The 288,358-nt window shown below is 42.7% G+C and overlaps 3 protein-coding genes across 4 annotated transcripts; 1 reads left to right on the top strand and 2 right to left on the bottom strand.

Moving 5' to 3' along the window:
- Positions 1–27,328: 27,328 nt before the first annotated feature.
- On the top strand, positions 27,329–28,398 carry GPR55 (G protein-coupled receptor 55). The gene has a single exon (XM_074190434.1). It carries the CDS (start codon positions 27,329–27,331, stop codon positions 28,355–28,357), a length of 1,029 nt encoding a protein of 342 aa, XP_074046535.1. The 3' UTR covers positions 28,358–28,398.
- Positions 28,399–78,724: 50,326 nt separating this feature from the next.
- Positions 78,725–104,939, bottom strand: ITM2C (integral membrane protein 2C). The gene is made up of 6 exons (XM_074189682.1): positions 104,819–104,939; positions 85,357–85,497; positions 83,508–83,705; positions 81,965–82,075; positions 81,290–81,440; positions 78,725–80,452 (listed from the first exon to the last, which is right to left on the bottom strand). The coding sequence occupies exons 1-6, from the start codon at positions 104,918–104,920 to the stop codon at positions 80,364–80,366; spliced, it is 792 nt and encodes a 263-aa protein (XP_074045783.1). The 5' UTR covers positions 104,921–104,939; the 3' UTR covers positions 78,725–80,363.
- A 47,737-nt stretch (positions 104,940–152,676) lies between these two features.
- Positions 152,677–256,496, bottom strand: CAB39 (calcium binding protein 39). Of its 2 annotated transcripts, none has more exons than XM_074189680.1 (9): positions 256,322–256,496; positions 198,692–198,850; positions 184,355–184,519; positions 178,530–178,648; positions 164,800–164,968; positions 162,812–162,871; positions 159,343–159,408; positions 156,995–157,138; positions 152,677–155,762 (listed from the first exon to the last, which is right to left on the bottom strand). In XM_074189680.1, the coding sequence occupies exons 2-9, from the start codon at positions 198,803–198,805 to the stop codon at positions 155,574–155,576; spliced, it is 1,026 nt and encodes a 341-aa protein (XP_074045781.1). In that variant the 5' UTR covers positions 198,806–198,850; positions 256,322–256,496; the 3' UTR covers positions 152,677–155,573. The 2 variants fall into 2 exon arrangements, with proteins under 2 accessions (XP_074045781.1, XP_074045782.1); XM_074189681.1 differs by lacking the exon at positions 256,322–256,496 and adding an exon at positions 255,523–255,700.
- Positions 256,497–288,358: the final 31,862 nt, after the last annotated feature.

Raw genomic sequence — 288,358 nt, 5'->3', positions numbered from 1 at the left:
GTTGACATTGATGACTGCTAGTGTCTGGTCATTCGTCCAGTTGGAAAATGATTTGACTACAAAGTCATCAATCAGTTCATCTTATCTACATGTTGTCTAGGTAAAGTCTCTACAGAATTGCCCTAATCTGCCTAGCCAGTAATTGGAAAGAAAGAAAGAAAGAAAGAAAGAAAGAAAGAAAGAAAGAAAGAAAGAAAGAAAGAGAAAAAAAGAAAGAAAAGAAAGGAAGGAAGGAAGGAAAGAAAGAAAGAGAAAGGAAAAAAAAGGAAAAGAAAAGAAAAGAAAAGAAAAGAAAAGAAAAGAAAAGAAAAGAAAAGAAGAAAAAAGTAATGATCTTGGTCTATTGGAAACTATCCTTAAGGAATCTGGCAGCAAGATGGAGAATCTGGCCTGGAGTCAGGAAGACTTAAATTTAAATCTGACCTCAGACACTAACTAACTGTGTGACCCTAGGCAAGTCATTTCAGCTCTGTCTGCCTCAGTTTCCTTATCTATGAGAAGGAAATAATAATAGCACCTATCTCCCAGGGTTGGTTTGAGAATGCAGTGAGAAATGTGAAGAATAGTTTACAAACTTTAGAGCACAATTGAAAAGTCAATTAGCAGTAGCAGTAGCTGCAGCAAGAATGCTAAGAGGAGTAAAAGTAGCAAGAGTGGCCAGAGGAGCTGCAGCAGCAACAAAAGCATTAAGCCTTGCTGGTTTTTAGTATCATCTTTTCCTTTTCTCAATGTGCATAAACTGTCACTTAAGACATTGCAAATGCCACCAGGGATGAAAGTCAAATTCATCATCCCCTTGACTTCCACCAGGTTCCCCTCAAAAGCTTTTTTTTATTTTTAAAATGGCCTTTTAAGGAATTCATTATTCACCACTACCTCATTCACCTTATTTTCCCAGGGTCACACTTCAATAGTCACTCTATTGCTGGTTCTGGTTTCTACTCTCTACCCAAATATTTGCATAATTTAAGCTTATATACTATTCTGCACACTCACCTTTAGAGATAACTCCCTTATGGGAAGCTTTTCTATTTTTCTTCAATATCTTTGCTGTCCATCTTAGACCACTTGCCCTCATCTAGTTGGGGTCCATGGAGGGGCCCCTGCCCATCCCTTCTCAGATGGCAGCCTTCGCAGGCTGTTCTAGCTAGACCTGGGGGCCATGGCAGGTTGGGCCTAACTTCCTTCTCTGCTCTGACACTCTCTAAGGAGTTGACACTTCCTCCCATTACTATAATGCAGCAAGCTTCCCCTTGCTAGATACCAGTAGAAATTTCCCTTGTCATTTCCTCTACCTCTATTCAATAAAAATGAAAGCTCACCAAAGTCAGAAAAGAATTTATGAGGCAAGTGACTTTTAGCAGATGTCCAGATTATTTAAGTCCTCCTATGCTAATGACCACTAGCATCGATACTTTGAGGCTTGCAAATTGCTTTACAAATATCATTTGACTCTTGCCATATTCCTGTGAGGGCCTTAACCACATTTCCCTGCTGTGTCATTCCCTGAAGAGAAAAAAAAGCCCCAAAAGAGTTCTTAGAAGAATTTAAAAAAGGAATTCATAAATCAACTAACAGAGAGAGAAAAAAAAATTGGGGGAAAAAGGATAAAAGCAATCCAAGACAATTGTGAAAAGAAAGTTAATCAATCAACAAAAGAAGTCCAAAAACTTAAGGAAGAAAATAACTCCTTGAAAATTAGAATTGGGAAAGAAGAATCAAATGACATCATGAAACATCAAGAAATGATAAAACTAGGGGAAAATATAAGAGAATCTGAAACATCTCATTTGAAAAACAACTGGTCTAGAGAACAGATTGAGGAGAGACAATATAATAATTGTCAGACTGTCTGATAGTTATGATCCAAAAAAGAATATTGCTATAATATTACAATAAATTACTAAGGAAAATTGCCCTGAAATCCATATGCCATCTGAAAGAGATTCCAAGAGGAAAACTTATAGGAATGTCACAGTCAAGTTTTAAAACTCCCAGGTTAAGTAGAAAATATTGCAAGCAGCAAGGGAAAAAACCAATTAAACCACTGCTGAAATGCAGTCAGGATTTCACAAGACCTAGCAACTCCTACCCTAAAAGACCATAGATCTTGGAACGTATTTCAAAGAGCAAAAGAGCAGAGATTACATCCAAGAATAGTTTACCCAGCAAAGGTGAGTATAATCCTGAATGGAAAAAAAATGCACTGAAAGACTTTCAGGTATTTGTAACAAAAAGACCAGAACTCAGTGGAAATTTTGGTATAAAAGAAGGGAAATACTAAAGACTAATTAAAAGCTACTCTTTAAAGTCAGAATGGGTTTTTGTGTGTATGAATGTATGAATGTATGTATGTATGTGTGTGTATATTTATTTATTGTATATATAAATATATATATATATATATTTGTATGTTATCGGTATTCTTAAATCTGTCAGCACTACTAAGGTAGTTTGAAAGAAAGACTGGGGATGACATATATGATGGGATGGTTTTCAAAAACAAAATTGGGAGGAAAAGGTAAAAGAGAGTAATTATAAAAATGGTCAAGGAAAGGAAGAATTAATACAGAGGAAGCAGGTGAGGCTAGAGAGTTGGTAATGTTGGAAATTTACTCTCATATGGGTGTTTGGGTTTTACCAATGGAATAGGAAACAACATGTAAATCTAAAAAGGTATAGAAATCTTCTGAACATATTGAAAGATGAGACAACTTGGTAACAGGCTGGAGGAAGGATTTTTTCTTAAGGTTTTTGCAAGGTAAATGGGGTTAAGTGGCTTGCCCAAGGCCACACAGCTAGGTAATTATTAAGTGTCTGAGGCTGCATTTGAACTCAGGTACTCCTTGACTCCAGGGCTGGTGCTCTATTCACTGTGCCACCTAGCCACCCCTTGTAGGAAGGATTTTTAAAGGGACACTGCGATTTTGGAAGGGTGGGAGAAGGAGGTGGGGAAACTTTTGGAGGGGTGAAGTAGAGGAAGCAGGAGGTTAGGGGTCTAAATTGCTCTTCAGAATTTCTGGACTAATTCATAACTCCAACAACAATTCAGTAATGTACCAATTTTCCCTTAGACCCTCTTTGTTATCGTTGCCTTTCTAATGACTATAAGGTGGGACCTTCCGCTACTATAGTTTGTGTTTCTCTAATGATGGGTGATTTGGAGCACTTTTTTTTAGCTTTTACCAATCATTTTTTTCAAGGTTTTGAGTTTTACAATTTTTCTCCCTCCCTCCCTTCCCTCCTCCCTACCCCTAAAAGAACACAATCTGATATAGGAGCTACATTTATAACCCTGTGGAGCACTTTTCCCCCATATCTTTTAACACCCAGTCCCTGCTCTTGTCCTTTGATTAGGACGACTCCCATTGCTTCATCTCAGGCCAACCTAAATTTTCGTCTTTACAATTTCTACCCATCTACTCTTTCTTGTTCTCTCCTCTAAGGTTAAGTAGAATAAATCCAATCCTCCTCGAATAGTAAAGCCGGCCAAACACTTGAACTACTCAATGTCTCCTCCCACCCCATTTCCAGTTTTCTCTTCTCCAAATCCTTCAAATGATCTTTGAACACCATGGAGTCCAGTCCCTTCACCACCATGGGAATCTCTATCTAGAAGCTCTCCACTTTGTCAACATCTCCACCAAAATGTAAAAGCCTGCCTAAGTGGTCTCTACCTCCACGGATTCCTGCAATACTATTTCTTATGGATCTCTATAGCTGAAAGTGATCTTAAGGTTAAACTCCCTCATTTTATAGATGAGAAAACTAAGGACCAGAGAAGCAGAGATTATAAGATCACAAGATCACAGTCTAGCTCTAACCAGATGTGTATCGGGCAGTGTGCTAAGTGCTAGAGATACACAGGAAGAAAACGAAGCCATTTCTGGCCTCCATCAGAGGAAACGACATGAATGCAAATGATTCCCTACAAAATAACTACAAGGTCAGTGGGGATAAGGAAGAGTTGCTAGATTGGGATTTTGCTTCTGAGTCTCTGAGCCTACATCTGGGCTTTCTACTTTCTTCTCTGAATTTCTCTAATACACATCATCTCAAAGAACTTTGCAATCAGAAAGAACCTTTGAGATGATCCCACCCAAATCCCTCATTTTATAGAAAAACATGACTTATCAAGGTTACAAACCAGTATCCAGTTGAGTTGGGATTTGAACTGAGCTTCTCTGACTCAAAAACTCAGCACTTGTTCAAATTGCTTTATTTTATTGATCTTGAATTACTTCTGTCCCACGTTCAAAGGGAACAAGGTCAATTCTATTATCAAAATCTTCAAGTGCATTGGCTCCATAAATAGAATGAGTTTGTGACATCTTGCAGATTGATCCCATTGGACATTGTCTCAGGATGTCATGGGCTTCAAGGTGAGGTGGATGGATGGCCACTAGAGAGGACTAGCAATCTTCCATACAAGGCAAAATCCTATTTGTTCTTTGTGAGTTATGACTCTGCCATTGATGGATCCTCAAGGTTCCATGAAATGTCACTCTTTCCGCTACAGTCCCAAGTCTAGACAGACACCTTTGGATCACAGTTTAACTCATCTGCAAAATGAGATTTTTTTTTTTCCACTCTAAATCTACAGTCCTCTAGTCTTATGGCCCCAAGATGGCCATAAGGAGTGAAAGAAGGCACACAAAAGAGTCAGGGTGGCATGGTGTGGCAGAACCTGTTAAACATGGAGTTAGGTGAGGCCTAGACTCAAGTTCCTGCTATGTTACTATCAGAATAAGCAAGTGATTACACTCTCTCCCAGGCTTGTTTTCAGGAGAGGGCTTTGTAATCTTTAAGTCACAGTAGAGGGGGCAGCTAGGTGGCATAGTGGATAAAGCACTGGCCCTGGAGTCAGGAGTACCTGGGTTCAAATCCGGTCTCAGACACTTAATAATTACCTAGTTGTGTGGCCTTGGGCAATCCGCTTACCCCTGTTTGCCTTACAAAAAAAAAAACTAAAAAAAAAAGTCACAGTAGAAACAAGAATCATCACAATCCTATTTCTTCAGGACTCAATACTCAGACTTGGGACTGGTGCTGCCTGTGGTTGGGGGGAAGGGCTCACTATTATCTGCTTTTATCAGATTAAGACACTTTTCTCAAATCAGGAAGCTTTGCCTTCCTATAAAATGTATTTTCCCAGAGAGGCAAAAAAATTTTTTTTTCCAACAGAAGAGTTTCATTAAATTACAATGTATGATATTTGGATATAAGCGGCATCTTCCTGCTGAGTCATTAGCTTTAAATAGGTTAGTAGTGATTTCCATGTAAGCCACATCACTTTTTTTCCCCCAAAGATGAGGAGTTAGGGGTTTATCTGAGTTAGCCTCAATATCAGAGTCAATCTCTGGTTAATGATGTTTTCCAGGGTCCAACTCCCCTTTCTCTCCCTTCCTTCCATCTCCAGTACCTTGATTTCCTCCCCTTCCTCTCTCTTCTGTAATCCACTTTCAGGAAGGGCTCTGAGATCCTAAGATCACAAACTTAGAGCAGGCTATCGAGTCCAATGCCTTCATTTTACAGGCAAGGAAACTGAGACCCAGAATATTGGATATTGAGATCATTGATCTAAAGCTGGAAAAGACCTCAGAAACCATCACATTTCAACCCCATCATTGTGCAGAAGATAGACTTATAAGGAAGAGGAGCAGAGGTGTCTTGTTACCTTCACTTCCTCTCTACTCCCTCACTTCTTAGTACTTTGCATTCTGGCTTCTGACCTTATCACGCAAATGAAACTGCTCTTTTCAAAGACACCAGTGAGACCTAGGAAACCACCACTTGGTTTATTTCCAAAGATGATTAGGGGAAAAGGAAAAGAATCTATATATTCTAAAATGTTTGTAGCAACTCTCTTTGAGGTGGCAAAGAACTGGAAATTGTGGGGATGCTCATCAATTGGGGAACGAATGAACAAGTTGTGGTATGTGATGGTGGGATAAAAACTATTGTGCTATGAGATCTGAGGAGCTCAATGATCTTAAGAGAACATGTAAGGCTTGTATGAAATAATGAAGGAAAGTGAGTGATCATTCCTCTGTCTCCATTATTGGCTCATTATCCATATGATGTCCCCTAACAATGGAAGCCTAGACTGACCCTTCTCTCCAAACTCTGTCTCTGTTTCTCTTTCTTTTCTCATCATCATTTTAGGAGCTTAATTGTCTTCTCTTTGAGGATGACCCCCAGATCGATTTATCCAGCCCCAGTTTAATCTCCTGAACTCTAATCCCAAATCACTGTCTGCTAGTCATTGTTATCTGGATTTCCCATTAGCATCTCAAACTCTATAATCTAAAATGAAATCTATTCTTTTCCTCCCAAACTCCCCCCTCTTCTAAAACTCCCTATTAACATTAAAATAATCCCTTCACTCCAGATGATCAATCAATACATATCTATTAAGGACCTTGGATGTATGGAGCACTGGGCTAGGTCTGGCAAAATAATTACAGAGAATAAAATCACCCCCACTCACCATGAGCTGACATTCTAATGGAAAAGATGTTAGGTACATAAAAATATATACAGCACAAATACAAAGCTAATAAACTCCAAGCAGGTGAGGAAGGTCAGTTTGATTTAATCATAATGCTTTGCAGAGAAAGTGATGCCCAATGAAGCCAGATGATAATTTCTGACCAGGATGTGAAGGACCTTAGAGAGTAAATACAGTAGTTTTTCTTTTGTTCTTGAGGTCATCATTAGCCACTCACTGGAGATAGTCGACTAACTGTCAAAGCATCATCTATACCTTTGAAGAAGGTCATATTGGCAGCAATGTGCGGCGTGGGCTGGAGTGGGGAGAGAACTGAGGTCAGAAACCAATTAAGAGTCTGTCAGAATGGTCTAGAATTCTACATGAAAAGAGATGAGCGTGTGAACTAAGACAGTATTTGTGGTGATTTGGTAATTAAGGGATCATTGGCAACTCCGAGAGAATTGTTTCAGTTGAGTAATGAGTCAGAAGCTAGATGACACAGGACTGAGACTTGAGTGAGTGAGAGGGAAGAAAGTGAAGGCAATGTGTAGACACAAGGAGTATGACTGCAATTTAGGAACTGATTGTTTGTCAGCAGGCTCTATGGAAAGTTGGGTTCTTTTTATATTTGTTTCATTTTTGTTTTTTAAACCTAAGGGAGATGTGGGCATTTTTGACACCAGAAGGGAAGGTACCAGTTGAAATTACCCAGACTGACAACTTCAGTGTGGTCCTCAGCTCCTCCTCTGCCCCCCCCAATCTACACAATTATTAGCTCTTATCCTTTCTGCCTCCAAAGCACCCACCCCACTTCTCTCCATTCACACAGTCAACATCTGGTTTGGGACCTTATTACCCTCCCTTGCACAATCGTATCAACTGGTCTCTTCTCTAGGTCTTAATTCCTCTCCAAGTTCCCCACAACCTGAATGTTCTCTGCATTAACTCTGCCATCTTGACTCCACTCCTCCCTGGATCCATGGGTCTACCATGACTCGAGATGGTACCTCTTTGCCCCCCTCAGTTTCCTTTTATGTGTCATCTTCCCCTGTTGGAATGTAAGTTCCTTGAGGGCAGGGCCTGCCATTCTGCTAGTATTAGTATTCCCAGCACTTAGATCACTGAGGCATCCTCCTAACTGATCTCTGTCCTCAATCCTCTCTTGTCACATAGAAAACACTTAATAGTTTTTGTTGAAGTGAATCTCTCCAAATCATCCTCTGCAGAGCTGCCAAAATATTTCCCCTAAAATTTCCCCTAAAATACTTCTCTTCCCTTCAGGAAACTACACAAATGGGCTAGTTAGGTGGTACAGTGGATAGAGTCCTGACCCTGGAGTTCAAATCCAGCCTCAAACATTTAATAATTACCAAGCTGTGTGACCTTGGGCAAGTCACTTAACCCTGTTGCCTTGAAAAAACAAAGCAAGACAAAATTCAATATAAATTCTTCTGTCTGACTTTTAGAGTTCGTCACATCTTGGTCCCAGTGGACCCTTCTGTGTTTCTTATGCATGGTTTCCTTTTACACTGAGTATAATCCAGTCAAATTAGTCTTCTTATTGTATCTCATATGTGACCCTCCTCTTCTCACATCTCTTCTCACCTCCGTTTCTCGGGATCTCACCTCCTTTCTGACTTGACTTAAGCAATGCCTTCTACATGTTTTTCCTGATTTTCAATGGCTGACGCTTCCCACTTCCCCATCAAATTTCCATGTCTCTGTTGAGCAGATCTGTTAAGATGCACATTGCTTTTCTTGGCTAGATCATAAATTCTTTAAAAAGACAAGGATGGTTTGATTTTGCCTTCTATTCTCCTAATACAGTGTACCGTTTGTAAGGTTTACTCATTAGCTTCCCAAGATCACCAGGTAATAAGCATCTGAAGCTGGTGGCGAATCCAGGTCTTCTGATGCCGGAGCCAGGGCTTTTCTCTTAGTGCCATGGGACCTCCAGAATACACTGAAGGACTGGGCTCCAGTTACTGTTTCCCAAAGGCAGTGGCATCTACATGCTGAACAATAATTCCTGAGCCTTGCCCTCTTGGTTCAGGCATGCGTCTTTTAGCTCCTGAGGTGGAGGCCCTTTCTACAAGGGAAGGTCTCTCCTTCAGAGGAGCAGGGGAACCTTATCTTTTCTCGTCTGGCCCAGAGGACAGAACTAGGATCCATGGGTTGAAGGTACACTGAAGCAGAGCTGGTATTTAATTGTTGTTCAGTCACTTTTCAGTTACATCCAATTCTTCATGCCCACAAGTGGAGCTTTCTTGGTAAAGATGCAGCAGTGGTTTGCCATTTCCCTCTCTAGCTCATTCAACAAATAAGGATACTGAGGCAGACAGAGTGAAGTGGCTTAGCTGTTGAGTATCTGAGGCCAGAGTTGAAATCAAGAAGCCTTATCTTCCTGACTCCAAGCTCAGTCCTCTGTCCATTATGAGATCCTCTAGATTTTCTAATAGTGAGAGTTGTCCAAGAGAGATATGAATTGTCCTAAGAGATACTGAATTCCCCATTCTTGAAGGCCTTCAGAAGAAGGTTGTATATAGCATCACTTGTGGGTAAGATTGTTCTTCTTCGGGTTGGTCTAACCCTAGATGGCCTCTGAGTTCCACTGATTCTGTGAATCCAAATCTGCACCATGCTCATCTGTCCAGGCCTGTCCTCTGAGATATCTGCATCCTTCCACACTGCCCTGGTCCTAACATCACCCACTCCTTCCATCTTCCTTTTCCTCTTACAAGTTATAAATTGAATTTGTTTCATGTACTTTAACAGGAAAGGGAAGCAAACCAGAGCAAGTTCACCCATATAAAATTATAAAGTAGGAATCTGACCGGAAGACAATCCTACCTGGATCTCTGGTTAGCTGGGACAGTTTCCTGAGTTAATAGCATCTCTTCTCACCCACTTAGAGAAGGAGATGAGGCCAAATGGACAGCAGTCAACATGGGATCCCAAAAGAGACCCCCTCTCTGTCCCTCCACTCCATCTTCAGTATCTTCTCTGGACTCATCCTACATCAAACCATGATTGGTGCTCTACTCTTGGAGGAGTTAGGATGCTCTCAAGCTCGTTGGTCCAATACACTCATTTTACATATTTCCAACCTTATCATTAATTATTCCCTTTCAAAAACTGTATTGTCTGGCCAAAGGGCCATTTTACTATCTCTGCCCTTGCTCAGGTTGCTGGATATCCCTATAATGCCCTCTCTCATCACCTCAACCTCTTAGAATCCCTAGTTCCCTTCAAAGTTCTGCTTAGTCACCATTTCCTACATGCTTGCCTCAATTCTGCACCCAGTGCCTTCCTGATCTTGCCAAAGACCTTCTATTTATGTTGTAGGTGCCAACATATGTGCAGATGGCAATATGTGTGCATGCTATCTCTCCCAACAGAATGTAAGCTCCTTGAGAGTGACTACTGTTTCATTTGTATCCCTTGCCAAGTAGAATGTCAGACACTTAATAGAACCAAAAAATTTGGTTTGCAATCCTGTACTAAAAGGATATATTATTTACATAGCCCTTTAAGGTTTACAAAACACTTTCTTATCTCATTGGATCCTCATTTGGATGCTTTAAAGTAAGTTTTGTTATTAACCCTATTTTGCAGATAAGAAAACTGAAGCACAGAATGGTTAAGAACCTGCCCAGTTTCTTCCAGCTAGCATTTGAAAGTGATTTTTTTTAGCTCCAAACACTACTATGTTAAGCCACACTTGATAAAATTTTATTGATTATTGATTGATGGGTAAGAAAACTTAACCAGGAATAATGAATTCCTTGACCAAGGTCACATGGGCTTAGGTAACAATGGCAGAATTCAAACCAAGATCATTATGGAGAAGTAGGCGGGAAAAACATTGAATTTCGGATCAGAGGAGCTAGTCAATAATCCCTGTTAGCCATCAGAACTCTGGACTTGGAGTGAAGAAAGACCTATGTTTGGGTCCCTCCTCAAACACTTGCTAGCTCTATTACCCAACGTACCATGGCTTAGCTTGTCCAGAAGAACAGTTGATTTCATGGGAACCTTCTGGAAGGAGACAGGATATTAAGATCCTTAGTTGCCTTGAATGTGTGTATCCCCTACACATATGGCTCACTTGAAGTTCCTAACCACTTTTCACCCCTCTAAGACAAAGAGTGTATTTGTAGGAAGGTGTGCCACCAATACTGGGGAGAATAGTACTATGCAGGCTGTATTTGAGTAAATCCCTTTGCTAAACAATTAACTTAGTCTACCGGCTGATTGTTAAGAGGTAGCATACTGGAAGAGGCTTTTGAGTTAGAGGACAGAACACTGGGAGGAGTAAGCTGGGAGTCACCTAGCCAGTGGCAATACACATAAGGACAAGTGATCCCTAAGGGCATATTGTAAATATTCTTTCCCTATTTCCATTCTTCTTTCCATACCTTAAATAACCGTGAATAATAATAACGATTATTATGATTATTATTATTACTGGCAGCTAGGTAGCACAGTGAATAGAATACCAGACCCAGAATCAGGAAGACATGAGTTCAAGCCAGACTCAGACAGAAACTAGCTGTGACCTTGGGTAAATCACTTAATCCCCTTTGTCTCAGTTTCTTCATCTGTAAAACTAACTAAAGAAGAAAATGACAAGCACTCCAGTATCTTTGACCAGAAAACCCCAAATGGGGCCACAAAGAGTTGGACATGATTAAACACTCCTAAACATTATTTTATGGTTAATTAGATGTTTTCCAATAATGTTTTAGGTAGCACTTGGAAGAGGGCAGGATGAGACCAAAAGGCCACATGTTTGGAACTCTGGTGTGCAGATGAAGAACTGACCTAGAAGATAGGAAGACCTGGGTTCAAGTCCCATCTCTGATAGGATCCAAGTCAACTGCCTCTCATTGAACCTTTCCCTGGATCCCAATCCTCAGTGATAGCTAGAATTCCTTTAGAAGAGATTTTTTTCATCCACCAACTAGAGACTGAGCTTGGATTATGGAGTGACCAGAGGCCCGTGAGGATGATGCCGAAGGAGCGGTAGGATAGAGAATAGAGAAGAAGGCCTATATGGAGGTTCTCTGGGGCTTGGGAGGTGAGGCAACTTGTCCTAACCTCTTGATTGCTCTTCAGCCCACTTTTTTTAGATGTGACCTATCTGAATGACTTCAGGAATGCTGCTTAACTTCCCCAGACCTCAGTTTCCTCATCTGTAAAATGGGATTAAATATGATGACCTCTGAGGTTTCTTCTGGTTCTAGGTCTAGGATCTGGGATGGATAATTCATGTCCAAACTCCTCTAATGTAGAGTCATCTCTATATTTCCTGCTAGGGTCCTTAGCCCCCAAATTCCTATGGGATGTGTGGTCTGGGGATAGAGGGAAAGGAAACAAGTCAAGATTCTACAAATCCCCCCCCCCCCCAACCCAGTTCAATGATTGTGTTCTTGATTGATGGGAAGCAGAACAGGTTATGGTGGGGGAGGAAAGAAGGTCCTTGAAGTGAAAGAGAGCCACCTCCATGGAAGGCCTAGAAAATGGGGATGGGGGATGGGGGGAGACATCTTCCTGGCCATTGCCAGTTTAGAGCCCAGGCTTTCCTCAACCTCTTTGTGTACAACTCTCATGTACAATATTGACTCAAACTAAGAACAAAAGAGCCCCACTCCCCCAGTCCCCCCACCTACCACATGTAACCACAGTAAATTCAGGTTTTTCTCAGCCTTCCCACCTCTAATAGTGAACATCTGTGGGAAGAAGTAGTCTGGGGCCTCTGTTGCAGGGAGAAACTCAGGCCCAAGAGAGAAGAGATCTTGGCCTTGGCTCTCCTCTGGTGCCCAGGCCCTTCTTGCTGTTCCCTTTCCATCAGCCCCAGCTCCTTCATCTAGAGCTGCCTTCAGATGGGTGGCCAGAGCCTTCTTGAAATAGCCCTGGGTCTAAAGAAAGAGGATCCATCTGAGGTTGAATCTTGGCTCTTCCGCTACACAACTGGGCTTCATTTCCTCCTTTGTAGAATGGGCTGGTCTCCTACTGGTGCCTGCCTATGTTCCAAGGTTGGCAGGAAGCTCCAAAGAGAACCTGAATTTGAATCTGCTTTGTAAGTGTAAGGAGACATCCAGAACTGGGGTGAGATGTCAGTGGGCTGGGCTAGGTGGGGATGTCATGGCTTTCCCTCCTAACAGTTCCAGGAGGTTTTCCCATGTCTCCATAGCCACATACCACACACACATTCTGGACATAAATCCAGAAAGATCCAGAAAAGTGAATTAGAATGTGAGAGAGTTTTTTTTTTAAGTTCTCGCGAATCTTCTTACTCCTGTCCTCCCCATCCTTCCTCTGCTTCCCCCAAACCATAGCTCCTATTGTATAGTAGTGGCTTGATAAATGCATGTTGTCTCAAAGAACTATAAAACTGGGCTTACCCTTTGATACAGCAATGCCAGCAAAACAATCATAAAAAATATGAAAAGTCTCACATGCTCAAAAATATTAATAGCAGCTCTTTTTGTAGTGGCAAAAAAATAGAAATTGAGGGGATGCCCAATAATTGGGGAATGGCTGAACAAGTTATGGTATATGAATGGAATGGAATACTATTGCTCTGTAAGAAATGATGATGGAGATGGTTTCAGAAAAACCTGGAGAGACTTAAGTCAGAACCAAGCAGAACCAAGAAATCACCGGACACAGTAACAGCCATATTGTAATGATGATCACCTGTGAAAGACTTAGCTACTTTCCTCAGGACAATTTCAAAGTCTCTTTTTAAAAATTTTTTTATTTATTTAAGGCTATGGGATAAATAACTTGCCCAAGGTCACACAGCGAGGTAATCATTAAGTGTCTGAGGTCAAATTTGAACTCAGGTCCTACTGACTCCAGGGCTGGTGCTCTATCCACTGTGCCACCTAGCTGCCCCAATTTCAACATCTCTTGATGAAAAATGCCCTCCACTTCCAGAGACAATAGATGAACTCTGAGAACAAATAAAAGTAGATGTTTTTCTTTATTTAGTTTTCTTGTTTTTTTTTTACTTTCAGTGGCTAATGTGGAAATATATTTTGAAATACATATTTCTATGTATCTTGGGTATCAAGAGAGAGATAATTTGGAGTGGAATATTTTAATTAACAAAAAATGCCAATTTATTGATTGATCTGTAAAGGAGTCAAAGGAATATCAGAACTCTTCTAGTCAAATAAATTCAATTTAACAATCATTTATTAAAGTCCAATTATGTGCTAAGCACTGAGCATCCAAAGACAAAAATGAAATAGTCCCTGCCTCTCAGGAGATTTTGTTCTATTAGGGGAAGCAATATATACCCCAGATTAGTAAATTTATATACTCAATCCCCACAGAGACACACAGAATGATTTTGTATTTAATATGTGAACTGGCACCAGTCACAGGATGAAATCAGGAAGGCCTCATGTAGAAAGACTTGAACTGAACTTTGAATGACTAGCAATTTAGAGACAGAGACAAGAGGTACAATTTTAGATTTGTACAAAGATACATAGGGGGAAAATTGACTTTAACCTATTTATGCTCATCAAATCTGCCTTCATGAGAATTTCATTGTCAGAGAACTAAAATTAATCTTAAATTGAAGTCTAGGTTTCATAAAGAGAGTTGAAAGAGAAGTAACCAACAAATTCTATTGTAGATGTCTGGTCTTGATTAGATTTCCCTTTTCTATCTTCTTTGTAAAGAGAGGGTCAGAAAGAAAAGAAGAGAAAGTACAAGAGGATATGATGGAGGTAAATATGCAATAATTCTCATAACAGTGAACTCACTCATAAAACAAAGGAGAATTAGACAGTAAAATCCAATAATATGTTATTTATAACATATTAACAAAACTCTTGGAATGTACAGATTCACACAAAATTTATTAAAAAGGGGTTAGACCATCATTATGCATCAATTAATTTTTAAATGCAGAGACAGTAATCATGATCTCCAACCAGGTAATATTAAAAATAGATATGATTGAAAGAAATAGCAGCCAAGGAAACAATATGTAAAAGCCCCATATAATGAAATAATTTAAATATATAATATTATGTCTGTATATATGTCACAGTTAATCAGATTCATAGAGAAATAGCAAAACATTTCAATGTGTCCCTTTCTGATCCAGATAAATCTAACAAAAACATAAATAAGAAATATTCTGGAGAGCCTAAATAGAATTTTAGAAAAGTTAGACATGGTAGCTCTCTGGTAATTAGTGTATGGGAATAGGAAAGAATATACATATTTTTCATCTGTGCATGTCTTATTTATAGAAATTGACTAGGTTGGAGTTGGAGCATAAAAACCTCATAAGCAAATGCAAAATAACACAAATATTAAATATATTCTTTGCTGACTGCAAAGCAATAAAATTTAAATAATCTTAGATCATTTGAATAAAGGTTTCAAACTTAAAAGGAGGCTAAATAATGTAATCCTAAAGATTCAGTAAATTAAAGAAAAAATCATTAAAGTAACAATCTCATCAAAGAAACTGACATTGAGACTACATACCAAAACCTTTAGAATATAGTCAAAACACCTCTGAAGGAAAAGTTTATATCTTTGGATATATTCATCACCAAAAGAAAGAACACCAATTTAATAGGAATGCACCAAACCAAAAAAGCAAAAATTAAAAATATATATAAAAGTAGAAACTCTGAGAATCATCAGAGAAAATTTTTTTAAAAAATCATTGAATTGATAAAATTTGAAACTTTGGGGAGAATTAATAAAATGGAGAAACTTAAGTAATTTGATAATAAAGAAACAGGAAAACCAAATTGTCAGGAGCAAAAAGGCAAAAGGAAAATTCACAACAAAAAGGAAATCAAGGATAATTGAAAATTATTTTGCCCATTTACATACATGCCATCAAAAATAAGTTAAAATGGATGAGTTTTAAATAATTATAAAATACTCAATAATCCAATCTCAGAAAAAAGAATTGAACAAGCCCTAAATGTACTCACAAATGAAAAACCATCTAGTAGCAGTAGGTTTACAAGTGGATTCTATTAAACATTTAAAAAAACTCAAATTTTACATACATTATTTGAAAAAAATAGAGAAAGATGGAATCGTACTGAACTTCTTTGAGAAGTTTGACTCTGAATCCGTGAGCCAAGGACTAGCCTGCTCCTCTGGAGTGAGGGCTGACAAGTCCTTTTTAGGTCTGCTCAACCTCCTTTCAACCAATTCTCTCCTGTGTCTCCACATCTATAAAATGGAGACAGTAAAAATAGGAGCTAGTAAGCATAAAACAATTGCAAAGTGCTTTTCAAATATTATCTCAGTTTATCCCTCTCTGGGAGATAGGTACTATTATTATTATTCCCCATTTTACAGTCAAAGAAGTTGAGGCAGACAGATGGAAAGTGGCTTGTCCTGGAATCATAGAATTAGCATCTGAGGTAGGTCCAAAGCTCATTCTACTGTGCTACCTAGCTACCCTAAGAAGATGATGATGACCGTGACAATGACGATGATAATCTAAACATGTACAACCTGGGGTTGTTATAAGCTATGAATATAAACCTTAAAGGACTCTGTGAATGTAGTTTATCATCATCATCATCATCATCATCATCATCATGACAACTCATTGTTGTCTTTTACTGTCTTTTAATCCAGTGAGATGGCAAATATTTTAAGGGTTGGGAGTCGATTTCCCATGGTCATGCAACAGCGACATTTTCATTTTCACTTTGGAAACTAACTGCTCCCATTTTGAAATAATTTCTCCATCTGTGGTCCATCTGTGGTCCATTGTTGGGAGAAACAGAAGGTTACCATAATCCACTGACAGTGAGTGGATCTTGGGAAGGATTAGCCAACCAATGATTTTGCCAATATCTCTGGGTGAGCTCTAAACCCTTTATCTTAAGCACCTTATCTTCTTAGTACCCTAGAGAAACACCACCTTAGATCTTTCCCTAACTGAAGCTATGATGGTATCATGAAAACCAGACTGTCCCAGACCAGGCTTCGCTCCATGGTTGGCAAGATGCCTTTTATTCAGAATAGACAAGGGAAATCTAAGCCAGCATAGCCAGGCATCTATTTGAGGGAACCATTGATCCTTCTATCACCCAGGTTCAAAACATTTGAGAAGCAGTGCAGTGTAGTGATTAGAGCACTGGACTTTGAATCAGGAGGACCTGGGTTCAAATCCTGTCTCCATTCTTTATTAGTTGTGCGACCCTGAGCAAGTCTTTAAATCTCTCTTGGCCTCAGTTCCTCATCTGTAAAATGAGAGGATTGGATGAGATGTCCTCTGACAAGATGGAGAAGGTTAAAGATCATGCAGTTTTTAAATTGTCCATAAACTTTAACTCGGTTGTACTGTCTATGTTATTTCCCTGTCCAGTGACAGTGAAAGGACATACTGCTGAAGGAATTGAATCCTTAGTTTTTACTTTTTGTTATAAATAAAAATAAAAGAAAAAAGGTGTGACTAGATGGAAAGGTGACTCATGGGCACTTCCTGAAGAGACACAGAAGAAGCTGGTGGCATTAGTTTGATCATGTGTGCAATGGCCACAAAACACTTTTATTTCATGGGGCACTTGGTCCTCTCGTATTGCAGTTTTCAGGATAAATATTAGCAAAAAGACAACCATGAAAATAATCATTGCTTATATGCAGACATTTATTGCAAGGGATGAAAATTTGGGAAAATTCCATGAAAAACTTGACCCAGAACCCTCCAAATTAAATCAATGCATCCTTTGATACTTGGTAATTTCCATAGTAGATGGAGAGCAGGACCTGGAGTCAGAAAGACTCATCTTCCTGAGTTCAAGTCTGTCATCAGACACTTACTAGCTTGTGTCCCTAAGCAAGTCATTTTATTCTGTTTGCCTCAGTTTCCCCATTTGTCAAATGAACTAAAGAAGAAAATGGCAAACTACCCTAGCTTCTTTATCAAGAAGCTCCAAATAAGATAGCAAAGAATTGGATGTGACGGAAAACACATGAACAACACTTCCAATAGAAAGATGGAAATAGATGAGAATGGGGATAATAGAGTGTAGGAAGAAGAAATAAGAGGTCAAAAACTTACAGATTACTGAGAAGCCTCCTGCCTTGATGTCAGTTTTTCTTCAGAGAAAAAATTAGTAGTTGCCAGAAATGTTAAGCACCAAATAATGTCATGAAAAATATAACTCCTTATATCTTAAAAGACCAAAAGATGCTATAGTTGTAGATGTCATGGCCGAATTCTCTTACTGTCTATTGACTATATAGTCAGAACTTGTCTGAGCAAAGATTTGCATGAGCTAAAAAATAACAAAAAAAGTTAAAGACTAAAAATGAGAAAAGAGATATGACTCAGCATAAGTAGAAAGCATAAATGAAAAAAGACTAACATTTCACTGGCCAGTTACTCAAACAGGTCTCATCATCTCACAGGAGGGGGAATATTTCATCAACCAAATTCTCTTTGGAGGCTTGGCTTTCAAAAAGAATCTTTACAACTTCTGCCCTCTACCGTGGGTTTTTCTTGGAAACGTTAGAATTTGGCTCATTTTGTCCCCATCTTAAGTAAGCCACAGAAGACTATCCAGTCCCAAAGGGCATTGGATTTGGAACCAAAGGACTTGGGCTAAAATTTTGATTTTGCCAAACCTGGGTTTCAGTTTCCTCATCTGTAAAATGAAAGGACTGATTAAATTATCTTGTATTTCTTCTAGCCTTATCTTGTAGATGTGGAAACTGAGGCCCTTTTTATTGCATCAAAACTGTCATAGGGACCTTGGATCAAGGTAGAGCCAAGGTGGAAGAAAAAGGGCAGGAACTCACCTGAACTCTCCCCCAAACCCTTCTGAACATTTTCAAATAATACTTCAAAATAAATTCTGGAGCAGAAGAATCCATAAAAGGATGGGGGGGAGACAATTTTTCAACTAAAGACACTTAGAAAGTTGACGGGGAAAGAAGACCTTGCATTATTATCTTCAAGCAGAGTATTAGAACCAGATGTCTTCATTGAGGAAACCAAATCAGATGCTAATAGTGATCATGAGATGCTAATAGTGATAGTGTGGAGGATGTTGTGCTCACAACTGCATAACACTTATCCTCAACTCAGGAGAGTCATTTGGTTCCCAATGTAAATCAGATCGCAGTTGATGGGTCTGCGACAGGGGCTGGACCAGTGAGTGCCAGTGTCTCATCTAGAAGATTCATTGGACATTGCACAGTCACTGAGGTTTAAGATGTTGTCAGTCACATGTTCAAGAATACAGGCACATCTGTAATGGTATTTCTGCCACAAGACATCACACTCATCCCCAGTAGTGTGTTGTGGGATTAGAGGGTGGGAAAGGGGAATGGGAAGAATTGACTGGTAAGTAAAACATCTACTATGTCTCTGGAAAATTTATTTAAAAGTCAGGAACATGAGTGTTGATAGTTGGAAACTCCTTTTCAATACCCACTTTTTCTTCTAAAAATCTTTTTTAATTTATAGTAGGGTTTTTTAAAGATTCTCAGTCCTCTTGATCACTGTGTATTTCTTTGTACTTCAATTGTCTTGATCATCTGTTGTACTTTGTCATTTCTCTGCACAGAGTGACATGTGGAAAGAACATTGAAGGCAATGCAAGATTCTGGTTATTGACAAGAAAAGTAAGCTTAATTTAACATGAAAATAAACTATATTTGGAAGTTATAAGGACTATTCTAAATAGACCAACAGCAACCATTTTATCTTCAAGTTCTCCAAATGAAAACGTATTGAGCTAATAACTTCTGTTCCAAAATCCTGACTGTGACACATCAGGGTTCCCATTAATTTAGTCTAGTCCTTGTAGTTTGAAGTTTCTACTAATCTGTCTCATCTTTTTCTTTTTTCTTCTTTGTTCCAAAAAATTATAATTTAATAAATACTAAAGTTTGTTTTATATAAATATATATGTGTGTGTATGTATGTCTGTTTACATGAAATTCCAGAGCTTCCAGGAAAAAGCTAGAAGCCAAGATGAAAGTAGAGGGAGTGTTGGTGCATAATCTTCTGTTTGCAGATGATGGTCCACTCAAAGCAGCCTCTGAAGCTGAGATGCAACAAAGTATAGATTGATTCTCTGATTTTTGAGCTCATTTTGGTCTAACAATGAACACCAAGAAAACCCAGGTGCTTCATAAGCCAATACCACCCTATCCACATATGGAACCATCAATTACAGCAAATGGAGAAGTTTTGAGGACTGTGGACAAGTTCACTTCCCTTTGCAGTTTCCTTTCCAGGAAGGTCCACATTGACAATGAGGTTGACACAAATTGTCAGAGCTCTGAAAGAGGCTCTGAAAGAAAGTGTGGGAGAGAAGGATTAGACTGACTACAAAACTGAAGGTCTACAAAGCCATTGTGTTGACCTCATTGGTATATGCCTGTGAAACCTGGACAGCCCATCAGCACCATATCAGGAAACTGAATGGCTTTCATTTAAATTATCTTAGGAAGATTCTAAAGATCCCCTGACAAGAGAAGATGCCTGACACTGAGGTGCTTTCTTGAGCTAAATTGCCTAGAATTCCAATATGACTACAAAGAGTGCAACTATAATAGGCTGATCATATTGTTAGAATGCTAGACGTATGCTTGCCAAAAAGACTAATTTATAGAGAGCTCACATAGGACAAGCACTTACAAGGGGGTCAGAAGAAGCAATACCAAGACACTCTGAAGGTCTCTCTTAAGAACTTTAGAATTTGTTATATAGCATGGGAGACACTGGCACAGGACCATCCAGGATGTGCACAGGGCATAGGATGTGCCTTCATCAGTGAGGGTGCTACACTCTATGAGGAAGGCAGAATGGCAGCAGATCAAAGGAAACATGATATGAGTAGGTTTGGAGTAATCACCCCACATGTTCACATGGGTTATTTGTGGCCGACCTGTATTCTGAATGCATATTGGTCTGATCAGCCACAGTTAGTCAGCCACCTTATAATTTGTCTCTAACATAGTGGTGTCATTTTGGTCTTCAATGATGAAAGACAAGAACTAACCAATCAGAGCTTCTAGGACAAGGAGAAACTATTACAAGCAGTCAAATAATTCAAGTATAATGGAGCTCCACTGAAGTTAACACAAGCTTTAGCAGTTTCTATGTTAAAGGATCAGAGGACTTAAAATATGATATTCCAGAGGACATTACAATCAAGGAATGCAACCAAGAACCACTTACCCAGGAAAAACTGAGTATAATTATTCCAGGGGTGGGGTAGGGAAATGGACATTCGATGAAATAGAGGACTTTCAAGTATTCCTGATGAAAAGATCAAACCTAAATAGAAAGCTTGACTTTCAAATACAAGACTCAAGAGAAGCATAAAAAAAGAAAGAGAAAAGGAAAATCATAAGGGACCTGAAAAAGTTAAACTGTTTACATTCCTACAGAGGAAGATGATAATTGTAACTAATGAGAACTTTCTCAGTATTAGGACAGTGTGAATTGAATATGATGGGATGATATCTAAAAACATAATCAAGGAGTGAGAAAGAGGAACTCACTAGAAGAAAGGGAAAGAGAGAGGTAGAATGAGATTAGTTATCCCACTTAAAAGAGGCAAAAAATGTTTTGTTTTTTTACAGTGGAAGGCAAAATGGGGAAAATGGCAGGAATAATTGAACCTTACTGTCTTCAGAATTTGTTCAAAGAGGGAATAACACACACACACACACTCAATTGAATATAGAAATCCATCTTATCCTACAGGAAAGTAGGAGGGGATGGGAGTAAGAGAGGAGGCTACTGATAGAAGGGAAGGTAGATTGAGGGAGGCAGTAGTTAGATGCAAAACACTTTTGAGGAGAGAGGGTGAAAAGAAAGAATAGAATGAACAATGGAGAATAGGATGGAGGAAAATACAATTAATTAGTGAAACATTTTTTGAAGCAAATTTCTCTTATAAAGGTCTTTTTTCTCAAATATATATATATATATATATATGGAAATTGAATCAAATTTATAAAAATAAGAATCATTCCCTGACTGATAAATGATCAAAAGATATGAGTGATCATTTTTCAGATGAAGAAATCAAAGATATATATATATATATATATATATACATATATACGTATATATACATATATATGTAGGCGTAAGAAAAAAGTTCTAAATTACTAGCGTCTAGAAAAATTCAAATTAAAAACAATTCTTAGGTTCTACCTCATGCTTATAAAATTAGCTAATAGGACAGAAAAGGAAAATGACAAATGTTGGAGGTGATGTGAGAAAATAATGCTTTGTTGGTGGAGTTGTGAATGGACTCAACCGTTCCAGAGAGCAATTTGGAACCATGCCAAAAAGTTTATATAATCATGCATACCATTTGGCCTGTTGATACTAAGTCTGTATCCCAAAAGAAAAGGACCTCTATGTAGAAATATGTGTGTGTGTGTGTGTGTGTGTGTGTGTATCCATACACACACACACACATATATAAACTCTTGTGGCAAAGAATTGAAAACTGAGGGGATGCCCATCAATTAGGGAGTGACTAAACAAATTGTAGTATATGATTCTTTTGGGATACTATTGTACTATAAGAAATGAAGAACAGGATGCTCTCAGAAAAACCTGAAAAAACTTACATGAACTGATGCAAAGTGCAATGAGTAGAATGAAGATAACATTGTACAAAGTAGCAGCAACATTATAACTGTGAAAGACTTAGATATTCTCAGCAACACAATGAACCAAGACAATTCTGAAGGACTTCTGATGAAAAATGACATCCATCCCCAAAGAAAGAATTGACGGAGTCGGAATACAACATACTTCTTATTTTATTTTTCTAGGGTTTGCTTTTGCTTTTTGGTCTGTTACCTTTCATAAAATGACGAATATGGAAGTATATTTTGCATGACTACACACATATAACCTGTATAAATCACTTTTCTTCTCAATGTGGGGAGGAAGGAAGATTAATTGGGAAATCAAAATTTTAAAAACAAATGTTTAAATTGTTTTTACATGTCATTGGGGGAAATATTATATATATATATATATTTTAAAAACTGTCTTAGGAATGGGTTACAACAGATGCTATTTGTGGAAAAATAAAACATTCTGTGGGTGATGGTGTGGGTTCTCCCTTCTACCTTAAAAACGAATTTTTAAGGGGTGGCTAGGTGGCACAGTGGATAAAGCACCGGCCCTGGAGTCAAGAGTACCTGGGTTCAAATCCAGTCTCAGACATTTAATAATTACCTAGCTGTGTGGCCTTGGGCAAGCCACTTAACCCCATTTCCTTGCAAAAACTAAAAAAACAAAAAGAAGAAAGCCTCACGTTCTAATGAATGTGCAAGAGTAAAACAGGATTTTTAAAGCCTCTGCCGAAAAGAGGATGTGGTCATGTAAGTTCTGGCTTTAAGTATATATACATCTGGTAAACATTTTCACCAAGGTGTCCAGATGCTCAGGTGCCGGCTTGACTGATCACTGAGACTTAAGGTATTGTCATCTGAAGCTGCATCCTGCCTTCAGAGGCTTCATGGACTGGAGGGCTGTGGGGAGGGAACTGGGCAGTCAACGGTCTGGAAAAGCAGAGGCTGGAAACATCACAGAAGATCATCGGAGGTCCATTCTGGGTCACCCAGGCTGACCTCCCCAGTAGGGAGAACCTCTGGTTAAGGTTTGAGAAAAGAACCTGATCTTTCAGAATCCTTATCTTTCTTCAAGGCTCTGGTCAATTGGGACTTCCCCATGAAATCTCTTCTTTTGATTGATCATTAGGGAATGTTTGCTATTGTTTTGTATATTTCTGCCCTATTCCTCTGCCTCCCTGTCCTTTCCTTGATCTCTCTCTCTCTCTCTCTCTCTCTCTCAGTCTCTATCTCTTTCTCCCCCCCACCATTGGAGATTGAATTTTTTTTAACTTCATTTTTCTAGGCTTTATTTTTGTTTTCTGATTTATTTTTCTTTGCCCAACGTGACTAATACAGAAGTATGTTCCGCTTGATTTCTCATGTATAACCTGTATGAAATTGCTCCTTGGATAGTCTTAGGAGCTCTTAGATCCCTCCTGTGCTCCTTCTACTGCTTTACTAACCAGTTGTTTGGGGTTTTTTGGAGGGGGGAATAATCCTATTTGTGATTTTTTTAGTCTATCAATTGCTGTTTGTCCTTCATTCTCAAAGAGGACCTTGACAGCAGGGAGTACATACAAGTAAATTGGATTTTAAGTGAAGATGGCTGTGCAAAGTCACCAGTCTCACTTTAGCCTCTGGAGTCATCTGGGTCCAGTGGTCAGAGAGGGAAGAGGATAACTGAAAGTGGCCCCATGCAGTGGGAGATCTTGGCCTTTTTAAGCTGGGGACAGTTTGAGTCAGATAACGCCCATTCCGTGATGAAAGCTAGGTAAGAAAGAAATCAACTCTGCTCTTACAGAATTGCTCAGGGGGCTGAAAATGTATTCAGTAATAGTAAATCCTTTCTTACTGAGGCTTAATCACTGAATAGGTGTTGCCTCAGTACAACTTGTCTAGGGTCCAACAATCAGTATGGATCAGAGACAACAGTTGAACCAAGTTTTTTTGACTTTGAGTTCAGCTGTCTTCATTATGATACACTGCTTCTTGTGAAGTATGTGTCTGATCATATAAATTATTTGTGGTACAAAGTTTTGATCTATTCTTCTGATCAGTAGCAATTACACAAATACATTGACAGCAACATCATGATTTCACTCAGGTCCTCTTCAAACCTGAAGGACAAACAACTGGTTTTTGATGCTTTCCCCAGAGAATATAAACTCTGTGATTTTTGTTTTTGTTTTGATAACCCTAGTATCCAATGTGATTCCTGAACTCTCAAACTTAGTATTGATGTGACTAGAAGAAAGCAATTGTTTGGTCTGATGTGCAGGGAACTCTATAAGACTTAGTTCCTAAGTTTTAGCAGGGTTGAACTTTGTATTAGTGGAGAGGATACTCACATGTGGAAATCACAGATCCTTAACTTTTAGAATATCCCCCTAGCACCTAGAACCTTATATCTTGCCTATGGTAGTTAATTAAAAATGTTTATTCAATTTGAATTCAGATCATCTGGACATTCATGGCCAACCCTTTTTTCTTCGCACTAGCTAACTAGCCTGGAAAAGGACTCTACTGAAGATTTGGGGGTTCTTTTTAAAACCTTTTTCTCTTCCACCTTTCTGGTGGAGAGATTTTTTACTATAAATTTACTTAAATCTATTTTCTCTCCTTTCCTTCTCTCCTCCCTCATTTGGAAAACAAGGTTGAGAAAAGTTAAAAACAAATTCCCACATTGGTCATGTCTAAAACAGTTAGTTTTGATGCACAAGGTCAGTTCTTCATCTCTTTATCAGGAAGTAGGCAAAATTCTGTGAGTTTGGTCCTCTGGAATTACGGTTGGTTACTGCGTGGATCGAAACTCCTAAGTCTTTCAAAGTTTGTGTCTTTATAATATCATTGTTTTGCTATAAATTATTCTGATTCTGTTCACTACACTCTGCATCAGTCCAAACAAGTCTTCTCAGGCTTCCTTGAAAATCATTCCTTCATCATTTTCTACAGCTCAATCGTATTCCATCCCATTCATTCACCAGTAAGTTGATCAGCCATTCCCCATTTGATGGCTACCCTCTTCTGGAGAGACCTTGAAAATGCACTAGATTGGAAGGATTTCCCAGCCCCCATCAAAACCCCAGCAGTCATTAATGGTAATCTTGTGGTGGCTTTTGACAGTGATAGATTTTCACCTCTATGACCTTAGAGGAGAGTTCCTGGTTAATATTTTTCCACTAAAGAAGCAATGTTTCCACCAGCTTCATGACAAAACTGCATAGTGAATGTCACAGAGACTCGTTTATTGAAATCATAGCAAAATGAAAATCAGAGAAGCCAATAGCTCAATTAGGAGAAAAAGTTCTGGATCTTACCAAGGTGAATTTCCCTGAAGTCTCTAGTGTAGTAAGCTGGATTGGATGGAGATGGTCAACTCCCTTTCATGTCTTCCTTAACTCTTGTCCTTTTGCACCCTGAATTGAGGCTGGCTTCTCCCATCTTCCCTCTCAGGGATGGAAGTCCTGGGAGAGGACTCAAGGCTTCAAGTTTTGCTAACTCTGATCAACTGCTCATGAAGGGCAGGGCTTTCATCTTCGCTGAGGAGAGGCCCATTCCAATGGGCTTTGGGGACAGGAGTCACATATTCAAAGATAGAAAATTTCCATAACCATCTCCCAGAGAAAGGAGTTGATCATGTCCATGGATCCTGCTTTTGGACAGAATGGTATCTGGGCTTTGTTCTTTGCTATTATAATTATTCAGACAGGGTAGGTTTAGTGGGAAGGTAGTAGCCTATTTAGCAGCCTCAAATATGCTTCTCTTCAAGTGGGAGACACAAACCTCAGAAGGTCCCTGTGGGTGACACTGAAAGATTCACTGAAATTCCAGGATATTGTCTGTCTAACATCTTCAAATTGTACTTCTTTTCTCCAGGAGTCCAAATTATAGTCCATCACTAAAACACAGGAGACACAGGGCAAGGTATGGGAAAGGGGAAGGATGGAAACAAGGAAGGAAAGAAGTATTTTTTTAGGGTTTTTTTTTGCAAGGCAGTGGGGTTAAGTGACTTGCCCAAGGCCACTCAGCTAGGTAATTATTAAGTGTCTGAGTCTGGATTTGAATTCAGGTACTCCTGACTCCAGGGCCGGTGCTTTATCCACTGTGCCCACCTAGCCGCCCCCAGAAGTATTTTTTAAATCCTTACTAGATGCCAGACACTGTGCTAACACTTTACAAATGGAGTCTTCCTTGATCCTCACAACAACCTGGAAGGTACAGTGGAGGAAACTGAGCAAATAGAAGTTGTGACTTGTCCAGAATCACACAGCTTGTCAAGCTTTGAGGGTGGATCCATTAGAAAGGGTTACACTGATTGTTTATGGACCATTGTATGTATTCTCTGAATTAATGTATAAATTTCTATGAGTCCTTTATGTTTTCTGTGATATCCATGAGATGACATCAAGGTTGTCCTCTATCCAATGAATGGACTTATGGTCTTCAGTGTTTTGATGGATGCTGGAGACTGTTTTCACTCACATCTCTGAAAACTGAGACACAAGTTATGGTCAAGTTTCCTTGGGGTGGGGGAGCATTTCAATAATGTCAAAAAGTGAGTGATTTGGGGAGGGGTCAGATCATCCAAGACTGAAGTGAGTTAATGAACTGGAAGTGCTAGGTCATGGGTTTTAAGAAGAAAAATGCAAAAAATGTGGCATGGTCCTCTAATAAGAGTGTGTAAAGTGCCAAAAATCAGAATGAGTCTAAACGGACAAGAAATGTAAAGGGAAACAAAGAAGAGAGGGTGAGGAAAAGATAGAATCACTGAGAGATGGTAATGAGAATGATGCTTAAAAACATGGAGAAAGCAGAAATACTCCCTCTATAGTTTATTTTTATTTGTTCTCTCACAGTGTCAGGGGGCCTCGGATTAAAATCAGCTGTGTGAAGCTGGGCAAATCACAAAGTTCTATGTGTATATTATATACATATGTGCTTTTTAATAGGTGAAGATAATTGGTCCTTCATAGGGGCAAAGTGCAACAAAGGATGTCCAAGGTCATTGACTCTAACCTCCTCATTTTACACCTGAGAAAAACTAAACACAAAGGGTTTAAATGACTTTTCCCTGGCCAACCAGAAAGTGACAGAGGTGAACCGTGAAACAAGGTTTCATCTTATTTATTTGCTAAACATGCGACTACAGTTTGATTGCTGCTACTGGGTAAAATGATGGAATACCTGGCCTTATCTGAGGTTTGTGTTTCAGGGAAGAACATGAATCCTGGGAACCAAAGCAAGGATTGTTCCTTCGATGAAGTCGACATTCTGATGAATACAGTGCAGCTCTGTGTGTACATTCCCACTTTTTTCCTGGGTTTGTTTCTCAATCTTCTGGCTATCTACAATTTTGCCTTCTCCCTGAAAGAATACCCCGAGTATAAGTCTACTTTAATCTACATGATCAACTTGGCAGTCTTTGACCTGCTGCTTGTACTCTCTCTTCCTTTCAAGATGGTGCTTTCTCAACACCCTGCCCCAATATCCTCTCTCTGTACCACAGTTGAGTGTCTCTACTTTGTCAGCATGTATGGGAGCGTCTTCATGATCACCTTCATCAGCTTTGACCGCTTTATGTCTATCAGATACCCAATGAAAGTCAAAACCATCCGCTCTCCAAGAAACATCGTAATAGTCTGCAGTTCCATCTGGTTTCTGGTGTTGATCTGCAGCATCCCCATCTATAAATTTCATGAAGAAGCAAAAAACCCCAAATGCTTCCACAACATGTCTGATGGTGCCTGGGATGTCTCGGCCATTGTCCCCCTGGAAGTCATTGGCTTCATCATTCCCATGGCCGTGGTCTGTTTCTGCTCCTTCTGCAGCATCCACATCCTACTGGGCATGCAGGACCAGAAAAATACTTTGACTGGGCAGAAGGCTCACATCATCTGCTCCATTGGCACTAGCCTGGCAGTCTTTGTGGTCTCCTTCCTGCCTGTCCACCTTTGCATCTTCCTGCAGTTCCTGGTAAGGAATGACTTCATCCAAGACTGTGGCACCAAGAAGGACGTCAGTTTTGCCCTGCAGCTGGCCTTGTGCCTCTCCAACATCAACTGCTGTCTGGATGCATTTTGCTACTATTTTGTCAGCAAAGAATTTAGGACAAAGTTTATGAATCACCGCAAGCATTCAAAGAATTCATCAACAGAAGAGCAAAACCAGAAATTTCAAAGGGAAATCTCTAAGATAAAAGAGGACAGGGGGTGGATTATTACAGAAAATGAGATATCAGCCAAGACTTGAAGGAAGTCAGAATAGGAAACTGAGGTTCAGTGAGGAAAAGGGAGGAGATGATAGATTTATAGCTGGAAGGTACTTCAGAGACCCTTTTAGTTCAACTCTCTCATTCTATAAAGAAGTAAACTGAGGCCCACAGAAATAACTTGGCCACAGTCACATACTTACTTCTTTAGTAGCATGATCAGGATTAGAACCTAGTCCCAGGGCTCTTTCCACAGATACTTGCAGTTCATCCCATCTTTATATTCTCTTTCCCTACCTTTGGCACTAGATTCCATTCAATTCTACTCAACAAACCTTTCCAATGGGATCAGATTTCAAATGATAAGATGAAAGTGAAGATTTTAAGGATTCTGACATCACAGATGACTCGGGGGGAGGGAGAGGCAATAAAATCTATCTATCCTTCTAGAAAATGATGAGGTTACTTGAGTATGCTACTTGAATGACAACATCAGTAATGTCATTGTCCTGTACCATGACCTCCCAAACTTTGTGGAGAGGTCTTTGACTGCAGTAAGAATGATTCCCTTCATCATTCCATTGAGTAGAATTTCCCAGTCATTAAAAGCAAGGTACTAAATTTCTCTCTTCTCAGTCAAGGTGTAGTCATTGTTAGTGTATTGATTAGTTTTGCTGAAAAAAAATGGCCTCCTTTAAAAAAGAAAGTTTCTTACAAGGGGAGGGGAAGGATATTTGGGAATAGAATTAATGGAAATGTTTAAGAATCTGTAAATTTTTCAAAAGAAATGAAAAATTGGATGTGAGTCTTTACATAATGCTTCTTGTATCCATATTGGAATTGGGTCTGGAGATGCTTGCCTTCTGATCAATGCATTTTGTCTTTTGAAATACTCTTCCTCCAAAAACTTTATTAGCTTTGGAAATGGAAGAAGGGTGAAGCATTTTTTAACTATCATAGAGTCATAGAATTTGAGAGCTCAATGGGACCTTATTGGCACCTAGTCTAATTACATATTTGATAAAAATCCCCGCTAGAATATGCCTAATAATGTGCACCCAACATTCAGCCTGTCAGAAGGACTCCAAGAAAAAACAAACCTCCACTCCTTTGATCATTCCTCCATCCTCCTCTGAGAAAGGAAGAGTCAAAGCAAGAGGCAGCGTTGCCTTGAGGAAGGGTGGAAAGAAGGAAGAAGAGCATCTTAAGAAGCCCCCATTTGGGTTGAGAGTCTGAGAAAGATAGGAAGACCCCGTACTCCCTTCCAAAGCCCACAAGCAGGACATGCCAGAACCTTTACTTTGTTGCTGTACTTGGTCCAGTGGTGTAATGTCTCGTCACCCACATGGGAAACTCTGGCAGGAAGACTTCCTAGATGGTAACTGTCTTCCCTGACTACCATTCATCACGTGGGGAGGCAGCAAAATGGTGCAGTGACTGGAAAGGAAGTCAGAGAGAGCTGAGTTCAAATTCTGACTCAGATGTATATTTTCCATGTGACCTTAGCTGAGTCCCTTAGCTTCTCTTGAAATTATTGTGAGGATGAAATGAGATAATATAAGTTAAGGGCTTTGCAAACTTTAAAAAGAAGACTAGCTATTATTATTACCAATATGCATTGTCTCCCCCATTTGAATGTAAGTTTCTTGAGAGCAGGGTCTGTCTTTCTTGTTTTATATTTGTATTTACAGTATTTAACAAGTGTAATTGTGAACATGTTTAATAATGATTTCTTCAGTCATTTTTTAGTCATGTCTGACAAAGATTGTGGCCCCATTTAAGACTTTCTGAGTGATTTGCCATGTTTTTCTCCAGCTTATTTTATAGATATGAAACTGAGGCAAACAGGGTTGAGTGACTTGCCAAGGATCGGTCACACAGCTTGTAAGTGTCTGGGGCTAGATTTGAACTCAAAAAGATGAGTCTTCCTGGCTCCAGGTCCCACACTTTATTCACTGGGCCACCTAGCTGCCCATTTAGTGACTGACTCTAATAAATGTTTTTCATCTATACATACATTCGTCCATATGAATATATATCCTGAACAGCAAGAGAAAAAATACAAATAATTCCAAGAAAGTTAAAATTTGCTTTGGTTTTGGAGGATGAGGACTAGCAGTTGAATAAAATAAAGAAAGACATTGTCGAGAAAGATGATTCCTGGGTTGTGTCCTGGAGGAAGAGCAGATTCATCAGGGTGGAGGTGAAGAACAAGGACGTTCCAGATATGGGAGATGGCCAGTGGGAATGGAAATGCATGGAAGTGGGAGATGAAGTATCATTCAGGAGGAATAGATGCCTCTCCTCCTCTGCAAATTACTAAATAATATATACCCTTTGGCCTAGCTTTCTTGGCTTTAGTCTATACCCCAAGGAGGTCAAAGAGGAAGAGGTCTGAATGTACAAAAATACTTATACCAATTCTGAAAATTAAGGGGTGCTCTCTTGGTCAGTGGATGAATAAATTGTAGAATGCATATGTAATGGATTATAATGCCATAAGAAAAGACAAAGCGAGCACGTTTCAGAGGAAATGGAATTCCTCAGGAGGCTGATGCAAAATGAAATGAGCAGAACCAGGAGAACAGTTGATAATGATAACCACATCATAGAGAAAAATAACCTCAAAGGTCTTTAGAATTGATCAGTGCATAATAAATCATGAGAACAAAGGAATAGAGATAAAACACATCTCCAGCCAGAGAGAGTTGATGAGCTTAAAATGCAGAGAGAGTCATGGAGGTGGGGACAGGACTCCTTTTGTGGATGCTCTAGGCATAGGCAGTCTCTGGACACTCTAGGCTACTCCAAGACTAGACATGCTGTAAAGGTCTCAATCTAACTCCACTAAAAGGCATTTTCAAGGAGGAAATCTCTGATCCAGTCCCTAACCTCATCAATTCATAAAACCCTTCCCATTTTCTAATCCCTCCCATTTGTCCCTTTATAAAATCTTCTAAGTCACTTCTAAAATTCCTGTACCCACGTTTGCCCAGCCATTCATTGCCCAATCATGGGCACCTTTCTGTTTCTAGATCTTAAAGACCACGAAGTGCTGCTAGTGCTACTAAATTCAGCTGGAGCAGAATCTGCCCAACAAGCTATTTAGGGAGATGGTTGCCATACTAGACTTTCCTTAACTAAATAACTTAATTTCATATAATTATCCAGGAGAAAAACCACATATTGAAAACAACATCTCCCCCCCCCCGTTAAAATCTCAGGATACCACTTTTGCTTTAATTAAATTTTGTAGGGATAGAACAGAATAGATTCATTCATTATGTAAATTGAAATCAATTTTAATTTCATTTAATTGGGCTTTGAAGCTTTGGTCCCTTCTGGGGAGGAGAGAGAATATTTGCAAGAGTCTTACATTACTTCTAATGGGGTCTGGTTGGTCAGTTGCCTAGTACCTGGAACCAGGCGAAGCCTCAGGATTACCTGGGCTGGGAGTTAGGGATCAGCCTTCCCAGCAAATACTGGGGCTCCTACCACTAAGGCAAAAAGAGAGGGAAAAGGGGGGTTTTTTCTTCCTAGACTGAGAAGGTCAGATATATGCAGTAAATAAGACATTTTGGCAGCTCAGTAGGAGGGAAGAAGCTGAAGGTAGGAAGACCATTTAAATGTCCATTAGCAAAAGTCTGGGCGAAGGGTGCTGAGTGTACAAAGTACAAGTAATTTACACCCTCTGAATCTGGATTTTCCTTCATAATGCCCCAATCTTGAAATATCACACTGTTTTAGACAAACCAGAGCATAGATAGTTAAGGATAAATACTTTGCGGGTGGCTAGGTGGTGGAGTGGATAGAGCGCCAGCCCTGGAGTCAGGAGGACCTCAGATACTTAATAATGACCTAGCTGTGTGGCCTTGGGCAAGCCACTTAACCCCATTGCCTTGCAAAAATCTTAAAAAAAAAAAAAGGCAATACTTTGATCTGTCTTCATTAGTGCTGCTTTTGCCAGGCTAGGTTTTTCCCTCCTCTTATTTATCTCTCTTCTCTTGCTATCTCCTTTCTCTCCCTCAGCACTTCCTATCTTTCTGTGGATTCTTTGTAAGTAAAACTTCTCCTTTCTGTAGAATGTGAGGTTGCCAAGGAAAGTCCCAGGGACATAAGTTTGCAATACCACAAGAACTAGCATGGTCTGTTTTAAGTGGATGGTCTCTGGTAAAGGCTGCTGTTGATGTTGTGGGAATAGATGGTCAGCTATTATCTGAACTATTGCCACATGGGTCTCCCTACCACCCGTCTCTCCCCACTCCACTCAGTTCTCAAATGGATTTTCCTAAAGCATACATCAGACCATGTCATTCAGGGGAGAAACAGCCTCTTTTCTCATCCTCATTTTGGTTTGTTGGTGTTTACTAGGAAATGAGCTCCCCAACAGCCAATGGTTGCATGATTCAGTATAATTTTTTTCTTGATGTCTTTGGAACTGATTCTTGAAATTCAGAGAAATGTTTATCCTGACTACCTAAGAGTGCCTCCCCTCTTGTGATTCTTTTATCCTTTTATCTTAGAAACTTGTTTCTGTCCTGGACTTCAAGAGCAAAGCTACCATTGACATGTTAATTCCTCTCCGATACAACATATTCATCAGTAAATCCAACTGGCATTTTCAGTTGAGGAAACAAAAATTCAGAATCAAGAGGGGGGCATGCTTAGGGTCCCTCAGCTAGTGAATGACAAAGTCAAGATTCAAACACAGGTTTAAATTTGAGTTTTCCATTTCCCTATAAGAAAACCTGTGATTCTTTCTTTCTCAATCTCCCAACTTTCAGGCTACATTAATTTGTCACTTCATTAGTCACTATACTTAGTGACTTCATTTATTAGGGCAGTTACAGCCATTGACACAGGGAGAGTAGATTAAACCTCTCTAGATGGATAGAGATTTTCCAACAAAAGATGGACTTTTGCATGGTAAGAAAAAATATTGGGCTGTGGACTAACAGATCAGCATTCTAATGTCAACTCTGTCATGCTGTGTGACCACTTACCCCTCTGAACCATGAGCTCCTTCTCCCCTGTAGATCAGCTGATGTTTAAGCTCCCTTCTTGACTAACACATCCTATAATTCCATTCTAAAGGTGACATAAAAGTTGTACACTAGACCTGTAGTCTGGAAGACTCATCTTTCTAGTTCAAATTCAGCCTCAGATACTTTCTAGCTGTGTGACTTGGGGCAAGTCATTTAACCTTGCTTGCCTCAGTTTCTTCATCTGTAAAATGAGATGGAGAAGGAAATGGCAAATCACTCCAGTAGCTGTGCGAAGAAAAGTCCAAATGGGATCACAAAGAGTTGGACACAATTGAACCACAAAAAAACAAAACGTTCCCAATTTTACCATTTATAGCAGTACGGTGGAAAGAGACTAGGCCCTGGGCATCAAGTCCTGGCATGACCATTCCCTACCTTATGTAACCCTGAACAAGTCACTTCCCTTCTTGGGCCCCCATTTCCTCATCTGTAAAATTGGGACATAATAGTAAGTAGCATTTATATGACACTGTAAGGTCTCTGTAACACTCCTTTGGGTCTCATAACTAAACTGCTTGGAGGAGGTAAGTCTGGAACTGGGCTGCTAAGAATGAGGAGGAACTTGAATGGTATCCATAATAGCAGGAGAAGAGGCAGTTAGGAACTCATTATAAAAAAGCCCAGTGGGTTCATTCATAGGCTTCTAATACTACAGCTGGAAGAGAACTTAGTCATTGAATCCAACCCCCTCATTATACAGAACAGGAAACTGAGTCCCAGAGAATAGGAGTCACTTACCCAAAGTCACATATATCTGCCTTACATCTGGCTCACACAACCTTTCCTTGATAAAGCCACATGAATATCATTTCATGTGAATTAACATTGAAAAAAAGCCTCTCATGGACTGTCCATATGGTTCTCCTGATCCTTGTCGCACTGAAGAAGGTACTATAATAATAATAAAGAACAATAGCATTTTTATTACTTTTTAAGGTTTGCAAAATGTTTTACAAATAAATTTTCAATTGATTCAGTTCTAAGGTTCTCTTATTATTCCTTTAAAAAAAATACAAATTAAGGGGCAGCTAGGTGGCCCAATGGATAGAGCACCTGGCCCTGGAGTCAGAAGGACCTGAGTTCAAATCTGACCTTAGACACTTAATAATGACCTAGCTGTGTGGCCTTGGGCAAGTCACTTAACCCCATTGCCTTGCAAAAAATATATATATGCAAATGAAGACTCTGAGGGTAAGTGATTTGTCCAGGGTCTTGCCCAGGTAACACATGTCTGAGACCAGATTTGAACTTCCCACCTCTGGTTCGGAGCTCTATTCACTGTGCCACCTAACTGCTTCTAAGTCACTTTCTAGTAGGGATGAGTTCCCAGAACAGATGGTCATCTTCTCGTTGGGATTCTATCAGCCCACTTGGTACATATAGTGCCTCTGGGTTTTAAAAGTATTCAGCACCTATTTTCAAATTAAATAATCAATCAACAGGCATTTCCTAAATTCCCACCCAGTCCTAAGGGAATGTTGGGGATATAGAGACCATGTAGATACCTACTGCAAGCCATCGTCATTCCATTGGAAAGGAGACAAGAATGCACCACTGTGTTTCTGCAGAAAATATATGCCAAGTAGATTAATTAAGGATAGTCTGAGAGGGGAGATCCCAGCAGCTGAGGGGGATGGGGAAAGGCTTTGTGCAGAAGACAAAGTAGCATCTTAAGAGGGGTATTCTGTTGTGGGAAGGAAGGAAGACATTCCGAGCAGAAGCGACTGCCAGTCCAAAAGCCCAGCAATATTGTGTATAAGGAGTCTCTTCTACAAGTGACCTCTTACTTGAATACCTCCAATGAAGGGAAGCTACTACTTCCCAAAATATTCCCATTTCTACTTTTGAAGCATTTTAATCATAAAGACTCTTTCCCCTCCCAGCGGACCTAAATCTGCCTCTCCACCCTGTTCTGACAGACTGACATACTTCTGCACCCTCCCTTCCAAATTCTATGTGTTTTAAAACTCAAAACTGGCAGTGGCGTTCATTGGGTATCCATTGCTGGGCCTCCCTATCACATACAACCCACTGAAACATCCCTATCTATTCTGACCCATTGTTAAAGTCATTTTCCCTTCATCTTTGGAAATGAGCTCTATTTCACATTTTCATTTCTCTCTTCCTTCCTGGACTGTCTTCCCCTGAAGAAGGACTGCAATGCAATTCTACCTCTCCTTCTAAACCCTTTGAAATCTGCTCTCCCCAAACCTAGGGAGCTACAAACATTCCTTAGGTGCCTGCTGGAGTATGAAGACATACATGAAATAACCCCTTGCCTTCAAGGACTCCATTATGCCCATTTCCTTCCCTTCTAATTAGATATTTTAATATGATATGATTACTTAAACCTCATGAGCTCCCCAGAACTGACAAACTGATACTCATGGTTTGTGGCCTCCATTCAAGAAATGGGGGGGAGTGAGAAGAGAGAGAGAGAGAGAGAGAGAGAGAGAGTGACAGGAAGAAAAACATAGAGGGAGAACATAGACTCAGGGAAAGAGGTGGAAAGACAGAGAACAAACAGAAAGAGACAACCTGAGAGACAGAAACAACATGAAACAGGAATAGAGACAGAGAGAATCAGAAAAAGAGAACAGAGAGGTATCAAGAAAGAGAACACAGAGACAAACAGAGGTACATAAAGAGACAAAAACAATGGGAAGGAGGGAAGGAGAACAGAGGAAGATAGAGCATGACATGAAAGAGCAAGCTGATCATCCACAAGTATTTTTCACTCCATTTGGGGATCTTTTCCCCCTTCATTTTTAGTCCTCTACCCCTTGGGGACTGATCAAAGAGAATACTGGAGTAGCTAGTTCAATTAAGACTCTTTTGAAAGAAGTTCTATCATTTATTGGGTTTTGGTTCTCCGTCTCAGTCTCCATGTGTTCCTCATGGCACTAAATGCCTCACCCTCGATTCTTACAGTTGGGTGTCTCACTTCCTAATTCACCAAAAGACTGAAGCTATCTGATGAGAATTATCCCACTCCTTCAGGCTTCAAACATCTGGGCATTATTCCTTGATCTTTCCTTTTTCCTTTCCCCTTATCCCAGAGAATGAAGTGGAGTTCTCTCTCTTCTGCATCCTTTGCCATTTCCTCTAGTCCCTTATTGAGGCAACCATTGTCCTTTCTCAAGAATCTTTGATTTTCTCTCTCATCTAATCACGAACACACTCAGATTTTCCTCAATCCTCAGAAAGCCTTCCCTTCCCTGGTTTCCCTAGTTACTGCCCCACTTGTCTTAAGTCCCTTACTATACCCAATAGCTCTATTCACCCATTCACTGCCCATTCTCTTAGCCTCTGACCCAAGTATTCCAGTGAAAACATTTTCTCTAAGGTCACCAATTGCACAATCTTCAAATCAGATGGACTTTTTGGAGATATCTTTCTTCTTGACCTCTGGACAACATTGGGCACTACTGACTATCCCATTCAGCCAGATCTCCGATTCTTCCTTAGTTTCAGAGATGCCATTTCTTTTTCTCCTTCTCTCTCTTTAATGATGCCTTCTCTTTTTCTCTTATTTTTCCCATGTCCTTAAAGTGATATGTCCAGAAGTCTGTCCTTTCTTGTTTCCCTTCTCTGTGCCACCCTTTTCATCCCCTTCCATCCTTCTTTGGCTTCTCCATCCTTCCTCTATGTCCCCTTCTCTCCCATCCCAATTACCCTTTTATTAAAAGGACAAACACATAATTGGGCTTCTTGAAAGACAACTGTTAGCACCAAAGATCTTAGCACTCTGCAGGTAGCTCAGCTCTAGGCAAAAGCTCTACAACTGAGTAGAATAGCAACCTCCCTAGGAATGATCTCTTGCAGTCCAGAGAAGATCAGTTTCTAGGCTTCTCTAATCACAAAAATCTGAATTTAGAAGCTTAGCCATATAAGTCAACGTATTCTTGGAAACAAATCTCCTCTACAGTTTACCTGATCATGGTTATCTGGTGAAAACCTGAAGACCTCAAGTGATGTCAAATCTATCATTTCCTTTTCTTAAAAGACTGGATTGCCTATTTTAATCAGACAGGAAGTTCAGAGGCTACTAATGAGCCCGATCTCACTCTTAGTGGGGGAACTTTGGTCTACCCTATTGTATAACTGGATTGACCATTCTGAAGAAAACTTGAGGACTCCCAGTTTTGGAGAAGGGTCCATGGATTCACCATATTAATGTCAAACTTAGTAGGATCACAACTGACATACTCTACTACAGTTCAGAGGTCTCAAGTTCAAGGGATACATGAGTTGCTGTCTCCCCAATAGTTGGGATTACAAGTATGCACCCCCAGGCCTGACTTACTACTTACTATTTCTAGAGGCAGCCCATTCTACTCTGGGTTGGTGCCCCCATTAGGATTCTTTCCTTACATAAAATCTAAGTATATCACTTTGATGCCTCTACCTAAAAGTCCCTGGGGCAAAGCATCTCATTAACCTCTATTCCATTTATCAGTCTTTGAACAGTTATGGCAACATGCCTGAAAGTTCTCTCTTATCAAGGATAAACAATCCCAGTCCCTTCACCGGCTCCTCTAAGGCTTTAGGTCTTCTAAGTCACATTGCCCAATAGACCAATGTATATTTTCATAGAAGCCTTGCCTCAAAAGAACAATTTTTAAATATGGAATCTAAGACCTCAAAAATACAGTGGGAAAGTACTTAGAAGCATATGTTGAGGGAAGATGGTCAGAAATCAGAAGGTGGTTTCCAGCACCCCTACAACCACTTCCCCTACACAAAGGTGCAGTCACTTAGCTCAACCTCTCCCTTCAGAGAAGGAAGATGGACCCCAGCAACACAAAAGTCATCCTCCCAAACACTAGTCAGCTGCTCTCATTACTTGCTTGGAATTCATCAGATTTTTTCCCCTGTCTTCCAGAAGGTTTGACTCTCTTAGTACCTGTGAACTCTGTTGGTCTCACCCTGATCTTCCTCCCAGTGCTGTTTCCTCTGGCAGGAGGACCCCATCTTTGCCCTATCTTGTCTCACCTCTGGACTCCATTATGTACATAGGAGTCTCAGCTAGTCATCCTTACTTTGGTACCAATCTTGTGTGTTGACTTTGGAGTGAGAGGACCTGGTTTTACAACGGGCTATATCCTTTCTAGATGTGAAATATTCTTCATATATCCTTTCAAGAGGAGGGTGAAGCTTCTTACTGCCCACTTAAACCCTGGATTGTTTTCTCATTTTCCTCTGAAAGTTCCACTCAGACCAAAATTCTATATGCTCACCTATTTCAAGTTGCTAACAAATCTCTTACTCCTGATTGCCTTGGTTTCCTCCTCTGTAAAATGGGCTGGAGAAGGAAATGACAAACTACTCCAGTATCTTTGCCAAAATAACTCCAAATGAAGTCACAAAAAGTCAGACTTGTCTGAAACTACTAAACAACAATTAAACTCAGGGAAGGAGGCAAAGATAAAATTTGTAATTCAAAATTTTAAGAAAATGAACGTTTGAAAATGTTTACATGTAATTGGCAAAGAGAAAATATTATTCAAAAAAGGGGGGAAATCTCTAGACTCAGCCATGATTCAGCCTCCACCATCTGGAAATGTCTGCCTTCTAGATCTAACTATTAAATATCATTTTGCAATAAAAGTATAAAACAATGTTTTAAATGAGGGAAAACAAGGTAACAACCCAAAGAATCCACTCCAGGGAGCATAAAATGTTCCAGTTAGAAAGGGTTCCAGCAAGAATAGATAGTGCTTTGTTTTGTTTTGTCCTGAATAGGTCTACATGTGGTTTTCTGGTTGATGTTAGCACCATGGATGGGGTCAGCAATAGAGGAACAAAGGTATGACCGCTGTGTAGCAACCCAAGGTTTCACATACTCTGTGCTTGTGTAGAGAGAAGGTAATGTAGTCATCTCTGGGAGACTGAAACTGTTTCCACTATAGTTCTTCAAGCAGGGTCAGTGGAGGCAGAAGAGGGAGGGAGGATCCAAATGGTGAGAAGGCAACCACCATGATCTTATGGTAAACTAGGAACAATGTCTAGAAAATAGAGAGGTGGGTTCCCCATCCCCAAAAGTCTTTGCATAAAGGCCACAATTGTTAGAGATTATCATCAGATTACAGACTGAAGGAAGAGAGAGTATGTATTAAGTGCCTACTATAGAGTATGTACTGTGCAAAACTCTGGGAATACAAAAAGGAGGCAAAAAAAATCAGTCCCTGCCCTCAAGGAGCTTACTGTCTAATTGGGGAGACAACATGCAAGGAAATACAAAGCAAGTTATATATAGGATAAATAGGAAATAATGAACAGAAGAAAGGTTCTGGAACTAAGAGGGGTTGGCGAAGGCTTCCTAATGAAGGCGGGAAAATCGATGGAAAGCCATCCTAGAGAAGATCCTAGTAAACTGGGGAGAATATCCAGATGATGGCAATGGAAGGGGAAAAAGACACTCCAAACCTTGCCAAAAGGAGATGGGGTTGAAAGATATAGAGATGTTTAGACCAGGGAAGAGGAAACTTAGAGTGGACTATCAAAGCAATCTTGAAGTATTTGACTGATTGTTATTTGGAATAATTATTGGGACCCAAGGGAAGAATTAAGTCCCCTAACCACCATATGCATGGTACTGTCCTAGGCTGAAATACAACAATTCAAATTCTTAAGAAGTCCTTTCTCTTATTAGTAGTAGGATATATGTCAAATTAGGATTAGATAAAGAGCCTGAGGGTCTTTGAGTTGATCCCTCCATTTTACAGATGAAGGATTTGAAGCCCAGATAGGTGAGTTGCTTTGCCCACCATCAGAGGTAGTAAGTAGCAGAGACAAGATTTGAACTCAAGTCCCATGACTTGAGTTCTGCCATCATACGCTTTGCCATGATGGTACAGAAGAACATTCACAATAACTAATGGTAAGAGAAGATCAGACTCCAGAAAAATCAGGAAAAGAAGCTGACATGAAAGATAAGCCCTGACAGAAATAGGATTCTAAGATGGGGAAGGAAGGAGAGGGAGCATTTCAGACATGCCACAGCCTGGGCAAAGACTTGTTAATAGGAGATGGAATACCAGGTTCATCAAATGGGCCAGTTTTGATGAAATATGGAGCTTATAAAGTGGAGGAATGAGAAACAAATCTGTAAAGATGGGATAGTAATCAGATTGGAAAGGACTTTATATGGCAAGCAGATTAAGTTCTGCTCTAAGGGCAATTGGGAGCCACTGATAGTTCTGAGTGGTAGAGGGACTGGAGCAGACTTGTGGCTGCTCAGAGATACTGTTCTTCTCAGAGGTACTGTCATCTGCCACTGCCATTGAACTACTGCTAACAACCACTAACAACACTGCTGTCTTGACCTCCATTGGGCTGCTTCCATCTGATGGGGTTGTCTCCTGCTGCTGAGGTTTCTCCCCCCAAAGAAATTGTCCTCCCTCTTTAATGAGACTTCTCCTAGGGCTAATCTATATACTTCATCTCTTTTGTTAGTCAGGTCCATAGTCATACCCAGTTACCACAGAAAAGAGTCCCTCAGGTAAAAGAATCCCTCCCTCCTCAACACCTTCTTTCTCTCTTGATGACCTCTGTGAGTTTGACCTTAAAAAAATAAACATGTATTATCTTCCAGGGTTTGGTCTCAAGAAAGACAAAACAGAATTAGGCTAAAAGACACATTTCTACTATCAGAATATAGGATCTAAAAAAGTTGCCTCTGAAGTCCATCAAGGATCTTAGGACTTAGGATGGAGCTGGATATCAGAAGTATGTCCAGGAAGACATACTAGAATGAATGACTCTTTCCAACCCAGGATCTTTGTGCCTTATCAATCATGACCTCCACAAAGCATGTGAACCTTCCCCTCCAGGATGCTAATGCCACCTAGTAACCATTGAAACAATCAGAAAATTCATATTTGTTATTAGAGGTCAACACTCTCAGTAGGAATTCCTCAGAGGTCACTAGATAGATGTCATGTGGGGAAGAATAAACTCATTTTCATTCCCATCATGCCTACTACCAGCAGCAACATAAAGTGCCATGGCACTTTAACAAGACTCTGAGGCCCTGAGGAGTCAAATGGGAGCTTTTTGCCATTCATTTTGGGTGAAGCCAAGTGGGATCTCTTTGCCCTATAATTTGTCCCTTCAGGACAGGTTTTATTTTTCCTTATAGCACCATCAGAAATGCTTAATAGATGGGATGTGCATGTGTATGTTTGGCCCTTAATGAATTTTTTTGAGCTTAAGGATGAACATGACCATTATTTTCTATATCAGAAAACAAGACTTGCTTGCTTGTCAATGTCCTTTCAAAATATCCTGAGTGGAATGAGCAGAATTAGGAGAACATGATACACGTTAATAGCAACACTGTGCAATGACCCATTAGGATAGACTTGGCCCTTCTCAGCAATATAATGCTCAAAGACAATTCTAAAAGATTTGTAAAGGATTTGTCCATACCCAGAGAAACCACAGAGTCTGAATGTAGATAGAAGCATACTGTTTTCATTTATAATTTTTTTCTTTCTTGTGGTTTTTCCCTTTTGTTCTGATTCTTCTTTCACAACCTGACTAATATGAGGATATGTTTGATATGATTGTACAGATTGCTCGTTGTCTTGGAGAGGGAGAAAGAAGGGAAGGAGGGAGAAAATGTTACGAAAAATTAATTTTGAAAAGTATCTATACATGGAATTGAAAAAAACACTATTAAGACAAAAAGATAGTATCCTAGCCACCTGAACACAATATTCCAAATGGATTCTGGATTGGGCAAAGTCAGGTCAACATCACTTACTGCTTGCAATATAAAGAATTGGAATATAAAGAAAGGCTAAAACAAACCCAACACACCACAAAACAAACAAAGCCAGTTCCTTTCCTCAAGGAATTTATGGTCTAATGCAAGCAACCATGTAAAGACACATTATCTACAGGCTAAACTGGAGATTATCTTAGAGGGAAAGTATTAGAATGAAAAGGGATTGGAAAAGGACAGATAGCAAAGTAAAGTGAAAATGAGAAGGAAACCAGAGAACAATGGTAAACTCATTTTCTTTCCTCTGCTCTCTCTATAACATACATAGATATATGGATGAAAACACTGTTAGGTTAGAACTTCAGGCTGCCAATTCGTTTGGAATTCACACTTCGGTAAGAACAGAAGTTTCTTTCCCACCAACTGCCTCCCAGAAATCTTTCACTCCTTCCTGGGGTCTTGTGCAGTGGATTTGTTATTGGAAGGACAAGTCATCATTTCCTTCCTAGCCTTCAGAGGATGCCCCCCCACAGGGTAGTGGACCTCTCCTTCTCCTCTGAGTTCTCTCAGAAAACCCCAGTAGACTGAAGTTTCTCTCTCTCCCCACTCTAGGGCTCCATCCTTAGGCTTACCCTTGATTATCAGTCATTAGCCTCGGTTACTTTTTATCAATGGTATTTACTAAGATGGAACAGCAGAAGCATGGGGTACACCCATCCACACAATCCTGCTGGAGTCAAAGGTGGGGAGGAAAGACCTCAAACTTAGAATATCGAGGTGATGGGACGGATCCACATGCAGTGAACACACGTAGCCAAACAATAAACTCACAGCTCTTGATTACTACATGTCTTTTTCATCTCTTTGCAGTCTTTATGAGTCCCCCATCCCTATCCCCCAGGTATGACACTCTCTGCCAGACTCTAAAGGTTTTGTCTTTAGTGGCCATGACCCTTTGTCACAAGTGGTCAGATCCCTGAAATTGTCTCCATCTCATTTTTATGTGATTTTTTGGTGATTTTCAATGTCTATCCATAGGCACCTGTACTAGTTTGTTAGTCACAACCAATAGCAGTAGTCTCTGTTAAGAACTCTGATGCTTCTGGGTGTATGTGTGAATGTGTTTGGGTATGTATATGGGATGGTGAGGGGGGAGAAGGGAGAGAAGGAGGGAGAGACAGTCTGGCAATCAGAGACAGAGAGGAAGAGAGACAGAGAGAGGGGGAGTGAGGGAGGGAGAGAGAGAGAAAGAAAGAAACAGAGACAGATACAGAGAAATAAAGGGTGGGGGAGAGAATTTTCTCCTCTCCAAAATGATTCTCTCTCAGGGGCTTGGTTAAAAGTCTTTTACCAATGGATGGGCCTGCCATCGAACTTCAAGAGTCAACTATTTGCACCTGTGTTTTATTCTAAATATGCCTTGGCCCATTATATGACTGTTTCAATACTCACAAGGAATTTCCCATATGTTTTCCAGTTGGCTTCATTCAATGATCAATCAGCTTCATCCTTCTTGTTTTTTTTTTTTATTTTTAGGTTTTTGCAAGGCAAATGGGGTTAAGTGGCTTGCCCAAGGCCACACCGCTAGATAATTATTTAGTGTCTGAGACCAGATTTGAACCCAGGTACTCCTGACTCCAGGGCTGGTGCTTTATCCACTGTGCCACCTAGCCGCCATTGTGAGTTATTTATAAACACCTAATCCTCCAACCCAGGTTATCCATTGTGGTCACTTCTCTGATGTTGCTCCTGACATCACAGATGGGAGAAATAGTTCCCAGACTTTGTTCTGATATATTGAGGAGGCATTTCCCATTAGGTGTTTAGACATTATTAGTGGTGTAACCTGATTTTCCTTGAAAATAGTGCTCCCAGGGTTGTTGTGTGGATAAATTGAGAAGCTTTGCAAACCTTAAAGTGAAATATTACCTATTGATAAAAACAATAGAGTAGGGCTAAGATCAGATCCTCTAAAGTCCCTACTCTGTGCTAGCATGTGTGCCTTTTACAAATATCATCTCATTTGATCCTCCTAGAGCCTGGCCATCCCCATCCTTGGTCACTTGGTCGGCACTTCTGGAGTTCATTTGGAATGTCAGTTATGAACTTAGCCAAATGAACCATTATCCAGGCCCTGTGTCTCCATCTTGTCCATAAACCTGTCTTCACGGTATAACAAAGAACACTTGAATTATGAGTCAGAGAATCCAACTCTGGGTTTCACTCTGCCTCTGACATTTACTGTGTGGTCCTTGTGTGGCAAGTAAGCTCTGTGAGCCTCTGGTTAAATTTTATCTTCTAAGACATAAAGCAGTTGTGATCTACACTGATGGAGGATGTTCCCACACTGGGAATTACTTAAGCTGATGAAGGGACTAATGTTACTTCTCTATTCAAAAAAATTTATATCATGGGGGAATTAATCAATGTTTGGAGCTCTCCCTGCCACCAGATGACAAGGAAGAGTCTGGAGAACCTGCTTCCAGAAAGGTAGGCTTTGATTGGCTCCTAAACCAGGACTAGAAAGTGGACAAAGACTCCTACAGGGTCAACATTCTTCCTCTGACTCAAATGAGAAAGATAGACTCTAAGGCTCTAGTTGTGGGGAGGCCTCAGACCTTCCCCACCAAGGCTGGTCTGTAGCCCCTGACTCAGGGTCTCAGCTCTTTGTTTCTTCTTTCCCATTCTCTGAAGAAGGCTCAGTCTAGGCTACCACCTTGCGAGCTTTGAAAGGTTGGGAGAGTAGGCTCCTCAGGTTCCAAGAGAAGGAACTCCTGCCAGATTGTGGGGACAGCTAAGCCCGGAGAGGAGCAAACGCCCAAGCAATTTGCTTGACCCAGCATGGTTAATGGATCAAAGAAGTCAGGACGGCAACTCATCCCTCTCTCTGCTGCATCCAGAAATGACACTGTTAAGGTGAATGCTCCTTAGCAGCTACTTTAAGGTAGAATTCCCTCTTCACAAGCTTGGAGAAATCAAAGGATTTCATACCAGCTCAAGAGCTGGTTGTTAAATTTTTAGTATGAGCATTTATACCTCAGAAACTGGCAAACTTACAGATCAGATCTTGATTTATTGCTTTGCTGATTGTCTAGACTTAAGAAAGTGCTGGAGAAAATATCAGTAATGAAAATTCAACTGAAAAGTGCCATACACACTTTTTTTGTAGTGAACCAGTTAAACACTTACTGGCATGTGCCTAGAGAGAATGGGTTTATACATCTGTTCCTGCTCAATCTTCTCTGCAAATAGGCCTTTGGAAATTTATATTAATTGATGTTAAATGATTCTGTCACGAATCACTGGAGAACAGTGATAATTTAAGAGAAATATTCTTTGTAACTGGTCATTAATGTTGGGAAGACACATTAGAATAGGAGATCAGGCTCTTAGCAGTAGCAATATATCTCATCTGAGAAGATGATGTACCCAGGCAGCTCTGCAGAGAAAGCTGACTGGATGAAGAAGAGTTGGGATACAGACCCCCAGGGTTTAGAGAGGCTAGAAGATGATATTTTTATAGGGGGTTGAAATAAAGCAGCCTCTGTGCTTTGACTCATTCAATCCTGCAAAACTATAATAAGAAAGGAAGTAGACAACAGTTGGCACAATACCGTGAATCCACACAAACCAAACCAATGCTTATTCAATAAGAAGGGAATTAGTCTAATGTACATTGTTTCCCAAGAAATCATCGTGCCACTTCAAAGAGATCATTTGAGGGATTAAATTTCTCTACCATAAGGTAACCGAGCCAGGGCAGCTAAATAGACTAAACCTTACCCATTTTCCATGGATCCCTCTCCCACCCCACAGATTCCCAGAAGAACTGGCTTTCTCCAGAAAGGAAGGATGTGTGGGCCTCCCTACAACTGGGACCTGAACTGTATTAAGGGGGTCAAACTGTGGCCTTTGGCCCTCCATGTCAGGGGGCTTCCAGGCTGTAAAGCAAGCCATTTGGTCTTGATGTGACTATGAATCTCAGAGTGGTCCAGCTTGACGAGATAAGGCCCATAATTGGAGATTCACTTAGGAAGGCTTATATAATCAAGGCTGGACATACAGTCCTTATTTGGGCCTGGAAACTGCTACCATCATAGAACTAGTTTATACATGGTGATCCTTATGTCTTAGACTTGGCACGATGACGGGTTTGTTCTAGCTCCTTATAAATGTCCGGGCTGGGGGCAGATCATGCGGGCAACTGCATACGGAGTGGATAGCAGAGCCAAGAGGAGTACGGTGGGTAATGGAGGGCGCAAATGGACAGTGGGAGAAGTGGACTAGAAACTTGGGGAACTGATAAGTCAACTTGAGCTATGCACATAGATTTATTTGTGTGTGGACTTGACCCTGCAGCCTCCCACTACCACAGTCATACAACAAAAAGGTATGAATCTCTCTGAGTGTCCTCAGCATTCCTTTGGTCTCTGAATAAAAGAACCTAGAAATCAATGAGAATGAGATTTGTTTGAAATATCCTGCTCCTCCTCAATTAGATAAGGACTTATAGGACTTTATCAGATTTATACATGATTTAGGTCATCAGGATTTGCTGTGGGTTTCTACTTGCAGAACAGAGTCCCTTCCTGATGACCCACCAAGTCATCAGGATGTTCATAAACCTGTCTCTGAGCATTAACTCATGAAATTGCTCCTTTCTGTATAAAGGAAGATTGTACCCCAAACTCTCACCTTGGAGATTACTCATAAAATAATCTGAAACTACTGCACCCAAGAAATCCCCCTTCTCCTGCCAGATTATGCAATCCCAGAATTTATACCAATTATAATGTGGACAGTTGATGTGTTATCAACTTCCTCCTTTTCCAAAGCTTCTAAGGAAATGGTGGTGGGATATAAAACCTTACAGATTATTTCCAATCCCAAATCTAGGCTTTGACATCTTTGAAGAGTAAAATTAGGGAAGGGAAAATATCCTATGGCTGACCTCTCACATTTATCATTCAACATTTACAATTGGGGGCTTTGCCCATGGCTTTGGGCTGTGGACTGTGAGCTATTGACTTTTTTATTTTATACATTCTCAGAGTAAAAGGTAGTAAATAACAATGAAGAAAGCACATTTGTCATTGAGGTTGTCCCTAGCCTAAACCAGATAATTCTTAATTTAATCCGCCAGTCTTTTAATATTATCAAAGGCTGACCTTCTTTCATGACTTTTATTCAGTTCTTTGTATTTTGGGGTATCATGCAGCTATAAGATGAATTAGCAGGTAGATAAAGGGGGAACTGGAAAATACTTCCATTTTATAAGGCTACTCATTCATTGTTGGTAGAATTACAATATAGTAAAAATGACAAAAGCTATCGCACCATTTGATCCTCCCCCAAAAAAAATCACACTGCTGGGAATATATCCTGAAGGCATTATGTTTTTTTTTTTTAGAATTTTGCAAGGCAAATGGAGTTAAGTGGTTTGCCCAAGGCCACACAGCTAGGTCATTATTAAGGTCTGAGGCTGGATTTGAACTCAGTTCCTCTTGACTCCAGGGCCAGTGCTAATTATTCTGATTCTTGTTGAGGACCTCTTCCCATTTTATTATGCTCCCTTGCCTTTGTTTGAAGCTTATTTCAGATGGAGCTAAGAGCTGATCAACCCATAAAGCCTCACGGCCCCAACTTTGGTTGGGTAGGACTCTGAGCTTGCTTATCTGGTTCGGGGCAGGAGGCTACCACAGAAAGTCTTATATGCCCTTATATGCCTCCAGCTCCCACTGAATCAATATGAACTCAGCCCTCAAAGCCCCAACTTCCTGGGGCCCCACAACTTAAGACCTCCCACCTTTTATTATCACATCAAGAGTGAAGAACATTGGGGGCTTTGATTTGTAGCATGCAAGTCAAACCACAAGGAGCAGAAGCAAGAGGCCAGTGGGCTGAGCATCAGAGGGCAAAGAAGACTACAACACTTATCTGCCATCCATTCATTCACTCATTAGAGCCCTGCTATGGGCAAGACAAGACTGGAGAGTGGAAGGTCTCAGAATTAGGAAGCCTTGCTCTGTCAGATGACTCACCCTTCACAAGTCACCAGATCTTTCAATGCCCCCAAGTAGCTGAATGTTTGCCATTGCTAGGGAGTTTCCTAACTGGCAGTATTGTATGCCAACAAAATTGCCAGGAAAAAATATGCAGGGCATATTTTCCTGTGGAGATGAATGAGAAACCATAGCATTCTAAGGAGAAGGTATATGGGACTTTCCCTACAAAGCAATCCCAGGCCTGAAAGATTTTATATCTTATGGAATAAAAGGACATTTATGCAAAAAAGTTGAAATAAAGTCTATAAAAAGCCATTTCCAAGAGGAATACAACAACCATAGGAATCAGGGAAGGAAGTGAATTGTGTGGGATGTGACTGAGCTGAGCCTTCAAGAAAAGGCAGACTAAGTGGTGGAAGTGAGAAGAGCATTCTTTAGACCAGGGTTATTTCTGACCACTGGGGAGAAATGAAGGCTGAGATCGGGTAAGAAGAAGCAAAGTCCATGGTTAGGCTGAGGTCCCAAGGGGAACAAGATGAGGCAGATTTTCCTGGCTTCCATACTTTCCTTTTTGTTGTCTTCCTCTCCTTAATTTAAGAGGTGGAAAGAGAAGCCCATTAAGATCTCCCCCAGATTTCCCTTTGGTCCAGCCTGTGGTCAGGAGACCATCAGATTGCTTCCAGGTCCAAGAGACCTGGTCTCCTACAGACCTAATTCCAAACCATCTGACTAACTGTGAGAATATAGTCAGGGGATGTTGTTATGAGATGTGAATTAGGCCCTTGAGTGAATCAGAGAGGAAGAAAGGGGATAAAAGATAGGTGGTACCATTTTGAATGTCAGTTCAAGGACTACAAGACAAAGACTCAAAGAGCAGCATTAGATAACTGGACAGCAGAGGTGGGCAGGGAGTATAATCAGAAGAAATGGTCACAAAGAGAAGGCCACTGTGGTAGCAGCCGCTAGGAAATGTCTCCTCTTTAGGTACCTATCACAAAGGAATCACTGCTGGGATAGACTGGAGAAGAGGGGAAAGGGACATTTCAAGAGAACCATTGAAAGAAGGAAGAAGAGGACTCAGAGTATTTTCCATTCTAAGGAGAAGGTATATGGGACTTTCCCTACAAAAGACCTTTGCTATGGTGTCTCATTCATCTCCACAGGAATCCATCCAACATGGAGGAGGAGGTCTCCTTCTAGATCCTTTGATCTCAGGCTCGCACAACATCAGACGGGTTCTATCTCTGTGAGCTCAACTCACCATCTTTTTTGATCATTTAATCCCCGAATAAACTTTCTAAATCACATTTTTGATTCAGTCACTCGGCAAAACTTCCCTTTTGTCTATAGGTCAAAGTCAATTCCCTTCCCTAGGTGGAAGATTCTTCATAAATAAAAATGAGAAGTTGGATTAGATGACCTCAAAGGCCTTGTTCTAAATTTAAATTCCCTAACATAGCATTCAAGGTCCTTTGCCTAGATCTAATTCTGTGTGGTGCAATGAGAAGAATATTGAATATGGCTCTGCTTCATATTACCTTTGTGACTATTTCACCATCATCCTTCCAGCGGTAACCAGACCTCTTAGCCATAATCAAATAATTATCCTCATTCCAATCTAGCAGGAGTCCCTTACCAAAAAGAGAGGGCTAGGCTCTACCTCTATATTCATGCCTATGGATCTCCCCTACAGAGAGCTGATGAGCTTTCTACCATGACACTGTAAAACTGTGAGTCTACATGGGCCTGTATAAGCTGTTATATCCAACAGATATGGATATGGGTAGTAGAATAGGTGATAGGGTATCTACCTGTGTGCAGTCCTATAATCTATGGACAGAGACCTCCCCCCGTAAGGAAAAGAATCTGTTGGCTGGGACCCCTGACAAATGCTTCCTCAATGAAGGTTATCACAGATCTGTATACATGGTAGCTTTAGCTTACTTATAAGGAAGAAAAGGAGAGAGTCAGAGACCGAGACAGAGACAGAAATCTAGCTGGAAAGGGCTAGAGCTTGAGGCAACTCTACTGTTACTGTAATAAGAAGTGTGACAGAGCACATGGAAGTGGAGGGTCAGGGCCTTGTCCATTGCAGTTCGTGGGAAAAAGGAAGAGAGAGAATCAAGAAATACATCATGTCAGATGTCTTGTGGTATGGTGAAAAGAGAACTGGTCCTGAAGTCAAGAGACCTGGGTTTAAATTCCCACTGGTGGTGTGCATATTTGTAGGAGAGTGTGCCCTGGTTTATGTGGGAAATGTTTTATTGCTACTTTTCTTACTCTGCTGACCTTGTCTGGGGAAATGCCCTTGTGAACTGAGGGCTGGAGGTGTCCCCAAGTACTCCCTTTATTTTTACAGGTAAATATATCATTCTCACGACAATGGAAGATTTGTGAGGGCAGATCCTATTTTGCATCTTTTTTCCTTGAATAAGAGTGCTTTAAATATAGAAGCTGCTTAACAAATGCTTGAATTGAATGCAATTGGTCCTGATACTCCCCAGCTGTGTGACCTCACTTAGCTACTTCACATCTCCCAATTCAGTGTCTTCATCTGTAAAATGGAAAGCACGCTTGCGCCACCACAGAGGGTGATTGAGAAAGAGAGCACTTTGTAAACCTCCAAGAAGCATGCTCAACAGGAGCATCATGCTCCCTAGGAGGGGAGAGGACCCCACACACACACACCCCCTACACACACACACACACACACACACACACACACACACACACACACCCCATACACACACACACACACACCCCATACACACACACACACAGACACACACCCCATACACACACACACACCATACATACACACACACACACACACAAACACACACACTTTTCTTCTAACTTAAATACCTCCAAACTTGTCCGTTGTCTGCCTTGTAGAAGACTTCAGAAAACATCTAGTATCCAGAGTGCCCCACCAGAAGCAGTGCTGTCTCTCAGACATTCTACTCTAGTTCCTGCTATTGAACTCTCTCTAAGGTTCTGAATTCCAAACTAGCCATAGCAAGTCTGAAAGGTTTCTTAGGGAGGCGGCCGCTTGGCCTACCGAGCCAAAGGGTCCTGCTCTGTAAACTCTGTAAATAGTAAACAGAAGTGAGCTGTCCAGTCACTCAAGTAGTAAAGGAAACCATTCCTTCTATCCAGTTACACAGAGGATTGTATCTGTCTGTCTATTTTTCATCATCATCATTTGATATCACTTGGAAGTTTGAAATGTGCTTTATGTATATCATCTCTTTAGATCTTCAAAGCAGCTCTAAAGAGGTAGATACTATCTTCATTTTGCAAATGAGGAAACTGAGGCAAAGAGAGGTTAAGGGATTTGCCCATGATCACTTAGCTTGTAAGTCTCTCCAGCAGGATTTGAACTCTTGACTCAGAACTGGTGGTCTGCATACTCTGTCCCTTAACTGCCTAATCAAACAACCTTCTTAAAATATCCCCTTTACAAAAGAATTTCCAGCCAAGACCAACCTACCTATCCAGCTGTCAGTCTCCCCAGTCACACAGCTCCAGCGTGGCATTCTCTCTACTCCAAATTTATTGTGCTCATCTCTTTACCTCTGTCTGCAAGGACCTTCTCCCCAAATCCATCTTCTACCCTAGTTCTGTCTTTTCCCTGAAGTCTTCTTTGGTGGAAACAACCCAGAGCCTTGTCTTTCTTCTCTGAACTTTTGATGACTTGAATTGTTCTCTGTATTGAATAATTCATTAATTCAATGAGCATATATTGCACAATTATTATATATAAGTCACTATTCTAGGTACTAGGAATACCAGGACAAAAAAAAAAAACCTTCAGGCCCTGCCCTCAAGTAGCTTACATTCTGTTAAAATATTTCTTCTCATAATAAATGTGAAATATGCATAGTGTAGTTTGGGTGAGGGCACTTGGAATTGAAGGGATCAGGAGAGATCTCCTGTAGCTGATGGCACTTGAGCTGACCCTTGAAGGAAACTGGAGACTCCATAAGGTAGAGGCAAAGAGGGACCATCCCAAGTTTTGAACTCAGTCTCTATGCGTCAATTGTCTACCCAAATGGACTGAGAACCTCTTCAAGGGAATAAGGGAATGAGTTGCTATACTAAGTTATGGTGGCATTGAATTAGGGAGGGAAGGAGTCTTAGAGATCTAGTCCTTTTCCTCACTTCTCCTACCCCCCATCACCAGCTTACTTCTTAGCATAGAACATGGTCCACCCTAGACACTTTGTAAAGACCCAACACAATCGATAATCTAGTCATAAAGTTCTAGTTGTAAAATATTTGGTCAGGGGCAGTTAGGTGGTGCAGTGGACAGAGCACTGGCCCTGGAGTCAGGAGGACCTGAGTTCAAATCCAGCCTCAGATACTTAATAATGACCTAGCTGTGTGGCCTTGGGCAAGCCACTTAACCCCACTGCCTTGCAAAAACATTAAAATCAAAACAAAACAATAAAATATCTGGTCCTAAATTTAACATAAGACAAACAAAAATTGGATTTTGTCCAGTTTTTTGTCAATGTGGCAGACTTTTGTGATAGATTGAGGCCTGAGGCACAAAGATTTGGTAATGACTACACAATGGGAGATTTTTCCATCTTTAAAAATCAGCTTCACTATAGGCTAGCAGATCTCCAAGAACTGGAAGGGACTGGACCTTGGAGGTCATCTGGTCCAACTCTTTCATTTTAAGAAGAGGAAACTAAGGAGAAGTGAGCTACCCAGTCACTCAAGTGGTAAACAGCAGAACTGGGACAGTCTCCTATTGAAAAGAAAAACCCTTTTTTTAAAAAAAAAAATGGGATCAGAGGGCAGCTAGGTGGTGCAGTAGATAGGGCACCAGCCCTGGAGTCAGGAGGATCTGAGTTCAAATCCCACTTCAGACATTTAATAATTATCTAGCTGTGTGGCCTTGGGCAAACCACTTAACCCCATGGCTTTACAAAAACCTAAAAAAAATGTGATCAGACTACATCTATTATTTTATTTAGAAATTGACATTTGCAAAAATTAACATTTTAATTTGTGTTTTTAAGATCAGAATGTGAAAAGAAACCCTGGGAGGTCACTTATTTTTAGATCTTAACATATGGAAATGACAATGATCTTAAATCAAATAAAACTACAACTTAGTATAAAATTTGTCAACATTGAATTTGGGAACAGATGACAATCATCAAATGATTTTAACACATTGACAGAAATATATTTCTTAAAAAATAAATAATATGAGAATGTTAATTGAACACACTATCTGCAACACTACTGACAAAAGACAGAAACAAAAGACAAAAATAATTCCCCATTATTTTCAATAGACTAAGTATATAAAGTCGTAACACATTTGATAACAATTTCTTTATCACCAAATGGTGGTTGGAGCCCCATATAAAATTCTATAAAATCATGATTTAGAGGCATTTTAAGGGAGGGCTGTTTATGATATTGATATAAATTTAATACTGGGAAAAGCCTTTAAAAGCTGCAAATTTGTTTTCCTTTTGTCTTTCGGGTTACTTGCTGATCTCCTGAATGGCCAGAAAACATAGATAAAATCATGGATAAAACCCAGATTTCTCTAGTACTGAATCAGAAGTATCAACCGGTCATTCTAGTCATTAGTAACACAGGGAAATAAACTGAAGCATAACCAGCTCCAGGGAGTGCCCAAGATCAGCCTGGGTCAGCTGAAGGGTCATTAACAAAAGACCACGAAGTCAAACATCTGGATTCCACAATAAGAATAAAGTCTCCTGGGATGGGATTTCAGGGAAGCCTGGAAGGATTCGCATGAACTGATGCTGAGTGAGATGAGCAGAACCAGAAAAACATTGTACACCCTAACAGCAACTTGGGAGTCATGGTCTCGCTCATTCCATCAGTGCAACAACCAGAGATAGTTTGGGGCTGTCTGCAATGGAGAATACCATCTGTATCCAGAGAAAGAACTGTGGAGTTTGAACAAAGACCAAGGACTATTCCCTTTAATTTAGAAAAAAAAAAAACTGATGTCTTATTGTCTGATCTTGCTATCTCTTATACTTTACGTTTCTTCCTTAAGGATATGATTTCTCTCTCATCACACTCAATATGGATCAATGCAACATTAGAAACAATGTAAAGACTGACAAATTGCTTTCTGTGGAGGGGGGAGGGAAGTACGGGGGAAATTGTAAAACTCAAAATAAATAAAATCTTTAATTAAAAAAATTTTTTTTTAAAAAGAATAAAGCTTCCTGGGTCCAAGGCACAAGAATCTTCTAATAATAGCAAAGTAAAGAACAGTGATCTTGGACTTGACATTATGGTAGGCAGTCAAGGTGTTGTGGCTACATAAATCCTGGGACATGTAACAATGGAAAGGATAGTCACATCCAAAGGATTTCCCCCACACCTGGAACTCTAATGCAGAGTCTAGTGGTGGCTTCAAAGGAATGACTGCCAAGCTTGACCCTCTCCTCTCTCATCAGTAAGATGATGGATCATTGACATAGAATGAGGTATTCTGTACATTTACAGACATGGTCAATGTGAATATGCTGTTGTTAGTCAGTCAAACAGCATTTATTAGGCACTGACTATATGCCTATTATGTGCTAAACACTGGGGATAAAAAGAGTCAAAATAAGAGCTAAAATTCATATAGTGCTTAGTATATAAGCACTATTATCATCCCCATTTTACCATTGAAGAAACTGAGGCAGACAAAGGTTTAATGACTTGCCCCAAGTCACACAGCTAATAAGTTTCAGAGGCCAACTTTGAACTCGGACTCTTCCATACTCCAAACCCAGCACTCTATCCATCGAGCCAACAGCTGCCCCAACAGGAGCTTACAATCTAATGAGAGAAATAACAACAAATAAGTAGATAAATCTCCTGTAGGATCTCAAATTCAGCATAACTGAAATAGAATTCAGTATCTTTAATCCCCAAACCACTTCCCTTCTAAATTGCTTAAATTCATAGTCTGAGTCATCCATGATTCATCCCTTACCCTCACCCACATTTCTGATTAGCTGCCAAACCCTTCCAAAACTGTCACTAATTCTAGTCTCCAAACCATCCTCTTGCCCCCCTTCCATTGGGCATCACCGTAGCTCAGGCCCACCTGGATCTCTAGAGCCTCCTAATCAGCCTCTCTCCTTCAGATCTCTCCCTCTGCCCCCATCCATCCTTTTTATAATTACATCATTATTAAGGCAGTAACAATGTCACTGTTCAGTAATTTTCGGTGGCTCCCTATCCCCTCCAGAATCAAACACAAACTTCTCCATTTGACATTCTAACCCTTCTTATGCATTATTTTTATACTCTTCCATCTGATCGGAATGCAATTCATCAACAATCATCTATTAAGTTTTTACTTGCTATGGATCAAACACTGTGTTAAGCTCTGGGTGTCCAAAGACACCCTCAAAATGCTTATATTCTAATGGAGAAGACACCATTGATAGCTAAGTGCACACAGGCTGACCTTGAGAATAGACGGAAGGTGACCTTGAGGGGGACAACACCTAAAGCTGAAGAACTAGGACAGACCTTCCTGTCCCAAAGAAAGCCAGAAAATCCAAGAAGAGATTAAGAGAGAATGTTCCAGACATGCTGGACAGCTCCTGCAAAGGCAGAGAAATCAGTGATGTAGCCAGGAGTCAAGTGGGACCACAGATAGTATGGAGTGGGGAGCAAAGAGTTAAAAGACTGGAGATGGTTATTGGGGGCAGGTTACAAAGAATTTTCAAAGCCAAACACAGTTTCTGTTCAATAATAGAGGGGATCAGGGACCCCTGGAGATCATAAAGTAGCAGGAATGACCTGGCCAGACTTGCCCTCTAGGAAAATCCCTTTGGCAACTATGTGGGAACAACTGGAATGGGGAGATATTGGACAGTGGGATTCTGCTCAAAAGACTATAGCATAAGAGGGCAGCTAGGTGGCACAGTGGTTACTGAAGTCAGGAGGATTTGAGTTCAAATTTGACCTTAGACACTTGATATTTATTGTGTGATCTTAGACAAGTCACCTTAGCCCCCTTACCCCACACAAAAACAAAAACAAAAAAGACTGCATACTGGAGAATGGCCAGCCAGCCCTGGCAGAGTCTGGGGCTGGCCAGTTGATGGAATACATAAGTCCTGAACTGCAGTAGGTGACTGCCAGTCAGCTGTCCACACAAAATCCTACATCAATACGGCAACCCCTGGAGAAGAGTATTTTGAAGCTGAAGCTGCTTAATTATGGATGAACTGGTCCAGATGAGAAAGAAAGTCAAAACAGAGTGAGACCCAGGATTGATCCCTGTATGTGCAGCCTGCTGAGATAGGTAAGCCTGGTCAAACAAATAAAAAACAAAACCTAAATAAATTATGGATAGATATTTAATAGATAAATGCATAATATTAACAGTAAATTTATATGATGAATTTATGATAAAGAAATATCAATAAATACAGGATATTGTAATTGCCTAATGGAGAGATCTCATTTGGGGTGGTAGTCATGTGGATGGAAAGAAGGGGATGTATGCTCAAATGCCACCTTTGATGTGAGACCTTTCCTCTTCCCCAAAGTTGCTTATTTCTCAATTATCTTGAATTTAGTTTGTTTATATTTTGTCCATGAGAAGCAGTTCTCATCAGTGAATAAAATAGTGAATGACCTCAGAACTGGGAAGTCTTGACCAAGTCTGGTGTCTGATGCCTACTGGTTGTGTGACCCTAGTCAAGTCATTGATCCTCCTTGTGCCCTTGGGCAGTTTTCTAAGTTGCATGGCAAATACTTATCGACATTGATAGACCAAAGTTCTCACCAGTATCCCCTTATGAGGAAGTCACTATTTTAGTCCTCCAAAAAAATAAATCAGCAGGTATTAAGTATCTACTATAAGCTAGACATCAGGGAAACAAAAACAAAACAGTTCCTTCCCACAAAGAGTTTGCATTGTACTAAGTCAAAGCAACATATAATATAGTTACATATGGGTATGTTATACTTGTCTCCTCTACCAAAAAACTTGATACCACTTCACTCACAATAGTTACATCAACCTTAATGAACTATAAAAAATGAGGTGAGGCTGCTATTGAGAGGGGCTGGGGTTTCCCTAGTTTAAGCAACTCTCCGTGAAGAAACTCCCTCTATCAATGGAGCTTTCCTTGACACACGGTCATTATCCTGGGTCTTTTTCAGAGGAGTTCTGTGTATTATTTCAATGGTTATTTTGTCTTCTTGCTCCAGCAGATTTGTACAGTGTTCCCTGATTATTTCCTGCAAGATGTTTTCCAGGTTCTTTTTTGATCTAGACTTTCTGGTAGTCCGATAATTCATAAATTCTCCCTCCTGGATCTATTTTCCAGGTCATTTGTTTTTCCTGAAGGGTGCTTTATGTTTTCTTCAATTTTTTTCAGCCTTTTTACTTTGTTTGATGGAATTTTGTCTCAGAGAGTCACTGGTTTCTATTTGTCCAATTCTAGTTTTTAGGGTTTTATTTTCTTCAGTTAGCTTTTGTGCTTCCTTTTCCAGTGGGTTGATTTTTTTTTTGAAGAGTTGCATTCTTTTTCCAGTTGATTATTTTTACTTTTAAAGGAGTTGATTTCTTTGGTCAATTTTTCATGATTTTCGTGCATGACTCTTGTTCCTTTTTTCCATTTGTCTTCTTTTTCTTTTCTTTGGTTTTTAAATTCTTTTTTTAAGCACATCTATGACCTTTAGCACTTGAGTCAAAGTCATAGACTCTTTTGCGACTTCCCCTGTCAGGGGTAATTTGTCACTGTTTTCTTCTTTCAAGGTGGCATTGTTATCATCTTTATCTGCATAGTAGCTGTTTATAGCAAGTGCTCTTTTAGCTTGTTTTGCTCATCTGAAATGTCTGAGCTCTAACCCGGGGGTACAGGGAGCATAGACCCCAGCTGATCCCTGGCTTGTCGCTGGCCAAGATGTTGCTATGCAGTCCAGGCTGTACCTTTGGAGAGGTTTGTTTCCTCCTTTATGTCCAGGTTCTGCTTATGCAGTAGTTTGTTCCCAATCCAGTCCTGTCTTTTGCCCCAGTGTTCCCAGGGTTCAGACTTTGTTTGGGGTTGGACCCCTCCCTGCTGGTTTGTTATCTAGCTTCCAGGACCTATTGTTGTCAAGTTGTTGGGACCTGGACTGCACTGTGGCTAAAAACCTTCTTCTAAGCTTTCCTGTCCCCATGCCAAAGAGACAGACCTTCACTGAAGATCCTCCATGATGTATACAGTTGAAAAGTTCTTTGGATCCTGTCTTTTTTGGGTACAATCTGTAGTTTTAATTTAATTTAATCTGTACATTTAGTTTTGCATAGGGAAAAGCTCTGGGAGCATGCTAGCTTCATAATGCCATCTTGGCTCTGCCCCAGAAGTCTCACCACATAGATTTTAGAGACTTTTCTCAGGCACTGAAAAGTAAAGGGACCTGGCCAAGGTCACACATCCAATATGGGTCAGAGACAGGGCTTAAGCAGAGATCTTTCTGATTTGGAGTAGCTAGGGGTCTCCAGAGTAGATAGATTGCCAAGCCTGCCAAGATTCGTCTTCATGAATTTAAAAAATAGCTTCAGACACTTACTAATTGTGTGGTCATCAGCAAATCTCTTAATCTCATTTACCTCAGTTTCCTCATCTGTAAATTGACCTGGAAAAGGAAATGGCAAGCATACTCCAGGATCTTTGCCAAGAAAACGCCCAAATGGAGTCATTAAGTATAAGCTATACCTCAAAGACAACTGAACAACGACCACAACAACTTCCTGACTTAGAAGTCAATGTTCTGTCCACTATCCTGTCCTGCCTCTCAGAAATGTGTGCTATATTAAATAATAAACCCTATGACCTGCATAGATCTAGTAGGTTCATCATTATCTACTTTTAATCTTCTTTGTTAGAATGGAAACTCCTTGAGGGCAGGAAATGTTAGCTTTTCTAGTTTTGCCTGGAATTTAGCTTAGAATCTGGCAGCTATACAAGGATATATAGTGAGGAAAGTCTTTGTATGGCTCAAAGGGAGGCAGGTCAGGCATCCTTAACCCCTTCTTCCCCATCCCAATCCTTATCTAAAGTAGACTTTCATTCCTGCTAGGAGGGGAAGAAGGAATTTGAAGGAGGAGGCTGTTGTGCTCCCCTCAGAAAGGAGTGCTGAACTAGAATTTTCCTTAAAATATTCATTTAGGGGATATGATCCCTAGCTTACTTCTGATTTTTCTGTCATTATTTTGGGGAGGGGAAAGAAGGACCCCAAACTTTGATCCCCTTCTCACTAAATACCAAATCCACAATGAATAACAAAGAAGCACATTTATCCAAATTGTAGCAAAACAGAATCGGGGGCAGCTAGGTGAGGCAGTGGATAGAGCATCAGCCCTGGAGTCAGGAGGACCTGAGTTCAAATTTGACCTCAGACACTTAATAATTACCTAGCTGTGTGGCCTTGGGCTAATCACTTAACCCCAGTGCCTTGCAAAAACCAAAATCAAAACCAAAAAAAAAAAAAAAAAAAAGCAGAATCCCAGTGGTATATAGGACAAATACCAGATAATAAAGAGCTAAGGAGCTCTCTCCCATTGGGAGTGAGAAAACTCAGATCAACTGAAAGAGATCCTAGATCTCACCTGAAGGCCTGCCGAAGTCTCTAAAGAAACAAGTTGACTCTCAGGATATGATGGTGATTGCTAGCCCCCTCTCATAATTTCCTAGTCTTTTCCTTCAGCAACATGTTATTACCTAGCCTTTGTTCCAAGAAAAGAGAGCCCACCACCCACCACCACCACCACCACCACCACCAGAGGCAACCTCTATGACAACTGATATCGTTGGGAAGATTTTTCTGATCTCAAACTTAAAATCCTCTTTTTGTGAGATCAGCCTCCCCTACCTCACCTTCTGAAGGTGGCCAAGAAGAACCTATCAAATACTTCTTTCACATAGTAGTCGGGTCAGTCAAGAAACATTTATTAATGAAATCCGGCCTCAGACACTTAATAATGACCTAGCTGTGTGCCTTGGGCAAGTCGCTTAACCCCATTGCCTTGTAAAAAGAAAACAAAAGACACATTTATTAAGCAGCTTACTCTGCATCAGAACCATTGAGAAGTGACTCCCAAAGCAGATGGAATTTAAGTCCAGAAGGAAGTCAGGGAAGGGATAAGGCTGATTTTAAGGTAAGAAAGGAGAGGCATGGGAGACAATGAAGGCAAAAGAGATGGAATCACAAAAGGGAGTGTCTGAGGATCAACAACAACCACCAAAAAAACCCAAAACCCAGTAGAACTGGATTGTAAGGCTTGTAAGAAGACTGGAAAGGTGGGAAAGGGCTGGGTTGTGAAGGACCTTAAAGGGTTTAAAGGTTGCTCCTGGAATTTATTGACTGTGGGTTGGTTGGTTCTTAACTATGGGAGTAACGTGGCCCGGCCTGTACTTTACTTTAAGAAAACCAAACTGGCAGCTGTGTGGAGGGACTAAAAAAGAGGAGGTTGAGAGTCAAGGATCAGTTAGGAGGATCTGCAATAATCCAGGTGAGAAATGACAGGAGTCGATGGATCTTCAATGAAAACAACTGTGAAAGGCTTAAGAATTAGGACCAATCATAATTACAGAAGACTGGTGATGAAATGAGCTCCCTGAACAAGTTGTGGTTGTGAGGGAATATTCCTGCGCTATTTAAAAAATGATGAGCAGGACGGTTTCAGTAAACCTAGGAAGACTTCTTTTTTAGAAAGTGAAGTGAGTGGAACTTTAAATTTAGTAAAAACATCAATAAGATGAACAACTGTGAAAGCCTACTACTTTGGGGTGGCTAGGTGGCACAGTGGATAGAGTATCGGCCCTAGAGTCGGGAGTACCTGAGTTCAAATCCACTCTCAGACACTTAATAATGACCTAGCTGTGTGGCCTTGGGCAAGCCACTTAACCCTGTTGCCTTGCAAAAAAAAGAAAAAAGAAAAAAAGAAAGAAAGATCTACAGAGAGCAGAAGAAAGTACAAAAGGTAGCCAATCAGGCAGGTCACTGTTGGCCCTCTAGAGAGATAGCGATAGCAAGCTATATGTCCTAGATCAGCAGTTTCATGTTTTGTTATTTAGTCATTTTTCAGTTGTGTCCAACTCTTTGTGACCCCAATTAGGAACACAAAGATACTGGAGTGGTTTTGCCATTTTCTTTTCCAACTTATTTTGTGGATGAGGAAACTGAGGCAAGCAGGGTTAATTGACTTGCCCAGGGTCACACAGCTAGTCAAGCCTCTGAGGCTGGATTGAAAATTTGGAAAATGAATCTTCCCAACTCCAGAGCCAGCACTCTATGTACTGGATCGCCTTGCTGCCCTAGAGTTGCGTGCATTATGTTCTTTCTCACTTTTGCATATTGACATAGTCACACTTGGTAATGATTTCCTAGCTCACAAAATAAAATTTTTAAAAAATCAAAAGCCAAGCCCTGAGGTAAGTGCCGGGGAAATTGAGATGAAATGAAATCGTACCCGCTTTCCAAGCTTTCTCTCTAAGATGCAGAGCTAAGGAAGTAGGGCATGCTTCATACAAAGACCCAGTCTCACAAAGAGAAATCAGGGACTACATAAAAAGAAACACAAGACACAAGATCAGAAAGGTGATTAGGAGCCTGGTGAAGGAAGGCTTCTCTTGCCAGACTGAGGATTTGCATTCTACTGAATAAAGAGAGGGTCATGGGAAATTTCAGATCTGAGTTGTGGTATTCCTTTGGCAGCTATAGATGGAGAGGAAAAGAAAGGGGCTGGACACAGAGAGACCACTGAGACAGCTATTACAACAGTCCAAACAGGAGGTGATGGATGAGGGTAGAGGTTGAATAGGTAGGAAAGGAAATGGAATTGGGAAGATGTGTGAGTTGCAATCCACAAGATCTGGCAAATGAATGAATGTAAGGAGGAAAGAAGGGAGGGAGGAAGGAAGGGAGGGAGGGAAGGAAGGAAGGAAGGAAGGAAGGAAGGAAGGAAGGAAGGAAGGAAGGAAGGAAGGGAGGGAGGGAGGGAGGGAGGGAGGAAGGGAGGGAGGGAGGAAGAAGGGAGGGAGAGGAAAGTGTTAAGGATAACTCCAAAAGCAACGGTTCCCTCAAAAGAGAAAGGGAAGTTTTAATGAAGAATGAGCTTGGGACAAAGAATTGGAAATTGAGTGTCCATCAGTTGAGGAATGGCTGATCAAATTGTGGTATATGTGCATTATGGAACATTATTGTTCTATTAGAAACCAGGAGAGATGGGAATTCAAGGAAGCCTGGAGGGATTTGCATGAACTGATGCTGAGTGAAATGAGCAGAACCAGAAAAATATTATACATTCTAACAGCAACATGGGGGTGATGGTCAACCTTGAAGGACTCGTTCATTCCATCAGTGCAACAATCAGGGACAATTTTAATTGGAGAATCCCATTTGTATCCAAAGAAGAACTATGGAGTTTAAATAAAGACCAAAGACCATTACCTTTAATTTTTTTAAAGTTATCTTATTATGTAATTTTTCTATCTCTAATATTTTATTTTTTCCTTAAGGATATGATTTTTCTCTCAACACATTCAATTTTGATCAATGTATAGCATGGAAACCATGTAAAGATTATCAGGCTGACTTCTGGAGGGAGATGTGGGAAAGGAAGCAAGACTGGGGGAAAATTGTAAAACCCAAAAAACAATAAAAAAAAAGAAAGAATGAACTTGGGGAGATGTCATCCGAGTAGCACACTGAGCCTATGCTCTGATTATACCCAGTGGACCCTGTCCATTACCCCTTGTTCAATGAGATACCCCATGAGACAGCTTTTCTCCAAGGAGATCTCCAAGCAGGACCTGCATGGTGCAGCCAATGTCCCTGTTCACACCGAAGTTGCACTAGATGACTTTGGAAATCTTTCAGATTGGAGAAACCTGGAATGCTGATATAGGCAGTTCAAGATTTTCAAGTTTTGTTAATCTAGATAACCCTATCCCCTTTTCATCTGTTAACCCCCGCCCCCTGCACTGTATAATGTATAATCAAGTCAAAATAGAGCATTAACTCTTTTCTAAATTTTATTTATTTTATTATATATCTGATTTGTTTTCCACTTATATACTATAGAAGTTTCTACCTATCATTTTTGTAAGGTTTTGAATTTTACAATTTTTCCCCCAACCTCCCTTCCCTCCCTGCCCCCACAGAAGGCAATCAGTTAATCTTTACATTGTTTCCATGCTGTGCATTGATTAAAATTGAATGTCTTCCTGTTTATTGCACTAATGGAATGAGTATGTCCAATAACGTGGATCATCACACCCATATTGCTCTTAGGGAGTATAATATTCTTCTGGTTCTGCTTATCTTGCTCAGATCAGTTCATGTGAGTCTTTCCAGCTTTCCCTGAATTCCCATCTCTCCTGGTTTCTAATAGAACAATAGTGTTCCGTCACATACATGTACCACAATTTGTTCATCCATTCCCCAATTCATGGACATCCCCTTGATTTCCAATTCTTTGCCACTACAAACAGAGCTTCTATGACCATTTCTGTACAAGCTATGTTTTGACCCTCTTCATGAGCTCTTCAGGGTATAGACCCAAGAGTGGTTTTGCTGGATCAAAGGGGATGAAGATTTTTACTGTCCTTTGGATATAATTCCAAATAGAGCGTTAACTCAAAGGTGACATACAAGTCAACTGGATTCAGATCAGTCATCTGGTTCAAGAGCACTTAGAGTTGGGTTCAAATCATATTTCTCTGTCACTACCTATGTGACCTAAGTTACTTCACTTTCCTCAGTTTCCTTTCTGTAAAATGAGGGGGTTGGATGAGCATTCCTCTGGGATCCCTCACAACTCTGGATGTGGAGTCCCAAGAACAAACATGCATTCTTAATTATAACCAGATTGGGTTAAGCTTTATGGAGGTCACTGGTCTGACTCAGCATAGGGACCCCAACCCTTATGTGCAAGGAAAGCACATGTGTCTGGCTTCACATATTTGGAAGCCTAGGTCAGAGGCCCTCCTTGCTTTTTTTTTTAAGAATTCTTTTTCAAGGCAATGGGGTTAAGTGGCTTGCCCAAGGCCACACGGCTAGGTAATTGTTAAGTGTCTGAGACCGGATTTGAACCCAGGTACTCCTGACTCCAGGGCTGGTGCTCTATCCATTGCGTGACCTACTCGCCCCACCCTCTGTGCTTAAAGAGCTTGCCTTGCAAGAAATTTTCTTCCTCATTTGGTTTCTCTGCCTATCCAGGAAACCTGGGGAACACAAGCTGGGCAATCCATTATAATAGAGGCAATATGGGACATTGCCCAAAGTATTTATTTGGAATCCCAGATAGTTCCAAGCTTGGCTATGCCACATGTATATAATCCATGGCCAAAACTTGGCCCTCTCTGGACTTCCCTTTCCTCATCTGATTGGAATGTTGAAAGACAAAGTGACCAATAAAATGACTTCAAAACACAGACAATGCTCAGCAGTAAAGTGGTGGCCTATGGGTAAAACAAGGGGGATACATCTGCAGACGTGGCTAACATGCCAATCTGCTTCATATGACTGACTGTACTTGATCCTATTGGTGGGGAAGCTATATGAATTAGTGGAGAGTTTCATATTTTGTGATTTAGACATTTTTCTGTGAGGAAGGAATCACTGGTAAATGACAGAGCCTCACCAAGACATTTAAAAAGAAAAAAAGACAATGTTGGTCAAGTCCAGTTGGGATATTTGTGAAAACCCAAGGCCAGACCCGTCTCTCTGTGCAGGTGGAGCATCCTGCAATAGTCTCCTGGGCAACGACCTCCAGAGGAAGTCCTCCGCCCCACCTGGCCTCCTCCCCTGAGTTGCTTGGGCCCCAGGGGAAGCCTTTGGCTGCAGTTCCCCAAGGCTCCAGCAAGGGGCCCTGGTGCTGTCTGCCACAACCTGCTGTTGGTCTTCTGCTCACTGGTGGGGATGGAGGGGTATCTGTGGTTCTCTGCTGCCACCTTCTGGCATGGTTCTTTGTAAGCAAGAAGATGAGAGAGAAAGACATCAGTCATGGAGCTCATGCCTCCAAGGGACCATGGCTGGAAATCCACCTTCATGGAAGATGTCCCTCCCTCTGCTGTATATCACAGCTCTGGGGAGATTTTAAAAGTTTGAGAGTTTTAAAAGTTAACAATTAGCCCAACATGAATTAGCCCAACATGATTGCCCAGCTTTGGGCAATCATGAGATCTCCATGTCCTTAAGTATGGTCAACCCTGATCCAATCCACTGGTTTTACAGATGAGAAAGTTGAGACCATGGAGGTGTGTAGATCTGACCAGGGATACACAGGATGAATGCCACCTTCTAGAAATGCCAATCAGGTGTCAATAAAGTTTGACCTCAGAACCCTCGTTTTTCAAATGCAACCACTGAGGTCCAGAGTCTCACATCCCTGGAAATCATGCCCACAAGGTGATTGAGAGCCAGAAGGGACATGAAGAAGGTCAAAGCTTCCATGGGACCATTTGTTGGTTCAAGCGCATGAATAGTCTCTGTACTTCTAGCCTGGAAAAGATGGGGAGACCCCAAAACTAAAATAATAAAGGAAAACAAGCATCTTTATTGCAAAAGATGGCCCAATGTGTAGGAAAAAACAAAGAGTAAAAGAATAAAACTGGCAAAGGTCTTGGGGTCACATTCTCAATCACTCATCATTTATTTGATTTTTATATTTTAGTTTCTTTTATTTGCAATGTTTTCCAAAGTATTTTCTTTTCACTTATAACATTTGGCAAATATGCAACTTTCACAAAATTATTTATATGGACTGAAGAACAATGTCAAAACCTTTATTTTCTAATCAATTGTATCTACTTTATGACCCTAAACCACTTTGATTAAATGAAATTGCCATTATTTCACATCCCATGAAACAACAAATATTTACTTCACAAAGTCAGCATGGTGAAATATGCCTGCATCATTTATTTTTATAGGCAGGTATAATCCCTCTTGTCCCATTGGAAAAAAAAGATTCTTACCATAAACATGCAGAGTCCAGTAAATGAAAACCCTGCGATGTCCATGGCCTAGTTCATCTTCCATCTTCTGCTTTTATCATTAAGTTTGTCAGAGTTCTAAAGTCTTCCAACTCCAGTCCCCTCACATTGCAAATGAGATAACTGAGGCCTAAGGAGTTTATGTAGCTCACCTGCAGCCATAATTCATCCTTAGACTTGCCCCCACAGGGTACATGAGAACATTCTGGAAACTGGGCAGAAATACTGAAAGATTGCTGAAACCTAAGGGTTGGGTACTGCATCTGTGAAATTGGTATATATGGGGATATTGGTGTGACCATTTCAGTGGAACTGGATTTGGGGCTGAATGGGGTTGTTGTGGTTCAGTCGTATGTGACTTTTTATGATCCTATTGGGAGATATCTTGGGAAAGATATGGGGTGGTTTGCCATTTCCTTCTCCAGCTCATTTCATAGATGAGAAAACCAAAGCAAACAGGGTTAGTGACTTGCCCAGGGTCATACAGCTAGCAAGTGTTTGGTGTTCTATCCACTGCTCTGACCTCAATGTTTAAGGCTTCTTGGGGTTAAGGTTTGTTTCTCTAGGCTCAATAACTTGAGTGCCAAGATTACTGGACTACTAGTAAGCCCTTGAAAAACCTCCTGGAATTTGCTCTCTAGCTTATGTTCCAGCCCTCCTAAGACAGGTACCCAGCTCTTCCAGTGCTTGTGTAGAGATATACTGAGGTGTCTGAAGAGAAAACTGGAGGTCTCTGCACACCCCCATTTAGGGAAAGCAATGGTCCTTGCAGTCCACCCAAACTGTTGGCATTAACAGTAGCTCTGGCTTCAGAACTGGTGCCCCACCAAGCAAACATGGCAGCCTTGATGATATAATAGCAACCAAAGCTTTCATTCCTGCTATCTTAGAGCAAGACTCTCTTTGGCTTGTTTCCACAAATGTTTCCTAAAACTAAATTACCTAATTGAATTTGAGCTGCTAAAGATGACTGCCCCTTGAGGCCACTACTGACCCTCCCCTCCAACCATTGCCTCTAATGCTGACTATTACAGTAGTTACCCCCAAATCCCTCTGGAACATGACTTCATCGGCAGGCTAATGACTTTAAATGAAAAAATCAAGTTGACTTTCCAGAAGTGCCAGAAGAATGAGAGAGATGGCTCTCCCTTTGTAGAATTCAAGAAGGACTAATGCTCATATCTTCTATGCATCCTAAAAATCACTCTTCCTCTCCCTTATCAAGGCTAACCTAATTCATATTTGTCCATTAAAAATTTATTTTAAGAAAATGTAACCATCATAAATTAAGATTGAGAGATTCTCAATCTGGGGTCTGTGACCTTTATATAGATATATAGAGATAGAGATAGAGCTAGAGAGAGAGAGAGAGAGAGAGAGTTCAGAGACCCTGATTATATATATATATATATATATATATATATATATTAGATTTATATATAATATAACATATATATGATAACTATGTTTCAATATAATTGAGTTCCTTGGTGATTTCATGTATTTTACTTTATGTACTTAAAAATCTCTATTCTGAGAAGAGATCCTTTAGGTTTCACCAGCCTGCTGTCCCCCAGGGTTCACAATCCCTGGCTTAAATTCTCTCCTCTTTTTCCTGAGAAACAAAAAGATGAACAATCTGAGATACTGGGTCTGAAGTGAAAAGACTAGTTGGGGAGGGGGGGGATAGTGGTTTTTCTTATCTGAGGATAGATATGTTTCTGTGTTCTGAATTTTCCTGAAATTGAGGGGACAAAAATGAGAACTTTTCAACAGCTGTTTAGTCAGTTCTAAGGATAAAGGAAAACAAAACAAACAAATAAAAATTGTTATCACAGGTGGGAAATTCCGGAATGTCAGTTGTGTGCACCAACAACGGAACCTCCTTGCCTTTTGGGGTGCCAGGTAAGGGATACTAAGCTTTTCCTACTCATAGTGTGATCCTGGAAACAGACCTCAGCTTGAATCCATAAGGTTCTTTCCCAGATGACCCATTGAGCTCCTCAATGGCCTTGAACATATGTGTGGTTTCCTCCTATGTTCAGTCACTTTTGTTTGAATCTGGTCTTTGGGTGCAAAGGGGGCATACTTTCTCAGACATGACCATGATGTGGGTTCATGGGTGGCTAGGTGGCACAATGGATAGAGCGCCAGCCCTGGAGTCAGGAGTACCTGAGTTCAAATCTGACCTCAGACACTCAATAATTACCTAGCTGTGTGGCCTTGGGCAAGCCATTTAACCCCATTGCCTTGCAAAAACCTTAGAAAAACAAAAGAAAGCATTTTGCTTAGCTCCACTTGGTTGTTAAAGGGGAAGCTTACCAAGAAATACTCCATCTATCAGATCTTTGAAAAGAGGAAAAATATATGTTCAAACAAGAATTAGAGTACATTATAAAATGCACAATGAATGATTTTGACTATATTAAATTTAAAAGGCTTTGCATTAATAAAATCAATGCTGCCAAAATTAGAAGGAAAATAGAAAGCTGGAAAACAGTCTTCACAGCTAGGAGTTGTGATAAAGGTCTCATTTCTAAAATAGATAGAGAATTGCCTCAGATTTGTAAAGTTACAAGTCATTCCCCAATTGATAAATGATCAAAGCATATGAACAGTTTCCAAATGAAGACATTAAAGCTATATATAATCATATGAAAAAAATGCTTCAAATCATTATTGATTAGAGAATTGCAAATTAAAACAGCAATGCAGTATCATCTTGGACAAAGGGAAGATGATCAATGTTGGAGAGGTTGTGGGAGGATTGGGACATTGATGCATTGCTGGTGGAGTTGTGAACTGATCTAACCCTTTGGGAGAGCATCATGGAACTGTTCCCAAAGAGCAATAAAATTGTTCATACAGCAATTCCAATTCTAGGTCTATGTCCAAAAGAAATCATAAAAAGAGGGAAAAGTCCCACATGCTCCAAAACATTCATAGCAGCTCTTTTTGTAGTGGCAAAGAAATGGAAATTGAGGGGACGTCCATCAACTGGAGAAAGTTATGGTACATGAATACTAAGAAATCATAAATGGTCAGACTCTAGAGAAGCATGGGATGACTTAACAGGATCTGATGCTACCCAAAGGGAGTAGAAGCAAGAGAACGATGTCCACGTGAACAACATTGGGAGATGAGCAGCCTTGACGGAGGAAGCTCCTCTCAGCAGTTCAGAGAGCTAGAACAACTGTATTAGACCAACTATGGACAATGTTGTCTCCACCCAGAGGAAGAAAACAAAACAAAACAAAACAAAACGCGCACAAAAAACCCCAACCCTTCCGAATCTGATGAGCACTTTATAAAAATTATCTCTTATGTATCTCTTTCCTTTAATCCTAATTCCTCATACTGAAAATAAGTAATCTGTAAACATGTCTATCAAAAATATGTATGTCCAATGCTAATCCGATTATTTGCTGCTGAGGGGAGGGGGGAGGGAAATTTTGTAACTTAAAAATGTGCATGTGCATATGGATGAAAATAAACAAACAAACGAATGAATGAATGAATGAATGGATGGATGAATGAATGAATGAAAAGAAAAAAAAAAGGAGGCTTCTCAGGAGAACCTTGTACACTGTGACAGCAGTGACTTAACCCTTTTCAGCCATACAATGACCCAAGGCCGCTCTGAAAGACTTAGGGTGAAAACTATGCCCAGAGAAAGAAGTCACGTTGCCTGAAAATAGAGTGAAACATACTTTGTTTTAGTTTTTGTTGTTTTTTCTTGGGGCTGGTTTTTGTCTCCTTCCTTTCACAACGTGACTAATATGGAAATAGGTTTTGAATGATTTTGCATGTATAATCTATTTCAAATAGTTTGCCTTTTCACTGAGGGGAGAGAGGAGGGGAGTGGAGGGAGAGAGAGAATTTGGAGCTCAAACTTTTAAAAAATGAATGTTAAAAATTGCTTTTACATGTAACTGGGGGAAAATAAATTGCTAAATAAATTTTATTAAAAGGGAGGGTTCTTTGGTGGATGAGGATGTGAGGGGAAGCCCTCATTAGGAGTGGCAAATTTTAAGAGGATCTAATTTCAAACAGTCCTTTTCAAAAATGTGTCTTTGATGCACGGGCAAAGCAAAATTGACTACCTAATTGATCATCACTTGATCTTAAAGAGAAGAGGTAGATCCCATGGTGATAAATGTCCCTAGGAGTTGGGTTCCAAGGTTTCATTGACTGCAGGTTATCAGGGATCTCTAGATTCCATAACCACAGCATCAAATACTAGTCTAACTAGCCTCTACCTGAAGACCATCACTTAGAGGGAGCTCAGGATAGCCTAAGCAACCCATTGTACTTTGGGGAGAGCACCAATCATCAGAAAATCTTCCTTTGAAAATAATACCTATGAAAATATTTATTTTAATAATAACAGTAGAAGAAAACTACCATTTCTATAGCCCTTTGAAGTTTCCTTAAAAATTAGCTCTTTGCATCCTTATCACAGTCCTGGGAGCAAGTTCTTACTATGACCTTCATTTTAGGTAAGTGACTTGCCCAGGATGACACAGAGAAATGATGACCTGTAGAGATGGAAAAAGCTGCAATTTGGAATTTGACCATATGGGAATCTATTTTGCATGACCACACTCATTACTGGTTTTTAATTAGAAGCAATGTGTGTTGGGGGAAGAGGATGTTTAGTAATAATGATGCCAACCACAAGGAATATTACAACATTTTAAAGGAGGAAGTTCAAGAGGAAACAGAGAAAAGATCATTTTGAAAGTCAGTGAGGATGTCCGAAGGGCAACAAAAATGTGCATACCCTTTGATCCAGCAATACCATTACTGGGTCTGTACCCTGAAGAGATGATGAAAAAAGGGTAAAAACATCACTTGTACAAAAATATTCATAGCAGCCCTGTTGGTGGTGGCAAAGAATTGGAAATGAAGTAAATGTCCTTCAATTGGGGAATGGCTTAGCAAACTGTGGTGTATGTATGTTATGGAACACTATTGTTCTATTAGAAACCAGGAGGGATGAGAGTTCAGGGAAGCCTAGAGGGATTTGTATGAACTGATGCTGAATGAGATGAGCAGAACCAGAACATTGGAGCCCCTAACAGTAACATGGGGGCCATAATCAACCTTGATGGACTCACTCATTCCATCAGTGCAACAATCAGGGACAATTTTGGCCTTATCTGCAATGGAGGAGAATACCGCCTGTATCCAGAGAAAGAACTGTGGAGTTTGAATAAAGACCAAAGACTAATACCTTTAATTTAAAAAAAAACTGATATCTTATTGTCTGATCTTGCTATCTCTTCTACTTTATGTTTCTTCCTTAAGGATATGATTTCTCTCTTATCACATTCAAATTAAATCAATGAATACCATGGAAACAATGGAAAGACTGACAGATTGCCTTCTGGGGGAGGGTGGAGTGGGGGGAGGGAAGTGAGATTAGGAGAAAAATTGTAAAACTCAAAATAAATAAAATCATTGTAAGAAAAAGCTACTGAGGAATTGTGAAATAGATGGACAGAAATATCACATGCTAATATCATATGCTATTTTTAAAAGTTGAAATGGAAACTCATGACTTCATGCACAATCCTCTTCTTTGTTTTTATATGTGTATGTAAATGATCTTTCTGTTGTTTAAGTTTTGTTGTTGAATTTAAACAATTTCTTGCTAAAAATATTTTTATTTACAAAATAATTTTGGGGGGCCGCTAGGTGGCGCAGTGGATAGAGCACCAGCCCTGGAGTCGGGAGTTCCCAAGTTCAAATCCGGTCTCAGTCACTTAACCCCATTGCCTTGCAAAAACTAAATAATAATGATAATAACCATCATTATTATTATTGCTGTTGTTGTTATTATTGTAAATTTGGGCAGCTTAGTAAGTGGATGAATTGCAGAAGGGAAAGATTGGAGTCAAGGAGACCAATTAGGAGGCTGGTGAAATACTCCAGGTGGAAGGTAGCAAGGTGTTAGTGCCATGGCTATGGTAATAAAGAGATTTTGTGAAGGGAGATAAGGACTTGTCACTGATCTGCTACGGAGAGGTAATGAGAACACAGAAACAGAGGTACCCCCAAGGTTTCGAAACTGATGGTTACGAGGATGGAGGTTGCTGTTGACAACAGTAAGAAATCCAGAAGACGGAAGGGGCAATACAACAGAATGTATGGTGGAAATACAATGAGTTCTGTTTTGGAAAACCCAGAGGAAAGAAAATGTCAAGGAAAGGGAGAACAGTGGCAAATGTTCCAGAGAAGTCATAAAGGATGAGATGCAAAAGAGGCCATTCGGTATGGCAATTGAGACTCCATTGCCCATTTTGGAGAGAGATTATAGAGGATTTGGGAAAGCCTGAGAGATGAGGAAGCCCACAAGTATGGATGGCTTTTTCAAGAATTGAAGGAACTGAGAAGTGAAGGAGAGACAGGATGATATCCAGCAGGTTAATTGATTCGACAAGGGTCCGAGCGCTAGGAAGTCCCTGGGTCAGGTCTTCTCCACTCCAGTCGCAGTAGGTCAATGATCAGTAGGTCATTCATTCTGGCAAGTACATGGCATGAATAAATCTAAAAAGTCTCGGGTTTGCAGGGAGAAAAATCAAGGTTCAAATTACACCTTATCGTCTCTGTTGCCCTGGGCAGATCACATCCCTTCTCTGGGCCTCGTTTCTTCCTCTGTGGAACTAAGAGATGACCTCTAGGCTCCCTTCCAGCTTTCGATCTGTGATTCTGTGAGACGAGACTGAAAAGTTGGAGCCAGATTACAAATGATGCCAAAGTCCAAGACAGCATTTCTAATCTTTTTCATCATCAATAAGGAGCCAGGGAAGATTCTTGAGCAGAGGAGCAGCCAGACTGGACCTGGGTATTAGAAAGGGCTCAAATTCCACTTGTACAGCCTACTACCTGAGTGACCTGGATTAGGACTATCACTTCCTTGGGTCTCAGTTTCCTCATCTGTCAGATGATGGGATGGAGTCAATCAGGTGGCCTCCAAAGACCCTTCCATTTTGTAAGAGGACATTCTTGTCCCTGTTATCTCCCATTTTCTGATAGATCTCTGGGATCTAGAGGTCTTTTAAGGCCATTGACCTTTGGAGCAGACCATGAGAATACCAAGATGGCACCCACCACAGCTCCTTCCCAAGTGACAGAGAGGGTCCACCTTCTTCTGTGAAACGGGTGGTATGCCTATCACTTGCCTGGTGAGATGATGCAAATGAAGTGCCTTCCGAACCTTAACTATCAGCTGCCATGGGTGGGGGGGGCTGGATTGCTGACCATCCCATCCTATTTGGGAAGGTGGAAACGCTTCTTGACTGAACCAATCAGAACCAAGTGTGACAAGAAACCTGCTCTTATTGGTGGAGAGCTTAAGCTCTATAAAAGCAGCAGCAAGTTTGGAAGCAGGGAGAGATTCTGGCATCAGAAAGGAAGGAGAGCTCTCCAAATGTAGACCAGGAAGGACGGGGGCAAGCAGGGGGTGGAGCACGCAGAAGAACAAATGCCCAAAGAGTGGAAAGGTTCCCAATGGCGTGTTCTCTTCATTTGGAGTCTAATACAAACTCTCTCGACCCTCAGGGGAGGGAGGCATGCTCATAAGGGAAGTTTTGCTTTTTGCCCCTAAGCTGATGCACTTAGTGTAAGAGTGGCACGCGAGCATCGTCCTTCATGTGGGTCCGGCTGCTGCCCGGGGCTGGCATGCTCTCCGCTGGCCCCACCCATCTGGCTTCGGGACTCAGTTCAAACGCCTACCCCTACGTATAGGAAAGCCCGTTGCCATCCTCGCACTTTCTAGCACTCTCTCCCAAATGTCTTTCTTCTTATTTTGTATGGAATGATAGAGGTAAACTTCGAATAGGGGCTCCTGGGGATCAGGGATTTTTCCTTTTTCTCTTTAAGCCTCAGTGCCTGAACGTGGTGTTGTTGAGTCATTTTCAGTCATAATTGAGTCTTTCTGATCCCATTTGGGGTTTTCTTGACAAAGACACTGAAGTGGCTTCCCCTTTCCTTCTCTAGCTCATTTGACAGATGAGGGAACTGAGGCCAACAGACTGGAGTGATTTGTCTAGTGTTACACAGCTAGTGTTTGAAGTTGGATTTGAACTCAGGTCCTCCTGACTCTAGGCTTGGGGTTCTCTCCATCGCACCAGCTAGCTGCCCAACATTTGGAGTATAAACAATGAATAGATCATTGAGTGATTGATATGTTTAATTATCTGGGTATTGTAATTATCTGTGCATTAGCTCCCCCTGTCCCTTCACCAGAATGGAAGCTCCTTGAGGGCAGGCTTTGATAAATGTTTGGTGAGCGTTGCATTCAGCCTTGCCCAAGGCTGTGCACCTAGTAGGTGCTCAGGAAAGATCTGCTGATTGATGGATGGATTCATTAGGAAGGGGGAAGGGGTCTGGTGCTGGGAAGCCCCTCTGTCCCCTCCGATCAGAGACAAGCTGCCTAGCCACGGCCCCTTTTTCTTGTGGGTAAGCCACGTTCCCTAAGCCATTGGGCTCCATGTGGGGAGTCCGGAAGACCAAGGCTTCCTGGGACAAGGAAGTCTCCCATAACAGGGACTACTAAGTCTTTCAAAGCAGTGACAACCCCCCTCCCCTGTTTCCATGGTGACAGCCCAGGCTCCCGTTTCCATGGCGATACTTGCAGGAGGCTCCAGTGCTTCATATTTATTTTATAAACTGAAATTTTCCAGTCGTTTTTTTCCTTCCTCTACCCTAACCCCAGCCTCAAACAAACTCTTTTTTCTCAGGGAATGCCCCAGGGCTAGAGAGAAAGACCAAAGCTTGGCAGGGAGGAAGGCAGAGGACACATTTCAGGAGAGAGTAGCTGGGGGTGGGGGGGAGGTAGCAGCACGAGTGCCAGGGGCTAGGGAGAAACCTCTTTCCCTCCCAGCTCCACTCTGGCAGGTGCTTACCCTTTGGGGAAGGATCTAGGTGCCTTAGGAAATGCAAAAGGGGAAATCCGAGTGAATCTTGTTGTCTGTCACTCACCCCCCAAAAGCTTAGAGGGGACTAGGGAAACGGTGGGGGGGGGGGTAGCATCGCATGCCCCCAGGGCAAGAAGTCAGGGAGGGGGAAGGGGCTGTTCCCTGGGAGAGCTGAAGCAGGCTGGGAGAGAGCCAAAGAATGGATGCTTGAGTTGTCTTTATTCTCAGCAAGTGAACGTGGTAAAACTTAACTCTGAGACAAATCAGAGACCCTGGGGGCGGCCTAGGGACCAGAGGGGGTCAGAGAGCAGTGGAGCCTTCCTCAGAGCAGGGGTAAGAAGGAGGTGTTTCTCTGAAGGCGGGATCCACTGTGCCCGCACCCCAGGGGAATTGGCTCAGGGAGACAAAGACTCCGGGGACTGAGAAAGCTCAGAAGGCCACCCAGAATGGAGCTGGAGTCTAGCTGGGGGACAAAGAGTACCGCGACTCTTTTGTCTCCTTTCCCAAGCTTGATCTCAGGGATCCGGGCCGACTTGCTGACAAGAAACACGCTAGTCCCCTCTTCTCTGTGTAGGAGAATGGCATGCACACTCTCTGAAATGAGGGGAAACTGAGACTTGCCCATTGTCGCCTACCTTGTGGCAACAGGGAAGTGGTAGCAATGCGGATCTCCTTACTTCCATCTAGTGCCCCCCCACCCCCACCCCCCTTGGGACCTTCGTGAAAGGACAACAAAGAGTAGAATCAGCCCTAGGCTGCTTAGGCACCTGCGCACACACGACGATTTATGGGATATTGAGTGAGCTGCAAAACATCCCTGGTAGCAAGCTTTGGTATCTGAGATTCTGCTGTTAGAAATTCACTCCTTGAGGTGTCACTTCTAGGTTCTTGTTTAAAACAGCAGGCAGGCGATAGAAGGGAAGAACGTTAAGCCCTTGTTAGCCACTCACACTTTAGTGTGAATTATAAAGTCATCGGTTTTAGATTTAGAAGGGACCTTAGAGCATGATCCCCTCATTTTAGAGAGAAGACAGCTACAGAGAGATGAATACAGCTGCTAAAGGGCCGAGGAGTGACTGGAAACCAGGTCTTGCTGAGTCTAAGTCCAGGGCCTGATCCATCATGCCTCTCATCAGTTGGCCTACCCTCTGCTAAAATCTGACTTCTTTCACTCTGCCTTCTCCCAGCCTGCTCAGAAAACAGCTTCATCTGCCCTTATGTGCTAGGCTGAAATGGAAAGACCCCATTCTGGTCTTTAGCATGGAATAGACAGGCTGGTGCCCAGAGACCCAAGCAGCAAAGAGGGGGTACATGGGTGCTAAGGCCCAGGGGCCCAGACTCTGCATGACTAAGGGGAGAAAGGCTCAGGAAGGCCTGGCAGTGTTCACAGGAAGCTTTCTGGGGGAAGCGGGGTGGGTGTGAACCCTCTCTGAGCCCTATTTCCTGGGCTCTTTCCTCCCCTCCCCAGCACCATCCTAGCTAGGCTGACCCCTTCCTGGCTCTGAGGGAGGTATGGTGGCCTCACCTTCACAACTGGGCAGTCTCCACCTGTCCAGGATGATGATCAGTGAGGCAGGGAGAGGGGGGGGCACGATTGCTTCAGGACACAGCAATGGCATGCGTGGGATTTGAACTCAGGCCCCTGACCCCAAGCAATGAGCAAAAGTCTGAGTTTATGATGATGACAAAACTGATATTTGTTCTTCATTCTCAAAGGAGATCATGACATCAGGGAGGTGATGCCATGACAAGCACATGAATTAGATTTGAATGGGGGGGGGGGGGCTGTGCAAAGTCCTCAGCCTCACTTTTCCCTCCAGACTCATCTAGGTCCAGTGACCAGATAGAAATCAGGACGATTGGAGATGGCTTGAGATAGGAGGCAATCGGGGTGAAGTGACGTGCCCAAGGTCACACAACTTGCACGTGTCTGAAGCTGGATTCGCACTCCCATCCTCCTGATTTCAAGGCCACTGTGCCCCCTGGCCGACAATCAGTGGCAGAGCTCCAAAGCCACTAGACTCTTTCCATGCTGTGCACCCTTTGGTCCCTCTCTACCTGTGCAACCTTGCAAAAGGAGGGACCTGGGCCAGGTTGCCTGGGTGGCGTCTGGCTCCGAGTCCTGGGAATCCTCCGGCATGATGGCGCATTACAAAATGGCAGCATCCCAACCCAAGTTGATTCAGTGTGAACTGGATTCTTCCATCCAGAAAGTTTCCTAATTACTTTGGAACTTGGGGGTGAGCTTGAATGCATATCCAAGCCTGGGTGTCTTGGGGCCCAATTAAATCGGAGACTTGCAAAGGATGGGCAGGACTTAAGTCATGGCTGAAAATGGGAAGGGCCTGAAAGTCATGGAGTCCCATCCTCTTATTTCACAGATGTGGAAACCAAGGAATGAGGTGGTGACTTGCTCAGGGTCATGCAGCCTGGATGTAGCAGGGTGGGGACTTGAGCCCAGTTCCTTCTGACTTGGAGGGTCATCATAGGTGTTTCATAAATGGGGGCTAAATTTGGATTGAATTGTCAGATTATAGGATAAATTGAACTCAGTCATGGGAGCCCTGCCACCCTGGAAAGCAAACGCAGGAGAGGATGGAAAAGGGGCAAGAGGCCAGGGCCAGGTGCTCCAGATCAGTGGGCTTGCAGTTTCCTTACTAGCAAAAGCAGGTGGGTAGAACCCTTAATCATGTGAGGGTCCTGCGATTTTCACCCTGAATCTAATGAGCTGATTATTATAACCAATGCACTTCCAGGTCCCCTCCCTCCCACCAAGATCCTTAGCCACCCCCTCCCCCAGCCACTGACCTGCACTCTGGACACTGTCATGACGGTGCTAGGGGGGTGAGGGGGAAAATAGGGAGGGTCCCAGAAGTGGGGCAGAGCAACCGAGGCCCATTGAACCATTTCAATGTCTCCCTGCCAGTTGGGAAGACCCTGGCCAGGTCACTTAGTTTTCCAGCATCCCCAGGAACTACTTAAAGCAATGTGGTCCAGATGCCATTATCTCTATATGCAGATGGAGGAAGGGCACAAGGGGGGGGGGCTTCAGAGGCCAAGGGTCCTTTACTGGGAGTGGGAGTGGGGAGGAAAAGAGGCTACAATGTGTGAGTGTGATTCGGTCTTCTAAGGTTGAGGAAGGAGGCTATTCCAGGTCTGAGAGTGAATGGCAAATAGCCTGGCTGGGTTGGGAAGACGGGCAGGAAGGACCTAGGCGCTGTGGCTGGACAAGCCAGGTCAGAGGGCCAAACCCATGCTGGGCCTCTGACCAAGGACATGGGGAGACTCGTACTTCAGGAAGATGGACCTCTTCAAAGAGAAACCTCAGCACCGAAGGCTAGAAGACAGCGGCTTCGAAGGTGAGCTGAGGTCTACCCGGGTAGCCCAAGGGTCCTCAAAATAAGGAGGTGCAGCAAGATGTGAATCTCAGATCTTTCTGGTTCCCAAGCGGTGGCCCCACCACCCTTTCTCTCTCTCATCCATGGGTAGGGGGAAGGAAGACCCCCATGATCATTTTTTTTCTGGGACAAGACCCCATCCCTGTCCCTCCTTCTCTGGTCAGACCCATGGAAAGTCTATTTATGGATGCAGAGATGGGAAGGAAGGCCCCTCAGCCCACTCCATCTCCCCACATCACCCCCCCACATACACACACACACACACACACACAGACAAAGATAATACACATGTCAGAGGTCAAAGATTTTATTGTTTTATGGGCATTTCCCACCACAGGAATCTAAGAGATGAAATATCCAAAGCATCTGGAATCCTATCCCAGGAGGGGGAGTGGCTGAGCAGCCGAGGGTTGGGCATGATTAATGCGGGGGAACAACCGAGGCCCTTTTGTTAATGAAGGTTCCAGGCTACACGTTGTTAGCATATTAAATGATGGAGGAAATCATGCAAAGTCAAAGACAAGGACACATTTTATATCGCCCCAACCCAAGGCCAAGGGCTGGGGGTGGGGGTGGGGGGTAAGGAGGAAGAGGAAGGTGAGAGGGAGGAGGGAAAAGGAGAATTCCTAAAATCCAGGAGGAGGCTGGGGATAAATGGCCCAGCTCATACCTTTCCAACCCCCCACCCCTACCCCATCTCTAATTCTGGAGAAGCTATCAGCCCTAACCTGTCACACCTGAAGTAAGGTTCAGTGCTTTGGATTTGGGGGCCCCAGCACCTGGGGTCCAAGTTCCCTCTGCCCCCTTTGTCCAGCCACAACTGGACCAAATTGACTCCCAGGATTAGATCCTCATTCTAAGTCTGAGGTCAAATGGCTGATTCCAACCCTGAAATGGATTCAGAAGAGGCTCTGCCCCTTCACAGGCTCCTCCCTAACCCCAGTGGTGACCCCCCACCCTCTCCACCCTGCGTGCCACTCCCTGACCAACCTAGGAATGCCAATCCTTTGCTTCCTGCACCAAGGGGCCCTTCCCCCAGAGCCTCATTCCAAGGCTATGCCCACCTGTCTGCTACCATGGACAGCAGCATGGGTAACCTTGGACTTGGGTGACTGGCCCCACTTCTTTTGGGGGGAGGGGGAGTTCTGTTATACAGACAGATTGTACTCACCTGGTGCTCCATGCTTCCCCTTCCCTGAGAACAACCTATCCTCCCTCCCTCCCCCCCCCCCACCCATTGGGCACTGGGAAGAAATGTGCTGGGGCATCAGCCTAACCTTGTGCTTTTTATCCAGGCCCCTGTTGTGAATCCTCTGCTCCCCACCCCCCAAGATAGCCAAGGCCTTCCCATTACTTCCAAGAAGAAAGTGGATAACCTACAGTGTTGACCCCTTGGAGCCATGAGAAGTACACTGGCTTCAGAATTAGAAGACCTGAGTTCAAATTCCAGTTTGACTGAGCTACCCTGGGCCAGCCTTCTCTACTCTCAGTTTCTCCAACTGTAAAATTAGGAGGTTGGATTAAATGACTTCTCATTCTAGCTCGATAACGATCTCCTAAATCTAGCTTGACCATCCCATGATCCCTCCTCATCTCCAACCATTGAAACTCAAAGCATGAGTCCCATTGAACTTTTGTTTCCAAGACACCCAATAAATGTAATCCCAAGATAAATATTATCCCCCCGCCCCAGCCTCCAATCTATAGTCAGGCACTGCTAAGAGAGACAGGGGAGGTAGAGGGGGAGCCAGGGGGGCTACAGCTCTGAACGGGGGAAGAGGGGGAGGCAAAGAAAAGTCGGGAAAAGGACAAAATCTAAAGGAAAGTTTTCACAGGTAGATGCAAAGCGGGGACCCAAGAAGGAAGAGAAGGAAGAAGGGAAGAATCAAGGGGTAGAGGCCCGCAGTGGGGAAGGAGAGAGGAGAGGGGTCTTCTACTGCTCGCAGATCACCGTCTCCACCACAAACGTGTTCTCAAAGTGTCGGATGGAGTGGCATTTTCCGGTGCTCCGTTTGTTGATACCTGAAGAGAACACACACACAAAGTCCGATGAGAGACAATGTTGGCTCAATGATCCCCAACAGGCACGGTTGCCTTGGAACCTGGAGACAAGGGGACCGAGGTCTCTCAGTGCCAAAGGAGATGGAGGCTGAAGGCCAGTGGTGATGACAAGGGCTGGGTCAACCAATCTGGGGCCCTGGAACCTGGCCATCCATTTTCCCATCCCCAAGAACTTGAAAGAAATGTGTAGAAGCAACATGCGTTGGTACCGTCTTCGTTTTCACAGTGGATAATTAAACTAGGAAAAGTTCAAGGCGCTGGGACGTCATCCAGGGAGGGATGGCATAAAGGCAAGCATCTCGCTCTCCCTGGCCTCCTCTGCCCCAGAGGCAGGTGGGATCTTGGATCAGACAAGGGGCAAGACGGCAGCTTCATGAATCTAACAACTCTCTTTGTCCCTTCTGGTTTATCATAAGTCTCCTATGTGGAAAGTAGTTAGGGACAGTAGGTGGAGTGAATTTGGTGTCATTATGTGAAACCTTACTCTGTTTGACCTTAAAGCAAACTAACCCTCTTGAGGTCTCAGTTTCCCCACCTGTAAAATGAGGGATTGAACTCCATGGCCTCTAAAGTCTCTTCTAGTCTTGGGTTAGACCATAACCAACCCCTCCATTGCAAAAAGCGAACTGGCTCTTTGCTTCTTCGTGTATTAAGGCACTTTAGTGCCCCAGTTGAAGCAAGAGCTTCCCTGTGTGATGTTGGGTGGTGAGATTAAGGGGAAAACCTAGATTGGCCCTCAGTGGCAGTGGCAGGGCGGACCCCTGAGACTGTCAGACAAAGGCTGGCACTATCTCTTACGTCTCCTCGTGGTGCGGCGCCGCAGCCTGTAGGTCTCTTTGCCGCTACACAGGCGGTGGATAAAGGATCCCAGCTGCTGCATGTCACTGACGTGTTCGGTGACGATCATCTCCTCCTGGATGATGTAAGTCTGGGGCAGGTAGGTCCCCTTCTGAAACAACAGGGGGCGCACACAAGCGTCAGTCCACCAAACCAGGCTCCCAAATGGGACACTGAGTTCAATTCAATTCATTTTAATAAACAATATCTCCTGGCCAAAACATGATTCCCTGCCCTCCAGAAGCTTGCATTCTATGTGAACCCAACCAAGTCAATATGAAGTATCTCCAAGTTCTGGGAGGGGAGAGGAAGAGTATGAGCCTCAGGGAAAATTGAAAGAAACTTCATGTAGAAGATGACATTTGAAGTGAGACCTGAGTAGAAGCAGAAGTGGGGAAACCTGGTCCTGAATGACCACAGCCCAAGCTAAGGGTGGGAGGTGTGTCCAGAGAACAGTCAAAGGATGGGTCTGGCTGGAGTGTGGAGGTCCGAGGGGAAGTGATGGGATTAACATCAGGTGGGGAGGGCTTGAATGCCCAAGCAGGAATTTGTATTTTATTGAAACAAAAGGGAGACTATTGAGGCTTCTTAGAGGCCTGGCAGCAGAGAGGGGCAGGGGAGGGGGTCTGCACCCACCTTCACATTCACCAGCAGTTCCAGGAGGTTCCTTGGGGGCATCACAATGGTGGTATTGAGCTCAATGACATAACACTTGTCCAATGCAATATCATGGTAGGCAGTCAGGCCCTGGAACCAGGAAAAAGTCAGCCCCTGGTGAGGGGCTCTGAACCCAGCCCAGCCGGTCACCCACCATACCCCATCCTGCCCAGCTTGGATGTTATAGCCCCCCAATCTCTCCTGAATCCCTGTCAGCCACTCCACTAGGGAATGGGCCATTGTCATCTCTTTCCACCTCCTTCAGATTCGCAAGTCAAAGACTATGGGTGAATGGAGGTGAGAAGAATTCACTCTTCCACCCCCATGCCTTGCCTGGTTACTGCCTAAGAACATTCTATTGGAGACTTGGGAACACAGAGGAAAAAAACTTGGGATCAAACCAACCCCTCCCCACTCCCATGCTCATGGCTTGTGTCATTTTGGACAAGTCACTTGATCTCACTAAGCCTGGATTTCCCCATCTGTAAAATGGGCTGAGCTCCATTTCTAAGATCCCATCAACCTCCCTCAGTTTGTTCACATGCAAAAACAAAGGAGTGACACCAGGGGCCCCAGGATCCTCTGATTCTCTCCACTTCCCATCTCTCTCTGCAACGCTGTGACCACACAGCACCCATCTCACAGAGGCTCACATGAGATCATGTCTCTAAGGAAACTCAGAAACCAGCAGCCCTCATTGTAAATGTCAGCTCTACCAAGGAAGCATTTTAAAAATGCATGAAAGGAAGTAAAAGGCAGCTCAGGAGACCACAGACAAGCAGGGCGATGTGGTTGGTGCCACCACATTTAATTTAATACACTTTGGAAAGAAATAGGCCATAGAAGACAGATTCATCATTTCATACACAACCCTTTTGTCTTACTGTTTTGTGTGTGAAAATATTCATGTTTGTGAATTATTTACTAGTTTATAAAAAACTTAGAAAGAAATATCTCTTATTATCAGTATGGATAATCAGTATGGTTAATCATTATTGATCCAACTCCTCTGGTTTTACAGATAAGAGAAATTACTTAGGACAACAGAATCAGAGCCATAGCAGGAAAGGGCCCCTGGCCAGTCATCTCATTGTCCAGATCAGCAAACTGAGGCTCAGAGAAGTTCATACAGACACTAATGACTGGTCTTTTTATTATACTGCATGGTCATTCACTATTTTTCTATGGAGAAAAACTATGGCACAAAAATAGACTCTCCAAAAGCTGAACCAAAATGGCAAGATTTCATTGTATCTTAAAGCTACAGGAACATCATTAATCTTATTGGAACATAACCATCGATACGCATTGCTTTGTCTGATTCTATCCCATATGGATCCCATCTAAAGAATTCCACTCCTGATGTCCATGCTTCAGGGATGGCTCTCTAAGAATGAGAAGGGCTTGAGTGATGATGGAGTGTGTCGCCAGACTGGCCAGAATGGGATCACCTACCTCCCTACATATGAAGGTCTCTACCTACCAGGCAGAACCTTCAAGACCTGCCCCACCACACCCTTACCCGCTGGAAGTCATGAATGATGTCGGCCGGATCACCACCCCCAAACTGGGGCACGGGGATGTTGATATGTTCATAATCCTCCTTGATGTAAATCTCCACATTCTCCTGAAGCTCCAGACGACTGTGAAAGGGGGAAGAGAGCGAGTCCTCGTAGACGACCCCGCAGTGAAATACATTCTCCCGAGGCCGGTGTGAGATCTTAGAAGAGATCAGGAGGATCAAAATGGAGTTAGGAACGGGGATAAGTCTGGTCCATTACACTCCACCAATGCTTGCTGGCTGTCCATCGTCATCACCATTTTACAGGCGATCTAAATGGCGGCTCACAGGGGATGATTTACCAACCCAAGGTCAACAGGCAATACCAGAAGAGAAACCAGGTCCTCTAACTTTACATAGGGGTGCTCTTTCCATTGTAGGGTTCCCAAAGCTGTGGAAGTTAGAGTACCCCCTCTTCCCAACCCTTTAGTCATCTGTGAAGTCTTCCTTCTTGGTCTTTGTCCTTTGGGCTTTAGAGGGCTCATCTTCATAACCTGCTCATGTGGGTCCATTCCCAACTCCCCCCCCCCTGTCCTCTGGGTCTCTATTCAAAGAGAGAAGGGAAAACCCAGGGCTGGGGGCTGAAGTCTTCAAGGAGGAAGTCTGAAGGGGAAGAACTGTCTGAGTCATGTCTGGCTTATGGGAAATGGGGAATGAATGAGAGGTAGCAAAGCTGGGGACGCCAGTCCCAATGTGACCTGCTCAGGATTGACCTCAGTGTAGAAAAGGAGAACAATAAGCCAGGAAGCCGCTAAGCTTGGCAAAGTTCCCGCCGAGAAGCGGGGGGTTCACACTACACGGGGCAGGGGGAGCTCCTTGGGCTTCACATCCTTCTTGTACATTCATTTGAGTCAACTGCAACTCACAGAGGCTTGGGCCTCACATGGCCCCTATTTCTCAAGTTTGAAATGACACACTTGGGGGAAGTCCCCAGAACCAGGCTAGGTGTCTGAGACCACCCTTTGCCCTTTACCCCCACCCAAGCTCTCAGCACCCAAAGACCTTGGTAATGAGTCAGACAGAGAGCTGCTCTCTAAGCTACACAACAGGGGCGGCCCTGGAGGCCTCTAGTCAATATAAGTCTGGAATTGGGGAAATGGACAAAATCTGAGTCTCTCCTTTTAGAGGTGGGGGTGCATGGGGGGGGCATTTTTTCCTATTGTTTAGATCAGTTTTGCTGATTTTCCTTCTCTTCTGCCTCCCCCCCCCCTTAAATATACTTTATATGGAATGACCAGAGACAGAAAGAGGAGACATAAGGGGATATTTAGTCATTTCTAAAAATGTAAGCTCTTTCCAAGTGGGGATGGGAGATGCTTCATACTTCCTTTTTTTTTTTTTGCAAGGCAATGGGGTTAAGTGGCTTGTAGGTGCTCACTGCACCACCTAGCCACCCCCAAACTTAACTTTCAATCGAGGAGGTCTCCGATGGACAGTGGCAGCTGAATTGTCATTTGAAGAGAACTAGGGATTCCAGGAGGTAGAAAGGAGGAGGAAGGTCATTCATGCCAGATGTGGGGAGGGAATGCCTTAGGCAGAGGTATGAAGGTGGCAGATGGGACGTCCTTCAGAGGGAACCTTGGGCAGGCCACCTTGACCAAAGATGAGAAGAGCTGAAGTAATTATGAAGTGCTAGGACTCAGATTGTGAAAGGTTTTCAGTGCTAAGTTGAGGACTTTCTATTCTATCCTGGAGGAAGCAGGAAGCCACTGACCATTCTGAGCAGAGGGCTGGCAAACTCAGAGATCTGTTTTATGAATGTCAATTTGTAGTGGATGTTGGGGTGGAGTGGGGAATGAGGCCCACTCACCTGAGGTATCAAGTAGTGCCTGTACATGTAGACAGAGGCAAAGAGGAGGCCCAGGAGGAGGACAATGCCCGTGGTCAGGGTGAACATGCTGCTGATCAAATTCCTTCGGGCTGCTGTAGTGCCTGGGGGCAGCCCATCCTCCTGGGAAAAAAGGGGGGGAAATGGTGTTAGCCTCCAGACAGTAACATGATCCCCTCCCCAGCCTCCAAGAGGTCAATGGCTAAGGATCAGGAATCGAGGGAAATTGTGAAGTCAGGGGGCAGAGGTTCCAATCCTGACTCTGATGCTCTTAACTCTGACCTGGGGGACTTGAGGCTAGTTAAAGCTCTTGGCTTCCTCATCTGTATAATGGGCATAAATAATAGCCTCTGCTTCACAGGATCAAAATATAGAATATAGAATACCACAAAGCTTGACGTACTCTATGGGCTACTAGGTGATGCCAAAAACCACTGGGTCTGAAATTGGAAAGACTCATCTTTCTGAGTTCAAATCCAGCCGCAGACACTCATTATCTGTGTAACCCTGGAGAAGTCACTTCACTTGATTTGCCTCAGTTTCCTTATCTTCAAATGAAGTAAAGGAGGAATTGGCAAACCACTTCAATATCTGTGCCAAAAAAATACCTCATGAAGAGAGGGACTGAACAACTACAAAAGCCTTCCACACACACACACACACACACACACACACACACACACAAAGAGTCCTTTACCTCTCCAAGGACAATTAGAGGTTGTTGAGTCAGGATTCATTGAATCATAGTAATCAACCTCTCTCATTGTATATATCTTGTTGGGGAGAGTTCCTAACTGAGAGCTTCAGAGATCTCCCCTGGGCAGGTTCTGGTCGATATCTTCATCAATATTTTGGACAAGGCAAAAGGGGAAATGATACACTGGATGAGGGAGTCAAAATAGTAGTTTCTGAAAAATGTAAATCAAAGTAAGAGCCCACTGAGTGACAATGTTAAGATTAAGAGACCTGTCTCCTAAACCTCCATCCATTAGGATGCTGGCCTTTCGTCCACTGTACAGATCAGCTGCCTCCTGCATTCCTGGTAAAGGTACCTTCAGTGAGACAGACCTGGGAGCTAACTCCATATTTTCATTTTCCTGAGATGGAAACTGAGGGAAGAGAGGAAGTCATTTGACCAGGGTCACCTAGGCAGAGATCATCTGGCCCAGCCCCCTCCTTGAGATGAGTCAGTCTCATGACTTTCCAAGATCACACAGTAAGGGGCAGAGCCACAATTCTCTTCCCCACGGCCATGCCTCAAAGATCCCTGGGGTGGAAGTCTGTCCAATAGACCCCAGTAGGTAGGGATCATCCCTTCCACTCCTCCACTTGTCACAGCATTGAGCATTTGGAGGACAGACTTTCTGATCCAGATCAAAGAGCTCAGGGGCGGCGATCTCCCCAGCTCCAATACGCTGGAATATCTGAGATATTGCTATGGGTGAAAAACAGGGAAATAACTCAAGGACATTCCTGCTTCCTGGCTGCCAGCCATTGCCAGGGGCCTCTGGCAGCTGTGGCATCCTAGACTCCCATCCCCAAGGCAACAGCCTTAGAGAAACCCTTCTCCCTTCCCTCTCTCCTCTTCCCCTCCCCTCCCTATCCTGCAAAGATTACAGCTTGGCTTCCCATCAGGGTAGCACAGGAAGCAAAGAGCCAGGAGCCTGGGAGGGTGAGGAGGCATCAAGCAAGGCAAAATCCTTCCTTGTCTCCCTCTCTGAGACTCTGCCCTTTGCGACCCTGGCATCCTGTTGTCTGAGGCTGTCAGAACATGATCATGGTAGGTCATGCTTGGAGCCGGGAAGGAAGGCGCTCTAACTCATATATGACCCCTCTGAACCCCAGAGTCTTTCAAAGGAAGGGATTGGGCTCAATGATCTCAATGCCCCCTGCCCTTCCAGCCCTGACACCCTGGTCCTCCCAGCCAATTACCTGATTTGTCCATTGTTTCACTCTACCTGGGTCCCAGGGGCAACCTCAGAGCTGAGGCTGCCAATGACCTTGGGGAGCAGGACAGCAATGGTCATTGCATAGCTATCGAGGAGGGTAATACCCCCAGCTGAACGGGTCTTGTCTGGAAGTGGGGTGCTGAGACTTGGCCCCCAAAGAGCAAATGCTCCCTAACAGCTCAGGACAGAAGGATAGGGGCGGAAAAACCCCCACAGCTCAACGCAGCAAACTCCTGGCTCCTGCCCCAGTGAGGAAGGGACCATCATTCCGGTCCTTATCCCCCTACCCCCACCCCCTCACTCCTCTAGCTCTGCTGCACAGATGGAGGCAGAGGGCGAGGGAGTCAGTTGAGTGGATGCTGAACTAGATGGGGGAGAGACTCATCAATCAGCTCTGGCAACAGCTCAGGTCAATGTGAGAAGGGCTTCGCCAAGAAGGCAGCCCAGTCAGAGGAGAGAAGGGGAGTTGTTGAAACATGGTTCTGAAGGCAGAAAGGGCACAACCTGGCAACAGACTGTGTATGGGGGAGGAGTGGGAGGAGTCTGAGTCTTATCAAATGGATCCTAAAATTCAGACTTCAATAATCCAAACCAGCTGCTCTCCTACCATAATCCCAATAAGAGGTTTAAGAGGCTTCATGGATGTGTATACACATACACATGTATGCAAAGACATACACAGAAACTGAGACTCCATGGACAGTCTTTACAATTCACACAAAGGAAGATTCCAGAATCCCAGAAATGTGAGAGTTGGGAAAGTCTTTGGGTGCCATCCAACGCCTAGGGGAAGAGAGCTACAACTCAAAGGAACCTGAAAGGCCTTTTAGATTAAACCTATTTCCCATAGAAGGAAACTGAGTCCCAGAGAGGGGAATACCTCATCACACAGTAGTCGTTGGTAGAGTAAGGATTTGAACCCAGACCTGCTCATTCCACTTTTCCCCCCTTCCTTTATGCTGCTATTGCCCCAAGACAACAAGTTCCCCTAGCCATGGCTTGAATATCAGTGAGGAAGAACCTATCCCACTCTGGGACAGTTCTCATCATCAGGTTTTACTGGTCTGGAGCCTAAGTCTCCTTTGGTATCTTACTCCAGAGCTCCCAAATCCTAACTTTCGGAGTCCCCCTCAACAAGAAGACCCTTGGAGTATCGGGACACAGTTGTTCTGCACCTCCCTCTGGCTACCATGCCCTGGTTCCTCCAAAGGGGTGAGCCTGCATCCTCTGCCATCTTGGTTGCTGCTCTCTGGGAATCCCCAAATCCAAGATGGAACTCAATATTCCTTACGGTCTGACCAAGGCAGAATAGAAAGAGATCTGGTTTCTGGAAGCTGTGCCTCTCAATAAAATCTTGGGTTTTCCCTTCCCCTCCTGGGTCTCTAAGTTTCCTCGTCTCTAAAATAAGGGATCTGGGCCATTTGATCTGCCCACTCAAGAGTCTACAATCCTATGTCCCTTTAGTGGACATTTCTCACTTTTGATTTATAGCTATTTAAGGGACAATAAACTTCTCTAAAGAGGCCAAGGCCTAGGTGTGGTCCCTCCCTGCCCCACAGCAGGATTGCACAGCATAGGCCCAAACAGTCCTGCTGCCCAAGTCCCCCGAGTGGGCACCCAGGCTAGGACCTGGGAGGTTTGTGAGCTTCAGAGAAACAAATGGTCCTGGGTCCAAGATTCCTTATGAAATGCTAAATCAACATGAGCTCTCAGAAAGAGAAAGTAGGAGAAAGAACTCAGTTCATTTCAACTCAAATTTATAGGGTTACAAAAGAGCATCATCCACTGACATTCCACTGAAAGAAATGTGAACCCAGATACCAAGTATTTTCAGAGTGAACCCAAAGTACAGATCTTCTGACATCAGAAGAAAAGAGACCTTTAAAGCCCTTCCCCATTTGGCCATCAAGGTCTTTCTGGACTGGTGACTTCCCATCCGTCATACTCAAGTGGCCAAACATGTGGCCCTGAGTTATGGACACTCTTACTGCCTACTCCCCCATCTCCACCCAAATTACTTTGTATTTCTTCATCCACGGATTCTTAGCTAGGCGGAATGGATAAAGTACTAGGCCTGAAGTCAGAGGATCTGAGTTCAAATTTGGCCTCAAATACTTACTAGCTCACCTAACCACTTTGCCTCAGTTTCTTCATCTATAAAATGAATTGGAGAAGGAAATGGTAAACCACTCCAGTATCTTTGCCAAGAAAACTCCAAATGGGGTCATGATGAGTTGGACACAGCTGAAACAACAGTATAACAACAACAAAATCCAACAACATTCTTAACTAGTAAAACGTAAGCACCTTGAGGACAGGTTTCATTCTTTGTCTCTCCAGCACCTGGCACAAGTAGGCAATTTGAATACATATTGAGTAGCTCAATAAATGTGTTGCTTTGTTTCTATAAATTAATTTTAGGATGGCTTACAAATGATCATTTATCCTGAATCAGTTAAGTGTGAGATACAAGGCAAAGCATGGACTGGAAGAAGAAATGAGAAAGCACTCGCCACCCCCATTCACTGTCTATATTTTCAAATTGTTTCAATATGTGGGTCATTTTTCTCATTTTTCCCCCTATTCCTTTTTCTTTTTTTTTCTATTTTTTTGGGAGGGGGGTTGCAAGGCAATGGGGTTAAGTGACTTGTCCAAGGTCATACAGCTAGACTACTATTAAGTGTCTGAGGTCAAATTTGAACTCAGGTCCTCCTAACTCCAGGGCCAGTACTCTATTCACTGTGCCACCTAGCTGTCCCCATTGCTTTTTCTTTAAAAAAATCTTTGTTATAAGGCATGATTGTGGAAAGGGGAAGGAGAGGGCTATGGGAAAAAGTGAAACAAAATAAAAAATGCTTCCATAAAAATTTTACTTTTAAAAGATTAAGTTATGGGTGATTAAGACAAATAAAGCCACAGTCTTTTTATTGATTTAACCAGGAGCAAGGTGGGAAGAGGGAATAGAGGCGGAGCTGGGTTTGATGCAAAGAAAACTGTAACAGTCTGAAGGGATTAGCAAAGACGAATGAGCTGCCTTGAGAAATAGTGGATTTCCTTTATCTTGGACTCTTCATCTCCTTCACCCCCACTGTATTATCACAAAGAATCAGCCACTTCCTTTTTGCAGCATCTCTTCCTTCTGCCCTCCCCACACTCCTTCCTTCTCCCTTCTTGCTTGGATAGCTGCCATAGCCTCCTCACTGAGCTCCATGAAGAAGTTGGATGACAAAATGCTGTAAATGTCATAAAAGGATTTTTTAAGCTCGAAGTCTCACTAGGTGGTCACTGGGCTCCTTTCCAACTCTGAGATTTCTTGGTTCTATAACTAGCTATATACTCAGATCTAGATTGAGAGAAGCCAGGTCTCTGGACTGGGAGCCTGTCCTAAGCCTCCAGGCCTGGCTGCTGAGAGATAGACAGCTGCTGTCAGACACAATAGGGACCTGTAACAGAGATGGAGATGGGAAGCAAGAGGTGCAGTCAAGCCTGCCTCCCGCCCCCATTAAAGAAGTCTTTAAACATCACTGGCAAGAAAGACTCCAGAAAATTATCTGTTCCCCCTACAAAGCAGAAAGGTTCAGAGCAATTGTTAAAAGACTAGTAAGCATTTTTGGGTTCCAATTTGAAAGATAGAAAAATATCGCATCCAGTTGCCAAGGCAACCCATCTCCCTGCTCAGAGTGCCCCAACTCCACCTTTGTGCTGATTATATAAGCAAAAACCTCCCAAGCTTAGCACAGCTGAAACTTCTCTCCTCTGGCCCTTTCCATCTCATCCAAGAGTGAAATTACTCAAATGAAATGATTTAGCAATGCTGGGGCCCGAGAGGTCCGGTAAGCGACATGCTGAATCACCCCATCAACTCACCAGAGCCCCACGGCCCAGGGAGAGACAGCACCTGCTAGAGTCAGCAGTTCTGCCACAATATCCAAATTAACTCTAGGCTAATTAAGCTGTAATTGGTTGCTATACAACAGGAGGCATGCCTTGGCAACCAGCCTTCCCTACTGCCAGTGGCCTTTGGGGGCCTGGGGAGCAGAGGGGTGATCGCATCGTTTTCAGCACCATGGCCAGGGCATTAAAAAAGGCAGGAAAGGGTGGTAAGGAGGATCAGAGCTCTCAATATATCGACAAATCAAAACCTACCAAGGCAAACACAAAGGGATTAGACTCAACTCCAGTCCCCATAAGGAAGTAGACCCTCAAGGACGTTGCTCCCTTTCACCTTTCAAAGAAAGACTTTATATCCCATAGTCATCCATGAAATTACTGGATGAGAGGGAACATGACCAGACCAAAATGCTTGTGGGAAGGAAACCCACAAGTGAGCTTCAAACTCAAGAAAAATCCAAAGGGTGAACTGGCAGCAGGAAGTAAAGGCCAGACAAAGAGAAGCTGCTGATGACCCAAGAGGTGAGAGCAGAGTGGGAAGAGAACCAAATCTAATGGCATCTCAGTTTCCTAGATGTGGGATCATCCTAGGCAAGACTTTTCACCTCTGAATTTGTGAAATCAGGGTCAAAACAAATACCCCATCCCATTCCCATAGTTCTCCCCCATAGGGCTGTGGGAGCCAAAGGGATCCTCTATAAACTATAAAGAGCTACATGAAGGGCTATCAGCAGGAATTATTTATTTGAGCTTTTATTGATTTTATGGAATGGGGGAGGGGGTGTTTAGAATCCATGGTGTCCAGTCCTCTCATGTTAAAGATGAGATGTGAGGTACAGGAAGATAAGAGTCATTTGTCCAGGGGTCAGAAAGTATTTGAATCTTACCTCTCATGGTTTCATTTCCTCCCCCCAACCCCAAACTAGGCAAGTCATCTCTTTTGACCCTGCCAAAAATGAGAGAAAGAAAAAAAGCAGTTCAAAATGCAATCACCATAACTAAGTCAGCCATGTTCCACACCGATATGGAGGGAGCTCAGCAAAGAAGGAAGGGGATGGGTAGGGGGTGGCGGTAGTAGTGGCACCAACATTCATGCTCACCACCATGACCATTATCTCTAGTCTGACGACATCTTCAGCAAGCAGGGTTCCATTTCAGGAGTCCCATTTTAGAAACACATTGCTAAACTGAGAAGGAAGACCTAAACTGATGGAGCCCCATCTCTTATTCCTATTGGCTTCATAATCCTAAGCAAGTCATCTCACTTTCCAACGCCCCAAGCAACTCTCAGACTTGTGAATGAATTTCTTCTATGTACTAGTAGGAGTTTTTCACACCAGGGATCACACAGTCACACTCCCCCCACACCCCAAACTGCTAAATTGCATCACAGAGAACAACCAGTAGAGACGGGGGAAGGGAAGAGCTGCAGCAGGATGTCCAACCAAGCCACACAAGTGTCAGTTAAGGGACTCGGTCCTGAGAGCTAACTTTTGGAGGGCTGCCAGATAGAGGAAGTATTGGACATTTTGCTTGGCCCAAGAGAAAAGAACTGAAATCAGTCAGTAGCTGGAAATTAAAAGACTCATTTTCCATTCCAAATGGAGGCAAGTTTGCTAATCAAGAGCAGTCCCCAAAAGGAGGCTGAAGGATCATCGTCGTCTAGGGGCTTCCTTCTTGTGGATAGGTTGGGTGGCTTAGCCAATTGTTCCATATTCTAACCAAGTTAATTAAGTTAGGTGGTCTCTGAGGTTTCTTCCAGCTCGGCTCAATGACCTTGAGCAAATCACATCCACCTGGGTCAATGTGTTTAGGTATCTTCAGTTGTGTCCAACTCTTCTTCTGGTGGATAATTACAGCCCTTCACCTCTCCTATGTTCCAGTCAAATGGACCTCCTTTCTGTTTCCTAGGAGCAGTAGAGAGTGTCAGACCTGTAGTCAGGGAGACCCAAGTTCAAATCTGGCTCCAGACACATCCTAGTTTTTTCTACTAGTCACTCTGCCTGACTTAGTTTCCTCATCGGTAGAATGGGGATAATTATGGCCCCTAGCTCCCGAGATTTGGGAAAATCAAATGAGACATTCATTGTAAAATGTTTAGTGTGTGCTAAGTATTATATAAATGTTAGCCATCATTACTATTTCCTGCCATGACCTTGTCCTCATGTCTAGAGTGCTCTGCCTGTTGGGGTCCCTAGCTACACTGAAGACCTAGCGAGAAGGATCAGCCGGGGAGGTGCCCTCTCCTTCCTTCTCCCCTCCCCGGCTGATCCTTCTTGGCCCGCCCCATCCCATTCCCTTTGCATTATATAGGGATTAGCTGTCCCCCCAAATAGACTTCTGGAGGCAGGGAAGCTTGTCCATCAGAGTAGCCAGGCACTCATGACCAAGAAGCACCCAACCATTGCTTACCAAGGACCCACCGTGTGCTGGCTACTGATACTAAGAATACAAGACCAAAGCAAGAAAAAGAAGAAACCAGCTCTGCTCTCAGAGAGCTCCTTTCCTGGAGGTGTTTTTAAAAAGGCATTGAACTGCATTTTATTTCTGGTTTGGTGGTTTGGGGGCAAGGCAATGGGGTTAGGTGACTTGCCCAAGGTCACAGAGCTAGGTCATTATTAAGTGTCCGAGGCTGGGTCTGAACTCCTGACTCCAGGGCCCGTGTTCTATCCCCTGTGCCACCTAGCTACTCCATGCATTTTATTTCTAAAGAACAGGCAGCAGAAAAGGCCCAGAGAATGTATGAACAAATGAACAAATGAATGAATGAGTGAGTGAATGAGTGAATGAATGGATGAAGTGGCATGCTCTGAACATAGAAATTTAAAAAATTGGGAGAGAAAACCCATGATCTTCAATTTGGGACAGGTTAGAAACAAAAAATGGTCCTATTAGTATGAGACATAGGTAGGCTCCCCCCTCACTAGTGGGGCGGGGGGCTTCTGAGGCCCAGCAGAGGCAGAGCCTGGGCAGGGCCAAGCGCTCAGGGTTCTGAACCCTCCAGCCTTATGGTCCCAGCCCAAGTTCCCCTTCCCAGAAGCCCAGGGCTCCACTCTCCAGGGACACAGGCCTCCACTGTCTAGTCTACAAGGAGACTCCAAGGATGGACTTCAAATGAGGCCTTGGCATGGGGGCTCCGAGCTCTGACACCCTACAACCCTCTGGGTTTGAAAGACAAAGACAGGGGCTGCTGGCTGCAGGAAGTGGGAGCCAGCAAGGCCAGATCTGAGAGCTAGCCTCAGTGCAGGGGAAGAAAAGGAAGAGGGGGCAGGGAGAGGAAGAGAGCCAAGGCGCTCCTATGGTTGCCAGAATGCTGATGGGTATCCGAGGAGGCCTCTGAATCATTGCAAGGGAAAAACAGGCTGATCTGCTGCTCAAGGGAGGGAAAACTGCTCCCCACCTGCAAAGGGCTCCCCCTTTCAGACCCTCAAATCGACAGGCAATGGAAAAGCCAGAGACACGGTGGCAGGAAGGAAAAGGTCCCTGGCTCCGTGGGTCTGTCTCTCCCACACACAAAATGAGGCTGTCTCTGTGATTCTCCCTCTGTCACACACACACACACACACACACACACACACACACACACACACACACAGACACACACACACACAGACACACACACACACACACACACACACACACACTGATCTGTGTGAGTCTCTCACTTGAAGCCCCAGGAGGAGCTGACCTCACTGCCTCCAGCATCTGATGACCGGCGCCTCTGGGAGTCCCTCTTTCCCCATAAGGCCGTGAGGAAGGGGAAGGCGGGGAAACCTCAGCTCCCAGACAAGAGCAATTCAGCAAAGGGTGGCAGGTGCCTAGAATGTGCCAGGATGCTTCCTGGCCACCACGAGCACACAAGCCGGGGAGGCGCCTTGGCTGCCAAGCCAGGGACTCATCTTACTGAATCCACCAAGGAGGCACTGAGCCAAGAGCCGAGCAGGAGACCAGAGAGCAGGAAAAAAATCATTTTAATGAAGTCTTTCAGGCAAAAATGAGGCACTTTTCTAAAAGCTCATCTTAGAAAAGATTTAGACAGGATTTGTTGGAATGATGCAGGCAAGAGGGGCTCTGGGAACAGAGGGAGGGACTTGGCAGATCCAGACCGAGCAAAACACCCAATAGGTCTTCCTTTAGTGAGCCCCCAAATGCAAAGAGACAGTCGGGGCAGAAGGCCCGGGGAGCCCTCGGTGGCTGGGGGGGTGGGAGGATAATGTCTAAGCTTGCAGGAGGCTGCTTCCTCCTTTAGAGGTGAAGCTCCTCTGAGGACGCCGTGGGGTCTTTTGTCCTTGTATCACCAGGGCTGAGCCCAAGACTTAAGAGAGTTAGGAATGTTTCTTGCTGGACTGGTGGAAGCCGAGTGGCCACCTGGAACTCAAAGCCCCAAACGGAGGGGAAAATATGCTTCAAATGGCTCCAGCTCCCAGCAAGCCATGGAATCTGGAAGAACTGGGCTGGAAAGGGTGCTCTGCGGACTCCCCAGGCAAGGGGCAGTAGAATCCACCCCCTCCGCCCTAATCCCCCAACCCCATCTTCTTTCCTCCTTTCTCCCTTCCCAATGCTACCTTCTTCCCCCTAGTTTGCCCCCCCCCCCCCATCACTCACTACAGGGTCCTAAGAGACCAAATTAAAAGTGAAGCAGTTAACTCAGATTTCAGAGGAAGAGGCTGGGCCAGAGCTGGGCAAGCACAGAGGGGTGCCCCTAATCAAAAGCTAGTGACATCTGCAGCACCAGGAAATGGGGAGAAAATTACAGGGCTTAGAAAATGACTGTATTTAAGGAGTTTCTTTCTACTGGCACCACCATCACCCCAACACGCAAGCACACGCAAGCACACGCGCGCACACGCACACACACACACACACACAGTCCCTTAGAAAGGTAGAAAAGCCACAGGGGGAAGGTTAAGGATAAAGAAATAAAAGTGGCGGGGTGGCTAGGTGGCTAGGTGGCGCAGTGGATAAAGCATTGGCCCTGGAGTCAGGAGTACCTGGGTTCAAATCTGACCTCAAACACTTAATAATGACCTAGCTGTGTGGCCGTGGGCAAGCCACTTAACCCCATTTGCCTTGCAAAAAAAACAAAAAAAAAAACCCTAAGCAGTCCTTGGAATGGACAAGATAAGGTGAGACGGCCAGAAGTAGACAAAAATCAAACATCGGACCCTTCCTCCTAATGCTCGCTATGGGAACCACCCTAGGACCCCCCCGGGGTCAAGGACCTCAGAGAAACTTGGCCATGTGGAAGCTCACTCTGCTTGGTGTGTGAAGGCCAAGGGTGGCCTCTGGTGGGGCCAAGGTTGACCCTTACTGTGGGACCTCCAGAGCAAGACACCCAAGGCCTGGCAGCCTAATCTCCCTAGTGCTCAACTCAAAGGATTAATTAAGCACCAAAGTCAGTGCTGTCTTTCACTTTCAGATGCAGAAAACAGGGCCAGGAGTTTGACTGACACACACAAGGTCACAAAGGTAATAAATGCATACTGGATTCAAACTCAGGTCTTTTGACTCCAAGTCCAGCAATCCACCTACCCCTGGGGTTGCTGATGGTGACACCCATGACTTTCCTTTAGCAACCAGATCCCCCTACAACAAGCCCATTGAGAGAGGGGTGCTTTATGTGGTGAGAAAGGGCACAGCACACAGGGAGGACATCAATGTCAAAGAGAGGGAGGAGCCAAAATAAAGAATAAAGACTGAGGCAGGCCTTGAATGCCAACCTCATTTTATTCTTGAGGCAGTGGTGATCACGTCTCGGAGAGACCATTCCCTCAGTGTCCCTCTAGCTTTCTCCCTGAAGCATCTCTCTGACCCTGGGGTCCCTTCTCCACTGGTGAGTTCCTCCTAGAACCCCAGCTCCACTGAAGAAGGATCCAGTCTGCTTTCCTCCCTCCGTGCTGACCACTTCTGCCCCCTCCCCTCACTATTCGGCTGGCACCTTGGACGCCCTCCCCCTCCTCAGTCCACACAACTGTGGGGGCCAGCCCCTCCAGTGCATGCCAGAGACAGGGCCCGACAGGGTCAGTCTGCTGACAGGCCAGAATGAAGCAGAAAACAATTGGAGTGATCCTTGAATGGCCCATAGTCCTTTGGGCTAATTTGCTGAGGTGACAAAGAAGCCAGGCAGACCCCCTGGGCCCCAGGCACGGGATTAGTGATGGGTCCAGAGCATTAGGTTGGAGGAGGCTTTGGAGCGCAGAGCCAGACTCCAACTGGAACAAAGATGTCCCCAAGCAGCCCAGGTGAGCTCAGAAGAGGAGGTTCCGAGAGAGAAGCAGGGAAACCTTCCACCACTCAACCCCCTCCCCCACCAAGGTTCTAGCGCATGACCTTGGACCAGGCTATATGAAAGAGGCTCCAGGAAATGAGACGTGCCCCGACCCAGACCTGGGGGGCGCCATGTCTCAGGAGCTCACCTGGAACATCCTTATTTAGTACACAGTAAGTGCCTAATAGTTGCTTTATCATTCAGTCATTCCTACAAACACACTATTGCTCTACTCTTGCCCATGGCCGGGAGAGTGAGGAGGAAGGCCCCTGGGCTTCAGGGTTCGGCATCCAGCTGCTAAGTAACCGTGTGACCATAGCTAAGTCCATTCTCCTTTCAGTTTCCTCCCTTAAAATTGAGAAGACGGCTTAGTTGACTCTGATCCTGGAACCTACAACCCTCCTATAAGGGACAAAAGGGCTCTATCTGAACCGGGGCGGGGGGGGGGGGTGAATTCCAGCTTGCTTCTTAGGGTCAGTAGATGAGTCCCTTCCTTCTGGGTCTCAGTTTCTTGCTCTGTAAAATGGAGGGGCTGGGAGCCTGGAACCAGTGACGCTCTGCCTGGCTCAGCCCAGGCAACTCAAATTGAGGACAGAAACCCTCCCCAGTGGCCAGGCCATGACCGAGCCGACCAGACCTCCAAGAGGTCAGAGTGGACCAGATATCACTCGCAATCACAACTTAACTCCAGTCAGTCAGTACTTATAGAGAAATGCCGAGCAAAATAGGGATGGCTCCCAAAGCACAATATTGCCCTATTGCCATGGAAGGAGGCCTGTTGCCCTCAGAGAATAGCACAGAGGGCACCTCTCCTCTGCCCCTATTGTTGGTTGGCATCTGCATGGGCAGGTGGGTGGCTTAGACCCACTACAAGCTGTTCCCTAGATCCTAAAGTTTCAAACATGACTTCTGGTCAAAGAGCTGACTAGTAGGAGGCTGCCCCCCATCTCCAAGGGGCCAAGGCTGTAAGGGAGTCGAGACACTGGAAACCAAGAGGTTTTCTGGGTTGTCTGAGAAGGGGTGAGGAAGGAGAGGCAGGGATCTGGGAAGCTATGCTAGTGCAAGCAAGTGGTTAGGAAGGAGGCCAAGCTCTGTCTCTGGGGGGCAGGGGCCAAACCAATCAAACCTGCCAAGTTCCAGACACCTGGGGTGATCAGGTAACAGCACCTGCCCCCCAAGAGTGAGGGGAGAAAGACAAAAGAGAAATATCCCCGCCCTCTCCCACCAAGGGCTTGCATTCTCCATGACCATGGCTAGAACTTGGAAACGTTCTAAAATAGGACCCCAAAGGATACAGAAAAAGAGAACAGTCCCAGTTCTCCAAGGCGCCATGAACCCCAAGACAAGACCATGCCAGCCCTCTCCTAGAAAGGGCTAATATTCCCAAGCTCCCAAGCAGGATCTAGAAAAGAAAGCAACCACTAAGTAGCCCCAGGTCCCAAGGGACACTTTAAAGGAAAGATTCAAGGGGCTTCAGATGGGTTCAAGACACTAATGGAGGAACAGTCACAGCCCCCCCGCCCCCAGTCATCACGAGGACCTTAGCTGGGGCAGTCTGGGTCTCCAGGCGGCTCATCTGCGGCTTCCGTGATTTTTTCTTTCACATTAAGAGTCAGAGAAATGGTGGGCCTCCCTTCCACCCCCACCTGTGACAATTAAAGGCTGTACCACCCATAGAGGGAATGGAGCCTCAGTTCACTTAACAGGTCAACGCTAATTTTCACAGAAGTTCAAAGAGATATTTTGTCTTTCTCACATTCTATTGTTAAATGGAAAATTCTTTTGTTGTTTTTTTTTTTCAGGCAGAATCAGCCAGTCAAGATGGTCCAGACTTGACTGAATGTTTTTCAGTAAATTCCTTTTAATTTTCCATTCCTGAGTTTTTGCTTCTGAATCAAGGCAAAAGTCCAAACAAAGGACTTCCCATTTAATACCGTTTCCTACCTCTATGCCTTTATCTGAGCCATGCCTCGGCCCAGGGATGCCCTCCCTTCCTTTGATCTCTAGCTCTCTCCAGAGGCTATTGTATACATCACTTCTTGCTTGAAGTCTAATTGTACCTCTGGGCTAGTGTCTTCTGCCTTTCCTTCCCCTTCCCTCCTACTTGCTCCCCCCCCCCAAATTACTTAGCTTTTGTGTAAACTTATATGTGAATAGGAGGCACCTAGGTGGCACAGTGGATAGAACATCGGACCTGAAGACAGGAAGACCTGAGTTCAAATCCAGTCTCAGACTTTTACTCTCTATGTGACCCTGTGCAAGTCACTTCACTCCATTTGCCTCAGTTTCCTCATTTGTAATGAGAAAGAAATAGCAAACAGCTCCAGGATCTTTGCCCCCAAAAAACCCCAAAGGGGTCACAGAGAGTCTGACAGGAACGACAACAACAAAACCCCCACAACAACCTCGGTGCCCAAGTTGCCTCTGATAGAATGTAAACTGCCTATGAGCAGAGGCTGGTTCTTTTGTCTTCGTATTCCTAGGTCTTCGCAGGAGGATAGAGTTATGGGAAATGGATGTTTGCTAATCCATCAATAGGTAAAATGAAGACAACAGTCTTGGTGTTTCTTGGCAAAGACAATGGAGTGGTTTACCATTTCCTACTCCATTTGACAGATAAGGAAACTTGAGGCAAACAAGGTGAAGCGACTTGTCCAAGGTCACACAGCTAGTGAGCATAGGAGGCTGGATTTGAACTCAGAGAGATGAGTTTTCCCAGCTTTAGGCCCAACATCTTATGCTCTAGGGTGTCACCCAGCTGCCCAATAGCTAGAGTAGCCACCCCAAAGGCTGGTGAAGCAAGTGAAATGTCTTACATAAAACTCTTTGAAGATCTTATGGCTCTGCATAAATGTCCGTTATTACTGGTCAAGCCAAGAGGCCAACTGCGCCAGACAAGAGGGGGCGAGGAGGAGGCAAAGCTGTCTGATACAGAAAGACCTGGCTTCACACCCTGCCCAGACTCTGACCACAAGCTAGCTGTGCAATCCGAGAGAAATCACCTAGTTCAGATCACCCTAAGCTCCAGGTGCTACATCACTTTGGCTTTTGTGGCCTCAGTTTCCTCATCTGTAATATCAGGGGCTTAAGCTCCATCATCCCTAGGGTCCCTGTTAGATCCACAGCCTCCTAATTGTGCCAGTGGCTGCTCTGGTTCACAGATGGGCAAGGAGAAAACCCCCACTGATGAGATCCCTAAGCTTGTGGCCCTCATGGAAGGAACTGAGGAAAGACTCACTATTTTGAAACCCCAGAGTAAGACCCTCTGGGGCCCCCTCCAGCTCTGGATTCTGGGACACTTTCTCTCTTTGTCTTCTCTCTCTTTGCCCCTTGCGGTGGAGCACTGGGAGATAAGGAGTTGAACAAGCCAATCCTGCCACTGTGAGCCAATCCCCAGAACGAAGGCCCCAGCGGGTAGCGGCCTCCTCCCCTCCTCCTCTCATCATTGCTTGGCTGTTTCTCCTGGAGAAGAAAGGCTGCCAGCTCTGCTCTCGGGGTGTAGGAGGCTTCCACCAACACTCAAAACCAACCAGCCCTCTCTAGAACAATCCCGATGGCTCTATTGGCTCCCCCTTCCTTGTGCTTCTAGCCCAGCCAGGGTCCAGAGGCCAGACTCAGCTGTGTCCCCAGCCGGGCCAGGCTGCAGGGAACCCTCCTCTGTTCTTGAATTACTATTTAGTGATTCCTGTGCAGAATTTGAGCTGTGCCTATCATTGTCCCTGCAGACCCTCTAAGGATGGGAAGGGGGGAGAGGTCCAGATCTGAGAAAACTGCAGCATTGCCCCACACAGTGGGCTTCCTATTCACCGTGGAATGATTCAGCCCCCCTCCTCCAGTCTGCCTCCCTCCATTATTACAGCTTTGATTGGGGGGGGGTGCATCTCAGCTCGATGTCAGATGCCGTCGATGCTAGTTCTAGAGGCCTAACCTGCCCAGTCCGTCTGTGACCGTCCCTCCCAACCACGTCCCATCATTCCTTTTCCCAAACTCAATGAGCCATGCAAACGATAACTTCCTGGTGCCCAGCCCTACATCTTTGCCCATATACCCCAGCCATGGAAGACACCCCTTCCTCACTTCTGGGAACAGTGACAGCAACAATAATTACAAGAACTGGGCTTTGGGGTCTGAAAAGCACTTTTGTAGATTTTGCCGTTGCTCCTCCAGACATCGTTTAAAGTTAGCTGCTTATTATCCCCAAGTAAGATAGGAGACCACTGAGTCTGAAAGAGGAGAAGGGCTTGCCTTGGGTCAGGGTCTGAGGCAGGGTCCCCTGTCTCCCAGTTCAGCATTCCAGCCAATAATCCCAACCTCTGAGGGTCATGGTTTAGTTCATGGCCCCCTCCTCTGCCCAATAGGCAATCCTTCCTGAGTCTTGGTTCTGGGGAGACAGTGGGGGATGGGGTGGGGGAGGGTGGCACTGTCTATCTGGAGAAACTGGAGAATCTAGACTCAACCTTGGCTTGGCCACTGCATCACTTAACTTGTCTGGGGCTCAGTGTTCCCATCTGTAAAATGAGGTAGTTGGAGTAAATGACCGCAAAGATCTCTTCTGGCTCTTGAATCTTTGATTCCATGGCAATGGGCTCTCTCTCCTTAAATTTCATTCTCTATCTCGGTAGAATGAAGGGGCCTGAAGGGCAGGGACTTTTTATCTCTATCCCCAGAGCAGCCCAGCTCCTGGTACAGTTAGTTGGCCTTCGGTCTCAAAGAGGACGGTGCCAACCAAGTGGTTGTGGCCTGACTTGCATAATTATGTCTATTATTGTGAGGGATATGTGTGCAGAGACGTCCATCTCCCTTCCCTTTTCCAGAACCATTCCACCCCTTGGTCTGACTTGATAGGAAACAGGGCTATTGGGGGTGGTCTTGGATAATGCGGGAGTCTCTTGGTCTTTGAATTGGTTTCTCCTCCTGGATCAGTGAGGCCTGTTATCTCACCAACAACACCAGCCAAGTACCAGCCTGTGGTTGTGGGCCACAGAATGCCTCAATCTGATATATTCAAACCTGTCTCTAGATGGACTAATCCTCAGGGTGGCTTTTCCTCTTAGAACTCCCACTTTCAACCATACTGCTCACCCCCCCCAACCCAAAGACTTTGGTTTCCTGGAAGCCGCCTGGTAGCTCATGGGAATGATGCCGCCAGATCGCTAGTTGGTGATAGGGAGGGGTGCAAGGGATCCAATCCCCACAGCTGAGGCCAACAGCCTCTGGCGCACAGTAGGTGCCTTGCTGATAGTTGTTGGATTGGATATAATGAGACACAGATGGCCTAAAAATGAACAGAAGGAAGGGAAGGAAACCAGAGTAGAAATGGCTCCTTTCCATTTGTCAGTGCATTCTGTCGATACTTAGTCTCCCTAGAAATAAGCTTAATGGAGCTGGTGTCTCGAAAGAACACAGCCTCCTTTTATTGGGGGTGATAGCAGCAATCTGTCTGCGGTGTGAACAAAGGCCCCCATTGGGGGAGACACATACACACACATACACATACTACATATATATGTATATATATATACATATCCTGTATATATATATATATATATATATATATATATGTAAACACATTGGGAGAGATACACACATTCACACACAAATACACAGACACACTGTATATAATCATATGCACATCATATATATATATGCATATATATATAAACACACTGGGAGAGAGATACACACATATGCACATGGGGGAGATACATATACACGCACATACACACACACACACACACACAACCTACACAATTGCAGAAAGGTAGTAGAGACCAAATCAGCCTGGACATAGGTATTGAAGCTGGCTATGTAAACAGGTCCAAAGCAGGGTTTCTGGAAATTCCAGAACAACATTAAGGAAGAGAATCAGGGTATCCCTGGAGATCCTGACCATTTGAGGTTCACCTGGGGTACAACCTTGACCTTAAAGAGCTGAACCTGATCTGAAACCAGCAAGACCACTGATGTCAGGATTCAATCCAGAGGTGTCTGGATATCTCTAGTCCCCTGGGAATAGGAAGTTGGATCCATCAGGCTCGATCAGCTAAGTTGGGAGCAAAAAATGATCAGAGAAATGATGACAATTCAGGTCCTGGTGCTGTCTCCACTGTGCTGTAGGACTTCTGAGACCCTAGGTGGTCCCTTCCTCTGCTACCAAATCTCCACTCCTTCCAGCACCTGGGAGTGAGCCCTTTGAAGAAGACTTTTCTGTCTGCTCCCCAGGGAAGGGAAGGGGAGGAGGGCCAAGTTGACCAGCCCCAGGGCCACTAGGGCCCATCAGGACAGCTGGTGTGCCAGGCCTGCCTGCTGCTCTGAATTCAAGGTTTGCCAGTTATTACTGGCTAAGTCCCGAAGCAGTTGGTGGAATGGTAAATGGCATCATTGGGCTTTGGGGGAAGGAGATGGCTTGGCAGGGCTGGGAAGATCAGTGGAAAGAGTCCACGGGGGGGGGGGGGCTGTGGTTGGAGTTGGGATTGGGGGTTTTGGCTCTTTCCCCCAGAAGTCTCCTTCCTCCCTGAACCATCCCTCCAGATTCAGATGGAGATAGAAACTTCTCCTCCACCACCACCCCCCCCACTACTTGGGGAGAAGAGGAGGGAGAGGAGGAAACGGGGAGATAAAGCCAGTCCCTGAAGAGACATTTATTGTAAGACTTTCTGTGAATTTGGGGGAGCAATAGGGGAAAAACTGAACCCCCTATTAAAATTTTGACAGACTACTCCTCATCCTTACGAAAAGAAGCCGCAAGAGGCCGAGGGTGGACTGGGTGATGGCAGTAAGGGGGCACAAGGGAGAGCTGGCAGGTCAGTCTGCACACACCTGATCCTGCTAAGACAGCCCCCCAGTTACCACTCCAGCGGCAGCACCGAACTTCGGATCAGTCCGCCTTACATAAGCCTCCCCCTCCCCCTAGGCTGCTCTCTTCCTCCGTCCCCCCTTCTCTGCTCCCCGGCTCCGCTCACTCCCCACGACTGAAGAGGGGCTACACCCCCCCCGGGCAGGGAAGAAAACCGACCTCGGGGGTGCTGCACCCCACCCCCACCCCTCCATGGGCCCCCCAGGAGCCAGACTGCTTTGTACCCCCCTTCTCTCCCCCTAAATCGGGGCCGGATGGGCTGTTTCCCCAGGGCTCTGTCCCAGCAAAGGCTCTAATTGCCCCCCCCCCGACTCCGGCTCCAGTGGGGCTGGAGGAGGGGGCTTTCTCCAGGCCTACCCCCCCCAGCTCCCCCAGCTCCGGCGCCCCGAGAGGGAGAGATCCCCCACGGCCGACTGCGTGAGGGGGCGCCCCTCCCTTGGACAGCCCGGGGGCTCGGGGGGTGGCATCCTTCTGGCTCACCAGGGTCTGCGGCAGGAGGATTTCCGAGTTGGCCCCATCCCCGGGCGCCTCCTTGTCGGTCTTGAGGCCGGGCACCGGCGGCTGGAAGCTGATCTTCACCATGGCCCCGGCGCGGCCGGCGCGGGCACGGGCACGGGCAGGGGCACGATCGCGGGCACCGGCGCCCCTCGGAGCAGCCTCCCCAGCCCAGCCCGCGGCTTCGGCTCTGGCCCCGACCACGGCACACCGGAAGCTTGGGAGGGGGGTCCCCCTCCTCTTCTCCCTCTCGCCCCGCCCCGCCCCGCCTTTCCCACCCACCCCCCGCTTCCCCCGGAGCAGATGCTGGCAGGGCGCCTGGTGCCCTCCCCCCTGCCTCCCCCGGAGGGCCACCGCCCCCAGCGGACCCCGGCCTCGGCCCCTCTCCTCTCTCTCCTCCCGCTCCCCCTGGTCCCCTGCCGCCCCCCACCCTCTTTGTCTCCCCTCTGCCCTCCTCCCTCCCATCGCCCCGCCCTCTGCTTCCATCTTTGGGCCACAGGCTCTTAGAGACTCCCCAGCATCGAAGCCCGGACCTCAGAGGCCGCGTAGTCAAGGGTTCTAATCCTGCCTCATGAGGGTGGGGGGCGGGGGCGCCCCCCCCCACAGGCCTTGGACAAGTCACTGCCCTCTCTTTCCAGGCTGTAGACATGAAGCAACCTTTGGCCAGGCCGTGAGAGGGGGAGGTTGGAGAGCAGGCTGCACAGCGGGTGCCCCCCTCCCGCAGGTCTCTGACCCGGGATGCCAACAGCCCCGGGGACAGGCTGGAGTCAGACAGGCCCGAGGCACCTGCTGCCCGCGCAGCCCTGGCCAAGCGACTGGACTTCTCTGAATTGGCTTCCTGAGGGAGGGGCTGTAGCAGCTCTAAAGCTGGGAATTCTCAACATAAAGGGAAGGGGGAGGGCTGCTGAACCCCTGGCAAGGAGACGGAGGGGGCCGTGCCCCGCCTCCCCGAGACTGGTGTTAGTCGCCCCAGCCACGAAAGTTGCCACTTGCAGTGCTGATGCCTACATTACATCATCACCTGTGAAAATTACAGCTAAGCAAAGCGGCCAGATTGGTCCCTGAGTGCTTAGTGTACCTGCTGGCCGGGCCCTCGAGACCTCCCTTATCTTTGCACATCCAGAGAAAACCGAATAGATACATACATACATACATACATACATACATACATACATACATACATACATACATACATACATACATAGATAAATACATACATAGATGGATGGATGGCTAAAAGGGCTTTGGATTAGTTTTTCTTTCCAGATCTAGTTGGCAAATCTCAAGGGGACCAAGATTCTCTCCTTGCCCGGCGAAGTGATGGGGTGACTACAGTGATGAGCCCAGACCCGGGTTCAGATCCGGCCTGCCTAGCTGTGACCCTTTCTAGTTGGCGTGACTGAGCAGGACAATAAGAATGCTGACTTTAGAGGTTTGAGGGATAGTCTTTTTGCAAGCTTAAAGTAAGATAGAATTCCATTTAATCAGGAAGGAGTTTCCTGTCCCCATCTCCCTAATGACCGGAGGTGGCTGTTAAGTCATTTTTTGAGAGCTCAGAGCCTCCTCCCCCACCCAGAACAGCCCTAGCCTGGAGAAGCCCTTCGTTCTGAGCTGTTCCAGAGCAAAGAAGTCAGATTCCCAAGATGGGCATCCCACTATTAAGTGTCTGTGGCAGCACTGGAAAGTTCCAAGCTCTACCCCCCATGTCTGGCCTCTCTCCAGCTAGCCAGCTGATTGACTGAGGCTAGAAAAAACTGAACTCAGGCTTGCACCCCAGCTCTGTGCCCTAGACCGCATCTAGTCTAATCTTTCCACTTTCCTGCTTGCCAGATGTGGGCTCGGCACCCCTTTCCCCTTGAAACCTCCAGGGACTCATGACTTCCCAAGGTAGTCCATTCTTTTCTTGGACAACTGAAACTATTGTGTTTTTTTCCTTACACCAATCCTAAACTTCCTCGCCTGGAAGGAGCCAACACCTTTGGGTCCCCATCTTCTGCGTAACTGTTTTCTCTCAATTATATCATCTATCTCTCTATCTGTATTTGTTAATATGTATATAATATATATATATATATGTATGTATGTAAATGTATCTAATAATGTTTGTCCTTCATTTTCTTTTTTTTTTAGGTCTTTTTTTTTGCAAGGTAAATGGGGTTAAGTGGCTTGCCCAAGGCCACACAGCTAGGTCATTATTAAGTGTCTGAGACTGGATTTGAACCCAGGTACTCCTGACTCCAAGGCTGGTGCTTTATCCACTGCGCCACCTAACCACTCCTTGTCCTTCATTTTCGAAGAAGACCACAACCTCAGGGAGGTGGGGCTATGACAAGCAGATGAATTGGATGGGGGGGGGGCTGTGCTAAGTCCCCAGCCTCACTTTCTCCTCCAGAACCATCTGGGTCCAGTGGCCAGATAGGAATCAGGACAACTGGAGATGGCCCTGGATAAGAGGCAAGCAGGGTTAAGTGACTTGCCCAAGGTCACACAGCTAGTAAGAGTCAAATGTCTGAGGCTGTATTCGAACTCCTGTCTCCTTGACTTCAAGGAGTGCTCTATCCTGCAGTACCTAGTTGCCCCATATAAGTTTATATGTCTGTATACACACACACAAATACATATAGACATATATATGGATAGATGGATGGATGGATGCATGGATGGGTGGATGGATGGGTGGATGGGTGAATAGATGCTTAGATAGATACATTGATAGAAGATGGATAGATGGATAGATAGATAGATAGATAGATATTATAGGGGCAACCCCTAGGCCAGTCCTGGATCCATTGCTCTCCAGGTTCCCTGGCTGTTAGATTGGATTTTCTCTACCACATCCCCCTGGGAACCTTCCCTCCCCTTCAGTTTCCTTTTATCTATTGCTCCCCCTCCTCCATTAGAATGAAAACTGTGAAAGCAGGGACTCTTCTTTCTGTTGTCTTTGTATTCCCAGGAATTAGCACCGTGACAGGCTCATAGGGATAAATGCTTCTTGACTTGACTTCTGCCTTCTCTCCTCTCTAAGCCTCTCTAAGTCTCCCAGCTCTCTCCATCTTTCTGGGCACTCTGCAGTTTTCTCAGAGTTCACCCCCAAATGGAACACCAGCCACCCAACACCTAGCTCAGGTGCGTCTAACCAAGCCCAGTGTAGCAGGATTATGCTGCTTCCTGTGATCTGACTTCTAGACCTCTTCATTCAGCCTAAGGTTTCATTAGGTTTTGGGGTGCTGGTTCAAGCTACTTCATTGCACTGGTGACATATTGCATCTGTGGTCCATTCAGACCCCCAGATATTTTACAAAGGACTTGTTTCTCTGACCTGCCCTGGTAAAGCTGATTTTTTTAAACCAATTATATAACTCTACAATTTTCCTAAATGAATTTAAATTTGACCATTGTACCATTGATGCTTCCATCCACATCCACGTTCGGTTTCCTCTCTGCTCCAAAACATTATTAATTCTATTTAGACACCCAACATAGAAATGGAACTTCTCCATATCCTTGCCTCCCCTTGAATCCTCCTCAGGGCCTTATTGAAATGGCTGTGTGTGTGCGGGTATGTGTGTGTGTGTGTGTTCTGTCTTAGATAAAAATAACTTTTAGTCCAACAGGTTTCCCAATTCTGGTGTTTTAATTAAACATCCCAGAAAGTTGATAAAGCTCATGGGACACTCAAGTAGTTGCCTTACAGGAAGCCATAGCCAGTATGAGAAATGAAGTGACTTCAGCGTTCTGCTAGGAATCAGTCTCGGCCCTCTGCTCTGTGGCAGCCAGCACAGCCTAATGGACAGGGAACTGGATGGGTATGTGCCCCCAGGCAAGGAATTAACTTCTGTGTCTTGCTTTCTTCATCTGTAAAATGGACTCATAGAGTTCCTTCTGTCTCAAAAATTGTGATCCCACGTCCTCAGTGTTTGAAGCTCAGTAAGTTCCAGAACCACTTCCTTCAGCCTCAGTTTCATTATCTGTGGAATGGGAGTAGCAATATCTTTCTTGCTTTTCAGTATTGGGGTGAGGATCAGATTTCAAGGGTTAATGATGATGATGATGAAGATGATGGGTGACCTTTAGCTAAGTGAAGGCTGGTGGGGCTCCACCCATGTACCTGGTTAGTCTGTCTGCCACTCATATAGGGATATACTACCTCCTACTGACTCCTTGCTGAAGACAAATTGTCAGTCACAGATGCAACAGCCTCTCCCTTCCAAGGCTTTTCCCCTCAAGAAGTTCACATTCTAACGGGGAAAGACAATGATATATATATACTTGGGCATCTCTACTGAATGGACAGAAGGCAAGCTCAGAGGGGGAGATACCTAACAGCTAAGGCTTCCAGAAAATGCCTCCTGAACCAGGCAGAGGAGAGGAGTACTTGGAGGGCAGCCAGCACAAAGGGAGTGTTCTGCTGGAGATGGTGCAAATAGGCCAGGAGAGCTGCAAACAGACTGCATGAAAGGTAAGAAAAGGTCAGCTTTTAAAGAACTTCATCTTAGAGATAATAGGGAGCCACCGAAGCCTGTTAAGCAGGAGAGTTACAAGAACAACTCTATGTTAAATCACACTGCCATTGCGTCAATTAGGAAATGGCAGAGCAAGCTATCATCTATGATTGTGGTGGAATGATAAGTAGGATGGTTTTGGAAAAACCTGGGAAAAGTCATATTAACTGACGAAAAGTGCAGTATGCAGAACCAAGACACATGCACAGCAGTATAATATCTAGGTAACAATTGTAATACAGCAACAGCAGGGTTTAACAGTGATCAACTGTGACTATCTTTACTACTCTGATCAAGACAATGGTGCAAGCCAGTTCCAAAGGACCCATAATAAAAAATACTCTCCACTGCCAAAGAGAGATCTGATGATGAAGTCTGAGTATAGATTGAGCAGATTTGTTTCACTCTCTATGTTTCTTGAATTTTTTGTTTGTTTTTTGACATGGATAATATGGAGATATATTTTGTATGACTATATATATATATATATATGTGTGTGTGTGTGTGTGTGTATATATATATATATATATATATATATATATATATATATATATATGACTGGTATATTGTTTGCCTTCTCAATGACAGGGAGAGGTGCAGGAGGGATAGAGAGAATGTGGAACTCAAAAGCTATTTTTAAATGAATATTAAAAATTAATTCTTATATGATTTCTCTGTCATCACATTCAACTGAGATTATGTATAACATGGAACCAATGTGAAGACTAACAGAATACCTTCTGTGGGGGTGGGGGAGGGAAGCAAGAATGGGGGGGAAATTTGTAAAACTTAAAATAAAGAAAATCTTTCTTAAAAAAATAAAAAAACAGGAAGGAAGGAGAGAAAGAGAGAGGGGGAGAGAAAGAAGAATAGATAGGAAGGAAAGAAAGAATGAAAGAAGGAAGGAAGGAAGGAAGGAAGGAAGGAAGGAAGGAAGGAAGGAAGGAAGGAAGGAAAAGGGTGGCTAGGTAGCGCAGTGTATAGAGCACCAAGAGTACCTGAGTTCAAATCTAGACTCAGACACTTAATAATTACCTAGCTGTGTGGCCTTGAGCAAGTCACTTAACCCCATTTGCCTTGCAAAAAGCTAAAAAAAAAACAAGGAAGGAAAAGAAATTCCCATTGACAGATGGGTTAAGAAGAGATTGGAGAGACTGGTGGCAGAGAGATCAACAATAGTATTGCATTTCTCCAAGTGTGAGGTGATAAGGGCCTGAATTACTATAGTGGTTGCACCAGTATAGGGAAGGAAAGTTATATAATGGATGTCACTATAAGAATGGACAATTACATTGGATATGAGGGGTGGAAGTGGGAAGAGAAGGGAGGGAGTATCTGGGTGGATGGTCATTTCCTCCCCAGTGATTAGGATTTTCCATGAAGACAGGTTCTGCATGAGACCCCAGGATGGTCCTATCCTGCTCTCTGCCCTGATGGAAACATCACTTGAACCTCACACATGGATGGAGTGTTCAAAGGAAAGTACCAGGAGGATCAAGGGGGTTGCATCCATGCTGTTTGAGCAGTTGAAGCAAAAAGGGATGTCTGACTGGGAGAAGAGAAGATTTCAAGATTTTAAGGGCTGGCATATGGAGACAGGAATAGGTGGAGAAACGATACAGAAGGGATCTGACTTGACCTTTATGCCTCCAAGTGAAAATTTAGGTTCTAGGTTCAATCTGAGCCCTGTCCCAAAAAGGAATGGACTGGCAGGAGAAGTAGAGGTCTTCAAAGTCTGACCAAGACTTTGTCTAAGTTGTATTAGGGAGTTGTTGGGGGCTTTTTGTTTATTTGTTTCTTGATCCCCTTCAAGTCTGAGAGCCTGGGATTCTGGAAAAGATAAGGAAAATCCCAACTCTTTGACATGTCACAATCTGGACAAGGTTCTAGGCCAGGAAGTATGGTCGGTTAAAATTTCCCCAGGTTTGCCACCCCCTCAGCCTGGGCTTTTCTGTGGGGTAATGGCAAGGGTGGAGGTGGGGTGGCAGGCCATACAGAGTTTATTTGGGGCCCTTGTGGTGGAGAGCCAGCTCTTATAAGAGCCTGGAAGGGAGTGGGGCAAAGGGAGAAGCATTCTGAAAAAAGGCTGCAATCAGACGTCACCTTCCAGAAGAAACAGATCCCAGGCCTTGGCCCCCACCCCTTCCTGATGAGTCCCAGCCCTTGGTTGCCAGGCAGGCTCATGACCCTGTCTCTTCCTGTAGGCTTTGCTAGTTTCCTTTTCTAGAGCCATCTTCTAGACTTTACTGAAAGGTCATCGCAGGACAACCTTCCTGTAACAGTTTGGAGCAGTGAAAGACCTTAAAGGCAGGCTAGTCCAATGCCCTCAGTTTACATTTGGGTGATCTGAGACACAGACTTGCCCAGGGTCACTTAGCCAGTAATCATCTGGACTAGGATTTGCCCCCATGTCTTCCTGATAATCTACTGTTCCATAACACTGCAGCATAACCCTCTGATTTTATAGATGAGAAGAGAAAGTGGCTCTTCCCAAGGCCAAAGCAATACTTAGCAGGATTTGAACCAGAATCTTTGAGTTCAGATTTATCCCTTCTTCCATATTGGTCCTTGCAAATGGCAATCAAGAAACATTTATTAAGGGCCTAGCATGTACCAGGCCTCTGTATAAACTCTGGGAATGCAAAAGGAAGCAAAAGACAATACTTGCCCTCAAGGAGCTTACAATCAAATGAGGGAGACCAGGTAAGCAAATAGTGGCAAAGAAAATGTTGCTAGGCTAAAGAGGAAATAATGAACAGAAGAAAGGCATGGAAGCTAAGAGTGGGAAGGGAAGGTTTCCTAGAGAAGGTGGGGTTTGAGCTGGACAAAAAGGAAGTCAGAGAAGTCAGTAACTGGAGTGGAGGAAGGAGGGTCTCTAGGTATGGGGGATCTCAGAGTCCAAGGATGGAGGGTCTTATTCATGGAACAGCCAGGAAGCTGGTGTCACTGCATCAAAGAGGACATGAGGGGGAGGAAAGTATAAGAAGACTGGAAAGGCAGGAGGGAGCAGATAATGGAAGACTCTGAATGCCAAGCGGTTTTTATATTTGATACTGGTGGCAATAGGAAGTCATTGGGTTTGTTGAGTAGGGAAATGATGGGATAGGAGTTGTTACTTAGACTTGAGGTAGACACCCCCTCCCCCCAGTAGCTATTGCAATGGTCCAAGTGTGAGGTGATGAGGGTCTGCACCAAAAGGATAGAAACATCAGAGGAGAAAGGGGGATATATAGAGTAGAGATGAGGTGGCCGGGCCATGGCAGCAACTTGGAGATGGGGGTGGTGGTGAGAAATCTGCAGGAATTCACCCTTTCTCCCACCGATGCACTCCTCCTCAACTTCCGTTTTGAGGTAAGTTTCCCGTCATCCTTCATTCTTCTGCCAGTCACTTCAGAGTCTCCAAGCTTCAACACCTTTTCTCCTACTTCCTCCCCAATATTTGGCTCCCTTTTATGTATTATATTCATCCTTTCAGGATAGAAATTCCTGACTAGACTGTTACTCCTTGAGGGCAGGGACTGACTTTTGTCTTTGTTTTCACAACATCATGTCTATAGGGTTTGGTCCATAGAAGACAGTAATATTTGTGGTTTGATTGGTAGAGACTATGATTAATGAGTAACTGGAGAATGGGTTTTCCATTTCTAGTCTAAGGTTCAGATAGATGAATCACAGACTCCTGATGAGGAATGGGATGTGTCTAATAAAGGGCAGGGAGAATATATTTGCCTAGAAGACCAGTAGATCTGCTCTAAAGGCTTGGGATGAAGAGTAGGGGGGAGGGAGGAGACCAGCTGTTTCAACCGCTGAGTCAGTCACTACAGAGTATAGAGAGTGGAGCAGATTGTTTGGCTTAAGAACAAGGAGGGAAGGATGCCTCATCACTCAAAGGGAATAATCTGGGAAGAGGGATGGTAGCCCACCTCATGAAACTGAATGGAGACATGGTCAATGCCCAGGATATGGGTGATAAACCAAGAAAGTTGAAGCCTTGGTGCAAGATGGGAAATGAGGGTTGGCAGGATTTGACTCATAACTGGATACAACCACAGAAACTCTGGCATTGATCAAAAGGGGTAGACTTGATAAAATGGGTGGATTCATGAAAATAGTTCCCAATTGACAGCCTGGGTACTGGCATTTTCTTATCTTTCTTCCCCAGCTTCCTGCCTCCTTTAGCCTGCCTGTTTCTGTGGAGGGGACCCCGATTCCTCCAGAGCCTTGAAGTCCTCCCCCTCCCTTTCCCTTCTCTTACTCCATGTATCCCACCAGATGCTGAATCTCAATGATGCTTCCTTCACAACCTCTCCTTTCAGACCCATCCTTTCCACCGACACAACTGCCATCTTAACCCTTCTTACCTGGATGTTGTAATAGCCTCTGAATGAGTCTCTTTGCCTCCAGTCTGATCCATTATCCATAAAGGTGACAAAGTACATTTTCAAAAGCTTTGGTCTGAGAAGGTCCTGAGGCTCTTTCCTTATTACCTCCAAGAGAAGTTGATTACCATCACCTTCTGTCTTTCATTCTTATATTCCTTCACAATCTGGATCCATCTCATTTTTTTAAACTTATTTTACAATATCCCTCTTTAGGTCTTTTGCCTTCTGGGAAAGTGGACCCACTTTCTGCTCACCATAAGTGACACTCCATCAGGGATCAGTCCCTGAGGGTATACTGGCCTTGACATGAGGGATCTCCAAAGGGGCAGCAGCTACCTTAGATTCTAGCAATAGGTAATCCTGTGGATGATTATCCCTAGTGCTCTAGTTCCCACCAGTGTGCTGCTTATATATATAATCAGCTAGTGAACTTAATTAGCATGTAGAAAACACATTCACCCCAAAAGTCTAGCAAAAACAATAGTTCCAAAGCATTTCTTCAAAAATCTGTGAAGAGAAAGGTGGGCACACTTGTACGGAACACATGTGGCCAGATTTTGACTTTAATGCCTCTTGTCTTCCTGGAGAGTCTTTATGAAGTTTAATGCTGGTTTTGGTGGTCTGGCATCTGTCCGGGAACAGGTGATTTGCTGAACTCTCTGGGTGCTCTCCTTCATGGACAGCTGCAATGTCTGCCACTTCAGGTTCATCTGGCTGTTGTGCTGTTATTGTGGCTTTCAGTCATTTGTTTAACTGAAGTGCTACTTTTTCCAAAAGGGCAGACAATGAACACCCTGCGCCTAGGATGGGCAGGAGCCTCTCTAGTCTCCAATGGAGCACAGCTCCGGGCGTTGGCACCATGAGAAAGAAAGGATGGTGTTATCTGTTGTTGTTCAGTCGTGCTCAGCTCTTCATTTTCTTGGCAGTGTTATAATGGAACTTATAATTTTCATATTAATCGATATATGTGTAATGATTCTCCTAACTATTTAGATTTCTTGGAATTTTTCTACTTTTCAGGGGACCTTGGCTTGGATTGCAGTTGATATGCTGAAACTGAAATGATCACCGCTAACAAGCCCCTCCCCCACCAACCACCAAGTGAACCAAACCAGGTGTCCGGATTCTGCTCCTAGCCATGCTGACCCTGGTTCTGTGACCCACTGAATGAACACAAGAATCCTAACAACATAGAGCCTGTTCACACAAGACCCACAAACCCACCCTGACGGATGTATTTCCATATTCACTTACCCATGGACCTGTGTTCTCCTCTGTAAGGATGCTCCTCTTCAGCCTAGTGATTAACAGGGGATTAATAAATCTTTGCTAAGTTAAATCTTTGAAGAAACGGTTGCCACCAAGAGAGGTGAGGCAGAATTAGAGAGGTGCAAACGTATTATTATTCCAGAAAAGGGAGGGCCAGTTCTTTAGATTCCTGGCTGCTGTGCTTGATGTCAATCCCTGGCAAGGAACTCAAATTAAAGAGGTGGTTTGTTGGTAGCCCTTCGGAGGGGAAAAGATGATCGCTGTGAGCCAGCATGAACTCATTAAGAACAAGAATAGGCCAGACTATCATTTTTCTTCTTTTTTTAACATGATTAATAGACTGATAGATCAGGGGTAGAGGGAGGGGAGGAGCAGAAATGCCAGGGACATCAGTTCCTGGATTTCAGCAAGCTAGAAAAAGTCTCTTGTGTTGTAGCCGGAGATATGGGCCTTCTGGCCGTTCTACCACCAAGACCCTCCACCTCTGAGCTCTGGGCTTCTCTCTGGCTGTCTCCCAGGCCTAGAACCCTCTTTTGCCTCCGCGCAGACCAAACCTACTGACCCCCTCAGTCCCCGACAGGACGCCCTCCCCACCCCCTCTTCATTCCGTGCCTCTCCACTGTTAATCATCTCCGATTCATCTTGTATGTCTTGCTATTGTTGTCCAGTCATTTTGGAGTCATGTGCGGCTTGGGTGACCTTTTCTGCAGTTTTCGAGGCAAAGCTCTTAGGGTAGTTTGCTCCTTCCTTTTCTAGTTTACTTTACAGATGAGGAGACTGAGGCAGACAAGGGACGTGACTCACCCAGGGTCACATAACCAATAAGTGTCTGGGGCTGGATTTGAACTCAGGAAGCCGAGTCATCCTGAATCCAAGCCTGGCGCTCTGTGCTCCATGGTACCCCCTAGAGACCTTCACTTTGTCTATATTTGCTTGCATGCTGTCTCCTCCAAAAGACCTGTGAGCATTCTGAGAGTAAGGACTTCTTTTTGTCTCCCCAGAACCTGGAACACATTAGGTCCTTAAGACATTGATTGATTATATTATCAATGGACACATGAGTGAAAGTTTCTCAACCCAAGGACAAGAGAGAAGATAATCTCCTTGAGATTGGGAGCGGCTCCATCTATGTTTCTTAAGGGTCTGGCATTTATTTAAGAGTATGACGAAATAGCAAAGCCTTTATTAAGTGCTTGCTGTGTGCTAGTTACTGTGCCTTTCTCTTTGCCTTTCGAGGTCTCTTCCTGCCTTTTCCTGGGTGAATGAGGATTGGATATGGAAGGGACCAGGCTAGACCCTTGTGAGAGCTGGTCTCCTGCCAGAGTCTGCCTAGAGCCATGCCTGGGAAGGAGGGGGCTGTAGGATCCAGCCCCACATGGAATAAACCAGCATCAATTTCTACAAGGAATCTTTCCTTTGACTGTTTTGGCTGTGTCACATTTGGAAGTGAACTTGGTAGGGACAAATCATTTGTAGCCACTGCCTTAAGCTTGAATCCACTCTCCCAAAGCCCTGGGTTGAGGATACAACACAAAGCAAAAAACCAGTGCCTGCCCTCAAGGGGTTTACAGTCTAAAGGGGGGAACAACATGCTACAAACAGGACAGATTGGAGATCATCTCAGAGGGAAGGCATGAGAATTAAGGGTTTCCTGTAGAAGGTAGGATTTGATCTGGGAGTTCAGAGAAGCCAGGAGGCAAGGCAGAGGAGGGAGAGTATTTCAAGTGAGGAATAGGCTGGTGTGACAATCAAGAAAAACTGGGAGCTGGGAGATGGGGAATCTTGTTAGAAGAAGAATCAGCATCAGTGCATCAAAGTATCTGGGGGCTGAGGAGCAGAAGAGGGTGGTGTAGGAAACCTGGAAAGACTGAGGTGAATATAGATTAAGAAAGACTCTGAATGTCAAACAGAGAGTCTTATATTTGACCCAGAGGTGGTAGGGAGCTATTAGAGCTGATTAAGTATGAGGGGGACATGGTCTGACCTGAGGAGAGGATGGATTGGAGTGGGACAAGCAGAAGGAGATAAAAGCCTGCCCCAGTAATGGCGACAGAAAAGAGAAAACCTTTTGTAAAATCCATAGGTCTTGACAACAGATGGGTGGTGGGAGATGGGTATGGATGACATGAGTTTGTAAGTCTGGGTATCTGAGCAAATGGTGGGAAACTCCATGGTAATAGGGAAGCTTGGAAGAAGGGTTTGGGGTGGGGATACTGAGTTCAATTTTGGACATGCTAAGTTTAAGATGTTTATGGGACACCCACTTCAGTATGTTCAATAGGCAGTTGGAGATGCAAGCAGACTAGAGGTTAGCAGAGGGGTCAGGGTTGGATATGTAGCTTTGAGAATCATCAGCATTAAATGATGGTCATTAAATCCATGGGAGTTGATGCGATCCCCAAGTGATGTAATATAGACAGAGGAGAGAAGAGGGTCAAGAACAGAGTCTGGGGACACATTCATGGTGAGAGGGCAGATCTGGAGGAGGATCCAACAAAGGACACCAGAAAAGGAATGGCCAGAGAAGTGGGAGGAGAACCAGGAGAGAAAGGGGGTGAACTGAAAACTTAGAGAGGAGTAGTTAAGGAGAAGAGTGTGAGCAATAGTAATTAAAGGCTGCAGAGAGCTCAAGAAAGTTGAAGATTGAATAAAGGTCATTAGATTTGTTAATTAAGAGACCAGTGGTGACTTTGGAGAAAGGGGGTGCAGCAGTGAAAAAGAAGATAGTCTTGTACCCAGAAAAGGGGGTAATATCTCCCTGAAAGATTTGCTGATCACCCCCAAAGGTAGCAGAAAAGGGGATCTCATCCCTAAGAGTGGGGCTGGGAATGAGAGTCAGGACCCAACTGCAGCCTGGAATGGTGGTTTCTGGGAGGTATCATTTGGGGATCAATGTAGTGGAGAAGATTATCTCTGCTTTCTACTATCCCCCACCCCTCAACACCCGTTCCATAGTAATGGCTATAACTGTCTTGTTTTGCAGAGAAGGAAACTGAGTTCCCCACCTAGTCAGTGGCAAAGCTGGGATTCGACCCCAAGCCTCCAAATCTCAGCTACCTCCAAACTAGACATTACTCTGGGATGAGGGGTGAAAAGCACTGCCGTCCTCTCTGGTAATAAATCCAGGACCTTTGAGCATAGAGCTCACCCTGTGTGGAGCCAGACTTCCAAATGCAGCAAAAAAATGGGTCATGCTGTTTTCTCTAGATCAATGTTTCCAGCAAAATCAATCCTTAATTTGGAAAAACACCAAGAGCCTTGTCATTGAGTAAAACCAACAACCAGGAAATAATGGAAAGAACATTGGCCTTGGGGTGAGAAGAGAGCTTCCTGAACTTGCATTCTGCCCTCACAGGACCCTGAGCAAGTAGGGAGCTGGGTACTGAAATTGATAGAGCAATTGGGCCAAGAGTCAGGAAGGCCAGGTTCAAAACCAGCCTCAGACTCTACTAGCTGTGTGACCTTGGGCAAGTCACTCAACCCCTGCCTGGCTCAGTTTCCATATCATAATGGTAAAGTACCCATCTCTCAGGATTGTTATGAGGATCAAGTGAGATAATATTTGTAAAGTAATTCAGAAAGGGCCGGGCACATTCACTGCTGTTGAGTCATTGCGGTTGTGTCCAACTCTTCACGACCCTATTCTGGGGTTTTCTTGGCAGAGATCCTGGAATGGCTTTGCCATTTCCTTCTCCAGCTCATTTTACAAATGAGGAAACCAAGGCCAATGGGGTAAAGAGATTTGGCCAGGATCACACAGCTGGGAAATGTCAGGAATTGCATTTGAGCTTCAATTTCCCTGACCATGCCTCTTAGCTGCCCCACGCCTTGGCCCATAGTAGGCATTTCATAAGCACTAGCTTGTTTCTTTCCTTCCAATGAACCTGGCAAGGGGGCACAAGGATTGCTTCCTTTTGGCCCTTATTTGACTTCACTGGTTCAGGATCTCCCAGCAAGTCCCTCTCCTCTACAGGTTGGTGCCCAGCCCAGGCAGGGTCCCTCAGTCAGGAGGAGTCTTAGGTGAAATTTGAACCCAGGTCTTCTGCTTCCAGCTTCAGTTCCCTCCCCAGGACAGCACTCTGCCCCTCTTGTGCCTGCCCCCTCCACAATACGAGCATCCTGCCCGGCTTTGAAACTGGAAGGGCTTCCAGGGGACCTGGTACACCGTCTTCATCTGGTCGAAGACAAGGCCCCCTGGCCCGGACAGTTGGAGTGACGGGTCCTGAGGAGCTGGCTTTTGAAGCCAGGCTCCTCTACTGCTGCCTGGTGCCAGGCTGCTGCTAGTGGCTCACTCCCAACCTTGGGCAAAGGACTTCAACCTATGGAGCCCTGGTCTGCTACTCTGTAAAGTGGGGATCTGAAGGACCCACCTCTTAGGGCCACTGGGAAGGGAATGCTGTTAGCCTTCCAGTCCTAGAGAAACCTGAGCTAGGGGACACCACCCCTCACAAAAGAGGTGGCCACCCTTAGCAGCAGGCGCTTCTCTGATGCTGCCGGACCAGGAGCCCACAAGGCGTTACCCGGCGGATGCCCCCACGGGCAGCTCCATTCAAACCAAACCGGAATCTGTCCAATTGCCAAAAACAGTGACCTGGAACAAAAGCAGTGCCCCACCCCCCAGTATTCTCAGAACCAAAGTCACGCTTCCCTTGTGAGGAAGGAAGCAGGGCATGTCCCAGGGAGGGGCCTGGCTGCCCTCAAGAGCTGTCACACACATGCTCACACTCATATGCACATTCACTCATACACATGTGGGGCTGTACTTTTACACTTATGTGTATGCACACTCACATGTTCACACACTCTTGTGCAAGCCACCCCACAAACACTCACTCACACACCCACAATTACATGTTCACACTCTCCCAATATATTCACATGTATTCATTCTCACACACTTACATGCACACATTGCCATGTTTGCACACTCGGGAGAGTGCTCACACTCACACTATATTCACTCTCACATACATGCACACACTCACATGTTTGCACACTCAGGAAAGTATTCACACTCACACACTATAATCACACAGTCACACTCACATGCATGTTCACATACTACACACTCACATGCTCACACTCAACACACACTCATATGTACACGTGGGAACATGAATGCTTTCACTCTCACATGCACACTCACTCACATGCACATTTACACACACACACACACACACACACACATATTCACACCTCCCACAGTCTATTCCCTTCCCTGTCAAACCCACTGGACACCATTTGGAGGGAAGTTACAGGAACAGTGGCGGTATTGAAAATAAACCACTGGCCCTGTAATCATTGGATTTCTATCCGGAGCAGTAACTTGCGACCTGGCAAAAGTCTCCCAAATCACCGCCAGGGCAAGTGGCAGGATGCCCTCAGTGGTGGGAAGGGGAGCTGGAGGGTGACAGACATAGACATGGCAATGAGAGGGAGTGGTCTGGTCCATTGGGCAGACCCCTATTGCTGGAGATGGTTAGCTTTTCCCCACCCCCATGCTTCCTATTTTTCATTTTTCTCATCTATAAAATGAGGGTGAGTGAAGTCGGGGGAGGGCTTTTGGCGACAAGGATGGGCCGTCAAAGTATAGAGAGGGGATCTCTCAGGTCCATGAGTTCTGCTTCTTAGAGGACTGTACTGCCCAAATTGTACCTGTGATGGGTCACTGCTAATGCCTGTAGCCCCCCTCTTAAGTACTCCCCAAATCCACACTGATGTTTGTACGTTGTGTCCAGATGGTGACCCTATCTGTGGTTTGACTCCGCTTATTCATGGGTCCCCATCAGTGGTTTCCTGTCAACAGTCAGCAGTCTACAAAATTAGCTCATAGCAAAAGCATTAACTAAGATGGCAAAGCTACAAAAACACCATCTCCCCTCCTGAGGCACACTCTTCCTCAAATTCGATGACATTTATAAAGCACTTAGTACAGGTTCTGGTACACAGTAGGTGCCATATAAATGCTAGCTATTGCTATCAAATTCAATTCTGGGGAATTGGGGAGAGCGGGCACAACTTTAGAATATGGTTATATTGAGGCACGTATGTAGAAGCCTTGTGGGACTCTTGGAAAGGTGCTGCAGGACCTGGACTTCCTTGTTCATGCCAAAGAACCCTCCCACAGGTCACAGATGGGCGCCCGTCTCTGCAGGATGAACTGTCCAGTTGAGCTTACCCCTCATAGGACATGCATCCCCAATCGGGGTCCTGTTCCCCAAAGCTGCTCTCTCCCCTCTAGTATCCATTTTTATTCGAAATGGCTGCTCCCCTCAATGTGCCATGAATAACCTTGACCCGAAGATCTCTTGACTATCTCACTGGGGCATCTCCTTGTAAGCAAGACCACGCTCCACGTCATGACTTAAGGGGTGGGTTCTGGGCAGGAGGAAAAGAAGAATGGTCCATTCTCCTCCTCCCTCTTGAAGGGGTCTCCTCTCCTCCAAAGGCAGGCCCCAAGTGCCAGTCGCTTCCAGCCTTGACTGCCTCGAGTTCCTGGGCATAGCTACTTCGAAGCCCCAGAGGGATTGCTAAATTGTTTTCCTAATCACACTGCTTCCTTCTAGAGCCAAGAAAAGAGATTGTTGTACTGAAGGGATCAGGGCAGAGAAACTTCTTATTTCTGCAGCAAAATCCTCTATCCGCTGAACTGGGGATTAGTCCCCCACACCTTCCACATGGAAGCCAGCCCCATTACACCAGGAAATTTCATGCGGAAATTGCCTCGGTTTCCTCATCTGTTAAAGGAGGTTAAAAACTAGCCCCTCCCTCCCTGGGTTGTTGTGAGGATTAAATGAGACAACTTTCATGAAGGTTTAGCAAAGGACTTGAAGCCCAGCAGGTGTATGTAAATGATTATTTCCTCCTTTTCTTCCTTCTTCAGATGGGGGTGGATCATACTCTCTGGCAGATGGCCCACCTCTTCTCCTGGAATGATTGGACACACAATCGGACAGAGAAGGGTTAAGGGACTTGCCCAAGGTCACACAGCTAGGTAATTAATTATTACGTGTCTGAGGTCACATTTGAACTCAGGTCCTCCTGACTCCAGGGCCAATGCTCCATCTATGGCACTACCTAGCCGCCCCATCTCAGCTATTTTTAAGTGATACAATTCCAATTCTATCTCTGGCACCGAGATTCTGCAAAGTGAGGTTATTCATCCCTTGCCTCCATTTTGCCCTTATAAATTCAGGGGACTGGATGGCAACTGCTACTGTCAGTCAACTAACAGTGAAATAGGACCTCTTTTTTAATTCTCACAACCTTCAGAAGTAGGTACTATCCCCTTTTGACAGATGGGGACACTGAGGCCAGCAGAGGCTAACTGGTATATGGTCAGATTTGAACTCTGGTCTACCTACAGATTTCAAATACTATCAGACCTGGGGCAAGTTCCTTGAACTTTCTCAGCCTCCCAGTTTTCTCATCTCTAAAGGAGAACAGTGGGCTGGATGATTTGTTGACCCATCCCCCCCCCACCCTTCTTTGGGTGACTGAAGTCAAAGCACCTTAGTCTCTGAGCCTGTGATACCTCTTGGGTAAAATGAGGGGAGGGGCCTACTCTCCAAGGTCCCCCTCTGTTCTTGGTCCTTTGATTCCTTCCACATTTCTGACACTCTCATCATGCTTGGACTTGGCCAGACCTTGGCACCTGTCATCAGGATTCTGGGATGTTTTCCCAGAGAGCTCTTTGGAAGAGACTTGAGCCTTCTGGCCTAGCACCTGAATGCCTCCTCTGGGGACGGAGGAATGGCTTAACAAGCAGGGGAATGGTTAGGGGTGATGGCTTCCTCCCAGGGCTTTTGTGCACATCAAATCTCTCCAATGAGATAATTTTTGTATTAAGCACCTCAGTAGGTGCTTAATAAATGCTTCCTTCCTTCAAAATCCAAGTGGAAGAGTGAAGAGGAAATCATGTATCAAAGATTTAGCTATGGAAGCCAAATCCATTGGTTTATTTTTGGGGAAACTGAGGCCCAACGGGAGAAATGGAGGGGAGGAGAAGACCAGGCCGTTAACTCTGATCAACCAAGTTTCCCCAAATCTATCTCCCTTTGGTGAGACTTTGGGCAAGTCCTTCAGCTCCCTGCACCTCAGTTTCCTTTTTTTGTTAGATAGGGACCCTTAGTTCGATAGGATTCCAGACCTAGAGATAGAGGAGACCACAGAGAATGTCTTCACCTTGGCTGTATCCTAGACCCTTTGGGAGGCATCCTGGTGGAGCCTAGGGATTCTGCAGAAATGTATAAAATCAAACACATCCAATTATAAGGCAACCAATTACACTGAAATAGAGATTTAAAAAAAACCAAGTTCATGGACCCCACGTTAAGAAATTCTGATCTTGGGGGCAGCTAGGTGGCGTAGTGGATAAAGCACCCACCCTGGAGTCAGGAGTACCTGGGTTCAAATCTGGTCTCAGACACTTAATAATGACCTAGCTGTGTGGCCTTGGGCAAACCACTTAACCCCATTTGCCTTGCAAAAACCTAAAAACAAACAAAAAAGAAATTCTGATCTAGTCCAAACTTTTCATTTTTACAGATGAGGGAACTGAGACCATATAATATTAAGACTAGTTCCTGATCACCCAGGAAGTAGGAATAATCTTCTGCCTCACCTATTTTTGTCCACTATCTAAATGGGTCTCAGGCAAGCTACATTTGACTCACTACTCACCTGCTGGGTCCTCCAAAGTCTAGTTATCAGCCTTGCCCCCAAACAGGTTTTTCTCCTTTTCAGCCCAGTTCTGAAACCAGAATCTAATGAATGTTGCCATTATTCCTGGAAGGGAACTTACAAGCTGTGTGATCCTAGGCAAATCACTACACCTTGTTGCCTCAGTTTCTTCATCTGTAAAATGAGCTGGAGAAGGAAATGGCAAAAAAACTCCAGCATCTTTGTTAAGAAAATCCCAAATGGGTTCACAGAGAGTGAGACACAACTGAAATGATTTAATAACATTGTTCTTAGAAAGAAATACTTGTAGTTCCCCTTCTCTGACTACCACTCTCCTAGGTGGGTCTCCTCTATTAAGAAAGAAAGGAATAAATATTTTAAAGTAAGTATTCTTTGTTAAGTATTTTATAATTACCATCATATTTGAGCTTCACCCCACCCCTGAGATATAGGTGTTATTGTTATTTCCATTTTATAATTGAGGAAACTGAGGCTGACAGAGATTAAGTACCTGAGAATAGATTTGAACTCAGATCTTCTTGACTCCAGGTCCAATTTTCTATCCATTTCATCATCTAGCTGCTCAGTTATTAGAATGTATACTCCTTGTCATTTTATTATATTGATTCAATCTACCCATGAACAATTGTTTTGTTATGTCTATTTCTGCAAAAGAGTGTTTGGTAGTTCTTTCCATACCATTGCTATATAGGGCTTGGTAGGCAGATTACAAAATATCTTAATGTGCTCTGTAGTCACTTGGAATGAAATTTCCCTTTCTATCTCTCCCTATGGATTTTGTTACCAATCAACAGAAATACTCATGATTTAGGTGGATTTATTCTGTTTTCTCCAACTTTGCTAAGGTTGTTGCTTCAGTTAATTTTAGTTGATTCTCTGAGGTTCTTTAAGTAAACTATTGTATCACAAACATCTATTGTTTTGATTTCTCTTTAAAATGCTCAACTTGGATTTTTTTCTTTTTTACTTCAACAGCATTTTCAGTACTAAATCAGTTCGGTAGTGGTGATCATAAATAAATAAATAGCACATAACCAATGGTGATGGTTGTCTTGGAAGATAATAAATAGCTTTTTACATTTAATCTTCATAATAATGCCTCAGGTGCTATGGAGGAGGAAGTCAAGTCACAAAGAGAGGAAGGATTTGAATTTGTCTTCTTGACTCTTTCCTTTACTCTGATCTTATTGGGAAGGTTTAATTTAAGGCCATTATATATGAATCCTGACACCTGATCTTAAGTACTTACTATCTGTCACATGGAAAGGTCCACTTGCTTCCTATGCCATCTAGTGTTTTTTTAAAAGGTTTTTTTTTGCAAGGCATTGGGGTTAAGTGACTTGCCCAAGGCCACACGGCTACGTAATTAATTATTAAGTGTCTGAGGCAGGATTTGAACTCAGGTCCTCCTGACTCCAGGGTGGGTGCTCTATCCACTGTGCCACCTAGCCACCCTTAGAGATTCACTGTTGATCTATACTGTCCTTCTGTCCTACATTGCATTTGAAAATATTCATTTTTATCAATGCTCATTTATACATTTACACACACACACACACACACACACACAAAGCATTAGAGGAAGAATCTTTTCATATCTCTTCTTTGGAGTCTACCTTGAATTTTAACATTTTAAAATTGGTTTGGGGGGCTTAGTTGTGGTTCTTCCTACTTTGATGGTTGACGAGTTATTATCAAACAAGTAATAAGAGGACATGACTGCTGCAGGCTGAGAAGGGCTTTCTAATGTTCTTGTTCTGCCCGTAGACAGCAGTTTCCCCGTGGGAAAGACAATTCCCATAGTCCTTCAGAGCAGCAATATCTTAATTTACTCTTAGGTCTTCTCAGTTCTGATTAGGCTCTATTATGCTATAAAGCAGGACTATAATGGATCGAGCCACACACATTCACACACAGCGCTCCTTCGCATCTAGCAAACAAAGAAAATTATGGAAAGCAATAAAACAATGCTGACAAGGTTGTTTGAAAACAGGTATGCTCATACATTGTGGATGAAATTGCAAATGCAATTATTGAAAGAAATGTAGCAGTATTTGGAAACAGAGAAGGTATCATATCCTTTGATGTGCTAATTCTCTAACTGGGAATATACCCTGAAAGGGTTAGCAAAAGAGAAAAAAAACACTCTTCAAAGATAGTTTACTATTTGTACTTGCAAAATAGAAACAACCTAAATATCTAACAGTGGGGAAATGATTAAATTAATTATGGATAGTTGGTGGGATGGAATATTATAATGCAATTATGACTCGTAAGAATGAGAATTGGAAAGAGTTTGGAAAAGTCCTGTTGTCAAGAAGTGAAAACAAAACAAAACAGGAAAGATTAACTGTGTGCTGTAACCTCTGACTGTCATTAAGCTAAGCTGGTGCCTTTTCAAATTCAGGGACGGGTGTTTTGTAGAGGATTCCTTTTCAGATTCTGAGTCAGATGAGCCAGTTGCTGACTTCCCTTTTGGATTTACCTGTTCAAAGAAGAGAATTTAGGGTCACAACAGGAAAACTGAGTTACTGGAAAATGGTCCTTTATCAATGCCATCTCCTCAGTTCAAGGTCAATTCATTGTGCAGCCTTGGATGAAATTTTTTTCTTTCTGTCTGTCTTCCTTCCTTTCTCTTTCTCTCTTTCTTCTTTCCTTCTTCCTTTTTTTCCCTCCTTCTTTCCTTCCTTCTTCCTTGACTCTGAGTCTCAGGTAACCTAATTGTATTTTTAGGGCTCGATGACCTCTGAGGTCTCTTCCAGCCCCAAAGCTATTATCTATCATCACTCCGGTTTCCATTTTCTTCTCTGTAAAATGAGGGGGTTTGGTCTAGAATCTGTGACTTAGGAAAGGCAACATTGCTCCTGGAAGCCTCAGGAGTCTGACCCATTCCAGAAGTGATCCAGAACCACTGACCCAAATTTCAGCAGCTGCTCCTTGTGTCCTGGTAACACCCTGAAGGCTCCCCTCCACCCCCCCACCATCCAGCACCTCTCTAGGCAGGATTTGGGGCTGGGGGTGGCATTCATTGAGCTGGCCAAAGGTTAGAGTTGGCGGACACTGGGACCAAAGAACCCCAGAGCTTCACAGAACTGGAGGACCAGAAAGTACTTCCAAAACTTCCCTTGATACTGATGTCTATGAAGAGGAAGTTGATATAGGGCAAAGTGGACTATTTGGGGAGTCATCAAATCCTCTAGGTCTAAACTGGAAGAGATGTGGAAACTAGGTCATTCAACCCTGTCATTTCACAGAGAAGGAACCTGAGGCCCAAAGTGGTCACAGGATCCTAAAGTGAAGGTTGACAGGGATCCCTATAGACCCTCCTAGTCTTAGGGGTGTGTGTGTGTGTGTGTGTGTGTGTGTGTGTGTGTGTGTGTGTGCATGCGTGTGGGGGGGGGGGGGTCTACACGCTCTCCTCCAACTAGGACCCTGCCCTCCGGGCCCAAGATGTCGGCTCTTTCTTCATCATGACAGAAGACTTTAAGGACAGGCCTCACCATGCCCATCCTCCCTCCTTAGTCTTCCTTCTTGGGACTCCACCAGCTGCAAGAAGAAAATCCAAACCTCCTCAGAAATGTCATATCTCAGGCAGAGAAAACTGGGCAACTTCCCTAACTCGGGGACAACCCACCAGTCAGCAGATGGCAGCTTGGGCAGCCTCGGGGGATTTCTGCAGTCCATGTTTTCTACAGGATTGAAAACAAGAACCTGGGCAGGGCTCCAGCTGTTAGTGAGGGGGAGCTGGGGGAGGAATGGGGGGAGAGGTTGAGGAGCCCCTGTTAATCCAGGGATTGTCATAATCTTTCCTCTTTATCTCATGGCTAGAAGCATGATGGGGTTTCACATCTCCATAAGGCTTTCATATTTATTTGCTTTCTAAAATGTTTTCTGGACTCCTTTTGTTTTTACATCAGAGTTATTTCTGGGAACAGTGGGGGGGGGGGAGTCATGGAGAGTAAAATTGATGCAGAGAAAGGGAAGAAGAGAGCATCAAGGCAATATTAAAAATAGAAGGAAAATATAAGGAAGTTCAGAAAGGGGCACATTTTATTACTACCATGTTCAATTTAACCCATGCTTCAAATGATAGCCTGCACATAGCAGAACCCCCCAGGTTCATGTACAACCCTCCTGATTGCATCTTGTGACTCGGGTCTGGAGCCAGCCCAGCTCCCTTTGATTCAGTGAGGGGTTCTATTCAATCTCTAGCTTGGGAGAAAACTTTATTGCATTGTTTGAGCCTAGACCTAGGTGACTTTGGAAGCTGGACCACCTAGCCCTTAACTTAGAATGCTGTTGATGTAGACCAGAAACCCCGTCAGCCCCAAGATTGATGCAGGGAGTTTTCTCACAATTGTGGATCTCAAATAATCATGAATCTCATCTGGAAACCAGCCTTATCCTGATCAGTTATTCTTTCCATGCTCTTTGATTGAATACAGACATTCCTGAGGGAGGGGGACACCTATTTTTCCAGTTTTTAAATTAATTAATTTATTTTGAATTTTGCAAAATTTCCCCAATCTCACTTCCTACCCCCACCCCCCCACAGAAGGCTGTTAGTTTTTTTCATTGTTTCCATGCTGTACATTGATCTAAGTTGAATGTGATGAAAGAGAAATCCTGTCCTTAAGGAAGAAACATTAAGTATAAGAGAGAGAAAGATCAGACAATAAGGTAGCAGGGTTTTTCCTAAATTAAAGGGAACAGTCCTTGGTCTTCGTTCAAACTCCACGGTTCTTTCTCTGGATACAGATGGTATTCTCCATCACAGACAGCCCCAAATTGTCCCTGGTTGTTGCACTGGTGGAATGAGCGAGTCCATCAAGGTTGATCATCACCCCCATGTTGCTGTGTAGAATGTTCTTCTAGTTCTGCTCATCTCACTCAGCATCAGTTCATGCAAATCCCTCCAGGTTTCCCTGAATTCCCGTCCCTCCTGGTTTCTAATAGGACAAGAGTGTTCCATGGCATACATAGACCACAGTTTGCTAAGCCATTCCCCAATGGAAGGACATTGACTTGATTTCCAATTCTTTGCCACCACAAACAGGGCTGCTATGAATATCTTTGTACAAGTGATGTTTTTACCCTTTTTCATCATCTCTTCTGGGTATAGGCCCAGTAGTGGTATTGCTGGATCGAAGAATATGCACATTTTTGTTGCCCTTTGGGCGGAGTTCCAAACTGCTCTCCAGAAAGGTTGGATGAGTTCACAGCTCTACCAAGAGACACGTATTTTTGAATTGCACCTGTTCACTCTTCCCCACCACATTTGGAAAGCCCCTAGTCTTTCCTCCAATTAGAAATCAGATTACTTAATCTTGTAGTCTGGTCTATAGCCAATTTTAATGCATAGAAATCTGGTGCCCCCCACCCACCCCGGTCACCCCTGCCCTACCCTGTACTCATGATCCAAGGCCAAACTGGGGAGTCCTGCTCCTATTTGTGATGTAATTGGCAAACATGCTTCATAAATCAATAGACTTGGAAGCTTTAACCTTTGTTCCCTCAGTCATTTCAGATTTCATCCTTCACAGTACAACTCTTTTATGTATCTAGAAATGCTCGAGTTTGTTGGTGTCGATTAAATTCCTGATTAAGTTTTTTTTAACTATTTTGCATTTTTAAAATAAAACTTTTACAGTTCTAAACTCAACACCAAAAGAAAAGAAACATTTCTACATACAAAGATGCCCCCAAAACATCATTGTTTAGGAACCCACAAATATTTAACTCATAGAGTTTGGGGGTTTTTAGTGCTACACATCATATAGTCTCTATATTACTTTCAAAACTATTCTACTTTTCGATTTTTCTTTCCAAACATCTGGCTCTTCTTCTGTGCAAATCCCTTTAATAGCTTGCGTTTATATGCCATAAAGAACCCCCCCAATTAAGCTTGTCACTGTGGGCTAACTTCAGCCTGGATTGACACACTTCCCTCCCCCTCCTCTCCCCTCCTATGGGAGGATCCCAAAACTCTTCCCAGTGCCTTCCTCAAGAGAAAGCAGGCTCTGGACTCATCCGCTCCCCTCCCTAGTTTTAATACCCCACCCCACACCAAGGCCCCTCCATGCCCCATTTCCCCTTTTCCACCCCTTTTTGTGTCTCCCCATTTAAATTATAAGACCATTAAGGTTAAGAACTGTCTTTTTTTTTTTATTAGTTATTCCTGTAGCATAGTGTCTAACACATTTGCTCTCATTCATTCATTCAGTGAAGTCCAACTCCTTGGGACCCTATGGACTTGATTCATGTATTTTTCTTGGCAACAAAGCCGGAGTGATTTGCCAGTTCCCTCTCCAGTTTACAGTGTCCCCATTTTACAGAGGAGGAATTGAGGCAAATAGGATTTAAATCACTTGCAACAACTAAGCCTGTGTCTGAGGCCAAACTCAAACTCAGATCTTCCTGGCAAATGGTTGCTGTTGAGTCACCACAACTCAGCTTTGACTCTGTAATCCCATTTGAGGCTTTCTTGTCGAAGATACTGGAGCGGTTTGCCATTCCCTCCTCCAGCTCATTTTATAAATGAGGAAATCCAAACAAACTGGTGAGGTGACTTGCCCAGTGTCGTTTGTCCTTTGTTCTTGAAGAAGACCATGCCATCAGGGAGGTGAGGCCATGACAAGCACATGAAATGGGTTTGAGTAGGGAAGGGAGTGCTGGGCTAAGCCCCCAGCCTCACTTTCTCCTCCAGAGCCATCTGGGTCCAGTGGCCAGATAGGGATCAGGACAACTGGAGATGACCCTGGATGCCAGGCAATCGGGGCTAAGTAACTTGCCCAGTGTCACACATCTAATAAGTGTCTAGTGTCTGAGGTCAGATTTGAACTCAGGTCCTTCTAACTCCTGGGCTGGTGCTCTAACTAATTCATTGATGGGAGTCGGGAAGACTCATCTTCATGAGTTCAAATCCAGTCTCAGACACTTACTTGTTTTGTGGGCAAGTTACTTCACCCATTTACCTCAATTTCCTCATCAATAAAATAGGCTGCAGAAGGAAATGGCAAAGCACTTCATTGAATTTGTCAAGTAAACCCCAAATAAGGAGTCAGACATGACTAAAACTATTGAACAAAGTCTACCTCCCTCATCTTATAGGTGACAAAGCTCAGACCTGCCTGAGGCCATGGGAGCAGTAATCATCAAAAGCAGATTTTGAACCCAGGTCCTTTGGATTAGGGTTTCATTATCTGCTCCCTAGGAGCATGAGTGTTTTCTTCAGCTCCTCATAATTTCAGCTTCCTTACCCTGCATCAGCCATTGCTGATTTTGCTCTTTCCATACATATCTGTCCATATAAGTCCTCCCACATTTCTTAGAATTCTTCCCCATCATCATTTCTAATTTCATGGCAGCACAATCTGGTCTTAGACTCTTAGCTGTATGACCCTGGGCAAGTCACTTAAGCCTGATTGTCTCAGAAAAAAAAGGAAAAAAGGAAAGAGAGGAAATGAGGTTATGTCAAAACCAAAAGAACCTTATGGCCTAGTCTGATTGAAGGTACTGCACTCCACTCAACTACCTGGAAAGGCTGATCATGCAAGTAGCATCATCTCCACCTTGCAGAGAAGGAAATGGATTCCTCCAAGACATTAAGCAATCTGTCCAAGGTCACAAAGGCAGTCAGGAGCAGAGTCAGCATGAGAACCAGCCCGCTCATCTGGCCCCAAATACAGCATTCTGGACTCTCCGTCATTCTAGTCCAGGAGCCGCCATTCTAGGCTGGAGTTCATCATTCCCGTTATAGAGCGGGGTTGAGAACTCAGCTCTGTCCCACCAGCCCCACCCCAGGCTACTGTCTCTTCAGCTAAGAATGTGATGTAGGTCAGTTGGCATTTAGATGTGGGCAGGGACTCCAGTGAAATAGAGAATGCATTTGTTGCTTGGTGGATGCATTGACAACCCGTCATCCTGGGATGCGACAGCTGTCCCAGCAGATGATGGTAGCTGCAGAGACTTGTCTGCAGCTTTTTTTAGTCTAATCAAAACATGTGCCTTCAGAAAAAGAGAAGCCCACCCCTCCCCATGGGATAGGGTTCCTTGAGGTCAGCTCACCTCAATTCTGGATAGTGGAGATAGAAAAGTAATAGGGAAACAGACTCTGACCTCAAATACATCCTATTGGGGAGGGAGGCAGCAATACATAGACAAGTTGTGGTATCTCCTCATGTCTTTCCCCTGCATTTTCAACTAAGTTCCAAAGAGTCAAAAGTGGGGGACAGGGTAGAAAGGCTCAGCCGATGTAAAGAACTGCATGAAAGGGTTGTGAGATCCATTGGGAGATTTTTTAAAAGTTCTTATGGGGACCTTTTGGTTTTGACATAACCTCATTTCCTTTCTTTTTTCTTTTATTTTTTTTGAGACAATCAGGCTTAATTGACTTGCCCAGGGTCACACCACTAAGAGCCAGAGATCAAATTTGAACTCAGGTCTTCCTGACTTAATTTCCAAATATATCGCTTCTTCTTCCCTCCCCAGTGAGCCATCCTTGTATCAAATATTTAAAGACCAACAACAGATTAACCATGTCTGAGAGCACTTGCCATATTCCACATCCATCATCCTTTACTTCTGCAAAGAACGGGGGTGCATTTTCCGTAGCTCTTTTGGGGGCCATCCTTGGTCACTGTAATTATGCTGCCTTCAGTTTCCCCTTTCTGGTCACCCTCTCTCCAGGACATGCTAAATGTCACCCTCCTGTTTCTATTTTCTTTGCTCTGCTTCATTTCCTCGGTCTCCTATTTCTCGGAATTCTTCATATTCATCATTTCCATCACATTGTTGCTGTTCAGCTGTTTGCAGTCATGTTGATTCCCCGTGACCTCATTTGGGGTTTTCTCAGCAAAGAAACTGGAGTGGTTTGCCATTTCTTCTCCAGCTCATTTTACAGATGTGGAAACTGAGGCAAACAGCATTCAATGACTTGTGCAGGGTCACACACCTAGAAAGTATCAGAGGATGGATTTGAACTCAGGAGAAGGAGTCTTCCTGACTCCAGACCCAGCTATTCTATGGACTATGACCAACTCCTATACCACACAAATCATTTGTTGGTAGGAATCTTAAAAAGGAAGAGATGGGAATAAGTAGATAAAGAAATGGTTGTGGCATAAGGAAACAAAGACATTAGTAAAGACTTTTTTAAAGAGCCCACAGCTGTCCCTCCTTCGCCATGCAGAAGAGGCCAAGGGCCTCTCACTACAAAGACTGTTGTGACAACTCAGTCATTTTGCTGAATACCCAACTTGTTGGAGGGGGTTGATAGAAAGTGGACCAACACACAGCAGCTAACAACCCAGGAAAACCAGTGAGGCTGTGGACATGGCTCATGATCAGTCATTCAATCCCTCTTTACTCTTCATGACTCTTCATTGTCCATGGGGTTTTCTTGGCAAAGAGACTGGAGTGATTGGTCATTTCCTTCTCCAGGGGATCAAGGCCAACAGAGGTTAAATGACCTGTCAAGAGTCACACAGCTTGTAAGTGTCTGAGGTCAGATTTAAACTCAGCTCTTCCTAACTCCAGGCCCAGTTGTAGTACCATACAGACGCCTCCATGACAATGTCCATACTTTATTTTCCACCTAAGTCACCTTGGAGACCAGGGTTTCATCTGATATAAGCATATTTGATGAGACTAAAATCTAAGTTTCCACATGCACTATTAAAGAACAGCTATTTTTAGCAGATTCACCAGACTTCCTTCAAAGAGAAAGTGTCTCTGTAATGTTGGTGCCTCCCACTTGTGACCCAGCATGTTGTCAACAGTGATTTCCTACGGCCCTTGCTTCAACTTCCCCAATACCAACTACGAATGTCCAGATCACCCATACCATTAGCAGCCTAACCCCAATGTCATTAGAGAGATTGAAATCAATTAGGTTTTAACCCAGAGATACTTACTGAGAAGATAAAGCAAGAAGAAGCACACAAGCCCGTCAGTTGGGGGCATGCTCTTTGTATACCATGCTTAATGAAAGTACCTTTCTTCTGTGAATTATTTTTACTTTATCTTGTATCTATCTTGTTTGTCTCATCATTATATTAAAAGTTTCTGGAAAGGAGGGATTGTCTTTTACCTGGAATGCCTGGAGAGCAGATCCTTAGTAGATGCTTAAAAGATGATGGAATGACCCAAGCTTCAAGGGAGAATAGGCTCAAATTGGAGGGGGGATGGGTATAAGCATTTATATGGGATGAAATATTATCTCATTTGAGCTTCATGATAACTGAGGGAGTTGGATGATTTTACTTTTCCCATTTTACATATTAGGAAACTGAGGCTGGCAGGGTTGAATGTCTTGCCTAGGGTCATACAGTTAGCAAGTGTCTGAGGCCAGATTTGACCTCAAGCCTTTTTGCTTCCAGATCTGACATTCTGGGCACCGTGGCACCACCAAGTTACTCTAAGTTCTAATACTTCAGCATTCAATCCAAGTTCACTTATTGCAGCATAGCCAACAGATGAAGTCTCTTCGGTAGTAGTGCGGTCAAGGAAGCCTCTCATCTCTAGGTTTCACTGTTGACAGACTCTAATGTGGACCCCCCATCACGAGACCCCATGCTCCAACATTTCACTTCTCTCCCAGGACTCTTCTATCTCTCAGTACTCCTTCGCCTGCTAGTAGGAAAGAATAGACATAAGGGGGCGAGATCAATCTTGGGGTTTCATTGCTTCATACCAACCCAGGTCAGGAGGGGAAACTCTGACTAATGGCAGTACCATGTGCTTCATGGTGACTTTGGGTGAGAGAAGACCTGAGACTCTTCCCTACCCAGAGACCCATAGTTGCCCATCCGCCTTACTCTGCACCCAGGAAGGAAAGAGACCGAGTTTATCATATGTGATCTGAATTCCAGTCCAGCAGCCTATCCAAAGGCATTCCGGAAATGAACCAGAAACAGTTACAGAATACCAGCCCATGCCCTCATCTGGGGGCAGGGGCCCTCCATTACATGCATTTTCCCCCTTTTTCTTAACATTTTTATTTAAAATTTTCAGTTCCAGATTCTATCCTTCCCCTGTGGCGGACCTTTGCCACTAACTTATCTGTTTCCTCATAACTAATATTTGTCTCAGATTAAAGTTGAAGAAGCAGGAGACAAAGATGACGAATTCTCCTTTATTTTACCAAATGCCAAAGCTTAATTATTCTCTTCGTCCCTGGTTTATCCCCAATTCACGTGGAGTTCTCCAATGAGCAAATCAAACAAAAGCTTCCCAGCTAGTGGACAGCAGACGGTAAAGTTTACTTCCTCAGGCTAGTACTTCTCACACAATGATGCTATCACGGGCTTAGGGTTCAACACAATGCTCCAGACAGAACAGATAAGAAGGTCCAGAGAGGCGACCCAGAAGATTAGGCCAAGGGTGAACCTGGGCAAGAGGACCTAGGCCATTCCCAGGCACGCAATGACCATTCTGTTACCCTCAACAGTCTTGTACACTCCCCAAGACAGTAAGTAATCAGTTATAGGTTTTGTGTGTGTAATGATGTAAAATATTTCCATAATAGTCATTTTATACAAGAAGACACAAATAAAAGAAAAAATGAAAGAAACAAGGTGAAAAATAGCCTGCTTCAGTCTGTACCCAATCAATACCAACTCTTTCTCTGAAGTGATAGTATGCTTCATCACAGTCCTTTGGGATTGTCCTCGATCATTTTATTGCTGAGAAAAAGCAAAGTCATCCACAGATCTTCACTGAACAATATGGCTGTTACTGTGTACAACATACTCCTGGTTCTGTTCTCTTCACTATGCCTCAGTTTATGTCTTTCCAGGTTTTTCTGAAAACATCCTGCTTGTCATTTCTCATAGCACAATAATATTCCATCGCAATTGCATACCACAGCTCATTTAGCCATTCCCCAACTGAAGGGCATCTCTTTGATTTCTAATTCTTAGCCACCACAAAAAAACAGTCCTATTTTTATACAAATAGGTCCTTTTCCTTTTTTTGGACATCCTTGGCATAAATATCTAGCAATGGTATTACTGGATCAAAGGGTATGTATAGCTTTAAAGTCCTTTGGACATAACTCCAAATTGCTCTCCAGAACGTTTGGATCAGGGCAGCTAGGTGGTATGGTGGAATCAAGAGGACCTGAGTTCAAATCCAGACCCAGAATTTAGTATGCTTACTTAGTTGTGTGACCTTGGGCAAGTCACTTAACCCCACTGCCTGACAAAAATTTAAAAAAAAAAGAATTCAGCATGTTTGGATCAGTTCACAACTCCACCAACAATACTGTCATGAATTTTTTAGAAGCAGGGTCTCAGTCTCTAGATGAGAGGGCAGACACAAATGCATATACCACCTTCTTTAGGTGAACAAAGCCGTCATCACTCTGTGCTATTTTTCTGGTTCTGCACCCATGCATAGGATCTCCTTGGGATTCCCTGAATCCTTCATGTGCATATTTCTCATGTTGCAGTTCTTATCATTGCATTCATAGGCCATGCTCAGTCATGCCCCAACCAGCGGACACCTCACTTGATTTCTAGTTCTTTGCTATCTCCAAAAGTGCTGTTGTGACTATTTAAGTTTATATTATACCTTATTTCTGTGTTTGAAGGGAGGGAGGGAACAAGCATGAATTGAGCCCCTACTGTGTGCCAAATGCTTTACAAATATTATCTCACTTGGTCCCCTTTGTTTGATTTCCTGCAAGTATATAACTAGCAGAGAGATCTCTAGGTCAAAGGGTCTGGAAGGGTAAAGGCATTTCTCACATAACTCCAAATTGATTTCTACAAGGATTACACCAGTTCTTGGCTCCACTAACAGTACATTAGCGAGTGTATAGACAGAAAGCTTCAGCAGGTAATTTTCCAGAGCAGGTCACATTTTTGCAGTCACATCATTGACTGAGAAATGTAGAGAATAGAATAGCCTGCTGGGCAGTGCTGGTCAATTGTTTAAAAAGCCTTTGACTCAATAAAATACAGACACAAGTGTCTGAGGATCCCTCCCGATAGGAAGAATGCCGGAGATACTTCTGAGGCTTAGAATTCAGAGGCCAACTCCATCCCTCATGATTAAAATAAGGAAGAAAACAAAGAGGAAATCCTTGAAAGAACGATCACTGGAAGACTCTTCTGTGAGAAGGAGGAAGAATTCAGAGAAGACCTAAATGATCTGATGCACATAGTAAGTAGATCTGCTGCACAGTATGAAGAACCAGGAGAACTGATAGCCTGTAACATTGTGAATAGAAAGAAAACTCCAGACTGAACATTGTGTAATTATAATGAAAGGAGAAAATGCATCTTCCTCCCTCCTTTAGGGAAGTGGAGGCCTATGGGTTTGGAACATTGAATGCTCTCCTCCCCCACTCCCTTTTCTTTTTAATTTTTTGTTACCATGGAGAGCTCAATAGGTACTAGGAGAGTGACAGATTTAATTAAAAAGTGATATAAATGGGGCAGCTAGGGGCACAGTGGATAGAGTATTGACCCTGAAGTCAGGAAGACCTGAGTTCAAATCCAGCCTCAGACACAAAATAATCTCCTAGCCGTGTGACCTTGGGCAAGTCACTTAACCCCATTGCCTTGCAAATACAAAAAAAAGTGATATAAAAGCAAAACATTTTAATGATTTAAAAAAAATTCCAATCATTAGGCCTGATGATGGTATATGTGGTATGAAAGACTGAGTACAACAGTGGTGGGATCTTGGCAAGACACTTTCCTGGTTTTCATTTTCTCTTCTATAAAGGTCCCTTCTATTACCAGATCCATGACTCTATGTTCTCTATCTTAAACAAGTCCATTCATAGTGTAAGCATGAGGGATTAATCTTGAAGCCCAAGACTCACTCTTGGTTTCTGGTACTTGAAGAAGGGACAGAGGGGCACCTCTCTCTTTCCTTCCTCCTTTTGTCTTTCACCCTCACTTCCTTTTCTTCCCTTTTTATTTCTCTCCACCATCCTTCCTCTGTCCCTCTTCCCCCCCCTTTCTCAACCTCCTCTCCTCCTTCTACTACCCCATTTCTGTAACTTCTTACCCCATCCTTCAGCTTCATCCCCCCCTTTTCCTCAATATTGCTCTATAGCAAAATCAGATTCAATCGGTAATGATCTACAATCCTAAAATCTTTTTAATATTTATTTTTTTAAGAGGCACCTTTCATTTCAACATTGACTTCATTTACAAATATATTCCTTCCTCCAATGGGACACTGAAGTGACTTTGGGTTCTACACATCTGAACAGAGTTTAAGCTCTGAAAAGGGGAATCAAAGCAACTAGCGATGTCTGTCACCTGAGCCCTTGCTGAGTTGAAGTCAGAGGCTTATCAACAGCTGGGCCACAGAGAGACAACTCATTTCTCTCTCAATAATAAGTTAGAGGGGCATTGTCATTCATGTCACTGGAGAGAGAAATGAAAATGGCGTAAACACAGATCCCTAAAAGGTGTTTGGCTTTGGGGAAGGAGGACAAACTCCTCCAGTCACCCAGATGGAGTCACAGGGTATGGTCTTTGCACAGGCTACTGTCCTATGGAATTATTGCTATTGCTGGTGGTTTTTTAGTCATATCAGACTCTCCCTGGCCCTACGTGGGGCCTTCATGGCAGATACTGGAGTGGTTTGCCATTGCCTTCTCCAGCTCATCTGATAGCTGAGTTCTGCCCTTATAGGCCAAGTAGGACTAAAGGGGAAATTACCTTGAGTCCATGCAGTTCTGTTATTTGTAATTATGGGGAAAAGGTTCATCTTCATGTTCTGCTTGAGGATTCTATCACAACCCAGCACCCAGGTAGCAAAGTAGTGTGTGAAGTCAAGATTTGGGAAGACGCCCAGGGTTCCCTGATCCTCCTACGGGTGACCATGGGAGGAATCTCTCACCTCAGTCAATTCATGCAGCAAACACTTATTAAGTGCTTACTATATGCAAGGTACTCTAAGGTGGTTCCCAAACGGAGGTTTTGAACCTTTTATACTTTTCTGTCTCCTTCAGCAGTCTGGTGAAGTCACAAAGAAGCAAACACAGTGGATTACAAGGGAAACCAATGATATTGAAATGCAGTGATCAAGTTTTATTATTTTTCTTTTAAATTCAGGAATCCAAGGTTAAGAACCCCTGCTCTAAGAGAAACACGTTGGTGCCCTTAATATAATCAACCGATGACACAAAAAGGACAAACAGTGGCTACCCTCAAGGAGCTTCATTCCAGCAGGGGTAGAGAGTAAGGCTGGGTGTGATGGGAAGAAAGTGAAGAGTCAGAGGTCAACAGGAGAAGCTGAGATGGTGGATGGGCAAGAACAAAGTGTTAGAGCTGGAAGGGGTCTTGGAAGAGATTTACTCTTTTTATATTTATATAGTTATAAGTTTGTGTTTATTATTATGTTTATATTTATTATATTTATTTATATTTATCAATTTTTATATTACTGAGAGGAGAAACTGAGGCCCAGAGAAGGGGTATGGAGTGGCTTATCATCCAGACATTCAAATGACAGTCAAAGATCAACTACTTGGTCTCTGACTTTAAATTTAATGCCCTTCCCACAGTCCTACACTTCTACCTGGGAGGGACTTGTATCTGAACAGGTTTGGTTTCTTTAAATTTTTTTTTATTTTTCCCCAGTTACATGTAAAAATTAGTTTTGTTGTTTGGGGGAGGATTGTGGGGCAATGGGATTAAGTGACTTGCCCAAGGTCACACAGCTAGTTTTATCAAGTGTCTGAGGTCATATTTGAATTCAGGTCCTCCTGACTCCAAGGCCAGTGCTTTATCCACTGCACCACTTAGTTGCTCCTTTAATATTCATTTTTAAAACTTTCAAGTTCTGAATTTTTTCCCTTCTTCCCACCCCACTTCCCTCCACTGAGAAAACAAGTTATTTGATCTAAATTAAAAATGCGTAGCCATGCAAAACATTTCCATAATAATCTTTGTGAAAGAAACATGGATCCTCCCCCCCACCAAAGAAACATCAAGAAAAATAAAGGTTAAAAAAAAAAAAGGTATGCTTCAACCCACATTCAAGCCCTCTCCCTCTGAGGATGGAGGGCAAGTCCTTCCGTTGTCCTGGGCCACAGCAGGGCTACAGCGGATCATCTTGCAACATTGCTGCTACTTTGTATCCATTACATTTCCTATTGCATCTGCTCACCAAAGTATTTCCAGATTTTTCTGAGAGTATCCTGCTCATCATTGCTTACAGCAGAAAAGCATTCCATCACATCATATACCACATTTGTTTAGTCATTCCCCAACTGATGGGCATCCCCTCAATCTCCAGGTCTTTGCCACCAGAAAAGAGCTGCCATAAACATCCTTATATAGAGAGGTCCTTTCTCCTCCTGTTTTTCATCTCTTCTAGAATATAGATCTGATGGTGGCACTGCTCCATCAAGGGCAGAGTTTCCAAATTTGAGCAAAATCTATTAGAAAATTAAGAAGGAAAATGATGGGTGATGGAACTGGAGTGGGGGGGAGACAGGCAGTCTTTGCTGGAGTGACCAGCTAGTGCTTATCAAAGCTTTCTTGATGCTTCTAGACTATTCTCAGGTGGAATATTTGTGAAAGGCTTAGTATAATACCTGGCACCAGTAGGAGCTTAATTTAACAAATGCTTATTCCTTTTACCCTCTCTTCCAATAGTAAAAATTTTTTTGAGTTCTGGTTCCAGTTATAAGAGAAGAGAGGCAAAATATAAGAGGGAATAGAAAAGGGCAGAAGTGATTTTCCCCAGTCCTCTCCAATCAAAAATGGCCCCTGATACCCTGAGGACTGAGGAAAGGCAAAAGTGGATGATAGTTCATCTCCTTTGATGGTAAGAAAAGTCAAGTGACTCACTCAAGGTCACATGGCTAATATCTAAGGCAAGATTAATGGATGGAAGGATCATCCAGAATTCCACCTCCTATACAACAATGTCTCTAAAGAGCAAGTCTGACTCCAGGCACAGAGCAGATCCAAGCAAAGTATTTTCTAGTCCTCACCTTCTGGTAGGAATTCTGGTTGGCAGACAACTCAGCCAAGCTAGGAAAAGTAGGTTTTTTAAAAATTTAATGATTTTGTTTGTTTTCTTTTTTTTTACATTTTTTTAAAGCTTTTGCAAGGCAATAGGGATTAAGTGGCTTGCCCAAGGCCACACAGCTGGGTAATTATTAAATGTCTGAGGCCGGATTTGAACACAGGAACTCCTGACTCCAGGGCCAGTGCTCTATCCACTAAGCCACCCAGCCGCCCTTGTTTATTTTCTAACATCTAAATTCCTCCTCCAGTATCCTAATCCTTCTCCCTCCCAGGGAGAAAACCAATATAACAAAGAATATCCTTTTCGAGTTCAAACAAGAAAAAATAAAGTGAAGAAAAAAAACTACTAATGTCAAAGAGGAAGTAATTTTGATGAGAATTGGAGACTTGACAAAATAAGGCAGGTACTGGGAGAAGTTGGCAGCAGAATGCCACCTGACCTCTCCAGGCTTTAACCATCTGGTACCACAAATTCAGTAGCTTTCTTCACATCTCTCTTCCTGGCTTCCCCTGTCATCACAGCATAAAACAAAAGTCAGATGGCCATGCATGGAGTGGATCAAATTGTGCTGGGCTCAGCGATTTTTTTCCCCAAAGGTAAGAGATAGAAACTTTTGCCTTGTCTAAGTGGACTTTGGACCTGAATATTTTACAATTCCAGACTCAAAAGGACCTCACAATAATGACAATACTAATAATAATTTTAAGGCATGCAAAGCACTATACATACATTATTTCATTTGTTCCTCCTAACAGATTTAGGTAACTTTTGTTCTCATTTTACAGACACACAGAGAGGTTTAGTGACTCACCCAGGGTCACAGTAGCTGAGCTCAGTGTTCTGTTCAATAGGTCACCTTACTGCCTCTCTGGGTAAGGAGCATACTGGATGGATCTTCATCTGAATCCAGACATTATCTCGTTATTTGGAAATTTTCTAAGTGTGACCTTTGAACCCCTGAATGACTTAAGAGACTCTTCTAGCAGGTTCCGCAGGTCAAAGCCATATTTGCCTATGACAATATCTCTCTCTTAAGGGAACTACACATCTGCATGGTTCTAGTCACAGAACTCTTGATTGGGAGCTGGAAGAGACCCCAGAAGATCATCCCGTTCATTTTTTAGAGAAAGAAACTAAGGCTTAGGGATAAGAAGTGACTTAAGGTTAGACAGGAAGCAAGGCAGGATCCTCTGATTCTTTCCAGGGTACCATGGCAACTTCCTTTCATTTATTTATTTTATTATTACAAGGGAGGTTTCCCTATACCTGGGTGGGGGTTGGGGAGACCTTTAGAAATGACTATGATATTAGGAGAAAAAGACCTGCACAATAATAACGTGCTTTCTTCAGAAGTTCCATGATCTCAGGGCAGGTACATCAGAGCTGATTCTCATCCTGTTTCTTGTCCCTGCCTTTCTATAAATCTGTCATGATAGATCTGGGCTTCCTTATGGGATTTTCCTGTGCACAAGGGCAGCCCTCGAGCAGGCCATCTGTCATCCCCTTATCTTTTTTTTTGTTCATTTATATTCACTGGGCTCCTTGTTGTCTCTCCTCTTTCCCAATCATCCTCCACATAGCTGCCAGAATCATGGTTCCAGACTCAAAAGAATTCAATGGCTCCCCTTGCCCCCAGATCAACTACAAACTCCTAGGTAGGACACTTAATGCTCTGCCAAGCCTGACTTCCACCGATCTTTCTTGGCTTATTTCCTATTCCCACCAAACTGATCCACAAACTCTTGCCTATAGTAGGAATTCCACCTCTTGCCCTCCCACCTTTCTGAAGTCTGTTCCTTGTGCTGGCAACGCACTCCTTGATCATATCTTCCATTAGGAGCTTTTCTTAAGCCCATGGCTTGTTGGTGCTGTCTTTCTCCTCAAATTATTTTCTATTTACTCATCTGGGTAGACATCCATTCATTCAATGGTCATTCAATGAGTATTTATATAATCCTTGACATATATCAAACACTAGACTTTGCCTTGAGGATATATACAGTTGGGACTTAATATATGCTTGTGGGGTTGAAACACATCCTTGATAACTTTTGACACACTTCTTGTAAGATTCATAGTCATTAATCAGTCACAGTCAGGTTTTCCTACAGTGCATCTCTCTCAAAAGTTCCTTTCAAATTCTTCATTAAATTTTTATAGATGCATTCTAACTTTTAAAAATACTAATAACAAAAATAGGGCTACTAGGTGGTGCAGTGGATAGAGCACCGGCCCTGGAGTCAGGAGTCCCTGAGTTCAAAACTGACCTCAGACACTTAATAATTATCTAGCTGTGTGGCTTGGGCAAGCCACTTAAGCCCATTGCCTTGCAAAAACAAAACTAAAAAAATAACAAAAATAAACAATTATGAACACATTTCCTTAAATAAACAGAAATAGGGACTTCTATATGACACCATGATTTCTATACACTTGGATTTTAGTATTTAACACAATTATTCGGACATTGGTCTGCTTGTCTCTGCCCCCCCCCCCCATTTCCTTTTGCTTGTTTTGTTTCATTGATGCTTTTTACTTTCTTTTTATCAGTTTTACCATCCCCACCTCCATAACAGTCAAATGGTTTTCTTGGAGTTGTCGAAATTTGTCATTTTTGGAGATGATGCATCACAAATATACTCATGTTAAATTCGATGCAGAGGGGAGGCTAGGTGGCACAGTGGATAAAGCACTGGCCCTGGAGTCAGGAGTACCTGGGTTCAAATCCAGTCTCAGACACTTAATAATAACCTAGCTGTGTGGCCTTGGGCAAGCCACTTAACTCCATTTGCCTTGCAAAAAATCTAAAAAAAAAAATTCTATGGAGAATGGTGGAGTTCTAGATCCAAATCCCAGTTCTGCAGCTTATTATCTGGGTGATGTTGGGTCTTAATTTCTTCCCCCAATAAAAGGAGAGGAGTAAACAGCTCGAACCCAATGGTTTTATGACCAGCATGGGCTTTTAAAAGAGACCCAATAGGGTCGTTCAGCTTCTTCTCGACAACACCCATTCACTTTGGAAGTTGCAAGAACCTTAAAAGTTCCTCTTTACAAATCTGACTTCCTTTCATCTTCCATACTGCAGTCCTGCCCTCTGGGGTCAAGCTGGAACATTTCCAGAACATTCATTACCATGTGACAGTTCTTCCAATGCTTGAAGAGAGCTAGCACATTCTATCTCTATCTTCTCTTTTCAAGATCAAACATATTTGGCCTTTAAAAACTTATTAAATGGACTCTCATGCTTGACCTTCTCTGGGTGAGACCCAGAGATGAAAGCTTTGTTGGAAGTACATAATGTTTGCCCTTTATTTGCAAAGAACAGGATATCGGGAGGTGATGCCATGACAAGCATGTGAACTGGATTTGAGTGAATGGGACTATGCTAAGTCATCAGCCTCACTTTCTCCTCCAGAGTCATCTGAGTCCAGGAGCCAGACAGGAATCAGGCTTACTGAAAATGGCCCTGGATGTGAGGCAGAGTTAAGTGACTTGTTCAAGGTCACACAGCTATTAAGTATCAAGTGTTGGAGATCAAATTTGAACTCAGGTGCTTCTGACTCTATTCACTGCACCATCTAGTTGGCCTGGGGGTACATAAGGATCCATGCTCTGCTCTACCAGTCCCAAGTAAGATAGTACCTCCCAATAAAGAGCAAATAGGTATGGTAGTTCAGCATGCAGGTCACTAATGTGGCTGTGAAGCAGTATTTGGGGGTTTTTTTTTTTAGTTGTTTTTTGCAAGGCAATGGGGTTAAGTGGCTTGTCCAGGGCTGGTGCTCTATCCACTGTACCACCTAGCCACCCCCGCAAGCAGCATTAATTCTAACGCTAACACTGATGTTCACTGAACCTTGCCTAGACACCCTTCAGCACAGGAAGTGCTGTGTAGATTGTAAAGCATTTTGAAATAATATAGGTTTCTATGGTGACCTCAGAGTTCCAGTTCTTTCTATACACCATCTCCTTCAAGCTCAAGTCCAATGAGAGGCAGCTAAATGGAACTTGAACCCTAATTTTGACACATGACCAAAGGCTTACAACCAGGCTGCAAAAGATCAACACTCCAAGGACAACATGGGGGAAACATAACAAGCTCCTGTGAAAACATTCTCAGGGTTTTGGTGGATTGTTCTGATTAGATTCATTCTAGGGCATCACTAAGTCGGCCGCGCTATACTTTCAAGATTGTCCTTATTATTTATTCCCTTCTGAATTTCTTTTGTTTGCTGTGTATTTCTAAAACTGCACCAATGGTTTGTTTGGTTTTCTTTTTCTTTTTTTGGGGGGGGGGGAATCACCACTGTTAACTCCACCCTCTCTTTCTTAGATCTACATCATTGTCTCTCCCTCCCCCCACCAAAAAATAGAGAGGAAAAAAAAACCTTGGAATAAGCAAAACAAATCCACTCATTGACAAGTCCATCATTTTGTTACTTGAGTTATCAGACCCTCAAAACAGAACCAATTCACCACCTCCCAGGTCATTTGTTCTTTCTTAGCTTCCCAAGTCCCTGATTCTCTATTAGAATGCTAGCCCCATGATAAAGGGGACACAACAGTAAGAGCAAAACTGGCTGATGAAATGTAGTCTTGCTTTGCCATCTCAGCCCCTTGAAGCTTTTTCAGGACTATTGTGGTCATCATTAATAGGAGCTGACTTTGGGGGTGGCTAGGTGGTGCAGTGAATAGAGCATTGGCCCTGGAGTCAGGAGTACCTGAGTTCAAATCTGGCCTCAGACACTTAACTCAGACAACTAGCTGTATGACCTTGAGCAAGTCACAGTGGCCTTGCAAACCCCCCCCCCCAAAAAGTACACCTTTAGAATGCTAGTCTATCAACATCCTATCAATGTGTTAAAAAAATTTTTTTAAAAAGAAAGTTATCCTATCATCATCCCAGAATCCCTTTTAATTGCTTAAATACATTTTATCATCCTAGGTTTCTCTTGCCTTCTGTGTTTGCTTGTCAGATTTTCTATTTTGCTCTGGTCTTCTCAGAAGGAATGCTTGAAAGTCCTCTAGTCCATTAAAATGTGGCCAAGATAAATACAAAGTGATATGGGCATGGGCATTTGAGGGTAGGGCACTAATACCACAAGGAGGTTTGTAGGTGATGTGTGAGCTGAGCTCTGGAGGAGGCTGTGGATTCTAGGATGAGCAGATGAGGAGGAGCATGTTCTTAGGCACAGGTAACAGACATTGCCAAGACCCATGGGGCCTATGGAGGAGCAAGTGGGCAACATTGGCTGGTGTGGAGTGTGTGGATGACATGAAACAAGGCTGGGAAGGACTGACTAGGACCCAAGGATTGTGCTTCCTCCTGGAGGCAATGGGAGCCACCAAGGAGGTGAGACAAAGCTGAGACAAAGTCAAGATTCAGACTCAGGTCTTCCTCTATATCCAGTGCTCTACCCTTCCTAGCCTGCAGCCTGTTCTCAACAAGCACACGGCAAGCAAGATGGCCAAGGAGAGTTGTGGTGAAGAACCCAGGGCTGGTCAGTGGGGTGTGAGGTGGCAGTAAGAGATGAGGGAAGGTCTGTCTCAGGTTGTCAGGTTGGTCCTGCCCTGAGGCCAGGAACAAGGGCCACCCAAAATGAGAAGGCATGGGTGAATTGTAATCATCATAGCAGGAATAGAAATAAAACACCACCCCCTTACAGGAAACATTAGGGTCTGCAAAACAAGTGGATTCTTAAAATAATCCTGTGAGCTAAGTGTCAAGGAGACTGAGGTACAGGTAAAATCACTTGCTGATGAGCACATCACAAGTGTCCCAACTAGGCCCTGGATCCAGAGCTCCTACCTCCATAGCCCTTGAATACTCTTCTACCATATACATGACAGACTGACTCCCAACTGGGAGGCTATGAGTTTTTTAAATAAAATCCTGGCACAAAGGACTTTTCCCTAAAACTTGAATAAGGAGAAAAATCAAACCAAAATCAATTTGGAGTTTGTTCCGACCTTTGGTGAACGGGTCTCCTCTCTCCCTAGATGATCAACTCTGCTGCTTGTGACTATACAACACCCCAAAATTCATTCCCTTAATCATCACTTACCATGAGCCTACTATGTGTAGTCTATGGCCTGTTAGGGGAAAAATATTCCTGTTTAGTCCTCTGAGTCATGGGTCATTGGTCAACCTCTCAATTTGGCTTGGCCTTAAAGGCTCCCCTAGCCATGAGACAATCTCTCTTTGGAATGAAGGAGACAGGATGGTAGAAAGCCCAATCTAGGGAAGCTGAGAGGAAGAGAGTCTCAGGACTATCAATATAAAGAAGGGAGATCTTCCAGTCCAACGCACTCCTTTTTATAGAGGAGGCCCAATAAGGTGAAATGACCTCTTGGTAAAGGTCAACAGTCACTAAGGATCAGTCAGGACAGGAACCCAGGTCCTCAGATTTCAGATCCAGCCCTCCCTTCCAAAGCATTGTCCTATCTCCTCCAAACTGGAGCAGGCATAGTTCAGTAAAGGGGATGGTCATGTGGCTACAAAGGGATCAAGTGTAGGAGCTGGCATGGGGGAAGCTGGGCAGGAGGTCTCAGTGGAAGACCAGAGGGAAAAGTTTTGGGAAGTGGGCAGCAATTCCAGTTTTTCGAGTCTGACGGTTATATTCTCCAACATATATTGAGCATCTGCTAGGTGACCGGATATACAAGGCAAAGCACCGAAGACTCCTCCTGGAGGACACACCATGGGGGCAGATTCCAATGCTGAGGGAAAGCCATTCAAGGAGCTGCAGGATCAGAAAACCCTGCCATGTGAGGGAGCCCTTGAGCTCCACCTCACCAGCAAGCCCTAAGGGGTAGGGGTGGGCAGGAAGCAGATTTGAGACCCAGAAGGGATGATGACTGTGGCTGAAGTCTGTGAAGGGAAGAGATGGGTCAAACCAGAGGTCTAGGGAGGTCCCTCTGCCCGATGCTACACCAACTGGAGAGAACCTGGAGGCAACCTAATGATCATCCAAACCAAAAGGGAGGTGCAGTTTAGAGTCAGGATGGAAGGGCTTTAGTGTGGTACTTGCTGTGGAATGTTTGGGGTGAAGGAGAATCAAGAACCCAAGAGGGCAAAGCTCTTTTAGTAAGACCATCTTTACTGCCCTGGAATCACTGATTAGATAGCAAAACCAGGTTGAGGATGATGCCTTATTTTGTTTTATTTATTTATTTGTTTGTTTTTTGCAAGGCAATGGGGTTAAGTGACTTGCCCAAGGTCACAGAGGTAGGTAATTATTAAAGTGTCTCAGGCTGATTTGAACTTAGGTGCTCCTGACTCCAGGGCTAGTGCACTGCGCCACCTAGCTGCCCCTAGGGTGATGACTTCTTAGAAGTCCTCATTTGGAACCTCTCGAAAGGACCTTAAAAATGCCGGAGATCCAAACAATGAAGCAACTTACCCCAAGTCACAAAGGAGAGCTGGACCAGAACCCAGCTGCTCAGCCCAGAAACCAGGCTGTCTTTCCCCCACAGCTGGGCACCTCTCCTTCTAGACACTCCTCTGGGTCCCTCCCTAAGGTGTGTATCTTGTCCTTGGGCAACTCCCCTCCTCTCATGGCATTCATCAGTGCAAATCATCCAGGTTAGGGGCAAGTCTATTGGCACCCTGGGGACACTGACTTCACCCTCTTCCTGCCCAGTTCCTCTGGGCCCAGATGTCTTTGGCAAAAACCCTCAGATTTCATCTGAACTTGGCTGCCAGAAGCACAGGGGGATGTGATCCCAATAAAAACTGCAGAGGATGAAAATGAGTCACAAGATCTAAAAAACACAGTTCTCCATCTGTTCTCTTCTAACATAACTATGCAGGACCATAAGAACTGCCTCCAAAGAGCCTTTATCACCTCCTTTCCTTATCTCTAACCCAGGATGGACTGTCTTGCTTATTTCTGACTGACTTAACAAGGCCCCATGGAGGACAGCTTCTTAAAAGGTCCCTTTGGAAGTCCAAGTCACCACTGTTTAAATCCCATCTTCTACCAGAAACCTTCCCCAATCCCTCTTCATTTTAGCACTTTTCCTTTTATATGACTTCTCATTGACCCTGTATATAGACTGTTCATATTTGTTTGTCATCTCCATTAGACTGTCCTTAGCCCAGTGCCCAGCACCTGGCAGAGGCTGAATAAATGTTTTCTGGCTGACCGCCTGCCAGTTCAGTTTGTCTGGAGCCACCTGGAACTGCTGAAAGGATTGTTGGGATGGAGCCAGACTGTGGATGGTTTTTACTCAAGAGTCATCAGAAAGATCTTTGAGGGGGTAAACGACATCATTAGACCTGGGCATCAAAAAGATTCCTTTTGGCAGTTGTGCAGTGGCTGCTTTAAAGAGAAGAAAGGTTGAAGCAGGAAGATAAAATTAGCAAGTGGTGCTGGGGGCCTGGGGTTGGGTATTGCCCAGGTAAGTGAAGGAGATAAATGCAAATGCGTTAGGAGGCAAATGGAGGAGACCTGATAAGAGATAAGGGAAAAGGCAGAGTCAAGGATGACTGAGATTGTAAACTTTAAAAAAAAAAAGAAAAATGAAAAATTTGAGTTAGTTCTATTCCCAACAGAAATAGGGAAGTCTGAACAAGTGTAAAAGGGGACATTGCATTTGAAGTAGTGCCCAAGTGGAGAGGCCAGTCACAATGGCAACATCGGACCAGAAGTCAGCACAGAGAACAAGGCTACACACGTAACTGAATGGTTTATGATGTGGGGATCAAGTAAGAACCATTTGTGAAGTGCCTACTATGTGACTGGCACCCTGTTAGGTTCATGACAGGAGCTGACACTCCCAGATTCTAACCAACTTGGAAGCAAACATGGGAGAGGAGGGCACCATGCCAATAAAGTCAAGAGAGAAGGGCATATCCAGGAAGAAGGAAGGAGCCGCCTTTCAAAAAACTACAAAGATGAGTCCTGAGAAAAGGCCATTTCACTGAGCAAGGTCATTCTAAGCCAGGAAACAGTTATGTTAACACACAAATAATCAGTCTCATTTATGAACAGAGTAAAATACAATTGACAAATAGATCCAGGAAGGTTATTTCCAGAAAACAGAAAGATTAGACAAGACACATTTCCAATTTGTTCTCCTCAAAAGTCAGTAAATTGTATGTAATCTCTTACCATGCAAAACCTCTATTCTGCTTATACCCCAAGGGGATCAAAGCAAAAGGATCCACATGGACAAAAATATTTATAGCAGTTCTTCCTGTGGGCAAAGAACTGGAAACTTAGGGGTATTATCAATTGGCATCCATTCAAAAAATGATGAATGCAATGGAATATTATGCCATAAGAAATCATGAAAGGGATGGTTCTAGAGAAAATTAGTTTGAAGTGACACAGAATGAAGTGAGTGGAAGTAAGAGAACAACTTACACAACTCTGTAAAGACAAAGTACTTTGAAAGACTTAAGATCTTGGATCAGAGCAAAGACCCACTGGATTTCTTTCTTTTTTTTTTAATAAGGCAGTGGGATAAAGTGACTTGCCCAAGGTCACACAGTTAGGTAATTATTATGTGTCTGAGACTGAATTTGAACTCGGGTCCTCCCGACTCCAGGGCCAGTGCTCTATCCACTGTGCCACCTAGCTGCCCCGCCGCACTGGATTTCTAAAGCACTGGTGATGAAGCCTACTTCCCTCCAGACAGAGAAGGGAAGGACTCAAGATTCAAAATGAGACATACATACTTAGGCATAGTCAATGAAAGAATATGTTTTGATTGGGCTTGCATATTCATTACAAGAAATTTCATTTTTCTCTTTAGTAAGGGAGGAGTGGATGAGAGAGAGAAAATAAGTTCCTACTAATTGAAAGTTAAAACTAATAAAACAAATTATTTCCATAACTTTTCTTTCTTCCCTCAGAAAGAGGAGATTGAGAGCTAATGGATCTCCTCTTCCCCCATCTGCTCCACCACTTGTAGGACTGCAAGAAACAGGACTAATCCACAATCATAATACCTTAATAATTTAAGAAAAAGTTTGTGCTGACCAAGACAAGCCTCTCTCACCCTCATCACATTCACAGCAGCCAGGTATCAGTAATTAACAGGCAGCTGACTAGATACTCAAGGAAACTGAATTCATAATAGCTGAACAAAACATGATCAGGAATTCCCTTCCAGAGGTCAGGGTTTGCAGACAGTAAGTTCTCACAATACAATAAAAATACGTTTTAAGGGCAGCTAGGTAGGTGGCACAGTGGAGAGGGCACTGGCCCTAGAGTCAGGAGGACCCGAGTTCAAATCCAGCCTTAGACACATAATAATTGCCTAGCCGTATAACCTTGGGTGAATCATTTAACCCCACTGTCTTAATTTAAAAAAAAATATTTGTTACTCATCATTTGGGGACCGTCCACCTCTACCATGTCCCCCTGAGAAATTGAAAGTAGCCCATACACTTAAAAAAATCTCCTTGAGAACCTACCTGGGATAAGTGGCAGATGTTAGTGCTTTGTTATGGGACTTCTATCTCCTCTAAACACATGGACAAATTCTAATCTGTATGGTTGGAAACAACAAAGGGAAGTTTAAGTAAAGCTAAGGCAAACCAAAAGTTAGGTGTAACCAGTCAGTCCTATAACCAACACTCCAGACTGTCATTAGGAAAAAACTAAATACTAGCATTTAAGGGAATCAAATTGGGGAATTTAATTTTTTCTGATAAGCTTAAATTCTGGGTGCTAATTATTACTTCATAATAGAAGCCATATCCTGATGTGTTTACAGACCAGAAGAGAACAAGAGCAAAACATGAAACAAACAAAAATGCCTCCAGAATATATCTTACAGATTGGAAAACTCTCATCTCAACTACAACCCCCATGGGTGTAGAACAAGGTTTACACCTTGTTCCAGTGTAAACAGACCCAAACTTGTGGAGGGAAAAATTAACACAAACAATTTCCAAACATTCCTCCCAAAAATGAACAAGAGACAATTATCTGCTAGGTGTATAGGAGGCATCAAGGCTTAGTCAACCAGGATATTTTTAATTTTACTTCTCCTGATTGAGTCAGTACAGGTGCCTCACCTGCACTCCAGATCAAATTTTATTTGTATTAAAAGAAGAAAACTCAAAAAAAAAAAAGGAAGATGACAACTCAGTGAAAAGTGTTGGGTAAAAACCCGAGGCAGAATCTGGAGAAGTGCTTAGATATTTCCATTTGACATTTAAGATGATGGAGTTGGGGAGTGGAAGATCCAGGGAGAAAACCCAAGCCCTGATTGATGACAGGCCCCAGCCTGGTTCTTTCCACTGGACTGCCCCTCCTTGACAGGAAGGTATTAGGATTTCAGGAGACATTAACAAGATAGTGTATGCTTTGGTTCCCATCTTCCAAGCCATAGAGCTGCTTTTCTTGGAGGCAACTCGACATTCCAAGATGATGGGGGCGGGGAAGAGGGCCCTCTGGGGTTGGACTTTGAAGGCATAAAATCAATCACCTAGGGAGTAGATTTGTTAAATGACAACCTAGCTGCACCCCCCAATGCCAGGTAATGGAGTATCACCCAACTCTGAGGCCTTTTACCCTTTCTTCACAGGAAAGTCCACATCATGATGACTTGATGTGTTCAGGTCATTTTTGGATAAACAGGAGGAGAGGAGAAGGGTTCTGAAAGAAACTCTGTCAACCCAAGTCCTCAGTCTTGAAATGAAGTGCTTTTTTTGGTAGACACAGTACACCCCTTTCCCTTCCCTTCCCTTCCTCATGTGCACATCCCCCAGAAAGCTTGCCTTGCCCCTTTATTGGGTTGGCAGAGGAATGGCCGAGAGTTTCTAACTAATGAAAGTTTCTCATAGCCTGTCTGGAATTCTTTTTTGGCACATTCTCAACACTGACTACTGAATTCAGAATTCATTTTCATTTTACTATAGCAAGATTCCTCCAATTCCAACAAAGCCCTTATTCCCAGGAAACTCAGAATTAAAAGGGACTTTAGAGATAACCTAGGCCAAGTCCATCATATCACACAGAACCAAGGCACCTCTTTCACTAGCTGGCCGTCTCAGGTGAAAGCTCCGCATTGTTATTCAGGGGAAAGATCTGCTTTCTGATGTTGAATTTTGAACCACGATGCATTGGTATCTTCTAAAAGGATTCTATTAATAAGCACAAAAATGCCCCTCATACACAGAAGGGTGAGAAAGAGATGATCATGGGTAGGAAAGAAGCATGCAGAGAAAACGGGCATGTTGTGGTGAGAGCAGAGTCTGGGAAATTCTTCTTTGAAAGATGGTTTGTCTCATTTCAGAAGTGATTATTGACTGGTTTTGTTACTGATGATGATACTTGGACCTCACTTAATGGAAATCAGGCACATCCATGAATACCGGCCTCTCAAAATACATTACAAAAGCAGACAATTTTGTTTCTTCAAAATTTTATTTCAATTTAAATTACAGGGCCAGCCAGATTTTCCAATATAAATGCATTTTCCTTGGGCAAAATGAAATGCTTTTATATGCAGTAGTTACAATTGTATACATCTCTACTTTTTTTTTTTAAGGGTAAAAGTCCCATGAAATTACCGCTTTTTAGTCTATGCAAGCCTTCCTAACACTTGAGAAAAAAACCACTTTCAGTACAAGTTTTCCATACTACGAACATGTCAAATGATCAGAACTCTAAAACACAACTTTTTCTTAACGCTCAATGTTTTCACATTCTGTTGTTTAAAAAAAAACCAAATAAAGAAAAAATACCACAGCAACTGCCTCCAGAACCCAATGGGATAGTCCCAAGCCCAGGCTCCATTTCACACACATCCCCCCTCCCCTTTTTCTGTTCTATGAACAGAAAGCTTTAGTGCGAGAACACACTGCCAAAGTGGAAGCTTTGATGTTCTGAGAAATATCTTGGCAAATAAACTGTTCCACTCAACAGTGATCAGGGTATCTGCACTAAAACCACATATCATACAGTGCCAGGCAACACAAACAGTAATACTTACAATACTTGTGGCCACTTGTGCCTTTCTAAAAAGAATGGAAATTTCCTTTTCCAGAAGTTAAATCACTTTCCCTATTTCCAATAGGAAATGTGAAATATTTTACACAGAGGAGTTTAAGATCACTTTAAAAAGACCAATTATAATATTGAGCATCATTTACATTAAATAGAACCAAATGGACTCCATTTGCTTAAGAGTCAGGCTCTTATCTGGCTTCCTTTCATGAAGGCTTTAAAAATGAACAGAAACATCAATCCAGAGTCCCATTCTACCAGCAGAGAAATAATTTAATTAGGAAGAGAGGCTAGCGAAGGATGGGTAATTCTATAAAGTCCTTAATTGGCTGCAGCCAGGCGGCATTTGAACTTTCAGAATCTGATCCAAAAGTTGTCGAGTTGTGATGCTGGCAACCTTGGCAACAGAATAGACACCATTCCTGCTCACTTTGCTCAGCTCCATTCCAATAGGAGTTGTTTTGTTGTGGTCACAGTAACAAAAGTGATGCAACATCAGTTCTTTGTAAATACTGATCATTTGCACTATTCTAGGGACAGGTAAGGAGGGTGGGGAGAGCAGGGGAAAGGGGGTGGGGAACCTTTCCTGTGGGATGTCTATGACTAAGAACTTGTCATGGTCTACAAGAAGCCAGGACTTCCATTCTTCAGTCCCACATCTACTGTACTGGACCACAGAGACACTAGGAAAGAAAAGGGGGTGCTCTGTGGAGGTCCCCACCCCCACCCAAAGAATCAGCAGGAATTGAGCATCATCTTTATCATTTATTTCTAGGTCTGGCCAATGTTCTCCAGGAAGAATACAGTTTCCTGGCTCCAGTTTCTCTCTGAGCCTACTCTAATGGATGGCACCCAGGTGGAGAAGGGAATCAAAGAATTTGGTTGTGATTCCCTTGAATGCTGCAGAAAGTACTGAGGAAAATTGTGAAATCAGCATTTCCATGGGATTGGAGAGATTCAATTACATAGGAGCATTCATTTTTGCAAAAACTCAATATTAGGTAATAGTTACAGACTAATACAATAACATTCTTCTGCTGTACAAATTAAATCATTTTAAAGAAATGAGTAGTCTAGTAGTTATATACAAAAGAAATCTGTAAGCACTGTTGAAATGAAATGTCACTGCTAGTTCTACTGTCTTAAAATACCTTCAAAAAAGTAAAATGAACAAAAACCCTTGAACATCTCCAAGTTGACAAGTCTCAAAAAAACCAAATCAAATGTCAAAAAAAATAAATTTTTTCTAGAAAGCACTGAAAAGCATATATATATACATTTTTCCTTAATGAACTTTCTCAGGCTTCATTCACACTTTGGAAAAACTGCTAAGTTGCAATATCTATCGCATGACAACTATCCCCCAGAGTGCACCTCGTGGATACGGTTCCTCTTTGATTACACAGTTAAAGCACTGAACATTTTGGTTTGGTTTGTGTCTTTTTTTTTTTAAATCAAGGCTTACAATTGGATCCCAAGGGTGCCAAGCGTGCTGGAATCTCCCCGCAAATAAGTGCAAATGTATCGGACTGGTTAGATTGGCAAGCATGCAACCTGGGGCTCAACTCCCTTTCCCGCCTTCTCTCCTAAAGCAGACTTAGGCTAACCTGAAGGATGACCGGTGGAAACCAGGCCTTCCCAGGAGCCCTCACCAAGCAGTGGCTTTGAATTCTGAAATGACAGAAAGATCAAGACAAGGTCCACACGGTGCTCTAATGTGCAAGAAAGCAGCAGCTATGTTTTTCAACTTGGACTAAAAAAAAAAAAGGAAAAAAGGAAAATGAAAAACCGTTCACTGAACAGCAGATTAGCAGTAATGTTCCTCATGAATCGATACGAGTGCCTGATGCTGAATATCTAACAGCAAATGCTGACTTGGGGGTTAATATTTTAGATGTTTGTTTATTGGAGATTAAGCTTCTTGCTGTGCTGGTCTCTTCAAATCCCTGATCTGTTTAACTAAATAGGTCTTCTCATCATTAAATTGTTCATCCTCGGTCCTGTCATTCTGAAACTTGCTGAGAAACTCAATCAGTTTCGTTTGGTTCTTCAGAAGGATGTCTAGGATTGGCTGCGTTTTGTTTGGGTTGGCTACAAACACCTGCAGGGAAGAAGAAGCACTGAGGTTAGTCCCCTGGAAGTTGCCCCTCACCCCCTGGAGTCTGCCCCACCCCCACCCCAGCCTGGCCCCCTAGCCCAGCATCACCACTGTCACAGAACCCTGGGGGAAAGCAGTTCACTAGGTGAGGTCAATAGACAAGTGTGAAAATGGAAGACCCAACTACTCCAAGCAACGTGAGCAACTTCTCAATCCAATGATTTTTCTATAAAAAGTCTGCATATCTATCTATCTATCTACCTGAAAAGGAAGCCCGGATTGGTGCGATGCGTGAATTATCTCTAAGGTCTGTCCCGGCTCTAAATGAAATTTTGTTTCCTTTCATAACGGTATAAAAGGTCCTGTTTCAAGACTATATTAGAAAGATTTCCCATTGGAATTATCAAAGCAAGCACTAGCTTTATTTAGCCCTAGAATTTGGTCATTTGGAACTGAATCCGGGGAGAGAATCCAATTGCACATCATCTCTCCTCTTCCTTCCCCTTCCCTTTCTAGGGGCGACCTTCTCTACGAAGGGCAGAGGAGAAGTCACAAACGGACACAGAGGCAGAGAAGGCAGGCTAGCACTGTCTCTCCTGTAGAAGGGGAGGCGGCGACTGTTTTTCAGTGTGGAGGCCCCTGAAGGATCAGGCACTGGTGATTACTCAGGAGGCAAGTGACTGGTAAATGTGAACTCTCTTTTCCTAATGGATGAAAATTCTTGGTCAAGAGGAATGAACAGAATACCACTCATTTTGTGATGAAAAAGCTACTCTCAAGAGGCAGGAGATTTGTGGAGGAGGAAAAAGTCAACTTTCTTCTAAGTGCAAACAATCACAGGCTTGGTCCTACCATACTTAGGCTCTCCAGCATCATAATTTTAATCGTGCCTAGACCACATTTTCATCACACACACCATACATCTGACCAACCGGTCAGGGAGGAGAGGCTGCTGTGGGTGGAGCCAAGGCCTGGCCTTACCTCTGATTCTCCGTTACTGAGAATGCCTGAGAGGCAGAAGGCCCAGTGACTGTCCCCTTCCCAAGACTGATGCAGAACAGGCCGGTGGTCCCAGCAGCCAGCCTCTAGAGCTGACTGGCCTCTGCCGACCTTATTTTCCAGGCCCACAGATGTTAACTGTTACCTGTTGTTTTTTTTTATCACAACCTCTGAGTATCAATCTTAAAAAGACTCACAGATTTCCCCAGGACCCAGGAATGGTTTCCATACTGTACCTTAAAGACGTGGAAGGCCTCAAACTGTATGTTGCGACTCTTGTCTCGCAGAAGGTTCATCATCAGTTTGAGGTTCTCAGGTTTACTGATATATTTTGTCATAATTGTGAAGTTGTGTCTGTCTAACAGAAGTTCCCCAAGAAGCTGAGGAGAGATGTTTAACCAAGAACTGTTATATTAGGGGCCATTTAATATCAGTTTTGAGAATACTTCATTGAATTGGATTTTTTGAAAATGCTGAGTTCCACCTAAATGAATCTCCTTGGAAACAGCCAGCCAGGCCTTTCAGGAGTCCACACTGGGTAATAAGTTTCATTACTTAACATGAAAATCTCTTCAAAACTGATCTCATGCTCTGCAGCCCCCTCTTCAGCGCACACATGTCATTTTCAGGATCCTCACCATGAACACAATCAGATTCTTCAAGTGGGAGGGGACCCCAGAGACCAGCCTCCTCCTCTCCAGAGGCCATCCCTCTTCCATATCCCTGAGGGCTGCTCAGTTCCTGCCTGATTACCTCAAAAAGCAGTTCACTATTCCTTCTGAATAGTGAATGGTGAGACAACTTTTCCTGACCTCTGCCTCCCTTCAACATCTTCTCCCTGATCTGAAACTAACTACATATAAACCCACTTCCTCTTCAACACACAGTCCTTCCAATCTCTGGAAATGTTTAAAGTCTGTTCCCCAAGTTTTAAGTCTTCCTCTGTCCTGCCCTCCGAAGCCCAAACACATCTCCTAACTCCCTGGGGTAGTGAGTGACCTGGACAACTCAGAGCAGAATATCCCTTTTTGGAGGTTTCTTCAGTAGTCCACCTCTAATACTGATAAACAACCCCTCTCCTACTTCACAGACAACCTTCAAGAGCCACTGTTGCTGCAGCGTATGGGCTCTGGCCAACCTGAAGACCAGTTGCCCCCGGAGTGGCAGATCCCAAGCCCTGTAGCAACCTTCTAAATCCTGCTGAATGGGATGGGCCGGATGGCCCCCTCCAAGCCATACGGAGGCAGGCACCAGAATGGGGTTCCGGGGGCTCTGTTACCTTTTTAAAAATTTCCATATTAGTCATGTTGTGAAAGAAGACACAGAGCCAAAAGGGTTTAAAAAAACACACAGAAAGTGAAAAATAGTCTGTTTCCATCTGCACTCAAGACTCCATCAGTCCCTTCTCCATAGAGAATCCTTAGAACAGTCTTGGAGCATTTGACACCACTAGGAATGCCCCCTGGAGCTATCTTACACTCAGGAGGGACCCCCCCCAATGTTTTCCTCAAATAAAACGCTAAGTAGATCCTTCCCTCTGTCATCATCTTGTGCACATGATTGATTTTTTTCCCTTTTTAAATCAAATGCAGGACTTCCAGCCAAGATGGCGGAGAGAAGACAGGCACAGCTAAATCAAATGCAAAATTTAATATTTTTTTACAGAACTTAATCTTGTCAGATAAAAATCAAGTTTTATTCTCTCTTTTGTCTTTTTTTAATTCATTTTGTCATTTTTTGTCATTTTTGTCATTTTTTAATTCATTTGAGGCAATGACCCAAGGTCACACAGCTAGGTAGGTAATTATTACATGTCTGAGGCCAAATTTGAACTCAGGCCCTCCTGACTCCAGGGCCAGTTTTCTATCCACTGCCCTTGTCTTTTGTCTTTTCAGTGCCTACTTCAGAAATGATTAACTGATTGAATTATAAGTCTTAGGGCTCCACATCAATTCTACTTTGGTGATTTTAGTTGCTTTAAGCAGGACAAAACCCCAAATAACCAAACTTGCTAGAATTATTTGTTTTTCAAATCCTGGACAAGGGTCTGAGGAACCCTGTATATGTAGAGAGACACTGTGATCTCTGTTTTGGCTGCTCAGAACTTTTCCATTTCCTAATTCTCCTTGACTCTTCATTGTGTCCTGGATTATGATGGCTGCCAACAGGCAATGTCTAAAAACTTGAGTGGTTGCCACAATTAAATTCAAATGATTTCATTTGCCTCCTGTCTAGGAGTTCTGAAAACTTTCCATGTCCCCAGATGCTTTACCTGAGTTTCATTCCCAACACAATAAGCAATGATCATTCATCACAATATGCAATGACCATTCATTCCCCTTCACCGGACCAGGCCGAAGTGTGCACCTCCAAGGATATGCGGTGACCCCCCCCAGCTGGCCGGTCCATAGAGCAGGAGGCCCTGGAGCCCCATGAATGTCTCCTTCACAGATTACAAGGCCTGAAGCTTCTGCTCTGTAAAAGACAGTTTCTAAGGTCTTTGTCCCCAACCATCACATTCTACCCTTGAAAGTTTCCTCTTCCCAAATTTCAACAGAGAAATAAAAATAAAATAAAGCCATACCTTGAGCGACTGTCTTTTTGTCACATAATTTTCTGAATGAAGTAACTTTTCATATTCACTGAAGAACTAAGAAGAGAAGAAAACAAACACCGATGGGTTTTCCCTTGAATATTAAGACATGAACTAATCCTAACCTCACATAAAAATAAGAACCAGCTACATACCACCCTATCTCTCCTCCCCCAAGGCTTCTCAAGCCCTTCCTGGGGTTCCCTTTTCTGGCTTCCCTCACTAGAAAAGGTCCCCTACTCCTTATACAATCACCCTGAAATCCAATCCTTCCACCAGGTCTTTTTATCAGTCACCCTGATTCCTTTCCACTCCGGGTGAGGTCTTCATGAGGCTTCGGGGTGGTTACTATAACCGCTTCCTAGATAGGATCAATTCTTGGTTCACCACCACTCCCAATCTATTTGATGTAAACTTCTAGAAATAGAGCTTTCATTATTTTTGCCCCTGTTTAAACCTCTATGATGACATAAATTCCAAACCTACTGTGTGGACCCCCTTGTGCCTCCCTCACTAGACTCCCAACTCTCCAGAGTCCTCAATGGCAGTGGGCAGGATTACAGACCCTTCCTGTCTCAGCCATGTGTCCTACTCTAGGCCTCCTAGGATACCCTTCCCACCAGCCACAGGGATGGATCTCTTCCCAGTCACTAGTTCCTCATTCCTCAACGGTTAGCACTTCATTACTTTTTACTCAATTTGTTCAAGTGATACTGAACCCCCAGATGCCAAAGAACAGTACTCTTCTCTAATCACTCATCCCCATCTACCTCACCCTGAGCCTTGTGGTGTCCCACTTCTGATCTCCTTTCACTGGACACCTGCTCTCATCTACACCTTTCCCTTTATCACTCCCTGAGAACCGGCTTCTGTTTCCCTAACTGCCCTTTCCACCATTAGTGACACTTTCTCTCCTACCCCCACCAACTCACTGGAAGACCACCTAGTTCACCACTGCCACTTCCAGATTCTCACTGTACCACCATCAGTCAACAACAATTTCCTTTTCTCAAGTTCACACAAATCAATTTTATCACTCAATGCAGATCCTGATAGTCAGGACATAATATCTACCCCAGGTCCTGCTCCATCACCTTCTTCAATGTCCATAGCCAATGTTCAATGCCAATAGCTCATAGCTAAGAGGAGAATTGTCAGTTTTGATTCTGCTACCACTCACAAATGTTCCTCTTCTATGACCATAAATGATGAAATTCCTTTATCTGGTCATTGTCTTTTGCCATTCTATCTCTCCTTCTGACCGCGGTCTTCACTCTTGCTAGGACCTCAGTCCCTTCTTCCTCCAGTTCTTCTCCAGGCCACACTCTACTCTTTTCCCAATTCTGACCCTTCAGTGAGCCTCTTCAACTCTCTTCTTTGTTCTCCCAGCCAGTCCTCCATCAATCACTAATGGCCTATTGGAAATTTGATCTAGATGTATCCAAGGCATCACAAATTCAACATATCCCAAACAGAGCTCATAATCCCTCCCCATAAATTCCTCTTCCAAACTTAACTATTTCTGCTGAATGCTCCACTATTCTTCTAATCCTCCAGGATTAGAACTTTAGAAATATCCTCAATTTCTCACTTTCCCTCAATCCTAAAGATCCAATCAATTGTCAGATCTCATCTTTTCTCTCTGTACAACTTCTCTCATATACAGTTCCTTCTTGTTACTCTCTCAGACCTCATCAGCAAGATTAACATCCTTCTATCTGACCTCCCTGCCTCAAATCTCTCAGAGTTTAAAAGTTTTCCTCAAGTGCAGTCAGCACCCTATCACCTCCAAGATCAATTAGAAAGTCCGTTGCTTGGCCTGGATCCTTTTTATCTGTACCATTTTCTTACACTTCACTCCCCATCTAGTCATATTGGTCCACCTGCTGCCCCTCACACACAATGCTCCATTTCCAGTCTCCATGACTTTGCCCAGCCACCCCTGGAATGCTCTTAATGCTCACTTTTGCTTCCTTCATTTTCCCTGATTGCCTTCAAGACTTTAGAGCCCTTTCCTGGAGGCCTTTCCTAGTCCTCTACCCAGGTAGAGCCTTCCCCTCCGAGGTGACTTTATCTTGTTAATGGATTGTCTAAGCACTGAGTGATATACATGGGGTTTCTCCCATTAGCAATGAGCTCCTGAGGGCAGGGACATTAGAGGGTTTTCTACCTTTCTCTGATTCTGGCACACAGTTGGCACCTACTTGTTTCACTAACTTCTCTAAGGTCTAGAAAACCCAATCCCGTGCTCCCTCATCGACTTTCTTTTCCATTGTTCCCCATAAAATTCAAATGAGTCCCTTGTCTCAATGTTCATCATACCAGCTTTTATCCCTCCTGCACCTTCACTCAAGAGACAGGGCCCTAGTCAAATCTAGCTCTCCTCAAACAGCCAGGAATCAGGACTTGTCCAAACACTGAATGACCTGGATCCCGATTCTAAGTCTGGATCAGCAACTTTTGACTTTGGTTAGGAGTTTTAAATCTTACATTACAATAAAATAATCAATAATAAAAATAATCACTTTAAGATTTAAAACTCCTAATCCAAAGAGAACGCTTTTAAGTATATACAAAAGTTGGGCAAGCCCCCCCTCTGCTGGAAGCACTTACTCATTACACTAAGGCAACCAATCCTGATCCTTAGGATGAGGAGAGAATCAGAGTGCACCTCCCAGCTGGAAGCCACCGGGACACTTCTTTAAGAGACAAAGAAACTGAGACCTTGAGCTGAAGGGACACTGGCCTCAAGTTGGAGGCAGCATTTAAGCTGCATTTTATAAAGAAAAGGGACATCCTTTGGGAAACTTTTCTTCAAAAACTAAGGATTTTTTCATCTCTGCAGCTCTGCATGAACAGTGGTGCTGGGTGCCTCAGAGAAGGTGGGACCCAGGGCTCCAGTGGCCATAGAGCACATTCCCGCCTGGGGAATGTCTAAATGAAGCGAGCAGAGGGGAGAACTAGGACCACAGAAAGTCAGACAAGTTGGAAGCAATAGGAAATCCAGCAAGGACTAGAGAAGATGAATGAGGAGATGACCCAGCGCTCCAATAGATTGGACAAAAGGCCCACTGGCCATCATCCCTTGCTCAAAGATATGCTAATTAACAAACAAAAAGAAGGGGGATCTTCCCCTAATTATCTCCCTTTTAGGTAGATCTATTTTAGTAGAGACTAAAGTAGTATTTTAGCAGAGACTAAAATGATTTCTAGGCATAGTTTCTCTCCCCCCCCCCCATATAGACATCAGAAGAGCTTCCCATCACCTGGGCCTAGGTTTCATCTAAGAAAGGAAGGGTTTTACAGAGATGAATAAAACAATCCCAAATCTTAAGCATTTTTAAATTCTATGATTCTATGCAGCATCTAATTTAATATTTAAAAACACAACCCTTCATTTCTAACAGCTAGAAGAAATTAAGACTTAGAACCCAGATTTGATAATCTTATAGAGACTCACTCTATCATAATGCTGTTCCAAAAATTCGGCACTCAGCAACTTGTGTCTTGTAAGTAAATCCTAGAAAAGAAATTAGATTCTCATAGCTTTTTTCAGATAGTTAAGGATTCTAAAGTTCTAGTCCATTCTTCAACCAATGAAGAATTCTGATATGTTAAAAAGGCCTCAGGAAGAATTTTACCAAAAGTACAATGGTTTCACACAAGGATCAGCAATTTGAAAGAAGTTACAAAGCAGCAATGATAGCACCCCCCCCCCCCCCAAAGCTGACATAATGTTGGTTTCTGATCTCACAAAGATCACAATGAAACATTAAAGTGAACATGTTGCAAAAAGGGGAAATGGTCAAAGTAAGGGGTGGGGAAAGGGGCAAGAGGAAGAGTAAGAATAGCAAATACAGTAAATTTAAGACATTGGCAAGACTAGAAACAAAGTCCAGTATTAAGATATAAAGAATACAAAAACATTCACTTTATGCCTGTGAGTTAAGAGTAATACAAACCCATAAGCCACCCCCACCCCAGTTTAGCTAATGACACAAGTCACCAAAACCAATCAAAATTAGGTAAATCTTAAGTCATCTGTAGCCAGGGAAGTGATTTTGGTTACAGGGTATCTATGGGAAGGATGTAACAAAAGGAACTGAAGAGAAAAAAAGGAAGGAACTTCTAGGAAGAGAGAAACATAATCAAAGAAAGCAAAGGAATGGATGGGGCTGCAAGGCAGCCACCAGCTAGAACAGACAACAGTGGTGTTAATGTAAGTTTGGTAAAAACTTGGGTTCCCCCCCCATTTAATTCCAATTGCATGTATCACACTGAAATTTACATTTTATTTCAGAAGCAGAATCTCTTTTTTTTTAAAAACTTCACTAATATTACACTGAAAGAAATATGAGCTGGCAAGGTAACACCGACAAAAGTCAGAAGAGGAGAATGAAGGATTTCCTCATCTGAGCTTCAACCATATGTTACAAATTCTCCTTTATGAGAGCTCAGATTGCTCCTTGGGACCCAATGGGACTGGTATCTTCTTACATTCAGTCTTGTGCAGAAGATAAAGAGAACTAGTTTCAATTAATAAATCTCTTCACCTGAAAATGGAGAGTTTAGCCCAATGAAAATTACAGCAAACCTGAATTTTTAGGCACTACCATGGTTTACACTGAACCCCTTCTTTTAAACTTTGTCCCTTTAACTATCCAAAGCTGCCTTTGGATACATCTATTTAAGAGATCTCAATACAAAACTTTTCCAAATCTACTCTCTTCGGTCTAAGTCATGGATATAAAAGTCAATGTTACAAGTTTTGGAAGTGGGGAAGGACAAAGGAAATGAACTATGGGTCTTCAGGCTCTTTTTTGGGGTGAGAGTGGTAAAGCAAGGAGCATATTTTATTTACATATAATTGGGAAAAATAAAATACAACTAAAATTTTTTTTCCAAAAGTAAAGTTCGTTTTTCTCTGAACCACATGCTTCGAGACTTTGCATTCCTTTGAAGTGACAGATGACTTTTATCTGATATGCTCATTTCCCCCCCAGTTCTTCAAAGACTACTAGTTCATACAAGAAACATAATAATTAATCGATTTTAACTAAAGTAAAATAAGACTAAACATTAACTGTAAAGAATTTTGTTCATCATATACATTATGTATAAAAAAATACAAGTTCTGAATTTCAACTATAAATCTTGTGAGACTCAGACATACAACCTGAATTAATTTTTGTCTAAGAATAAAGATTAAATAAAATAAATGAAAGAATGAAGCAACTACTTTTAAAATCTCCAGCCAGGCCATGCCTTCTATAGTTTTCACTGGCTCTGCCATCCCTACCTCCAATCCTCCTAAAGAGGCAGTTATGTACAGGACACCCCACAGGAAAGCAAAGGCAAATGGGCCTCAGCAAGGACATCAGGTGAATCCTTGCCAAACTCCCATCCTTATGTGTGCCCCCACAATGAGTTCTCTCACTTACACATTACCTTGAATGTGGCAAATGCATCTGAAGCTATGTCAAATGTTGACATTTCAACATATCTGAAGAAATCATAAAACTGCTCTGACCACAAAATGATTTTGGCAAGAGGTTCATGTCTGATGCACTCTCTCAGCATTATTCCACAATTAAGAGCAATTTCTGGAGATTCGTACCTGTAAAAAGAACATAAAGAAAAATATTCTTTAAAAATCCCAGCACTGTTGTCCTACAGCCACATGATGGGCAGATGGCCTTTTTGAGACTTCCTAGCTCAACACTGCTATTAACTTCATAGGTAGAGAGAGATTGGGCCTCTGTTGTACCTCACCCATCTATTCCAGCACTATCATTTATTATTATAGATGAAGAAACTGAGACCTGGAGAATTAAATGACTTATCTGAGCACACAAAGTTAGTAACTAATCTAAAGTAATTTATACCTTTATAAATTGGAACACCTAACCAGGTAATTTTTACTGTTGTTAATTTCTTAAAACAAACTAACAGAAACACACAGTTAACATCACTGTGATGGGTAGAAGTAGTTCAGTCATATCTGACTCTGTGACTCTGTTTGGGATTTTCTGGCAAAGATCCTAGAGTGGTTTGTTGCCATTTCCTTCTTCAGTTCCATTTTACAGATGTGGAAACTGAGGTAATAAATAGTGATTTGCCCAGGGTCACACAATTAGTGTCTGAGACTTGGATCAAGGAGATGAGTCAGCCCAACACTCTAGCTACCATGGTGCCACCTAACTGCCTGTGAGAGTGTGTATGGTTCATGAAAACAGAAACATTTCTTATTAAATCATCAGAGAGCCTGCAATTTGGTTAGTTTTATATCATGACTTTCTGGATAGATCCCAAACTGAATTCAACAACTCTTTTAAAAGTGCTGAGAAAACAAAAATCAAGTTTGCTGATAGGTCTCCTTGTATCTAGTCCATCCCTCACACAAATTGGCAAATTAATATTCCTGAAACACAGGTTTGATCATGGCAATGCTTGCTTAAAAATCTTCAATGGTTTTCTTTTGCTTCTTAGGATGAAATAGGAATTTCCTGGCATTTCCACAAGCCTCGATACAAGGTGACTCCCACCTACTTTTCCAGATGTATTCCTTCTTCTTTCTCCTCTCATCTATTCAACATTCCAACCAAACTGGCTTAACTGGCTTGGTTCCCCAAACCCCACATATGTTAAGTTTCTTCTGTCTTGTCATGAAGGCTCAAATCGTCCTTCACTTCCTATACCCCTCAGTTCTCTCTCCTTTCCAAAGTACCCTACAGTCTGTGACTGCAGATGTAACACAAACACCCCCCACACACACACACCAAGTTGTCTTGCTGGGTTTGACTCCCCATGACTGCCCTTCACCTCTAGGCTCTGAACAAACTGGTTCCGCTCTGACCCACCACTGCCAGCACCCACCCTGCCATGAAGTTGTGCTGTCTGTATTATACATTGGCTCCTATGTGACCATAGCACAGCCTCCTCCAAGATGAATAGAAGCTCCTTGAGGACAGGAATGGTCTCACTTTTTCATCTAGTGGCTAGCATAGTGTCAAAGGAATGAACAGTGTATGGACTCCTACCCAGGTAAACACCCAGTATTCTTTCCTCACAGTCATCATCACATCCACTCCATTCTCCACCTCAAAGTCCATTCTGACGTGAAGAGACAGTTCTCCACTAAGCCCAACATCTGGCTGCTGGCCCTTCTGATCAACCTTCCTGGACAGTCAACACCGGTAGGTACAGGAATCAAGAGACCTCCACCCAGCCTCTGCCATGATCTCCAGGCCTGTGATCATCGCCTACTGCCTTTTCCTCTCTCCCACAGTGGACAAACTAACCTTTAATTTTTCCTTTTCACAGGCTCCCCAAGAATTAAGAAAGCTGTCACTTTTCCATTACCCTTTCAAGAATTGGCTACAAGTGGGGTGGCTAGGTGACACAGTGGATAGAGCACCAGCCCTGGAGTCAAGAGTACCTGGGTTCAAAACTGGCCTCAGACACTTAATAATTACCTAGCTGTGTGGTCTTGGGCAAGCCACTTAACCCCACTGCTTTACAAAGAAAAAAAAAAAAGAACTGGCTACAAAAAGATATTTCTATTTCCTCACAATTTCCTCTTAAAAATTTCCACCTCCTCACTTGCTATTCACATGACACAAGTCTCACCTGGATCCTTCTAGTCTTATTTCTTTATAACTTGAATCCTCTTTGACATTTCAAGATACCCCCCCCCCCCATTCAACTCCCTAGTTTAATTCTGACATGACTAGCCAAGTTCTCCTTTTCCTCTCTCTTTCTTTTTCAGAGGAAATCAGGGTTAAGTGACTTACTCTGGGTCACACGGCTAGTAAGTATCTGAGGCCAAATTTGAACTCAGTTCCTCCCTGACTCCAGACCTGTATCACCTAGCTTATACCAACTATATATTTCATTCAATTTTTATTTTTGTATGTCAACTCCTCACCAGGAATGGACTGAATGAACAAGAGCTAGGAGAAAAGAAAAACTTATGTGTGTGTGTCCACTAAAGCTAATTACTAGAGTTAAGGTAGAGATACACAGACATTTACAGGTGGCAACCTCCAAGAAGGAATCAAGTGATTGAGAAGCATTTCTTAAAGGTATGTTATGAGACAGGATCCACACTCAATCCTAGGAATACAAAGGTAAAATTCAAATGGAGAATAAATGCATGGGCAATGAGAACCCGTGATAAAGTCCATGCCCTTCCTTTCCTATACAAAACAGGCCTGGGTTACACCTGAAACTAATTAGAAATCCTTCTAGAGGGAAATAAGCGAGACCTCAGAACTCACACAAACTTAGTGGGATGGGCCACACAACTGGACCATGGCTCTGAAAAAGTCAGCTTCACTCAAAAGGAAGAGAATAGGCCAAAAGGGGATGGGGGTGGGGGGGTGTGTGTGTAAGGAAATGGAGGTACCCACAGGGAGAGGCTGGTAGAGATCCCTGGGGTACAGAGAGACTGGGCAGATGGAGAAGCAACAGGATTCCTGGCACACACCAGTTCATGTGGACAGGTCTGACAAAATGTTTAGGGCAGAGATCGCAAGCCTGGCCCAGAAGCAGGAAAGAACAGCAACAAGGAACTTCAATTCTCCAGACTCAAGTGCTTTAGGTCAAAAGCAGAGCCACTAAATCCTTTACAGACTTGCTTTAAAGATCATTTCATCCTTCAAAAGGTGGCACAACCAATTAGGGGCACTGTTTTTCTAGAGATGATCCTGGCTGGCTGGAAACCCTGGAGAGCTGGGAAGTAAGGGGAGGGGAAGGGAAAGGTGGAAGACCCAAGCCCAACAGATCAGGGAAGGTCTGCTAGAGCAGGGGAGGTCTGAGTGGAGGAAGGAAGGCAACTCAAAACCTGGAGAGGGCAGAAGGAACATGGGGAGGAGGAGGAAGGCCAATGGGGCTGGAGGGAAGGTCAGCATGGAGGAGTCCTAGCTCCTGAAGAGACTGGAGAGACCACAAGGGTAGGGACCTGAAGATGAAGACTTGAGAATGACCTGGTACTTTAAGACTCCTATCAGGAAGGTGAAGTCTCCAAGGGAGTTGATATGGGGAAGATGGCTTAAAAGGGAGACAAGCAGCCAGGAAGGGCGACTCATGTGATCTCAGTGTATCCTCACCACAACCTTGCAAGGGTTGAAGACAGCAAGGACAGAAGCTAGTGAATCGACCAGGGTCACTTAGTCAAGAAGTGCCAGGAAGGTAGGAAAAATGAGAGGCTGCAAGAGAAGGAAGGTGGAGCTACTCAATTCTCATTCTGCTTCTGTTTAGGATTGAAAAAGATGGTGAAAAAAGGCTACTAGAAAGGAAGTTGATAACCAAGATAAGGGGAAAAGAGATCACTGAGCTGCCCTTGAAGAGTCCAAATCAGCCAGTTCAGATGAGCCACATCCCTGCCTGGTTTCTAAAAAACTGACAGATGGGGATTGCTAAACTACTGCCAGACAGTGAGACTATGGGGTGGCAATGTAAGCCTGGAGAAAAGCATGGAGTCCTCCAAAAAGCAACCAAGGACTTGAACTGTAATTCTTGATAAATTACTAAAACATGATTAAAGAACTGGTCATTATACATCTGTAAAAGAAAGCAAAGGAATAAGGAATGAATATAGATTTTCAATAGAAATGGAAGGATAGAGAGATGAATTGGGGAACTGTATAGAATGTACCCTTTTTCAGTTGTGTATGACTCTTCATGACCCCTTTGGGGATTTTCTTGGCAAAGATACTGAAGTGATTTGATCATTTCCTTCTCCAGCTCATTTTATAGATGAGGAAACTGAGGCAAACACAGGGGAAGTAACTTATCCAGGTTTCACACAGCTAGGAAGTACCTGAGGGGAGAATCATACCCACATCTTTGGACCTCCAGCCAGTGCTCTAATGACACTACATCATACTGCCTCCCCGGGACCACCTTGTCTTCCCTACCAGCCTTCATTCTGTGCTTCTATCTAGAATCCCTTCTTTCCCTGCCTTCTTCACCTTCTGAATTTCTGCTCATTACACAATGCTTTACTTTGTGAGTCTGCAATACAGTGTTGTTCTTGTTGTTCAGTTATTTTTCATTCATATCTGACTCTTCAAGGTCCCATCTGGAGTTTTCTTGGCAGAGATCTGGAGTGGCTGGCCATTTCCTGCTCCATCTCATTTTACAGGTGAGGAAACTGAGGTAAACAAGGTGAAGTGACTTGCCCGGGGTCCCAGAACTAATGCATGTCTTGACTCCAGGTTCAGTGCTCCCAAAGAATGTATGGAGGTTTTACTTCAACATTTGACACAGTCCCTCAAGATACATGTGTGCAAATGACAGAAAGATGATCCAGCAGAATTAAATGGATTCATAACTGCCTGACTGATCCCAACAACTGTCATTAATGGTTTGAGACTCGGGGGGAAGGCATTGAGTGGAGGCCTCAGGGATCTCTGCCTGACCCTGACCTGTAGGCCATTTTTTCAAATCAGTGACAGGTATAAGACCTGGATCCACTTCTATCCAATTCCTAGTTGACACAGAGTTGGGTGAAATAAAGAGACCAGATGATCTGACTAGAATGTGTGGCTAAATATCATAAAATAAAATTAAATAGCAATAAATGTAAAATCTTACACCAGAATTCAAAAAAGCCAACTTCACAAGTATAAGACGGGAGTGGAGTGTTTAGAAAGCAGTTAGCTAAGAAAAGAGTTGAGAGCTTTATCCATCACCAACTTCACCAACTTGATGAGAGGCCTCAGAATGAGCTAGCAGACCAAAAAGACTTGATGTGAGTGACATGAGGGTCTGACTCATAGACTGTACACAGACTGTACTGAGTTCCAATCTAGAAAAAAACAAAATGCCCTGAGATCATGCCATACAAGGATCAGTTGAAGGAAGTGGGAAAATGTCTGAAATCTCACATCTCTCTTTTTTGGAGGGAGGGGGAAGATTTTTAATTTTGCTATTGGCTCTGATGCTTTCACAGTTTATTTTCTTTTCAATTTAAATATTTTCACATATTTGTTTTTTGAACTACATACAACAGTAGTTTTCACTAAAGGCTATGAATTTTACATTTTTCTCCCTCCTTCCCTGCCCTCCCCCTTCCCCTGACAGAAAGTAATCTAATATAGGCTCTACATGTGTAACTATACTAAACATAGATTCATATTAACCATGTAGCAAAAGAAGAATCAAATCCAAAGAGAAGGAAAAACCATTAGAGAGAAAAAAAACATAAGACATAAGGCAACTTTTAAAAATTGAAGATAGTAAGCTTTGGTCTGCATTTAAACTCTCTAGTTTCATCTCTGGATCCATCACATGGCTTTTAGAATTATCTTTAATCATAATTGATCATCACCCAATGTTGCTATTAATGTGTTTAAGGCTCTTCTGGTTCTGCTCATTTCATTCAGCATCAGCTCACACCAGTCTTTCCAGGCTATTCTGTAGTTCTATTCCTCATGATTTCTTATAGAACAATAGTGTTCCATCACATACATAAAGCACCATTTGTTCAGCCATTCCCCAATTGATGGGCATCTCCTCAATTTCCAATTCTTTGCCACCACAAAAAGAGCTGCTACAAATATTTTTGAGCATGTAGTTTTTTTAACCCATTTCATGATTTCTTTGGGATATAGACCTGGAAGTGGTTTTGCTGGATCAAAGGGTATACAATAGTTTTATTACTCGTATAATCCAAATTGCTCTCCAGAAAGCAATTTGGATCACTTCACCAACAATGCATTGGTGTCCCAGTTTTCCCACATCCTCTCCAACACTGATCATTTTCCTTTTTAGTCATATTGGATATGATAGGTGTGAGGTGGTTGCATTTCTCTAATCAATAATGATTTAGAGTAATTTTTCATATGAAAACTTTAATTTCTTCATCTGAGAATTGCCTTTCATTTATCAATTGGGAAATGACTTTTCTTATAAATTTGACTCAGTTCTCTATACATTTTAGAAATGAGTCCTTTGTCAGAAACACAAATTGTAAAAATTACTTCCCAGCTTACTGCATTCCTTTTAGTCTTGGTTGCACTATTTTGTTGGGCAAAAACTTTTCAATTTAATGCAATCAAAGTTATCCATTTTGTCTTTTATAATGCTCTCTACCTCTTCTTTGCTCATAAATTGCTCTCCTTTCCATAGCTCTGACCCTAAACTATTCCTTGTTCTTCCTAATTGGCTTATGGTATCACCTTTTATATCTAAATCCTGTACTCATTTCAATCTTATGTTAGTATAGGGTGTGAGATGTTGGTCTATGCTTAGTTTCCCAGCAACTTTTTTTTTTGCTAGGCATTGGGGTTAAGTGACTTGCCCAAGGTCACACAGCTAGGTAAGCATTAAGTGTCTGAGATCAGACTTGAACTCAGGCCCTGACTTCAGGGCCGGTGCTCTATCCACTGTGCCACCTAGCTGGCCCCATTTTCATTTTATTTTGCAATTAACAAGTATTTATTTTCTTCCTCTCGATTCTCCACACACACAAGATTTGTACAACCAATTCTTCTTCTGGCCAAGCCTCGGTCCCCATCTTTCCTTTGTCAGAAGCTGAGCATCACCGGATCTGACCGCAAAGACATGGCAGTGCCCTGGTCAGTGTCTCCTGGTTCTTTGTCTTTACAATACTGTTGTGATGGCATACAAAGTTCTTTTGCTTTTGCTCCCTTTACCATTTCATACAAGTCTTTCCAAGCTGCTCTGAAATAATCCCATTCGTCATTTCTTACACATCACAATAATGTCCTTTACAATAACATATCAATGGTTTGTTCAGGCAATTCCTAGCTGGCCCAGCTGGTTTCAAGCTCTTAGCTGCATCAAAAAGTTGTCATCAATATTTTTATACATTCTTTATCCTTTCTTTGATCTCTTTAGAGCATAGATCTGTGCCAGTGGAGAATTTAGGGACTTTTGGGACTGAGTCTAAAATGGTTTCCAGAATGAATGAACCAATTCAACTCCACCACAGCAGTGCCTTAGTGTGCCTGTTGTCTTCCTGTAGCTCCTCCAACATCTTGTCATTTCCTTTTTAGTCATCCTTGCCAATCTGATGGGTCTAAGATAGAACCACATCAGAGTTGTTTTAATTTACATGTTCTTAATATATTAGTGATCTAAGGCATTTTTTCATATGGTTATAGATAGCTTATGTGTCTTCCTCTGAAAATTGCCTGCTCATATCCTTTGTTGTACAGTCATTTTTATAAAGTCTGAGTCTGTGATATTTTCTGGGCTTTCCTTGACAAAGATGCTAGAGTGGTTTTCCATTTCTTTCTCCAGCTTGTTTTACAAATGAGGAAACTGAGGCAAACAGGATTAAATGACTTGGTCAGGGTCACAAAGTTAACAAGTATCTTGAGGTCAAATCTGAACTCAGGAAGGTGAGTCTTTTTCAGGTTCAGTGCTCTTTCCACTTTACTACCTAGCTGCCTCATATCTTTTGGTCATTTAGCAACTGGGGAATGACCCTTACAAATCTGAATCAATTCTTTGGATAGCGTGGAAATGAGACGATCAGAAATTTGAGGCAAAGGTTTCTTTCCCCCAGTTAACAGTTTTCCCTTCAAATTTTAACTGAACCTAGATTTGTTAGTGCAAAAACTTTATAAAAATTTTTTGTGATCCAAATTGTTTATTTTATCTTTTGTGATTCTCCATGTCCTTGGTATGGTTATGATCTCTATTCAGTTATCAGGAAGGTAATTTCTCCCTTCTACTGGAGAAGGAAATGGCAGGCCATCCTTGTGTCTTTGCCAAGAAAACCCCACAGACAGTATGGTCCATAGGGTAACAAAGAATCAGACACAACTGAATTAACAACATAACCCCTCCCCACATTACTCATTCTCACACTCTCTCTAAAACATGTCTATCTTCACAGACAATAGCACAGTGTTTTGTACTTCATGTTTGTTTCTCCAGTGCAATGAATAAATTTGTAGAGTTAACCTTTGAGGACTTTTATAACTCTGAGATTCTAGGATTTTTCTCTTTCCATCTATTTCTGGGGGCAATTAAGTGATGCAGTGGATAGTGTTGGAAGACCTAATTCCAAAGTCAGCCTCTGACACTTTAGTAGCTGGTGTGACCCTGGAAGAGTCACTGCACTAACTGCCTTAGTTTCCTCATTATAAAACAAACTGGAGAAAGAAATGAAAGAATCAAGAAAAATCCATATATGTCATGGAACACTACTGTTCTATTAGAAACCAGGAGGGATGGGAATTCAGGGAAGCCTGGAAGGATTTGCATGAACTGATGCTGAGTGAGATGAGCAGAACCAGAAAAACACTGTACACCCTAACAGCAACATGGGGGCGATGATCAACCTTGATGGGCTTGCTCATTCCATCAGTGCAACAATCAGGGACAATTTGGGGCTGTCTGTGATGAAGAATACCATCAATATACAGAGAAAGAACTGTGGAGTTGGAACAAAGACCAAGGACTATTGACTATTCCCTTTAATTTAGGGAAAAAACCTGCTATCTTATTGTCTGATCTGGCTATCTCTTATACTTTATGTTTCTTCCATAAGGACATGATTTCTCTCTCATCACATTCAATTTGGATCCATGTATACCATGGAAACAAGGTAAAGACTGGCAAATTGCCTTCTGTGGGGGATGGAGGGAGGGAAGTAAGATTAGGGGGAAAACTGTAAAACCCAAAATAAATAAAATCTTTAAAAAAAAACAAACGAAAAATCCATGACTGAAATGACTGAACACCACCAACAACAGCTTATACCAATGCTGTATTTGTGACTTCAGGATCTCTTTTCCATTATGGAAGCTCTCACCTACCCCAAAGTTAGGTTCCTTCTAGAATAGAGCACAATGTCAGATGCATATTCAGTGAGTCAAAAATTGACCTCCTTTCCCCCACAAATGACTTTCCTTTCTAACTGCCTAACAGAGATTTCCACTCAGCTGTTTCCTTAGCTACCCAAACCAAACTATCGTTTTTACCAACTTACATAATTCTATTAAAGGCATCTACAAGTCTTCAGGGTCATATTTGAAACTCCTATCACTGTTCAGTTTCTTGTGCTCTGATGACTTTAATCATTTCCTGGTTGGTTTTCCTCCTTCCAGTAATGCATCATTTCAAACTGTGGCCATCTAATTACTTCCTATTTCTAGCCTCCTGATGACCAGCACCAATCTTATTACCTCCTAACTCAATAATCTTCACTATCTGTGCCCTGCATAATGAATCAGGAAAACACCACAACAATCTAAACTGAAATCAAACACTGTCTAAGTATAACCACCAAGCTCAGACCTAGGAGAAGAGATGGGGAGTATGCACCTCTCCTTCCCTTCACCATAGAGCCAAGACTGGAATGCTATCAATGCCAGCAGAGCCAAGACTGGAATATTATCAATGCCAGCAGACTTGGTTGGTTTTACTGAAATGCCTTTCCTTCTTTTTAAATTTTTGTTCCAAGGAAAAGGAAGAGGAAGAGGGATGTATTTAGAAATGAATGTAATAAAAATACAAAGGGTATTTTTGAAAAAACTCAAAAGCCATACAAAATGAGTTTATCTTTTTCTTAAGTTTTCTCTGTTGGATGAATTTTTATGTCAAATGCCCTACGAAACTTTGTGTTTTTTCCTCCAGCAGGAATGCTTTGTACTCTGCCCTTTTTACTGAAAATCCATTTTTCAATGTTTATGGGATGTTACTAAGGAGTAAAAAATTGATGTTCTTTGCTTATTGGGGATGAAAGGGCTGGGGAGAGGGGAACTAGACCAATTAATCCTTTCACTTACCAAAAATAACAAATATTCTCACATAATTTGATAGGTTTTTCTTTATGGCTGCTTATGAAATATATTGTTTAATGTTGATAGTCTGGAATTGGTTGCTATTTCTGAGTGAAGTGAACTTGCAATGTCTCTGTTGGACCTTTCTACTTATTTGATCTTTATGTATTTTCCCAAGGCTTTTGGGGTAATTTTCTTATATGATTTTCCTAAAGTATGATTTTCAGTCTTTTTATTTCATCATGTTTTTCTGAGACCAAAAGCTCTCAGATTTTCTTGCTTTATTTCATCTCTAAGACTGAAAGTTTTGCCAATAGAGAACTCTCTCTAGAATAGTTCAGGTGTTCCCCTGATCTTGCTATCTTTTGATTTTTCCTGCTATTTTTCCTAACATCTTTGTATTGGAGTTCTAAATCTGCTCATCTGTTTTTTAGAGCATCTACTAATTCCAAGAAATTCTTTACATTTATGTAACTGATCTATTTCTCTCTGATTTTTGGAAAGTTACTTCCACCTCAATTTCCATTCTCATTTCTTCCTTTAATTCCTTTGCTGAGTTATTATAGTTTTAAACGATTCTAGAAGTGCTGAAGGCTGTTTGAGCATTTCAAAGTATCCTTTTTTATTGTTGCACCATTTTCCTTTAGATATAAGGTTTTCCCATAATTTTAAAATAAGATTCACTGTTTCGGAGTCTCAGTCTGGTTGCTCTCTCCTACTCTCTTAGCTTCTGCTGATTTTTTGGTGGAGTGTTCCTCTAGGCTGGTTTTTCTCTCCCTTCCTGGAAGCCTGCTGTTTCTATTGTGGTCAAGTTCTTTTTTGAGATGACAGAGGGGAGATAGGCACTCCATTTCTCAATCAGCCATCTTCCCAGAAGTCTGAAACATGTTTTGCACCTCTCTTATCATGTATTTTTTTAATCATAATTATCTGCGCAGGATGTGTCATATCCTCCCCTTCTGTGTACAAAAGCAGGCACTATGGCTTATCTAAACTTTGTATCTCCCCTAATACCTGCCCACAGGAGGGGCTAAATGAGCTTGCTGAAGTCACCTTAGAATTCTTTCTGCCCCCTCCCTGCTTTACCCAGGGCCAACATCTCTTCTGAATCTATTCTTCAAGTGTCTGCAGCTCTCATTTCTGCTCTCTTCTCACATTGCCAAAATACTTTTGACTCTAGCCTGGATTACTGAAGTTACCTCTTAACATCTCCCTGCTTCTAGTTCCTTCTCCCTGAAATCCCTCTTGCACAAGGTCATTAGATTCAACTTCCTCAAATACTGCTCTAATGTCATCATCATGCTTTAGAAGCTGCAATGAATTTTCTATGACTCTTATTTCCCAGCTTGGTGTTTGAGGCTTTCTAGCAACTAGCTAGACCTGATTCTGCCCATTGTATTTTTCATAGTTCTAATGCATCCAGCTCTAGTTAACTTCTTGTCCTCCAGGCATCCCTTTAAGCTTCATTACTTCTTCCCTTTGTTCATGCTTTTCTACCAGTTTGGGATTCTCTCTGTCCTAGGGGGTGCAGTGGACAAAGTACAAGACCTGGAGTCAATAAGACTCATCTTTATGAGTTCAAATCTGGCCTCAGATCCATAAGTAGCAGGGTGGCCCTGTTTGCCTCAGTTTCTTCATCAGTAAAAATGGGCTGGAGAAGGAAATAGAGAACCATTCCAGGATCTCTACCTAGAATATCCCAAATGGGCCACAAATGAAAACTGAACAATACTTCTTGGACATCAAAATGAACAAAACCTGTCTAATCTGCTCTTATTCCATGAAGCCCTTCCCTTAAGTAAACCCAAGCTCCAGCTACTACTTCAGCATGTGTTGTCACCATGTTCTTTAGTTGCTTCTGATGGGTGCTTGCCTCTCGAACTAGACTGTAAACTTTTTAGGCAAAGAGAACTGGCCTTTACAGTTTAAAAATGTGCCAGAACCCTTAAACCCATGTAGAGACCCCTGGAGATTGCTTACTACATGCCAACTAATTAAACTAATTGCTGACATTGCTCTTTTGGTAGGCAAGGGAATCAAAGAACAAAGTGTCACATATAACAAGTTGGGCAAGTTTTGTTTGGGGGCTGCCTGCCCTCCCTCCCCTGAGATGAAGTCATAATCTGATGACTGAAAGGCAAACAATCATGCCGTACAACCTGTTAGTGGGAAAGAATAAAACTTAAATAAAGAATACAACTGATGTTGCCAGTGCAAAGACAACCAAGAGAAAAATTTCCCACTGTATAGAAATACTATTGGTCTAACTAACACAGGGTGGTCAACCAAAGCTATGCCATTTACAATAAGAAACAAAAGTTCTACAACTTAAAACTCTATAATCCAAATTGTGCCAATATTCTTTCTGTATAAAGTATTTGGCTCCTCAGAAGCATAACCCTGACATTAGCTGGTTTGTTCACTTTATTCTCTTTCTCATCAATCGGTTCCTGGGAAATAAAATGTTAGCTCTGTCAATGCAAAAGGTAGCCTAAAGGTAGCCAAATCCTATGGCTGTCTGGGAGCAGGCAAGTCTGCTTCCTACAGTAAAAGGGACTCAAACACAGTTAAATGGCACAGGATCTGAGGACTGAAGAGAAGAAGCAAATGTGAATGTGAGGGAAAAGAGGACACCCCAGCAACCCTCTTATGAATCAGGCAAGGGAAGGGACAGGACAAGTTTGGTCAGTGACTTACCAGCGTACCCACTCTAAGAAAACACTACAAAGTAAAGAACAAGATGGGAATCACAGACACAGATCCATTGTAAATACATAAAAAAAAGTGTAGAACTCATAAGTAACCTTGACCATCAGCGAGGTTCAGTGATGAGGAGGAGAGGAATTTTTTTTCTTAAGGTCTCAGGGTTGAGTGGGTTTTTTCTTTTAAATTAGTAGGCTACCCAAATATGAAAGTTTACTTGCCCAGTGGTGATTTCAGAGCAATATGTACATGCATAACAAAAATCAAAGCTGCTGCACTATAAATGATACTGTGTTCCTCACTCTGACAGAGAGTTCCACTTTAGGTGGGATTACACTTAAAAGATAGCTTTTCTTGCCTTACAAAATGCAAAAGCAGTTCAGAGAGTGTATCTTCAAAACAAGTGATTACTCTGCTCTAACAATGCAGTTTAATTTTTCAAAGCTTAGGGAACTTAATCAAAAACATCAGGTATTTTTTCTAAGATAAAGGATTTTGAATTTTAAAGTCAAGGACATCCAGAATCAAAGTTTCTGTTCATATTACAGAGTGTTTTTATATTTTGACAATGCTTATATTTGCTCAAGACTCATGGGGGAAAATGCATTGACAAAACTATAATGAATTAAGTTTCCACCACATCTGCCACCTTGTTTTTGCTCAAGACAACCTTTTTAATTGAGAGTATAAAAGATGTAATATTATACATACCCTTTTAATAACATGAACAAAATATTCTGTTGAGTGCAGATATATTCAACGGTAGGAGTTCTTGTACCAATTTGTCTTCTGAGGATGTTATTGAAAATTTGGGCCACATCTTTTTTGCCCTGTTAGAAATATAATTAATTATGCATTTACCTAACCAAATATATATATATATATATATATTTATATATACACTATAGAATACAAAAGACAAGAGTAACAGCTATCTCTACCACAAAGAATGATGACTTCTTCTGCATTTGAAGGTTCTGTGATTTTTGCCCCCTACAACTGTCCTTTAAGGAAAGGGTCTTCAAGTGTTTTCACCTTCTTCCCTTTTAATGAGATCCATTTTCCCACGAAAATTACTAAACATGGGCTTGGTGGGGCCTAACCCTGTATTCTACTAGAGGCTTCTGAGAACTCAGGGTCCCTTCCAAACCACAATAAGGCAACCAGACCTAGATACTCAGGTAAATCAGTAGTTGTCTTTAAAGTGTTCACAGTGATTTCTTAATTACTTTCAAATACTTTATTTCCTTCCCCCAAATCCTACTTCCCATCATGGAACAGTACTGGTCTGGCTCACTGAAGGATCTTGTTAGGGCCAAAAAGCTCCAAAGCCCTGACCCAGGCTGCATCTGCTCTCTGAAGACCAGTCTAAGTCCAAGAGGTTCTTTCCCATAGTTCTGCTGTACCCAAAACTTCAAATGGACAAAAATACAAAATAATGCCCCAAAGGATGGCAAAAGGGGCAAAGGGAGTTAAGAATTCTAGTTTTTTGACTACTGAACTGAACCACGGCTATTATTGAAACCAGTAGATAATTCAAAGAACTGTCACTAAATGGAAGGTTATATGGAAGATTCTGGGAGGACAGAATAAATTTCAGCAGATGTCCAAAGACATCAAGAAACAAGTTTATGGGATATTTGTTCATCTTTCACAGGAGTTTTCAAAATGATCCCGAACTGACAACTGCTGCGAAGGGAAAATCTATGCCAAATTCAGTGAGAATAAGTTCAAGCTGGTCACTCATCATTGTCCTAGAAGAGCAAAAGAGGCCTTTGGAGCAGAGAGGAAGGTGGGCTGCAACACAGAGTGGGCTCCAGGGATGTTGATACCAAAGAGCTGCAAGGAGACTGAGTGTAACAAAGCATCAGCTGCCCCTGCCCATCCAAAGCGGGCTTCCAAGAAGCTGGATCAAGATGAAGCATAGCCAAGGGCACCAACGATTGATGGGCTAGCCGAGTGACTTGAAGTCATGAGTTCTCTACCTTCTTGATATCTGACTCCCTAGAGCCCAGTGATGCCTGTTCAGAATGTTTTGAAATGCTTAAAATAAAATGATCAAGAATCAAGAGGGAAGTCAATATATTGAGTCTGTTAAAAAAAAAAGTTCACGAATTCCAGCTTCACAACTCCTGACCTCAACCATTCCTGAGAACTCGCAGAAATCAGAAAGATCCTATCATCACAAAGACAAATGTCTTCATTTTTGAAAATAAAAAGAATGGAATTATCCAATGAAAGTTCAAGGATCTGGACTTTGATTCCTAGCAAAATTCTACAATTCTTTTAAAGAGATAAATTTCTAGAAAAGAAAGCAGTGATCTTCATCAAGAATGGATGAAGCTGGGCAGCTAGGTGGCACAGTGGATAGAGCACCGGCCCTGGAGTCAGGAGTACCCAAGTTCAAATCCAGCCTCAGACACTTAATAATTACCTAGCTGTGTGGTCTTGGGCAAGCCTTGCAAAAAAACTAAAAAAAAAAAAAAAAAAAAAAAAAAGAATGGATGAAGCTACTAGAGTATGATTTCCTTGACATGATTGCAAGTTATTGGGGAAATGCTTTTAAGAATTTAATAAGCATATGACAAAATATCTAGGTTATCCCTGTGGCAAAGGGAAATTTGAACTAGAAAAGAGTAGAATTAGATAGATTTGGAATAGGCAGTAACAGTTTAAAAACAACTGGAAAAGAGCTCTCAAGCAGAGTGTCAATCACTTCTGTGCTCAGTTTTATGGGGCTTATTAGCATTTTATCTATGACTTGAAGGTGCAGAGTTTATCAAATTTACTGATGACACAAAGTTGAGAGGGAGAGCAGATGTGCTTGCTGACAGAGGAACAAGTCCTTTCCTCAAAAGATGTAAGGACTTAGTGGTCAAGAAAGCTCAACAGTGTGATTGAGCAGCTAAGAAAGCAGAGGCAGTGTTAGTGTGTGATTAGAGGGGTATGACACCAAGAAGGAGTTGTAATCTGCCCTTGATAAGAACACATCCACAGTATGACTGTAGGTTCTCTAGGGACCACATTTTAGGAAGACCACTGATAAACCACATAACATCCAGAGACAGGCAATCCAGATGGTAAGGGGACTTGAGATCCTGTTACCAGATCATTTGAACAAACTCAAGATGTTTAAGCTGGAGAAGAGACAATGGCGGGGGTGGGGGTGGGGTGGAAAATAGTTGAAGGGCTATCATATGGAAGAGAGAAAAAACCCTCTGGTCTTAGAGGGCAATGGGCAGAAAAGAGGTGACTTTTGGGTTTGGCACAAGAAAGAATCTCCTATTGGCGCTATTAAAAATGGCATGGAATTCCTCCACTGGGAAGAAATTAATTTTTCGGGGGGGGGGTGTCTTGGTAAAGACTGCAATACATCCACATAAGGACAGGCCTAGATCAATGACTCTTAGCCATGTTTGTGTATGTAATGGACCCCTTTGGCAATCTGAGGAAGCCTAAAGACCCATTCTCAGAAAGATGCTTCTTAAATGCATAAAATAAAATACTAAGAATTACGAAGAAACCCAATTATATTGAAATAATTATCAAAACACTTTTTAAAAAAAGGTCAAAGACTCTGGATTCTAAGTCCCTGGTCTATATGGTTTCCAAAGTTCCTTCTACCTCTGAAATTCTATGACTCTGGACCCAAAGTTGGGTCCAAACTTAAAAAGATGGCATCCAAAGGGAGAAATTCCACTAAGGCTCAAAAAGCCAACTCTAGTCATATAAAAGAGGATTTAGGGAAGTGCCTGCTAGCTAGTGTAAAATGACAACCATCAAAGTTCACTGGATCTTTGGCTGAAGAGCCAGGATGGCTTCTTCATGAGCAATCTTGAAGGAGAAGATTCCAAAAGGATGGGAAAGTCCTCAGGGAGTTTCTTCCCAAAACATCAAAAATTCCTGATGCCTAGGTCTTTCTCCTATCACCTTTAGGAGAACAGTAAGCATACAATGAAGAGGTCTGCAATGAAAACATGAGAAGGGATCAGAAAGACTTTCACAAAACATTCCCTAGAGATTAAATTAAATTAAATTCTCTAGAGAAGATTAGATTCTTCTAGGCCAATTGTTTTACAAGGCATTCAATTCAATCAAACTACTACTTTGAAGACTCTCCTCCAAGAGGGTCTCCTGTGCCAGTGAAGAGGACACAAAATGACAAGACTGCCAAATGTCCCCACTCTGGCTAATAACTCAGTGGAGGGTCATGCCGTTTGGTTGTGTGGACACAGAGGCCACAAGAATGAGAAGTGATGCCCAGTCTGCAAAGAGCCAGAAGCCCTACCTCCTCTGGGGAGATCTGAGAGAAGAGCCAAAGAAGAACTTCAGGGGAGAAGTCCTGGGAAGGCTACAATCTGGGATGGTAGAGGCAGCAGAGACCTAATAACCAAGTTAGTTAAATTGTTCATTTTCTCTTGCCTAGGAGTTCCAAAACTTAATCATTTTCAATATATTAACAACAGAGGAACAACAAAAGCAATGGTCTATGACAATTCTGAAGGACTCATGATGAAAAATGCCTCCACTTCCAGAGAAAAATCGATACTTGCAGAGTGAAACAGATTTTTTAACTTTACTTTTCTTGATTTTTAGGGGTTTTTTTTTGGGGGGGGGGGTCCTGTGTTTTCTTTCACAAAATCCTTGACTGCATATGTATGACCTTTATCAAACTGCCTGCCTTCTCACTGAGGGGGAGGGAAGGAAGGGTAGGAGAAAACTTCAAACTCAAAACTGTACAAAACTAATATTAAAAATTGTTTTTACATATAATTGGAAAACAATTAAAATGTTTTTTTTTACTGAAGAGTAAAAAACAGAGTCACTCTGACCAAGATTCTAACTTCCAAATGTAGTTTAAACAACTAAGATGCCAAAACTGTTCCTCCTCTCCCTATTATATCAATATGTATTGATCCCAGGGAATGGTCAGGGCCATTTTCTAAGATTATTTTCCTAGGGATCATGGGCCTGGGAGGTTGCTCACATCAATGAGATGGACAGCATAGACTCCAAAACAACCTTAACTCCTTGAAAGGATGCACAAAAGAGAAGGGAGGCTGCAGCAAAGTTGCTACAAGGTCAGGGATGACAGTAGGGGAAAAGAATCAGGGAGTTATGGGCCCAGCAAAAACAGGACAGAGTCAACATCATAGGGAACAGCTACCTTCGAAGGTGAACAGAGAGTTCCCCAAAGCCTCCAACAAAGCTTGCTTGTGAAATGAGCATGTGCCTCCAGAACGGGCACTAATACCAATATATCAAGACTGATGGATGGATAAAATGTTTGTAGTAAAGAATCCCCAGAGCAGAGGGCCAAAAGACAGGAGACTGAAGGGTAATTTGATTAGTCCCAGAGTGAAGCACTCAAAATATAATTAAGTGCCTGTTGTGCCTAATTCAATTCAAAGAAATTGAATTCACAAACGTATCTTAAGCATCAAAAACATTTAAGGCATTGGGGATATAAAGATTTCTTTTTAAAACTCAATCCCTGTCTTCAGAGATATGAGGAAGGGGAGCCTGGAGGAAGTGGGATGTAAAGGGGGGAGGGAGGAAGGGAGAGAGAGAGAGAGAGAATTAGGAGATTTCGTGTGTATGAGAAATAAGACTAGCATTGGATTGGTACATATCATTAATTATTAGGATGATTCTAGAACTGTCTAAAGAATAATTTGGTGTGTGGGGGTTGGAACAGAAGACCAGTTTGGAGGCTAGGGCAGTGGTTGCAGGTATGAATCAGCACTGTGGAAGGTAGAGCAGAGGATGGACGCAAGAGATGCTGTCAAGCAGGTACAACTGACAGAACTTGGCCTCCAATTCATTGGGGGGGGGGGTGGCACCAGGAAGGAATGTCAGGGACAAGGGTGATGTCAACAGAGTGGGAAGCTGGAAGGAAGGTCAGTCAGGGTTTTGGCAGCCACACAGAACTAGAATTCAGGGGAGAACCTGTGTAGAAGTGAAGAGTGGGGCATGCCCTGGTACGGCCAACCCCCAATTCAGGGACTGAGTTAAGGGTGCCAGGAGACCAAGGTCTTCTCCTTTGAAACTTCTAACTTCTCCCTGGCTTGGGACACTCTCTTCATTCCTACCTGCCAAAATATACCAAAGTCTTGATTTTTTTTAGTTCAGTTCACTAAACACATCTCAGAGGATTTTTGTCTCCTTCAGACCAAGTTTTCAAAATGAAGGTCATCATCATCCTCCAAGCAAGCTTGGAACCCTATGATTTTGGGTCACTTCAAATAATGTGCTGCACCCCTAAGTATCCACTCAATAAATGAAATCCTCACTGTCTTGGGACATAGGACAAAGATGAAAAGCTCCCAGTGCTCAGAGAACAACAGATAGAGAACAATGTTACAGGCTCCAGCTGCTCCTGGCTCAGTCACTTTAAAAGGGCAGCATGAACTTAGCTATTTTCAAAAAGATGCAGAGAATGAAAATCTCCCAAACTTCTTCCTTTGGTACATCTTGTGAGGACTTGATAAAAAACTGGCCAGGTCCATCCATGGGTAGTGGTGCTCTGCTCTTACCTCAAAATCAATGAGCTGTAAGTCAGCAACCAGTGTGCTGAGGAGGCCACTGTTGTAGAGCTCCTGAGCAAGTTGGGCCACGGCCTCCGTTTGTGGCTCTTTTTCATTGGTGCCATACAAGATTTCCTTCATAGCAACCAGGTTTTTAGAAACTTCTTCTGTAGCCTGATGAAATAAAAGATGCAAACAGTAAGTATTCCCAGCACTTAAGCAATTTAACTTTTAATGGGTTTTTTTTTAACAAATGAAATAAAGTTTTTTTTTGAAACACCAAAATATCCCAACAGCCTATGAATTTTAGCATGGTCTAATCTAGGGAAAGAGATTAAATTTCTTTAAATAAACTCCAATGGGGCGGCTAGGTGGTGCAGTGGATAAAGCACTGGCCCTGGAGTCAGGAGTACCTAGGTTCAAATCCGGTCTCAGACACTTAATAATTACTTAGCGGTGTGGCCTTGGGCAAGCCACTTTAACCCCACTGCCTTGCAAAAAAAAAAAAAAAAAATAATAATAATAATAATAATAATATATATATATATAAACTCTAATTTGAGTCAGACCAAAACTGAGTAATGGGGCAGATACATGTCCTAGTCTGGCAAAATATTATTCCTTCTTCTCAAAAGGTATTCACTCACTCAGTGTCACCACAAATCTTTGTAAAGGCCTCCTTCTTGATAAAGCAGTTGGCACATCCATCCCTAACATGGCAATACCCTCGGTAGGTTTCTAACCCAATACAGTATATTCAGCTCTAAAAGAATGACTTGAAATAACAGTATTTTCCTTGAGCTTGTAGATCCTGAAAATAAATATGCAGTTCCAAATCCTTCAATTCTTTGACTAGATACATCTAGAAATTCTCCTGACAACTAAATGTTTCCAAAGCTCAGTTGTTCGGGAGCAGAGAGCAGTTCATCATCTGGCCTCAAATTTCTTCTCCTCTGTATATCCTATTATCCATTACTTACACAATCTGGGTAAAGGCAAAGAAAATCCTAAAATCAGTTTTGTTCTTTCCTAGTAATTTCCATAAAAGATTTGGTGAGAGAGAAATTTCAAACTAATTGTGAAAATGCTGTTATGACTCCCCCCCAGTACCAGGACTGCCAGAGCTCCCTGCTCAGTGCTATGGCGGTTTTCCTTTCCATTTGCCACCAACATCCACTTAAAAGAAGTATTACAAAACCATGGATCAGTAGAGAAGGGTAAGCAGCAATTTTATTAAGTGGAGTTATATTTCCATGATTTCTCACATAAAGCTGGACACAAAGCTAGGATTTTTGTTTAACTTCTAGTTTGTCAATGTGAAGTTCTTATAATAATAATTTTTTCATTCTTATTTCACCAGACATCTAGGTAGAGAGTGTACTGGGCTTGAATCTAGAAGATTTGAGTTTGAATCTTGCCTCAGACACTTAGTTGTCTGACTCCAGACAAGTCATTTAATCTCTTTCCATCTCAGTTTCACTATTTGTAAAATGGGGGATCACAACAGCACCTCTTCACAGGGTTGTTGAGAGGATCCAATGAGAGAACAGCAGTAAAATGTTTGTAAAACTGGTTCTATTCAACAGTAGTTATTGCTATTATTGCTGTTATCACTTGGAACTAAGTAAACTATCTGTTCCCCATCTCTGATCTCTATTACCTACTGACAAGCTTGGTCAAGCTCAGTCCACTTCCATGTGGTACCCCCAACCACACTGCTTGACCCTTCTCCCTGCTCCCAGTGCTGGCAACCCAAGGTCAAGGGCTGCTTGCCTCCCCTGGCCTCAAGGAAGTAGAAACTTCCATGCAATTGCCACAAGGCCCTTAAACTTTCTCATTCCTCTCAATTTTCTGGTCAGATCATTACTGTTTTATATGTTTGTTTTTGATCTGGATAAAGTGATAGAATTGTGCTAATCTGATCTAATAGACTCTTCTTTTAAATGATGTAACTTATTTTATTTTACTTGTTTCAATTAACAAGCATTTATTTTTTTTTACCTTCCCATCCTTCCCCTTCCTCCCTCCCAATTGGAAAAGAAAGAAGAAAAAAAAAAAGAAAAATTCTTTGAATAGATATGGACAGACAAGCAAAAACTCTATAAACTCTCTGTACTGGCCAGGTCGCAAACCATATGGTTCCTTGTATACTCTGATTCTATCATTTCCATTATGAGATATTTTCCGGTATTATATCTAGTCACTGAACCTGACAAGAGTTTTTAGGCTTGAAAAGTTAGTTGTCTTTATTATATGGTTCTCCTGGTTCTGCTCACTTCACTCTGCATCCATTCCTAGAAGGTTTCCCCAGTTTCTCTGAAACTCCTTGTTCCCCTTTTTATGACACTGTTAAATAGATGTGCAAAGTACTTTCCATATGCTATCTCCTTTGAACCCTTCAACGGCACCCTGGGAGGAAGATGCTCCATTTTATACAAGAACAAAAATAAGAGATTCCATCACTTGCTCAGGGTCTCACAGCCAATGAGGAGCTTCCTGACTTACTTTATATACTACTTCCTATCATTTATTTAGCCACTCACTCCCCATCTCTTGGTTTCAAGGTCTTTGATACTACATGATGAACTGTTAGAAACATTTGTGTACATATGCCTCCTTTTCATCCTTCTATGATCTTTTTTGGGAAGGGAGTCTCTCAGGTGACTTTTCTACTTCCCAGGAGAGTTGGGGTTTTGGATAGTTCTCCCAAAAACAACATGGGTCATTTTTAGTCATCTTTGCCAGTCAGAGGAATGAGAAATACAAAGGCCAATCCCTGCCCTCTTGCAGTTCAGTCTGATGGAAGTGACCTTAAAGCAACAGCCCTTGAGGGCCATAGTGCAAGGTGGTCTCCCCACATTCAAAGGTGAGCTCCTTGAAAGCAGGAACAGTAGCACTTCTTCCTGTGTTCTCAGGGCATCATATAACTTTTAATGCATGTGTCAATCTTGATAGTAAAGGTCAATGAATAACCAAATGATCAACAATGGCTAATTAAAGTAAGCATGTACAAGATTCCAGACACTGCGGCTAGGCCTTGGGGACACAAGGCAAAGTGAGGGTGCAGTCTAACAGTGGGAAACAACACATACACACACACACACACACACACACACACACACATTTTGCTGAATTTTTCAGTCATGTCCAGTTCTTTATGGCCCCATTTGGAGTTTTCTTGGCAGCTATTCTAAAGAGGCTTGACATTTCCTTCTCCAGCTCATTTTACAGATGAGGAAACTGAGGCCAAGAGGCTGAAGTGACTTGCTCTGAGTCACAGACTAGGAAGTACCTGAGGCCAGATTTGAGCTCAGAAATATTGGCACTCTAACCCTTAAGTCACCTAGACCCCCTACACACAACTAGTGATGTTTAGATACTAGATGACTGGGAGGCAGGGAGGAATAGGAAAGGACAGACGCAGAGATGCAGAACCATCTACTGTATTTGTAAAGCCTCTTCCCCCCCCTCCCAACTTCATCTACTCAAATCCAACCCCCCAGTCTCCAAGCACAGAAGTTGATACTTCAAGAGGAGACTTTTTCACCCTCAACAGAAATGCCAATCCCTGGGACAGATTGTTGTTTTTTTTTTGGGGGGGGGGGGGTTGGTCAGGTACTGGCATTAAGTGACTTGCCTGAGGCATGCAGCTAAGTAATTATTAACTGCCTGAGGCTGGATTTGAACTCAGATCCTCCTGACTCCCGGGCCAGTGCTCTAGCTGTTCCCCCACCCACCCAACACAGATCTTATGGTACCTCTGGCATCCTGCCCTTTTTCCCTTGCTCTCTTATCAGATTTTCTTCACTCATCAAGGAAAATCTCTTTGGCTCCACATGGCTGCAATTGGGTCCTTTCCCAAGCTATGCTGAGGATAGCCAAAGCCAAACTACTTTTCTTTGTTTTGATTCTTCTCCCCTAGGAGAACTTCTTCAGGAAGTCCTGAAAAGTAACCTGGAAGATCACCTTGAACTTGGAAGTCATTCGAACTAACAATTTCTGTCATTCTATGCATTTTTTCTCTTTCCAAAAACACTTTCTTCATCTAATTGACAAGGTCTTCACATGAACAATGATTCTAAGTAATCTGTTATCTATGAAGTACAAACTACCAAACCATATTCAGAGGAGAGCATTTCCATAAAGCTCTCAGTCCCAAAATACCTGCTCCACAATGTTTCCATGCAGGAGAGCTAGATGAAAATGGAATTGGGAAAGTTACCATGGGGGGTGCTTAGGGAATGCTTCAGTGGCCCCACTGCTGCTTTCCAGTACACCAAGTGCTCACCAGCCTCTGCTTTGAAGACCACCAGTGACCTCACTATCTGTACTTCTGGGCTCAATCAAAAGCACAAGAACAGACACCAAACACTGTCTCCAGGCTAAGGGGCCGGGGAAAGGATGGCAGTGAGGCCTGTGATTTCATTGCTAGAAGGAGAAAAGGAAATTCTTCCGGACCCTACAGGCCACACAGTGACTTAAAAAAATGACAAATTAATATTGTCTATGTTGTCATGTATTTTTATTTTGTTGAACGTTTTCCAAACCCAATTTAGTTGTGAGTTTGCACCCTCTGATCCATGGCCCAGAAGCATCCTGGGCCAGACACTCTCCACTCCAGAGGTGAGACTAGACCCCAAGAACTTCCAAGTTGACTGGTTCTTGTCAGTCTGGGTCAGTCAGCTAATAACCTTTCATTTACTCTGAGCAACTCATCTGGGGAAGTGAATAGAAAAGCAGAGGCTCAATACTGAATCAGTGCTAAGAACTGGGAATAAAACTAATGTTTGTCCTTCATTCTCAAAGAAGAAGACCACGACATCAGAAGGTGATGCCATGTCAAGCACATGAAGGGGAGGAGGGGGGCTTGTTCTCAGGCCCATCTTATTTTCTTCTCCAGAGTCATCTGGGTCCAGTGGCCAGATGGGAATCAAAACACCTGGAGAAAACCCTGGATGTGAGGCAATCAGGATTAAGTGACTTGCCCAAGGTCACACAGTAAGTAGCAAGTGTCTGAGGGCAAATTCGAAGGCCAGTGCAATGATGAATGACTATCTCCAAGTTGAGGATTCCACTCTGGCTGAGACTGGGCTGAGAGTAGGCCGAAGGGCAAAGACCAGCATGGTTCTCCAAAACTCATCACCCAGGAGGGGAGCACAGGAGACATGGATTAGTCTAGAGGATCACCCACACAGAGCTGGTCTTTCAGATGGGGAAGGTGATTCCAGATTCAGGAATCACTAGACTGGGCCTTACAGATCAATGGAGACAAGGTGGTATTTATCTAACCAGGTCCATTGCTAATTTCTCACAGAACAGCTTTCCATGAGCTTCTTCACAACAATCTGCCAGACCAAGCTACTTAAAAGACCTGGAAATGACTGCCTTAGTTCAGACCTAAGAAAAGGGAAGTTTGTTGAGAACTGAAAGAAAAATGGAGATGTGTCATTGCAAAGGAAACAGATTATGACTGGATATGGGGGTAACAGAGAGGGAGGATCAAAAGCTGAATCCAGTGCCTCATTTTAAAGAGGAAAAAAAAGTGACTTCCTAAAGCATGTCCCAAACTAGGAAGTAGAGACAAGAGCTGATAACAGCTGTGTCTGAAGATTGAGACAAGGGCTTAGAGTTCATCTACTCCAACTCCTTTATTTTTACAAAGGTCCCTAAACCAAGGCTTTCCAGTCCTGTGGGCAATAACTATAGGACTCAAGCCCCAGTGTTCTGCCCTCTATCCAGTGCTCTTTCCACCATCAACAGAAATACTGAAGTCAGGAGAAGAGGGAAGACATTTCAGGGAGGAAAAGGTGATGAGTCTGATTTTCAGCAAAATAAAATAGGGGAAATAAAGACTCATCAAGTCAGCACCACAAACTTGCTGTGGCTAATAATAGAAAAATCTCTTTAAGCTCAGGATGCAGATGGAAAACAGGAAGTAAACAAATCTATATGAGGTGGGTAAAGCTATGTCCACCTAGAAGAACAGTGCCATGTGGAGCTCCAAAGCGAAGCCCCCCGCACCAGCCAAGATGGCTGATCTCGAAGGTGACAGGTGACAGGTGACAGTGCGGACCGGCCTGAGCTGACTGCCTCGGCAAAGATGAGATGCACTATTATTACCCAGGAGAAATGGGGTGACCCAAGGGTCCTTCCATGAGATGGAATAAAGAGAACTAAGAAAGGCTCCAGCCAGTGTGTCTTCCAGTATTTGATCTGGTTAAACTGGAAACCTGAGTTTGAATTCTGGCTCCATCTATGTGACTCAGGCATTTCACCTTTACATCATCGCCTGAGGGACTTTTAAATCTAAGATTCCAGAAAAGGAAACAAGAAACCGGGCTGAACCCATCAAATTTCTAAACTGCTAATGACAACCAGTCCCCACAGTAGGTTGGTTAGTAGTGAGTTGGGCATCAAAAGACCAGCTCCAGGTTCAGATCTGATATTAACTGGGGGTGTGGAAGGGAGAGGGGTGGCAGAGAAAAACAAAGGGAGGGGAGCACAGCTACTGTTCCCTCTTTCAGACTGCTGCTCTGTCTTCTCTCTTCATTCCCAACCACTCAGCTGGGTCCACAATCAATCATTTTGTCCCTGATTCTGCTTTTCACATCCACTGCATCTAAAAAGCAAAGATCTCCTTACAAAGTACAGGATGATCCCATGATGGATCTATAACCTGCCTGCTAAGGCCACTCCCTCCATCACTGGGGGCTCAAACTCTGAGATGTCTTTCTTCAAAATTCTTCACTGTGATGAGGGGCAACACTGGCTTTTTGAGGTTATGCTAGCAGAGTACTAATAGGTTTCACAAGACCAAGTTGGAAAGATTTTAAATATAAAATGCTGGCAAAAGGTTTTATCAGCAATTGAAGGCTTGTCCTAAATAAGATTGATTCCTTATCCAACTACTGGTCATTAGATATTGACCATTTGGGTTTTTTTTAATCTCTCTTAATAAATGAAATATTTGGTTCAAAAAACTAGATATATTAATTATTAGGGGGTGAAAAATCGCTTTGTATCATCACTGGAAGGCCTGAGTTTTCATCTATTTCATACTTAAATATTTGAGACCACTGAGCTAAAAGAGCAGAGTTCCTAATAATAAACTCGTAGGTGCCTAAGATTATTCAAAACAAGTTTAGTATCATGAGTCATCAAAGAATGTTCTGAAAGCCTCCTTCCTTTCTCCTCCCCATCCAAATCATCTTCTTTGTCAATGTACTATTTTTCCGATAAAATGGGTGAATAAGCAAAAAGAATTTGAGAAAATGACTCAAATGCAGAAGAGTGTTGGTACTACAGTCTTAAATTTAATATATCCTTATTAAAAGGATTCAATGAGATTCCTCGTTTCCCACAGAATTCTTGTTTCTGGATTTTTTTAAATATGGAAACATTCATATTTGTTTGTTTGTTAAGTTCATAATAAAAAATAAAAATTTTAAATGCAATAAAAAATGAGTGAGGGACAGCTAGGTGGTGCAGGGAATAAAGCACTGGCCCTGGAGTCAGGAGTACCTGGGTTCAAATCCGGTCTCAGACCCTTAATAATTACCTAGCTGTGTGACCTTGGGCAAGCCACTTAACCCCATTTGCCTTACAAAAACCTAAAATAAAAAAAGAGTGAATAGACACTATTCAAAACTGAAAAACATTGAGAAGAGGTAAAGAGAAGGCATAGAACTAATCAGTATCCTAAAATTTAATAATCAATATTCAGATGTTATGGAATAAACTAGTAAAATCATATTAAGCATATTAGCTAACGCATCAGGTATGTTCATTCATTTAAAATGATAGCAAAGGAGCAGTAAGGTACCACAGTGGATACAGCACCAACTCTGGATTCAGGAGGACCTGAGTTGAAATCCAGTCTCAGATATCTAATAATTGCCTAGCTGTGTGGCCCTGGGCAAGCCACTTAACTCCAATGCCTTACAGAGATTAAAAATAAAATAAATAGAACGATAGTTAAGAAACAGAGAAACCATGACTTTAAAAGAACAAGGGGGAAAAAAGGAAGAATGGAGTGGGCTGGAGCATTTTTTTAAAAGTATTTCAGGTATGGCTTTGGTCTGACTTGTTTCCTCCACAAAGCTAAAGCCGGAGCTCTCAGGAGCTTCATCTATTTGTACAATTTCTTTTTTTTTTAAATAAAAGAAAGATTTTATTTATTTTGAGTTTTAAAATTTTTCCCCTAATCTTGCTTCCCTCCCCCACCCTACACCCCACAGAAGGCAGTCTTTTTTTTTTAATTCTGGCAAGGCAAATGGGGTTAAGTGGCTTGACCAAGACCACACAGCTAGGTCATTATTAAGTGTCTGAGATCAGATTTGAACCCAGGTACTCCTGACTCCAGGGCCAGTGCTTTATCCACTGCACCACCTAGCCGTCCCAGTTCGTTAGTCTTTACATTGTTTCCATGCTATACATTGATCTAAGTTGAATGTGATGAGAGAGAAATCATATCCTCAAGAGAAAAAAAAGTATAAAAGAAAGCAGAATTACATAATAAGATAATGAGGTTTTTTTTTTTAATTGAAGGTAATAGTCTTTGTTCAAACTCCTCCCTTCTTTCTCTGGATACAGATGGCATTCTCCGTCTCAGACAGCCCAAAATTGTCCCTGGTTGTTGCACTGATGGAATGAGCAAGTCCAATCAAGGCTGACCATCACCCCTATGTTGCTGTTAAGGTTGTACAATTTCTTCTATAACAACTATTCATAATATAAAAGACCTACATCCATAGTGAAGTCTTCTTAAATAGATTATTTTTTACTTTGGGTTTTTTTTGTTGTTGTTTTTGCAAGGCAATAGGGTTAAGTGATTTGCCCAAGGTCACACAGCTAGGTAATAAGGGTCTGAAACTAGATTTAAACTCAGGTCCTCCTGATTTCAAAGTCAGTGCTCTATCTACTGTGCCACCTAACTGTCCCCTAAACAGGTTATTTTTAAGGGAAACATACATGCACAAATAGAAAACACTCAGACACTCAAGAAAACGAAAGTTTTCTCCCCACATAATTAAATAGTTAAAAGGAGAAAGATCTCATTTTTTGCCTTATTAAAAGATTGACAGTTCAATGATTTGAGGTCTAAGGATGGACTGAACTTAGGAAGAAGAGTCTTCCTGATTTCAAGCCCAGAACACTATCCACTGTGCCACCTCACTGCCCTGGCACTTAGTAGGTACTTAAAAATGCAATGAGATGGAACAGTGCATAAGAGGTTGGGCTTAAATAGGAATACAATCTGGTCTAGTCATTTAATCCTGTTTACCTCAGTTTCCTCATCTGTAAAATGAGTTGGAGAAGGAAATGGCAAACTACTCTAGTATCTTTACCAAGAAAACCCCAAATGGGGTCACAAAGAGTCAGAAAAAACTAACAGCAACAATAAATGTCTACTGATTAATTAATCCTAAGTCACTGAACCCCTCTGACTCTGCTTCTTCATCCACAACATAGGGACAATACTATTTACCCTGTTAACCACACAAGATTTTTGTGAGACTCAAAATACTCAAAGTATGACATATTATAAAATTTTAAAGAAAGATGAATGTTATCCATAGATCATGTATTCTGCCTAATACCCCCTTTTACTTGATTGTAGTTAATTTTAGTATGTCAATATAACTTCTCAATTTGCCTACTAACTTTGATCTGCTCTGAGCCAAATTGTGTCAAACCTTTGGAAAGAGAAATGAATCCGTGATCCAGTTTATTCTAACTTCTCTTGTTAACAAAGTCATTCATAAATTCCAGCTTTTGAGGGCAAATGTCCATCTATTCTTGGCATCGGCACATGACCTGAGCTAGATGCACTGACTCCCTGCCCTTCCTTTTTGTCCCCTGGAAGGGACAGCAGCTGTTGGCAAGGCCTCCTCTCCAGAGGGGTGGCAATCAAGTACACTCAGAAAAAAACCTTCAGCCTTGCTGCCTTAACAACAAATCAAAATAAAAGAAGTGCTGGGTAAATATGCTGGCAAAAAAAAAAAAAATTACAGAAACTATGGAAAGGTGAAAGGAAAAGAGGAAAAGAATAAAAGCAAAGAACTGAGAAGTCTGTGAAAAGAGTAAGGAAGGAAGAACATGTATAAAGAGGGGCCAAGTCTTAGAAAAATAGCATGAGAAGCCATAGCACTCTGAATGAGCTGAAGTTGAAGCTTGGCCCACAAGAAGAAAAATCAAAGGATAAGTTAGTAACTGATCTGGTGGGACAGCAGAGTGCAATGGCAGGAACACTGTGTCTCATGTCAAAGAACCCTGGATTCAAATTCTGCTTCTAATACTCTCTACTTGTGTGGATTTGAGCAAGTCTTAGATCCACCCTCCTGGGCCTCAAGGGCCAACAAGAAGATTGGACTACATGGTCTCTAAAATGTTTTCCACCTCTCCAGTGATGATCCTATGTCAGAGAGAAAAGATCAGAGTAGGAGAGCTTTCACAAAAATGACTGAGAGGCTGAAACTTAAGAGAAGCCAAGAGAGGGTCGAGTTACCAAGCCCTGCCCAGATGTATTACTTCTCAGGGTACTGAGAGGGGGGAGATTCTAGTTATTTCTGAATCACTTTCAACGAAACAGAAAAAGAGAGGCACTAAAAAGGATTGAAAAAGGTCAAATCCCCAAGTTTCAAAGAAGAAAAAAAAGGTCAATGAATTTGGATTGGATTCCTGGTTAATGAATATTTAGAAAAGGCAACTGCTAATCACTAACTACCAGCACAGCTTTGTTAAGGCTGAGTCAGGTCAGATGAAGTACATTCCCTTTTCTGGCAGACCAAGAAAGCTTGAGACAGAGAATACATGTCAAGATTTAGCAACATATTTGATGACTCTTCTTATGCTGTTCTCATAGACAAGATTACATAGGAATAGGGTTCTATGAATCTTCACTTGGGGAGATTTGGCAGCCAGATAGAGCCAAAGGCGGCGCATCACTATCATCTTGGAGGGAATTCTCCAGTAGAGCATCAAAGGGAACTGTCCTTGGGTCTAGGATGTTCAGCTTTTGTATCAACACAAAGATGAAGGCAGAGATGGCAGATCTATCCAATTTGTGGATGCACCAAGCTAGAGGGGAGGGCTAATCAAATCAGGATTTAAATGATATTTCTTGACATTCTGAAGCAGAATGAAAGTCCAAATCTATTTGAACTTAAAATGAAATTCATTTAGGAAAGTCTAAATGCTACATTTGGATTCAAAAAATTAATCCCACAAGTGCAGGAGGAGGGAGGCTTTGCTAGACAAGAGAACCTAAATTAAGATCCGGGGATTTTGGTTTACTGCAAGTTTAAGGAGCCAAATGTAAAATTTTAGTTGCCAAAAAAAGTCAATGCAATCAACTTAAGTGGCATTCAAAGATGCAAGTAGAAAGAGAAAAATCATATTCTGCTTTGTACTTTGCTCTACTGAGGCAATTTTAACAGGCAATTTTGGTTGGAGGAAAATTATAGCACTTTATAAATCTGAGAGCATTGCACCAAGTTTTTATAAGTCTTAACTCACTATTTCTTTACATGAATTTTACAGAATTATTTCTTTTAAATATTTAAATTAAATCTATATGTACTATGTTAAGCATTTTTCTAAAACACTGGATTTCACTTTTCTATTATAATCATAAGATATACATACTAATCTTGACCTTGAAACAACAGAGCCTTCCCATATTGTTTTATTTTTACTGTTCATAAAAAAGGAAAGCTACTTGAGATTAAGATTTTAACAGGGGTGGCTAGGTGGCACGCGCAGTGGATAGAGCACCGGCCCTGGAGTCAGGAGTACCTAGGTTCAAATCCAACCTCAGATACTTAATAATTACCTAGCCATGTGGCCTTGGGCAAGCCACTTAACTCCACTGCCTTGAAAAAAAAAATCTAAAAAAAAAACACACTCTATTAACAATAAATGTACAATTGAGATCAATGTTTGATTACTACAAAAGCTTAAAGAGAAAAAAAAAAGAACTGTGGCCTAGGCCTGACTCAGGCTGATGCTACCTCTCAGATTTGAGATCACAAGGAAATGAAACACTTAGGGGTCATTCAATAGTCAACAAAGGATGTTTACTTTGTCATGGCATGAAAGACACTCAACAGTCAAGAAACAGAAGAATGTGGTTGAGGCGGGTGTGTCATTCCATTGAGACAATGCATTTGGTCCTAGGCTGGGCAGGGTTTGGCATTTCCAGCACCTAGAGGTAGGGGGAAGGAGGGAACCCTTTTTTCTGCCTGTCCACAAGCAGGAAGCAGTGCCACAGTGCAGGTCAAACCTCATAGACCAGAGCTCTTAACACTTTTTAGGGAAAGGACTGACCTCCCCCCACATGCCAAAGTATCCTGTTAGAAGGTATTCCTACCACAATGGATTATATTGTCAATAACTCCTTTAAGAATACAGCTGTTGTCCCACAGCACACTTTTGATGAGGGACAGAGTGGAAGGAGAGAGAAAATAGAATAATTTGGCAGTGGGGAGAAGTGGATGGAGGGCATTACAATCAGCAACATCAACAGGAACTTCTTTGATGGACTTAATGTAAAGAATGCAATCCACCATAAGACAGAGCTGAGGGTATTAAAACACAGACTGAAGCACATTTTTTCCCTCTTTCTTTCACTTGACTGTTTTGAGTAATGTTGTAAATAAATTTTTAAAAGTGAATTAATTTTAAAAAGTTTTGGGCAATTCTCTTCTATTATTCTTGCAAAAAAAAAAAATACAGCAGGAAGAAACCATCTCCTTCCTCCCTTGATTTAGAAACAGCCAAAATTTTTACATACCCTAATATATACACATTATAATTTGTACTGAGAGAGCTGTCTATATTATTCTTGTTAGGTGACATTATTTTTTTGTGGTTTTTTTTGGTTTTTTTGCAAGGCAAATGGGGTTAAGTGACTTGCCTAAGGCCACAAAGCTAGGTAATTATTAAGTGTCTGAGGCGGCATTTGAACTCAGGTCCTCCTGACTCCAGGGCTGGTGCTCTATCCACTGCGCCACCTAGCTGCCCCCAGACATTAATTTTTTAAACTGTTATTTCTAAGGTACTTGATGTCAATTTTTAAGATCTCTCCAAGTGAAGAAGCCTCACCGAAATAGGAAAGTTTACAGAGAGAATTTCTCCCCATTCCACCAAAAAAGGCAACTTTCGGGTTAGTCATCAGCAATTAGTACCCTCCAAGAACAGCTTCAGAGATCATTAGAAAGACCTAGTTGAACTGATTTAGAGTGAAGTGAACAGAACTGAAGAATCTTCTATATAATAATACCACCATAATAAATTAAAAAACTATAATCTTTAAGATTTCTATTCAATGTAATTATGAAAATTGATTACATCTTGCTAGCTCTTATACTTTTTTATTTCTTCCTTAAGGATATGGTATCTCACTCATCACACTCAATTCTCTCATCACGTTCAATGTACAACATGGAAACAATGTAAAGACTGGAAAATTACCTTCTGGGGGGGAGGAAAGCAAGATCAGGGGGAAAAATTTTAAAACTCAAAATAAATAAAATCTTTAAAAGGAAAAAAAATGATTACAGAAGAATCACAGTCTCTGACAGAGAAAGGACACCCGGACTCCAAATGCATGATTTGGAACATTTTGGAACATGACCAAAGACAGAACTGACTTGATCAGACTATACATATTGTTAATAAGGCTTTGCTTTTCTTTTGGAGAGGAGGAAATAATACTCATTAATTAAAAATGATACTTTTTTTAAGTCTTTTTTTTTTTTTTACAAGGCAATGGGGTGAAGTGGCTTGCCCAAGACCACACAGCTAGGTCATTATTAAGTGTCTGAGGTCGGGTTTGAACTCAGGTCCTCCTGACTCCAGGGCTGGTGCTCCATCCACTGTGCCACCTAGCCTCCCCAAAATGATACTTTTGAAAAAGAAAATCTCCACGAAGAATAATAATTTTAAATAATGTCCAGAAAATCATGTCCATTGCAGATAACCACAAATTATGGAATAAAATACAAAAGAACTTTTAAGTTCAAATCACTGCATGAGAATTGCTTCAAGAAAATAAAGGCAAGCCAAGGAATCCTGGGGGTTCTTCACTGAATGAAATCTAGGATAAAATACACTGTTCAAACCCAATTTGACAGCACAACTCAGCTACCAAAAACTTGTTTTGAGTTAACTTTGGCAAAAGAAGAGTCTGTGGTTATCATTTTGAAAATAATTTTGACAAATTTAAAAGTTTCGCCAGAATAAAGTTCAATTGGAATTTAAACTTTTTGAATCACTACCCAAATTCATTTTTACATTTGTACATAGTCAAATGATGTCAAACCCCAAATCAAGTCAAATCCTGACCTTTTCTGCTTTCTTGTCGGAGATATCTTGCTTCTCTAACACAGCCATACTTTCCTTCAGATTCTTCACGATGTCTGCTGGAGACTTATGAGATTTTCCAAATGGGAATGGCATGACTGCAAGCTACACTGGGTTTCTGTCTTCCTTTTCCTGTTTTATCTGTGGACAAAAGAAAACACAGAACCACAAACCAAGGTAAGAAAAAAGACAGTTTTATTACGTTAAAAAAGTCCAAAGAAGTTTTAAGTTGGTCTAACTGAATCTAAGACTTGGGTAACACTGATCCTGAAAGAATGTCTGAAATCAGGAAAACAGCAGCACTAGAAATAATGTCCCTGATGAGAACACACTCAAATATGACCCCATGTGGTCACTATGATGGTCCCATTTTCTGAGATGAGGAAGAACAACTGGATCTAGATGATTTAAGGTACCAGCCTCATTCATTAAGGCCAGTTGACCTCAACTAGGCAAAGCCCCTGACTGCAAAGCACTGGGGAGCTTTCTGAGCTTTCTGATCCCGTAGAGTTCTCTGAAAGGCACACTGAGCCTCCAGTCTTCCTAGGATCTCCTGTAGTGAAATTCTAGTGGTACAGCCCTGTTCTACACCTTAGAGTCTTAGAGATTTGTCTGGGGCACCATTCAATGACTTGGCCAGGGTCAAAGAGCCAAGAAAACATTCAGTTCTACCATCCTACAGTCTGGCTGACATTCTGACTTCCCTGGCCTTAGGTTCCCTCCAGTCTTAATGGTCACTATCCACTATTTACTGGGTTAAAGTGCCTCTGCTCCCACTAAGTGAGGCAACAGAAACCAGTCCTAGGCCTACCTTAGAAAGCATCTACCCACTCCCCAAAAAATCAGGTTTCTATACTGATCATCACTATGTCCAATCCCAACTTGGCAATGGGAAGGGACAGAAGGCAGGGCAGGTAGAACATTACCTGAACCTTCCTTCTCAGAACTGTACTTTTATGCAGTCAGTCATCTTGCTATCTAAAGTCTCCCAAAGCAACAAGTCACCAAGGGCTACCAACTTCTGATCATAATGTAAAATTATTTCTAATTCCTTTCTCTCTCCTCTCTATCCCATCTTCCTACTTGGTGGGTATGTTCACTTGGTATGGAGAAAAGGTATTTGATTAAATTAATCCAGGTATAAATGACTAATATCATTTCTACCTTACATCTCCTTTAATCCTCTCAAAGTTGCTTGCTTATTAGCTCAAAGGAATCTCTAGTTGATAAAACATAGTAACATGGGGACAATACCTTAAGAAAACAAAACCACCCAGACATCAAATTATTATAAAGAAATTCAAAGAAGAATTATAAGAAGTAGCTTTTTCCAGTCTAGAACTGCACCTCTAAAATCAGACAGAAAACTCAGGAAGGATGGGCCACCAGGCAAGCTGGGAGGAAGCCTGTTGGAGCATGCTCAGTCCTCTTCCTGCATCCTACTCTGCATGTGGAAATACCTGTTGGGGGAGGGGGAATGTGTCCATTCCAAAACAAAACCCAAGCCAAATGACCTTCTGATGGTAGACCTTGCCCTCCCTCAAACTACTCCGACTGTTCTACTTCAGGGCAATTGTAAGAAGAAGAAAAGGAAAGAATGATGGCCCCCTGTTCTCCAAATATTAGGCCAAAGCTGTAGAGGCTGAGGATGTTGGAAACTGCCTTCTTTGGGTCCCCAGTCCTGGGCAGCCCTGGCCCTGGCCCTGGCCCTGGCCCTGGCCCTCCCTGCCCCAGTGTGTGAGAAGCAGAGAATGGGTCACTCAAATGGAACACTTATCTTGCTGCTTCCCTAGTTTGTGGCTCTGTCCAGAAGTTCTACCCCCACACACAAACACACACACACACACACACACACACACACACACACACACACACACACAGAGTATATTACTCTATATGAAAAATAAAAACTGTAGAAGGAAACAATACATATTATATGTCCTTGAAGTGAGCTTTCCTGCCCCCAAACCTATACACAGGCTCTCCTTTAGAAGCTTCTCTTCACTGTTCAGGACACAAGTCCCACCAACTCAAAGGCCACATCACCCAGGAAGCCATCACCCCCAAGATTTTTTTTCATTAGATTTCACATGATACTTTTTATAGTGCATACCTACAATGTCAGGTAACATTGTTTATCCTAAGTATCTTTGCTGGTATTTTAGCCTCCTACTAAAAACTTTAATAGCTCCTTGAGAACAGGTCCAGTCTAATCTAAACTCTCTATCTCCCCCAACATGATGTCGTCAACTTAGAAATATTCAAGAGGCATCTAACACAGAAAGAGAGGTCAGGAACAAGATCAGGCTTGGATAAATAGATCTGGGAGTCGTTTGCACAGAACTGATAAATGAAATCTTCAACAACATTTACATTATGCTTTAAGGTTTGAAAAACGCTTTACAAATAAATTACGAATGATATTACCCCACAGATGAGGAAACTGAGGCAGACAGAGGTTAAGTAATGCATCTGAGGTTAAATTTAAACCCAATCTTCCTGACTGCAGGTCCTAATTCTGTCCTAATTGCCCTCCAAGCAGCTTCTAGCTTCTCTAAGAACATATATACAGAGAGGTCAGAGCTTTGGGTGTATCTCCAGTGAGAGAGCACAACAAGAAAGGGTCCCATATGTAGGAAGAGAACCAAGAAGAAAACGCAGGGAAGTTAAAGGGTAGTCCGTAAGTCAAACGATGCATTGAGGATAGGAAAGATGATGCGTGAGAAAAGGGCAGTGGATTTTATGATTCAGAGATCATCAGTAACTATGGAGGAAAGTTTCTGCTGAGTGATGAAGGAGAGGAGAGGAAATGGAGGTAACTAGCAGAGACAGCTTTTTCAAGGAGTTTGACTAGGAAAGGGAAGAGAGAAATCAGATGCTGCTAGTCTGAAGAATCCAGTGTTCCCTAACAGCTGTGAGCAGTAAGGGTCCAAGTCCAGTCCTGAGATGTCCCTCTCACTTCAATACAGTTCGGAGGTTCCCTATTAAGATCACATACCAGCTCTGGCTTCAGTGGAAAGCCTTTCACAACCTGGCTCTGAGCGACCTTCTCTTCTCCTTCGCTCTTGCACAGTTCAGTCAAACTGGCTGCTGCTCCTCACTCAGGACATTCCATCTCCCGTGCCTGGACTGCCCTTCCTGGTCACCTGAGAATCCACTTCTTTCACAGCTTAGCTCAAGGACCACACCTCCATGGAGACTTTCCTGAGCTGCCCCCCTCCCCAAATCTAGCACCTCCCTTCAAAAAATTTATTAGGAATTTACTTAGTAGATATTTACATGGGCATAAGCTGTCTCCCTGGAGCATGTTTTCCTTGGTCCTAGTTTCGCACACAAAGACGCCTTTTTGACTGACCAATTGACCACAAACCCTCTCCAACTCACTAGGTAACCTTACAAAGTTGCCCTGGCTAAAAAAAATCCATCCCCCTGCAAACCCCCTGATAAAGCACCTTGCCAACTGTTTCTAGACTTCCTGGATGACAGACCCATTTTCAATGTCTCCCCAGCCTCAAAAGATACCTCAGGAACCCAGCACTACTAACCCAATCTCCAAATCTTTGGAGAAAGAGAGCATCTAACTTCACTGGCTCTCTATGATCCAAAGGCATCATTATAAACATCAGTACTTGGAATAGTACTGTATAAATGGGAATAAGGATTCAAAAATTCCTTTGCCAGATTTATTATCAAAATTTAACATTATAGAACACAGCAGAGACAGCTTGTACTGGTACCCAATGAAGCTGGGCTCCTTGCTGGCTATCTCACACCCAACATTCCAACACCTAGTTTTGCCTGTTATTCAGGTCTCTCCCCCTTCTCCCCACTTCTCATCTCCTCAGCAGCCTCATCTCCCAGGAGGTAGCTGTTAGCATAGTTTCTTTATATCTCTACTTCTAAGTACACACTAGACATTTAATAAATGCGTGGTGAATTGAGCTGGGTTGGTACTCTATTAGATGTCTGCCCCTTCAGGAGGAGACTGCTTGTCTTTCTGTCTCCCCCATCCCCAACAGAGTGCCTTGCACACCCGAGACATGTAGAATCAAGGAGGGGGAGCTCAGCCAGAGGCATGCTTCTGAAGTTTTTCCAAGGCCCTTCCCCCTGGTCAGCTGTCACCACCGATGCAGTTGCTTCCATCAGGCTCTCTGACAGATGATGACCCGACCAAGCTGGGAAACCCATAAGGTTTACTTCATGGACAAGCCTAAGCAGTGACTAGAACCTTCAGGACAGTACTGAAGCCATGCCAGTGTGAGATGACCAGAAGCAGGAGGGAATTGGCATAAGCTTTAACACCATGAGAGGCTTTTTTTTCCCCACAGTTTTTTCTGGATGATAGGGATTTGTTCTTTTTTTAAATTCTATACCAACCTAAATAATTTGAGAAACCACCACTTGTCCCTTTTTCAAGGTGAAGCATATTTCAGAAATCAACATTATTTCTTAGTCCTACTATCATCGTCACCACCTCCCAAAAAATTGCTTTTACAGATATAGTCTCCTCAAATTAATCCTTATAGATGGGCTGGAAGGTAGGTAGGACTGGTATTGTTAGCCACATTTTACAATAAAGTCAACAGGGGTTCAGAAAGAAATGACTTACCAACCCCATGGTCACAACATTAAGTGGCAAGGCTGAATCCTCATTCAGTCTTTTGAATCAGTCAAATGTTCTTAGAAATGATGTAAAAAGGATGGAATGGTCAAAGGATCAAAGAATAGAACTGGAGAAGACCTTAGAAAGCATATAATCCAATCCTTATACATATTTCAAAACCCTCTGAAATTTGGCTGACTTCATCATTCTACTGAAATTGTTTTCTCCAAAGTCACTACTGACTTAATGATCAGATTTGATGACTTTTTCTTAATCACATCTTTCATGAAATATCAGACTCTTAAAAATTGCTTATGAGGAGCAGCTAGGTGGCACAATGGATAAAGCACAGGCCCTGGAGTCAGGAGTACCTGGGTTCAAATCCGGTCTCAGACACTTAATTTTACCTAGCTGTGTGGCCTTGGGCAAGCCACTTAACCCCATTTGCCTTGCAAAAACCTTAAAAAAAAAGACTAAAAAAATTGCTTATTGATCAATTCTTCTCTGCCCTCCTACTTCCTGATCTCTCTGAAAGACTCTGATACTGTGGGCCACCTTGCTCCTGGTCAGGACATGGCTCTCTCTGGGTTCCATCTTCCCACCAGTCTGATCTCACCTCAGTCTCCATGGTTAGATCTGCATTCAGGACATGCCCATTAACCAAGGATTTCCTCCAAGATACTATTCAGGGCCCTCTTCTTCCTCTATTCTACCTTATCATCGTTGATGAGTTTAATTAATTATCATCTCTAAGGAGGAGATTCTCAGATTTATATCACCCTAGTCTATCTCCTGAGTCACAGGCACACACCACCATCTCTTTTTCAGATGTCCCACAGACACTGAAAACTTCAGTTCAAAACAGAACTCATTATCTTTTCCTCCAAAATCCTCTCCTCTTTCCAATCACCCTATCACTGTCAAGGGCATAATCCATTCTCCCAGTCACCCAGGTTCACAACTTCGTTATCATCTCCATTCACCATTACATGCAATCCACTGTCAAATTTTGTTGTTCCTAATTTTACATCATCTTTCATCCAGGTCTTCATGACAGTTTGGTAAAACCCACAGATTCCTTATCAGATTTAACATTATGGGGGGGGGGACCAAACTGAATTTAAAGAAAACCAATTATTTTGATGCTGAGTGAAGGGGGCAGAACCAAGAGAACATTGCACACATTAACGACAACATTGTGAGCTGATCAACCTTGATGGATGCAGATGCTCTCAGCTGTTTGGACAACTAGGACAACCACAGGAGAGCAGCTGTGGACAATGAATGCTGTCCCCATCCAGAGGAAGAAAAACAAAAACAAAATAATACAAAAACCCATCAGAATCTGAATGAACACTACATTTACTTTTTAAAAATTTCTCTTCTGTATTTCTCTTTCATGACTTGCTTTCTTTTCCCTTACCCCTAATTCCTCATACCAAAAATGACTAATCTGTAAACATGCTAAATACAAATGTGTATGTACAAATCCACCTGACAGTTTGCTGCTAGGGAGGAGGGGAAGGAAGAGTGGAAGAAAAGTATGTAACTTTAAAATATGCATATGTATGTGGATGAATGTTGAAAAACTTTCTTAACATGTAATTGGAAAAATAAAATGTTTAAAAAAGACTGTAAATAAATTTTTTTTCCCAACCTCAGAACAAAAGTTTGGGTGACACTCAATCTATGCCTTCTCTGAAAATGTCATTAATAGAAAATTTTTATCGCCCCAGTCACTCTGACAACCTAGTAATATGTGTTCTCTTTGTGAAAAACTCTATGGATCAGTTCCCATGGGTTCAATTAGCACTCTGTACAGATGGGGCCTAGATCTCTGAGGCAGCCCTGACCTCTCCAGTGAACACCCGTCCCACCCTCTCCAGCTGCCCATTAGACATCCCACCTGGACTTCTTGCAGGCATCTCAAGTCCAAAACATGAAAAGCAAAACCTCCTTATTCCCTTCCCTCAGTCCTCTTACTAACTTCACCAGTATGTTCCTTCTGGACAACTAACGTCAGCCATGTGTGCCATCCCTGACCCTTCACTCCACATTCAGGTGACAAGTCCTGTCCATTCTCCTTCCCCAATGTCACTTATCTTCATCTCTCCCTTCTCTCAATTTACACAGTTACTAGTCTAGTTCAGCTCCTCATTACCTCTCCCTTCAATTATTGGGCCCCTGCTTCAAGTTTCTCCCTGCCACACTACTCCCCACAGTTGCCAGGTACAATCCTCAAGTTTAGGTCCGGCTATATCACTGCTCTCCTCCATCCCATTTACTCCCTTCTACCTCTCTCTTAACTGGCTTAACATCCATCATGACCTAGCCTCAAATGTCTTTCCAGCACTATTACACATTACTCCCCTTCTGTGGTCTATTTAATGGGGTGCAAAAACTGCTGTTCCAATCCAGAACCATACCTCTCTTAAAACTCGTGTATGGGGGCAGCTAGGTGGCACAGTGGATAGAGCACTGGCCCTGGAGTCAGGAGTACCTGAGTTCAAATGCCGCCTCAGACACTTACTAATTACCTAGCCGTGTGATCTTGGGCAAGCCACTTAACCCCATTGCCTTGTAAAAACCTTTAAAAAAAAAAGTCATCTATGGCTAAAAGGTACCTCACTCATCTCTTCTTAGAATTCTCTCTTTCTTGAAGCCTTTCTTAATCCCCAGTTGCAAGGACATCTCCCCCACCTCAAAATTACTTTGCTAAATTTCCTTAGTACTTAATTTGTATCTGCATACACAAGCCTGAGAATGTAAGCAGGCTAAGTGCAAGGACTATTGCATTTCTGCCTCTATATATTCCCAATGCCTCTCACAGGGTCTGCCACATTAAAAGCTTGACTAATGAATTCTTGACTGATTACTTAAACAATTTTTTTAAGTGCCAGCTGTCTAACCTGAACTGCTTGAAAACAAAGACTTTCAAGATGGTACCCATGATAATAAAGGTAATAAAGAATTCAGGCTTCCTAAATTTCCTTTATTGGCTTAGAAATTTGCTCCCAATATCCTTCTCGGTACAAAAATCCCCAGGATGACTAGGCCTTTGCGTCACACAATTTAAGAATTGGAAAGGTCCTCCCAGGCCAGCCTACTACACTCAAAGGTGCCCAACTAACTCCTTGAAAAAACAAATCTTTAGATGAATACCTTGTGTCACAGTGAAAAGAACTCTGGATCTGAGTCAGAGAACCTGGTTTCAAATCCTGCCAGTAACTACCTGTGCATTCAATCTTTGAGTATCATTTTCTTCACCTGCCAAATGAGGGAGTTATACTAAAGGACTTCATTCCTTCACAGCTCTAAATCCATGCTCCACTGAACCCTGGATGTTAATGGCCAAGGAGTAAATTTGGTATTTCTTTCACACTGAGGCTGGTATTTCTCTCACAGGTCTGAACAGACTTCCAGGATTAACCAAGCTACTCTGTGGTGAAGGGATGACGTAGCATCACTGACAGCAAAGCAAATAACATGAGGCTGTTGTTGACAAGAAGAATGCTCAAGTTGACTTCTTGTGGGAAAATTACCAGAGGACATGGACAAGAATCAGAAAGGATAAGAAGGCATGACTAAGTAACTCTCTACATCACTGAAGGGAAGGTAATACCACTATCTGCCTAAGTGGAAATTGAGATTTAGTCAGCATTAGAAGCTATGAAAATAGTCCTCATTTCATCACAAATCTAACATAGAAATTAAATTGTATTCAAAAAATTATGTTTCTTCATCTAGGCAAGTCTTTCAGCAGAAGCTAGCTTCAAACCTTGCCTCTATCCTTCAGTACTTAGGCGACCTTGGACAAGTTATTTACCTTCTCAGCACCTCAGTTTACTCATCTATAAAATGAGGAGTTAGAGCAGATAGACCACTTTCTATTATCTGTAGTTATTTCCTACTGGAATAGTAATATACAGAAAATCTAATGATCTGGGTGAGTTTGTTGCATATTCTGACACTGGGTTCAAGTTATTATTTCAATTACTTTTTAATCGAATCTCTAGGGTTCTTGAAGTAGACAAATACTGAATCTGCAAAAAGACTATTTTGTTTTTTACTTACCTACGTTTAATCTCTTGATTTCTTTTTCTTGTCTAATTATTATGCCCAGAATTTGGAGGATTATGTAAAATAATCATGGTAATGAGTAATCTTAGTTAATTTATCCTTGCTCTTCTTGGAAAGGCCTCAAGCATTTCTTCTTGGGCCAATGCTCATTCTAGGATTTAGATAGTATGGATATTCCTAACAATTCTAAATCAATACGATTAAGTAATGAAATTGATCTGATAACACCTATCCAGAATCAATCAATAATCATTTGTTAAACACCTACTATACATCAGTCACTGTGCTGAGCATGCTGGGGATACAAAGAGGCAGAAGAGGAAGACAACATGAAAAGAAATGTATTCAAACTATGAATAGAATAAATAGCAAACATTTAACACAGCAAAGGCACTAGAATTAAGAGAAAGGGAATATTTCCTATAGAAGATGGGAATATATTTAAACCATAACAAACACTAGAGAATTCCATTCAACAAAGATGTATAAAGCATTGCTCTGAGCATTAGAGATATAAAGATAAAAGCACAATATTCTCTGCCCTCAAAAAACTTCCATTCTAACAGAGTTCAGTACAAGCAAACAGAGACCCTCTCTGATCCAGTGATGCCTGCCTTTGGCTGATCCTTTGAACAAGACCTTTCTCTTCCTCTATCATCCAATTTCCTAGTGTTTTCCTGAGTGATTCCCCACCACCACCTCGCCATCCCTACTCCCACCTTCTCTGCTATCTGATGTTCCCTTTTTTAAGTCTCAGTCAAAATTCCATCTTCTGCAAACACTCTTTTGCTCTATCGTCTTTAATATGGGTGCTTTCCCTGATATTACATCTATCTTGTCTATACAGAGGGGTTTTTTTGCCCCTTTTTTGCATCTCCAGGATCTAGGATGTAATAGAATCTGACCTGACTTAAGATAATTGGAGGGAAAGAGCACTGGCAACCAGGAAGATGAGAGGTTTCCCAGGTGTATTATCTGAGTTGAGAAGCAGAAAAAATATCTCTGAGAGTCTAAAATAGTATCACAACCAAAGAATCAAAGCCTATCAGAAGGCTTTCAGAGATAAGACTAGCCTTCCAGATCCTACAAGGGAGGAAGAAGAGTAAGAGAGCCTCCAACACAACAAAATCAAATTAATAATGTTTCTAGGAGAAACAGAATGCTCTATATCAGTCAATTCTTGGTAATCCAAGACAGACCTGTCAGGCATGATACAATGGAGTGCAAGGCCATTGAGAACTGTCTAGGAAACATTCTCTTTTCTCCTGTAGTTATGGTCATCTCTAAGAGATGGTTCACCCCCACACACACACCCCATCTATCTCTGCCTCTTTATATGTGAGAATTTTCAAGAACCCTTGTTAATCACTTTTTGCTATTCTGTAATAATTAAAGGCGGGACAAAAAAAGAGAATGAGACTGGTGCTTTCTTACAGCTTCAAAATTTGCTCCTTGAGCAGCCAGCCACAAGTGCAGAGAGGGAAAGAAAAGCTATTTCCCCCGCTTGCTGTCCAGGCTCCGGTGGTGCATCTCCCCACAGCTGGCAAATGGACACTTGAGAGTTTCAGTGAACAAAAGCTTCCTTTTCTGAGACGCCTCTATTAGACACCTCAGGCAAAACACATCAAACAGCCAGCGGAAGTGCCCTAATATGGGTGTCAGGGAAACAAATTTCTCTGTCAAATAATTATAAATTATAAAGGGAAATAGCTCAAGAAAAGTAATCTCGCCTTACAGTGGTCATAACCAAAATGACATATAATATTTTTAATAATTTTTTTATTTACAGAATACTTTCATATACATTCACTGAAAAAAAAACTCATGTAAACAAAGCCAAATTTTCCCCTATTTTACAAATGAGGAAACTGAAGCTCTTTAAAAGGTTAAGTGCTTTGCTCAAAATCATATAGCTCACAGAGCTGACACTCAAACCTAACTTTTCTGATTCTTGGAAGAGAGAACAATAACCTAAGAAAACAATTTAGGAGTAAATTCCACAGCTAAATATTGTGGGTTTTTTTCATTAGTCTATTATCTATACATTTACTTAAAACTCCTGAGAAAGTATTTCTATTTTCCAGGTTCTACCACTTTTGGAGGCAACATTCTACAATTTAGCCAACAATGTTGTATTTTTTTCATTTGTCTACAATTGCTTTAATTTCCCTAGTTCTGGTCCATAATAACTCCCTGCCAAACACACACAGACATACATGACATACATACATATTCTCTCTCTCTCTCTCTCTCTCTCTCTCTCTCTCTCTCTCTCTCTCTCTCTCTCTCTCTCTCTCTCTCCAATTTTAGAAAATCCCAGACAAGGAAGATCTGCCTGTAGAAAGTGGCACTTGGATGGGGGCAGCACCCTAAGGGCACCAGGTTCAGTCTGTGCAGAAGCCCAAAGAAATAAGAAGCTAGAGAACTCTGTGAGGCAGAGCTGATCTGCCTGGTTTCTGTGAAGGCAAGTTATACATAATGAGGATGACAAGATAGGTTACAGCAAGTTTGTAAAGAGCTTTAGCTTTGGAAAAAGGAGTTTGTATTTGATCAAAAGGGAACCACTACTGTGGCAGCTAGGTGCAGTGGATAGAGCACTGGTCCTGGAGTCAGGAGGACTTGAGTTCAAATCTAACCGTATACACTTAACAATTGCCTAGCTGTGTGACCTTGGGCAAGTCACTTAACCCCATTGCCCTGCAAAACAAAAAAACAAAAAGGGGGGGCAGGGAACCACTAAAGTTTATTGACTAGAAGAGTGATGTGGTTAAGTTGTGAGTTAAAAGAATTATTCTGGAATCTCTGCAAAGGATTCTTGGAGGGAAGGAATAGGCAGGGGCAGCAATCCAGGGAAGAGGTTTAAAAGGGCCTGAATTTACAGTGGCAACTGAAGGGTAAAGAGAAGAGGAAGAATATGAAAGCTACTGGAGAGACAGTAACCATGACAAAATGGGGCAGCTGACTGGCAATCCCATAATGAAAAGCCCAGCAGCATTCCAGCATATGTATAGCCTGGGACACACAGCAGGCTGTCAATCTAGGAACTGGGGCTGCTCAAACAGGAACAGGCTCTTCATCTTCAGCAGGTGACTTCCAGTCTGAAGTGCTGGAAGTCCATTCCCATCAATTTGATGTTCCTTAGAACATCATAGGAAATTGATGCCTAAATTTGCCCTTTTGTAACTATTATGTTTACTCCTAATTCTGCCTTCTAAGGTCAAACAGAACCTGGCTGATCTCTCTTCATCACCCCAGCCCTTCAAATATTCTCAAGGCTGCCTTTCTCTGGTTTATCTCCAGCTCATCAATGTCCTTAACTAAATAAAATGTGGGCCCAAAACTGAACACAATAATGCAGAAGTGGTCTGACTGTGGTTGAGTTCACTAAAATTCTAATTCCTTTTCCCCATCTTTTTACTTGTTAATTTATTGAGTCTTTTGAATTTACATTTATTCCTATTAAAATTCATGTTATTGGATTCAGTGCGATTGTTAACTCTAATGGGAGCCTTTTTGAATCCTGACTGTCACTGAGTGAATTTACAGTTAGTTCATAGTGATAAGCGTATCACTCCCAGCTTCATGACAAACACAATTTGATAATTAGCTCATCCTTGCTTTTTACGAGTCATTGATAAAAAAAAAATGTTCAAAGCAGAAAGACATGTACAGACCCTGAGGCACACCAATGAAAATCTCCTTTAGGGGGCAGCTAGGTGGCATAGTGGATAAAGCACCGGCCCTGGAGTCAGGAATACCTGGGTTCAAATCCGGTCTCAGACACTTAATAATGACCTAGCTGTGTGGCCTTGGGCAAGCCACTTAACCCCACTGCCTTCCAAAAAAAAAACTAAAAAAAAAAAACTCCTTTAGCTGTTTAATAAACCCAAAGAGTCCAGTTTTGGGGACAAAAACTCTCTCTTCAATAAAAACTGATGGGGAAATTGGAAGTTAATAAGGCAGAAACTTGGATTAGACCAACATCTCACACCCTATACCAAGATAAGATCCAAATGGACATGGGACTTAGACATAAAAAAAATAATATTATAAGCAAATTAGGAGATCAAGGAGTAGTTTTACCTGTCAGATCTATGGAAAGGGAAGCAGTTTATGACCAAGGAAGAGATGGAGAACATTAAAAACAAACCAGATAACTTTAATTACATTAAATTAAAAAACTTTTGCACAGACAAAACCACTTTAACAAAGATCAAAAGAAATATAGTAAATTGGTCTTTTTTTTAAGGTTTTTGCAAGGCAAACGGGGTTAAGTGGCTTGCCCAAGACCACACAGCTAGGTCATTATTAAGTGTCTGAGACCGGATTTGAACCCAGGTATTCCTGACTCCAGGGCCGGTGCTTTACCCACTATGCCACCTAGCTGCCCCTGAAATGTAGTAAATTGGGAAATAATTTTTACAGATAGTATTTCTGACAAAGGACTCATTTCTAAAATATACAGAGAAATGAGTCAAATTTTCAAAAAAATAAGCCATTCCACAATTGACAAATGGTCAAAAGATATGCAACAGCAATTTACAGATGAGGAAATCAAAGCAATCCACAGTCATATGAAAAATTGCTCTAAATCATTACTGATTGGAGAAATGCAAATTAAAGCTTGTCTGAGGTACCACCTCACACCTCTCAGACTGGCCAATATGACCAGATAGGACAATGATCAATGTTGGAAGGGATGTGGGAAATCTGGGACACTATTACATTGTTGGTAGAGCTGTGAACTCATCCAACCTTTCTGGAGAACAATTTGGAATTAAGCCCAAAGGGCAATAAAAATGTACATCCCCTTTGATCCAGCAATACCACTACTGGATCTGTACCCTGAAGAGACTATGATAAAGGGTAAAAACATGACTTGTACAAAAAAATATTCATAGCAGCCCTGTTTGTGGTGGCAAAGAATTGGAAATTGAATAATAAACTGTAGAACAGGAGGGGCGGAGCCAAGATGGCAACAGGAGAAGAGCCTCTCCTAGGTGTTCTCTCCATAATATTTCAAAAAATCTTAAAATAATGACTCTAACAAAATTTTCGAGAGACAGAACCCACAGCAAGATCCAGTAAGGCAATTCTCCAGACCAAGGTAACCTGGAAAATAGTGGAAAGGCTCTGCTCCACAGGGTCAGAGGGGTGGCCTGCCAAAGTACAAAAAAGTTCAGCTTCCTGGAGGCAGCCCCGGGGCACCTGGGAGCCGCAGCACACAGCAGCAGGGGCAGTTTCCTGACCTACACCCAGGGGAGCACCAGGCACAAACTGAAGGATCAGCAGAGGGGACCTCTGCCAGAGCAAGGGCACAAAGCCCAGGCCCTCAGGGCAGTTGTGGCAGCTCAGATCCAGGAAGCAGGCATGGAGCTGGCAAGCAGGCGCTGCCCGCCCCCAGCCACAACTGAGCCTTGAGTGCTCAGCCCACCAAAGGGAGGGGAGTGGAGAGAGACTTCCAAGGTCTGTCCTCTGGATCAGGAACAGGACTCTGGGGCTCTGACCACATTCAGATCCTGCTCACAGTACAGGACCCCCGCCAGCCCATGGAAATTGGGCTCAGGCTATGAACTAACTGCAAATTCACTCAATGACAGTCAGGATTCAAAAAGGCTCCCATTAGAGTTAACAACTGCACTGAATCCAATAACATGAATTTTAATAGCGATAAATGTAAATTCAAAAAACTCAACAAATTCACAAGTAAAGTGGCAGAGGGGTGCACTTGTGGTCATTCACAGACCAGGAGGGAAGTCTGAGCTTCACACACTGAGATCCTTGTGGGGGGAGGGGGGGGGTGTCCCAATAATACTAAAATTTCAGGAAGCACCCCCAAACCAGGCACAGGCTGGAGAAATGAGTAAACAGAGAAAAAAGTTGAGAAATACATTGTCTATGATCCCAAGAAGGATCAAAATATTCAATCTTTAGATGAGGACTTACAAGTTCCTGCATCTAAAGACTCCCAAGAAAAATGGAAATTGCACTCAGGCTATGACAGAGCTCAATAAAGATTTTGAAAATCAAGTAGGGGAGATAGAAGAAAAATTGGGGGAAAAAATGAGAGAGATGCAGGAAAAAACATGAAAAATTAGTCAGCAGCTTAGTCGAGGAGATCCAAAAAAATGCTGAAGAAAATAACATGTTAAAAACCAGCATAGGTCAAATGGATAAAACAGTTCAAAAAGTTATTGAGGAGAAGAATGCTTTAAAAAGCAGAATTGTCCAATTAAAAAAGAAATCAAGTTATCTGAGGAAAACAAATCCTTCAGATGTAGAATGGAACTAAAGGAAGCTGATGACTTTACAAGAAGTCAAGACACAATACTTCAACACCAAAAGAATGAAAAATTAGAAGAAAATGTGAAACATCTCATTGAAAAAATAACTGATCTGGAAAACAGTCAGGAAAGATAATTTAAAAATTATTATGATACCTGAAAGTCATGATCAGGAAAAGAATCTTGACCTCATTTTTAAAGAATTCCTACAAGAAAATTGCCCAGATATCCTAGAAGCAGAGGGCAAAATAGAAATTGAGAGAATCCACCGATCTCCCCCCCAGAAAGAGATCCAAAAAAAACAACCCCCCAGGAATATTATAGCCAAGTTCCAGAGCTCCCAAGTCAAAGAGAAAAATATTACAAGCAGCTAGAAGGACACAATTTAAATATTGTGGAGCTTCAGTCAGAATCACACAGGACTTAGCAGCAACTACATTAAGGGCTCGTAGGGATTGGAATATAAAATTCCAGAAGGCAAAAGAGCTTGAGCTTGGAATGCAACCAAGAATCAACTACCCACAAAACTGAACATTCTCTTCCAGGGGAAAAGATGAACTTTCAACAAACCAGGAGAATTTCAATTGTTCCTGTTGAAACAACCAGAGCTGAACAGAAAGTCTGACCTTCAAATACAGGACTCAGGTGGAGCATAGAGAGTGGAGAAGTATAAAATATGAGGGACTTAATGATGATGAACTGCAAATGTATTCCTGCATAGAAAAATGATACTGATAATATTCATATAAAACTTCTCATTTAATAGAGCAGGTAGAAGGAGCTTTTACAGATGAAGCACAGGAGAGAGCTGAATTTGAAGATATAATATATTATAAAAATGGAGTCAATGGCTAAAAGGGAAATGTAATGGAAGAAAGGAGAGGAGGAATAGGCTAAGATATTTCACATAATAAGATTTTTTATTGCAATGAGCTACTGCAATGATATGGAAGGGGGGAAGGTGAGGGGGAATGAGGGAACTTTCACTCTCATCAGAGGTAGCTCAAAGAGGAAACAGCATATATACTCAGTGGGGTATCAACATCTAGAGTAAAAAGGAGAAAAGAGGGATGGGGGAAGGGGGAAGGGGGGGGGAATATGAGTGATGGAGGAGAGGGTGGATTGTGGGGGAGAGTGGTCACATATAACACATTTTTTTTTTTTACTTCTTACAAGGGGCTGGGATTGGGTGGCCTGTCTGGGACCCCAGGGCTGGGTGGTAGCTGGGCCTTAGGGGTGGTATGTGGGCCCGGGGCCTCTTGGCCCCAGGGCCGGTGATCAGTCCACTTTACCACTCAGCTACCCTACAGCACATTTTAGAAGAGGGACAGAGAGAAAGGAAAGAAAAAATATATGGTAGTGGAGAGGTATGAATGTGGGGAGGGAGTTTCAATCAGCAACAGCAATGGTGGAAAAATACGGAAGTAGCTTTTGTGATGGACTTAGGATAAAGAATGTGATGCAACCAAGATAGAGTTGGTGGTGCTGGAACAGACTGAAGCACATTTTTTTTCCTCTTTACTTTATTTCTCATGAGGGTCTATATTTTTGGGGGGAGGGGGTATTATGCTTACTCTTAAACAATATTTTAGTAATGTATAAAAAAACATCATTTGTACAAAAATAAAAATTAATTTTAAAAAATAAACTGTAGAACACTATTGTTCTATTAGAAACCAGGAGGGATGAGAATTCAGGGAAGCCTGGAAAGATTTGCATGAACTGATGCTGAGTGAGATGAGCAGAATCAGAAGAACACTGCATACCCTAATAGCAACATGGGGGTGATGATCAACCTTAATGGACTTGCTCATTCCATCAGTGTAACAACCAGGCACAATTATGAGGTAACTGTGATGGAGAATTCCACCTGTATCCAGAGAAAGAATTGTGGAATTTGAACAAAGACCAAAGACTATTGCCTTTAAATAAAAAAACAAAAACTGTTATCTTGTTATATAATTTTGCTATCTCTTATACTTTATTTTTCTTCCTTAAAGGATATGATTTCTCTTTCATCACATTCAACTTATATCAATGTATATCATGGAAATAATGTAAAGACTGACAGATTGCCTTCTGTGGGGGGGTGGAGAAGGAACCAAGATTAGGGGGAAAATTGTAAAATTCTAAATAAATAAATGGATGAATAAATGAATGAATTAATGAATGAATGAACAAGCAAACAAATAAATAAATGAATGAATGAATAAAGACAAAAAAGAAAGAAAGAAAATCTCCTTTAGAATTGACTTCAATTCATTAGTACTAGGGCAGCTAGGTGGCGCAGTGTACAGAGCATCGGAATCAGGAGGACCTGAATTCAAATTTGACTTTAGACATTTAATAATTTATCTAATTGTGTGACTTTGGACAAGCTGCTTTAACCCCACTGCCTTGCTTTAAAAAAAAAACATCATTCCTTTTTTTTTCATCCAGTCAACAAAAAGGTGACCACACCTTTTACTGTCCCCTAGAACATCTCTCTTTACATCTTTTCCACAACAATGGCATATGAGGATTTGTCATACAATTGGCTAAAATCTAGATAAACCCAATCTAAAATATTTCCTTTTTCTATCAATCTTAAGTAATTCTATTTAAAAAGGAAATGAGAGAAGTATGGAATATAAGCTGATCTGATCACCTCTCTTTTGGAGACAGGCTTGAACCATCAGATTCATCAGTTCACCCTCTAAGCAGGATTGTCAAGCTCCTTGGTCAGATCTAGAAAAGCCTGTTTTCAGGAAGAAAAGTCAAGAAAGGAACGCTGTTTTGCTTCAGGCAGAAAGAGCTTCCACTACAATCTCCTTCAGTGCTGGACCTGTGATCCGGATTCCAAACTCATCTTTTCTCTCCTTCTTGCAAGGCTCCTTCCTATTGACCTTAAACCACATCCACCCACCCACCACCTTACTCCCTGCCACAGGTACTGTTTTCATTTTTCCTCTTTTTTTGCATACAGTATTATAGCCTCATTCATATTTCAATTCAAGGGCTCTTCCACTCAGGATAGCCATCACTTTTTTTTTCTCCTCACTCAGGACTCAGCATTCATGGCTTTTTACTCATTTTTTGTGCACCTGTCTATAAACCCGGGGTTTTACACCAGTTCCTTTCTTGGATTTTGCTTCCTATGAACTTTTGGGTGCTTCAATTATTCTTCTGCCTACATTCTACATACTATGATTTGTGTCTTGATGAAAATATATGACACTTTTATCCTTTCCCTCCTCTGTTTAAAAAGCTTTTGATTAGATGTCTAATACTAAAGGGAAACACATTATTACCAACCTTTTGGCTGTAAAGAATACTACACTCCTGGGTCAAGAAATAGAAATTTCTGTGTTTTAAGGCCCTGGGGAAAAATCCAAATCCCATTTTCTGTCACCATTTTTTGGATTTTAGTTTTTTTGCAAGGCAAGTGAGGTTAAGTGGCTTGCCCAAGGCCACACAGCTAGGTATAATTATTGTGTGCCTGAGGCCAGATTTGAACTCAGGTACTCCTGACTCCAGGGCCCATGCTCTACCCACTGTGCCGCCTAGCCACCCTACTGTCACCATATTTTTAACCAGCTATTCACCTCATCTGTCTGTCCTTTGCTTCTGAATCCTTTGCCTTCAAAACAGACAGCAGTCATGAAAACACCACTTCTGCCCCTCGGGCCTGGAGGTCCTTCCTAAATCTCAGTAATGTTTATTAGGATTACTTTCCTTCTGGCAATTGCAGCTGTGCCCAAATGAATAAACTCTGAGAAATCTAAAGGTTCTCTTCCGTAACATCTAAAAGATTCCTACACAAATTCAAGAAAGGGAGTAGCCCATATATTGTGTTAGTGTGGTGAATAGCTGCCTCAGTTAGCAAGACCATACTCTCATTTCTTATCTCTCACCTGAAAGCTCCCTCCTTTGAGAAAAAGCATTCTATTTTGTTCTTAGATCCAAGCAAGCAATGGGTCTTTCTTCTTTTCCCTTTTTTCTTCTACAACATTTTCCCAATGGATCAGGAGCTCCTATGCCTCTTCAGAGCTTTTCCCCACCTATCTAAAATGAAGTCTTCTTAAAAAGGGAGGCCTTCCCCAAGTTACTTTGATTATTTTTTTAAGGGAAAAAGAACAATTTGGATTGGTCAACTATCAAAATATACATTCTTAATGTTTCAACTTAAATCCTTTGTCTTTAATGAAGACTTTCCAGACCTCTACACCATGATATCAGAGCACTTACTGTCTCCTCATACTGTTAGAAAAGTAATCAGTTGGTGGATAGTCAAAATGAAGAATAAAAATTAAAGAAAAGGACATCAATAAACTGTTTTTATTTTTTTTTAGGTTTTTTTTGCAAGGCAAACAGGGTTAAGTGGCTTGCCCAAGGCCACACAGCTAGGTCATTATTAAGTGTCTGAGACCACATTTGAACCCAGGTACTCCTGACTCCAGGGCTGGTGCTTTATCCACTATGCCACCTAGCTGCCCCAATAAACCATTTTTAAATAAAGTAGAGAGGGAAAAGAATTGAAACTTGAGGGGATGCCCATCAATTGGGGAATGGCTGAACAAATTGTGGAATGTGATTAAGATGAAATACTATTTCTGCTATGAGAAATGATAAACAGAATGTTCTCAGAAAAACCTGTAAAGACTTACATGAACTGATGCAAAGCGAAATGTACTGTGTGCAATTTAACAGCAGTACTGTAGGATAATCAGCTGTGAATGACTTAGCTATTCACAGCCATACAATTATCTAACACAACTCTGAAGGACTTGGGATGAAAAAGCCATCCACCCCTGGAGAGAGAACGGTTGGCATCAGAATTCAGAGCGAGCATATTTTTTTTTACTTTGTTTTTCTTGAGGGGATTTTTTGGTCTATATTTTCTTTCACAACATGACTATTATGGAAATGTTTTGCATGACTACACATGTACAGCCTATATCGAATTGCTTGACTTCTCAAAGAGGGGGAGGTGGAGAGGGAGAAAGGGAGAGAATTTGAAACTCAAAGTTTTATAAATGAATGTTAAAAATTATTTTTACGTAACTGAAGAAAAATAAAATACTAAATAAACTAATACTAAATAAACCTAGAAAAACACCACCAGAGAGTAGAATGAAGTTCAAAAAAGAATTTTTAAAATCATCATTTACATTTTAATCTACAAGTTAAAAAACAATGAATTTTTAAAAAATTAATCATCTCCTATCTTCCAGCATTTCTAAAAGTACAATCTAATTTAATTATATTACCAAATCATTTGGACCTCCCACTCCACAAGGTGCACTCACTTCTAAGACCAGCAGCTTTGCCACTTCTAATGTTCCTCATTCCTTTGCCATTTCTGACTCTAGAAAATGAATTTTTACAGACTAGTCTGTAAAAGTTTTCCCTTCCCATAAAACAAGGGCACAAATTTTGTTACTTTGGGCCAATCTAATCATCATGTATCCCATGAAATGATTTAGCTTTCTCAAGTCAACCTAAAGTGTCTGGGAACATGCCTCTTAACCAGTCTCTACATATAATTGTTGAGAAGGAAAAGTGGGAGCGGGCATGCAGGATTGGAATGGGAAGCAGTATCAGAGAAATAGTGATAGAAAAGGGTAGTTTCAGGCAGTATATAGCTGAATACTATCATATATCCTTTCAGTTAAAGCACTTCTTTCCAATTAGGGTAGTTGAGCTTAGACAGGTCTTTTGGCTTGGTTTTTTGGGGGGCATTAGGCCAAAGATAGCAAGTCCTGGACACTGGACCATTTTAAGTTTTGCACCCACTTCTAATATCACAGAAATAAGTTGCTAAGCTGTTAACTTTTCAGGGGTTCTATTTTCTTTAAAATATAACTTTAAACACCTAAAAGAAAGATGTAGGAATCTTCCCCATAACAAAGAAGGATGTAAATGTGTGTGTGTATGTGTGTGTGTGTGTGTGTGGTGCATATACACATATGCACACAAACTCACACATGCATACACACACTGGGAGTGTAAAGGGTCTTGCATACATTATCTTATTTGATTGAGTGCATTTGCCATAATCTTTTAAAATTTTCTGTGGTCAGTTTAGGTTTTATTTTATCTTGCTTTTAAAAACTTTTAAAAATATATTTGCATTTACCTTTTTTTTCCTTTTTTTAAGCAAGGCAATCAGGGTAAAGTGATTTGTCCAGGGTCACACAGCTAGTTAAGTATAAGTGTCTGAGATTGGATTTGATTCAGGTCCTCCTGACTCCAGGGCTGGTGCTCTATCCACTGTGACACTTAGCTGCCCGTTTAATTTATGTTTCAATGCTTCTACAAACATTTCATTCATAACTCAAAATACATTCTTCTCCAGGAAGTTGTATTTTTGTGATAGAAGTAACTATCTACTTTTCATATTTTCCAAAGAGTGGGTGAAGCCATTTATCTGCTTGTCCACAGACCATGTGCAAAATGTCACAGAACCCTGTGAAAAGATGAACTGGTATAGAGAACTTCAACCAGAAGAGAAACTGAGTCCAAACCCATCATACATTCTATGAATGATTAAAGATTTTGGATTTGGCTCAAAATGTGCACAACTACTAGCTAATGTCTTAGATTATTAAAATAAAAATATAAGAAATTTGAAGTTTAGATTTCTTGAAAACCATTCTTACAATTTAAAGATGGTCTAAGTGTGGTAGGCAGGGATTTGGATTTTGAATTTGAGGACAACTTCTGACATACATACTCACTATAGTATAACAAAAGCAAAGTTGCTTGACATCTCAATGCCCCAAGCAATAAAGATCTGTACAGGTGGAAGGAATTGCCACACCAAAAGTTTCTCACAGAAGATTCAAACACAAGAAGAAACAGGAGCCACTAAGCCTCCATAACAATGCCTGTTCTCCACATCTGCATGACGTCTGTTCAAGTGTGTCCACTATTTCCCAGTAACATTTGAATCTGGATTGGCACAAACTGGGAGTTTATGTGACAGACACTTCTGCCCTACAATAATGATAACTGTCCTTCATGTCTCAAGAGGAACTTTTGGGGAGGGTCATGCCCACTTCTGCCTCCCCGTCATCCAAGTTAATGCCAAGTTAATGGTGGCATGACTTCTTGTAATTCTTTATCATTGTGAGGAGCATGTTGTGCAGAACCATCCTCGCACCTGTGCAGAACCATTCTATCCCATGTCCTGACTACATAGGAAACAGGACTTTATATGATGGTCTGGATGTTGTGTTGGCACTCCAGTACTAACCTGATAAAACAGCAACACAGAGTGATACACCATTTCCCAGCCTGTCTCTCAATGGACTAATCATCAGGACAGGTTTTCCATGCCTTTCTTGTCCCGGCCCCAAGTGTCCTTTAGGTCTTAAGTGTTTACTTTGAAAAAATTAGGAGTTTACAAAGCAGGCCCAAGTGGACAGCTAGGAATAATGGAACAGGACTACAGTTCTATTTTGTTGGGTTTTGGGACTGGGGTCATGATTAAGAGGGACAGTCAGAGGCATTCACATTGTGTTGCTAGAGGAAAAATGCTGAGTGAAAGCATTTGCCAAAAACATTTTCATTAATCAAAAATAAAAGTCGTAGTTCTGACCAAACGTTGACAACTAGCAATGTGATCCAATGCCAACCAGCATACCCACTTGAGGTTTTCTTGGCAGAGACCAAGTTCTTTGCCATTCACTTCTCCAGCTCATTAAACATTAGAAGAAGCTGAGGCCAATAAGGTAAAGTGACTTGCCCAGGGTCCCACAACTAGGTAATTATTAAATATCTGACACTAGATTTGAACTCAGATCCTCCTGACTCCAGGGCTGATGCTCTATCTACTGTGCCACCTAGCTGTTCCCATTTTATCAAAATTTTAACAAGTTGTGTTTATATGACTATGATGGAATACGATTGTGTCAAAAGAAATGATGGGGTTGGTTTAGAAAAACCTGGAAAGGCTTTTATGAACTGATTACAAAGTGAGTAGAACCCAAAGATCACTGTACAAATTGTTCTGATCAATAAACTGATCCTGGGGCAACTAGGTAGTGCAGTGTTTAGAACACTGACCCTGGAGTCAGGAGGACCTTAGACATTTAATAATGACCTGTGTGACCTTGGGTAAGTCACTTAACACCATTACCTTGCAAAAACCAAAGATGAATGAATGAATGAACCGATCCAAGACAATCCTGAAGGACTCATGACAAAAACTTCTATCCAAAACAAAGAAACTTGATAAACCAGTGCCAATATTCAAGGATTTGTGTACTGTTAAGGGGGAAGATTAGGGACAAAAGAATTAAGGACAGAATTCAAGATTTAAGATCACTAAATTACAGCTATCTAAGGGATAAGAAAATTGTTGCAGAAAGGATAAGGGACTTGCTCAAAGTCTCACAGCTCTGTACCCAGGTCACCTGGCCCTAAACTCAATGCTCTTGCCACTTAAACCCATCTAAGTAGCCCAGAGACATGCCCTTCAACTGTTGATATTGGTAGACACTACTAAATCTGAGATTTCTAACTAGATAGGTAGTGAAATTTGGGCTAGGAAAAACAGATTGGCTCAGTAGCTACAGCACCTTAGGGGGAACTGGGAAATCCAAGTTCCATGTCACCTGATATTTGAGCTTTGTTATCTGTCAAATGTGGATCATGATACTTACACAGTGCACCTATCTTACAGGTTGCTTTGAAAAAAGCCCTTTCCAAACCTTAAGACACCATATAAATGGTGATTTCTAACATTCGCTCTGACTTGAGACTTTTAGGATTCTATAAAATTTAAAAGTCAAGGCTGAGTCAGATCATGAAGAAGCTTGCTTCATCCTTTAGACAGTTTTTGAGGAAGAATCAGAGAAGTTGTCTTCTAGAACAAATGATTTTAGGGTTCAAGTAAGAGAGAAGGGAGTAGACAAGGAAGAGAAATCAGAATAGAATGCTACGGCAGGAAAATATGCAAAGAAAAAAATCAATGGAAATGGAAAATGGGGGACTTTGGAAGTAAATGACTAGATATTTAAATCAATGTGACCAAGAAAATGAGACAAAATTGCATGGTGTTTTCATTTTTTTAAGTCTCACAAACTTGTCTGACACATATTATGATGCAACTTACATTATATTATGATGTAAGCAAAAAGGGTACAAAGAACCTAGTAGGAAAGGTCTCTGCTTCACAAAATCTAATCCATATCTGGTCACTGGACTCAATTGGCTCCAGAGGAGAAAATGAGGATGGTGACCTAGCACACACAACCCTACCCTTCAACCAAATCCAGTTCACGTGCTTGCCATGGTATCACTTCCCTCATGTCATGCTCTTCTTCAAGAACATTCTCTGAATTATTTCCTATTTATCCAGTCCATAGCTTGCTCTTTTTGCATGTATTTGTCTCTATCATTAGACTGGGAACTCCTTGAGGTCAGGGACTGTCTTTTGCCTTTTTTATACCCCTAACACTTGGAGTAACTGGCCCATAATAGGAACTTGATAAATGTAGACTAAATGATAGATACCAAGAATGGTCAAAAAACAGTCCCTACACTGAAGGAATTCACAGTCTCTTGGGGAAAGAGAAAAACATGCAAACGACTAGGTACAAACAACATACAAACTGAATATACTGGAAATCTGAAGGGTTAAGGCTTTCTGACTCAGAAGACCAAATAGTCACTCATAATCCAGACCAATGTTCCCTGCTAACAATCCAGAGCCCCCTCACTATCATCTTCCTTCCTTCGGTGGGGGGAAGAGGGAAGTATCAGCAGTTGTCATCCCTGCTTCCTTTCAAAAAAGTTATCTTGAGAAGACTAGTTACCTCAGTCATGCTACCCTCTTCCCTAGTCTAACTCGACTGCTCTCCTCTATTCTGATTTCTTTCTCAGATCCTTCTGATCAGAATGGGGTCACACACACCAAACAAACTCAATGTGAGAGAAAGAGAAAAGGGGGGGGGGGGGCGGCTAGGTGGCGGCTAGGTGGCGTAGTGGATAAAGCACCAGCGCTGGAGTCAGCAGTACCTGGGTTCAAATCCGGTCTCAGACACTTAATAATGACCTGGCTGTGTGGCCTTGGGCAAGTCATTTAACCCTGTTTGCCTTGCAAAAAAAAAAGAGAAAAGGGGGAAGGAAAAAAGGAAAGAGGGATGGAGAGAGTCAGGGAGGTCAGAAAGAAGAGATATGCAAATATGAATATTTGTTATTTCAACCTGGAGAACTTCCATGGAGTAGATGACAATTCATTCTCAGGACATCCTAAGATTTGTAGGCCCAGGGGAACATTGTTAATAAATGTAAATAGTAATATTTGAACTAAGGTCTTTCCGATGCTAATTCCAGTATTCTAGTTTATGACACACTTAATCTTGTTCATCTAAAGATAACACAGTGGTAATATAGCCTCTTCAAAAATACCAACTTTTGGGGTAGCTAGGTGGTGCAGTGGACAGAGCACCAGTCCTGGAGTCAGGAGGACCTGGGTTCAAATCTGACCTCAGACACTTAATAATTGCCTAGCTGTATAATCTTGGGGAAGCCACTTAACCCCATTGCCTTGCAAAAAATAAAGAAATAAAAATAAAAATTTTAAAATGGTGCTAAAATATATTTTATTCAAACTTTTAAAACTTTTGATGTCCATCTAAGAATACCTTCGTGGGACAGTTAGGTGGTGCACTGGATACAGCAGCAGTCCTGGTTCAAGGACCTGAGTTGAAATCCAGCCTCAGCCACTTAATACTTACTTAGCTGTGAGACCCTGGGCAAATCACTTAACCCTATTGCCTTGCCAAAAATACACACACACACACACACACACACACACATGTATATAAAGAACATGCCAGAGCAACTGAGAAGTTCCCTTAATAGTTTCCTTCTTTTCAATTCAACTCAACATTCATCCATGCTGGGTGGATACAACCAAAGACACTTCTAACTCTAATACACGAGATTAGGTAAGTGCCTAAAAGAAACCAAGTTTTTTGTAGTTTCTGTAGAAATGCAATAAAGAAAAGGGAGGCCATTCATTCTAGACACATGCCTCACAATATACGCTAGTGGGGGAGACAATAGGAAAACATCTATGCATAAATTATATACAGAATAAAGTGGAGATTATTTGAGAGGGAAGACACATGCATTAAGAAGGATCAAGTAAGATTTCCTGTAGAAGATGGGATTTTAGCTGAGACTTGAGGGAAGTTAAGAAAGTCAAAAAGGGGAAAGGAGCACAAGGAAAACTCTAGCATGGGAAAAGCCCAAAGCAGGAAAGATGACCTGAGGCAGAAGCCCTCTATTCTGCTCTTTCATCTACTCTGGACACAAATCCAGTCCTAGGCTCTTTCCCAAGCTCCAGTCCTATATTATCAAGTGCCTAAAGGCCCTTTCTCCCTGGATGGTTCCCAAGGCACCTCAAATGCAGCATGTCCTCCTCAACCCCACCCACCCAAATAGGCAGGTAGGCTCTCAACCCGGGTGTGTTACCTTCTTCTCATTCTCACTCACTCCAAAGGACCAACCAGTGGCCAAAAAACTGTTTCTAGTTCCAGACCACCTCTTTCAGAAGTCCTCTTTCCATTTACACAGCTGGCACCCTAGGTTAAAACAATCTGTCACTACTTACAGGGACTATTGCAACCATCTTCTATCTCTGAAACTCTTCCCCATTCCAACCTGTCCTCCACACAACTGCCAGAAGTTTTCCTTAGAGAGCAGGTCTGATTTCATGTCTGTCTGTCTGTCTCTTTCTCTCTGTCTCTGACACACACACACACACACACACACACACACACACACAACCCCTCTAATGAATCCTTATAATTAGACCCAGACACCTCCCAGTTCCCTGCACACAGACTAAGTCTCTTTGGTAGCCTTGGTCTGGTAGCCCTAGTTCCTCACCCAGCATACTCCAGTTTCTGGTCTTGTCACAGTTCTCCCTCCTTACTTTGCTTTCTTTTAGACTCAGCTCAAGAACCACCTTCAATCCAGGGTTTTTTCTGAGTTCCACATGCAATCATGTCACCCCCCCCACCAGTTCCCTCATATCTGTTTTAATCATGTATACATGTTGACCCCTCCTTGTTCAAATGTAAGCTCCTGAAGACAGCACTGCTCTTATCTTTTTATCTCTAATACTATATACATTGCCTAGCACTCAGTAGGGGCTTAATAAATGTTTGATGAGAAGAAACAGGAGTTGCAATCTACATGATTTGTTAGTGGTGCTGGCTTTGAACCCCATCTACTCACCCTCCCTAATCTCAGCAGGTCACCTACATCCTTGAGACTTAAGTGGACCAAACAAAAATGCCTTCAATTACACCCCATCCAAAACCTATCCTTTCCCCTTATTTCTTGCTTCCCCATTCTTGATCTGATATATTCCAATCTTTTTACATAACCCTTTAACTCCTTCTCTAGTTTGTAAAATCTGACAAAGAATAAAATCTTCTCTTGCCACACCCAACCAGCGAGCCCTCTCTTCCTAAGTGAAAAAGTGAACAGACTTATTCTATCTGACTTCAAGAGGGCAGAACAAGGGAAATTATGGAAATATCTATGAAAGAAAACTTTCTAATGATTAGTGCTATCTAAAACTTTTTTTAAAATGCATCTGAATGTATTAGATGTGATACCCGCTTTGGATATGAGTTTGCTTTTTAAGGCATTCTCCTAGTCACAATTAAATATTCCAACTTTGAGGAAGTTGCTACCTCTACTTCATTACTCCTCCCATTACTTCAAAGAGTTGGTTTTTATTCTCAGTAATAATAAGACTATGCTCTCAATAGAGCCAATTAACTTTCTGATTCCCAAATCCAAATGTGCCTCTCATAGGATTCCTGATATGGAGCTGGAAGGGATGTCAGGCGACCTAATTCAACTGCTACCCGTTACAGATGAGAGAACAGAGGAGAGGTGCAGGGCAGACAGGCAGCGAATAGAAGGATCACAAATTTCCCCTTTTCTCACTGTTCACCACACTCAATTTTCCCACAGCATGGCTCCTTCTGATTTTCCAGACCATTCATCTTTGTTGTGATGGCTTTTTTTTTGGGTTTTTGCAAGGCAATGGGGTTAAGTGACTTGCCCAAGGCCACACAGCTAGGTCATTATTAAGTGTCTGAGGCCAAATTTGAACCCAGGTACTCCTGACTCCAGGGCCAGTGCTTTATTCCCTGCACCACCTAGCCACCCGATGGCTTCTTTTAAAACCCAGGTACATCTCTCCCTCTGAGAAGAAGCTCTACTTCACTTGCTTCTCATACTTTCTCAACTGTATTAGACTACCAGGGAAAGTCCAAATCTTTTCTCCAGTTCCACAAGATAAAGTAATGAATATCGAATGATTAATCTGTACAACGAACACAAAGGCAGAATAATAAGAACAAGAATGAAGAGTATCAGACCCTATGATGAAAATATTTAGAAAGAAACTCTCAACTGGAAACAGGAGCCTGGGACATGAGTTAACCCCAGCAGTACAACCATCCCTATTCAGAAACCTAATCACCTTTGGAAAGAAAATGGCTCTTCCATCTCCCTCCTGAGGACATTTCATCACCTTGGACCCCACTTTTCCCTCAGACTATACCTCTCCTCTCCTCTCTATTCTCTTCTCTTCATTGCTCTCATCAGCCTGCCTTCAGTCCCTATTACTTTGCATCCAAATCATTGGCCGTTTTCTAACTTCTCTTTCTGAGTATCCTCCACTCTCATCAGAATTCTCTTCTCAACATATCTCTGCATGGCTCCCCAAGACTAGGGACAATCCCATTTGATTACCTCAGCAGCTCCCATGGTTTCCATTATCTCTCCATATTGGACTGATTCCCAAATCTAGATAATCAGCTCTAACCTCTCTCCTGAGTTGTCTTTTGGGCAGACTAAACTGAACTGGATATCCCATAGAAACCTTAAACTCATACTTCCAAAATGGCATTCAGTATCAACCCATTTCCCCCCACTCTCTAGCCTTCCTCTCTTCCCAAGTTTCCTAATCCAAGGCATCCTCCTTCTCAGCATCATTCTTGAGTCCTCATTCTCACTGACCCTATATTTTCAATGCCAAATCTTGTGCCAAATCTACCCTCACAATATTAGTAGGGTGGGGGGGATGTAAAAACTAAAAATATCAACTTTTTAAAATTAATCTTAAAAAAAGGAATATGAGTTTCCTGAGGGTGGGGAATTTTTTTTGGGGGGGGGTCTTCTTCCCAGGCACTGAGCTTGGCACATTAATAACTGCTTGTTAAAATGTATATACTCTATCAATGCTTATCATTTTCAGAAGAAGGGAGGGAGAAAAATTTAGAATTCAAAATCTTGAAAAAAATGAATACTAAAACTTTCAAGATATGTAATTGGGGAAAAAAAATTCTATTTAAAAAGAAATAAATGCTTAATTGTTCAAATTCAAAACCCCTAGGTGCTTCATGATCTGGCTCCATCCAACCAAATCTACACACAGATACTTTACTTACCAAACTAAAATATGCATCACCCCCAACAAGTCCCATAATTTTATGCCTTCATATACCTTTGCTCATGAGTTTCCCTTACCTGGAAAAGCCTTTTCCCTTCTCTCTTCATCTCTGCTTCCCATTCTCTATCTACAGAAATTATTCAAGGTCCAGCTGAAATGCTAACTATATTTATGAAGCCTTCTCCTGATCCCCACAATGGAAGTAAATTCTCCCTCCTGTACATTCCTACTTGATGTGTCTAACTCATTGAGCTTGCCACTACCTGCTTTGTTTTATACTTGCCATTTTCTGCCACATATTATAGGCACAGGTGTGAGCATGTCCTACTTGAGAAAGTAAAATGCAAGTTTACTGATTTGTTAACTTCTTCTTCTGGTTGGTTCTTGTCCTTCATTACTGAAGAATACCAAATTGACATCACAGGAGAAAAGTTCCAGTGTGTCTGCCTGTGACTGATCAGACCAGCACAAGGCCAGGATACTCTATCTTAAGTTGGACACAAACAGTTCATGTGAATACCTGGGGTAATCTTCATCTATGTGCCTCCAAAAATATCTAATTCAGAAAAAAGTTTCACACATATTAAACATTCATTTAACAGTTGCAAAATGAATGGAAAACTCCATATTTTTCCTTGTCTTCCAAAAGTACGCGTATTACAGATTTAGAAGACGAATCAATTTGAGAAAAAAAATTAAAAACCAAAGGCAAAACATCAAAAAAAACCCCACCATAACCAGACTTACTGATTTACTCAACATTATTATGTTGCTTACATAATAATCACATTCCTACTTAAAGCACATTCCATATTTTATGGAATGGTACCTTTCAAGATGACCTCACTAAATGATTATGTTGAGAAACTAGTATTTTCATGGAAAACAACCAAGTTTTAATACCAAGGAAAGGAACTACTATTAGTGATTTTATATCAGTTTTGTATGGTAAAAGAAAATGAATCATTAGCTAGAGGAAAAATTCTAGCAGTGAGAATGAATAAGTCTTAGCAAAAAAGTTTTATACTTTGGATTATGATAGTGTGATTGTATTTTTTCAGAGTGAATTGCCTACTTTCTAGGTATTTTTATGACCTAAAAATTCATTTTTTTTCCTGGTCTGCTCCATGATCTCCTAAGACATTATATGTTCCATGGAAACCATTAGAGACCCTCTTCTTCTCCCCCCCTTCCCTCCACATGCACATTTATGTATATGTAAATATGTGTGTAAATACACACACACACACACACACACACACACACACATATATACACACACACATAGCTACTTGTGAAAATAAAGAACACACAAGTATTCAGGGAGTAATTTTTTTTTAATCTTTTGCCTCTGATGTAAAACCATTTCTTCTGAAATTATGAAGTCTTTTCTCCTAAATCCAAAACTCCCTTGGAAGACAAGGAAATATATGAGTAGATATATATATATATATATTCATGTATGCGTGCAAGAGAGTGTGTATGTGTGTAACGATGTTTTTTGTTGTTGTTGTTGTTGTTGTTGTTTTAGGTTTTTGCAAGGCAATGGGGTTCAGTGGCTTGCCCAAGGCCACACGGCTAGGTCATTATTAAGGGTCTGAGGCCGGATTTGAACTCAGGTCCTCCTGACTCCAGGGCTGGTGTTCTATCCACTGTGCCACCTAGCCGCCCCATAACTGTTTTTTGTGAGAATTAAAGGAGATAACTTTAAAGGGCTAGAAAAATGTTCTTTATCATTAACATTATTACTTCTTCCTTGACAAATTCTCTTCTTTAGGGAAGCGACGCATTATTTTTTTCTTGCATATCTACTCTCTTCTGGTGGGCATTAATGTTATCAAGAGTATAAACTTCTCTGAGTCTAAATTTCATTGTTATACTTCATTACTGCATTAAATCACTTTATACATTTTGGAGAAAATATTCTTCATGAAATACTTCTTCCAAAATATCCATACATGATTCGACGAACGCAGGTAGGAAAGCTATCCCAGGTTAATATGTGTTAACAAAGTAAACAGTAAGTGACAAAATATTTTCTTTATTTATGACTTCAATCAAATCATTTGTAAATATAAACACAGCCCACCCTCTTTTAGTTGGACAGATGGACACCAAAGCACAGCAACTAAAGGTTCAATTTGTGCCATTGGGCTGCTCTTCTTCCTATTCCCCCCCCCAAAAAACCTTCACCTCTCATTATTTAAGAGAGAAGAAAGGTAAAAATGTTTCAAAGTAGCATAAAACACTTGAAGTTTATGACCCAAATAGCTGCTTTTGCCACACATTAATTTTAATAATGCATGCCTTCTCCTGACAATCAGCCCTTTCCTGTCACTCCTGGAGATATTAAAAACAAATCCCTCCTGACCCTCTTCCCCAAAGAAACACCTTGAAGTACCACACTGAAGATATTGTCAGACTTGGTTAAATCTGTTGGTTACTTTGCTTGAACTGCTCTTTTTCCCACCTTTCTTTTTTATTCTTGTTATAAAGATGTTAGAATGGCTCTCTATGGGAGGAGAGGAAGAATATATTTGAAAATTAAGGTGATACAAAAACAAAATATTAAAACCTAAATTTTTAAAAATGAATACACGAGAGGCAGCTAGGTGGCGCAGTGGATAGAGCACCAGCCCTGGAGTCAGGAGTACCTGGGTTCAAATCTGATCTCAGACACTTAATAATGACCTAGCCGTGTGGCCTTGGGCAAGCCACTTAACCCCATTTGCCTTGCAAAAAAAAAAAAAAAAAAAACCTAAAAAAAAGGATAATCAACATAACATTAAAAATACCTAGAAAAGGACTACAGTATTGGGTAGGAACCCCAGAGAAGTGATGAGCAGATGTCCATCTCTCTCTTTCACACATACTCCACTTTAAGTAACAGGTGCCAAGTGTCAAGAGAATTCAAAACTAGTGACAGCATCATTTTTATTGCCTTTGCCCTTCTAGGACCCTTAGGTTCCTCAATGTCCTTATGCTACATAGGTCTGCATTTCTACCAAATGGTACATAGAGTTCTCTTACTGCAACTAAATGAACACTTTTAAAAAGACCTCTCAATAGCAAGTAGGCTGAAGTTTTGGGTAAACTTTTTGTCCCTGAAAAACAGAATGGACCAAATAGAAATGAATGATTCCATGAGACAATAATAACAATAATATTTGTCCTTCATTTTCGAAAAAGACCATGTCATCAGGGAGACAATCCCATGACAAGCGGGTGAATTAGATTGGGGGGGGGGGGGTGCTGTGCTAAGTCCCCAGCCTCACTTTCTCCTCCAGAACCATCTGGGTCCAGGGGCCAGAGATATGAATCAGGACAACTGAGATGGCCTTGGATGCGAGGCAATCAGGGTTAAGTGACACAGCTAGTAAGAGTCAAATGTCTAAGGCCAAATTCAAACTCCTGTCCTCCTGAATCCAAGGCCAGTGCTCTATCCACTGCACCACCTGGCTGTCCTATGAGACAATAAACTAAAACAAAAGAGGGGAGAATGGGGGGGGGGGAGAACATTTAGGGTATTTCTCATCAAAAAAACAATTGACTTAGAAGGGGAAAAGATCAAGAAGAGACTATTTAAGCATCATCATAATAAAACTAGTAACACCACAACAATAAAAACCTGGATACCATATCTCAAGAAATCATTAATGAAATTTCTCAGCTCTATAAGAATCAGAAGGAAAAGTGAAAATAGAATCTACCAATTATCTCTGGAAAAGAAATCCTAAAATGGAATCCCCCTGGGACATAAAAGTTTAAATACAGAGCTCCTATAACAGAGAAAAAAAAATACTGCAAACATTCAAGAACAAAAAGTTCACATCAACCTTTCTGGAGAGCAATTTGGAATTACACCAGGGCAACAAAAATGTGCATCCCCTTTGATCCAGCAATACCAATACTGGGTCTGTATCCTGAAGAGATTATGAAAAAGGGTAAAAACATCACTTGTACAAAAAATATTCATAGCAGCCATGTTTGTTGTAGCAAAGAATTGGAAATCAAGTAAATGTTCTTCAATTGGGGAATGGCTTAGCAAACTGTGGTATATGTATGTGATGGAACACTATTGTTCTATTAGAAACCAGGAGGGACGGGAATTCAGGGAAGCCTGGAGAGATTGGAGCGAGATGAGCAGGAGCAGAACCAGAAAAACATCATACATCCTAACAGCAACATAGGGGTGATGATCAACCTTGATGGACTTGCTCATTCCATCAGTGCAACAATCAGGGACAATTTGGGGCTGTCTGCGATGGAGAATATCGTCTGTATCCAGAGAAAGAACTGTGGAATTTGAACAAAGACTATTACCTTCAATTTAGGGGGAAAAAAGTTATCTTATTAAATAATTTTCTATCTCTTATACTTTATTTTTCTTCCTTAAGAATATTATTTCTTTCTCATCAATCAATCAATGTATAACAATAGATCAATGTATAACATGGAAATAATGTAAAGACTAACTGCCTTCTTGGGGGGTAGGGAGAGGGAAGCAAGAATAGAGGAAAAAATTGTAAAACTCAAAATAAGTAAAATCTTTCAACTAAATAAATAAATAAGCGAAGAAATGAACGAACGAATAAATGAATGGATGAATAAATAAATAAATAGATAAATAGATAAAGAAATATAAAGAAAAATAGTTCAAGTATTCAGGATCCAATCCAATATCACGATCATACATAATCTGGCAGCTACCACAATAAAGGAAAGGAGAACTTAGAAAATAGTATTACAAAATATAAAATAAAGACATAACTAAAAACAATGTGAAACTAAGTATAATTCTGAAGGGAGGGAGGCAGGATCTTTTAATTCAAGAGGAACTGAAAGCATGGGGTGTGGAGAAGAAGAGAAGAACTAAAGCTAAATAAAATATCTTTGATATGTAAACATAAGAATAAGAGAAACGGGCAAATACAATGGAGCAGCTGAAGGGAATATAGGATAAGGAGATATTTATATTCTAATTAGGAAGTAAGAAACAAGTGTCTCTCCCTTAGTACCCCAAAGTCTTCAAGGATCAGAGTTAAATGATACACAAAAGTCCTGGGGTTGGTTTTGGGGGTCTGGGGAAAATTTTTTTTCAAAACATCAAAAGTGATTTTGAACATCAAGATTTGATGATTGAGTCAGCTGTGATAGAGGACTGAGTCTCAAGAGGCTTCGAAATCAAGTTCAAATCTAGCTGCTGATATTTATTAGTTGTGTGACCCTGAGCAAAGCATTTAACCTGAATGCCTCAGTTTCCTCAACTATAAAATGGGGATAATAATAGCATCTCCCTTGTTGAGGGCCAAATGAAACATTTGAACAACACTTAGTAAAGGACCTGGGGGGCTGCTAGGTGGCACAGTGGATAAAGCACCAGCCCTGGAGTCAGGAGTACCTGGGTTCAAATCCTGTCTCAGACACTTAATAATTACCTAGCTGTGTGGCCCTGGGCAAGCCACTTAACCCCATTGCCTTGCAAAAACCAAAAAAAAATCCAAGTAAAGGACCTGGAACATACTGAACACTATCATCATCACCATCATCATCATCATCATCACTCTCAAAAGAGTAAGATATAAAAATAATCAAACTCAATAAGGAAACAGAAAGGAAGAGAAGATAATAAGGACAAACACAGAATAAAGAAGGGAGTCAAAAGGACAAACTCCAACTCTGGAGGAAAGATCACAAAAGGGAGAATTAAGAGAAAGAAAGGCAAAATCCTACAAATAAGCTTCGCAAGAAGAAAAGCAAAGAGAGACAGGAGAGTTCTAAGCCCACTATTTCATCCTCTTTCGAAAGAGGTAATGTCAGGCAAGGAGAAGAAAAAGTATTAAGAAAAAGTACATATCTATCCCTATAGGATAGATATATAATTAACAGTCATGGCCATAAATGGAATGAATTCACCCATCAAAAAAAAAAAAAGAGGACAGAATGGGTGAGAAAGGAGAATCCAATAATACATATAGTGGTTATAAAAATACAACTGAGGGGACAGCTAGGTGGAGTAGTGGATAAAGCACCGGCTCTGGAGTCAGGAGTACCTGGGTTCAAATCCGGTCTCAGACACTTAATAATTACCTAGCTGTGTGGCCTTGGGCAAGCCACTTTAACCCCATTTGCCGTGCAAAAACCTAAAAAAAAAAAAAAATACAACTGAAAAATAAAAACACACACAAAGTTAAAAGAAACTGAACAAGCCAAAAATGAATTGACACAAGAAAAATCTCCAGGATGGTTAGAGTTATAAATTAATTCTATCAAAATTTCAAAGATCAAATTAATTACAATATTACATACACTATTTCCAAAATAGAAAAAAAATATTTTCCCTGATATAAAATTGTCTTCATACCTCAAACTAAGGAGAGAAAACCAGTTTTTCTAATAAATACTGAAACAAATATAGTGAATAAAATATCAGCAGAGAAAACACAACACATAAGGACTGTATATTATGACCAGGTAAAATATACCATGAATGCCAGTATTAGGAAAAGTATAAATATAAAAGTCCATAATAACAAAAAAGCAACATTATATCAAAAAACAGGATTATATCAATAAAGAAAAGATTTTTTAAAAACTATAACCAATTTTGCTAGGTACACAAAAAAGTATAAGAATAAATGGACCTTTCTTTAATATAGCAAATCTCTCTTCAAAATTCAAAAGTCAACACCATAGGCAAGAGGGATAAACTGTGGTCCTTTTAGGGGTAAAGCAAAGATGTCTATTGTCACTATTATTATGTAACAGAGTGCTCGAAGTACTAACATAGCAACAAAAAAGAAAAAGAAAACAAAGGAACAGCATAAATAGAGAAGAAACAATTCAGGGTTTTTTTTGGGGGGGGTTGGGTTGTTTTTTTTTTTGCCAATGGAACAATGGTCTCATTGAAAACTAGCTAACAGGAGCAGCTAGGTAGTGAAATGAACAAAGCATCAGCCCTGGAGTAAAGAGGACCTGAGTTCAAATCAGACCTCATACACTTAATAATTTCCTAGCTGTGTGATTTTGGGCAAGTCACTTAACCCCATGGCCTTAAATAAATTTAAAAAAAAAGAAAACTAAATAACAAAACTCTAGTCAACAAAGCACCAGAATATAAAAAAGCCCAATCAAATAATCAACCTTTCTGAATATTACCAATAAAATTCAGTAGGAAAAGATAAAAAGTTCAGAAAATATAAAAATCATTGAAGTTTATCTACCAAGACACCCATGGGAATTAAATGAATATAATTTATAAAATCCCTATAGAAATAGATCCAGAAAATTGAATTAATATTAATTGCTCCTGGTTGAGTCAACATAAGAAAAATAAAGATACTACCTAAAATAATTTACTTAACACTATAACAAACCACTCAAATGAATTCTTTACAAATTAGAAAAAAATAAAATGCATATGAAGGAACACAGGGTAAAGATTCTCAAGAGAAATAAAGGGGGCGACTAGGTGGCACCAAGGATAGAGCACTGGCCCTGGAGTCAGGAGTACTTGAGTTCAGACACTTAATAATGACCTAGCTGTGTAGCCTTGGGCAAGTCACTTAACCCCATTGCCTTGCAAAAAAAAAAAAAAACCTTAAAAAAAAACAAGAAATAAAGGAGGAAAACAATGAAGGAAATGGTCCTGAAGTACCAGACCTCTGTCAAGACTCTTCAAGTTGTCTCAAGAATGTCACAACCTGCAAGTTCACCCTCCTGTTAGAATTCACACATTGGAATAACTCTCAACCCATAGCTCTAGCCTCCCAGATTCCTAAGTCCACCCTATCTTCATTTCCCTCCAGCAAGTTCTCCTGACTCATTTCTCTCCTGCCACACACATTTCACACACACTTTTCTACTTCCTCATTTGCACTATCTTCCTCATAGACCCCATAAAACTCTTGAAAAACAGGGACAGTGTCTTTCCCCTGAGAAAGTGCTTGGCCCACAGCACCTGATAAAAAGCAGTTGGTAGCAACAATGAGGCCACATAGAATGCTGGACCTCAAGTTCAAATCTGGCCTTATACACTACTTGGCAAGTCATTTCCCCTCACTGCCTCAGTTTCCTCACCTGCAAAATGGGAATAAAAACAGCCCCTTCCTAGCACAGCTGTTATGAGGATCACATGAGATGAAGAACTGAGAACAGGCCACTGGCACCTAATCAAGGTTCACTGACTTTACAAAAGAAGACCAACAACAGCAGAGAAGATGAACCGGTAATTGAGTTTTGTTCCCACAACTACAGGAAAGAGCCTCACTCTGGCAGAAATGGCTCTAAGACCAGGATGAAAAAGTGCCATAAACAAATCAGAGATGGAAGGGAGAAGTTCATGACCAAACAAAGAAGAGAGGGAATTCACAGAAAACTGTAGTTTTATACAAACAAAATCATTACTGGAGATGAAAAGGGATTCATAAACTGGAAAAATGTTTTTGTAGCAAATTTTTCTGATAAAAGTCTCATTTCCATGACTTATGAGAAACTGATTCAATGGCACAGAACAAAAGCCATTCCTTAATAACTTATCCTTATCAAAGGATAGGAACAGACAGTTCTCAAAAAATAAAAACTAAAAACTATCAACAGTCAATCAGGAAAGTTGCTCCAAATCACTAAGAATTAGAAAAATGAAAATTAAAGCAATTCTGTGGTTTAACCTGATACATATCAGGATAGACAAAGATGATTTAAAAAAAAAGGAACAATTATGGGAAGGACAACAAGAAGATGGTCACAGCAGTAGGTACATCCTTGGGAAGCTGTGATTTTGGAAAGCAATTTGGAACTCTTCCTCAGTGATACCACTACTAGGTCACTGCCACTAAAAGATCAAAGAGGAAAAAAGACCCATATGTACCCATTTATAGAAGCTTTTTTTGTTGTAGCAAAGAACTACAAAAAAAAGTTGTCTATCACAGAATGGCTAAATATTGTGTTTTAGAAATATAACAATATTATTGCTTCAAAAGAAATTGTGGGGGCAGCTAGGTGACGAAGTGGATAGAGCACTGGCCCTGGAGTCAGGAGTACCTAAGTTCAAATGTGGCCTCAGATACTTAATAATTACCTAGTTGTGTGACCTTGGACAAGTCACTTAACCCCACTGGCTTGCAAAAACCAAAGGGAAAAAAAAGGATGGGTTCAGAGAAATCTAGGAAGCCTTGTATGAAAACTGAACTAAAAGAAAAACTAAAAGAAGTGAGGAACAATTTAGAACAATTTAGATAAAAACATTACAATGAAAACTTAAAAAGACTTAAAAAAGTAAAGACACCATGACTGAAAAAATTCAAGATAGAAAATGAGACACAGTCAATAAACATTTATTAAGCAATGTATACAGAAAATACTCTGAATAAGTAATGGGTATACCAATATGAAAAAGATGGAGAGAAGTCTAAAATAATGCAGCTGGGTGGAAATGAAGAGATGGTTGGCCTGGGGAACAGCTCTTTAGCCAGCCCTCCAATCAGAAGCATCCAGAGCTAATGAAGGGAGAGTTACAAAGCAACTAGAATCTTGCAGGTAATTATTATACTGATCTTACTTCTTACAAGGAATGTTTCTTTTTTTTTTCTGTGTGGGAGAAGAGATTGAAGGAAGAAGAGTTAAAAATAATTAGGAAAAGAAAGACTCTGGGACAAAACCCATCTAAAGTCATCCTAAGGTCATTAAAAGGCAGGGCAGCAAACAGAAAGAAAAAACAAAAAAAAAGGAAAAGATTGGCAAAGATTTTAATAACAAACTTCTTTTTAATCATCAAGAACAGCAGTCACCTCAATTAGACTCAACATCACAAAGACATAACTGAGAAAGGAAGTGGAAATGGCACTAAATAGAACAAAGATGGAAAAACTGTCAGATTAGACAATGTATATAGGGGAGGTACTGGAAGTAACAAATGTGAAAAGGTTGAGGGAATAATTTGCAAGGCATCTAAAGGTCAGAAAGATGCCAAAGACATGAAAGAATGCTTGGTATTAATTTATTAATTCTGAAAAAGATAACCAAAAGAATTTAAACAACTCCTGAGCAATACGTCTATTCTTCCATTTACAGAAAATCTTTATGACGGGGCAGCTAGGTGAAGCAGTGGGATAGAGCACTGACTCTGGATCAGGAGGATCTGAGTTCAAATTCAACCTCAGACACTTGATCCTCACTTGCTGGGTAACCTTAGGCAAGTCCAAGTTGCCTCATCAAAAAAAAAAAAATATTCAGGAGACATTTGAATTTTGCTTAAGTATAACCAAGGACAACATGGGTTTCACTTCTCTCTCTCTCTTTAAAAAAAAATATCCTTGGCCTATCTCCCTCACTGAGTTGGAAGGAAAATTCTTTAAAAAGGCTTTATAGGGGTGGCTAGGTGGCACAGTGGATAGAGCACCGGCCCTGGAGTCAAGAGTACCTGAGTTCAAATCCAGCCTCAGACACTTAATAACTACCTAGTTGTGTGACCTTGGGCAAGCCACTTAACCCCATTTGCCTTGCAAAATCCTTAAAAAAAAAAACCTTTTATGAAGGTTAAATTATGATATTCCCTCAATATGAGAATACTTCAACCCATTAGATAAAGGACTCAGCACAGAGCAGGAACTAAATGCTTGTACACTGACTATCCCTGAGAATTGTTCAATCATGGTCCCATTTGGAGTTTTCTTATCAAAGATACTGGAATGGTTTGGCATTTCCTTCTCTAGTTCATTTGACAGATGAGAAATGGGAGGCAAAAGGGCTTAAATGACTTGCTCAGGGTTACGAAGGCTAGATGACTCTAATTCCAAGCCCAGTACTCTAACCACTGAGCCACCAAGCTGCCCTTTCTGAGGATTATATGTTGTGAATTTAATCTTTCTTCTTATGATACCTAAGTGGTGCTGAAGGGTAGGTTTTCCTTTCTCTTCAAGTTTAAAGTCTGTGGATTACAAAAAGTAACTTTGAGCCCAGAGCTTTAAAAACCCAGCCACCATGATACCACCCCCTCTCTCCCGACAAAGTGCCTGCCATACCTAAATTTAGCCACAGGATCTACTCAAAGAGCTCCAGTGTCTCCCTCTTATCTTCAGGACCAAACAGAAACGCCTATGCTTGGCTCTGCTCATCATATATGGCCCTTACTCCTTCCTGCTCCCCTCAAATCTCAGCTACAAGGACTTTGTTAAGGTTCCTTGAAACTCCACACTCCCCCTCCCGGGCTCTCTCCCCAAAGGGAAAGCTCTGCCCCTTAGCAGAAGCCTCTGAATTTCCCAGGTCTGAAGATCCTGCACAAAGGCCACTGGCAAAGGTTTTTCTTGTCTCTCTTCCCTTGGCACTTCCTTACAGTCAAGTCAAGAAAAAAGTTAGCTCCTTGAGGTCAGCCTTTCCTGGCATGCTCAGAACTCTGAACCATGACTGTCGTGCCTATTAAGCTAGCAGACTGAAATACTCAGGGTCTTTCTGCCTCAAATCAAAGGGTCTTGAGAAAGAACTAGAATGGGAAAAAAGCGAGAATCAAAGCTAAGAGCCCAAAGACCAGTACTTCTCTAGACCCAGTGAGGCTTTGCCTTATGCTCTCCATTTACCCTGGCAAAGTCAAACTCCAATATGTTTCAAGTATGGGAGTAAATACAATTTTACTGATAAAGCAAAATGTCTAATGAGACACTCTTCCATTTACTATTTCATAGATAAAAGATGGGATAGTGGGAAGAAATGCTAGATTTAGAGTCTGAGAATCAGGATTTAAACCCCAACTCTATTTCCCATGTGACCTTATCAATATTACTTTCCTTACCTGTAAAAATCCACCTTCTCATCTACCCTAGAAAGGTCCCCCAGCTCCAATGCAAACCTATGACTCAGAAAGCCCACAATAAGTCCTCTAAAATGTGAGCTTATTTTGTGCCACAACTGAAGACATTTTCCTTGAGTTTCTTTACAGTCTGTCAATGGGCCACCTCTTGGTCTCCAAGAAGCTTTACATATATTATCCAATATAAACTTGTTAATATTGAAGGCAGAAACTTTATCTTAGTTCTAGATGGGATGCAGAATCAAGTGCTGGGCACAACTTGGACCATCAACAGATGCAATTAGGAAAGAGATTCTCATCAGGATATCTGGACAAAGATATCAGTGGGTCACATCCACAAAACTATTAGGTTATTTCTGATTACTTTGGATGACAAGTAAAAAAAGCTTCCAGGTGGCAAAGTAGGTTGAGTGCTGGGTCTGAAGTCAGAAAGACACCTTCCTGAGTTCAAATCTGACCTCAAACACATCTTAGCCATGTGACTCTGGGCAAATCACTTCACCCCATTTGCCTCAGTTGATTTACAAAATGAACTGGAGGAGGAAAGGACAAGCCACTCCATTATATTTGCCAAGAAAAGCCCCAAAGGGGCATGCTCAGAAGGTGAGGTGAACCAAAGTAGGAGCAAGGCCAGAGGAGTGAGGGGGAAGATGTTGCAGAGATGTAGTCAAGGGCTCTTGGTAACAGACTGGATAAGAGACAAGAGGGGTGAGAGGGGAGGGCTCCAGATGTTTCAGTTTATAAAAGGTAAACGAGACCTTTTGTACCTAAGAAGGCAGCTTCAATCATTATTGGCATTTTGCAAGCACAGAAAGGGGCTCAGAGTGACTTTCTGATTCAAATAGTTACTAGGGATAAAAACCAAGGTCTCTGGCCTTAGTGCTTTGCTCATCTGGACCCCATGAGAACCAAGGGAACTTCCGTTTCATTCCATTGAAATGGGGAGAGGGCCTCCTAAGAAGGGACCTTGAGGATCTCATTTTGTTTTAAGATGACCCAGTGACCGCAAACATTACACAGCTGAACATTATGTAGATACGTAACCTGTGCCAGGATGCCAAAACAAGTATTTGCCTCAAAGAGGTAACATTATATGAGACATTCAAAAGGAACAGAGAAATAAATACAAAGTAATTACAGATTAATTTTAAAAGGAAAAGTCGGGTAAAAACTGAATAGATCAGTAGGAAATAGTTCCTGAGCGGTACCTTAAAGGAAAATGAGAGACAGCATATACAAAGGCACAGAGATGGAAGAGGGAATATCATCCAACAGAAAACAACCAGTGTGTGTGAAAGGGAGCAATGTAAAATAAAACAGGAAGGGTCCTGTGCCAAGGGGGTTCAAGCATGGAAGGTGTGAAATTCCAAACAGAGGATTTTTCCATTGCATCCTTAAATCAATACAGAGTCATTTTTAAGGTTGAGCTCTGGGGGGTTCTGTTTGTTTGCTTTCAACAGGGGATGACTTACTTTAATATGGCAGTTATGTGGAGGATGGGTTGGAAAAGAGAATAGGAGTCAATTAAGGAGACTACTGCAATAATTCAAGTAGACTCAACCTTGAGATACAATTTAAAAGAGGCCAAGTTCTTCCCCAGAAAACTCTGTGGTTAACACCAAAAGTCTCAGAACTTAAAAAAAAATAGCAACATTATCTGGAGAGTCTAAAGCAAGCAATTCTTACCAATGGAAATAACTATGACTAGGTTCCGTGTGACTACTTACTCACTTGCTTTAAATACATATCAAATGCAAGGTGTGAAGCTATCATATAATCTAATCATAGACAGGGCAGTTATAAATAAACCAAGGCCATAAATTAAAACAGCAATTTTGTAAATGAGTTCCTAACACAACCCAAATATCCTATGGAAAAGTACCCAATACACAATTCCCAATCTAAGAATGAAATTATTTGATTCCATGATTGTCTTTAAAAAGCAATACTGGGGGCAACAAGGTGGCACAATGGGTAGAGCACTGGCTCTGGAGTCAGCAGGACCTGAGTTCAAATCCTGTTTCAGAAATAATTACTTGGTTGTGTGACCTTGGACAAGTCACTTTAACCCCATTGCCTTGCAAAAAAAAAAACAGTAACAAAAAAAAGCAATACTGGAAGCATCTCTGTCCTCTTCTTGAACAGCTAAGTGAAAAGGTGTAAAATACCAAGATCAAACCTACTTGAAAAGGAATCCCCTTTGCAATACTGTCCCTAATGGAGTCAATCAGCTTCACCTTTGCATCTCCAGGGAAGGGAAAACCCCCTCCCCTCCAGGCAGGTCACCCATTCCATTTGTGAACAAACCTATTACTAAAAATGTTCAGTTTCTAAAGCATCAACCTACCTTTATTGCCTTCCTTCCCAGTTCTGGATTCTGGGACCTAGAAGAAGTCCTACAGCCATGTGACCACCACAGACACACCATTAGTCAACCCCTAAACTGTCTGTTGTTCAAGCCTGGCAGCCCTCAGCTCCTCTTTGTATGGCAGAGCAATCAGCCATACTGGCTGTCTCAACAGACTTCCTTCTAGGCAGGCATCCCCCAAATCAACCAAGAAGGGCACCCTGAGACCCCAATTCATAAATTTCAGAAAGACCCAAAGTGTCTCCTTCCCCTCCCAACCTAATTACCGCCCTCTAACTTCAGACTGAAAATCAAGTTCAAGCTTGCTCTACTCCCCTCCTGCCCCATGGATGGTTTCTGTTCTCTCTGAGTCTGCCCTAGGGCAGGTACATCACCGTTTAATAGGTGCAGTATTGTAAACTTCCCCACCCGATAGTCTCCTAGATGGGGACCACCTAGCACCACAACAGGAGTTTACTGCAATAATGGCCTCACCTACTGGGATTTAACAGATTAAGGGGGGGGGGGGAGAAATCTCTAATCTCTTACTGACAAAACTATAATCTGCAGCAAAAACAAAAACTAGTTTCCCTAGCATTCTAGCAACCAGAAGGTTCTGTTAACTGGTACTTCAACAATGACCCCCTGTGCTGCATTATACTCAGGGGCCTGCAAGAACATTAGGAGATTGCTAAACTCCCCTCCCCCACTCCTCACTTCTAACTCCTGCCACCCCCACCCCCCAAACACACAAATAATTCATTTTTCATTGTCGACAATGGTACACAAGGTAGGAGGAAACTGAAATACACAAAGAATAAGAAAACATGGAAAACAAGCAAAGAATGTCATCAAAGGAACATTTAATCAAAGAATAAGGACTGGCTATGTGGCAAGAAAGATAACCAACGCAAAGGTGCAGCCTCAGTCTGGAGAGAGGTTTAAGAGGATGCATACAAGAAGAGACAAGCAGGGCGGCTAGGTGGCGCAGTGGATAGAACACCTGCCTTGGAGTTAGGAGTACCTGAGTTCAAATCTGGTCTCAGACACTTAATAATGACCTAGCCGTGTGGCCTTGGGCAACCCCACTGCCTTGAAAAATCTAAAAAGAGAGAGAGAGAGAGAGAGAGAGAGAGAGAGAGAAGCATACTGAGGAGATACCAATCCAATTTATAGAAGGCACAAACAAGAGTTGCACAAGATGGAGCAGCTAGGTGGTGCAATGTGCAATGGATAGAGCACCGGCCCTGGAGTCAGGAGGACTTGAGTTCAAATTCACTCATAGACCTTGGGCAAGTCACTTAAATCCACTGCCTTAAATAAATAAATGTTTTTTGAAAAAAACAGAGTTGCACAAGCTGGGCAGACTAAGTATCACTATGATCTGGTGGGAATGTCCACATTCATGGGAACACAAATCAATGCGTATTATTTATGCTATACTCAAATTCTTGGAAAACTGGTAATCTATTTGTGATAAAATCTCTACTGAAATATTCCAGCTAATAATCAAAAGAATATCCCATTCTGAAATCTGCCCAATAACAAAGGTATGCTGTAACCATTTTTCGCCCAAGGGATATATTAGAGCATGTCTAAAGAAGTTGGGGAGCAGGTAAAAAAAAAACCCAACAAGTTGAAAGCCAGAATCACCTGAATAACCTCAGACAACACTAACAGAAGGAGTCTGACTTCCAAACTGCCTTCCAAATCTGAATCTATAGTCTTGTGATCTTACTATTGTACTTCTTATTATAGGCCTCTGACTATTCAAAGACAGACACGACTTTGCTGTGATGCTAGTAAAGATTTTGGTAACTTAACTAGAGGTATATGAGATATGACATTTTGATGTAATACAATTAAACATTAATAGAAATAAACAGCTTGTCAGAACCCTGGCCTTTGCTGAGAACACTGTCTTGAGCCTAAATAAAAATCTGCAGAGTTGAGTCAAAGGGCAGAGTTCATATGACCACAACAATGCTAGCCAGATCTACAGCAAGGGGTTCCAAGAAAATGAGCAGTCTATGGAAGACCACCAAGAGGAGATAAGAAAAGAATCTACTTGAATGATTCAACTCAATAAATAATTCAGGTATAAAGAACTGCCAAAATAGCCTCCCTAAGAAGATATTAGAGTTCACTGTCACTCACCTGTTCAAAAATCATCAGTGGCTCCCAATTCCTCCAGGGTAAATCATAAACTCTCTCTAACCTGCCTTACAGCCTCCTCAATTCAAGTGACTCCCCTCTCACATATTCTACATTCCAGTCATAATAGTTCAATTGACCATTCCCAGATCTTGAAATTCCATGGTACCTCTCTGTGTCTTTGGACAAGAGGTTTCCCTGGAATGTACCCCCTCACCTTTGCCTCTTAAAATCTTTTCTCTTCATTCAAACACCTCAGCTGGAAGCCACCTCCATTTCCCATCCCATCCCCCCAGTGGTAGGGCTCTTGGATTCTCAAATTATCTTGGATTTAGTCATCTGTGTACCCCCTCTTTAGGATGTAAATGCCTTGAGATCAGGGGCAGTTCCCATCACCACCCCCATCTCTATTTTCCCAGAGGGAAAGACAGGTAGACAGAGAAGTAAATGCAAAATGTATATAGATGAGATACAAAATCTTGGGAAGGGCTCAACTTTGAAGGAAGCACAGAATTCCAAAAGACGAGGCAACAAGGGAGTGAAGTTCAGACAAAGGAAATATCCTGGACAAAAGCATTGTCACAGGTCAATTTGGCTATAATCTGCCAATATGAAGAAAAGAAGTGTGTATTCAGAATCCTAAAAAGGGAGGGTGGATTCTCAGATCAGGATTTATAGACAACAGAAATATATAAGACCAAAAAAAGTCAGAGGAAAGAAGGCCTGGAGAAGAAGAAAGTGTATATAGCGACTTGTATCTGCCAGATACTGCGCTAGTAAGCACTTTACAAATATGATCTCATTGGATCTTCAAAACCAAAACCTGGGAGGTCAATGCTACCACTATCACAACTTAAAAGTCAGCAGTGAAGTGACTTGACCAGGATAGTAAGTGTCTGAGACTAGATTTGAACTCTAGACTCCAGGTCCAGCACTCTGTCCACTACATCCACCACCCAGTAGCCTGCTATGAACAAGGAGAAATGCAAACTAATAACAACCATATTAAAGAATTTTCAGTCACTAATCAAACCAACTCAGAGGTTCACCTTAGGCAAATTGGCAAAAAAGACAAAAAAAGAACCAGTCAATGCTGGAAGTTTTATGGAAAGTTGGATCCATGAATACATCACTGATGGAGCTGTGACTCTGTACAACCATTCTGGAAAACCATTTGAATCTCCAACCGCAGCAAACTCCATTTCTAGACATATACACCAAATAGATATTGTTTAAGAAAAAACGTTAGACCGACTAAAATATTTACAGCAGCACCTTATGCAACAGCAAAAGGACTAGAAACAAAGCAGATACCAATAGATTGGGCAACAGTTAAACTGTGGTTCATGAGTCCCATGAAATATTGCCGAGCTATAATAAAGTATGAATATGACGTATACAGAGACACGGAAAGATGTAAACCAACTGATGTAAAATGCAGGAAGTAAAGTCAAGAAAACAAACAATGATTATAACAAATAAAAAGAATGTAAAATGCAGGAAGTAAAGTCAAGAAAACAATGATTATAACAAATAAAAAGAACTAAAAAATAATTAAAAATGAATGTTGCTGACTGTCATGTATGTTTTGCAAGACTACACATTTATAACCTATACTGAATTGTTTGCCTTCTCAATTGGAGAGGGAAGGGGAGGAAAGCCAAATATTTAACTAAAGAGGACCTTCAGTCCCCCTAGGTGTCTATTAGCTCATCTGTAAATTAAAGATTTCCAAAGTCCCTTTCAAACTAGAAATCTGTGAGAGACTACAAGGAGGGAAAGCTCACATACACATATGACTAACATGGTGAGATACTTTACATTTCAATAGTCTTTCATATCCATTTTCTTATCTGATCATATCCAAGTTTTAGAAGGAGGCATTTTTATAAGTGCAGGTCCTGTCTTCAGCTTCTAGATAGAGAAAAAAACTCAAAGAACATCAATGAAAGAAAACTTCAAATCACTTAGAAGAGAAATGTAAATCAAAATAACCCTGAGTTTTCACCTCACACTCAATGAAGAATGTAAAGATGACAAAAGATGGAAATGGTCAATGAGGGAGGTATTGTGGAAAGACAGGCACATAGTGTATTATAGGAATTTTAAATCAGTCTAACCATTGTGAAAGGCAATGGATAAGTATGTAAATAAAGTGACTAAAATATTCATATCCTTTGACCCAGAGATTCCACTTCTACAATGGAAGCCACTGTTAAGAAAGTGCAAACTTTATCTTATTATATTAAAAAAATGCCACAGGGACTTTCGATCAATATTATTATGAGCATCAGCTACAATTTCCCTGAATATTCTAACTAAAATAAACTAAAATACTAATTGAGAGGAAATTCTAAATGAGCAAACATGGGTTAAGAGTAGTTCATTCTGGGGGCAGCTAAGTGGCACAGTGGATAGAGCACTGGCCCTGGAGTCAGGAGGACCTGAATTCAAATCCGACCTCAGACACTTAATAATTACCTAGTTGTGTGGCCTTGGGCAAGCCACTTAACCCCATTTGCCTTGCAAAATTTTAAAAAAAAAGTAATTAATTTTATAAGGCATAGCTTTCTGGGGTAGAAAGGGTATGGTGATTTAAAAAAAAAATTTAGCAAATAAAGTCCTTAAGAGGCAGTTAGGCCTGAAAACCAGCCTTTCTGACTCCTCATTTTGCTGATGATTCCTATAACAGGTCCCTTTCTAAGGATACTCTGAGCATTTTTTGCACATAGCAATATAATCCAAATATATTCTAAATGCAAAGGCTGTTTTAGCTTCTAAAATTAAACATGTGGATGCAGAAAAATGTTTACTTTTCTACTTAGGGCTGATCTGAATATACTGATTGTCCATTATGGGGTTTGCCAAACTGGAGTGAGCAGATCATGGAGCCTAGTGTCAGATTGAGAGCAGGGAAGGGTTCTTTACTCCACAGGTTGGAATCAGGAAGACCTGTAGTCTGTGGTCAGTCATGTCAGCAATTCCTGCTGCTCTCTAGGCCAGCTGGTGAAATGTGGCAGGGAGAAGCAGCCATTTCTTCAGCCTGCCCCCTAGTATGGCAGAAATCTCCACAAGAACAGAAGCTTTCGTCAGATCTCCAGAACTCGACTAGCTACAGCCACCTCACCTATAAGGTACATGAGCCTAGATTGAAGGGTAAAAGCAAATAGAGGAAGTCAGTGATGCCCCCCCCCATCATTCCTTCTCCTTGAGTTTCTAAGGTTTCTAAGAACCTGCTGACTAGTATTCTGCAAACCAACCAACCAACCAAACTCTGCTGTCTGCTTTCCAAACTCACAGCAAACTAAAAGCCTGAACTCAGATACGGAAGACTGGTATAGACAGACTTGCCAACAACAGTGAGAATCGCCTCTGAAGCACCCTGGGGACAGGAAGCTCCCTTAAGCTTCCTATGTCTCCTCCCCATGTTCAGCATCTAGAATTGACTACCAAATGATAGGTGCTCAAATGCTGAATGAATGAAATGAATGAATTGTAACAGCAGCTGGCATGAAGGGAAAAACAGAAAGATTATTTTTAAAAAACAGACAAAAAGCATAGGAGTTTGAAGTCACTTAGTGTAGGAGTAAAAAGATGCCTTCTTCCCCAAAGCCTTCAACAGTCATGTATTACATGTAGCATCCTATAATAATAATAATGTCATTAATGACTGACATTAAGAAAAAATTAAATCATTTCCTGAATATTCTATAGTATATTTAAAATTAAGAAAAATAGGGAACACATTCTTTTAAAAGGGGTCATATAAAATAGCCCAAATTTTCAAGTGTGTTATTTAAAGGGAGAAATTATTTGAGTTTGGGGTGTTTTTTTTTTGGCAAGGCAATGGGGTTAAGTGGCTTGCCCAAGACCACACAGCTAGGTAATTATTAAGTGTCTGAGGTCAGATTTGAACTCAGGGACTCCTGACTCCAGAGCCGTTGCTCTATCCACTGCACCACCTAGCTACCCCCAAAAGGGAGAAATTATTTGAAAATTTCAGCCCTCAAAATTGACTCATTCCCCAAGAGCTCTGGCTCATTCAGATTTTGCTAGAAGGAGAACTGGCTTGGACCCTTCTTCCATGCTAGCAACTCCCATCCACCTAAAAGAAAAATGAATAAACCAACTATAAACACTAACCCAGGGAAAAGGTTGCTTACTAGTACAACCTACTCTCCTTCATTTTGCTATTTCTTTTAGGGTGTATGGAATGTTCAAGGAAGACTAGCGCTTCTGATGTAAAAGGGCTTGCCAAGCCCTTTTCAGGCCTGTTCATCCACAAAATTAGTGTTCCCCCTTCCACCACACTCTTCCCTATGGTTCCAAAAAAGTTGTTGAATATGTATCAGTCATACCCTCAGTAAAACTGTCAAAGCCAAGATGAGGGTAAACCAATAGGTCTCAAACACATTGGTGAGGGTGGAGAGATATCTACCCCAAGCAAGTGAAGACTGCCCTCAGTGGAATGGGCAACATCAAAGTCGCCAAATTTATCTCCTCCATCACAGACCATCTTCAGTCATCCTGACTGTCCTGCCACAATGACGGAATTTTGACTCAGAAACTATTACAAATCCGCTTTTTGATGCAAAAAAACGGACAAAATAGGAAAACAAAAAGAACTACAACTATGCCATAGAGGGATGACAGGAAAGGTGAAGTTTCTTAGGAAAGGTTTTGAGAAGGTGGTAAAAGAAAGCAAGGCTTGACTTGAGTTTATCTCAAAAATGAAATGACAATGAGAAATGGGATAATACAATAAAATCTATAATAATAAATGAAATTCAACAACACTCATTATCAACCTCACATTTATGTTAGGCACTGGCAACACACAAGGATGAAGTAAGACAGATTCTGCTCTCAGAAAACTTAAAAGTTGTGATGGAAAAAAAAAATTCATATTCAGAAAGGGAACTGTGGAGTTTAAATACAGACCAAAACTTAGTCTCTTCAATTTTTAAAAGATATCTTCTTTATGATGTTATTTTCTCCTCTCTCTAATGTTTCTTTTTTCTTCCATTTGGATGTGATTCTTCTTTCACAACATGATTAATATGGATCTATGTTTAGCATAATGACACATGTAGAGCCTATATTAGATTGCTTTCTGGGGGGGGCGAGGGAGGGAGAAAAATGTAAAACTCAAAATCTTGCAGAAAACTTAAGTTTAGGGATGTTAATGAAGAACAAATGTCAAACAAACAAAAACGTTTCAATATGAAAAAGAGTAAACTATCAAAAACAAAAGATTCATTTGAATGCATAAAAGGATACATTCCTAATTCAGATTTTTAAAAGACATGAAGGCAGACTTCAACTCTACCAATGCAGTTGATACTACCTCCTCATGAGAACTGTCCAAAAATGTAAACTGTTTTCAGGATGAATGAATTCTCCATCACTGGAAGACAAGACATGGAAGCTGGTGCCCACTTTTCAGGGACACTGCTAGGGGGAATTCCTCCTGTCCAGAGAAGAGTTGGATTAAATGACCAGTGAGATTTCTTGCAACTCAGGTTCTATGACTATGTTTCTGAAAACAAATATTAGGTGACGTGACATTCCTTATATATGAGGAATCTGGATAGAGAATGAGTTCTCAGAGAATAATAGATCCATTGTCTCTTTTATCCCTTCAGTTCATCATCCTCAACCTCAATCATCTTTCATGTCTTTCACTCTTTAAATCTTCTTTTCTCTGATCGATTCCTATACTTTCATTGAGAACAGAATCCTCTTCATTCCACCTCATTTCCATCACCCTTAAGTATGGGTAGACGTGAAGGCTCAATTCTGGGACCTCTTCTTTCTTTACATGCTTGTGACTTCACTAGCTCCCATGAAGTCAATCAGCCTCTCTATAGAGATGACCTAGATATCTCCCGCAGCCAGTACTCCTCTCTCACCGGCCACACATCAAGCAATTTACCTTATTATCTAGGTACAAAACCAAAGTCATTCTCGGTTCTTCACTTGTCTTGGCTTCCACATCATCCCGCCATGTCCAGTCATCTGCCCCTGAAACATCTCCCCCTAAAAGATCCCTTCTTTCTTACTCTCATAGCCACCCTGCAGGTAAAGGCCCTCATCACCTCTGGCCTAGGCTAGCTACTACCACAGTCTCCAACCTCTCCTCCAAATGATCCTTCACATGACTGCATAGCTGTCTTCTTCAAGAAGCTTCTCAGACTCCTTTTACCTCTAGAACAAACAGAAACCCTTCATTTTCCTTTTCAAGTCTTTCACAGAGGTGGTTGTGGTCCATCTTTCCAGACTGACTCCCCTCAAACCCATCACTTTCTAGGCAGTCTAGTCTAGGTGACATTCCTTCTCCAAGATGTTCCATCTCTCTCCTTCCTCCATCCCCATTCTACCTCCATAGTTCCTCCTCCTTCAAGAGGTTTTCCCTCAGCTGGTGACCCTCAGTCCATAAATTAATCTGTAGCAACTTTACATATATTTTGTATTTATTATCCGTTTACATTTTGGCTCTCTAGCCCCACCCCACCCCAACAGAAATATGAGCTCCTTGAGAGGCAGAATTGTTTCTTTTCTGGGCTTTCTACAGATCCCAAAACAGCAGCACATAGATGGTACTAGAAGTTGGCTGAAATGAACTCCTTCCTCTCTCCCATTCTTTCTCTTCCAGCTTCTTGACTGTTTTAATCTCAAATTTTACTCTCAAATTTCAGGCTTTCTTCTCAATTCCCATTGAATTTAGTTCATTTGTTCTGAGACAAATACAACACACATCTCTAAAATACACAAAGCTAAACAAAGTAGAGAAGACAGGAAAGTACGAACAATTGTGAGCATTAATAACCGCTTTGGTGACTAGCTAAGCATGTACTTCCCAAAACTACAAAAGTCTGCTCTTAAACCATCTGCTGAATGCAGAGATTAAAACCAGCTCTGTCTTTCTCTCAGACAGACATACACACACACACACACACATTTTCATTTTATTCACATTACCAAAAATAAAATACTATGAAGTAATATCATCTTCCAGTCACCTGTCAAACTAGGAAAAAACAAAACTTCCCTCAGTCCTGAGCCCTAAGAGTTTTTATTCACTCTGTGCTGCCTTATAAAAGCCACACCAAGGGCAAAGTCTAAGCCAAAGAGAGAGGAAGTGTAGAGCAGAGGATAAAAGCGGGGTAAGAAGAATTCCTGTCTTCTCTATTTAGGAGGAACACTATTATTAAATAGTAGAGAAAATTAAACTAATCCTAAAAATAAGTTTGACACATGTGCTGCAAAAGTACAAAGACTAAATTATTTCATTTTTACTTATTATTATGAAAATGTTCAACTCAGACACTATAATTCTTCTTCCTTCAGACATCAAATTTTAAATATCCATTAAAAGACCTGGAAGAAACTAAAAGCATACCATGCTTTCTGATCACTGTCTTCAGGGGTGAATATGATGTCTCTGAGGTCCCTTTCAGTTCTAAAATACAACAATTCTCCATGATTGCAAAGTTACAGGAATGGACCTTAACTGTAATTATTTTTAGTGGAGTTATAATCTACTTGGACTGTTTATTCCAATTCTAAGCCTAAATAGCCCAAAAGTTCTGTTTACAAGTTCCTATACCTCATAGACTATAGTGATTATCAGAGACTCAAATAGGATGAATTCTTAAATGAAATATTCTATTATGCCTACCCCACCTCAGACAAATAGAACCTAAAGAAGCAAAGGCATTTTTTTTTTCAACTTTAACCTTTGTAGGCATGGTGTAAAAAGGCTAATTTCTGGAACCTGTGATTCCAGGAAATATTCACATGAGGAAACTTACTCCCATCCATGTTACTGGAACCTTTTTTAATATCTAAAGCCTTGCAGAACTGAAAGGTTCACACAGGGTCACTGAGGAAGTAGGGAGTCCAATTTAAGACCTGAATTCAGATCTCCCTGGCTCTAAAGTCAGTTCTCTATCCACTACCCACTGCTTAACTGACATTCAAGGAAACATTTTAAAAAATCAATGAGAAGCTACAGATTAAATCATGAAGTATAAACTAGTGATGTTATAAAGGGGAACCATTCTTTCATCTGTAACATGAGGCCTTCAAACACTCAATGCATCCTAAACCCCTTCTCACTCTAGCTCAATGATCACTAACCGAATACCTGGGAACACAAAGACCAATACTTTAATATTTATGACATAGGCTATAATTTAAAAAAATCAAACAAGGAGCAAATTCTTGAGGGTTCTTTTGGGAAGAAAAAGCACTGCTAAGTTTAAGATGTAATGTCTTGCTGAAAGGAGGGAACCCAGAGGCTTGAGTCTAGGAGAGCTTATGTTATTAGCATGAATGACATAAGCCCTGGAAGCTAGGCACCCCCACAAACTACAAGCACCTGTGAAGGGCTTCAAAGTCAGAGGTGGAGTCAAGGTGTGGAAATTCAAACGTATCACCCTTTACTTATGATCACTAATGAACTTAAGCAAGGCACACCTTTTGGAGAAGGACAGAAATAGCACTTCACTGCAAATCAGGCAATCCAAGAACTGCTCCCTCCTTCCTCAGTCACTATCTATGGGTTTGATAACTACCTGCAAGTCCCATAACCTCGGGGTCCATTTCCTCAACTGTAAAATGAAGGAGCTGGATAGACTAGATTCTCTATTTAACTCTAAAGTCCATGGTTGTTCTATTTGATAATCCTACAAACTAGCCTTAACAAGCAAAATATAAATAGACCATCTAGAGAATCAGTTAATTCTGACTTCTCTGCATCTCCATTATTTACTGATCTTTGGCACAACCTTTCTATTTTTTTTTAATTGGGAAGGGGAGGGGAGAAAAGTTAAGGAGGAAGTAAATACTTCATAAAGTTAATACTACACTTTAAAAAGCAAGCAACAGTTGAAAATGCACTGAAGATTTTTATAGTAGCAATTGACTAAGATCAAAAATTGAAAATCAAATGTACAATTTGTTTCCTGGGCAAAATAGTTTATCAAAAGAATGAAAAAATTCTAAGCTTTTGGAATTTCTTGACATAATCAAAAATTGATAAAAATCAATGACATCACCTATCAATATGAAATTAATAGGTCTGGTCCTATCCCAGATCACATTTTACTGGTCCTCAATCAATCTGTTCCTGTGTGCTTTTTACTGGCCCCTCCCAAGAAATGAACATTAAAACCAGACTGCTGCTTCAAGAGAAAAATTACCTAACTTGTTCCCAGTCCTCCCAATGACTATCAATAAATGAATGAAAAATCATTATGCTGCTCACACACACACTGAGAATACAAATAAAAGTCAATTATTTGTAAGAAACTATTTAAGCATACTCATACAAATCTACCACTTAAAAATCTGTGTCAATGTTTAGAAGTAAGCATTATCTTAGATTCCCTGGTTTCCAAAGAGCTAGCTAGACTGTCACCTCCCAAGGAGGCTTTTACTAGTGGTCATTCTCTTTCCCCTCACCTCAGCTGTCCATTCCATCCCAATCACCCTGCATTTTATGGTTCATGTTCTGATTTACATATGCTGGCTCTTCCCATTAGAATTAAAGCTCCAGGAGATTAGAGAATGTTTTTTTGCTTTTTCATTAGATCCCCAATGTTTAGCAGTGTAGGACCTTAATAAATATTTTTGGTTAGTTGACATCAACAGCTGAAATAACTATGCAGATATCTCCTTCTACATGTCCATCTGAAATCTGGTGTAACAGAAAAGGCACTCCACCTTGAACTGAATCCTTACTGCTCAATTGGCTGACTTGCTACAGCAACCTCCCTGTCAGCTCCTTAAACCTCCCTCAAAGACAAAAAGAAAAGCAAGCTCAGTGGGGGAGGAAGTGACCCACGAGGGGAGTTCAGTAAATGCCAGAATGAGTTATTCATAGCAAGCTGACAAGCTTCCCCATCCCCCACCCCAAGATATGGAGAGCATCCTATCCATGGATCCATCTGGTTAGAAAAATGTTAGCTTCCATTTCACCAGCATCTGCCATCAAAGGCTTTTCAATCAATCACTGGTGGGTCTTGAGGAACAGGACCAGGAAAAGCACCTATTTAAAACCTCCTGCCACTTTGAATCATTCCAGATCCCGACTGCAGAATTCCCAATTTACTCTAACTCTGCTTCAAGGTTAAGAGAGCTTCCAAGCAAAAAAAGGGAGTAACCAGGAAGTAGGTAAAATTATCATCAGTAGTGGAGATAGGAGTTCTTTCTAGAGTATAAGGAGCTGCACCGGCATCAGGAGCACCTGGAGGGGTCCCAGGCAGCTCTTTCTCAACTTCAGGCTACAGTCGATGTGCCTGCCCAGCACTCTCTAAACTGACAAAGTCATCAGTGAAAAGTGACAGAGAACGAGAAGGATCCAGAGTCGGTTTACTCAAAGGAAGTTCTCCCAGCAATCAACCTTACTCCCTTTCAAGAGAGTAAAAGGGAGGCTGATAACTGAATTATTATGCATGTGTGCACACAATGCTTACACAGACACATAAACATAAAAGTTCTCCACAGCTCAGAGATCTAGCTGCACCACTCCCCAGGAAACAAAGTGAGTCATAAGCAATTTAACACATGGGTTTAAAAAGTTGTCCATCTCCCAGCCCCCACCGTTTTATCAGCTCACCAATGTTTAACCAGCTCCACCCACCTTTGCCAAAGTGTCATTCTCATTTCAGTCACTTCCACAAAGTCAAATTCACTAAAAAGGAGCAAAAAGAAAGGAGCTGCAGAAAAGATTTTTTTAAATAACTTTAAAAAACATAGAAGTCAAAACATGGAGCAAGTGAAGAACAAGAAAAAGACTTAAAAGGGTAGCTGGAAGCAGACAAAATCCACTTACATCACCTATTCTATCTCCGGGTTTGTTTCGGAACTTGGCTTAATCTGTACGCTTGGGCATAGAGGCACGAATACTGTCAGAATATCTGGGGTGAGGTGAGAAAAATATTCACAATCCCCTACTACTGAGAAAGTCCAAAAAAGAGGTCAGAATCGAAAATAATCTGAAAAGATCCTCAACCAAGGAAGGCTATTTGGGAGGGAAATGCCAATTTTTGCACAACACTCACAGTTAAAACGACCCTAGATTACAGTTCCAAGTCAAATGTTGCCCCACGAATGTCTTAAAACGTAAAGTGGTGCATTCGTTGAAAGCGAGCTTTCCAAAGCTCCGTCCAACTCGCGGCTGTCCACTGCCCTGAGGGAGCTCCGCTGGCCAGTTCAGGGCTCCTGCAGCACGCCGCGCCGGAGGCCAGGGAGCCGGACTGACTACGAACCCGCTCCCGGCCGCGTTCTCAGCAAGGGCACAAGCGCCGCTTCTAAGGCCCTGAACGGGCCCGGCGGTCCGCAGGGCTCTCCTCAGTGCCCTGCCCCACTGCGGGGCTGGCACCTTCCCCCCGCTCAGCCCTCGGGCACGGCGCGCTGCCCCCCAGCTCTGCGGAGGGCAGCGCCCCTCGGTCCTCCCCGGCGCCACAGGAGCGCGGGCACCGGCGGGGAGCCGGGCGCCCCGACCTCCGGGGCCCTGGGCGCCGGGCCCGGGTCCGCCTCGGCTCGTCCCTCTCCCGCGGGCCGGCGGGGACAAAGGCCGCGGGGCGGCGGGCGCGGGCCGGGCGGCCCTTCGGGCCCGAAGGCGGAACGTGGCTGCGCCCGGCCGGCCGCCGGCTCCGGGGCCCGCGCTGGCCGCCTCGGCGCACGGAGGAGGCCGGCGGGCCGGGCCGGGCCGGGGCGGCTCCCCTCCCCGCCGCCGGCCGAGGGGCGCCTCCCCCGGGGCCCGGCACTGCGTGCGGCGCCGCCTCGAGGCGCGGCCCGGCCCGGCCCGACAAAGCCGCCGCCCCCCGCGGGCTCCGGGCCGGCCGGGCGGTCACTCACCGGGTCAGGGCCGGGCCGGAGCGGGCCGGAGCGCTGCTTCGTGGCGGCCCCGCCGGGCTCTCCGGCCTGCGCGGCTCCTCCTTCTCCGCCTCCTCCTCGCCGGCCCCGGCCCCGTCCCCGGCCCCGGCCGCGGCCCCGGCTCCGGCTCCGGCTCGGGCCTGGGCGAAGCGCTGCGGCGGCGGCGGCGGCGGCGGCGGCGGCGGCCCGTCCGGTGCCCGCGGCGCGGCTCGGGGCCCCTCCGTCGTCGGCCTCCCGCGGGCTCGCGGGCGCGGGCTCGGCTCGGCGGCCCCGGGGGCTCCGGCGGGCGGGCGCGGGCGCGGGCGGCTCTGCGGGGCCTCGGGCTCGGCTCGGCTCCGGCTCCGTCTCTCAGGCCTCGCCGCTCCCCGCGCCCCGCCCCCAGCCCGGCCCGGCGCACGCTCTGCGCAGGCGCGGGGCGCAGCCGCCCTGCGCCGCGACGTCCGCCCGCCCCGGGGGCCGCGGCCTCGGGCGCCTCCGCAGGCTCGGAGGACCCGGCGCGCGCGAGCCGGCCCGAGGGGGCGGGGGGACGCGAGAGCGAGGGCGCGTGCGCAGGCTCGGAGGACCCGGCGCGTGCGAGCCGGCCCGAGGGGGCGGGGGGCGCGAGAGTGAGGGCGCATGCGCAGGCTCGGAGGACCCGGCGCGCGCGAGCCGGCTCGAGGGGGCGGGGGGACGCGAGAGCGAGGGCGCGTGCGCAGGCTCGGGGACGCGAGAGCGAGGGCGCATGCGCAGGCTCGGAGGCCCCGGCGCGCGCGAGCCGGCCCGAGAGAGCTGGGGGGGGGGGCGCGAGGGCGAGAGCGCGTGCGCAGTGCCGCCCGCGCGCCCGGACCCCGCGGCCCGCCCGACGCCGCCAGCCTGGGGGCCCCCGGCTCCAGATGTGACCCCGCCAGGGAGGGGGCCCGCGGGGAGATGGGGGCGCGGCCAGGCCGCCAGCCAAAGGCCCAGAGGAGACGGGACGGGGCGTCGGGCCGCGGGGAGAGGGCCCGTGATGCCCGGGCCCAGCGCAGCCGGGAGGGACCCCCGAGGACTGAGCCGCCTGGGGCGGCGGCGCCCCTCCTCGGCCCTGGTGCCTGGGGCACGCCTTCCCGTGGGCATCAAGGCGGGCGCCCCCAGAGCCCCAGCGGGCGCGGCCCGGACCCGCCCGGAAGGCCCCGCGCAGAAGCCGAGGAGCCGGGTACCCCCACATTGGGAGGGCGCCCGTGCTGCCCGCGTAATGCTTGGTGTGCAGCCCTCCCGGAACGGTGCCAGCGCGGCACCTGTCACCAGATTCCTCGGGTTTTCCACGAGGAGAGGGGGAGAACGGGAAGCACGGGAGAGAATTCAAAACTCCAAGTTTGAAAAATGAGTATTGAAACTTGTTTTCACATAAAGCGAGGGGAAACATTAAAAAAAGGAAGAATGTGAATCTCATGTTTTTTAGTTTTTCGACATTCATCCTTTTGCAAATTTATGTTAGACATTTTTCAATTTCTATTTCCTATTTTCTTCCCCCTTCCCCTTAGCGGCAGTCTGGTTGGACATGCTTACTTGTGTTTAACATATTTGCAAATTAGTCATTTTGTGTAAGAGGAATTAGGACAAAGGGAAAGGAAAAACCCACAAAATAGAAAGGAAAAACATAAAAAGGTTTTTTTAAATGAACATTCTGTGGTATTTCTCCCCTCTGGATGTGGATGGCACTGTCCATCGGGTCACCCGGGGTCGTCCTTGACCTCTCAACTGCTGAGAGGAGCTGCATCCATCCTCGTCAATGTGTACAGTGTTTTCTTGGTTCTGCTCCCTTACCTCAGCATCAGTTCATGGAATTCTTTCTGTGCTTCTCCAGATATTCCCTTAGAGAATTAGTTCTCTGATTGGTGAGGGAAACTATTCATTTGTCTCTTACTAAGAAATTGTAAAACATTAAAAGTATCTGTAGCACATTTTAGCTAAAATGCAAGATTTTTTTTTTCTTCCTCCCAAGGTAAACTGTTTAACACTGAAAGTAAATATAATGAGAACTCAGAAAAGGGAGAAAGATCTGTGCAGATTAAACGAAGGAGGAAATATTTCATTTCTTTGGTGGAGAGAAGCAAGCAACAGAAAAGTGGCCAATTACTGAAAAAGGCAGCATATGTGTACAGGGTGGTGGCCATGAGGAACGAAGCTCTTTGGATTCATGATTACAGGTTGGAAACCTAACAGCAGAATCAGTCCCAAAAAAAGTCAATCAGTATCTAGCATTTTTACTTACCTTAGTTGTGAGAGCTGCTGGAGCTATCCCCAGATACTTACTGTTTGGCTACAAAAAGATGAATTTTTGCCAAAGATTACATCAGAAAGAATTTAGAGGAGAAGGAAAAGACATACTTTTCACAACTGTGGACAAAGGGGGAAAGTTCATAACCAAACTTAAGGAATAGAGAGGATCACAGATGATAAAATAGACAGTTTGGGTTATGTAACCAAATAAATTCAGCACAGTTAAAATTAGAAGAGAAATAGTTCACTAGGAAATACCTCCACAGCAAATATCTCTCGGGCCAAATATGCAAGATCATAAGAAATTCATACAAATATAGAAGAAAAAAGACTCATTACCTAAAAATGAATAGTCAAAGAATATAAGCAGGTAGTCCTCCAAAGGAGAAATCCAAGTTAGCTATATAACAGAAGAAAAATGCTCCAAATCACTAATTGAAAAAATGCAAATTCAACCAACTCTGAAGTCCTCACACAAATCAGATAGGCAATGATTAGTAGGCCTCTGAGAGAACAGACACAGTAATGGTGTTGCTCTTGGGGGCTATGAATTAATTCAATCATTCTGGAAAGTAATTCAGGACTAACCCAGAAAGTCACCAAACAGTGCAAATCCTTTGAGCTCAAAGCACCTTTACAAGACATGTGCTTGAAAGAGGTCTAAGGTGGCAGGAAAGAGTCTATATATACAAAAATATTTGTCACAATCCTTTTTGTTGTCACAGTAAATTAGAGACAAAGGGAGTGCCTGTCAATGACGGAACAAACCATAGCACATTGAAAAGAGCATACTATTTTTGTGTCAACAGAAATGATGGAAAGGACAGATCCAGAGTAACCTGAGAGAATGTATATGGACAAAGCAAAGTGAGAACCAGAGAAACAATGATATGTTGGAAAAGAACTTTGACTTTCCCACTTTTCTCTGAATTCCTCATATTTAGTATTTGACGATTGATAAATAGATGAGAGAGATAACGTGAGATAGGGAGGGAGAGAGAAAGAGAGAACAAGCCTCTGGGGACACAAATACAATACAAGCGAAAAAAAAAAGCAATCTCTACTCTCAAGAAGGAACTTAAATTGGCATGCAAGAAGACTAGGCATTAAGGGAGCTGGAAAGCTAGAAGAGAGGCACCCAAGGTTGCTGGTGAGGAGGTACAAGTCGAGAGAGAGAGAGAGAGAGAGAGAGAGAGAGAGAGAGAGAGAGAGAGAGAGAGGGGAGCTGGGGGTGGAGTGAGCATGGCCTGGATAGCTCATGAAATAAGGATTCTAAGGGACTCTCAGAAGAGAGAGCTTCAGGATCTTTCACTAGTGTTGGAGCAGAGATGACAAAGTGAGATGGAGATGTAGGATGAAACCAATGGAGACCCCCAGAGTCTAATGAGGAAGCCTGACTCCCACTTCTTAGCAGAGAAGTGATGAACTAGAGACATCTTTTCAGATATAGAGAAATGACTCTTTATTTGTTATAAATCAAACAGGTAGAACCTGCTTTTGAACCTAGCAAGTGAGGGTGGTCCACCATCCTCCTCTTCAATAAGGTTGATGCTCTGGACCCAGAGCAATCTTGGGGATTATGGCCTCTCATATGAGGGATTCAGATTCTCTTCTCACACTCCTTGCACCTCCACCTGGAAGCCCCAGAGGAAAAGTTACTCCAAGTTAGGCTGGGTTCGTGTAGTCTGCTCAATGGGTAGGGCACTCAAACATTCAAAGTTCAAGGTAAATCTAGTATGGGGCAGATATTTATTTCCTGTGTTATCTGTCATTGTTCTTGAAGAAGAGCATGACATCAAGGAGATGGCACCATGACAAGCAAGTGAATTGGATTGAAGTGGGGGACAGCTGTGCAAAGTCACCAGCTTCACCTCCTCTGGAACCAACAGGGTCCAGTGGCGAGACATAGATAAGGATAGGAAATGGCCCTGGATGCAGTAGGAGACCCAGCTGGCAATTAATAAATGCTTGGTTTTTTTCTCTCTCTCCTCCCTCCTTTTATCATAGCTAATTTAAAGCTCCCATCCCTGCTTCTAGAGGTTTCTGGATTTGAAATTTTAGAATTCTTTGCTCCAGCCTCCAGTTCTTTTACTTGGCCATTTGATAAATTTTACTACTCTAAAGGAGCAATCAGTGAGGTCCTGTGTCCAGATAATCCACCAAGATTATTCAAACTCTACATCTTACCTCCACACAGAAGAAATCTGAAAGATCCAAAATACTCAGTATAGATTAACAAGGCAAGCAATTAGTTACAGTTTATCACTACTGTTCCTACTGCTGAGAGATTGAGTGATAAAAACGGGAACACAGCAAAATGGACATTGTTCCATTTCTCCTTGATTTTGCCCTATCCAATTAACTCCTTGTCTTTGTCTTTTGGTAAATCAGGACCAGACTTGAGCTCAACCTTTGATCAGCCATCATCTCTTACACAGAAAATCCCTCTATACCAGTCAACTCCAATTCACAGACCCCCAGAGTCCCCAAACTCTTCCATACATAAGGCTGCCTATCTACCCAATGGACATGTACAATGCCTCTCTGGATCATTATTCAGTCACTTATGATCAGGCTGCAAAAACGAAAAACAAAAGCCCACAAAACAGAAGAGCCAGTAATTCAAACTTAGGATAAACTAGCTGAACCCAAACTCTAGCTGCTACCTGGTGCAAGGTGGAAGTGCTACTGAATTTTGTAGAGGAAGGATCCAGGCCTCCCCTTCACTCTAGGAAAACAGTCCTTATCATCCATTCACAGTGGCTTTTCATGCCTGCCCCAGATACCAGAGAAACAGCAGGGCCCAAGGGCCATATGGGAATTCTTCCAGTTTTCTTGAAGTCTTCCCACCTTGGATGTTCCCCACTTTCTTTGAGCTCTTGCTTGGCCTCATCTGTGCTGGGATTCTTCCTTCCCATCATCCCTTTAATCATCCCCTAGATTCCATTTCCACCCTACCCCCAAATACCCCAAGTATTTAGGTTCTCATCAGCACAACACTGGAATACTTCAAAGCCCTTCTATCTGGTCTTCCAATTAATAGATCAATGAAAAAATATTAAGTACTGATTATAGACCAGGATGGTCCTGGGATCCAGACATAAAAAGCAAATAGCATCTGCCCTCAGGTTACTTCTGTTCTATTGAGGGAGGAAGCATGTGCAGGTATAAAATAGATAGAAAGGGATTTGGGGAGACAGTTATAGATGGGGAGGAAAGAGCTCCTGTAGAAGATGGAGCTCATTAAACTATAGTTCTTTGACCTCAGCAACCATCTAGGGCTACCTCTTTATTTTACAGATAGGGAAACTGAGGCCCAGAGAGGTGAAATAACATACTCCCTATACCCTTCTGCCTCTCACTGTTCTACTTGACCTAAGCCAATAGAACTAAACCAAGAGTGGAAGTTGCAAGGAGGCAGCAAAACTTCCACTGGAGCAATGTCCAAAATGACCCAGGCTGCCTGGTAGGCCACTGAAGGGAAGCAGGCAGTTGGACAGCCCACAGTCCATGATGGGGAAGAAGGGATGGGTTTGGTCCAACAGCCTCTTGTGTCTCCATCTTCATTCTTCATCTGAGGTTCCAAGATTCTGGGAATGGACCCTCTCCTAGACCCTAAGCTCTTGGCAGTTCAGATGAGCTACCAGCCTCAGGTTGGAGGGTCAAGGAAGGCCCCCTTCAGGGAGAAGAGTTTGAGATGGCCCTGACAAGAATAGCAGGAGGTTGTGACCAGGTCCCAGGAAGGAGTAGATCCTTGTAGGAAGAAGCTAAACCAAGTCTGTTCTCTGGGAGCAAGATGATGAGAGGTGCTCTATCAAGACTAGGGGAAGCCTTAAATTAGGATGGGCAGTTATGTAGGAGCTCTGGGCCCTGGATCTCATCTCTTTGCTCTGGTTTCAATGAAAAGAAATCTGTCCCAGGAGCACCTTGACTTACCGTCCAGAACCAGCTATTTGGGAAGGAGTGTGGGCAATTTGGGTCTGGCCCCTCCACAAGAAACATTCAAAGGGACTCCAGCCCAGGATGGGGGTTGGGCCTCAGCCTCCGCTACCCACCCTTCCCCTCTCCTCCACCCTTTCATTTCCTCATTACTCCTCTCCTCAGCAGAGGCTGTGGGCACTGGCAGGGTGTGGGCAGAATGAGGACATCCTGTAGAAGAGGAACAGCTCAGTCAAGCCAACGTCTGGGAGGCCCTGGCTTCGCTGTCAAGTGTTCCATCTGAGAAGCATTCATGAGGTTCACTGCCCTCCCCCTGCAAAGCAAACCAAAACAAACCCAACCCAACCCAGCCCCTGGCCTGGCCAGCAGTTTGCCAGTGAGCTGGCCTCTTTTACCTACTCCAAAATTCCCACTAAGATGCTAGCTATGAAAGGTAGGGACATGGTCTCCAGAAGGCCCTTAGGGAAATGCAGTTTAGGTTCAAGGAATGGGCAAGAAAGGTGGAGTAGAAAGAGGCTGGAAAGGGCAGGAAGGGCACTTGGGGAGGAGGGAGAGGAGAAGGGCGAGGCAATACTTGGGGATGGAGGAAGATGGGGGGAAGGTATCAGTCCAGCCTGAAGTCACAGTTCTGAGGTTCCTTGCCTCAGTCTCCTGCTGCTTAGACATTCCACAGACTGGGTTGAGTCCAGTCTGGGAAATTGGGCTGGCAGCCGCAACCAAGCTCAGGAATAGGAAGGATTTTCATTAACATGAGGGGCATGGGGAGGGGCAGAAATCTCAATTCGGGAACTGGGAAAAGCTAGTGATCTCCCACAATTCCTTCCTATAGTGGTACAAGTCTGGCACCTGTGGAACCCTTAGCAAACTCTAAAACCTTCCTGAGCCTCTGGAATGTTATATCAAAGAAGGGTAGAACTAGATGACGTCCAGGCCCTTTAAACTCTGAATTTATGGTCCTCTGGATTTATAACCTGGAGTCCCTGAGTGGGAGTTTCTGAAGGTCATGGTTGAGGAAGGCTACAGAGTAGAAGCTGTCTGGGCTGCAGGGATTCCTCCCCGCCTCCCAGAAAATCCCCATGGAGATGTCTGAAGGAGAAGGGACCATCCCCAGAACTCTATCTCTGCTTTGCTCTGGGACCCAGCTCAGTACCCCTGCCAAGCAAGGAGCAAAACTAGACAGAGGGATTTCAACGAAAGCCAGGAATCCCCAGGAGACTCATTGCCCTTGAGTCATTTTACAGTTGTGTCTGATTCTTCAAGGAGGAGACTCACAGGGATGGAATCCGGAGCCAGGGAACAGCTGGCCTGAGTCAAAGGTCAGGCAGCTGGCACAGAAGATGGATTGGGATCTGAGTCTTCTCTGGACTCTGCTCCCTCTCCCTACATGGGTGTGGGTGGGGATGGAAAACTAGTTCAGGGACTAGATCCAGGCAGCAAGTGACTAAGGCAAAAACATCTGGTCCCAGCTGCTCTGTGTGGAAGAAGCATGTGTAGCGTTCTCCCTGGAACTATAAAGTTGAACTTCTACCTTAAATTCTAGGGGCAACCCTGTCAGCGACTCTCTCTATCACTTTAATTCCTGAGCCCCATCTGGTACACTTCCTATTAAATGATCTATCAGTAGATTCAACTAGATTTTAGCAAAGACATTTACTAATATGCAAGAACATCTGGGACAAAATATGCTCTCCATAGGCCTGAGGGCCTCTCTCTCTCACACACACAGCTACAAGGCAGAAACCTTGGGAAGAGTGGACTCATACTTAGAATACAGGTGCAGTGAAGGAGGATTGACCTTGGAGTCAGGAGGATGGGAGTTTGAACCCAGCCTCACACACTTGTCACTTACTAGAAGTATGACCTTGGGCAAGTCATTTAACCCTGTTTCCACAAGGATAAGAGAGGGTATTGCCAGAATCGCACAGATGTCTGTGAGGATAATACATTACAAAAGCCAGGATGTCTGGTCTTTGTGGAAAACCAAAGAATACCAGTCTATTTACAGGAAAGGGGGAGAGTTAGACAAAAGGAAAGGTGACTAAAGAAATAATTTTGCAGAGGTTGAATGAGGGTCTGTGCTGTTGTCCTTTGCACCTGTTCAAGAAGGTTACTGTTCACTCCACTGTGCTCATTAGTATAATGATGGGGGGGGGGAATATATAGAACTGATTGTACCAATTAGATTGTTACCCTGGCCAATGATTGGCATGAAGGGGGAGGAACAAGCTTTTCAAACTTCATATAAGACCCAGTCTTGCCATGATTTGGTACAGCTCGCTCCTTGAGGAAGGTGGTCCTTTTATTGAGATATCTTAATAAAAGCCATTTTAATCACTCTGGACTAAGATTTACAAGCCACTGATAACACTCGCATCCAGGGACATCTCTAGTTGTCCTGACCCATATCTGGTCACTAGATCCAGATGAGATGGCTCTGGAGGAGAAAGTGAGGCTGACTTAGCTCTCCAGTCCAATTCACATGCTTGTCATGGCATCATCTCTCCTGATGCTATGGTCTTCTTCATGAATGAAGGACCAAAAAATACAATGGGAGTGAAGCACACATGAGGCAAAGGGGTAGCTCACAATTCCTTGAATTTCTAGAAATCCTTTCCCCTTTCACAGAATCCTCTTGTAGCAGTATCTACGGAACTTCTCTCAGACATGAGACACTTGTCCCAAAACTGCTGGTTTCCATGGGACCATCCTTCTACATCTATTTTTCCTCTGTTTCTCTCTCTACTCCTGCAGCTGTAGTGATCACTCTTCCATCACTCCTTTCCTTCTTATCAGCAGGCGTTGCCACTTCGGGAACAGCAAAAGTACAGCTTGGCAGGCTTCCCAGGATCTTTGGATTTTTCAGAACTTGCAAGGTTCTTGGACTCTTCCAACTTCTTATTATTTGTTTGTCCGAGATCAGGGAAGAACAAAATTAGCATAAAGAGCCAGAGGTGGCCACCAGGTGTTTAAGGCCACAGGGGCGACATAGGAACAAAGACAGCCGCCATTCTCTAATCCATTTCTCAGGAGATAGCTCAAGCCAATTGCCACCAGGAAGAAAAGAAAATGACTGAGTGGCAGCCCCCCCTTTTGCATAGTAATCACAAACCCCTGAGTCATCAGCTCTTCCAGTCAAGGAGAAGGTACAAGCCCCTCAGGCCTGCATCGCTGAAAGCTGGCCCTACATTCTACCAGGAGGTAGACAACTAGAGAATATCTGTTAATGCTCCAAGGAAGGGTTCCATATGACACATGTAACACCACCGTGGTCAAAAGTGCCCTCCAGGATTAGAATCTCAAGACCATTGCTTATCATGCATTTGTCTGATGTTGACCCAGGCTCAACAAGTCCAGATGAAACCCACCCCAAAGCATTGAAAGAATGATCAGAGGTGATTACTGAACCACATTCTTGATCTTTGAGAAGTCACAGAAAAATGGAGGAGGTGCTAAAGAATTGGAACAGGACAAAGACTGGCCCTATATTCACAAAAAGGGACAATTAGTAGGAATTATTTCAATTCCTGATACAATTCTTTTGTCTAAATTCTGGTTTGGGAGTATAGTCCTCGGCTTCTTTCTCTTACATAAACCATAGATCATGAGTGCAGCATGGGAGACACTGGCACAGGACCGCCCAGCATGGTGTACCCTCATCAATGAAGGGGTTGTGCACTATGAGGAAGGCAGAATTGAAGCAACTCAAAGGAAACGTGCCATCCATAAGTTTAGAGGACCCACCTGGTGTTCTCATGAACTATTTGTATCCAACCTGTGGTAGAGAATTCTGAACTCCTACTGGTCTGCTCAGTCAAGGTTGAACAATTTGTAATTTGTCTCAAACATAGTGTGTCATTTTGGTCTTCTTCAATAACAAAGGACAAGAACCAACTAGATCATGAGTTCCCATTTCCAATGCATCTCCCCAAATAAACCAAAGTAAACCAGACAAAAGTGACAGAGTAGAGGATGGTTATTTAACATTCAGTATAAAGTAAATGACCAGGAAAACTCCCATACACACATCACCATATGTACAGGAGCACCCTGCCTCATGGATTGCCCAAGGGAATGCTTGTGGAGACAGCTTACGCTCCCAAGGGTTCATCCTTGTTTAACCACTCTCTTTCCCTGAAGCACTGCTGTGGATCTGCCTTTGGAGCTGGGTTTTTCTCTGAAGGGCTATCTTCTCCCCAGATTCACTTTTGAGCTACTTCTCTGCTGAATCATGGTGTGATCTACTACTTCTCTCTGTCGCCATGGCTTTATGACTTCTTCCCCAATGGAGTGTTTATAGTTCTTTTGGGAAATAAACACAGCACACCGCAAGAATTCTCAGCTTCAATGTTCCTTCTTTACTGAAACTTCCTCCCCATCTGATGGTTAGGTTGAGTCAGGTAAGTTCATTTGAGCTTCCAACATACCCCTAGCCACTAGCGTGCAAATCACCAAATTTCACTTAGCCACCCTGAAAGGGTAGGGTGGGGTTGGCAACTTCTGTTCTGCTCCCTCCAGATGCATCCAGATGACTTCTCTGCTAAACAAGAGGATTTAGAGTCTTTATCATGAGGTAGCAGCACGACTGGCCAGGCCAGATGGACCTTGCTTCCCTTCTTGCCAAGCTCCCTGGACTAGGAGAGCCAGGGATATGAGTTAAACCCAGTAGACCTGAGTCAGACATTTTACAGTCTTCCCTGTTATCCACTGGCCAAGATGGAGAGCTGTGGGCTAGAGAAGAGTAGAGAAGTTGCCCTCAGACTCGTCTGCATCACTGTAACCAAGGAATAGGCATTAATGGATAATTGAGAAGTTGCCGAGAGGATCTCAGCGATCTGCTCTTTGTTCTTAACCTATTTGATCTTGGGCTAGCTTAATATTTTGCCAATGATTTGAATGAAGGTAAAGTACTGTCAGTCAGTCAAAAAACAACTAGATGATGCAATGGTTAGAACGTCAGCCCTGGAACCAGGAGGGCCTGAGTTCAAATCCAACCTCAGACACTTAAGGTTTAATAGCTATGTGACCTTGGACAACCCTGATTGCCTCACATCTAGGACCATCTCCAGAGTCCTGATTCATGTCTGGCCCACATGCTCTGAAGGAGAAAGTGAGGCTGGTGACATAGCACAGCACCCTCTCCCTTAAATTCAAGTCACGTGCTGTCATGGTCTTCAAGAAGGAAGAGCAAATATCATTATCATCATCATCATCATTAAGTATCTATTACAGGAGCCAGTTCAAAATTTGCAACATATCACATGAGGACAGCCTCAGTTCTGGGAAAGACAGCTAATACTCTGAATAACAGAGCCAAGTTCCAAAAATTCTGTACAGAGCAAAATAAATAAGACTAAATGTTACAGACACAACTCCACAATTCTCTATTTGGATCTACAAATTTAACTTTACGTGTCCACAATGTCAGAGGCATGACTAGGCAACTCTGTGGCCTGCAAGCTCAAGATAAGTCAACAGTGTGATATGGCAGACAAAAGAAATAATGGTGTACAGGGAAGGGGAGGATCAGAATGGGGGAAGTAAGTGTCTATAAGTTAGCCTATTAGCATTCTCATTACCATGTTCTGTTGGAAACGGAAACAGAAGGAAGGTAGGTGGCAGAGTGGATAGACTGAGGGCCCTGAAACTGTGAAGGTTTTTTTTTTTTTTGGTTATTTGATTGTTTGGCGGGGGGGGGGGGGGGGATTGGCAGTCATTTTCAGTCACATTTGATTCTTTATGACCCTATGTGGAGTTTTCTTGGCAAAGACAGTAGGGTGGTTAGCTATTTCATTCTTTTGCTTAATTGGCAGATGAGGAAACTGAGACAAACAGGGTAAAGTGCCCAGGATCACGCAGCTAATAAGTGTCTGAAGACAGGATTTGAACTCAGAAAGACAAATCTTCCTTGACTCCAGCCTCAACACTTTATCTTCTGCACACCCTAGCAGCCCATGGAGTTAGGAAGACCTGAGTTCAAATTTGAACTCAGACACTTACCTATTGTGTGATCCTGGGCAAGTCACTTAACCCTGTTTGTCTCAGTTTCCTCATTTGTCAAGTGAGCAGGAGAAGGTAATAGCAAACCATTCCATTGCCAAGAACACCACACTCGGAATAACAAAGAAGTGAATTCAACTGAAAATTAATGAACAGCAAATAACAGTCATTGAACCCAGCTTCAACTGGACTGTCTGTTGTCTCTTCAAGAACACCATTTGGTAACTCAAGTTCCAGGTCATTTTATCACAATAATAAATTAGAACTTTGTCTTGATTAGTGCTTCTAAAATGGGGATCAGAAGTCGTTTCCTTACATGGATAGGTAAACATTCCAGTAAACAACAAAGAGCTATGCTAAAAGAAAAAGGAAGGGGATGGGGGACTCAGATGTCTAGATCCTTTCAGACATCCCTTCCAGATCCAGATCCCAAGGAGGTCAGTGTATCCCAAAGAAATCCCTCAAATTGTTCATAGCATGGGGCGACTAGGTGGCACAGTGGATAGAGCACTGGCCCTGGAGTCAGGAGTACCTGAGTTCAAATCCGGCCTCAGACACTTAATAATGACCTAGCAGTGTGTCCTTGGGCAAGCCACTTAACCCTATTGCCTTGCAAAAAAAAACTTGTCCATAGCATCACTTTTAGTGATAACCAAGAACCTGTTGATTGGAGAATAGCTGAATACACTGTGTTGCATGAAGGTGAAGGAACGTGACTATACTGTAAGAAGCAATGAGTCTGAAAAATGCAAAGAAGCATCATGGGAAAACTTGTATAAACTAATGCAAGAAGTAGGCATAAAAACAGGAAAATGCCAGCAATGCAGAGTATAGGACAGGCTCCCCTCCCTCAGGGAGGAAACTTCCCCTACCCACCCATGGGTACCAACTGAAGGTATGAGAGTCTTGCCTGGAGAAGATAGAAAGATTAAGTGATACACCTAGAGTCATACAACCAGTATATGAAAGAAGCCACACTTGAGAATGTGATAAGAAATGAGTGATCAGACTTCAGAAAAGCCTGGGAAGACTTGAATGAATTGATGCTGAGTAAAGTGAGCAGAACCAGGAGAACACTGTCCATGCTAACAGCAACACTGTCTGATGATGGACTATGATGGACTGAGCTCCTCTGAGCGGTTCAGTGACCAAGGACAATTCTAAAAGACTTGGGATAGAAAATGTCATCCACAACCAAAGGAAAAAACTATGGAGTCTGAAGGCAAACCAAAACAGACTATTTTTACTTTTTTAAAAGTTGTATGTTTTTTATGTTGTCATTTTTTTCTCCCTTTAGTTCTGATTCTTCTTTCACAACATGACTAATATGGAAATATGATAAACATGACTGTTTCATATATAATCTATATCAGATTACTCACTATCCTGGGGAAGGGGGAGAGAAGGCAGAAAAATGGGAAACTCAAAAACTAACAAAAATGAATGTGGAAAACTATCTTTACATGTAACTGAAAAAAAATAAAAATAAAATAGCATCCAAAAAACCAAAAAGAAGCAACACTTGAACCCAAGTATAATCTCTAGCTCCAACTTGTTTCCAGTCTTTCTGTACATTCTTTTGCTGGTTCTTCCTCCTTCACTTTGTGTTGGTTCACACTAGTCTTTCCACAATGCTTCTTGAACCCCGGAGAAGATTTTTTTTTTAAGTGTATCTATCTTCTTTGCAGAAGTAGGGATCTATGGGTGTAGAACACTGTTAAGTTATCAGACATTGTAAATATGTGGGGTTTTGCTAACAGCCTTTTTTTCTTTCTTCCTATTTTATTCTCTATTATAAGACTCTGGGAGCAGAGGGGGGAGGTAAATATGTTCAGAAATGATATAAAAACAAAAAAGTCAATAAAGAGGGATGGGGTTTTGCTATCAAAGGGATTAGGAAAATATCATTTAGATACTTTTAAAAATTGAACTTTAAAGTATACTTCATAAAATTGAAGGAATTCAGTGGTTAATAACATTTGACAATACTGAAATTTGCCTTTTTATTTGATTTTCAGAACCTTCTCTTGACATATCTTATAAATATAGATGTGTATTACAAGATAAAACTGTGCACACCCTTTGACTGAACAATATCACATCTAGGACTGTGTCCCAAAGAAATCAAAGAAAAAAGGAAAAGGACCTATATGGATAAAAAATATTTCGAGTAGCTCTTTTTGTGGGGACAAAGAAGTGGAAAATAAGGGGATCTTTGGAGAATGACTGAACAAGTTGTGGCATATGACTGTGATGGAATACTATTATATTATAAAAAAAAATAATGAGAGGGGGCAGCTAGGTGGCACAGTGGATAGAGCACTGGCCCTGGAGTCAGGAGGACCTGAGTTCAAATCCAACCTCAGACACTTAATAATGATTTAGCTGTGTGGCCTTGGGCAAGCCACTTAACCCCATTGCCTTGCAAAAACCTAAAAAAAAAAAAAAAAAAAGAAAAAAAAAAAAGAAAAAGAAATGAGAAGAGTAGTTTCAGAAAAACCTGGGAAGACTCAGATGAACTGATACAGAGAGAGTGAGCAGAACCAGGAGAACACTTCATAGTAACAGTAATATTGTAAGATGATCAATTGTGAAAGACATAACTATGTCAAATAATAAGGATTCATGATGAAAAATGCTATTCAACTCTAAAGAGAAAACTGATAGAATCCAAGTGCAGATTGAAGCATAATCTTCTAACTTTCTTATTTTTTTGCTTTTTTTTTGCAACATGGCTAATATGGAAAATGTTTTGCATGATTTCACATGAATAATTGATATCACATTTCTTGTCTTCTCCATGGGTGGGGCAGAGATGAGAGGGAGGAAGAGAATTTAGAATTTTAAAAAAAGATGCTAAAAGTAAATAAATAATATTTTTAAAATGAAGAATAGTCTATAAAATGGAATATTTTTCAGAAATTGTTCATTGTATTAACCTTTTTTTCCACATGTTTAGAAACCAAGTTATTCTCAGTAGTACAGAACTATAGAAATCTAGACTAATGGTCAATTTTCTCTTCTCTGACCCTTTGGAGTCTCTTGCTCAGTCATACATACTTTTCATTCACAGGTTCTAAAAGAAATCTAGTGATAGAGGAAATGACTTAAAATATTTGGTGTCTTCTCTTCCCTTAGAAGTTTTTGTTTCCCCTTGTCCTTGTATTTTTGAGGATTTTTCTCCATCTCTGTGCCTTTAGAGGAAGGATCCCCCCCTCACCTGGTTCTCTTTATCTCTATCTCTCTCTATCTCTCTTGTCTCTGTCTCTCCCCTTCCTGTATTTCAGTACATTTGACCTTGCATATGAACTCCTGAATGTGTTTTGTAGAAACAGGAATGTGACACATGGGTAAAGGTGGGTGGAGTTGGTTAAACATTGGTAAGCTGATAAAATGAGGGTGGGGGAGGAATGACTTTTTAGACCTATGTGAAAGCTGCTCATGTTTCTGTTCTGTTTGCTGAGGAAGACTCCCCTGGTCTTCTGAGGTGTGGAGGCTCAGTGTTTGTATGTACACACTACCCATACATGTGACCTGGAAAGGGGGGATGGATTTAGAGCTGGAAGGGCCCTTAGAGGTCATCTAATCCAAGCCCCTCATTTTACAAAGGAAATTGAGACCCCAGAGAAGGGACTGGCCTCAGACCATACAGGTGATAAGAAGCAGAATTAGGATTTCTAATCCATGTTAGAAGTATGTTAGGGGGCTGTCTGGAGAGGCAGCTAGGGGTGCCATAGTGGGGTCTGGAGTCAGGAAATCTCATCTCCCTGAGTTCGAATTTGGCCTCAGGCATTTACTCATTGTTGAGCCCTGGGCAAGTCACTGTTGGCCTCAGTTTTCTCATCTGTCAGATGAGCTGGAGAAAGAAATGACCAAACCATTTCAGTATCTCTGCCAAGGAGACCCTGGATGGGATCACAGAGAGTGGGACACAACTGGACAACAACAAAGGGGTTTCTTGTCTGCTCTAATTCAAAGAAACTGAGCCCCAGAATGTATTAGTGACTTCCCAAGATCCTCCAGGGAGTGAGTGACAGGAGGTGGACTTTGTACTCAAATCATCGAGTTTAGTACATTTTAAAAATAAGGAACCTGAGACCCAAAGAGAAGAGATTTACTCAAGGTCACCCAGGAGTGAGGTTCAGAGCTGGGCTTCTGGGGCTCCAGATCCAGCCCCCTCTTGCTGCCTCACTCACCTTTCTCAGGTAAGTCACCCATCTGCTTTTTTACATCCTGAGAGAGGAGAGCTGGTGGAGGAGAGTGTGAGGAAGCTTGAACTCTTTTGAAGGATTTAGAAGAATTATGGGGAGTGAGCCTCCAAGTGGAGCCTGTGAGCCACCCAGAGCAGCCCCAGGGCCCAGGAACTGTGTCCCCTCCCGAATGATCTCATCTTTGCTTCCCACACAAGCTGCCTTCCCTTCCTCTTTCCTTCAGATTTCTGGGAGACTGGGTGTCCTCTCTGCAGACATTTGGAAAAACTGGGGATGCCTGTCTTTGCCATCCCTCAACCCCTCCTGTGCTCTAAGCTCTCTGGGGACCCTTCCTGCAGCCTCACCTTTAGCAAAGGCACTTCAACTGGAGAGGGTCACCTGGTGGGTGACTCAGTGAGATGATGTTGAGCAATCAGGGCCTTTTCCATCTCTTCCCCCAGAGGATGAGAGGAGCCAGCAGGGAGTGAGTCACCGTGAGGGAGCGGGTGCCTGCCAGCTTGGGTGGGAACCTCTGTTCAGATGAATGTGCATCTGGCTTCCACCAGGCCTTTGGAGGTGCCCAGACAAGGGGGAGGAGGAGGCGGGGTGGGGGTCTCATGGCAGCTGCCACCTAGGTGAGAAGGTTGGCAAGGCTGGTAGAGGGAGTGCCCTGCTGTCCATTTCTCTCCTTGGGAATTTCACCATGGCCTAGACTTCCCAAAGGAAACCTCGGAAGCTCCCACACAGGGCAGTTTCTTATCCTGGCCATGGCTGCCTCCAAGGAGGCTGTTTCCATTTTTCAGGAATACAGGGAAGGTAGAGAGAGGACTGAGCCCAAAGGGAAAGGCTAAACAGGAGGGCTAAAGTTAACAATGGAGTGGGGCAAGTAGGGAGGGTTGGTGATAACTCAGAACCCAGAATGGTCACTGGTCAAGAATTCCCACCTCACCATCCCCAACGAGAAGCTTTCCAACCTAGCTCGAAGCCCTGCAGTGACAGGGATCTCACTACTGACTGCCGTCTTCTCCCTTCCCCTCACCCTATCACTGCCAAGCAGTCCATTCCACTCAAGGACATTAAAATGTTTCTTGATCTCAAGCCCAGATTTGCCTCCTAGCAAACTCACTCTCTTGTTCCCACCCCCAGCTCTCTCTTTCCCCTTTCCTCAAATAAACAAACAAACAGAAAATATTATATATGTATATACCATCTGTTCAGGGCCACTTTCCCAATGTTCATTTTCACTTGGAAGTCACTAACCCAGTCTGAGCCTCAGTTTCTTCATCCGTCCACTGGATGAGGCTGTTGGGTTCCCACTCTAAGTGTTCTGGGAGTAACTCTGAACTAATTAGAGGGCAGGAGAGCAAAGCAAACAACTCCTCCTAAAGCCCCCATTTAAAGGGACTCGGAAGCCTGGCCAGCTCTTCATTTTCCAGTGCTTGGATTCAACTCTGATGTCAGCCTGCTGGGTACCTCCTCTTCTATCCATGGGACTGCTAGGGGCACCACAGGGTGCGGAGCTCCAGACTGGGAGTCAGGAAGACTCACCTTCCTGAGCTCAAGGCCAGCCTTAGTCACTTCCTAGCTGTGAGAGTCTGGCCAAGCCATTTCATTCTGTTTGCCTCAGTTTCCTCATCTATAAAATGAGCAAGAGCTGGAAATGGCAAATCATTCCAGTATCGGTGCCAAGAAAAATGCCACGTGAGGGCCATGAAGAGAGAGAGGCAACTCAAACGACTTCTCCCTGCTGATTGTGAGTTTGTTAGGGACAAGGATTGGCCTTTTCTTGTTTACGTGTCTCACACTTGGCACGCTGTGGTCGCTGAATAGATGTATTGGTTTGTGCTGGGTTGGTTTGGTATTGTATTATAATAGACAATTCTGCAGCATGGTGGGTAGAGTCTTGGACCTAGAGTCAGGAAGACGTGGGTTCAAATCCAGCCTTCTTACAACTATGTGACCCTGGACAAGTCATTTGACCTATGTCTCTAAAATGGTGATAAGAACACCACGTGTTTCAGATGAAATCTGAAAAGTGCTTTGCAAACTTAAAGCACTCTATAAATGCTCACTAGTAGTAGTAATAATAGCAGTAGTAGCAGCAGCAGCAGTAGTAGTAGTGGTAGTAGTAGTGGTGGTGGTGGTGGTGGTGGTGGTGGTGGTGGTGGTGGTAGTAGTAGTGGGAAGCAACTAGGTGGTGCAGTGACTAGAGCACCAGCCCTGGAGTCAGGAGGCTGTTTCAGACACTACTTGTGTGACCTTGGGCAAGTCACTTCACCCTGATGGCCTCGCATCCGGGGCTGTCTCCAGTCATCCTGATCCACGTCTGGCCACTGGACCCAGATGGCTCTGGAGGAGGCTTGGTGACGGCCCCCTCCACTCCAGTCCAATCCTCTTGCATGTCACGGCATCACCTCCCTGATGGGTCTTGGCCTTCTTCCAGAAGGCAGGACAAACCTCAGAGGTGGCGCTGTGCCTTCTGAGCCCCCACCGGGGCGCTCCCTATGCACAGTCACTCGGCCTCCGTCAGCCTTTAGGAGGAGTCCCAGTAACTGTTCCACACAGAGCCCCCCAAGACACGGGCTACAGACTCCTGCCCCCAGTCCGCTTCTTCCTTGGTAGATGCTTCATGAAGCTCCCCCCAGCCAGCCAGCCTTGCACTATGGCACCACCTGGCGGCCCTTTACCTCTACCGGGCATCTCACTCCCTCCTTCCCCAAGAGCGGCTGGCTGCGAATCTCAGGGAGCCTCCACTCCACCTACAGAGTCCCTGAACAAGGCTTCCCGCCACCGTGTCCCCATGCCTGGTCAGCCTTTGTCCACTCGCTCACTTTGTTTCCCAGCCCCAGCCATCCCCCACAGGTTGCTCACTGCAGATGTTGATCCCTCCTGGCTTTGTTCACAGCAAGATGGCTTTTGAACCTGGGATTTGGGGTTTTTTGGTAAGGCAGTGGGGTTAAGTGACTTGCCCAAGGTCACACAACTAGGTCATTATTAAGTGTCTGAGGTTGGACTTGAACTCAGATCCTCTTGACTCCATCCACTGTGCCACCTAGCTGCCCCCAAAACTGGGATTTGGGAGATGACCCAGGCTAGTCTTGAACCCTGGAGGGCAAGGTGGGAAAGGCAGCCCCAGGAAGAGACCACGGGATCATAGAGAGGACTGAGGCCAGAACAGACCTCAGGGATCATTTGGTTACAGAGAAGTAAACCGAGACCCCAGAGTTCAGAACTCACACCTTTGGGGGGGAGGTAAAGAGCGCCCTGTATTCAGGAAGGAAAAATGTAATTTAAATTGAAAGTTAAATGGAAAACAAGACCGATGAGTCCCATTCACACGTGGCCTTGTCACTGCTTTCAGCAGCCAAGCGGATTTGACAAATTTATTCCCATCCCAGGTGTCAATGACTGGCTAACTCAATCCAAAGGAAAATGAATCCCCAAAAGTGGAATGCTAGAACATGAAGAAGAGACAGGGCTCTCCCTTGGGTCCCCCAAACCTGCCCGGGCCCCTCTCCCCAGAACCCCAATCTCCCTCCAAACCTCAGTTTAGAATACAGGTTAGAAAGATGGAGAGAGGGCGGCTAGGTAGCGCAGTGGATAGAGCACTGGGCCTGGAGTCAGGAGGACCTGAGTTCAAATGCGGCCTCAAACACTTACTAATGACCTAGCTGTGTGGCCTCGGGCAAGCCACTTCACCCCATTGCCTTGCAAAAACTTTAAAAAAAAGGAAAAAAAAAAGATGGAGAGAAAGCAAACAGCAATGCCATTTCAGACTCAACCACCAGAGGGCGGTGTGGACATAGCAGTGGCCGCCGCACCTGGAGCTGCCGGGCGGCTGGTCAGTCCCTGCAGGAGATGAGGCCAGAGGGGTTTGTTCAGAGTTCCTGTGCCCTTGGCTCCAGAGACAGAGCTAAGCAGAGCAGCAAAGCACAAAACGTGAGGACCTCGTTTTCCCTCGCCACCCATCTCAGTTTTCAAAATAATTGTAAATGTTATTTAAATACATAAAACCCTCTAGGCGACCTAAAAGCCTAATTTTACAGGCTTAATTTGTTTTAATTAAAAGTTTAAAATTCAAAAATATTTAAACCACGAATTTTAATATGATAAAACATTTTGATTTTCAAATTTTGATTTGAAAATAAAACAATACTTTTTTTGCAGAATGAAATATTTTTAGTATAAACTTAATATCCTGAAACTAAGCAAATAAATTGAGGGAAAAGAAACCCTTAAACTCCAATTGTATATATGTATTCAATAACAAAAAATAATTATTGATCATATGTGTCCATATAGAATCTATATATAATAATAATAACCATTTTTGTGAATCATGTGCCTTTCTACCTCTTTACTCCCACCTAGTTCTTTTTTTAGGGTTTTTTTGGCAAGGCAATGGGGTTAAGTGACCTGCCCAAGGTCACACAGCTAGGTAATTATTAAGTGTCTGGGTTCAGATTTGAACTCAGGTCCTCCTGACTCCAGGGCCAGTGCTCTATCCACTGCGCCACCTGGCCACCCCTCTCCCACCTATTTCTGCAAAGTAACATAAAATAAAGAAAATAGAATTGGAAACACAAACACATCAAATCCATCCTCAGACACTTAATAATTACCTAGCTGTGTGGCCTTGGGCAAGTCACTTAACCCTACTTGCCTTGCAAAAACCTAAAAAAAAAAAGAAAGAAAGAAACACAAACACTTGCTACAATAATTTAATAGCAAAATCCATGTGCTGTGAGAGCTAGGGAGAGTTTCTAAAAGGCTTTTGTAAGGGTCAAATGAGCTTATACAAAATCCTGGGAGGTAGATGCTAATCTCAGTCTCATTTTTCAACTGTGGAAACTGAGGCAGATAGAGTTCAAGTGACTTGCCCAGAGTCTCACAAAACATTTAAGACTCAATTTAAATTCTAAGGCTGGATCAGGTCTTTGATTCCAGGCCCAAGGCTCAATACACTTTGCCAACCAGCTGCAAGAGATAGAGATAGAAACAGAGAATCAGAGATACACACAAATCTAGTCCACAGTCTAATGCGACCTAAGAATCAGGTTCTTAGAAACCTGGATATTAGTGATATTGAATCTGGATTTGAATAGTGTCCTAGACAAATTCTAGATTAAGAGCATTGCCAGCCCAAAAGTCGAAAATTACTCTTTGGGATTCATCTCCCAAAATCTGACCTAGTTAATGTGGGTCCAAAGGTTTTGGGGAGCCCTGGTCCCAATATTTGTCATTTTTATGAGAAAATAATGTTCAATATAGATTATATGCCAAATTTTATTCAACTATGGGCCATTGATGAATAGATGGATTGGTTTCAGTTTTGGCATTTAAAAAGAAAGCTATGAAAATTTTTGTTCATTTTCACAGATAATACTATTCATTGGGATTATGAGAGAGAGACAGAGAGAGACATACAGAGAAAGAGAAGAGAGAGACAGAGTCAAACAGAAAGAGACAGAGACAGACAGAGACGGAGAGAGAAAGAGAGAGACAGAGAGAGCAAGAGAGAGAAATAAAAGAATTTTTGTGATCTTTACTTTATATTGTCACATTAAAACATTATGCCAATTATGCCAAAGCACAGAACTATCAACAATTTAATATTATTTCCATTTCTCCACAATCCAATATTGAATGTTGCACATCAGAATGTAAAATCTGGGGCAGCTGGGTGGTACAGTGGATAGAGACACCAGCCCTGGAGTCAGGAGGACCTGAGTTCAAATCCAGTTTCATACACTTAATAATTACCTAGTTGTGTGACCTTGGCCTGGCAGCTCTTTCTATCTCTACTGGGTATCTCATTCCTTCCTTCAATCAGAGGTTTTCCCCAAGAGCTGCTGGCTCCATCCCATTGTCTTGTCAAAAAAAAAGAAAAGAAAAGAAAACGTAAGAATACAAAATTCTTGAGAGTAGTGATTGTTCCATTTTTAACTTTTTTTTTTTAGTGTTTTGCAAGGCAAACAGGGTTAAGTGGCTTGCCCAAGGCCACACAGCTAGGTAATTATTAAGTGTCTGAGACTGGATTTGAACCCAGGTACTCTTGACTCCAGGGCTGGTGCTTTATCCACTAGGCCACCTAGACGCCCCTGAGTGTTCCATTTTTAAAAATTATTTTTAAATTCCATACTTAGCAAACATCTAAAAATCAGCATTTGCAGATGCAAAGTGGAATGCAGAATATTACCTATGAAACAGCAAATCCAGATTATTAAAATTTGCCCTTTTAGATCAGACCCTATCTGCTAAGGGTGTCGATTTCCAAGTCCTCCTGATGTGCTTCCACTCACTCTGAACTTTCTCTTTTTTATTGTTGGGTTGTTTTTTTTTGGCTAGACAGTACGGTTAAGTGACTTGCCCAAGGCCACACAGCTAGGTCATTATGAAGTGTCTGAGGTCAGATTTGAACTTGGGTCCTCCTGACTCCAGAGCCGGGCTCTAAAGCAAAAGGAGAACTCATGTAGTCAAGCCTAGAATGTGAGTCTTCTTCAGCACATTGGGTGCACTCCTCCTCTGTCCCCAGGGAGGTAATTTGCTTCATCCATATATGGGAGGATGGACCAGAGCTCATTGCATAAATGAGTTTCTACAGGATTCTCCTGCTCGCTTTGGTCTGCAGCACTCCATCTAAGTCTTCTAGGTTTGTCTGAAAATGTCTCATTCTTTCTCACCATTTCCCCATGGATGGTTTCCCTCTCTTTCCACTTCTTTGCTACAACCAAGGCATCTCCAGTCATCCTGATTCCTATCTGGCCACTGGCTCCAGATGGTTCTGGAGGAGAAAGTAAGGCTGGTGAGTGAGCCCAGCCCCACCATCCCCTCAAATCCAATTCATGGGCTTGTCATGGCATCACCTCCTCTGATGGCATGGTCTTCTTTGAAAATGAAGGACTAATATTGCAACCAAAGAATTAACCCCAGGGGGGTGGCTAGGTGGTGCAGTGGATAGAGCAGCAGCCCTGGAGTCAGGAGGACCTGAGTTCAAATTCAACCTCAGACACTTAATAATTCCCTACCTGTGTGGCTTTGGGCAAGCCACTTAACCCCATTTGCCCTGCAAAAACCTAAAAAGAAAATAACCCATTAAAAAAACAACTATAAGAAGTAACTCCAGGCATTTTTGGTATACATTGGTCCTTTTCTCTGTTCTCTCGCCTCCTTGGGGAGGAGACCAAGGAGTGGGGTCACTAGGTCAAAGCTAATAGACAATTCCAAATCATTTTCTATAGTACTGAACTGATTCACAGCTTCACTAACGTGCATCTACTTGTCTGGCTTCCCATAGCCTCTCCAACATTGCCATTTTTCCTTTGTCACCCTTCCCCATCTGATGGGCATCAGGTAGAACCCAGAGCTATTTTAATTTTTGTTTCTTTAATAATTTGCCATTTGGAATGTGTTTATATGACTTTTGGAATTTTCCTATTCTTATCATCTCTACATTTATCTATTACGAATTGATATTGGTTCTTATAGATCCAAATCAGTTCCTTAAATATCTTGGAATCAAAACAGGGGAGATTGTGGACTCCCTAACCATCCCCCAACTCCGCTGTCAGTCTTCCCACTTGTCTGATAGATTATGGAAGGGGTGCCAGTTGAAACAGGTGGGTCCCTGTGGAGTCCCTCCTAGCTTGGAACCTCTGTCTGTGCTTTTGGGAAACCCATCAACATTTTAAAGTGTTTTACCTTTTTTTATTCCGAACTAGACCACCGCCAGCAAAGATGCACATTTCCATATGCAAAGATCAAGAAAAGAGGAATATGCAGGAGATCACAAACCTCCATCAGGCACTATTTTTGCCAAGCATTTATTATGAGCCTCCTATGGACTGGACACAGTGCTGGATCCTGATGGGGGGATGGAGAGCAAAGTCAAAACAGAAAGATTTAGTTAACGCCCTTACCCAAAGATAGAAAAGGCCTGGAGGTCAAGTTGCCAACAGCTCTTGTCCTGTTCATCCTTACTGTCTGTTCCTGTGGCCATACGACCCCTGTCCCCGTGTGGATGCTGCTGTCTCCCCTTTGGACAAGGAGAAGAAGCATGAAACCTACCTCCCTTAGGGGATAGATTGACACCCAAAACAGGCCAGTAAGGAAGAGGGTCGAGAGTGGAGCGGTAGTGACCTCAAAGGCCACCAAGTTGGTTTTGCACAGACCCCTTAGTAAACTCACATTCCCTACACAAGGAAAAAAGAACTAGAACTCTCAATCTCTCTCAGTCTCTCTCTCTCTCTCTCTCTCTCTCTCTCTCTCTCTCTCTCTCTCTCTCTCTCCTTCTTCCTTCCCTTCATCTCTTCCTCTCTCTTCTCTCCCTTTCTCCTGTCAGTGTCTCTGTCTCTGCCTCTCCTTTGTGTCAGTCTCTCTCCCTCTCTCCAGTCTGTCACTGTCTCTCTGTTTCTGTCTCTCTCACACTTTTCTGTCTCCGTCTGACTCTCACATAACTCATTCGGCTTCCCTCCCTATCCTCTGTCCCCCATCCCCTCTAATTTCTCAGCTCAGATCCCCCCCAACCCCTCTACCCCCCCCCCCCCAAGCTGGCCCTCCCAAGCTCCCAGTCTGTTTCTCCTAGTGAGGAGATTGTTCATGGCTATTAGGTTTGTTTGACTAAGCTTCTTTGTCCTGGGGAGCTTTCCCACCGTGGGCACTGGGATTGTAGTTGTGTGGCCTCAGCCAGTGAGGGCCTGAGGTTGGGGGGAGTCGGAAAGGGACTTTGTCTGAGAGGACCATCTGCCCTCAAGGCAGTCGGCCAACAGCTGCCACACTGGCCCTCCCTTTCAAGAACCCTTTATTTCTGGCTTTTAAAAAGGTAGGAGCAGATGCTAAAAGTTATTTTTTTCCTAAGGGGTGCTAAATATGGACAAATAAGAAGGGGGGTGAGGGAAGAGAGAAAGAAAGAAAAGAAAAAGGCAAAAAAAGAGAGAAAAGAAGGAAGGAAAGTCAGATAGAAAGATATTTTAAAGAAAGAAAATAAAGGAAATGAAATATAGAAATACAGAAAAGAAGAAGAATAAAAAGAAGGAAGAATAAAATAAAGGAAATGAAATATATTATGTAGATTTTACTTTTTTAATTTTAATTTTCCCTGGTTATATGTAAAAACAAGGGTTTTTTTGTTTTGCTTTTGTTTTTTTTCTGTAAGGCAGTGGGGTTAAGCGGCTTGACATCGAGGTCATTATTAAGTGTCTGGGTTCAGATATGAACTCAGGTCCTCCTGACTCCAGGGCCGGTGCTCTATCCACTGTGCCACCTAGCCACCCCTAAAAACAAGTTTTAACAATCATTTTTAAAAGTTTGTGTTCCAAATTCTTTCCTTCTCCCACCCAACTCCCTATTTCCAAAGTAGATATGTTGTGAAAGTTCATTTGTGAAAGACCCCTCCCCAAAAGAAGGAACCTCAAGAAAAAGAAAGTTTAAAAAAATATGCTTCAATCTGTATTCAGACACCCTCTGTCTTTGAAAATGAATAGGATTCTTGATCATAAGTCCTTCAGAGTTGTCTTGGATCACAGCATTGTTAAGAAAAGGTAAATCATTCACAGCTGAATTACTACATTATTCCTGTTACTTTGTAAATAGTACATTTCCCATTGTATCTGCTCATTAGAAGTCTTTCCAGGTTTTACTGAGAGCATCCTGTATATATATATATATATATATATATATATATATATATATATATATATATATATATATATATGTATATACACACACACACACACACACACACACACACACACACACACACACACATATATAAATATATATATACATAGAGAGAGAGAGAGAGAGAAAAATAAAGAAAAAAGAGAACAGGAAAGAAAGGAGGGAGAGAAGGAAGAAAGAAAATAAAGATATACAGATAGTTAAAATAGGAAGAAAGGAAAAGAAAAGGAAGGAGGGAGGGATAGAGGAAAGAAGAAAGGAAGGAAAAAGATGAAGTTAAGGAAGAAAGGGAAGGAGGAAGGAAAGAGATCAATTCAACCATCTGAGTATTTATTCTGCACTGTCCATATAGAAGGTAGAGGATGGATCAGGGCTGTTCTGCTCCAACACTCACATTTGTGTGTCTGGAAAATCATTGCACTTCCTAAGTGAAGCAAGTCACTCTCAGAGACTGTGTCAAAGGCAAGTTGTTAATTTGCATTGGTGCATTGGTGGGGGGAATTTCTTTTCTAAGAGGTCCCTAAACAGATGAAATTCTAAGTCAGCACCAAAAATAAAAGATCCCAGACATTGTTCGAAGTGATGGAGTTATAAAAACAAAACAAAACATCCTTAAGTTCCTACCCTCAAGGAGCTTATGTTCCATGGAGAGGGAGGGGTGGAGTGGAACTGTAACAAGGACAGACTCTACACCCAATCACTTGAGAAGGACAAGGGCACCTTCAGCCAGTGGCTCCAGTTTGGTACTGACCCAAGAGTTGAACCTTGAAAGAATCCAGGACTTGTAAGAGGTGGCAATGGAAAGAGAGCCTGGAGACAGGAAATGGTTCTGGGGAGAACCAGGCAGGCCAGAGTAGTAAGATGAAAGAATTCAGGAATGTAGGATGAGAACTTTTGTGCCAAGTTGAAGATTTTTCATTTTTATAATTTTACTGTTATTTAGTCATTTTTTTCATTCATATCTGACTCTTCATGAACTTTTCTTAGCCTATTTCCTTCTCCAGTTCATTTGACAGATGAGAAAACTGAGTCAAAATAGGCTTAAGGTCCCTTGAGTTCAGGGACCTACAACTAGTATCTGAGACTGGATTTGAACTTAGATCTTTCTGACTGTAGGCCCCAGCACTTTATCCACTGGGTCACCTAGCTGCTGTTATTTTGTACACCACAGTAAGTAATTTGGAGTCACTGAAGCTTCTTGGGTGGAGGGTGGGGGGCAAGTCAGCTTTGTCCTTGAGGAAACTTATTTTGTTGCTGTGGGGAGGAAGCTCTGGAAGATGGGGAGGCTGGAAATCGGGAATCCAGTTGGAGTTATTGCAGTAGCCTGAGAGATGATGAGCACTAGGAGGAAGATGGTGGGAAGAGGACAGAGGTGTGGTCCCCCGGTTCTAGCTTTAGAGCCAGAAGGCAACTTGCACTTGGTGATGGTAGAGGCAGTGGCCCTGGGTTTATATTCCAGCCCAAGGTAATTGTGGACAAATCACTCAGTCCTTGGGGTCTCATTTTGTTCATCTGTAAAATGAGGGAACTGGACTAGGTCAGCACTAAAATCCTTTCAGGGGTAGCTGGGGATGCCCTAGAGCATAGGGCACCAGGCCTGGAGTCAGGAAGAATATCTTGTTGAGTTCAAATCTAGCTTCAGGTATCCACTAACTGTGTGTCCCTGAACAAGTCATTTCACTCTATTTGCCTCAGTTTCCTCTTCTGTCCAATGAGCTGGAGAAGAAAATGGCAAACCACTCCAGTATCTTTGTGGACAAATGGGTCACAAAGAGTTGGACAAGACTGAAAAAACTGAACAGTAGAAGGTTCTTTTAGTTCCAAGTCTAGGATTCTTTAACCTACTTCAGATCCCACATTTTTCTTACGTATGTGGAAAGTGAGAACCAGGGAAATTAAGGGACTTGCCAAGGTCACACAGGTTTGAAAGATTGGAGGTGAGATTTGAACCCAGAACCCATGACTTTAAAGGCAGTGCTCCTTGCCCTGGACCACTTCCTCTAATGCTGGGATGGGAGAAATGACAAGATCTGGCATCCGAAGGACAGGCGGACGTGTGGAAGAGGGTTAGGGTTAGGGTTAGGGTTAGGAATCCCAGCTGACTCTGAGGTAGTAAGCATGGGTTCTGGAAGGATGAAGGCGCCTTGGTAACTGGAAGGATACTGGCAGAATGGGTTTTATGGGCAAGATAAGGAATTATGGCTGGCACTTTGTGGAGTATGAGGTGCAGAAGACTCAGCCAGGCAGAGGTGGGGGTACAGGTCTGAGGCTCAGGAAGGATGCCACCATCGCCAGATATGTTAGGGGCAAAGGTCAAAGCTGAAAGGAAGCTTATTAATATTGGAGAGGGTGAGGCTCCAGAGGGCCCCAGAGCCAGGGAGTTGAAGCTTTTTGCTGTGTGTGGGGGGGTCCTCCCCCAATAGAATATAAGCTCCTTGAAGGTAGATCCTATTTGATTGGTGTGGGGAATTTGACAGGGAAGAGTTTCCTCTACCAGAGGAGGCAGAGATGAAATTGTTCTGCATTTTAGAGTCTGGGATCTCAAGAGGTTAAATGACCTAAGCCAAGGTCACAATGAGATGGGGTCAGAGGTAGGCCTGGAATTTAGACCTTCCAGCCTTCAAGGACATTTCTCTCTCCACAGAACAGACTCCACCAAACAGTGGGAGAGGAATGTGGTCCACCCTTTGGTCCATCACTTTGATGTTGGGAGTCTAAGATTCCTTCCCTCTCTCCTCTACCTGAACCTACACACTCAGATGATGGTAGATCCCATGTGATGACATCACACTATGTACTCAAAGTCACAGCCACTCAGGGCCTCAGACATAGCCAGTTGGGACAGCGTCACCTAGAACCTGAGGGTTGGAACGGGGTTCAGAAGACCGGAGGCGACCCGGTGGTGCAGTGCATAAAGCACTGGCCCTGGAGTCAGGAGTATCTGGGTTCAAATCTGGTCTCAGACACTTAATAATGACCTAGCTGGGTGGCCTTGGGGAAGCCACTTAACCCCATTTGCCTTGTAAAACCCTAAAAAAAAAAAGGAAAAGTCTAGCCCATAAGACCATTCAGCAGACTTGGGCAGGTTTTAAAAAGTTGTCTGGGGCAAGTTTTGCACTCAGAGCTTCGGGACTCTGGGTCCAAGTCTCCATCTATCCCTTGTACTTCCTAGTAAGAAGTGTGTGGATTCGTTGGGAGAGGGTAGGAAGAACAATATAAGCAAGGGCCCTTTCTTCTAGAGGGCCAGCCTTGGCAGGCAGGGTTGCCCCCTCCCGCCTGGCATGGGCAGGCTGCCTCACTGCCCTGGGCTGACCCAGGGATAGATTTGCCTCAACTTTCCCCAAGAAGCATCAGTTGAGCTGCCCAGACAAGAGACCTGGGTGATTTTAATCCTGCCCAGTGCCATCTGGCCCTCCATTCCTTCTGTTTTCACCCGGCTGACTGGTTGAGCAAGTTGCTTCCTCACCCTGGGCCTCAGTTTCCTCCTCTGGAAAGCAGGGGAAGGTCCTGAACTTGGGCAATTCATAACCTTCCAGGCCTCCGTTTCCCTTTCCATAAACCAGGGAGTCGGACTAGAGGACTTCTAGGGAAACTTGCAGCTCAGAGTCGGCTGCCTCTGTTTCCCCAATGGCCGAGAGGGCGATGTTCCAGCCCACCCCCCCCCCCCCCCCCCCGGCCTGGCAGCTCCTGGCAGACAGAGCCCAGCCCCGCCCCGCCCCCTCCCACCTGGGGGGACCCGGGATTTCCTAGGACGGGGCAGAGGGGCTGGCAGAGGGGAGGAGGGCGGGGGCCGGCGGGCAGCTGCGCCCGGGGACCGGCCCCCTCTTTTGTAGTCCCACAAAAGGCCTCCTCGGAGGGACATCTGTCGTGGTTTGGGCCGGGGAGGGGGGCAATGGGGGGATGGGGAGGAGGACGGGGCAAGCCCCCGCCGGGAGGCGCGTCTGGGAAAGGGGCGCAGCCTTTGTTTACATGGGGAGGGGGAGGGGGAGATGGGGAGGGGGGAGGGGGGCATTCCCCGGGGGCGCAGGCCGCCCCCAGGGGCTAGAGGCAGAGCCCTGCGGCCGGGGGAGAAGGGAACCCGGAGGAAGGGCAGGAGGAGCCTGGCACCGGCAAGGGAGGGAACCTGAGCCCCGCCCCCAGCCCTGCCATGCTGGCTTCTAAGCCCCCCCCCCAGCCCTGCTATTCTGGGTTCTAAGTCCCCTCCCAATCCTGCGGGTTCTGTGGTCCCTCCTCTTTATCAATCTGTGTTCTAAGCCCCCTCCCAACCCTGCCATGCTGGGTTCTGAGACCCTTCCCCATCCTACCATTCCGGGTTCTGGGGTCCCTCCTCTTTGCCAGTCTGTATTCTAAGCCCCCTCCCAGCTCTGCCATTTTAGGTTCTAAGGTCCCTCCTCTCTGTCATTCTGGGTTCTAAGCCCCTTCCCAGCCCTGCCATTCTGGGTTCTGACATCCTCTTCCTTAGATTCTTTCTGGTTGCCATGCCCCAAAGTTTCGCACTGTTCCTGTGAAGCAATGGGTGGGAGCTGCCTTTGGGAGATGCAGTGCCACAGCCAGCCGTCCCTGATGTGCCTGCAGGGGCAGGGGCAGGGGCAGGGGAGTGCTGGTAAATGTTTAACTACCTGCTTCACAGCACAGCACCCTTTTCTACATTCATTTTACATTCTGACCATTTTCTCCTTCACTTTCTTAAGTTTCCACAATCCCACAACCATACACCAAGGCCTGAGCTGTAGGTTTACCAGGTTTGGAAGTGAAAACATAAAACTGAAAATTGCCCCACCAGCTCTGCCGAGTCCAGAGAAGCTGGCTCCCAGTGGCTCCTTCCCCTTCCCTTGTGAGCAGAGAGGTCCTGGCTGAAGTTTGCCCGCATTCTGGGGCTCTCCTACAGACCTGCCTTGCTTTCCAAGAATTGAGAAATCACTATCGTGTCAGAGGAAGTCAGGGTCCATGTTATGGAATGGATCCAGTGGAGTGAAAACCTCCTTGGGGGTGACTTCCAGTAGGTGTGGCCCAGTGGGTAGAGCACTGGCCTTGGAGTCAGGAGGATAGGAGTTTGAATCCTGCCTCAGACACTTGACACTAGCTGTGTGACCTTAGGCAAGTCACTTAACTCTGATTGCCTCAAACCCCAGGCCATCTCCAGTCATCCTGGCTCCTATCTGACCACTGGCCCCAGATGTCTCTGGTGACTTAGCACCCCCACACACACTTACACACTCAAATCCAATTCACGTGCTTGTCATAGCATCACCTCCCTGATGGCATGGTCCTCTTCAAAAATGAAGGACAAAACATTATTAATAATCCACCTGACTGATGGATTGAGGGGTGGGCTAACCCCCTAGAGAACATCCTTGGGGGAGTTGCCTTGAGGGAAAAACCTATCAGTTCTGGAGTCCAGTACTCAGGCTCCGAGGACCCAGTCTCATCAAGATCTCACTGCCTCAGTGACTTGGACATTCATCCAGGCCGTGGCTCACCTCATATTTATTAAGCTCTTACTTTGCATTGGTTCTCTGCTAAGCAATAGACACAAGAAAAACGGGGGAGGGGACCTGCTCCTTGCCTGCAGGGAACTTACATTCTAAGAAGGAAGAGAAGCCACATCTACAAATAGGTATTACAAAATTTCATACAATACCAACACCTGGTAATCTGGGGGAGCAGTGGCCTCCTGAAGAAGGTAGGGGTGGAACTGAGCCACCAAGGAAGCTATGTATTCAGAGAGGCTGAAGGGGCAGAGGGAGAAGGTTCTAGACTTTTGGGACAGGCAGTGGGCAAGATGATGGCAATAGATCAGTCATCAGGAGGGCAAGTATGATTGGACCACAGGAGGCCTGTAGAGCCGGGAGCAGAAATGCAGAAGAAAGTGAAGTAACTTGACTTTTCCTAGAACTTGGAAAAATGAAAGGTTTAGAGTAAATGACCTCTGAAGTCCCTTCCAACTCTTGATCTATGATCTTATGATCTGGGTTCA

The sequence above is a fragment of the Macrotis lagotis genome, chromosome 5 (genome assembly GCF_037893015.1).
Source record: "Macrotis lagotis isolate mMagLag1 chromosome 5, bilby.v1.9.chrom.fasta, whole genome shotgun sequence".
In the NCBI taxonomy this organism is placed as follows: domain Eukaryota; kingdom Metazoa; phylum Chordata; class Mammalia; order Peramelemorphia; family Peramelidae; genus Macrotis; species Macrotis lagotis.
This window is presented reverse-complemented; position numbering and strand designations above follow the sequence as displayed.

Bases quoted from the DNA above. Each gene is read 5' to 3' on its own strand.
- GPR55 (XM_074190434.1), top strand. From the start codon at position 27,329: ATGAATCCTGGGAACCAAAGCAAGGATTGTTCCTTCGATGAAGTCGAC.
- ITM2C (XM_074189682.1), bottom strand. From the start codon at position 104,920: ATGGTGAAGATCAGCTTCCAGCCGCCGGTGCCCGGCCTCAAGACCGAC. The intron at 85,498-104,818 runs GTGAGCCAGAAG...CTTTTTTCCCAG, and splicing joins TCCTCCTGCCGCAGACCCTG to GAGGATGGGCTGCCCCCAGG. The intron at 80,453-81,289 runs GTAAGAGATAGT...TGTTCTCTTCAG, and splicing joins GCGCCGCACCACGAGGAGAC to GTATCAACAAACGGAGCACC.
- CAB39 (XM_074189680.1), bottom strand. From the start codon at position 198,805: ATGCCATTCCCATTTGGAAAATCTCATAAGTCTCCAGCAGACATCGTG. The intron at 159,409-162,811 runs GTGAGTCTCTAT...TTCTCTTCTTAG, and splicing joins TGGAACAGCATTATGATAGA to TTCTTCAGTGAATATGAAAA. The intron at 157,139-159,342 runs GTATGGCTTTAT...ATCTCTCCTCAG, and splicing joins CAAAAAGACAGTCGCTCAAG to CTTCTTGGGGAACTTCTGTT.